This window comes from Notechis scutatus, chromosome 2 (assembly GCF_049901735.1).
Source record: "Notechis scutatus isolate UNSWTSFEM ecotype Mainland chromosome 2, rNotScu1.2, whole genome shotgun sequence".
Classification (NCBI taxonomy): Eukaryota; Metazoa; Chordata; class Lepidosauria; order Squamata; family Elapidae; genus Notechis; species Notechis scutatus.
Window position 1 is genome coordinate 56,394,407 of NC_142010.1, and position 254,763 is coordinate 56,649,169.

The 254,763-nt window shown below is 37.2% G+C and overlaps 2 protein-coding genes and 1 long non-coding RNA gene across 13 annotated transcripts; 1 reads left to right on the forward strand and 2 right to left on the reverse strand.

Annotated features, from left to right (window-relative positions):
- Positions 1-10,086: 10,086 nt before the first annotated feature.
- Positions 10,087-37,618, reverse strand: NINJ1 (ninjurin 1). The gene is made up of 4 exons (XM_026677248.2): positions 33,948-37,618; positions 21,600-21,828; positions 14,612-14,767; positions 10,087-13,101 (listed from the first exon to the last, which is right to left on the reverse strand). The coding sequence occupies exons 1-3, from the start codon at positions 34,395-34,397 to the stop codon at positions 14,616-14,618; spliced, it is 831 nt and encodes a 276-aa protein (XP_026533033.2). The 5' UTR covers positions 34,398-37,618; the 3' UTR covers positions 10,087-13,101; positions 14,612-14,615.
- A 37,997-nt stretch (positions 37,619-75,615) lies between these two features.
- On the reverse strand, positions 75,616-112,022 carry LOC148132024 (uncharacterized). The gene is made up of 3 exons (XR_015747515.1): positions 111,804-112,022; positions 77,424-77,561; positions 75,616-77,108 (listed from the first exon to the last, which is right to left on the reverse strand). It is a non-coding gene; the product is annotated as an uncharacterized LOC148132024 (long non-coding RNA).
- A 47-nt stretch (positions 112,023-112,069) lies between these two features.
- On the forward strand, positions 112,070-220,637 carry WNK2 (WNK lysine deficient protein kinase 2). 11 transcript variants are annotated; one of them, XM_087954798.1, is made up of 31 exons: positions 112,070-112,408; positions 113,641-114,540; positions 147,207-147,379; positions 148,278-148,498; positions 149,686-149,843; positions 155,699-155,787; positions 158,377-158,596; positions 161,464-161,749; positions 165,256-165,452; positions 166,714-166,866; positions 168,258-168,449; positions 174,531-175,082; positions 176,832-176,843; positions 177,823-178,119; positions 179,157-179,206; positions 182,921-183,086; positions 183,163-183,279; positions 183,980-184,147; positions 184,498-184,543; positions 185,489-185,605; positions 187,821-188,810; positions 190,262-190,315; positions 191,176-191,228; positions 191,388-192,007; positions 194,920-195,128; positions 195,805-196,020; positions 197,079-197,177; positions 201,797-201,841; positions 203,137-203,396; positions 209,808-209,919; positions 220,380-220,637. In XM_087954798.1, the coding sequence occupies exons 2-31, from the start codon at positions 113,668-113,670 to the stop codon at positions 220,406-220,408; spliced, it is 6,774 nt and encodes a 2,257-aa protein (XP_087810924.1). In that variant the 5' UTR covers positions 112,070-112,408; positions 113,641-113,667; the 3' UTR covers positions 220,409-220,637. The 11 variants fall into 11 exon arrangements, with proteins under 11 accessions (XP_087810924.1, XP_087810925.1, XP_087810919.1 ...); XM_087954799.1 differs by lacking the exon at positions 209,808-209,919; XM_087954793.1 differs by lacking the exon at positions 220,380-220,637 and having other exon boundaries at positions 209,808-213,514.
- Positions 220,638-254,763: the final 34,126 nt, after the last annotated feature.

The window sequence follows — 254,763 nt, forward strand, 5'->3', positions numbered from 1 at the left end:
AAAAAATGTCTTTCCCCCTCTCTTTTGCCAATATTTTAAAAAGTTATAGTCCAGTTCTCTAAAGAGAAAAAAAATCCCATGAGGGTGTTTCTGAGTTGTTTGCTTGCAGACATTTCATTACCCAAACTAGATAACGTAACAGAAAGTCTAGCATTATGGAATGTCTTCCAAGAAAACAAGCTTAGAGAACATTCATATCAACCCTGAGCTACAAGTATTCTCCTCTATTGGTTAAAAAAGAATCTAGAATATTCTGATGTTCAGTTATATACAGTGTGCATACAAATGACAATAAAGTTTACTTAATGTGTTATTTCTATTGATATCCTTTTCAGTGGATGTTGCTTAATCAGATCCTGATAGCATCTGCACCACAAAGATATTCCTAATATTACATTTGATGATGGAAGAGCCAGTTTGTATTCTAACCTGAACTAGCGTAATTAAACTCCTATTCTGGCTTCCAAATATTTGATTAAAATTCCCCACGTGAGAGACTAAAACTTTATCAAGATGCTCAAACATTTTCCATTACCCTTAGAGAAATTCTTAGTAGGAAATAACATTAGACCGAAGAGGTCCAGAATTTTTTCTTTGCGTGATTAGGGAACATATCTATTTTTTTAGATAACAAAAAGATTGGGAGCTCCCTCTTTTCCAGGAATAATTCACATGCCTATAGCCATCACTCCTACTGGCAATATTCCTAGAGCCCCCTACTTCACCTTATGATTTTTTTAAGATTATTTAAATTAAATAATAAACAGGAAGCTGGCATCTAGTTGGAAGCTGTTAAATTAAAAGTTAAAATTTAATAACTGGCATCTTTAAAGTGTATTATAAACATTTTTAAAAGTAAAACCTTGTGGTTTGTGCTGAAACCAAAACATGAAATTTTTTATTTAAAATGTGTTCATCTGCCCAGATAGGGCAAAAAGAGGTTTAAGCGATAAAAAGCATTCTGGACAGTAGAAGAAGAAAGCATTTTTGTATCAACTGTGCAATGCTTTGGATCTGATTTGAAAGAGCTGTTTCAGAAGGTGCAGGAATGTGAATACAGAAAATGGCAGTGATTTGTGAATGCAGCTGTGTCTGTGTGTTAATGAATCACAGGTAAGAACTGTTTTTATATTACTCCAATATTTTCCTTCCAATTCAATCTGGAGCATCACATAGCCCTAATGCACTGGCCATTTCTATTTGTTTATTGAATAAAGTTTATTTGAATGCACCATTTCAATGCTATGCATTTATTATCTCTGATTTGGCTTAGGCATAGAAGGCTCTTAGAAGTGACCCATCTGTTTGCAAAAAGAAAAATAATATCTTTCAGGTGGTTTGAAACCATGATGCTAGCAAACCAGACTTCCTTGTTATGTTGAAGAAAACAAAATGATATGTGGTAGTAGCTTTGCTAGATCAGGGATGTCAAACTTGTGGCCCGTGGGCCAGATGCGTCACGCGCTGGCTACGACCCACACTCAGTTTAGCAAAGGGGAAAAAGTCATGATACATCAAATAATCCAATAGTGGCCTTGCCTGAACACTGCTTGTAAATCAGAGTAAATAAGATAGCTGCGCAATGTATGTGGAAATTGCTATATGTTTAGCTTAAATATTCAAATAATTCAATGGTGGCCTTAAATATTTTTGGACCAATTCTGTTCTTTTTTGTTTCCATTCAGTCCACATAAATTCAATGTACTGTACATGGTATCTTGAAACCCATCTGTTCCTTTATTTTATTTTACCAGATTTCAGGTGACATTCTTGTGGCAACCTTACATTTTTTAAATCATTTTTTTCTCTCCAAAAAATTACCTTTTAATAGTGGTTTTAGGGATACAGACTTGAGGGAGAGAAGAAAAACTGCTGCCCACAGGTACTGACCTGATGACCCAATGTGGCTTTCAAAGACTTTGATGACAATATATTCATTTGCGTTTAAAAAAGAAATGCTGGGCACAGCTGCTATAGATTTAAAAAAATGTTAGTAAGGGATATGCTAAAGGAGATGGCAATTCTAACATGAGAACAGTTTTCCAATTGCTCTAATGAGGATGGTTTTGCAATAAAAGAATAGATATCTATTAGGGCTCTGTTGTGCTCTGGATTTGAATGGGAAAACTGATGTTAGCCTTTCAAAGTCCCATAGCAAGTGAATGACCTTGCAAACTGAAAAAAAAAAGAAAAAGAAATGTGATTCCAGTGTGCGTGAGCACACACATTGTATCGGTCTTTTGTGTCAGTTCTAAGGAAAAAACGTGATTCCACAGGAGCCAGCCAATCAATATCGTAATAGTCTTTGAAATTTGCAAAATAACTTTTTCCCCTTCAGAGTCTCCATCTCAGTGAATCAGATAAAATGTTAAAGTGTATAATGAGGGAGTTCACAGGAGAGATTCCTTTTTAAAATAGCTAATAGGAATATGTTACATTAAAGGCAGCCTTTTTGTCCAGATTCCCAGGATTTTATAACAAGGATTATTTAATATTAAGAAGTATCAGTCTTTGTGTGTCAATAAGCATTATATTTGGAAATATATATTTTTGTTATATTACTATTATATTTTATTTTACTTTTAATGTATAAACGGAAGGGGAAAAGACCAATGAAGTAAAATAAAAACAAAAGAAAAAAGAAATGTATCTGTTAAAATAAATGTATGTACAAGGTTCTTCTCAATAAATGTCCATTATGAATGCAGGTTCAAGGGAAAGTTTTTCTCAGGCTGTTTGTAACATGTGCATAAAATACTTGCATTCTTATTTATAATGAGTGTTTAATGTACCTGGCTGTATGTTATGAAAAAATTTGTGTATGTATAAAATTAAAATTTTAAAACCAAATTAAACATAATCTCATGACAGTTCTTTAACAGAAAAAAACATTAACTCATGTTTTTGTGTTTTATTGGAGAACTGAAGTAGATAATCTATTGGGAAGACAACTATACTAAAACTCCCATAAGGATCTGGAAATAAAAAGTTTTTTAAATGGAGAGGCAATACAAACGCAATTCTACAATCAACACTGTCCTTCAGATAATTTTTGACTACAGTATATCTCAAGAATAGTGGTTATAGAGCAGATCGGCACAACTAACAGTGGAAAAAGGGGGAACGTTGGTAAATTAAAAATAATAGCTGGCCACAAAGAATATCAATCAGCTATTTGGCAGGTAGCAGACTAATGAGGTGCTGGGGAGGCCTGAAGGCCATCACAGTATGTATTTTGGAATGGTGGTGGCGGCAAAAACACCAAGCACTGGAAATGAATTTGCTGAAGTGATGCCAACGGGCTGCGCAAGATTGCTTGGCAGTTCACGTATATTGTATGGGCCTGACACATGGTTGTTTAATTGCCAGCATCCCAATTATTGAGTTACACCAGTCCTTCATGCAATATGTTTCAATACTGTCCAAGAAATAAGAGCTTAGTCCACTCAGCAAATTTCAGAAGCATTTCAATATAGTTCTGATGAAAATATATATCATCTATCTATTGACTTTCATCTATCAGTCTGTCTATTTGTGTCTGTCTGTCTAGCTATTATCTATATATTATCTACCTACCTATCTACCACAGATACACAAAGTCCTCACACTGCCCTCTTCCTTTCTTTTAATTTGATACTGTCAAGTGAGCCCAACAGCAAGATGACAGTTGCTATCTGGGCTCTAATGCTTGCAAAGATAAATAAGAGACCATCCATTGCGGAAAGGAGCACTATTTTCATATTCGCTATAACTGCCTCCTTAGTAGGATTTCCTCCTGAAACTTTCTCCATTGGCAAGTACCTGATAGCCTCAACTGGCAAGATCAGGTCTGCTGGGAAGTTACTTTCTTTGAAAAGTATGGACCTTTAATAGAGGGCTTTGGAGGAATGTTGCATGAACATGCTGACTTTTTTGAGGATGTGAACATGTCAATGTGGTTTGCTATATGGTTTGTGGCTTATTCTCTTGAAAATATGTATAAAGCAAGATAATCCAGTGGGTTCTTTCGTAGAGGCAGCTACTGGTAATGCTTTTTAGACTTCATTTCACCCCCTTTTTTTTCCTGATAAGGACAATAACAGGAAGTATATGTTGACATCACTGTACACAATGACTTCACAAAAAATTTATGGCTAAGTGTGACTCTGTTAAGTGTTCTTGATCTGAACCTTAGGAACAGAAACTGCTCAACAACAGAGAGAGGTCCTTAAATGTATGTCACTGTATTTGGGAAGAACATCATGGGACACTTGAACCTTAGGTGATAAAAGTTCCTGCTGGGGAAGCCGAAGGTCTCTTGCAATTCAGTGATTAAAAAAGTAAGGTTTTGCACTTTAGCAAGAAAAACTAAATGCACAGGTATAGAATAGGTGGCATGTGGGTCAACAGCAGTAACTGTGAAAAGGCTCTAGGACAGGGGTCGCCAACCTTTTGAACCTTAGGGACCACCAAACTCATAATTTTAAATCCCAGGGACCACTAATTGTTTCTGTGGGCGTGACCTAATTTGTGGGTATCACTTGGTGGTCATGTAACTCACTGGGCATGGCTTGTATGTAAATATTATAAATATTTATATAAATATTGAATTTTTTATAAAAAAGAGCAACTTTTACCCAAAATCAGGCAAAGCAGGCAGGCAGATTGAGTTGCTCACAGAATCACAAATTCATTCAGAGATCTATCTATCTGCCATTGGCTACCTGAGTCTGCACTGACAAATAGAAATTTCAGTCCTAGGTTTGACTCTGCTTTAAAGCAGAGCCGAACATCTAAAGATTAGCTAGAAAGCAAGAAATCGGCTAGCTAAGTCTGTCACATAAAATTTGCTTGCAAGCAAACTCATAAAATTTGCTAGCAAGCAAACTCACAAAATTAACTCACAACACACCTTTTATGTAAATATTGATTTTTTTATAAAAAAAGAACAACTTTTACCCCAAATCAGGCAAAGCAGGCATGCAGATAGAGTTGCTCACAGAATCATTCAGTGATCTATCTATCTGCCATTGGCTAACTCAGTCTGTCACATAAAATTTGCTTGCCATGAGTCTGCACTGAATAATAGAACTTTCAGTCCTAAGGGAGGTTCGGCTGTACTTAAAAGCAGAGCCGAAGTTCTAAAGATTAGCTAGAAAGCAAGAAATCCAACAATTTTCTGCTTTCTAGTTAATCTAAATCTCCCGGCACAGCAGAACAGCTGATGGTCGGAAAAAGGAAAAATAGCAACTTAGCTGGCAAGTTTGCTGGGTAAGGAGTGAGTGGGCAGGGAGGGTTCCCGTGGGTCATGTGGGCGGCGCAGCCTTGTGTTCCTGCACAGCCTGGATTAATTACTCTGGGGGGTGTTCTGGGGGTGACATTTCTCTGCGGCCCACCAAAATTTTCTCGAGGCCCACCAATGGGCCACGGCCTACCTGTTGGCGACCACTGCTCTAGGAGACCTATGGGATAACCACTTCAATATGACCCAACAGTTTGCTGCAGCTACCAAAAAAGCCAATACAGTCCTAAGGTGCATCAACAAAGGGATAGTATCAAAGTAAAGTGTTAGTACTGTTTTATACTGTTAGTAGAACCACATTTGCAATACCTTACCCACTTTTGGTCATGATGATCCAAAAAAGATATTGAGACTCTAGAAAGAGTGCAGAGAGGAGCAACAATTAGGGGGCTGGAGTATGGTGAATGGCTGCAGGAATGAGTATGTCTAGTCTAGGGATTTCAAACTGACGGCCCACGGGCCAGATGCGTCACAAGCAGACCACACCCACCCCAGCTCTGCAAAGGGAGAAAACGTTGTGATACGTCACATGATAGCGTCACACCATGAGTTTGCCACCCGTGGTCTAGTCTAACAAATAGAAGGACTAGAGGTGACTTGATAGCAGTCTTCCAATATTTGAGTGACTGTCACAAAGAAAAGGGAGTCCAAAGGACAAGAAATAATGGATGGAAGCTTATTAAGGAGACATGCAATCTAGAACTAAGGACAAATTTCCTGACAGAATGATCAGTGGAATGGCTGGCTCTGTAAGTTGTTGGTGCTCCCTTCACTGGAGGTTTTTAAAAAAGGATTAATTAGTTGTTTGTCCAGAATGGTTTAGAGAAGACCTCTCACGTCCCTTCCAACTCTGTGGTTATTGTATTCTGATTCAATTCTCACTTAATGCCTTTTTTCTGGGAAATGTGGAGGCTGCCCTTTATGAATATTTCCCCCTTTTCCCCCTTGTAATATTGATAAATTTCTCCCGCTTCAAACAAAACAGTGACAGCAGGAACAAGCAGCTTAAACTGTTCCTCCAACATCACCCTCTGCTCTTCTGCAGCTGGATCAATGCAAATGTTGATATGGCAGCAAAGCTTAATAACTCAAACCAGGTCCTTTCTCAATGGTATCAGCCAGGTCCCACTTTTGGAAGGATCTCTGCCAAAATTAATTATTTGAATGTGTAATAAAGCAAACATGGCATGGCTTTGGCTCTGAACCCACCTGGCTTTGTTGAAATGTGTATTTCTACCAACAAACTTTCTTTTAAAGGCAGCATCATGACATTTTTCACACAGTACAGGAAACTCCCAACTAGCAAGCATGGCAGATACACTATATAGAAGCATCTTGCAGGGTTTTCAATCTCAAGAGCCATCTCTTAGCTCTGAATGATGGGGGTGGTTAATTACGCTTCCAAAGATTCAAAATAGAGCATTTCCTGATCCCACAACTCATGTGTGAATCACAGAGACCATAACAAATAGCATTTAATTGGTTTCCAACAGCACAGAGTATTTCCCCCCCCCCACATAAACCATGCAAGATGTTGCTTAAGATGTGAGCATGGAAATAGTAAAGTAGACATTTGTGAGTGAGTTGTTCAAGGGTATGATTTTAATTATTGCTCTTTCTTAAGCAAAACCACTTTTGTCCAAAAATCAGATTTCTCAGCCTAGTCATTTTTAGAGAGCATTTACCTCCAAGCTAATAGAATAATTTAAATGCCTTTACCCATACAAAGGGTTTTTTTCTTCCAGTAAATTATAGTAGGTCATGTGCTTCAGGGAATTAAAACCAGCTCATGAGAGACTAACACTATAAAACAGTACTTGAGACTGTGGGCTAATAAAGATAGAAGTTGTCAAGCAATAGTCTGTTCTCATTTTAATTCACCCACTTATAAAGAGCTGAGCAAGCATTATAATGAGCGGGGCGGAGGTCCCAAGGTGCCTAATAAAAGCTTAGAATATTTTATTATTCATGATTTGTTCTTTACTGAAACTTCTGTCAGCATGGAGTAAAACTTAAATGTGTATCAGGAAATACAATTGCCTAAATACATTTGGTCATCTGACATTGAGTTGTAAAGGCCGGATAATAGGTTTAAAGCAATGGCATGGAATTCAGTCTATCCTTTCATGTGCTGCTCCAGGAACAAAAATCCTGAATGGATTCTAAATCATTTTCAAACAAAAGTCAGAGCAATGGCTTTGTCCTGCGAAATCCTGAATGACTGGGGGGTGGGTGGGTGGGTGGATCCCTACTGGATTCCTTTATCCATATGAGCTTCCTTGACACATCAGGTCTCTGCAACACAAAGAGAACAACATCCTGCAGTATGGATCACTGTTCATGAAATCTAATGCAGTATGGATCACTGTTCATGAAATCTAATGCAGTATGGATCACTGTTCATGAAATCTAATCAAGTCTCTATTGTATGTAGCCTGTGGTTCCTAACTTGATCCCCCAAATTCCAACCAGGATATTTTTATCCCTTCTTACTTGGCTTTTGGCCACTCTTGTAAAAATCACTCCAATGGGAACAACAGAAAAAGTAAAAGGCCCTGCCCCCCCACCTTTGCAAAAATCCACTTTAAATGGGAGAACTCACATTCAGGATCTGCTCCTTGACACTGATTTTCCAAGGATTTCATGGTCTCTGCTGGTTTATTGCACTCACAACTTATGTTTTTTTTCCCCCCACCCCTTAAGTCTTGTTGCATCTAAAGTTCACTTGAAATATAACTTCCCCTATTCCAGGAAGGTCTGGGGGAGGGAGGGGGAGTTGAAAAGGGAGAACTGGCACCTACAACCATACATGGGGATTCAACCGCCATCTGCTTGTGACCATCATTCTGGCTTTCTTGACCCCTGCCATTCTTGCAGGCACCCTTGTCAAACTCCCTGGTTCTTGAAGCTTCAGTTAGTCCCAATCCTGAAAGGCACACACCAGTTATATTCTTATATTCTCTGGGGGTGAAGAGAGGTTGAATTTGTCCATAACTGAAAAGCCATGTGTGTTTCTTCCTAATGAGCAGAATGATGCATGTTTCTAAGAAGTCATAATTATTTTTTAACTGTGAAATCTGTTTGTGGGAAATGGAACAGAGGTTATATACCCTTTTGCAGAATGAGCTTGCTTTATTTTGAGTAAAGAGTGCTCCTTGATTCAAGTCTTTCCTGCTATTCAAACTGGGAGTGTTACTGGCATGAAATGGCCAAGGAAAAGGAAATGAAAGTTGCTGAATGGGAAACTTTGCTTCAAACTGGAAAAAACCTGAACATGTGAGATAGGCAGAGGGTAAGAGGAGGGCGTGAACACAATCCCAAGTTGAAAAAAACTGAGTTAATAAAATGCTTGGGAGGAAAAAAACAACAACCAAAGGATGTACAAGAAAATAAGAGGCTCACTGTGCCTAGAGGCTTAGAGACCCTTAAATTTCAATTTTATTGCAATCTTACCTGGGAGTGAAGTCTACCTAGGTGAATGGGGCTTCTGTATTAAATGCACAAAAGACTTCATGGTGGTTCCAGGCAAACTGATTTTGATGCTGCCTGTCTTAATGAGTAGAAGGTGCTATAGTGGGAAAACTCCAATTGCAAATGGAGGATGACTGTCAAAATTTGCTGATTGGAGTGGGGATAATATCTTGATTGGAAGCACCCACAAATGATCCAGTTAAAATCATGATTTCTAAGAGAGTTAGAAAATTAAAAGAGCTTCGGTGGCTCTTTGTTTCTCTTGAACTATGTTATGTTTCTACATTGGGTTGCTTCATGGCTTTTAAAAGTTGGCTTTATTGAATAAGTCAATTCATACAACAGAGGTAGTGTGCTGTATGTTGGTTGAAAACCAGAGAGAAATCTACCGTGTTTCTCATATAATAAGGCTGGGTCTTATTTTTTTTGAGCCCTGAAAAAATGGCTAGGCTGTTTTTTCAGGGGTGACTTAATTCCCCCCCTTGCATCTTTGGGTGGGCGGGCGGTGATGGCTTGGATGTTGACCTCGGCGTTGGTGGGGCACTTCATATCGGGGTCAACGCAGGCAGCACCATATCCAGGTGTGCAACAAAAGTACTTCCTAATGGCAAGCCCCCCCACCATTCCTCCCCATTTCGCATGTTTTAATATAGGCCTTAATTTGGGGGGAGGGGCTTAATTTCATTTCATGCCTATAAAACATGCTGGGACTTCCTATTGGGGGAGGCCGTATTGTTGGAGAAACAGGGTAGATACAAATTCACCCTCAGCCATGAAGCCATTGGGTAACTTTGGGCCAGACTCTTTCCCCCCAGAGCATGTAATCCAACCACTCATGGTTGCAACATGTTATAATCTTCCCCTAGTCTTGCTTCACAACAACCCTTAAAGGATTCTGGGGAATGGTGAAATCAAGAGTTACATGTAAAGTAAATCTAAAAGATATAGCATAGAAGCAGAAGTCCGTTGTATCTCCACATTGGCTGAGATTGACTATCCAAGTGATGATACAACTGGTTTAGATTGTCCAAGGCTCTGCAGAAATTTAAGAGAGGCATATAAAGTTTTTTCAATGACAGTAGATTACTGGCACTTATTTGTTTTGTTTAAGCCTGTTGCCTTTCCAGTAAGTGTGTGTTCCTGTGTTACAGAGAATTTCCTTGGGGAGGAAGCCAGTTAGAACCATTCAAATCCCTGTGCCTAGACGTTTACCACTAAAGCTAATATAGCTAAGATATACAACTGATGTTATCCTTACTGTGCACACCAGATTTTGTTTTAAAGGCTTCAAATGAATCATAATCAGTGGTGCCTAAATAAAAAATGCTGTGCACTTTTATCAAAATTGTTTATTGACCAGCAATGAAAAGAAAATTAATGAAAACAGTGTAATGCAATAACAATCTAAGTACAGGATTCTACTGTGAATAGGAAATCAGAATCATGACAAGTTGTGTCTCTAGTACAATTTTTATAAGATATTTATGATGTGCTGTAATCCAAACCATGCACAGGATGCCAGATTGAGACCAGCTAATTTACCGTCGATTTATCAGTTTCAATGACAGGGCTTGGATTGCATAGTCATGGATACCTTTCTTCATTTTTTTTGACACCCCTCACCCTCACAGCTGTTTCTAGTTTACTCTATTGCTGACATCAAGCAAGCAAATCAGTATGCCGTAAAAAATATTTTGCAAAAATCTGTGACCTAAATTTATATTCTATTTTAGAACACTCCTCACTTGTAGTGCCTAAACCAATTGTACTTTTTAGTTAACATTTTGATTTTATCACACATTAACTATGAAAAACAGCAGGACATTGATTACACTGCATTTTAATATAATTTATTAAAAAATATAATCTACAAAAAATACCTGCTCTTGCTGAAGCAAGCCGTACTTAATTCAGTGGGATTCATTTCCCGGTAACAATGTACAGAATTACAGTTGACTCTTATACAGAAGAAGCAACCCTAGTCATGCGATTTATAAAGGCAGTAGCTGTAAACTGACATTCTGTAACCTTTTGATCAATTTTCATATCCAAACAAAAGAAAATCTTTCTTATTAATAATAAAACCCAATTATTTTCACTGAAAATAAAACAGATATCCAAATAAATTTCTGTCTTTTTTGTTCTCTATTTTCTTGCTAGAAAAAGTATCTTATTCTTTAGAATCTTATGATTATAATCCTGTTAATAGAAAAATACAGCATCTGAAATGGTAAAGGAAATGGCTTCTATCCTCTGTCTAAAATAATGTGCGATATACTATATATTTAAAATGTATATATTTAATGAATCAAATTTTAAAAAAAATAAAACACATTAGTGACATTAGATCTGTAGGTAACTAAAAATAGAGTACAGTTTGTGCTCACAAATGATAAATTAGGAAAAATATTCACTATATTTTTAAAGAAAAAAATATAGTATATATAATATATAATATTCTGTAAAATTTTAATTTACTGACTCAGTTACATTAAAATACTTTTTAAAAATTATTATTTCTTATATAGTTTGACTTTAAAAAAAGCTAATGAGAGAATGATAATGAGAAAAAATGGATATAATCAAAATTTGGTTCTCATCTTGTGCATAGGATAAGCCTTTCTATTTCTACTTTAGTTTTAAAATTAGCAGTGCAGGCCAGAGAAGAATGCACAGTGACTTTTTAATTGTGTTAGAAAGATCCATGAAGAGGTATGCACTCTGAGGTGCATTCTAGAATGAGTCTTTGTCACTGAAGCAGGAAAAATGGGGGAAATCTTGGCATTTCTCTATTCAAGTGTTGACAAGCTATCTTTAATATAAAGAAGATAGACCTATCAAGATTTTGCAGCGAGAAGTAATCCTTACTAAAGCAGAAGATATTCACCATGGATGGACCATGTGTGTGAAATTTATTTATTCATTAAATTTAAATGCCACTCATTTAAACCTGCAGCAACATTTTAGGATTCTTTCAGAATGACTGCACCACAAAAGGAATAAGAGATATACTTTTTATATTCCTGTTCTTCACAAATGTCAGGATGAAATGACATTATTATCCCTGTACTTACTCTGTTTGCCAGTAACTTGGAAAGTTGGAAGATGTTTTAAGACACTCAAAATGGTGTATCTTATGGAAAAAGGAAAGAGTTGAGGATAAAATTGCTATTCTGTCACACATGACAACACATGTGTTTGATTGTTCCCTTAGTTTATGGTAAAGTAGATGCACTCAAGCACACACACACACACACACACACACACCTAGCAATTGTGTGAAATTACATTTTGGATGCAGCTCAGAGTTTTGCACTGTTTTAGTCAGGTAAGCAAATTGTTCTGATCAAATATTATATAAAGATAAAATCTCTTAAACAATTAATCAAAAGCTATAATAAACAGCAATTTCAGAATCAAAAAATAAACAAAACTATATTATAATGCCTTTATACAAAGCTGTGATATGTTCACACAGTAAGGTCGTACATCATGCTAGACTATGGTTGAATGAACCATAGTTTATTGAGTAACTGGCTGGGTTCGCAAAATATTCTCAGACATAAATCATGGTTTACAAGCCATAAGGCATGGCTTCACACATCACATTTGTTCTAAGCAGACTACAGCATCAATGAAATAATACAAAATTGTACAATATATATTTCTACTTGAAAAAAAAGGTTGGACACCCACCTCTTTGGAACACTTGGAATGACTATCAGTGGCCATTAAAGGGAAGTGGTCTTTGTAAAATAAATGTTTGTTTGTCCTAACATTACCATCACTTTCTGCATTGATTGAATTCATTTTCTTCTTATCCATAGCACCCTATCAGATATAATTATTCACATGAAAGTATATAAATAATGAACAATTTGGGTTTTTTGTCTACACAATTCATTGGGATTTGAAAGTCTTGTAGGCAAAATTATTGTTTAATGCTGAAATGTACATGGGTCTTTCCCTACCTATGCGAAGTCCATGAGTTCATATATAGATGCTCTTTCTTGGTTCAGCATTTCTGTGAAGGCACAGGGACTGCACTTCAATAGTCATAAGAAAGTCTCTGGGATATACACTGAATTTTTTTCCAAAGCAATACTATTAGGTTTATGTGAAAAGTTCAGTGCAAGCATCTTTGGTTGCGACTCCTTATGCTACAAATTAAATTCAGTTTTCCTCCAAATGGCAGCCCGTTATTTTTATAAGAATAAGAATTTATATAAAATGGCCTTTCTGGAAAATAATACAATTCAAAGAAAGACATGCTTGTTGAGTTTCTTCATCCAAGTGAAACTGGCACAAAGTACAGAAATTGTCTTCAGAATTTTAAAGAATGTTGGTCTCTGGGAGGAAAAAATGAAAAACCAGTTAAAAGGGTCGACGTTGCAGCTTGGTTATTTTTATTGAAAGTAACCCCTTTAATTCTTTTTCCCTATTTCATCACAGAATATTCAGACCAATTTCTGTAGAGAAGGTGATATAAAATAAATCTACAACAAGAGAAGAGGTAGTGCTGTCCCATAGTTGCCTTGTACATACTTAATTCTCAGAATCAGTTTGATAGAAATGCATGGCTTTAAGCAATTAAGTTTGGATCTTGTCCATAAGACAGTTTGGTGCTGATTATTTTTCATATTCCAACCCTTTTTCTATCTCATGAGCAATGCAGCACTTGGTGGCCTAAACTATTTCTTCCAAATGATTCTATAATCTGACTGTATTTTCAGTACGATGCTAGAAAGCTTTGGGTTCATAAAAGTCCTTCTCATCTTTTTATACATCAGTCTAATGGAAATAAAAAACTTTGCATTCATTTTCAACTAACTGAGATTTGTTGTTATCTGTACCATTGAACAAGCAATGGTTTAAGTTAGTTGTGGTTTAGGGAAATTAGCCAAGTTGATTCCAGTTTATTTGTTAATGTTATCAACCTACATACTTATCCATCAAAACTCATTTAAAATCAAGATTAAAAAGCAGAGACAGAATAATTGAGTTGGAAGGAACCCTGGAGATCTTCTGAAATAACATCAATGTTAAGTAACACCTCAGTGTCCTGGTGGAGTAGCTTCTATAATCACTCTGCCATAAGCAAGAAGGCCCTGATTCCTTTTTTATGTTCATATGGAACATAAAAAGTCTTTTCTGTGTATCTTAATAGTTGGCTAAATATAAACAGAAAGATGTATTTTATGAAATGCTGACTAACAGCTGTTGTTCCATGGTTTTACCATATGCAATTAAATTAACTGTAATTAATTAAAAATGGAAAAAAGAGTTTATGGAACATGAAAAGGAAAATATTCTGATCTTCATGAGGAGGAGTTTCAAAGGAGAGTAATGCAATCTCTACTGTGGCTTGGGCACAGATATGAAATAAAGAATAGTATTACTCCTGAACCCATCTATAACACCTTGTACTCTGTAATACATAGAAATGGTGTAGACTTATAAAAATGTTTCTCTACAATAGGGGTGTCAAACTCAATTTTATTGAGTGCCGCCTCAGGGCTGTGTTTGACCTCCAGGGGGGCGTGGCCAGGGGCATGGCCATCTCAACATCACTTGTCAAGGCTCCGTTTTCAGCCATGATGGCCTCCTTCATCTCTCTACCAGCAAAAACTGAGCTCAGGGAGGCAGCGCCTGGCCTGGCACTCCTGAGTTCCATGTTTTCTGGCAGAGGCCTTGCGGGCTGGTCCTTCATTGTTTCCAGGGTGGCCCCACAGGCCAGATCTAAGTACACCACAGGCCAGATCCGGCCCATGAGCCTTGAGTTTGACACCCCTGCTCTACAAGAAGAAACAGACTTTTTTTCCAGACTTTTATGATACTCTATTCTAAACTGGAGCTTACCTTTCTATCCCTTCTTTTCTGGGAGAGACGGCTTCTGAACTCCAAAAGCAGTGATAAATATATTGACAACGACTATAATAAACACCAGTCCAGTGGCAAGGTTATTGAGAATGTCTAATTTGGCGTGTTTTGCAGGATTATTAAGGTCATATTTAACTAGGAAGAAAGAACAGTGAAAGAGATTATATTCTCACTAATGAACAATTACTTTTGGAAATGAAGGTCAGCGAGAGGAAGTAACATTTCAAAATTGCATGCCAAAGAAATTTTGGTGTAATTAGAAAGATGTGCACCAATGAGTATGAGGATCCTTTTTAACCTAAAAGAGAAAAAGTGGATTTCCACAGTCATAGTTATACACTTGGTATATGTTATACTATGGTATACTATTGTCACATGGTAATCATTATATTTCAATCAACCTGCTGATTGATACAACAAACACTGAATTCAGTAGTCATAAGGAATGCCATTAAGTGAACTGCATTTATCTATCAGAACAATATCTTTATACAACTGAAAAACATATTTAATACATGTATTACAACAGTATTATATACTTATTCAGTCTATCATTATTTTCCTGTCCAGGAGTGGAAAACCCTTTGGCAGCTCTCTAATCCAACACTTTCTTTTCACTCCTTCCTACTCAGACTTATTCAAAGAAGGATAAAGAAAAGAGGGCAGGATGTCTGCATGCAATACACTTAAAGAACAAATCAATCACACCGTCAAGGCCAACATCTTGAATTCATTGGCCATATACTGCTGACAACTCTGAAATAAATTGATTTGTTTTAAAGGACCAAACCTCCCTCCACTTATTTTCTGGTGTCAGAAATGAACTTTTTTTGTGAATAGTCAAGGAAGCAATCTGCCAGGCTCTACTATCATCAACTCCTTTATTTTCCAAGGACTGTGCTGTCATGTAGCAAAACCAGAAAATGGTTCAACTTCTTAAGAAGGTGCCAACAGTTATGATGAGTCCCTCCCCCCCACATACCCTAAGCAACCTTCCCACTTCAGATGTGAATGCCAAATCCCAGGTCTATGCAAACTTTCAGAGCCACTTCATAAGACAATGCTTCCATTTCCCTCCTTCTGAAGAGTATTGTTATTCCCCCCACTTTGCTATGCTGTTATAATATGCCACCCTTTGTTGCTAATATTATTGCCATAATCATATGTTTAGAATTTATGCCTCTATTCAATGAATATTCCACATTTTAATTCGGTTACTTATTAAAATGTATTTGATTTTAAGAATAACATTTGTAGGCAATACAGACTGGAATCCCCATAACTACCGTATTTGCCGGCGTATAAGACGACTTTTTTTGCCCTGAAAAACATGCCTCCAAGTGGGGGGCGTCTTATACGCCGGGAGGACTCCGACTCCCACTGAGCTTGAGTTGCAGCCGGGAGGAGGCTGGGGGAGCGGTGTGTGTGTGTGTGTGTGTGTGTGTGTGTGTGTGTGTGTGTGCGGGTGTCACTCACCACGCGCTGCGCAACCTTTCCCCTCTTCCTTCCTTAGCGGTGTGGGGAGGAGAGGATTCAAGATCCTCACGTGGCATCTCATTCTAGATCCAGCTGGGAATTTCTTTTCTTTGTTCCATTAAGCAACAGACTTCCCAGCAATCCCTGAGGGTTAAAAGTGCATTTTATGTAATAACCATCACAAATAGCGACACTTTCGGGGAAAGGATGAATTCTGTTCATACCTTGCCCTGTGGATCCTAGTTATGACACTTTCTTCCTATATGAAACCACAGAAACTAAAAAGTGGAAGTGAGCTTTATGAAATTCAGAAGCATAAGCATAAGAGAATCACCACTCTTACACAATGCATTTTCCAGGAGCTAGCACTGCAGTTAGATTAACACATTCAGGTATTTTCTCAGGCTGAGTTCTCTGGAAAGGAACATCAACCAGTTGCAGTAAGAGGCTTTCAAATCAAGAGACTCATCCGGTTTTAGAGCTGATATGTAGCTATTTCACCATAGCAATGGAGAGGTGGACTTTTTTTTTTAAATGCAAGTTTCTGTATGAACAATGCCAAGTTCTAAAATTTCAGGGGGAATAAAAGCAATTCCTTACATTTTGTGTAGATTAAACTATTCATTTCCCCTTTCATTTCAAAAAGAAAGCTCTTGCAATTAATATAGGCTTTTCTGCAGATAAAATCTATAGCACAGGCACCTAGGGGGAATTTTTAAAATTCAAGTTAATGATAACATCCTAGCCCTTATTTTTACATCTGTCACAATGCACATAAAAGAAGGGCAGGTCTTTGATATCAGTGGCACAGCTGGCATCCTAAATGTTTCTGACAACCCCTAAACCCCCCCCTCCAAAAAAAAAAGGCTCCTGATTTATAGTGCATCCAGGAGGGAAGTTTCCACACATTCTCAGTTCAAATGGCAAATCTTTCATTTTTGCTGTTCTGTGCCTTTCTTTAAACATTAATCTGGGAAAGAAGTAACATTTTCAAGTGGGCTAAAGTTCATTTGATCTCATGAAGACAGCAAAGACAGTTCCTGTCTTCCTCCTGCTTTCTCTCAGCCTGTAAAACAGGTAAGCTGAGATATATATACTGTTCCCAGCCCTCACAACCTAAAAGGCAGAAGAAAATAGGGGCGGGGGAGACATATAACCTAACTGCACAAACATGGACTTGGAACCATGATCAAAGGAAGAAACTGTGGAAGGCAGGGGGAAAAAACATTCTAGTAGTTAAGCTGACAGCTTCCTTTCTCCCCTTTTTACCCTACAATTTACAAGACTATTGAGAAGCCAGTGCCTTCTAAACAAAGTAACTAAGAAAAAAAAGCAAAAGAAAAAGCTATCGCTGTATATTGGAGCTCTCTCCACATGATAATGCAGAACAATCAATGCAAGAAACATTATTCATATTTTCTTCCTATCGCTGTCCATTGTATCAATCTCCCATGCTCAACCTGGAACCTGGAACCACTGAGAGCCTTTTAGGGCACAATGTTTCATCCCTACACAATCCCATCTTTTCCGGATATTTATAGAGGGTTCAAAATTCATGTTTCACAGAATACATTAATGTAGATAAAGAATCTTTCTTGTAAGTATTAAAACACCCATGTACTCCCAAAATTCTCTTTTGATGTCTAAGAATGGATACGTGGCACAAAGAACATTCTAATGGAGAATGCATTCATATCTAGGTGGAGTTATTTGTGACAATGAGGGAATTCAATGCTGTCAACATCAAAGAAGACACCGGAACTAATAAGCTAGAAACCTCCAGAGGATAATATTTCCACATACAATTTTTGTAAATGATGCACCAAGCAAGTCACACCTTCTGTGACATTATTAGACCTCAAAAAAAGTGGATATGATGTTCAAAAGTATGAAGATAATTTTGTAACAGAGAATGAAATCTATAAGGCAGGCAAAGGACGGCTAGTCTTAATTATCTTCAGAATGGTAATCTTTTAAAATACTTTACATCTTACATAGAGCAAATGGTAATAGAAATTATCGGTAGGAAGGCAACTACAAATTCAAACTGAATTGGTGCATAAAGTTTTAGATAAAATGTGAGTATCGTTCAACCAACTGGAAACTAATCACAGTGCTATTTGATCTATGAAGTTATCTATAAAGTTTAAAACAGTTACATTTCATTCTGAAAGTGAAATATTTAAATAAAGAGTAGGTTGGCAAAAAAAAGAAGAAGTTGAAAGAATAATTCTTTCAAAGATACACTGAGGTTACTCCAAGCCAGAATAATACAAGCTCATTTATGCTGAAAAGGCAATGCCTAAAGGGTTGAAGAAAGGACAACTGAGATGAGGTACTAGATATACTGAGAATCAGAAACCATGCAAATCATGAGATTTCAATTATTCCTTCTAAAGACTCCTAAAACAACTGAAATATGATGTTCTTTCATCATACATATGCAACAAGCTAAGACTATTTTCTATAACAACTAGAAATATATCATATATATTTACTAGGCAACTGGCCAATATAACATCGACTTTTAAAGTGTTCCTGATCTTTTTTTTTTTATTCTAACAGCAGTTTCACCATCTAGCCTGGTGGCACAGTATTGCAGTATAAGTGCAGTACTGCAGGCTAACTCTGCCCACCGCCTGGAGTTTGATCCTGATGGGACTTCAAGGTCAAAAAAAGTCAGTGAAAGAGGAAATAGGTATTTATGAAAATATGTATGGGATAATGAAACTTATATTTCCTTCAATTTTCCTTCAATATAAGACATATGGTTTATACCAACCCTGAAAAATATGAGTTGGAGAGGACCTTTATGCTCTTCTTGTGGTCTCCCATTAGTATCTCGTGAGCTCATATGGGACAAGTTTACTGAATCTGAAAGGCCTTTAGACAGATTCAGCAAGATATTTTGCACAGATATTTATCACTATGAACTGTTAGCATATAAACGATATCTTTATTACTGTCTGCTTCCAACACTGGATGACTAAGTTCCATTTCCTAATACAATGCTATTTAATACATATCCGCAAAGAAAACTATGTATGCATATAGAAAATGACAGTGTACTTAAAATACTTGTTACAATCTTCTAGTAGAAGACAAGTATAATTCAGTTTCTACTTTCAGTTAAAAATGTTATTCTGAGGTTTCTAAGCTAAAAGTAACTTCTTGGACACAAAAGTAAATATCTATAATCTTCTATCAAATGTATAATTTCCCAGAGCAAATGAATGATAATCTGTGATCCCTGAAAAAACAGGTTATGTTTTAGCCTGCAATCCCATAGACCTGATGGTTATATTACAATCCCAGTCCCAGAGTGACCACCTAGGGCAGTGGTCCCCAACCTTTTTTGTACCAGGGACCGGTTTCAAGCAGAAACACTTTTTCAAGGACCGGGGGAGGAGGCTTGGTTTCTCCGCCTCGTTCCTCTCTCAGTCGCTCTCTCGCTGCTCCACCAGCCCAGGAAGAAACTGCTTCAAAGAAGCCGGGGGCTTTTCCTGTCACCGCAGCTCCTCTGAAGCGCCCGTTCACCCCACCTCTCGCTGCCCGCCGCTGCGGTTCAACCCAGTGCTCGTTCTGCCTGCCTGCCTTAGTTTCTGGTTGTTTGGGAGTAGCTTCGGCTGAGAATAATAACTATTCGCCTCTTTTACTCAGCCGAAGCTGTTCCGAATCAACCATTAACGAAGGCAGGCAGGCAGGCAGGCAGAACGGGCACTGAATTGAACCGCGCATGGGCGGGCGGGTGGGGGTGACCGGGCGCTGGAGGAGCTGCGGGACAGGAAAAGCCACCCCGGCTTCTTTGAAGCAGTTTCTTCCTGGGCTGGTGGAGCAGCGAGAGAGCGACTGAGAGAGGAACGAGGCGGGAGGAAACCGAAGCCGCTGAGCCAGAGAGCAGGACAGGCTTCGGTGCTTCCTCCTCCCCTTCTTTCATTTGTGTCCTTGATCCCCGATCCCAGCAGCATTCACCGAAGGCGAAGAAAGCCGCCATTTTTTTAAAAAAAATATTTCTTTGCGGCCCGGTACAGAGTGCTCCACGGCCCGGCACCGGTCCGCGGCCCGGTGGTTGAGGACCCTGACCTAGGGGATACGACCAAACTCAGAAAAATGTTTACCCTTGAATAGAGAGTTCTGTTTGGAGGTTCTCTTCCCACATGGCACAGAAAGCTCCAAGACCAATTATCTCTAATACTGGAGGGTAGAAAGAGCTGTGTTGAGGTATGGGTCAAGAGAAGCTGTGAATATTCCTTAGTAATAACTCTAAAACAGCATCTCACCTGTGTTGGACTGGCAAGGAATAATTCTCTTCCATTCAAGTCTTGGAGGTGCACTGGTTAGAATAAACCTCCACTACCCCCCAGTATTATTGCAGGCTAACTCTGCCCATGGTCAGAGGCTTGAAGTTGACTCAGCCTTCCATCCTTCTGAGGTTGGTAAAATGAGACTCTAAATTGTTAGGGGCAATATGCTGACATTGTAAACTGCTCAGAAAGTGCTGTAAAGTACTATGGAGCAGTATATAAGTCTAAGTGTTATTGCTGTTCAAACCAATAAAACTGATGTGAAAGAAAAACCTATATTCTTGATGTAGTCCCTCTATCTGTCATGAGCCTTTTAAGTTTCTGAAATGATGGTTACTGTTTCTGGCTCTCCCTCTTATAGCAGGAAGGACTAGTATCATTTTTAATTAATAATTACATCACATGTGAAAATGTACAAATATCTGTCATGCATACTAAACTCTGAAAATGGGGATAAGAAATTCTACAAGAAATCTGAGAAAATATTGGGAGATCTTTTCTCTCCCATGAGAAATGTTGTATTATTTTCCTGAAAATGAAAGATTATCAAATTCATTGTTCATGGTGCTAAAAAAAATCTTTGAGACAAGGCCTTTATGTATTACTATTGGATGATTACTCACACCAAATGATTTCATAGAATTACATCATTATGAAAACTATACTTCTTTATGTAAGAATCTACTCATTCCTCCTCCTATATACTAGAAACAAGCAGTACACTACAACTCTCAAATGTGTTATTCTTTTGAAAAGGATTACCATATCCTAGAGATTAGTGTGACCAAGATCCTACCAGCCTTTAGCAAATTGCTGAAGACCTGGATGAGCTTCATGGGGAGCCACAGGCTGAATGGCCCATGAGACAAGATCTTATAATATTGTAGCATGCTTGTTGGATTTGTACTTGGTAACCACTGCACTTACTAACTGTACTTACACTGAATTAACCTGACACTGTATGCCATACACTAAATAAATAACCTCAGCAGTTACAACCACATGGAAAGTAACACCTTAAAAAGATTAATAAAAATAGTTTTTTTAAAAAAATACCCTGAGGCTATCAAAGGGGAGTTGGCTATAAAACACTTTGAAAAATGTATTTCGCTATTAAAATGGTAACAGCACCATAAACAGTTATGCTGTGGCACAAAATAAGCAATGATTTAGGTTGCCATACATACCAAGGAATATTAGGAGCACACCAACTACAATCTGAAGTGCAAGTGAGATGCTGATGAGAACAATCAGAGGCATATAAAATCCGAAAGAGGGTCCTTGCTCCATCACAGCTTTCAGCTGGGATGCGTTGGCCATGAGCAAAGCAATATCCAACATGCTTTCGGCTGCACTCTTCTTATTGGCATAATGGTTCATGTTAATTTGTCTATTTGCCCGTAGCCATCTTCCGCCCTGAAAGACAAAACATTTCAAAGGCCTTTATCAGCAAGGATTCAGATAACATTATAAAGATGATAGGAGTGGGAAAATTAATAAGTGATGAAAAATGAAAGTCTTAAGGAGTTGGCCATTCACATTGTATTTGTTAAGTTCGAGAATTAGTTACATGTTCAATGTTTAAAGTAAATTGAACACAGAGCAGGGGGTGGGGGGAGGGGAGGGAGCACAACCCTTTACTTACCTAGGAACAAGTTGAAAAAAAACCAATGAGAAGTGTCAAAAGTGCCAATCAGGCGATTTATGGAGCATTAGTTGTTGTATAAGGACAATCGGTGGGCAGGTTGCACCCTGATTTGCATTATGTGTAAATTGATCCAACAGTATTGTAATATCTGAAATATACTGATTCAATATACCGGTTCATGGGCCAGTACCAGCCTGCAGCCTGTTGAGAACTGGCTACACAAGCAGTGGGTGAGCGTGTGAAAGTTCATTTGTGCATGTGCAGGAGCTAGATTACAGGCATACAGCCATCCCCTCCACCCTGGTCTCTGGAGCCAGAAAGGTTGAGGACCATTATTTTAATTAAAAATATATTAAAATGGAAGAAGAGAGAAGAAAAAACAAATAGCATTCACACCAGGAATGTAACTGAGTCTTAACATGACCTATGTTTGGGAAATGACAGGAAAGAGTTTAAGTGCCCATGCTTTTGCATGTTTTTCTTTTTTTTTCTATTTTATAAAAGTTTTAACTCTTTTGTTACTGGGGAGAAATATATTTCTTTTCTAAACACTTTTTAAAAAACTATAAAATCAGAATATATTTCTGATCATTCACTCGAACAACTTAGATCATGGCTTAGCCAGTAAACATCAAGCACTTAGCAATAGCATACTACTAAACACACAAAAAGCTGAGCCAAAAAGCACTTTCTATGGAGACAAAACAAGTTTCCAAGTTTCCTCACTTACATCAATTTCAGTAGAATTTCTACAAATTCACTTCACTAAATTAATCATTTTACTAAGATAAAAAAAAGTTTTACAAGATCATCAAATCAAATATTTAAATAGTAGCAGGTCCCATTTGAAAAGAAAAAAATACTGGATGTCCAGCTAATGTTTTCATGGTAGTGTTTTGAGAATGGTTAACTGCTGAAATGACCTCTCCCCCATTTGACACTTTCATATTTATTTTCCATGTAAGCTATAAATTGCCCTACATGTTTATGTAGTAAATCTGCTTGAGAGTTAAATGGTATAAAAAGTACTGAAATAATTGAAATGTCAGCAAGTGCAGCAGCAATATAAATGACTGGGGAAAAAACCCCATATTAACTCTGTTCTTTTCCCACACAGTCAAATAGAGGAAACAGGCATGTTGTAATATCCTTTTGTCAGGAGTTTCTGCTGTTTGCTATTTATAACTGATAAGACCTATGAAAATAAAGGATTAATCCAAGAGCAAAGCATACTGGCACCAAATAGCACTCAAACATGCAAGAGTAAGGTGTTACCAGCATGTGCAATTGTCCTACAGAACAAATGGTGGCAGATACAGATAGTCCTTGACTTACAGCCACAATTGAGCCCAGAAATATAGCCATAAGTCATTGGGGGTCATTAAGCGAGCCACCCACATGGTTGCTTTATTTAATGACCACAATCCTGGCTCTCCCTGATGTGGTCATTAAGGTAACTGGATTTTCTTTGTTTTCTTTGAAGACATTTTGCTTCTCATCCAAGACGCTTCTTGAGTTCATGAACTGAAGATGCTTCTTGGGTGAGAAGTGAAATGTCTTCAAGTAAAACAAAGAAAGTCTAGTTGCCTTTTGAAAAAGCAACTTTAGAAGAAAAAAGAAAAATACAGTAAAAAAAGAAATATATACAGCAATAAATTTCTCATGCATCACAATAAGTATAAACAATTTTAATAATTTAGCACCTTTTTAAAAAGTAAAACAAATTACATTTTCTTTCCATAACCTATCTCTTATATATAAACAAATTCATGAGGCCTCGTTATTTCAATCCTGATGACAATAAAAGTCCATTAATAGTTACCAGAAATAAGAACATATCTATTTTAACCTTGGTCAAATAAGCCAAGTTTATATTCCTTCTTTTTACTTTTAATGATCTTGATTTTTAGTCCCCACAAATGCCCTAGAATTTGATTTATTTTTATTTTTTTATTTGTCCTTTCTCACCAAATTTTTCAAAGCTCTAACAAGTCTCTAGTATAGGAAAATTATTCAGGACATTCTCTTGGTTTGTTATTTGTACTTTTAATTATTAAGACATCAGAAATAGGTTGCACTAGAGGACCTCCAAGCTCCCTTGCAATTGTATTATTCTGTATTGAATAAGACTTTGCAGAGAACTAGATTTGAAGAGAAAAATGTGATTTCAGTCACACCTTAAATGCAACATATATTTTTCCAGGATTTACTGGCAGTTGTGCATGACAATCTTGCTAGCACAGAAAATCTGTTTTAACAAGTTTCCAAAGAAGATGTGTGTGTCCCATATGCATTCTATATCACATTTAGCGTTTTGAATCCAAATCTTTGCAAAGCTCGGGTTTTTATACCCCTGATGAGGCAGCAAGAAAAAAATGTAGAGATCTTTTCAATAAGTTGAAGCTATATCACGACTGGATTCTCCCTTTTCCTCCAATTCATTTTTCTGCACTATAATTTGGCATTCTCTGTTAACGTTTCCAGTTGAATCCTAAAATGAGCAAGGGCTTGGACTCAAAGACCTCCCAGGTCCCTTCCAAATGTGTTATTCTATCAGTATCATTCTCTTAAATTCAGTTTCACTTTGGGGGTTCTAACAGCTTATTCACTAGCAACATTTTTGAAACAGTAGCTTTGTATAACCATTTTATTGCTCTTCAAAATATGCCTATTGTTATTTACATTTGCCATATTTTACTCCTAAAATTTCACAAGTGTCATTAAGATAAAGTCTGTTGTAAGACGACATGGTTCTAATTGATAACAGAAAACAGATAATCAGAGTTGGAAGGGACCTTGTAGGTCATCTAGTCCAACCCCCTGTCCAAGCATGAGACCCTACACCATTTCTGACAAATGGCAGTCCAATCTCTCCTTGAAAGTCTCAAGTGATGGTACTCCCACAACTTCTGAGGGCAAGCTGTTCCATTGGTTGATTGTTCTCACTGTCAGAAAGTTTCTCCTTATTTCCAGGTTAAATCTCTCCTTGTTCAGTTTCCATCCATTATTCCTTGTCTGGACTACAGGCACTTTAGAAAATAGCTTGACTCCTTCCTCTCTGTGGCAGCCCTCAGATATTGGAAGACTGCTATCATGTCTCCCCTGGTCCTTCTCTTTACTAGACTAGCCAAGCCCAGTTCCTGCAACCGTTCTTCATATCAGGCTTGTTTCCATCAAACATACTTTTAATGAAGTGAGAATTATAATCATGTTGAACTCAGAAAATTAGCATTTTAACATTCAAAATTTAATTCAATTATTGGAATTATGCACCAGAAATATGTATAAGTATTCACAAGACTGCTTTTGCAATCAAGATAACATTTACAGCTTACATATAAAATTGTTTCCCTAGTTAAGACACATATTTAGAATTGCACAGGATATTGCTTCAGGGGAGTATTCTTCCCCACAACTTCCACAACTTTGCAGCATTTCAGAAAAAAAAATCCTTCTAAATATTTTTTCAATATTTTTGTCAGAAAATCCATTAGGTGTAGAAAAGAGCAACAGTGAGAAAAGGGTTTGTTTATTTAATATTTTAGGTTAGGTGGAGCTTAAGTGTTAAACCACAGTGGGAGATTTCATCATTTAGCCTATTGCTAATGTAAATATTGACCTTTTAATATTAAAAGCATCCTTTCATGCTTTTTTCCCTAGACTACAGGTTTGTGGAACAACTCAAGTCTAGCCTATATGAATAGTAACTTTGTAGGTTAAGATGAAAATGACTGGGTGTCACTGAATAAGAACTATAAAATGAAATATTTGTCTTTTATGAGAGAAACTTTAACTCAAAGCAATGGCATTGAAAGAGGATTCATATATTCCACCAAACACTTTCTTTGGATTCATCCTACTATAGTACTATGTAACATTGCCTGGAAGACTCTAGTCTAGTAGGTTTGTCTGCCATATTGAGGATAACACTGAAAATAGGTTTTTAATGGATGAAATTGAAGCTTTAAATCCCTGCAAGACTCAACCTACCATCACCAACCTTCCTCCCAAAGAATCACCTTTTTTGGCTCCATTGATTCTGACTTAGCACAATCTGTGAAATGGCTTTTATGTTTATTTTCTATGGGGTCTTTGGCTTGTTTCAGAAGACAAAGCACCCATTGTCAGCAATCTTGTAGAATTTAGGCGTGTATATATTTTATTTCCTTCTTTGTTTCCTTCTTTGTTCTTATCTCAAAGGAATACATTAGGCAAATTAAATGAAAACACCTTTAAGTACACTAATGTAATTTAAATGAGAATTCTCAATTGTTTAATAACTACAATGAACTGCTTCTTGGGATTTAAGTCCATTTATATATACTTTTCATTTAGATATTTTAACATGCTATGATTTAACATGCAAAAAAGGGCTGTGTAGGAATTAAACTATCAACACCATACCTAAATACTATGCAGACATTTTCATTTACATAAAAAGCCATTAAAATGTTTAATCAAATTCTACTCTGCAAAAAATGCCTTTTAATGTTTTCCTTTCTGCAGAATGTGCTTTATAAGACATGAGGACATCCAAGCTCTTCAACTACAAAATGCCAATTCTGCAATTTTTCTGCACAATTCCTTCATCACAAAAAGGAAGCTGAAAGTAGCATTCACAAAATGGATTATTCATTCCATCACAGATGAAGCATCACTGTTGTATGATTTTTTCCCCCCGTGGCACAATTTTTATGCCTGGACTGTCATCTTAGCCTGAATTAGGACAGTTCCACAATTATATAATATATATTCCATGAAGAATTCACCTCACTGAGACTGTTTCCAGCTGTTAAACTTATTACAACAAAGGATAGGATTATTAGATAGGATTATCAGATGTCTGAACAGGCAAAGGGAAACACTGACAATTGGAAAGGAGAATAAATGGAGAACAAAAGGAGGACAAACTAACTATTTAATTTTTATGGTATCAAATTACAGTGAAAAACTGAAAAAAATGTACTTAACCCTACATGTATATGAAATTACATTTTTCAATATTAGAAAGGCTGGTTTTTCAATCATAAGAATCTACCAGACCTGGTAGGAAGCAAAAGTTCAGAGCTTGTTAACTTTCCTGAAGAAAACCTACTCCAACAGCTGGACAATATTTGATTTTAAGACTAAGCCTGCCAGACATGTCCTCCTTTTGCCAGAAGGCTGGTAATCCCCAGTTCCAAGTTTGGCATTTGCAACTTCATGAAATAAAATAGAAAGCTGCAAAATAGACCAATCCCATAGACATTGAGAATGCTTGTAGTATGAGAATTACAGACAAGTAGACAAATTTGGTCTTTAAATTCAGTGGGAGCCCTTGTTAGACAAGGTGTCCTTGGCTTATTTACATATATTGTTTAATTAATTGGCAATACAGCTGGACTCTCTTAAAAAACAAAAATATATACTTAGGTGCAAGCTATTTTCTTATTAAAGAATGCCGATACAGTTAATTTAATAAAGTAGTTAGTTAACTACTTTAACTAACATTAAACCAAATAAGCAAACCTTTTTCCTTTTTCTATCTTTGCCATTTGCCCATTTGTTCTAAAGAACTCTCAAGGTAAAGAAATGATGCAACATATAAGCAATTCAGTTTTAAAGAAAAACTACCTTATTGGAATGGTAATTCAAAAATGTTGTTTAAGATATTAGGAGAAATCAGTCCCAATAATTAAATTATCTTGGGAGATATCAGAAAAATTCTGTAGAATTCTGTAGTGGCTTGTCAATTATTACAATATGCCTGAACATGAAATAACAGCTGGGTAAGTGGAGAAAGTAAACAAGAATATGATTCATAGGATTAATGCTATGACACGTGCATTTTCTAATTTCACTTCTGGCTGGCATAATTCATGAGACTCAAAATCATCCAACTAAGAAGCAGACAGATTTAAAAAGCAGTACATAAACAAACTTTTACAGATGTCATAGTTCTGTCAAATGCTCAAACACACACATCTGGCATGTCCTATCTCTGAGAAATTATTTCCTATTTGGTACCAAATAGGGAATAAATTAACCTATGAGGATGTAAATAAGGTATTTGAAGAAATATAACCTATAACCTCTCAGCTTGAGTTTGATATTTCGTGAGTGACACAAGCTAAATAGAGTGAATGACCAAATATAAGAAAAAAGTCACATTTTTCTGAAATAGGAATTTGCTTCAGACACGAAGACCCTTTTATAGAATCCTCGTACTTATTATCCAATTCAAATATCTTTTTTTTCTTGCAAGGTAAAATCCTCTTGATTTCATATATTCCTGAATTATACGCTTGCTTTGGAACCATTTGAATTCTGACATTCTATAAGACAAACATGTATTTTCAATATGACTGATGTTTTAGTGAAGTCTTATCAAGTCAAACTTGACTCCTGATGACTTCGTGAACATGGTAGTCCTCAACTTATGACCACAATTGGAACCAGAATTTCTTTTTTTTATAAGTTTTTTATAAATATAGACAAAGTTTTATAAGTTTTTTATAACAGACAAAACAATACATAAAAATATAAAACCATCTTTCAATCTAGCATCTTGTAATAACTTTAATTTTATTCTTGCTTTTTTCCCGTCAGAAATATTTCAGCACTATTTTATTCAACTCATCAAAATACTCTTTCCCTAATCTAATTGGAATTGTCTGGAACAAATATAAAATTCTTGGTAAAATATTCATTTTAATTGTTGATATTCTCCCTATTAATGATAATTGTAAGTTTTCCCATTTTGCCAAGTCTGTCAGTCTGTTGCTTGAGTTTATTATAATTATTCTCCTTAAGTGTGCCACATCTTGCTGTCAAATGTATTCCCAGGTATTTAACCTTATTTGTGACCTGGATTTCCAAGACTTCCGCCAATTCTTCCCTCTGTTTTACTAGCATATTCTTCATCAGAATCTTTGTTTTATCTTTATTTATTTTTAAACCAGCTACCACTCCATATTCCTCTATCTTTTCTATCAACCTAGTTGCTGTTGCCAGTGGGTCTTCTAATATAAAAACCAGGTCATCTGCAAATGCTTGTAATTTGTATTCTTCCTTCTTAATTTTCATTCCTTTTATTTCTTTCACTTCTCTTATATCTCTAGTTAGCACTTCTAATGTTAACACAAACAACAGAGGTGACAGCGGGCAACCTTGTCTTGTACCTTTCTTTATAGCAATAGAATCTGTTAATTCCCCATTAATCATTATCTTTGCTGTTTGATCATGATATATAGCTTCTATGGCTTGAATAGATTTCTTACCAAAGCCCATCTGTTCCAATTGTAATAACATAAATTGCCAATTTACATTATCAAAGGCTTTCTGTGCATCTAAGAATATCAAGGCCATTTGTTTTTCAGGATGTGCCTAGTATTCCAATGTGTCCAGGATAGTTCTCATATTGTCTTTAATATGTCTCTTTGGTAGAAATCCATTTTGATCAGGGTAAATAAAATTATTTAAATATCATTTGAGTCTTTCTGCCATTATTGAAGCAAAAATTTTATAGTCTGAGTTCAATAGGCTTATGGAATCAGAATTTCTGTTGCAAGCAAGGCAGTTGTTATGTGAGTTATCCTGATTTTATTACTTTTTTTTGCTATAGTTGTTAAGCAAATCATTGCAGCTGTTAAATGAATCAGGTGGTCATTAAGTAAATCTGGCTTTCTCTGTTGACTTTGCTTGTTAAAAACCACATGGAAAGATGGCAAATGGTAGTCATATAACTGGAGGATGCTGCATCTGTTATAAATACAAGCCTGTTGCCAAGCTCCCCTGAATTTTGATCATATGAATATGAAGATACTGCAATGTGAGCACTGGTTGTTGTCTTTTTTGGTGTGCCATTTTAATTTCATATGGTTGCTCAGTGAATTGCTGTAAGTCAAGAAAAATATTCTTTAATGACTCTGTATTCACTTAATGGCCATAGTATTTGCTTAACAACTGTCCCCCAGTCATTAAATTGGGTCATCAGGGCTTAAAACAGCAATTCCAGGCTCTATTACTGGTTGTAAGTCGAGAACTATCTGTGCTTCCAGATTACATCAATTCAAAAAAGGAAATTACTTAATGTGTGACTTTGAGGCATGGATCTGAACTGAAATAAACAAATTTCTTGATGAACAAAGAAGATAGCATAGGAATCATAGAAATCAAAGCCTAAAACTTGTGTAAAGTTATCAAATCTCACAAGATTTCAGCATTCTCACTCCAAGATATCATGATATTTTGGCATTCTCAATGAACATCACATTAGATTTCAGGCAATTATACTAATATTATGTGATTTGGCCTTTTAAATTTTTTAATGTATGTGTGTTCTGCTTATTATTCTCTGGATGGTATAAAGCAGACAGAGTAACTCCACAAAACATCCATAACAAAGTCTTTTTTATTGGTTCATCAGGTATCCTCATAACTCACATTTGTGATGAAGTTCTTCGTAATGTCCAATCCTTTGCATATCTGTCTTGTAGTGTAGAAAGATAAAAAGGTCTCAACCCCATGATGATTGAAGCAGCTGCATGGTATGGTGGTATGGTGGTTTCAGGCAAGAATGAGGGAGCCTCCCCCAACCCAACAAGGGTCAATTTAGTGATCAATCAGGATTACAGATGTGGTCACGTGGCATGGACTACATTTCCCAGGATAGCTTTAACTACATTTACCATGATGCATTCCCTTAAAGGGACAGCTCACAATTCCTAAGTAATTATCCCAAATCCCATTAACTCTAAACTGCCTGGACAGCACAATGTGTGAAAATGGGGGGTTGTGGATAACATGGCAGATCCCTCTACACTGATCAAGAGAGAACCAGTTGAGAATTGGAGATTGTCATCAGTCAGTAATTTTCTTCCTAATTTAAAAGCAAAAAAGTCAAAAGAAATCTGGTAGCACTTTTTCCAACCAATGCATTTTATTAAAATTAATTAATGGGAACAGATACTACACTAGACTTGTCCCAACTTTTTACCACACTGTTTCCCTCACACATGGCTTTCCTCCTAAAGTACAATGTCTACGAAGCAATAAGAATTTAATAGCAAAGAATTTCTGATCTCCCCTTAATAAGGGATTCATGTTATTTCTGAAAAAAAGAAAAGTCTTTCTGAAAACACGGCTTTCTGAAGGCCATCCTTTTAATGTAGGGACAGTAATGATTTAGAATCCAGAAAAGGCCCTGCTACAATTTATTATCCCCAAAAACCATAACCATATAGAAGGGATTGTGAGAATTATCTCAAAATGTCTAGAGGGAACCTGTTGCCAGTTTCCTTGTAGAAACTGATTTGCATTCTGAACATTCCTAGAGACATTGCCATGTGTGTGTACATTAATTCACCAACCCATATACATTCTTGATGTTTCTGAAAGAATTACACTGCGGAGCACACATCTTCTTCCCAGAGACCTTTCCTACTGAAGTTTGGACGGAATTCCGTCCCGTCTCCAAACAGAAAAGCAAATGAGAGAAAAACCTATCTGGTTTTTGAGAGCTTGGTGGCAAGTTTAAAGGATTTCACTTCACTAGGTTTGTATCTTTGTCTCCCTAATTTCCTTTTGCTGTACTGATGTGATAAGTAGTGATAGAAAGTTGGTAACGATCCCAGAGACTGACTAGCTAAGGCAATATTTATAGACATGACATTTAATGCTCTTCTTTCCCCCACCCATTTCCAGTCCTGGCTTTGAAAACAGATGACAGGAAGGAGCCATGGTAAGCCCCAGCATAAAGGATACCCAGTTCATTTCAACCATGTGATTTCTATAAAACTGCTGAAGGAGTTCTAAAACAGTTTCACAGAAGGCAGATAAACTCTTTTTTTTCCCTTGGACCCTGTAATCCCTTAATTCGGGATGATTTTGTTAAAATCAAAAAACATAGAAGCACAGGTGACTGTAGCCCTTTCTTGCATAACACATTCATGTGTTACAAAAAAATCCTCTGCCTGAAGTCAGTCAAAGTATATATAAAATTATTTTCTTCCAAAATAAAGTAAATGAAGAACTAAGTTCTCCACATGTTAAGAAGCAATTGAGGTTAGACTACATTTATACATCTCAGAATGAAATTCTGTTGAAGTGTAATCATTTTTTCTCAAATTGCAGAATGGATTGATAGAGGCTTATCATTTATTTATTTACTTATTTGTCAAATATAGATAGCTACCTATTTCACACATGTGACTCATACAAACAAAACAATTAAAAGCAAAGCCTGAAAACCAATAAAAACAAAAATAAACAAAACCATGGGAGAGCCCATTTAAAGTCTTACATGCATTATAGCCATCTCACCGGCTCCCTATTTTCATGAGATCCCCAACCCCCTGACAGAACCAAGTTTTAAGAAATTCCTGGAAAATCACTTGAGGCCAATCAGAGTCCAGCTGGTACAGTCTAGAACCTACAGTCGCCAACCTTTTGGACCTCAGGGACTACCAAACTCATAATTTTAAATCCTGCAAACCACTAATATGAATTTTGACTGACAGTGAGGTTGGTGGGAAAGTCGGTCCCATATTCCAGAGCTGCAGTAGTCACAAGACTGGCCCTTTGGTTAACCCAGAGCTCTGCAGAAAATGTAGAAGCAGCAGAGACCCTGGGAAAATCCCCCCCCCCAAAAAAAAAGAATGCAGGAAAATTCCCCACCCCATTTTCCTACCGGTCGATCATTCTTTATTTGGGATTGCAGGATACCGTCTCCAGCTCTGTTCTCAGGGGGGACAGAAAGAGGGAGAGAGACAGACTTCTGGCTTCAAGCAAGGAAAACAGCAGAAGTCTTTCTTTCTCTCCCCCAAACTCTGCCAGAAATGAGTCTTTGTGAGACTTGTTGTGCCAGCATAGCCTCTTGGAGCAGGATGCCTTGCAGGATCCCAAAGACTCATTTCTGGCAGAGTTTGGGGGAGAGAAAGAAAGACTTTTGCTGTTTTCATTGCATGCAGCCAAAAGAAGAAAGAAGCAAAAAGAAGCAGCCCGGTGGCCAGGCCAAGCCCATGGGGCAAGTGGTGCAAGTTCCCCCCTCCGCCCTTTCCCCCCCTCCCTCACTACCTCCTGTTGTTCACAATGCAATGTAAGTCTTGTGTTCCTGCAGGCCATGTGGGCGGCGCAGCCTTGTGTTCCCAAGTAGCTTGGATTAATCGCTTTGGAGAGTGCTTTGGGGTGACATTTCTCTGCGGACCACCAAAATTTTCTTGCAGACCACCAGTGGTCCCGGACCCATTGGTTGGCGACCACTGGTCTAGAAGTCCATCTGTCCCTAGCCTAAGGCTGTGAATTTCTTATAGTCTATAATTTCTTATAGTTCTTCTTCTTCCCTGAATGCCATATGTCACCTGGCCACTTGTTTGTCTCTTCCTGTGAATTGGTGGAAAGTCTTCCCAGTTCTGCTGTCTTCCATCCCTTTTTTCTTTTCTTTCCACAACTCTGCCCACTGGCATCTAGGCACGGGAAAACAAGCAGCCTCTTGCCAAGTAGTCCCCCCCCCCGCCTCCCGCGCCGCGTTCAATCTCTCCCAATCGAGAAGCCGGAAAGCCGCCCTCGTTGTCTACAGATCCAACTTCGCCTTTGGAGACATTCCAAAGCGAGACGCAATTTACGGGAAATCTCCGCGCCGGGAAGAAGCGGGGCAAAACGGCCCCTCAGCCCTTCGGGAGTGCCCCACAAAAAACGTCCGCCAAGAGAAGACCTCTGCCCACTTGCCTGCCAGAGAAACCAGGCCTTTCGGATACAAAGGCCTCCGCGGCGCCGGCTGACGAATCCCATGTCCCCGGGGCACCTTCGCCCAGCTTCCCGCCCAAAAGCCGCTGCCCGGTCGCGGCTGAATCGGTTTTTGTTCTCTTGGCTTGCCCACCGAGACAGAGAGCGAGAGAGAGCCTCTTACCTCGTCTGGAGGCGTCGCGTCGCCGTTGCCGTTCCCCATTGCCGTGGTCAGCCCGTTCATCTCGTGGCTGTCCGGGGTCGAGCCCATGTTGCTGCGGTAGCTGCGGCGGCGCGGTGCTAAAAATGAGGCAGGCGAAGGCGCGCGGGGGAGCGGAGACACGAGTTGAGCCGGAGTTCTTAAGCCGGAGTTCTCACGGCCGCCCTCGACCTGCTCGGGAAAGAGAGCGAGAGCGAGAGGGAGAGGAAGGGAAGGGAAAGGAGCGGGGCGAGCGCTGGGTTTCCCCTCCTGACTCGCAGCACCAATCCAGAGGCAAAGGGAACCGCTCGGCGCGGCTGCGTTGCTGTGGTGACCAGAGGCAAGGGTTTTTGGCCAGCTGTTGGAGGAATTTGTCCGGACGAGTGACCTCTGGCGGGGAGGGACTCTCGTAGGGAAGTGGGAATTCGCCCACATCAAGAGTTAACAGTAACACTCCTTGCCTGTGACGCCTTGTATCCTATGGGAAATTCCGAAGATGGAGACTGCCTTTGCTGTTCTCCTAATCTGTATCTTTCAATAAGCTCTGGGCTTTTTCTCTCTTCTGCCTCCAAGGGACCAGAGGGACCATTGTGCATCACTTAGGGTTGGGGTTTTTTGTTTTTGCCCCCTGGGGCTGTGGGGCACTAAATGCAGTGCAATGTGGGAATTTATGGATTAACCTGTAGCCCTCTGGGTGGTGATTCAAGAAGAAATCGGGTGTACCAGCCCAGTTAATACATTCTGAATTAAAAGGAGTGGGGGGTGGGCGGGACAGGACGACATGATAGCAGCATTCCAGTGTTTGAGAGGCTGCCATAAAGAGAAGGGGGTCCATTTATTTTCCAGAGCACCAGAAGGCAGAACAAAAAACAATGGATTGAAACTAATCAAAGAGGGAAGCAACCTGGAATTGAGGAGAAATTTCTTAACAGCGAGGACAATTAGCTGGTGGAACAACTTGCCTCCAGAAGTTGTGGGTGCTTCATCACTGGAGGTTTTCAAGAAGAGACTGGACAGTCTCACTTGTCTAAAATGGTATAGGATCTCCTGCTTGAGCAGGGCGCTGGACTAGAAGACTTCCAAAGTCCCTTCCAGCTCTATTCTGATTCGGAATTCTGCTTCTTCTCATCTATTGGTATCTTTTTTGGGTGCCAAGGTAGAACTTTTATAGATAGTTTTTATTACAGTATTACTATAGCTCCCATAAAGGGTGGTGAGGAATTGGAAGAATTTCATTTGTCAAATTTCATTTGTCAAATTATTTCATTTGTCAAATTTTTACGCAGTCCATCCCACCTAAGTGACTCTGGGCATTGATTCATACTTTTTTCTGCCTTTTGTCCACTCAAAATTACACTTACTCTCTTTTTTTAAAAAAACAAGCGGTCTTTAGTCATGGATGATGGGAAAGAAAAAATCTAGAGGGGATGGTCTAGAAAAGCATTTTGTTTTGCTCCCTTCTTTCTGCTATTCGTGTGGAAACAAATTAGTCAAGAAAAACGAGAGAACAATGTCTGAGAACTGGTCCTCTCTTGGATCTTCCACAATGTTCCTGATTATGCTGATTGTATGGACAACCTTTGTAATGCCACCCCCAGCTGCCTCTTTCACTTTCATGAAGGTGTGATTTCTTCTCGCATAACATAATAATATACACCCCATCAGTGGTGGGATTCAAAAAAAATTACCACCAATTCTGTGGGCGTGGCTTGGTGGGCCTGGCAGGGGAAGGATACTGTAAAATCTCCAGTCAGAGATGGTATTTGCCAGTTCTCCAAACTACTCAAAATTTCCGCTACCTGTTCTCCAGAACCTGCTGAATACCACCTCTGATGCTCCATATTGCAATGTTAAATGTTATCAACCCCTTTTTTTCACAAGAGACTCTGCTAACCCTCAGAGTTAAAAAGGGTTCTTTTGAATTTTTACCTACACATTGCAAGCCTATTTTTACTTACTTGAATTTCAGAAAAAGTTATGGTATTTGATGGGGTGTAATTTTCCATACAATAAAGAAAACCATTTTTTTCCACTGTGGCCTCAAATATTATGTTTTATTGTAAGCACTTTTAGCACGGCAGTCTTAGCCTTCTGTTTAAATTTAAGAAGACATTTTTTTCTTCTTCTTAGTCAAGGCCATTTCAGTATGCAGAGTATGAAATACACCCTTTCAATACGTCAGTCCTTTTTGATTTGGCTGAATTACTTGGCAACTTGTATTTTCAGGTAGGCAAAGAAGCCTCTTTGCAAGGATAAAAGTCTCTCTCAAATTCAGGGATCAAGTTCGTATCAGCTCCACACCAAACTTGGATGTCTGAATTTGGAAGCAACACTGCAAGATGAATTCAGAGGGAATTATATAAATATAAAGGGAAAAGTTTAAAATGCTGCAAAAAGCCCACATTTGTTGTGGAAAAGTTTTGCCCTGTCTCCTTTTATCCAAATATTAATGCTGCAATGCATTCCAAAATACAAAGCAACTTCAAGCTAGAAGCACAGCAATCTTTTGCTTGCTTGAAAAAATAGAGGTTTCTGGGAGCAGCTTCAATCCATGAAAAAAGTACAGCTTACCCCTTCACTCTTGCTTTTCCTTTTCCTTTTTTTCTGAGTAATAGCTGTCACATATACAATACAACCACAACATTCCATGTTCTGACCCTTTCAATAAGCTAACTGTCTAAACAGAGGTCTAAATATTTATAAACACTAAATCAGTTGGAGTATAAAGAAGAAGGAAGTTAGAAATTAAATATTTATCTTTCCCAAGCAACGTATTTTCCTTTTTTGTTTTTTCTCTTTTAACATTTATAAATAACAAATAATACAGAAGAGTTTAATATTAAACATTAAGCTCAAAGTTAGAAATCTTTCTCATAAAATAATTCAATGCATTTTGTAACTTTATCAATGGCATACTTAGTATTAATTGTATAATGTAAGCAACTTTATGTTAATTACATTTTACAAAACATATTTAACATTGAAATAAGCTTTTTTTTTAATCTTTAAATGTTTAAACAATCTGTATCATTGCAGTGTTAACAATTTCTGGCTCATTTGTGAGAGCACAATTATTATAAAATTATATTTTCAGTCAGTAATTCTACTGCATGTTGTGATAGACACTTTCCATATTGTTTTGTGATCCATCTAGGCTAATGGTATTACTTGGTGATTATATTAGTCTTTTAAATAAATAAAATAAGTTTGGTATAATTGTACCTTATAAAGCAGTTGATAAATTGACTTTTTGCTGAATAAATTGAATTCAGCGTTTGCTTTTCTAAATAGTATGTTCTATATAAACCTATTTGTACAAAAGCAGAAGAGGAGGAGGAGGAGGAGGAGGAGGAGGAGGAGGAGGAGGAGGAGGAGAAGAAGAAGAAGAAGAAGAAGAAGAAGAAGAAGAAGAAGAAGAAGAAGAAGAAGAAGAAGAAGAAGAAGAAGAAGAAGAAGAAGAAGAAGAAGAAGAAGAAGATAATACTCTTCAACTGTCTTCTCTGTAAATAATCCTGAGCAAATACTGAAATTCAACAACTTTTTCAAAGATGCAATAAATAACTAGCTTAGCTAGGCTGACTATTGATTTTGTTTAAAAGATCTCTATGGATTGCTTTCTCTTGTTTCCCATCCATTTTGGCTCTCTCAATAAACCCTTTTGTTATATAGAGAGATTTATTACTACTAGTTCAACAAGGGAATTTCTCACTAAGACCATTGCTATGTGCAATGCTGCTCAGTTCCACAACTGCTGTTTCACCAATGGCACAAGGTTTCTTAATCTGCATTTTGGGTGAAAAAATCCAAAGCAACTTTGATATATATTTTTCTTTGACTGAAGAGAAATGTCCTGGCTAAAAGAGCTAAAAATGTTTCAGTTGGACAAACAAGAATGTGATAGAATATTCAGTATGACTGGTGTCATTCTGTCAAAAGTGTCTTGTACCAGGGAACCATAAAAATAGCCAGGTACAAAGATGTTAATTTCCCCCAAAATCCAGTTTGTAACACATGCACTTTGATTTCCTTAGTTAAATAGTGTTCTGAGTAAGTTATATAGAGAATGCTAATAGAATCCCATGGCAAAAAAAAAGGCAGTATGCTATCATAGGTCTATTGACCAGTTAATTAGCTATTGCCTTTTTGATATTAAAATTCAAGAACTTTATTGTTTTATAAATGCGTAATGTAGTCTGGGGAAATAATAATCCACGTAGCTTAAGATGCAGAAGAGGAAAGCCAGAAGGGGCAGTTAAGAACAGCTCAAATTCCATACATATATCTTTTTTTTCTATATGTATTTTTCATATCTTTGAGACAGATATTTGAGGTCTGTGCTGTATGAACCAAAACCGCACTACAGTATTTACTTGAAATCTTTGCCTGGCCTGCATGGCCAGGCCTTTGAGTCAATGTTGACTTGTGGCAACTGCCTGGGCTGGTCCCTTAAAAAAAAATGTTGGTTTATTTGTTTGTTTTGAGTAAGATTTTGGAAGTGGTTTGGCATTGCCTGCTTCCCAGGGCTGAGAAAGACTGACAGACCCAAGGTCACCCAGCTGGCTTGTGCCAAAGGTGGAACTAGAACTCTAGTGTCCTGATGTCTTAATCCAGGGGTCCCCAAACTTGGCAACTTTAGGACTTGTGGACTTCAACTCCCAGAATTCTCCAGCCAGCTATGCTGGGAATTCTGGGAGTTGACATCCACAAGTCTTAAAGTTGCCAAATTTGGGGACCTCTGCCTTAATCACTCACCATACTGTCTATTTACTTGAAAATGGCTAATTAATTTAAAGGAGGCTGTTTTTCTAAATAGCATCTATAGGATTGTACTATGACTTGTTTTTAACTGTATTAACTTGCAATAGGACAGTTGAACTAGTTTCTACAAAGATTTGGAGCCTGCATTGTTAAAGGTTTATGGGGTTGCTTATATCAATTGGCTTTTCTTCTGAAGATACTTTTCAGAGAAGTTAGTTGAGGACATTACACAATCCTCAGATGCAGAAACAAACATATAATGACTGTAGATATGGATTTAGAAAAATATTTATGTTTTTCTTCCTTTTGTAGTCAATCATCACTGAAGCAATACAAGGGCTGTCCTTTGTTGTTATATTGCATTGTTATATTGGCACAGCAATAACTGAATTACTCTAGAACGGAGATTTTCAAACTGGCTTGTGATGTCTAAGGATATCCAAAAGGTGATTTACCTCAACTTCTCACACTGATTGGTCAAAGGCTGCTAAATTATTTTAGCAAGGCCTTCAAGATTGCATTCTGTGATCCTACAAGCAATAAAGACTGTCTCAGAAATCCAAGTGGTTCTGAGTATGACAGACTTACTGAGCTTGACTTCTGCTAACTGCAAATCAGCTGGCCAAACCAAAGCCACCCAGAATAGAATAAGAATAAGAATAAGAATAAGAATAAGAATAGAATAGAATAGAACAGAACAGAACAGAACAGAATAGAATAGAATAGAATAGAATAGAATAGAATAGAATAGAATAGAACTCTTTATTGGCCAAGTGTGATTGGACACCTAAGGAATTTGTCTTTGGTGCATAAACTTTCAGTGTACATAAAAGATATAAGTGATAAATCATTATCATAGTCATTATAAAAATAGATTCATCATAAATCATAAGATACAACACTTAATGATAGTCATAGGATACTAAATAAGCAATCAAAATCAAACTAAACAATAAAAATTGTAAGATACAAGCAACAAGGTTACAGTCATAAGTAGAAAATGAGATAGGTAATAGGAAAGATGAGAAGAATAATAGTAATAATAGGAGATGGTTATGGCCTCAATGACCATCTCCCACCTTCAGGAATAGTCTGTTGGCCAGACAGTGCTTGTTGTCCCAGTCTCTGCTGAAATGGTAAATACATTCTTACATTGTTTAGTAAAAGAAAAAAGGTAAAGGTTTCCCCTGTCCAGTCAAGTTTCTCTGTCCAGTCAGAGGGCTCATCTATGTTTCCTAGCCAAGGGAGCCAGGCTTGACCACAAAAGCAAAGATGCTTCTGTGGTAATGTGGTTGGCATGATTATATGCCAAGGCTCATGGAACACTGCTAGCTTCCCACCAAAGTGGTGGTACCTGTTTATCCACTTGCAAGGTTTAATAGGACTTCCCAATATTTTCCAATGTTATTTTTATAGCAGTGCATGAGAAATACTGCTGTACAAGAAGCTATAACAGGCTTGTGGGAAAATGTCTTTGATTATTCGATGGAGTTATTATGCTGGGCCTCCATCTGCATTCATTCTGTACATTTACAAATCAGCTATTTTGTAAATCTTTTCCATGAATGATTGATTGATTTAATGAATGAGTGAATGAATCTTATTATATCCTCTGGCCAAATAACAGAACCACAGTAATTAAAATAAATAAAGTTAACCTCATACATACAGTCTTCTGCTGCATCAAGAATAATTGGGCTTTTTTCTTAATAGATTTTCAGATGCTATGAAGATCATGGAAAAATGAAAGAAGTGGGAAGACAAGTTTTGTTTTCTTCAAGTCCTCCAGGTCAGGGTGGTGTTTTAAGAAGAATAAATAGGTTTCTTGAAGTAAACTGCATAGATGGTTCTACTAAGAAATGATTGGGTTATTTGACCATGGATCCTACTACATGAAGAACTCCTAGGAAGAGATAGGATGAAATGTACCTCATGAATCTTGAAGATCTTCTAGTCCAACTCCTTGTTCAAACAGGAAACCTTATACCAGAAGTCTCCAACCTTGGCTACTTTAAGACTTGTGGACTTCAAGTCCCAGAATTCCCCAGCCAGCAAAGCTTCTGGGAATTGAAGTCCACAAGTCTTAAAGTTGCCAAGGTTGGAGACCCCTGCCTTATACCATTATATACCAGACAAATGGTTGTTCAATCTCTTCTTAAAAACCTCCAGTGTTGGAGCACCCATAACTTCTTGAGGCAAGCCATTCCACTGATTAGTTGTTCTGTCAGAGAAATTCCCCTTACAGCATTGGCTGGCAGGTCAAGAGACAGAAGTACCATATAGGACTTGGCCTAAGCTGCCTCTGCTTTATTCCATCCATTATGTTCGATTTGCCTGATTTTGTCTGCTTAAGCTGACAAGCCTACATTGGTGGAATGCAGTGGTGGGGTTCAAATTTTTTTACTACAGGTTCTGTGGGTGTGGCTTTGTGGGCGTGGCTTTGTGGGCATGGCAGGGGAAGGTTACTACAAAATCCTCAATCCTCCCCACCCCACTCACCTGCTTTCCAGCTCCGTTCTCCTGTGCAGGGCAACAAAAGAAGACCCAGCCAATCAGTTGAGACTCAGGAGGCAGAGAATAGATGGGGACGGGGCCAGTCAGAGGTGGTATATGCCGGTTCTCTGAACTACTCAAAATTTCTCCAGAACTGGTCAGAACCTGCTGAATACCACCTCTGGTGGAATGACTGCAGCAACTTCACTGATATTTTCCCTACTACTTACAGTTGTGCTCATAAGTTTACATACCTGGCAGAATGTATGCTTTCTTGGCCATTTTTCAGAGAATATGAATGATAACACAAAAATTTTTCTTTCACTAATGGTTAGTGGTTGGCTGAAGCCATTTATTATCAATCAACTGTGTTTACTCTTTTTAAATCATAATGACAACAGAAACTACCCAAATGACCGATCAAAAGTTTACATACCCTGGTGATTTTTGGCCTTGATTGCCCTGCAATTTAGTCTTATTAAAAATGGCATTTTGTTAGAGATTGCTGTCTAATTATGCCCTATCTTTTTCTCGTGTCCTATAGTTTTTCTTAATAATTTCCTGTCGGAAGGAAAAGCCTGTGGAAGGTGAAAATTTTTCCTGCTACTTCTGTCTGATCTGTAAAAACCCAGATGCCCACTGGAGGGCAGCAAAGCTTTAGTGATTGTGGAGATTTTTTTGCTGCTTAGATAAGACAGGGCTATAGTTTATTTGCATTTGATGATTACAGTATAGCAGTACTCCCAGGCTCGGCTGAGACTCCATCTCCCAGAATTCCTTAAAGAACATGGCTGCTAGCTGTGGAATTTTGGGAGTTGAAGTTCTAATCCATTTGAAATATTGATCTATTTTTTCTATGACAAGTAAATGTTATATAATCAAAGGAACTGAATAATTTCATGTTTTGTTTAGGTGCGGAATGCAAGGACAATAAACTTTAGAAAAAGCAACGCTAAACTGGCATTTTATAGTGCTTATTAGTGCTTTAGTTCGGATGACCTTTTCTAACACCTAGTGTGAACTAGGTGATTTGAGTTCTGAAATGTTATAAACAAATTGCTAGATTCAGAATTAATCTGGTGTTTTGTGGGATATGCTGCATAATTTATGAACTATGCACATTTCTCGTTTTTAATTCAATATGCAACATAGATTGCTTTTAAATAGTACTGTACTCTTTTCTAAAAGGGGTTTTCCCCCTTTTGTTGCTTTAATAAAGAACACAGCGCCCTCTAGTAGCCACAAAGTGCAATTAAAATAATAGGTGGAAGAGCTCATGAAATTAGATTTAATAAATAGGGCTATCATAAACTGATTAGGATTTCTGGATCAGTTGGTTGACGTTATCTGGATATTTGTACTACAGCTATAATAGCTCTTTAACTATTGAATATACCACAAGTCTTCCTTCCAGCCTTGGGTGAGTGCAAGGAGAAGCCAATGCTATAGAAGAGCTCCTTCCTGAGGTAGCCAAATCATCTTTCAGCCAATTTATTTGCACACACACACACCAAAAATATTGTTGTTTTGTTTCTCTAAGGCAGGGATCCCCAACCTTTTTGACGCCGCGCCCGGTACCGCATCAGCTGGGCGCCGCGCCCGGTCAGTGCGGCATCAACTGGGCGCCGCCATCTTTTTTGATGAAAAAGTGCTTCCGTGACCTCACCGGGGCACTTTTTCGTCAAAAAGATGGCGGCGCTAGCGCTCTCGTGAGCTTTTTCAGGTAGAAATGGCTTTCTACCCGGAAAAGCTCACCGAGGCATGAGCGCCGCCATCTTTTGATGAAAAAGCGCTTCCGGTGAGCTTTCTACCCGAAAAGCTCACCGGGCACTTTTTTACCAAAAAGATGGCGGCGCCCAGCAACCAGCGGCCCAGTAAGAGTTGTTCCGCGGACCGGTATCGGTCCGCGGACCGGCGGTTGGGGACCCTGCTCTAAGGCATTAAGAGATTTTCCACTGATTATGAGCGGTGTTTAGGCAACTGTTTATGCTGCAGAAAGCAAGTGTTTTCCTGTTTGCATATAATACTGTAAAAATTAAAATGCCCTTGAGTTGAGCTCAACTACAAGGCTCTTCATGGTCACATCCATGTAGCTTATTGGGCAAGACTATAGAAATTGGCCACTGCCGCCACCTTCTGATTTTTTTTCCAGTTTTCCTGCCTACCTGTACGTAACCACTCCTTTCCTTGCCATTCTGTGCTTTAACTCTTCCAATAAGCCATCTATTACAATACACTGTTAGAACAAGTCTTCTAAATTATCTCGGTACCTTGCCTCACCAATTCAACTGTCAGCATATCAGCAAGTCTTTCTCGAAATTGGTCAGTCAGAGCCAAATCAGATACTCTATGGTGACCTTGAGGGAACTTCTCAATCAGCTGTTGCTCTTCTAGTTAGATCATTGAAGGATGCTTTAAATCTTTGCTTGAAATTTTGGAAATCGTCCAGCACTTAGTCATTGCTTTCAGTGCAGCCCACTTGGCTGCCACTTCTTTCAGTAAACTCAGCGTAAAAGTCACCTTGGTGCAATATGTAAGAAATTCCACCAGTTGATCCTCCATAAACAATTCCCACCAAGTTGTAAAAGCCAGAAATTGCTTTTCTCCAGATTTTTTTTCTGGCAAAATCCCATGAGAAAGCAGAAATGCAAATTGAGCTGAAGGCTGCTTTACCACTGTTGTGTGAAGTTAAAGTTTTTCTAAACACTGTATTAGCACCATCCTGGCATTCTGCTGATTAGTTATTGGTAAATCCACTTGGTGGTGGTATTGTAATAATGCTGCAGCAAAGTATTCCTCAGACAATGCAGGGCTCTGAGACCCAGCTGTCATTTCTGATTCTCTCCCTCTCTTAATACAGAGTAGGAGGCTTTTAAGCTGGATGTCAGCTCCTTGAGGTAGGCCAGGTTAAAAAACAGACTTTACAATTTTGACTAGAACTATATTTTATTGATATAAAGATTTTGATACAGAATCTTGCAAGCCTGACTGTGGGTTCATTCTCCCCCCCCCCCAACATATATATATACCAGTGACTTTGTAATTCTTTCTAATGCTTTTTTTGTTTCCTGGGCTTAAAGTGTGTTTTTGTTTTTTAAATTCTTTCTGCATATTTCCTTCAATGTTGCAGTCTACATGATATAGCTTTGGATTCCCCACCCCCCACTCCCAATTTAAGCAGGCCCCATCTGCTTAACATCTAGGTCAAAGCCAGTACGATACTAGAACAGTGAAAGTGGCAGCCAATTTAGAAGTACTTCTGTTGGGTTCCCCTGCATGTTTCACTTTGGTTAATAACAGGTATAGGAAGGATTCAAACCAGGACTGTCTGCAGCACAAATCAACCTCCATCTCCTTTCTTTTTGTGCTAGCAAAAGATAAAAAAAGGTAGGTGTATCTCTTCTGCCACACATAATTCTTAAATTAGAGTGGGAGCTCCGATGATCCTTTGGCATTTCAGACAACCAGATGACAATAGCCCTGGCTCATCTTCACTCCTTGGCAGTTGGTGTCCAGGACCACAAGAACATCTTCTTCAACCATTCTGGCCAGACAGGATTCTAAAAATCCTTGTAATGTTCATTGTCCATAAGCATTCCCGTAGTAAGCATAACCATTTGGCTAGTTAATATTTAAAATAATTATTGATCTAAGATACTGTTTTTGGCTCTTAATCAATATTCCTAATATATCAGTGGTGTCTAATGAGTACCACTAACTTTTCAGAAGATCAGATTGTCACTGAAATGCCTTCCAGCACAGACATGTTAGTTGAGAATTTTGGGAGTTGCAAACTTAAAACATGTAGCAGATTTAAAATTGGAGAAGCGCGACTCAGGTCTCATCTTCTTTCCAAACTACATGAGGATTGGAAATAGGATCTTATGCAAGTAAAACAAGAAGGCAGTTTATATATAAGCAAAAGATAATAGCGACAACTTAAAACCTAGATGATAAAGAATTAATATTTTATATTGGAAAAATATAGGGGGAAAAAGGCTTGATGCCAAAATGAGTACAGTGTAGGCAATAGGCAAGCTTGCCTGTGGAGAATATCACAGCTGGGTTACTCTTTTACTTTCTTCTTTCTGACCAGATACTTCTTGCGAGTGGCTCTTGTTGATAGTCTTACTGGCAAAGGTAGAGTTGATTTGGAATTGGGTGGTGCCTAAATCAAATTAAATAAAAAATTAAATAAATTAATTAAAAGAAACCAACAGGTCTGGGGGCCAGCATTTTTATTAAGTGGTTCAGATGAAGAGGTGGATGCTTATCCAATTGTAGAATTTATAAAATTGGGAGGGAAACTCAATACCTTAAAAAACCAAAACAAAATACAAAATAAATGTATAGGTTAGAGAAGTGGATTGAAAATATCATCATGATAGAAATCAATGCAAAGTTTTTCACTTAGGAAACAGAAACCAAATGTGTGAGCACTGCTAGGGGACTCCTTAGTTTGGCAATAGTCTGTGGAAGAAATGCTAGGCACTCTCAGGGGTGTCAAACTTGAGGCTTGCAGACTGGATCTGGCCTGCGGGATACTTCGATCTGCCCTGTGGAGCCACCTGGAAACAGCAAAATGCCTCTGCTAGAAAAAAACCAAGCTACCACCCCCACCTCCCGGGTTCTGATTTTGCTGGCAAAGGGCTGCAGGAGACCATCGCAGCCGAAAATGGAGCTCAGGAGCCCGTTTTTGATGGCAGAACACTCAGGCCACCAAAGGCACCCCGACATGAGTGACGTCAAGCTGACCATGCCCACCCTGGCCACGCCCACTCCAGCCCTTCAAGGTCAAGCCCAACCCTGATGTGGCCCTCAATAAAATCGAGTGTGACAGCCCTGACCTAGGCCTTTTTTTGAGCTGAAAACAAGGGTAATCAGAATGGAAAAAGACATGAAGAGTGGCAAAGACGAACACACAAGGCACAATCCATATAGTTATGGTCTAGTGAAAATACACTAATATGGCTGGGACTCCAGGAGATATTTTTCTTCAGATGTAGCTTATTTCAATGCTTCCTGTAATTAAGAACTTCCAAGGTCATATAATCCCAAATGATTCAGAGTTACAATATGCTCCTTTCCTTTGCTTTAGGCAAACTTACTGCTGAATTGCACACCCAGAAATATTATTTTTGGGATGGTGCAGCTGCTACAGAATAGGATCTGTTTCCCAAACAGACCGGACACCCTGCTTTGAGGGAGGAAAAGAAGAAACAAGTAGCACCATTCAGCCAGAGCGAGTTCTGTCACAGAGTCTATTGTGCACTGACTTAAAATGGATTGTAGTAACAATAAGCACAAAGAACAGCTTTGATGGAGGTCTTATCTCATATACTCTGATATTACTGGCCTGATGAAGAGACCGCAGCTTCAATGAAAGGAGATATCAGCATTTTTATCTCCTGGGACAATGCAGTAGAGCCAAAACTGAATTTTATGAACATAATGGATGCTTGGAGGGAAAAGAGGAGAAGGAGTACTTGAGAAAGGAATATCTCTTCTTTGCATCATTTTTATATAACAGTCTAAAACAAACTTAAAAAATTGAAAAGAAGTAAAATGGTAAAATTGTTGTTTTTAAGAGTTTAAGTCAGATAATTAATTCAAACAATTGCCAGATATATAGCACAAATAATCAGTTGAAAAAGGAAACTGGGGATTAAGGAACAATTAAATTAAAAATTAAATTCCAAGGGGTTGGAACATGAAGCACTACAGTTGTTACGCAACATATACAAGGTCATCAGTTCATGACCCTAAGATACTCTTTTTCTTGCAAATATCCTTCCTGTTGCATTTGTCTTTGTTTTCAACTAGTATTGATAGTAAACAAATGAAAGCGTTGAACTTCCCTGACTCCATTTTGTTTAAAATATATATATATCCCACTTATCCACTCTCACTTCTGCAACGACTTACACAAAAATTAAAAAAAACCCAGATAAGATGCAAATATTTGCAATATGATGTAAATAGCAGTAGAAACAAAATGGACAAAAGTAAGAATATAAGCATTTATTTTAAAAAACCCAATGCTATGATAAAATCAAGCTTTGTACAGACTATATTTTTTCCCCCTTCTCTCATTCTCTGTGTCATTCTCTGTGTTCTCTCATTCTCCGCATTGTGTACCATGTTACGATGTCTGCAGAACATGAAGGGAATCGAACGTGGGGATCTGCTGGGAAAAGGAGAAAAAAGAGGAAGTAACACTCCCTGGCTGGTCCTGGAAACTCTGTTTCCAGCCTTGTTTGGAAAGGGACATTCAGGAGACTCTGGAGATGTGATGAAGCAGCTTGAAGTCGAACAGATGGTGCTTTGAGATGATGTTTTGGCTCTGCAAGTACCCGGCCTTACTTAATGCAATGGGAGGGGGTGGAAAGAGAAAGGCAGATATTTGTTTCTTCAACCCTTGATCTTGGTATACTTTTCCGAGGCTGCCTTTTTATAAACCAACAGAAATCCCTTCAAGGAAGGAAAAATGGAATACTGGGGTCCTTTGATTGATAATGCTCAAATAAGTTTCCATCTGAAAGAACCCAGAGAGTCAAGGAATGGAAAATGTATAACTGGCATTGGCTGAATATGCCTCCTGTTTGGCTATGTGGTAGCATAAATTGCAATTCTTTGCACACTGTATTTGCATGTTCCATTTTACTCCGTCTGTATATTTTAAAATAAAACAAGAATGAAAGGATAGCAGATGTGAGAAGGGGGATTTTCTAAATGTGTTAATATTAGTGTATACAGTACACTAAATTTATAAATGTAAATTAGCATATTAGCATGTAATGTTCAGATTCCAGCCTTTCCATTCTGTTTCTTGCCACCTTAAGTTTTTCATTTTTCCCTGGTCAGTTGAATATTTGGTGGACATTACTGGCATTTATTTCTCAGAGGCTCTTGGGGGATTTTCCTTTTCCTCTGAGTGTTTTGAAAATGATTCTTTGTACTTTTGCAACTCTCAAGTTCCCTGGGATCTCTATAACCCTCCTGTTGTGCTGCTATTCTGGCTTGCATAAGCAACAACAGTCTGAGAACTGATTTGGTCTTAGAAAGTATATGGTATTATTTTTATAGCATCAACAGGGGAGCTATCTGGAATGCTTGCTTATGTTTTAAAAGGAGGAGTAAGGTGTTATTCAACATATAAAACAATTGTTTTAAGATCTGTTACTTCTGTTGAGATACCAGTACAGATATTCTGTTCTTTTCTAGTTATTAACACTAAGAGTATAGATCTCAATGTCTGCAGTTCCGATTTCCAACATTATGCATGTGAAAAGCCATCATTCATAGAATGGGGATGTAAGGTTATATTGCTAATAGGTCCAAGGTCACATGAAAGTATTGCCCTGGCAATTTGACCCAGAGATCTGCCAGGAGACCAAATGAGTGTAAATCTTTTTATGTGTAAACGTGCCATAAATTCTGGAAACCTGTTTCTATGTACAATGCTCTTTCAACTAATGCATGAGCGAAGAAGGCTAATATTTCTATGAAATAAAAATATGTTTTTTTTTTTTTTTTTTTTTTTTTTTTTTTTTTTTTTTTTTTTTTTTTTTTTTTTTTTTTTTTTTTTTTTTTTTTTTTTTTGGGTGTTGTTTTTGGGTTGTTTTGTTTTTTTTGTTGGGTTTGGGGGGATGTGGGTTTGGAGAAAAGAAAAAAAGAGAGGGGAGGAGGGGGGGGGGGGGGGGGGGGGGGGGTTGTTTTTTTTTTTATTTTTTTTTTTTTTTTTGGGGGGGGGGGGGGGGTTGGGGGGAGGTTTTGTGTTTATTTTTTTGGGTTGGGGGGGGGAAAGGGGGGGGGGGTGGGTTTTTCAGATTTTGGCCACTTTATTTTTGAAAATTATTACTAGAAAACCCAGTCTATAGTAGAAATGAAAAGTCTGAAGCTTGCTTTCCACTCCCAACACTTTTTTTCTATTGAGTGCAATTTTCATTTTTCTAAAATTTCAAGCCTTTGCCTACTATTCCCTGTTGGCTTTCATTTTTGTAACAAGAGGCTCAGTTAGGCAGAGTAGGGTGGGCTGAAGCTGGATCATAGTGGGTCACAAGAGCAGTGGTGAGATTCAAACTTTTTTACTATTGGTTCTGTGGGCATGGCTTGGTGGGCGGGGCAGGGGAAGGATACTGTAAAATCTCCAGTCAGAGGTGGTTCTCCAAACTACTCAAAATTTCCGGTTCTCCAAAACTGGTCAGAAGCTGCTGAATACCATCTCTGCACAAGAGCCATTTGTTAAATTTTCTGGAATTTTGCAAGCAGATTGATAGCAGAGCTGAACCACTACACCTAGCATACTGATCAACTGTTCTGCAGTTGGTGGCATGGCACAGGGGTGGAAATGGAGTCAGCAGAGCCACGTTGTTGTTTTTTAAAATTTACCAGAACATGGCTGGTTAGTACTGTCTAGCAGATATTTATTTGTTTATTTATTTTGTCAAGCATGCATTTGATAATATATATAAGTGTTATGTCTCACCTATATTCACAAGTGAGCATACAGAGTTCCAGAGTTCAAAATATTCAAACAAGAACAAAACCAGACTAAAAAGGGTTAACAGTAGTTTTCCAGTCCTTGGCAGACTTCTCGGAATCTGTCTGATAATTCAGAATTGTCCATAAATCACAAAGGCTGCTCCACACGTATCCTTTCGACTCATCAAACACTGCTTCCAAGCAAAGTTTGAGAATCAGCACGCCTCCTTAAATCACCTGGATGGGCGTGTCAGTTTCTCTAATCAATGTCTGGCTTGACGCCTCCCTTCAGATTGACGTTTCAATCTTCTCCTAGTTCTAGCGTCAAGCCAAGATCTGTCAGTTTCCCCACTAGAAGCGTCTGACTCATTTTGTGGATCAGTTGCTGGCATGAGCGAAGTCGAAGGTTCTGGGGAGGATTGTCTCTCTGACAATCTCTCATCCTCCTGGCTCACATCTATGTCCTCTGATAATTCAGACTCCACATTCACTGCAGGTTCCAACCTTCCATCTTCAGAGTCATCAGAGTCAAAACTCCCAGCAGGATCGATCCTTTCAGTCACAACATATAAGTATAAACATGATTATTAATACATGAAATAGATACAAATATATACTGGCTCCCAGTAGCTATATGAATATATCTATGGTATACTGACTCTCAGTGTCTATATCAGGGGTCCCCAAACTTGTGGAATTCTGGAAGTCCACAAATCTTAAAGTTGCCAAGTTTGGAGATCTCTGATCTATATGAATCAATACTCACTATCTTCATGATATTAATACCTCACAGATCTTTTAGAGACATTCCAATAATAAACTGTTTGGTCCCATCCATCCACTTATATCCATTATCTTCCTTTTCTTCAACAGCCTTCAGTCTTGCCAATCTTTGTCCCTCGTCCTCTTGTTTCAATCCGCAAAGTCTCAACTATCATGGACTGTTGTGAACCACTTTCCCCTCCAATTTTTTTATTCATTGTAAAACTTTCTTGGAAGGAAGACTGGTGTTCTAGCGAAATCATTACTTATACTATGTTTCATACTCTGGCTAATTTTTACAGTCAAAAGCCTTCCTGAAATCAAACCTCTTTTGTTCTCTCCACTTTCTGTTCATGTTGGCTGTTTGACCTTGTGTCCTGCAATCTTCTGAAGCCTGCTTTTTCTTTGGGTGTTTTTTGCCCCATGGATAGCTTTCTCTCCTCCTCCTCCTCCTCCTCCTCCCCTCCTCCTCCTCCTCCTCCTCCTCCAATCATGAACCAAATTCTGCTTGTGCAAAAAGTTAGTGGTTTCAATCATATGCTCTATTTCTTGGATCTCTTTCCTTTAATACATGTATTAAAATACACCTCTCTTTGTAGGTCTGTATACACACATGCATGTTGATCCATACACAGTCTTGTTCTCTATTTGTTTTTGGCAAGTCAAGTTCCTCCCCTCCTACAGCTTCAAACAGATCAATGGACACTTCATCCGTGACTGATGCCTTTCTATTTACCAGCTGGTCAGAATGTCAGTCATATAATCCTTTCTAAGAGATTCAGTTTCTGATTACATTATCTACAATGTCTCACTACAAATGTTTCTATCATTCTATTTTTAAAGTTTTTGGTATAATCTTTTAACTTTCTTACAACTTTATTTGTCAGAATCAAACTGCTTCTGTGAATATTTTTTTTTTATTTTTATTTTAGCTATAACACTTTCTCTAATCTTCTTAAAATGATCATGAGACCCATAGAATGGGATTTATTATGGGGTACACCTGCATAAGATTATTTCATAAAGATTTTAAGACTTACTCTACATTATTTTTATATCTATTTGACAATAGTGCTCAAGAGAAAGATGAGAGGTGCATCTAATCTTTTATGCCAATATTATCCTGCTTGTTGATATAATCTAGCTTTCTATAACTAGTGTCTGCTTCTCATTGTTTTGGTGCTCCACTGTCCCCGTTAATTTAGTGTTCAATCTGCTAACAGGTCAATCTTCCTTGGTAGCTTCTTCTTGAATTGTTTATTCTTTGGGGAATGAATAATTCTGTGCTAATCTGTATACATACTGTATATATTAATAAAATATGCACCTGCCTTGATGTGTTTGCTTATACATGTGCATATGCTTCTTACAATTGTTTTAATGTTAATAATAAACAAGTTTTTTTTATAAAAAAGATACATTTTCAAAAGAATAACTCCATAATTCTTTGATTAAAAGTAGGCTACAGTATTCCTAAACAGAAGTTCTATATTTTCATATGCTACACAGCATATTACGTTTGTATTTTAACAATATATTATGTTTATATTTTAACAGTAACCATATTAATTTTAATTAATTTTAATTTTAATTAAGTAATCTTAATATTAATTAAGTTTCCATATTAATTTTGAAAAAAAAAATCTCATTACACCAAAAGGAGGTCAAAATTCTCAGTCAGAAAAGGTAAACATTACTGTTAACCTATCTAAGATTCAGACTGCTGAAGCCATTAGAAATAATGTAGATTAATTTTTATATACAGATAAAAGTATATCTGTTCTTTAGGTAGATGATACTTTATATAATTCTGAAGAAAGGAAAGGGAAGGAGGAAGGAAGTTCAAAGTCAGCATTGTGCAAATGTTGGACCTATAACCATTACAAATAAATATATACATAAACCAAATAACCGTTCCTTTTAAGGATATTTTATCCAGAACAGTCAGCAGTCCCTAAATCAGGTTATTACAGTCTCAACCTAAATGCATTATTTTGCCATATAAAAATTATATTGCAAGCTTAGAGTTGACTTAACCCATTTCTTAAAAAAGAAAAGAAAAAAACCCAATCTCTCCACCACCACCACTATCCCACAAATCCAACTTCAGTGGCATACATTGCTTCCATTCTGGCCACAGGTTTCCTTGAAAAACTATTAATAGTGACCATCCTTTCCCATAGATAGACCCTCCCTCTGTGTGTGTGTGTGTGTGTGTGTGTGTGTGTGTGTGTGTGTGTGTGTGTTTGTATCTTCAAGCCAATTTTGACTCCTGGTGACTGCTTGGACTAGTCTCTGCAGGGTTTTTTGGGGGGCAAAGTTTGCGGAAGTGGTTTGCCATTGCCCCCTTCAGCTGAAAGAGAGTGACTGGCCCCAAGACACCCAGCTTGCTTTGTGCCTAAGATTGGATTACAACTCATACTCTCCCAGTTTCTAGCCCGAGTGTCCTTGAACATCCAAAGACTTATTGCCTTCTGGGATACAATAAATATAATGTCTTCTGTTCAGTTATAAAGTGTATGAGGATCCAGATTGTTGGGGATAGTATGCTGACTCTGTAAACAGCTTAGAGAGGGCCGTAAAGCACTATGAAGTAGTATATAAGTGCTATTGCTATCTTAGAAAAAGATAGTTGAAGAACTCCGTATGGCAGCTCTACTCAATTCCTCAAATGGGAAATCTGAATTTTAGAGATTTTTTCCCCATTAAGCATGGTATCAACCTGACCAGACAAACTCTTGTCTTCTGCCCTATTCCCATAATGTTGCTTTTAGATCGTTCCATCCTATGCATGAGGCATCCTAAAGGTGTACTATTTTCCCTGTATTCAGATGCCATTTAAGGACAGTCTCAAAATGGACAAAAATCTGCCTGGCTTTGTATTTCTATTATCTTGGATGAAAATCAGATGGCTGCAGTGACTTGAAACAGAGCCATGAGAAGAATAAGGATCAGCAATAGGCACCACAATTTCACCTGAATTATTTTCTGATGATTCAGAAGATGGGTGGAGAACATTTCCACTCAACACATTTGGAGAGAGGTTGGCATCCATACTTAGCTTTTACCAACGTGCATTTTTGCTTGTTTTTAAAGAGAACGTTTTCTTTTTCCTAATCGACAAAGAATATTTAATTGCACAAATAATCTTGGGGGGAAATCCATTCAGAGTCAGTGACAGCTAGCTTTAATTCAATGCAGTTCAGGAAGGAAATGAAAACAATGTATGCTATTCTGTAGAAAATAATGTACAGATGCTAAATTGGATCTATAATACTGAGAATGAATTAAGAGAAATAAAAAGAGAGTTGAAATTATTAACTGATGAAACCTATAATTTTCACCAAAAACAGATAGCCTTTTATTTCTTGGAACCCACACAACCAAGCAGGAAATGATATGTGAGGATAATAGATTTAAACGGAATGTAGCAGCACCCACTACAGCATGCCATGATTTCCTATCTCTGAAGATGAGTCTAGTCTTTTTTTAAATTCCACCCCCATAAGAACATCTTAGTAAAAATGACTCTATATTTAAATAGTGGGATTTATGCTAGTTGTGGCTATGTTGTATTATCAGAGATTCTCCTTTTTTGGATTTTGGTCCACTATACATTGACTAGGCAGCTATGAAATACATGGTTGGAAAATATTTCTAGGTTAAGGCATTATATAGAATAGAATAACAAGAGTTGGAAGGGACCTTGGAGATCTTCTAGTCCAACCCCCTGACTAGGCAGGAAACCCTACACCACTTCAGACAAATGGTTATCCAACATCTTTTTAAAAACTTCCAGTGTTGGAGCATTCACAGCTTCTGAAGGCAAATTGTTCCACTGATTAATCGTTCCCACTGTCAGGAAATCTCTCCGTAGTTCTAAGTTGCTTCTCTCCTTGATTAGTTTCCACCTGTTGCTTCTTGTTCTGCCCTCAGGTGCTTTGGAGAATAGCTTGACTCCCTCTTCTTTATGGCAATCCCTGAGATATTGGAACATTGCTATCATGTCTCCCCTAGTCCTTTTCTTTTTCTTTTTCAACTTTATTGAATACAAAAAATTAAAATATACAAATATAGAAACTCAAAAGACAAAGATTCATACAGACAAATGTCACAATAATCTCTGTGCTAAAACTAATTAAACTTTCCTTTAATACATTTGACAGTGAGTTAAATATTTTCTAAATTATATTATGTGGCAGTTATTTCTTGCTTCCTATAGGTTATCTGTTATTTGTGTTTTATCAAGCATAATGTTCTGTTATTAATGTTTGTTGTTGGATTATACATATTTATTTTTACTGATGAATTCCTTCTATTGATTGTTTAAAGAATGAGGGAGACTAAGACTAACATTAACAATTCCTTTTTGTTATTGTACGTGTCATAATCTGTTTCATAAATTTGTTTTCCCCCTTTGATTTCCCTTTTCATTTTTTTTTTTACGTTCTAGCCAATCGTACCACTTATTCCAGATCGAGTAAAATTCCACCTCCTCTTTTCCTTTTAATTTTAATGTGAGTTGTTCTATTTCTGCACATTCACAAATTTTTTGAATAATAAATTGTATTGGTGGTATATTAGGCGATTTCCAGAATTGAGCCAGTGAAATATGTGCCACTGTTAGGATATGGATAATCAAATATTTTATTTTGGAGGGACAACCTTCCTTAATGATACCCAGAAGATACAATTTAGGTTCCCACTCCAATCCACCCTCGACAATTTCTTCTAACCAAGTTTTGATTCTAATCCAAAAAATTTTGACCACTGGGCATGTCCACCAGACATGGAAGTAGGTACCATGATTCCCTTTGCATTTCCAACAGGTTGGATCGGATGTTGGATATATTTTTGCTAATGTGGAGGGTGCTAGATGCCACCTATATATCATTTTATATAAGTTCTCTTTATAAGACATAGATTTAGTTATTGTAAGATTTCTCTGCCAGATTTCTTCCCAGTCTTCTAAGTCTATATTATGGCCAAAATGTCTTGCCCACGCTATCATTGGTCCTTTCGCAATTTCCTCAGCTAATTCATATTCCAATAAATAATCATATAATTTAGATATCATATTTTTATCTGGGCTCAAAGTATCTTATCAAGATTAGTGCTCTTTGATTCTATTCTGAATTCTTTTAAATCTTTCTCATATCTTATTGCTATTTGGAAATAGGACCAACGATCAATCATTATTTTTTGGTTTTCTAACTCTTGGGTTGATTTGAGCTTTCCTTCTTTGTCTAAAATTTGGTGATATTTGAGCTTTTTACTGATGTCCATTGTATTAGAGTGGAACATTGCCTCCATTGCTGACAACCATAATGGAACTTTAATATAATGGTTTTTCCTAATATCAGACCAGGTTTTTATCAAAGATTTGCGTAAAGTATGTTTCTGAAAGTATGAGTGACTTTTACTACTTGGGTTCCACAAGAAGGCGTGCCACCCTATTTGTCATATCCTACTAATGTTAGAATTCTTTTGTTTTCCAATTTAATCCAATCCTTTATCCACATTAACATTGCTGCTTTATAACAGGTCTCCCTGGCAGGGAGACCAAAGCCACCTCTGCTTTTATTGTAAATAAATTTTCTTAATTCTTGACTTCTTGCCTGCCCAAATGAATTTCATAGTAATTTTATCCAATTCTTTGAAAAATGATTTATCCAATAATATAGGGATCATTTGGAATAAATAAAGCAATTTGGGTAGAACTTTAATTTTAATTGTGGCAATTCTGCCTAATAAAGAAATCTGCATTTTGTTCCATATCTCCAAATGTCATCCTATTTGTTGTAATAGTTTAGCATAATTGTTTTCTTTCAAAGTTATTGTTTTGGGTCTTAACCATATACCTAAATATTTAATCTTATTGACAATTTGTAGTCCCATTATTTCTTCTAGTTCTTTTTGTTTATTATTTGTTATATTTTTAACTAACATTTTGGTTTTTTTCTTTATTGATTTTCAACCCTGCTAGTTTATTGAATTTATCAATTTCTTTTAATAAGGCTGGACCTGACTCTATTGGATCCTCTATAATAATGACCACATCATCAGCAAATGCCTGTAATTTATATTCTTGTCTTTTAATCTTAGTACCTTTAATTTCCTCATTCATTCTAATTCTGTCCAGTAATGTTTCTAATATTGTGATAAAAAGCTGAGGCGACAATGGGCATCCCTGCCTGACACCTCTTTTTATTTCAAAAGGATTGGTAAATTCTCCATTTATCAGTACCCTTGCTTTCTGAGTTAAATAAATCAAATCTAACATCTTTGCGAAGTTATCCCTGAATTTCATCAAGTTTATCTGGCGTTTCATAAATTCCCAGTTTAGGCTGTCAAATGCCTTTTGTGCATCCAGGAAGACAAGTACAACTTGGCTTCCTGGGTGTGTTTCATAGTATTCAATTTTCAATATATCAATTTTCATTCTTGTATTATTTCTTTTTTTTTTTTTTAATCAAGTTTTATTAATTTTTAAAACACACAAATTATCATTATTTATTACATGTTTAAACCTTTTTTCATTGTAAATTTAACAAGTCAGATAAATTATGATTCTGTTTTAAACCATTTCCATATAACATACCAAAACCTCTTATTCAATTTCTCTTTACTTCTCTTTACTCTTATTCAATATCATTATTATTATTTCATCTATTTCTTTCTGACTTAGTTACCATTATTCTCATTCTATATTTCTGTAAGTTTTTACTAATTCTCCCCCCAAAAACATATACACACAACACACAAAACATAAAAAAAATCTTTTTGGAAAGTAACTTGGACCCAGGTGTCTCTCTCTTCATGGACTTCAATTATATTCATGCTCATCTTACATATCATTACTTATTTTATTTACCATTCTAAATCTTCTATATTAACTTCTCCACATATTTCACCCTTCTTAATTCTATCTTAATTAATCATCTTAGTTTGAATCATTATATTTGTATCTTTTGTCCATTTTTTATCATCCCTTTATCTCATTCCTTATAAAAAGGAAGAAAATAAGTTTCTCCTGAAATCATTAATCAGAGTATGATGCCTTTCTATCCCCCTAAGTTAGTCAAATTAATCTTTAAAATAATATCCAATACCCAATCCGATTTTGCTTGGTACATTCTATCTAACTAATACATCCAAAATAATTAAGTACATAATTAGACAATAAATCCAAATATTAAAAAAGATACTATAATAAAAATTTTATAATAACATCAATACCATAATCTTATTAAACTCTTTAATTAAAACAGTATTCTAAACCTCCCCTATTATTAAATTTTAAAGCCAATCATTTTTAAACATTTTAATCTCTTATCAACTCTTAAACCATTACAATACTACCATCTCATCTTATGTACCTTGCAAAATCTTTTTTTTTTAAAAATTATACTTTATCCATTATCCATAAAAATTTCTTTTTCCATTTAATTTCAAAACATTGTAGCTTTTCTCCACCTTTTCCCTTTCTTTCTTCTCCCAACAAACCTTTCTACCCCCTTCTTCTAACCTCTGCCTTACCGGCTTCCCTTCTCTGTCGTATTCCTTTTCCCTTTTGTTTACTATCATCATATTGGTTTTGCACCTTATTTTTCCCTTTCTTAAATGTTTTTTTAAATCTTAAGTCCTTTAGTTTTTCTTTTCTCTCTTCCTTCTTTCTTGATCAAATTCTGAGATTCATTAAAGATGGCTCCTTCCTTTCTTTCTTGTTCCTCTGCTGTCTTCATCTGCTGTAATGTTTGTTGATAGTTAATAAGCGCCATTTCTAGAAAAAGGAAAGCTTCTTCCACACCATCTTTACCATTTTTTTTGCTTGTTCATATTCTTTTCTTAGTTCCTCAACAGAAAGAGCCATTATAAATCTTTTCTTTTCTTTTCTTTTCCCTTTCTTTCTTCTTACAACAACCAGAATATTCAAAAGAAAATTAAAAAAATAAAACAGTCCCAAAGTTATCAGTCAGTCCAAACCAAGGCAGAGTTCTCACTTTCTCCTTCTGGGGTAATATCAATCAAAGAGAAAGAAAGTCCAAATCTGTTTAAAATCTTATTGCAATATCTTCTAGTCTTCAAATCCTTAAGGCATCTGCTCCAACAAAGTCTTAGCATACAAATATTTTCTTTTAATCCTCTCTCTTCCCACTCATCACTTAAAACCAATTTTCACCTAAAAAAATAGGTTTCTTAATATCCAGTTATTTATTCCGTAGGAAAAGAGGGAAAGCTATCCTTTCAGCACCATCCAACAGCCGCTTTTTTCCTCTTCTGGCAGGTATTATTCAGAAAGTCATACTTTTCAGGAATTTTATTAAATATGTCTTAGAGTCCTAGGAGCCAAGAAAAACTTTCTCCTCTCAAGCACTTTCTCCACTTCCTCCTGCGCATTCTTACCCGGCTGCCAGCTTCTTTGTGGCGGCCATTACGGACCGCCGCTGCACCGTCCTGGGAAAAGGGGGTTCTGCCGGCCGGGAGGGGGTCTGCAATACCCCAACCCCTTCTCCGGATCCCCCTACCTTCAGCTGCCCCTGCAGGGCAGCTAGCTCCGCACTCCGTCTGGGTCGGAGCCCCAGAAGCGGCTAGCGCGGCAGGGATCGCAGCAGCTTCGCAAATCCCTGCCGCCGCGAAGCCGACAAACCGGAAGTCCATTCTTGTATTATTTCTAATCTGTCTCATGGGAAGGAATCCATTCTGGTCAGGGTGAATTCTTTCATTAAGAATTAGCTTCAGTCTTTCCGCCATCACACTCATAAAAATTTTGTAATCTGTGTTTAAAAGAGATATTGGTTTGTAATTTTTTTATCTGGGTGGCATCTGCACCCTCTTTAGGGATCAATAGAATATGGGCCTCCTTCCATGATTCTGGGACTCTTGCTTCTAATAATACCTCGTTGCAAATCTCTAGGAACAAATTTTCTAGTAGTTCTCCAATCTCTTTGTATAATTCGCTTGGCAACCCATCCGGGCCTGGAGTTTTATTACTTTTTTGTCTTTTTTTTAAATAAAGTTTTATTTGGGTTTTCACACATACAAAATACAAATAAAACATCTTTTTTAAAAATAGCATGGTCCCGGGTTGAACTTCTTTATACAGACACAAAAACTCAATTTCATGCTCCTTTTTGTGTTCTGTTCCATAACTTATACTATTCTACATTTTCTATATAATGTTTTCCCCTCTTTTAATTTTCTCAATTTTATTTTGATTTCTCATCTCAATTCAAATCATTATATTTATACTTTTGTCTGTTCTGTTTCAATTTCATATTATCTTTTCTCATTAAACAAATTTTTCCCTGTAGTTACCAATTGGAGTATGACACCTTTATATCTTTTAATTACATCCATTCAACTCTCATTTAAACTTCAGTATATACCTTAAGGTTATGACCTTCAATAAAATACATAATACAGAACTTCCAATCGAATTCTGCTTGGTACATTCTTATAATACACGCTATATTCTTTAAAAAAAAAGAAAGGATTATAAATATATGTAATTATAAACCCTCATTCTATTTCAATTCAGTTCTGTCATTAATAATCATTAAAATCTTAACATCTTTAACACTTCTTTTCAATTAAATATCATACTTCCTTAAAAATTAATTTTTCCCTTATTTCTCTTCAGATATGTTTTGTAAACCATTAAATATTCATTTTGTTACATTTATTCATTGACAAGCATTCCACTGAATTACAATAGCTATTTTATCAAACATTTTAATCATACATTGTTTCATATTTTCTAAAATTATTTCTATTTCTAATATAACAATACTATCTTATGTACCTTTGCAGAATCCCTTTTTCCATTAAATTTTCACCCATTATCTCTGAATAGGCCCTTTTTCTCTATATTTTGTTTCTGTCCTTTATAACTTCTTTTCCTTTCTTTCTTCCCTCTCATCTTCTCCCTCCCCTTTTTACCCCCTTGTCTCTCTAGTTCTAATTCTCTCTTCTGCATTTCCCTCTTCTGTTGCTTTCTGATTTTATGCTTATTTTTCACTCTATTTTTTGGAATTGTTTTTCCCAATCTTAAACTTTCCATTCTCTTTCTCCCCTTTCCTCCCACCCCCCCAGCTAAGATTACTTGTTCATTAAAGATGGTTTCTTCTTTGTCGCAATCTTCTTGTTCTGCAGGCATTTCTTGTTGTTTCTCATAGTTCCAAATCTCCATTTTCAAAAACTGAAATATGAAGCCAAAAGAACATCTCCCTTCTTGTGCATCTTCTTTGTATTTTTTAAGTTCCATTTTCAGTTCTTCTAAAAGTGGAGCCATTTTAAACAGTTTAAACAGTTTTAAACAGTTTTAAACAACCACCCAATTGATTTTAGTCATTCAAATACAATAACCAAAAATCCAGAAATCATCAAGTAATCCAAATAGTATTTCTTCTTAATGTCAAAGTGGATTTTTTTTCCAATTATTTGCTTAAGTCTCTTAGCTGTCAGTATAGGAAAAGGAGAAAAAGAAACCAAATCTTTTCCCTTTTCTCTCTCCTTCGCAGCTTAAAAATCTTCTTAGGGAACAATGTTATTGTTGTTGTTTTTAGTTTCAATTCCAGAGTACCTTATTTTTTGCTTTTGCTGTTTGACCCGGTCAACCAAAACTTTCTCTTCTTATCTTCCTCCTGCACATTCTTTTCCGGTCGAGTTCTTCTTTGTGGTGGCCATTTCTGACCACCGCTACAACCGCCTTCAGGAAAGGGAGTAATGGCCAGCTGGGGAGGAGAGATGCAGCTCTCCTCGACCCTGCAGGCAGTCTCCCACTTCTTCACCACCTCTATGGGGTAGCTTAGCCCTGAAACCAGCCGGCTCGGGGTGCTCCAGCGGCGAGCACGGATCGAAGCCTCGCAGAGACGAGGTTTCGGTCTGTCGCCGATGAAGCTGAAACCGGAAGCCCACTTTTTTGTCTTTTAATCACTTCTTTTAACTCATCTAAAATTATTTCCTTATTTAATATCTCCCTTTTATCTTCCGTTAATGGCTGTAATGTGCTTTCTTTCAAATATTCCTATAATTTATTTGCATCTATTTCTTCTTGGTTATATAAATTCTCGAAATAGTCTCTTGCAATTTTTTTTTTCTCCAATTCCATCTCTAATATCCCATTATTATCTTGCAATTGGAATATAATTCTGTTTTGGTTTTCTTTTTTCAGTTTATATGCTAACCATCTTCTGGGTTTGTTTGCGTATTCAAAGTAATTTTGTTTTGTGTATAGCATTGTCTTAATTAAATCTTCCTGGTCTGATATATTCAATTCATGTTTAAGTAATATCAAGTCATTTTTAATTTGTTCGTCCCCTGGGGCTTTCATTAATCTATCTTCTAAATTCTTTAGTCTTTTTATTAACAAATTTTCTTTCTTCCACTTTTCTTTATTTCTGTTGGATATATAGGCTATCAATATACCACTTAGATATGCCTTCATTGTGCCCAAAGAATTTGCAACGAGGTATCTTGTTTTTTATTAAATTTAAAAAATATCTCTAATTCTTCCTTAATTTTTTGAGTGTATCCTTTTTCTTTCAATTGTTGTGGGTTAAGTGTCTACCTAGCTTTCTTGTAAGTTTGAATTTTCCAAATTATTTGCAATGTGTTATGATCTGCCCAAGTGTTGGTTAATATTTCTATATTTTTTATATCCTTGAGTTTATATCCTTGAGTCATCCATGCCATATCTAACCTTGACCAGGATTTATGTGGATTGGAGTAGAAGGTAAACTGGGTCACTTCTGGATTCAATTTCCTCCATGCATCTACTAAATCTAGTTCCTCAGCCATATCGAAAAAACATTTAGGCAATGTATTTTGTTTTTTTATATATTTTTGATCACTGGCATAATCCTGTTTATTGTTAGAAATTGCATTAAAGTCACCAATTATGCAGATCATAGGATTGCCTAATTCTATTAATTTTGCATATAGAGTTTTATAAAACTCATTGTGAAAATTATAAGTCTGGCTTGGTTCTGGACAAAAAACTAGAAAAAAAATTAACAACAATTCTTAGCTTTGTGAAGCTCTTATAAACAATCAATACTGGGCAAAGATTTTAGAGCTTATAAGGCACAACTTATGGGCATGCATTTTATATTGCAATTTTTGGGTTTTTCAAAGCATGAATGAAAAGTGGAAACCATGTCACCTCAATTCTAGGAGTTTTTTTGAAAAAATATTGAACTGTTTGTAAGATCTTTTCTTCTTAAATTGTATCATATACGCACCTCTTATCCGTATCTATATTTGGATTACACTCAAATAAGTTTATCTCATTCTTTTTTTTTAATACCTTATAATACACTATCTATCTTTGGTCTAACCACTTGTACCAGGGATCTTACAAATCTCTTACAAAGATCTTACAAACTGTCGAAAAGGAAAAATGTTTTTAAATGTTCATCCTCCCTTCTTTCTTTTTTTTCTTTCTTTTTCCTTTCTTTTTGCGTTTCTTTCTTTTTCTCTTTCTTGCTTTTTTCTGGTTTTGTTATTTGTGTATATGTTGTAGATTTGTTGTTTTTTTAATTGTAAAATTAATAAAATTTGTTTTTTTAAAAAATATTGAATTTGCATCCTTTTTAATAACTTAGGTAACATATCGATATCATGCAGTGGCAATTTGTGCATTTTGAGGGTTTTTTTTTCAGCCACAAGCTTATCATTTTTAGACCTGTGCTTGCATTGGGAAAAACTCAAAGTACTGTTCCAGCTTTTGTTGCAACTTTTGCTGCAACATTCAATTAATTTCCCTGAAGGTAAAACAGAGTTTGAATTTTATGAGCAACAGGATGTTCAGCAAACAAAAGGCAGAAAATAAAACTCCTCCAATTCACTTTATATGGCATAAGTTTCTACCCTTGATAATTTAGCCTGTGGGCAACTAGAAAACAGGTCTTTTAATCCATAGTTTGAAGATTGCTTTAAACCACTTATCATTCAGCCTTTGGAACTACTGGATTAAATATTTTCACCTTTGGCAATTCACTTCTATTTCAACAAATCCATATAAGTAAGCAAATTTAGATTCCAGAGCTATGAACTATCAGATTCCTGTTAGTTACACTGATTTTAACCACGTTTGCTCATCTTTCTGTGTATTCTTGCAATACACTTTTTCATTCTATGGTAAATGCAAACATTTCTTATTTTGAAAAAATATTCTATTTTGGTATGACATATGCTGTTCATGTGTCATACAAAATAGCTCTTTTAAAGCAATTTAAGAAGAGGAAATAGAGGAAAAAAGGTGTATACCATCTCCCAGCCAACTATAAAGTTTAGTATTGGCAGAACAAAAAACACCTGAAGGCATTTTTGTTGGAGAAAAGTAAATAATATAAAGTCATACTTATGAAGTAGAAAGAAAGCAAGACTATATCTTTAAATCTTTTTATTTATCTTGTGTTTTATTTAACTCACTTATCACCTTGACTACAGGTTAAGGACTTGTGGTTACTAATAACACCACAATCCAGGCTGAAATATTAAATGCAGTCGAATGGACTCTTATACTCCAAACGTTCAGAAATGATGCTTTCATTCAGTAATTAACATCTTTCTATTTTTAGGAATGAAAACCTATCAAAGGCTCCAATTCTTAACAGAAGAGTAAAAGTACAGGTAGTCCTCAACTTACAACAGTTCATTTAGTGACCACTCAAAGTGACTTATGACCGTTTTTCAAACTTATGACGGCTGTAACATCCTTATGGTCAGGTGATTAAAATTGAGATGGGTTTCTGCCATACAGACAAATGAAAAAAAATACAAGAATAATTATGGATGTTTTAGAATTCTATGAAGTAGACTCAACTAAAACAATGGCACTGATGTTTTTAGACGCTCAGAAGGCGTTTGACAATTTAAATTGGAATTTTCTTATGAAACAATTGACAGGCATGAAATTCGGTGAATTTTTTTTAGGATTAATTTAAACAATATATAATACCCAAACCGTAAAAATATTAATAAATGGGGAAAATACAGATAATATAAGGATAAATAAAGGTGTAAGACAAGGATGTCCTTTGGCTCCCCTATTTTATATATTAGCACTATTGGTACAAATCCGACAAAACCAAGAGATCAGGGGATTAAAAGTTTAAAAAGAGGAGTACAAAATTCAAGCATTCTCTGACGATATGGCCTTTATAGTGGAAGATCCCCTGGAAATGACACCTATTTTGATGAAAGAAATAGAACAATATGGAAATGTGGCAGGGTTAAAAATTAATAAAGAAAAACCAAAAGTGATAACAAAAAACTGTACAAATTAATAAAGGGAAGAACTAACAAAAAAATTAGGGATACAGGTGGTAAATAAAGTAAAATATTTGGGGATATGGCTGACAGCTAGCTGCTCATCAATTAAAAAAGATAATTATGATAAATTAACAATCCAAATATTTAAAGATTTAGATAATTGGGCTAAACTACAAATATCTCTATTAGGCCGTATTGCAATAGTAAAACTGAATGTTCTGCCAAAATTGTTGTTCTTATTTCAGACGGTGCAATCAAGTTGGGAAAAAGTTTTTTTTGAAAAACTAAATAAACAAATATCCAAATTTATATGGAAAAGGGAAAAAACCCAGAATAAAATATAAATTATTACAAGATGATAGAAAGAAAGGAGGCTTTGGTCTTCCAGACTTCAAAATATATTACTATGCTGCGATAGCAACTTGGCTTAAAGACTGGGTCAATTTGATAAACAAAAGGATTTTAACACTAGAGGGTTTTGATCTCCAACTCGGATGGCACGCATTTATGTGGGATAGAAAGAGTAAACACCACTTTCAAAGGCATTATATAAGGAATGTGCTACTAAATATTTGGGAAAAGATAAAAAAGTACATTACTGCAAGGTCCCACTGTGGTTATCCACAATGGAGGCAGTTTCACATCCAAATGTTTTAGATTTTGATAATATTGTAAGATATAAAGATTTATTACATCAAAATGGAGAGTTAAAGGCTAGGAATCAAATACAAATTTTAGGAAAAGAGATACCATGGTGGCCCTATGAGCAGATACAATCGCATAACAACTAAGATGAAGAACAATTTGGCTTTAACATGATCTACCAAGAATTAGATAAAATTTGTCAAGGAGAGGAAAGGAAGATGTAAAATATATAAATAAAATATAAGTAAAATATATAAATATCTATTGGATTATAAACTAAAAGAAGAAACAGTTAAGGAGTATATGATAATTTGGGCAAAGAATGTGGGCCACAGTAATTTAATTAGACAAGTGGGAACATATTTAGAAAACAAACTACAAATTAACTATGTCAGCCTCGTATAAAGAGAACCTCTATAAAATGGTGTATCGTTGGTACTTGTCACCCGCGAGACTGGCTAAGATGTTCCCAAACCTCCCCCCCAAACTGCTGGAAATGTAACTGTGTCCAGGGAACATACTTCCATATGTGGTGGACCTGTCCATTTGCACAAAACTTTTGGAAAAATATCAAAAATTGGATTTTAAATATAACTAGGCAAGAAGTAAAACTTGAATCTGAAATTTTCTTGCTGGTTATGATAGATTCAAAAATGGAAAAAAAATACCAATATTTAATTTTACACATTATAACGGCAGCTAGAATAGGCTATGCATAAAATTGGAAACTGTCTACCATCCCTTCAGAGGAGATGGTCATCAAAAAAATTCACGAGTGCGCAGAGATGGATAGCCTAACTAAACTACTAAAAAATAACCAAGATAGTGATTACTATAAAACATGGAATTGCTGGTATGAATGGTTAAAGAAAAGGCAATATTTGACAAAGACATTTGACCAATACCAGTTAGGAAGACTGAATTAAAATTTGATTTTAATGACAACAGGTGGGAGGGTGGAAAACTTTCTCCTTAAAAGCTCCTAATGTAATACAAATAAATACTATATCCTAACCTTTCCTCCATCTCCCTTCCATTACCTTGATTGATAGCTTTAATGCAATTTCTCTGTAGTCTACTACTTCACAAGCAGATGAAACAGGCATCCAGAAGAAAGTTATTAGATAATTTTCCTTCCATGAAAAACTGAAGACTTGGGGAAATCTACTTTTTTCCCATCCAACTGGATTCATTTTCTAGTGCTAGCTAGCCCGGGCTCTAGGATTATCCTGAACAATGACAATAACAAATCTGAACCAATCATTTTATGTTTTCTTCAGGAAAAGATATCCCTTGTTTTTGTCCTGGGTAGAAGTTAAATGACTAAGATGGCCTTCTTTATCCCACTGCCACAGATGTGGGGAATTTAATGCCCAGAATTCCTGGCAAGCACATATTTTGGCCTTGTTGATTGGGAATCCCATTTGCAGTACATATGAAGAGCACCAGTCTGGGAAAGGCTGCTACTTCCCGGAAGTCTCTGATGCAACAGAGACCTAACTGGTAGGGTCTTTCCATGTTCAATATTTGTCTCTTTGGCTGCAGACGCTTCTGAACAGTTCCCATGACTGCTTCATATGTATGCATGGGATAGTAGAACCCCATAAATTTATTACTACATCTGATTATAAAACATCCAACTATCTGCTGTTGGAAGGGAAGGGAAAGAACATTTTCAATGATAATACCAAACATTGGCAAATTTAAGATGTGTAGAGTTCAACTCTCAGAATTCTCCAGAGCTTTGCATTTCCCTTGCTGGCAGGGAAATTCTGAGTTGAAGTCCACACATCTTTGCAAATGTTGAGAAACAGTGACCCCAATAATGAAATTCTGATGTAAGGGAAAGAGCAGAAATGTTGCCTTACTTCTCTCCCTCCCTCCCTCCCTCTCTGTTTCAGAGATTTTTTTGGAGCTCTCAGTTATAACATTAGATAAAGTAGGGAGCATTCTGGATAGCAGGTAGGCCAGATATCTTACTTTGTATATGTTTCCAATTAAACCTTTTAATGTTTTTTTTACTGTTTTAATGCTTTTTACTGTTCTTAATGTTTTAAAATGTTTTGAAGATCTTAGTATATATTTTGAATTGTGAGCCAGCCAGAGTTCTTTGCTGAGATGAGTGGCTATAGAAATCCAATAAATAAAATTTATTTCATAAGCAATGTCCCAGTGCTCCTTCAGCTTCTCCAGGTAGACCAGGAAATACTCCTGCTTACCCATGACCAGTCTACGCTAACAAAACTATGCCAAATGGATAATAAATTGAATCAGGCAGTAGCCTATGTATAATCCTTTAGACAATGAAGATGTTGTGTTAGCCTAGAATATTTAGAAATCAAGGGAAATTTGGTAACATCTCTTCCAAAAAGGCATAAATGTTCATATATACATATTTTATCTCCCACCAAAGCAATAACCTACCCAACCCAAATCACCTATGAGAAATGTAACCCAGAGGTGTTTGCAATATTGCCTCACCTGCATTGTCAAACATTTTTTCACACACCCTTAAAAAAGGAAATATTCTGATCGCAGAATAAAAGGATTCACATAAACCAGATGAATTGGTTCATTACCTACCACCCCCAAGGCCTTAACACAATTGGATGTTCTTTGAGGCAATCCTTACTTAGATGGTTTTAGCTTAAATAGGATTGATCTGTATTCATAAAGTAGATTCTTCTTTTATTCTGATGCTCTGAACCTGAGGAGCCCTACATATTTAGCCTGCTGGTTTCATAAGCCAAGAATGCCTTTGCACACATCATTCCCAGTTATGTCATTTTGCTGCTGACAAGTTATTGTTTTCCTGAATAAACAAGAAAGAATTAAAAGAGAAGGTTTGACCAGAGAGATATAAAGGAATTAAGTCAACAAAGAGTAGAGAGAGGAAGAGTTCCTTCTTTTCTATGCCCCCAGATCTCTATTCTATCATAAGCCAAAAGAGAGTTCATATGCCAATTGGACAAAAGGTAGAAAAGACCATGCAAAATCCATAATAATAAAACACAAACAAAGATGTATTGATTGATACATTTGCAGAAAATTCTCAGCAATTATCCACGTCTTTTCTTAAAGAGCTAAAAGTGACAAGTCCCCAAGTCCTCATGATATCCCAGTGACAAAGTAAGTAATATAGAGAAATCCAAAATCATTATTTTGAAGATCCTGGATCTTCCCAGTTTTAACCTGATACACTGGTTACAACATCACACTGTCTTTTATCAGCAGTTGTTAGAGATTTGGTATCCAGGGTTCCAAAGTATAAAGGAATTAAATATTTAAATAATAATTAAATAAAGGTCAAGTTTTAGCTTTTCTGAAATGTAACAACATAACAATAGTAGAATAAATTCTAAGATTACATATATCACCTATCACTCTGAACTTTTATAATTTTCAATTAAGAAGTCCAAGGATTTTGTTGCCCATTCTGTCTTAAGGAAGTTGGTCAATCTTATATGGACCCCAGCAATAATCACTGCCTTTATTGTTTGAGGACATCAGGCTAACTAAGGGAGTATAAACGGGCCCTCTAGCCATGCCTCCTTCTACAGCATCTGCTGTTTAAGGAATCCATTTTGTTTTGCCAATGGTACATCCAGCCTGGTTCAGAAATGTAATCCAGAATGATTTAAATTTATGATCCAATTGTCCTAAGGACACAGGTTTAAGTCTTGCAGCTTCATAAGATTGATTAGCTATAGAAAGTTGAAAGGTAGGCTCCTAACATTAGATCCTACCATCATCTTGTGCAAGGATTTAGAAGTCCTGACTTCAAAAGGCAGATGGTAGGCAGTGAAGTACTAAAGATTCCAAATTCAGAAAAAGAAAACAGACTAGCTTGAGATAAGCTGGTCAAAATATATTTTGTAACAGTCCACCCAACTTCTCTGTGTTGTTTTAAATGAATAACTAGAACAAAGAATTAGATACCTGACCCACTAGGACTGAAATTAGGAGTAGATTGAAGGCATCTACACTTTTCCCAGAACACTTTTACTTTGAACTCTTTAGGTTCAAAATCCAGAATATTTTCTATAGTTTTATATGGCCATAAAACCAGTGTCATAAATTAAGGAGGCACTTATTACTTGGAGGTGGTTGGATATTTATGCATTTATTTTAAATTGAAAATGTTTCAGCTAACTTTGAGATATGTGCTCAGTGTGCAACATTGGTACATATGGTTGTCTGCTACAACAGCTCATCTTGTTGCAGTAGATTGCATATTTGTATTATGGTGGTATAATAGTTGAAACATCTGAATAAACCTGGGAAATCCAGATCACCTTCAAACAGGAAACTTACAGAGTGATTTTGGGCTATTCACTACCAACCCTACTTACCACACAGGATTGTTAGGAGAAAAATTGGAGGAGAGTATGCTACTGAATATATGACATCTCGCACTACTAAAGATATAAATATGGATTAGGTATAAATCAAATTATAGTGACATGCCAAGACAGTCCAGTGTTTCCCACACTCAGGCCTGCTGTTTTTGTAATTATTATACACTGGTTTCTTTAAATGATCAGATCATTCTGGTTTATTGTAAATTGCTTTTGAAAGGATTTGTATTCTTAAGTTATGTAACAGGGTAGCTTATTTAACAGAAGAGTACATATTACTTGGATCACGTGAAGTGCACTTTATAATGCCTTGGTAAGACCACACTTGGAATACTGCATCCAGTTTTGGTCACACGATGTAAAAAGGAGTTGAGACTCTAGAACGAGTGCAGAGAAGAGTAACAAAGATGATTAGGGGACTGGAGGCTGAAACATATAAAGAATTGGATATGTCTAATTTAATGAAAAGAAGGACCGAGGTGACATGATATTAGTGTTCCAGTATCTAAGGGGTTGCCCCAAAGAAGAGGGTGTCAACCTATTCTCCACAGCACTTGAAGGCAGGACAATTAGCAATGTATGGAAACGAATCAAGAAGAGAAGCAGTCTAAGAACTAAGGAGAAATTTCCTGACAGAACAATTAATCAGTGGAACAACTTGCTTCCAGGCACTGTGGGAGCTCCTACACTGGAAGTTTTTAAGAAGAGATTAGACAACCATTTGTCTGAAATGGTATAGGATTTCCTGCCTGAGCAGGAGGTTGGATTAGAAGATCTCAAAGTCCCTTCCAACTCTGTTATTCTGTTACTTCCTGCATATATGCATTGTAAACTGAGAGCCAGTATGATCTTGTGATTAAGGCACCAGGCTGAACCATGAGACAATCCCACCTTAGGCATGAAAGCTGCTAGGACTTTGGACCAGTCACTCTCCCAGCCCACAATATCAGGCTCTGGAACAACCCAGTTTGTCAATTCCTATTGCAACCAATGGAATACTCAGTTGATTAAAAAAAAAAAAAAAAAAAAGTGGCCCATGCACTTGCAGGAAAGACACCAGGAAAAAAAAAAGTGCATTGTAAAGAAATTGAGCCTGAACGTCATGAACAATGAAGTTTGCCTCACAGTCAATTAATAACCCTACCTTTAGGTGGAGGTCATTAAACACATCTCCTTTTAAAAATGAGATCAAAGTACTTGTTAACTATTATTCAACTCACAGCACATTTTTTTTCACATTTCATAAGTGTGAGCTAGCTGCCCTTTTGCCTCTTTGTGATCATTTCATCTCTATAAAAACAACTGATAAAAAGAGTCCAGTGAGATTAAATGGTCGAGAGAAGCAAAGGTAGGAAACATGACAAGAAGAGCAATCATGAGCTGGAGGGAGGGACCTAACGGCATTCTACAAAGTGTTTTTCTTTTCTGAAAACCTTTGCAACTGTTCTTTCTCTGAAATACAGTACTGAAAATTAGGATTGGATCAAATTCGGAGGGCAAAAAACCTTAAGACAAAACAATGAATTTAATGGACAACCTGGCTGAAGAGGAGAGGGACTAGTCTTCTGACTAGAGATTTAAAGGGTTAAGAAATCGTTAATTATAGAGATTACTGTATGAAGTGGCACATTTTAATATGGGACAGCATGCCAAGAACGGTTAGAACATTTTTCTCAGAGCTTTGTCCTCCAAAGTTTCTCAAGTAGTGAGGACACCTCCTGAGTGTCCTCACTACAGTTGACTTTGTCATAGATAGATTTCTCTCCATCAATCAGTGCTTGCTTAGACTTGTTCGTTGCTGAATACAGAAATCAGCAACAAGCTAGAGTCCTCTCTATTTGTCCTTATTCTGACCAGCACCTCTTTCTGTAGCAAGGTAAAAGCAAGAATAGCTGCCCTCCGTAGGGGGAGTAGCAGAATTATCCCTGGGCCTAAAAGAAGATTTGAGGAGAAGGAGAGGCAAGGCACAATAACAACTGGACTTCTGCAAAGAGGGGGAAGAGCTGAAGAGTCAGAAGATGAAATGCAATGAGATGCACTCAGCCCAATGGAAACCTGAGTGCCACACAGCTGCAGTGGAAATATTACAATACTACCTTCACAGTGTTTCCCTTGAGCAGCAGCTGAGTCACAAATTAATTGGCTTAGCTACTGAAGTGCCTTAAAAGACAGATGGCATCATGGGGACAAAGCGTATAGATCCACCTCAGATTAATGTAACCTCCATATGTAGAAGGTCCTGATTCCTACAAATGGTAGCTCAGCTTATGGAATTGGTTCCAATTTACTCCATCAAAGGAAAATGATGTGCCTGAATTTGCTGGTCTGTGGCTGAATAAAGATTAATTCGATGTGCCTGAAGACTAAAAAAAAATATATCTATCTATCTATCTATCTATCTATCTATCTATCTATAAAAACTGAAACAGCTGTGATAGTCTGACTCACAGACGAACACAATACAGAAGCCTGATGATGGCAGATGAGATTCTGCCGAAACGTTGGTCTAGCATCATTTACTTTCATGGGCATGTTCTACAGTCTGCATCTACCAGTAGAGATTATAGGTAGCATTCTGTTTCTCAGTTCAGATTCCACATTTCCTGTACATAATTATAATATGGAAATAAATATTTTATAGTAGCACAATTGGTAATTGTGTTTGAAACTATACTGGAAATTCAACTGAGAATTATAATATAAAAAACTGGGAAGACCTCTTTTTTTAAAAAAAAAAAACCCAGCTAAAATAAAAATAAAATTGGAGGTTGGAAATTTCAGCTGCCTTATTGACACTTTGGGATGGGGGTAAGAAAAAAGAAATTTGGGGAAAACAGGAAAATTAGAAATGAGAGTTAGGTAACATCTGAATCTCCCATAATCATTCCATGAACGAAGCAGGACAATTGAATGATAAAGAGAAATCAATTCATATCTAGAAGTACCTGGAAATGATGATAGCCCAAAAGATAAAATACGTTTTTCATGTAAACAAGTGAATGTACTATCATCCAATGTAAGTGTTTCCCATCTAAGCACCATGTTTTGTACAGGAGAATTAATGACTTAAGCTTGAAAGAAAGAGTTGAAGATTAGAATACACAATTAAGAAAGAAGCTGTGATATTACAAGAAGGGCAAACAACTACTTTCAAATTAGAGAAAAAGAAGGGAACAAATAAGTATCATGAGGCAGAAGAAGAGAAAATAATTGGTAAAACAATTTACATTGTTTTTCCATGGTTCTGCAGAACTACTTGAGGAAAATAAGTAAGGCCCTTACTTATTTTTAACTACAAAGGTGAATGCCAAATGCTAATGTACCGGCATAATTGGTGCTGCCTCAGTAGCCACATTCTATTCTGCCTTGGTATGAAAGTTTGTGAGTGGTGTTCTTGCCAAATGCAAAGACAGGAATTGATGGAGGCTTTAGGCAATTTTCAAGTTGCCTGACAGGTTGTTTAATCGGATACCACTCCATGGCGGTCACTCCTCCTCACTCAGGCTAATTCTACCCACCTGTCTAGCAGTCTTCCACATGCGCAGCTTAAATTAGGAGAGAATCTCATCACGAAAGCATCCTCCTATTTCATCCTGTGTGCCTCCTCTGCCTCTCTCAGGCTATTTTTAGACTACTTTCTAAAATCTAGACTACTCAGTTTGTGATCATAAACAGCCCAAGGGACAATCGCAATCCTGGGAGAGGGGTCAGTTGCGAGGAGCATTTAAGCACTTATTGGTTTCACCCCAGATACCTGAGCTACATCTACAGCCTGTTGCTTGGACCACATAGTGGAATTGCCCCAATTCCACTATATTTCACAGTGATAAGTGCTACGTGGTTTGGCAATATTGGCCTGCAGCACTTTTAAGCAGCCCCTGAAGGATGTAAATTGGCACTGGTGCAGGCAAAATGGTTCCTTGCCCACCCCTCAGGTTTATAAAACCTGTAGAATCTTCAGCTACCAGAAATCTCTTGTCAACAAAACAGGCAAAAATTTTGATGCATTCATTTTAAACAACACTCCAGCTATCTTTCTCCAGCAATGGAATTGTGTGAAGCCGAGGAATGGCTGCTTCTCCAGACACTACTAGTCTCCTTTTTATAAACATAGGTCTAGTGCTCTTTCAGAGGAGTAGTAAAAACATAGATTTAAAAAAGAGAGAGTGATCCAGGGCTTGTATATAATCTTGTGTGCAAGGGTCTAGATCAGAGTTTCTCAGCCTTGAAAACTTTAAGATATAAGGACTTCAGTCCTGATTAGGGAATTCGGGAAATTGAAAAAGAAGTTGGGATTCTAGAAAAAGTACAGAGAAGAGCAACCAGGATGATTAGGGGACTGGAGACTAAAACATATGAAGAACGGTTACAGGAACTGGGCTTGGCTAGTCTAGTGAAGAGAAGGACCAGGGGACACATGATAGCAGTCTTCCAATATTTGAGGGGCTGCCACAGAGAGGAAGGGGTCAAGCTATTTTCTAAAGCGCCTGTAGGCCAGACAAGGAATAATGGGTGGAAACTGAACAAGGAGAGATTTAACCTGGAAATAAGGAGAAACTTTCTGACAGTGAGAACAATCAACCAATGGAACAGCTTGCCCTCGGAAGTTGTGGGAGCGTCATCACTTGAGACCTTCAAGAAGGAGAAGAAGTCCACACACTTTAAAGTTGCCAAGGTTGTCGTGCATCTGCTTCTGCAAAGACCAAGCACCAATGTCCCCCAGCATCCAAACCCAGATGAGGACTTTCCAGCAACTAAAAGGAGGGGACAGCAGCCTCAAGTTGTCAATGTAATCCAGGCAGTTTCCAGCCCCTGTTGCAACATTGTCAACAACATTGAGGAGGCATCGGATTGGAGTGACAAGATCTGTGTCTGAAGGAAAAGGAAAATGCTACTTTAAAATTGAATGTATATTGTATGTGTGTGCATGCACATTTTTGTTGCACACAGCATTTAACTTTCCATGGCAGCTTTGTATTTTTCATAAATGTAATGAATCTTGGCAATTTCTTTTTTGGCAAAAATTCTAATTTCAAATTAGAAATACCCTTTAGTGACTAGTTACTAATTAACCTCCTGAGCAAAACAAAAGCAGCTGCATGAAAATAAATAAAGGCAAACAAATGAGAACATTTCACATGGCTGCTTTAAAAATAAACTTCCCTTTAAATAACTCCCACTTGGAAAGAAATATGCGTCTATTTCTAGGCACTTTTCATTTGTTTTGTACATTCCCTCCACTCTGTAGTTTCAATTGGAGTGGGTAGGCTTCTCTGGTTTAATGATCAAAATACACTGACAGCTTATTTGGGGAAAGGATGGATAAAATTACAGGTTCCCACAGGGGGCTATTAATAAAACTTTAGTTCTGGTTCCTAGGACAGATAAAAATCGCTATTTGATATAAGGTAGTCCTCAACTTACGAGCACAATTGAGCTAAAAATTTCTGTTGTTAAATGAAACAGTTGTTAAATTTTAATTTTGCTCCATTTTAGAACTTTTCTTGCCAGAAAAGTTGTTGAGTGAATCACCGCAATGGTTAAGTTAGTAACAAGATTTTTAAGTATATCTGGCTTTCTCACTGACTTTGCTTGCCAGAAGTTTACAACAGGTGATCACATGATGTTGCACCGGTCATAAATATGAGTCAGTTGCCTAGTGTCTGCATTTTGATGAAATGACCATGGGGATTTGCTGCAATGGTCGTAAGTGTGAAAAATGGTCATAAATCACTTTTTTTCAGTGCTGCTGTAACTTTGAATGGTCACTAAATGAACTGTTGTAAGTTGAGAACTGTATGTCAGAAACTGGTAAAGATGTTCATGCTGATCTTTGCTCAAATGGAGTGACAATCAAGTGAAAAGGCAAGGCAACGTGAAAGGCCAAGAGAGAGGCGGGAGATAAAAAAGGCGGAAGTAGCTGCATGCATCGGGAATGGTCATCTGTACATCACAAAAGAAAAGCAAATGCATTGTCAGATGAGGATATCAGAGAATACAGGCAGCCATAAACTAGCAGTTGCTGATTGTAATAGAGAGATAGTCATTGAGGTAGAATTACAGCTTATCTCATAGTAATGGCCAGGTGATCTGTGTAATTGCTCAGACTGCCGTCCAGAGCTGATATGGAACTTCAAGGCTCTTTCCGCTTAGTATGTTGCTTTTCTTTTACCTTTCAAATGAACTTGGACTGGACTAGTGGTGGGATTCAAATGTTTTTACTACCGGTTCTGTGGGCGTGACTTGGTGGGCGTGGCAGGGGAAGGATACTATAAAATCTCCAGTCAGCAGGTTCTCTGAACTACTCAAAATTTCCGTTTCCTGTTCTCCAGAACTGGTCAGACCCTGCTGAATACCCACCTCTGGATTGGACAACCTTCAAGCAGAAGATAAACTATAGTTCTAGGTGCCTTTCTTGGCCTATGCCTTGAGCAGAGTTAATGGAGATTATATCATTGGCGATGGCCCATAAGTTATGTTATCTTCTCCAGCACATGGGAGCAGTTTTTATGTAGGGATATTTTAATGTCTTATCCATAATTGAAACACAAGAAGTGAATCCATTGTTCCCTGTTAATTATTAGACATACTGTTGCAAAATACCAGAAAATTGAACTTTATTTGAATCAGCAATATTTAACACTATAAAATATACCAAAACATCAAAATATACCTCTTTCTCTTTCTTTGTATAAACACACACATCCAAATTTGGTCTTTATTTTTTAGTAACAGATAGATCAGTGGTGGGATTCAAATATTTTCAGTACCGGTTATGTGGGCGTGGTTTGGTGGGCGTGGCTTGGTTGGTGGGCGTGGCTTGGTGGGCATGGCAGGGGAAGGATATTGTAAAATCTCCATTCCCCCCCCACTAACCTGCTTTCCAGCTCCGTTCTCTTGTGCAGGGCAACAAAAGAAGATCCAGCCAATCAGCTGGGACTCGGGGGGCAGAGAGGTGGTATTTGCCGGTTTTCCGAACTACTCAAAATTTCAGTTACCGGTTCTCCAGAACTGGTCAGAACCTGCTGAATACCACTAACAGTTTATCTTCAACTTTACAAATATCTAGGTAGAAATGCTGAATAATATTTGAAGTTTAACAGGGTAATTATGTTCCTTGAAAGTTACTTATACATTCTTTTATATTGCCAGACTTTTCTTTTTTGTTTTGTTTGCTTTTCCTTCTCTCCTCTGCCTTGTTCTGTTTACTATTCCCAATGACCTGTTGATGCTCCATTTGTTTCAATCCAATGTATACTCACAAACGGCTTTCTGGGAACCCATAGACATCTTGAAATCAATGCTAATAATTAAAAGATGCAATCATGCTATCAGTTCATGATGAATCATTTCCTGTAGCCTGTCACTATAATTTAAAAAAAAATCATGTTATTGCTAATTTTTTTAAAAACACAGAAATTGGCATTATATCTCAACACCATTCAGTTCCCTCAGATTAACATATTTTTTAATTAGAGCAGATTTTTTTTTAAAAAAAGTTGCATGCTTTGGAGGAGAAAAAAATCTGTTTATCTTAACAAGGCTTAACTCTGAGTAAACGTGCATAAAATTAGACTGTAAGACATTTTGATTGATTGATTGATTGATTATGTTAGCAAGTCATTTTCAACTTCTCGTGTTCACATAGATAGATTTTCTCTATGACACTCTTATTCCTTACCTGTTCTTTGACGTCTCTGTACAGGGTACTCATAACCACTGTGACTCTATGGTGGTTCATCCTCTTCTCTTTCCCTCTGCTTTCCCTCTGCTTTCCCCAACATTAGAGCTTTAGAAACAATTCATTCACATTGTGAGTCTGTGGAGAGGTAATGAAATGAAAAGGTATCAAAACTGAAAAGCAAAAGTTGCAAAATGGTTAAAGACTATATGGACCTTATTGGTCCAAACGGTCCACTTGAATTTCTTATCTGTTCCTTATGAGCCGAAAAGCTGGAATGTTATGCAATGACACATTTCTGTACTTTAAACCTCTAAATCTTGACATTCCTCTAGCCTTTTTGTCACGAGAAAGAGTATATAAAACAAAGAGGAGACAAGATCAAAACAGCTCTGCGTTTTAGAGTTGTTCTTAGAATGCTTCCTTGTCAGTTTGGTCAATAGGAATGAACAGAATTGGGCCAATTAAGTTTTGTATGCATAAAAACACCAATCAATAGCTTTGGAAAAGATTCAGTAGCGTCTGAATTTGAACTGTTGCTTGGATCCAGACTGAAATTAGGAAAATTAAGCCTTTATTATCCCATAATTTAGCATGCTGCCAACAAAAATAGCCATAACGCTCTGGTTTTCAGCAGAATATGCCGTTCACTGAAGAGATGAGAATGGACCATTCTACATTTGCAAATAATTAGTGTCTAAATATTCAAGCAATGTTTCTAAGTGTTCAAAATTTTGCTGCATGGGAGAGAGTAAGGTGACATTTGCAGTGATAGTAATCCTGTGCCAAGTAAATGGGTGTTTGTGCAGAGACAAGAGATTGGTAAGAAATCACTGTTCTTTCTACTAAATGCAAGGGAGTCACGTTGCTGCCTTTTCAAGTACTCAAATCTCAGAAAAGATTCTTCATCAAAATCAGAAAGATTTAGACCCACTTGCTCCGTTTTGAGAAAATGACTGCCTGTTGCAAATTACTGTGCTATTTTTCAGAATCTCTGGATCCATGGTGGCTGAGGAATTCTGGGAGTTAAAGTCCACCCCTTTAAAAGTGGCTGAAGTTGACAGGCACTTGTTTGGACCCAGAGACAAAATTCTGTGCTGAAAATTCTTTAACGTTTGACTGTGTCAGCAGTAACAGCACTTTCATCCTTCAGACAATGTCCAGGAAGAAAGAAAAAAACAATGGCACCATATCAAAAGTTAGAATTCTCAAACTTAGTTTTTTCCCATCAGCTTTGAGATGGATCTGTCCATTCTTTGGGGATATGGAATGTGTGTTTCACATGCCAGGAGTTGCCATCCTGCTTGTAATACTTCCAAGTGCCTTTTGCAGTAATTTCCATGCCATGTTTTAAATCTCAATGTTGTTACAATACAGGACTGAATTCATATTTCCCTACACTTCAATCAGGTCTTTGTTTTTGGTTTGCCGGTGAAATCCATGGGGGTAACAAATAAAAACAAAGATGGTGGTCATGTCTACACAAAGGAGCAGAATTTCATTGCACAGCCGCCACTGCCATCTTTCCTTTTTGTATTTCTTACATGGACACCACTGGATGCTATGACTTAGATTGATGTTTTAAAGATATGCATCAGAGGTGGTATTCAGCAGGTTCTGACCAGTTCTGGAGAACCGGCAGTGGAAATTTTCAGTAGTTCAGAGAACTGGCAAATGCCACCTCTGACTAGCTCCACCCCCATTTCTTCTCTGCCTCCTGAGTCCCAGCTGATTGGCTGGGTCTCCTTTGGTTGCCCTACACAGGAGAATGGAGCTGGAAAGTAGGTTAGTGGGGTGGAGAGGGAATGGGATTTTGCAGAGAGGAAGGGGTCAATCTATTTTCTAAAGCACCTTGTTAGGAATTGATAGTCACCTAACAGTTGGGTTGGAAATATATAAACCAGGATAGACATTTAATACTGTCTCTTTATGGGAATGCTGAAATTGTAATTGGGTGTGGTTCCTCAAACGGCCATAAGATGGAGCCAGAAACCTGGGTTGTTCTGTACTGTTGTTGCTGTGTGTTGCTTGTTGCTAGATGTTCTGATATTTTTGGTTCCTGCATTTTTCTTATTGACTGTTGCTGATCGTCGTTCTTCTTAGATTGCTGTGAGTCTATTTACTGAACTGTTTATGATACTGGACTTTGTTATTTGTATTATCTCTGGACTGAAAACTGACTGCTTTAACCGTGTATGACTTGGACTGTTTGTTGGACTTTGCTTAACCGTTTACTGGAAGTAAAACCCTACATTTTTACTATTCAGTGTATCTGTGTGCTGGTCATGTGTTATTCAACATTACTTTCACTACGTCTCCCTGTGTGCACTCATTCTCCTAACAGGGAATTACCTCTTGTCTGTAGGCCAGACAAGAAATAATGGATGGAAACTGAACAAGGAGAGATTTAACCTGGAAATAAGGAGAAACTTTCTGACAGTGAGAACAATCAAAAAAAGAAAAATATTAAAAGCGATTCCACGGTAAAAAACAACAAACAGAACGGAGGCAGAAGGAAGACAGGAAATGGGGGTTAGGCAGAAAACACGTTGGAATGTTCATTTAAGTTAGTACTAAAACAGTCCAGAGTAATCAGAAATTTGTTGGGGGGGGGGGGGGGGGATGGCAGGACAGTGTCGATAGCCAGGTTTACATATAAAAATCGTCCAAACACTCCCCGTGGTCTCAAAGTAGGGGGGATAGGGGGGGGGTTGCCAGCCAGAAGAGCCAGAGAGGCCTTACGGGGGGGGGGGGGGGGGTTGTTTGTTTAAAGAGAATTTTTAGGACAACCATGCCAAGGCAATGGAAACAGCTTGCCCTCAGAAGTTGTGGGAGCACCATCACTTGAGACCTTCAAGAAGAGATTGGACTGCCATTTGTCAGAAATGGTGTAGGGTCTCCTGCTTGGGTGGGGGGTTGGACTAGATGATCTACAAGGTCCCTTCCAATTCTGATTGTCTGTTATCTGTTATCAGTAACCTTCTGCTGGAGTGGAGTGGGAATTGAGATTTTACAGTATCCTTCCCCTGCCATGCCCACCAAGCCACACGCACCAAGCCATGCCCACAGGACCAGTAGGAAAAAAAAATTGAATCCCACCATTGGTATGCATAGTTTGCTTTGGTTATTACCAGGTGTGGGGTTGCTGCCAGTATAAGCACTGGTTCGGTGATCGTGCATGTCCAAAGGAGAATCCAAAGTCCTTACCTGCTACGTTACTTCAGGGGAATAACACGCTGAGAAGTGGCAATCCGCTCTTCTGAGCTGGGACAATAAAGGTCAGTACTGCACAGGGCAGGTGGGTGGGCCCACATGACCCAGTTTGGAGACAGCTGATCTTCAGAGCAAGGGGTTCACCCGAACCAGTCCGAACTGGCAGAATCCCACCCCTGGTTATAACTTATTCCTGTTTATAGACCTTAACTATCTACTAAACTTACTTTCTAAGCTAAGCTCCGAAGCAATATACAGAGGCACATTACAGCATAACTGAGAAAGAAAGGAAAAGGATTGACCAGCTAAGAGCAAAAAATGTCCATTAAGACCAAGACCAAGTCACAGGTGTTTCAGACAATGCATTTAAACTCTGTCACTACTGAGAAGCAAAGAAATAAAAGTAAACAAATAAAGATGGCTTGATTGATTTTAATTTATGCTACACAAATGCACCAAATTTTTATCTCATTAAAAACAAGTTTAGAAAACATGGTTAGTAAAGTCAGTGAACCCAGTTTGGTTCCAGCTTGTTCATTTTTTTTTTATTTTTTGAAGATGTACGTAGTAGCTGTCCAAATTACATAATAAATCAAATAATACCCCCAACTATATTTCCTAACCCCATCAACAAAAATTATGTTCATAAGCTAACATATCAAACAATATATAACCAAAACTCACTAATCATATATGCCACCCTGCTGAAGATGGAATCCTTGATTGTCCTGCCTCAACACCCAGAGAATAAACCTTTCCTGAAGGGTGACAGGTGGCTAATAGCCTTTTTAACATGCACTTCTTCATTGATCCCTCTCTTCTTTACGCCTTTTCCCTGGAATGAAATCTCTAGATGGATGTATTCTGTATTATCTGAACTCTTTTCTTTCAAACACAAATAAGACACTGAAGAAGGCTTTATTATACTCACAGTAGAAGAAAAAAAATGTGGTTTGTCATCCAGATGGTTTTGAATGCAGACAATGTTTTGTTTGTCTTCACAACTGGACACTGCGTGTGTGCACTGTTCGCTTTTAATAAAGAAAGATGTCAGCAAGCTGGAAAAGCAATACTGACACTGCATACTTTTAGGTAAACATGTTATCTAACCTATCAAAGCATTAAAAAAAAACCCAGCATGCCTTTGATAGAGACATTTCCAAGTTAAAAAAAAGCAACATTTCAATATACTGCATTTATTGGCTAGTAATATTGACTTTCTCAGTATGAGCCTTCTGCATCAGACACCAATTCATTTTGATGCAGTGACAATCAACCTGATGGAACAAAGAAAAATCCATCTTCGCATCATAAACAATGCTGCCTATATTTAGAGAAGTATATTTACCAATTTCTTTATGACAGATGCATTATTTTTAAGCACCTCTTTCTCCCTCTCCCTCTCCCTCTGTGTGTATGTATGAGTGTGTGTGTGGGTGTGTGTTACAACCAACCAGAGGAAATACATTATTTTATACTCTGCAATAAGATTTACTTTTGAAGATCCTTCACTTCTGTTGCCTCTCTCCTCCCTCCACCCCTCTTGGATCTCACTTTTTGCTAAACACCCAAATCTGTCCCAAATGTGAAGTGCAAACACATCCCAAATTGTAGATGTGTTTACCCTTCAAACAAAAATTTTAAATCCCAAGTTATATATGCAGTTGACTGAACAGACAATCCTTGGATCTGGCAGAGATTTGGGCTGATATTGAACGCAAGTCATGGCTCACTAGCTTGCAATCATGGCTAGTGCTAAGGCAGCCCTGAAAGGCCGATTTGTAGCTGACAAGCAAACAAGCTATGATTTAAAGATTTATTCTTTATTTTCTACTTCACTTCTAAATCTGTATGGTTTCACTGTGTGATTTTCTTATATTTGTTAATTATAAATTTTCAGTACTAAAATACTTCTGCCTAGGAACCCTGATTGAAATATAATAATTGCGTTTTTCAGTGTCTGCCAAAATAAATAATTGTAAAACCTCAGTAATTTCTGGTGTGAAGAAAGTTTACTGATTTCAGGGCCTGGTGGACTTAACTACCTTTCAGGGGCATAATAAAGGATTCAGGATTTGCATAATGAAGAAGACAAAAGCTGCTACTCAGGCGGCACAAACTGAAATAATTTATAGCCCTTAAGAACTATTTAAGATTAACATTTTTTCTAGATTAGAATTATAACATTTTATTTTTAAAAATCCCATCAGTTCCCTGGGACTTCCATTGACTTCCAGGGAACAAATGGAAGATCGAAGATGGCTCCGTTAAAAATTGGAGCCAATGAGTGAGATGGAGTGAAAAGCCATTGAGTAGACCAGCTCTTTGTAATTCCTCTCCAGACAAGGAGAGGACTTGAGATTGCCCACAAGTACACCAACGCAATCGTTTCCAGTGGGTTTAGAGCTCTGGGAGACTAGGGAATAGCCAACTTGCTCGAACCACGGTCAGTGCCTTTGAAAGGATGCTACATTTCCATACTTCCGTTTTAAATCACTTTTGGAAATATTTCTTGTTAAGAACTCTTCAGTTATTAGGAACCTTTGGATTGACAAGTTTTACAGCACTGGATGAATTTCTTGCCTTCAATCTTTAGTGAAAGATGTCTTAATTGCAAGTTTAAAAACTTTTTAAAAAATAAAAAAAAAACAAAGGGGTGATTAAATCTTTTGTCTAAGGATTCAGATAATTTTGAAATAATATTTTGGAATTAATTATAAAGAATCCCCCTCAATGAAAAAATGCTTTAGTTTTGATTAAAAAAACATACTAAGATAAGACTATCTTTTAAGTTCCCTCTATTAAAAAATAGGCACTATAGGGAACCAGTAGGAACTAAAAATTATAATTAAAGGAGAAGAACTTTCAATCACAGAATGAAGCAAAATATTTTAACATTGAACATATTGAAGGAAAATTTTGAACAATGTACCCAGAAGTTAATAGTAAGAGTATCTGCTTCTGTAGGCAGAATATGTCTAAAATATATTATAGAAATGAAACAAATTCTACCTGATAAAATTGAGACTGATTTGAAAGTGGATTTAAAAATGATATGCTATAAAAGTAACATAGACATAGATATTACACTGCACATAAAAACTGACTGATGTCTTAATAATTAAAAGGAATATATAAGTGATAAATCAAGAGATTGACCTGGATAATTTTCCTATATTGGACTTATAAAAGAGGCTTCTTAATATTTTGAAGAATTTTGTGAGAAGGGACAAAGAAAAAATGAAAATAAATCAAGTTTTATGATCTCATTTGATATCTACACTTTTTTTCAAGAATTAATCCATACCATCAATATTATTTATGTATTTTAAAAAATATCCTGGAAAATCAGCTGCATTTATCATTCAAATCTTTCCTTAATATGCAAAACTTTTGTGTGCAACTTCCCCTAAGGTATATTGTTTTATGAATGTGTATTTCAACCATTGTTTTTTTAAAAAATGAATTTCTTTGATGTACATAAAAAAAGATTAGTAATCCCAATATTTTCCTAAGCTATATGTATCTGCAAGTTTTTGAACTCTATCAGCTTTTGTGGACCATCTTTTATAAGTAATTCCCTTCCCTTTGTTTTGTACAGAAAATGATTGGCAGCTGTGATGACGCCATTCAGCTGCTCCAGAGCCCATTTGTGGAGTGTACAAAATAGCTCATGTTGATTTCTTTTATGTTCCACTACAGTCCACTGCAATCAACTGTCACAAGTGTTTGTAGGCACTTGCCAAGGTGAAAGCCTTTTCCATCACTATCTAATCTTTATAACTGGAAAGGCTACAGACTGGACCACTATCCAATGTACAAGACCCATCCTAGGATAAGTTACTGTGGATCTATTAAGAAAAACAATATTTTTCCAGATCCTCTTAAGATGAATCCTTTGTTATTGAAATGGAAGATTCATAATTAGCAACACACAGTTTCTCCATTGAAGGACTTTCTGAAGCTTTCCAAGTTCCTGTTAATCAAAGAATTCATTCAGTGTGCATTTAAGCTTCAAAGCTAGGTCACTGGCAATTGTATTCTTTCTGGAAAATATTGACTCTCTAGCATTCTCTAATAACTTTTAGTGATGGCCGCATCACAACAGCTTCTTGATAGATTTTGAGAATTTGGCAAGTATTTTTAAACTTAAACAGCCCTTCATATTGTTTAATTTATGGTATTGCTACTGGTGGGATGTATGCAGGGGTGGGTTTCTACCGGTTCTGTCCACCTCTGTAGAACTGGTAGCTCTGAAGAGCAGCAGACATAGAACCGGTTCTATGTCTGCTGATGTTTTTGCCCACCCGCCTGCCCGGGCTCTTACCTGACCTTTATTTCTTGCGTTTTCAACTTCAGCTGCCGTACAAGGCACAGCTGCAGTTAAAAAAGCAGGAAAAAGTACTTTTCCAAAGGCTGCTTCTTGGCATGCAGCGCTGCTCAGCTGTCCAGGCACCAGGCTGATGATGATTTACAGGCACGCACCCGCAGCATGCAGGGAAGCACATCGTAAATCACAAACCTCATAAATCACCGAACGGGTAGTTAACCCTGTCGGATCCCACCCCTGGATATATGGTTTATATGGAATGTTTTTCAAACTCTAAATTTAAACTTTAAGATGTGTGGACTTAATGCCCATAATTCCCAACCAATACTGCCATAGGGCATGAAAATGGCTTTCAGAATACATGTTAATACATGTTACTGTATGTGCTGAATTCTACTAGCTTAACATGAAACAGACTCTACTTAAAACTAGGAGTTGTTTTTGTACATTACTGCATAACTTTTTATGTTGAAGTGTTGAGATTCGGATACAGGCACTGAATTGTATCTAAAATTGCATAACTGCTGAATAAGCCCACAATATAAAAACACACTTTTTTTCTGTTCAGATAATGCTCTAACAGTGACACTGACAGCATTTGTTCTTGTGGATTAGGAACCTGAAAAAATAGACATGTTCTACCTTGACAATATTCTTGGAATGGACTAAGCTTGCATTATGTTTGCAGAATATGAGCCTGAATAGATTTTCTTTCTAAACCACCATTTCTCTTGATAGTTGGAAAAAAACCACACGCCTTTTCTTTTTTACTTGGGAGCAAGATACAGTGGTGTACAAGTATGAAACTTTCAGCACACAACTTTTGACATAATTCATGACTGCGATCCGGCCTGTCAGAGGATAACATACAGGTAGTCCTTGAGTTACGACCACAATTGAGCCCAAAATTTATGTTGCTAAGGGAAACATTTGTTAAGTGAGTTTGTTCCATTTTACCAGGGTTTTTTTGCATTTGTAAAGTGAATCATTGCATTTGTTAAATTAGTCACATTGGTTGTTAAGTGAATCTGGATTCCCCATTGACCTTATTGATCAGAAGGGTCACAAAAGGGGATCCCATGACCTTGGGACACAGCTATCTGAACTTTGATCATGTGAATAGTCATGTGAAAAATGGTCATAAGTCTCTTTTTTCAGTGCCGTTCTAACTTGAATGATCACTAAATGAACTGTTGCAAGTCAAGGACTACCTGTATTCACTACCTGTATTCACAGACTATGGATTGTTTTCTGAATATACAGTGATACATTTCCCTTTTGTTTTCAGCCCTGTGGTTTAATATGGACAGCTGTTTTTTACATAGATTTGGAAACCTTAACATGAGAAATATTTTCAAAATTGGAAAAGAGGTGGATTTCAGTCCCCATGAGGTTGGCTTTATATCAGGCTGCATCAGGAAAATATCCCCAACCAAATTCTTATCAACTGAATTGTATCATGCCTGAATCAATGCAGCAATGATTTAATATTAACAATCTAGAAAACAATTTTTTAAAAATCAATACAAGATAACTTTAAATCAGAATGTTATGTTCTCTTTCTATAATTCTTGTCAAATGTAAATATTATATTCATTTCAATTGGTTTTTTTTTCTTATCTTAATTGTCCACTGGTTATGATTATTGATTATGTGTCATCAAATCAGAGTCAATTCTTTATCTATGACCATATAGAATTTGTTATTGACAGCCCATCCAAATCTGGCCCTCCAATGCACCCATCACCACTGCAACTGAATTAATCCATCCTATTGTGGGTCATTCTCTTCTTTTTGCTTCCCCATTTCATAGCATTGCAGTCTTTTCTAGAGAGCTAATGTGTCCAAAGTATGATAAATTATGCCTGGTCATTTGTGTCTTGAGTGAGAACTTTAGGCTGATTTGTTCAATGATCCATTTGTTTATTTCCTTGGCTGTCCATATGTTACAGGAACTGGGTTTGTCTAGTCTAGTAAAGAGAAGGACCAGGGGGTACATGATAGCGGTCTTCCAATATCTGAGGGGCTGCCACAGAGAGGAAGGGGTCAAGCTATTTTCTAAAGCACCTGTAGGCCAGACAAGGAATAATGGATGGAAACTGAACAAGGAGACATTTAACCTGGAAATAAGGAGAAACTTTCTGACAGTGAGAACAATCAACCAATGGAACAGCTTGCCCTCAGAAATTGTGAGAGTGCCATCACTTGAGACTTTCAAGAAGAGATTGGCCTGTCATTTGTCAGAAATGGTGTAGGGTCTCCCACTTGGGTGGGGGGTTGGACTAGATGACCTACAAGGTACCTTCCAACTCTGGTTATCTGTTATCTGTTATTTTTCAAAAAAGTTCTTGAACAAATTTTGCTTAAAAGAACCCTCCTTTAGAGTTTCATTAATTCATTTACACATACAATGATGCTGATCTGCTTATCTCATCTAACCTTTATACTATTTTGAATTCTACATCATTACTCTTACTTCTTCTCCTATATCTTTCATGCCACATGACCAAGAAGTCCAGTGCAAGTTCTTAATGCTAGGATTATTCCCTTTTTTATTACTATATTATTTTCAATTGTCCCATCTTTTCAGTCCTAGGATACTCAAGATAATTAAATAGTACAGTATATCTGTGTTTGTGCTTTCAAACTCAGGTAAGAAATACAAAAGCAAAAACTAGTATTTATTACTAATCCAGTTCAAAAAGCCTTGTTGCATAGGAAAAAAATTGGAACTTTTCCCTAAAGAGTACATGTTGCACAGTTCAGGAGCAACACATGAAAAAGAGGTTTTGGAAATTGGCAAGATCTTGAACTTTGGATAGTTCATGCCAGAGCAAGCAATGCCTCCAGTGGTGAGGCATTAAAACTTGCAAGGATTAGAACCAACATTATGAATTGGATTGGCATCAATATGGACAGTATTTTCAGATCAGGCATAATGTGAATCTTGCAAGGTTTGGGTTGTTAGTATTTTTGCCTTAACTAGGTTTTGGTGCCATTCATTCATTAGAGAAATCTTTTAAGGGGTTGCAATCAGGGGCTTGGAAATAAGCTTGTAATCAGGGGTTATCACCAGAGCTACCAGGAAACAGAAAATCTGTGAACTCATCTTTGAGTCATGATTAAATATGAAGAGATAAAGCCTAATTCTTTCCTAAGCCTTGTTATTGGAAGAGCACCAAAACATCATTCTTGCAGAACTTTCATACTTGGTGAGAGATCTCTGACTGTTGAATCAATTCCAGGGTACAAAGAGTAACATAAAACTTAGCCCCAGAGCAAAGGCACTCTCACTTTTTGACCTAGCTTTTAGTTGTTGCAATTTGTGATGTTTTGGGGGGGGGGCATACAGTATTGAAACAGCTGCTAGAACTATTAAGAGCTATTAATGAAGCCAGTATTTTCCATGTAAAAAATAATACTGAGACAGGAGCAGTAAAATATATCTCACATTTTAATTGTGTTTTTTTTCCTTGTAGGCTTTCCTGTTATTCTCCACTTTAATTTAAATCTCCATCTTACTTGCTGGGTGAAAATTGCAAATGGAAATAAGCTCTACACAATATGCCTATTATTTTATTTTCCAAAATAGAAAATTGCATTTGAGATTTAAATTACCGGTATATCTTGCACGCATTTCATTTCTAAACCAATTACACCCAGCATATCACTACATTTGAAATATTCATCTAAACTCCCATATTCTACACCTGTGAAGGGGCTGGAAAATTCAGTCCATCCTGTATAAATGGTTTAAATAGAATATCTTAAGCTGATTGAAATGAGTTTTCTTTTAAAGGAAAAGAAACAGTTCTTGATTCCTTGCATATTTAATCTATGGAATTCATTACCAAAGAGGTGTTGATAGTCACTAATATGGATGACTTTAAAAGGGTGGTGGGTAAATTAATGGAGGACAGATCCCTTTGTGAATTATTCTTATTAGAGCTTGAAAATTATTTTCCAAAAGTACTTTGGAGTTTGCTTGACAACAACAGCGTAATTTTTTGCTATTCAGTAAAATAGCTCCAAATGTTCAAACTTCTGCATGATATTGAAAAATTATGGACCAGCTGTGTGACCTACTGCTAAAAAAGCAATTGCTTTTTGGGGTATATTAATAGTAGCATACTGTAGACTTCATATCACAGGAAGTAACTGTCTTTCTCTATTCTGTCTTGGTTGGTTGATTGACTGATTATGTGCCATCAACTTGGCAACAACCCTTGGAGGATCTGCTCCCAACTTGATCTTTCAGACCTTCCCATGCTGTACCCATCATTGCTGGTTGTCAATCCACCATGTTACTGGTTGTCCTCTTCTCTTTCCTTCCAACTTTTCAAACCCTGTAGATCTCTACAGTGCTCTATCTTTGCATAATGTGTCCAAAGTGGGTAATATGAGTCTGGTCATTTCTGCCAAGCAGGAAACCCTATATCATTTCAGAAAAATGGCTGTTCAATCTCTTCTTAAATACTCCCAGTGGTGGAGCACCCACAACTTCTGAAAGCAAGGCATTCCACTGATTAAATGTTCTGTCAGGAAATTTCTCATTTCCAGGTTGGTTCTCACCTTAATAGAATAACATAATAACAGAGTTGAAAGGGACCTTGGAGGTCTTCTAGTCCAACCCCCTGCTCAGGCAGGAAACCCTATACCATATCAGAAAATGGTTGTCCAATATCTTCTTAAAAACTTCCAGTATTGGAGCATTCACAACTTCTGGAAGCAAATAGTTCCACTGATTAATTGTTCTGTCTGGAAATGTCTCCTTAGTTCTGGATTGATTTTCTCCTTGATTAGTTTACATCCATTGCTTCTTATCCTGCCTTGCTTTGGATAATAGGTTAACTCCCTCTTTTTAGATATTGGAACACTGTTGTCATGTCATCCCTAGTTCTTCTATTCATTAAATTAGACACATCCAATTCCTGCAACTGGTCTTCATTTGTTTTAGCCTCCCGCCCCAATCATTTTGTTGCTGTTCTCTGCACACTTTCTAGAGTCTTAACACCTTTTTAATATTATGATGAGCAGTTACAGTATTCCAAGTGTGGTCTTATAAGGCTTTACAAAGTGGTATTAACACTTCATGTGATCTTGATTTTATACCTCTGTTAATGCAGCCTAGGACTGCATTGGCTTTTTTGGCAGCTGCAGCACACTGCTGGCTCATACTTGAATGAGATCCCTCTTACAGTTGCTATTATTGAGCCACCTATATTATACCTGTGGATTTGGTTCTTCTTGCCTAAATGTAGAACCTTATTTTTTCACCATTGAATTTCATCTTCTTTGATAGGGTCTAGTGTTCAAGTTTGTCAAGATCCTTCTGTATCTTGAGCCTATCTTCTGGAGTGTTGGGTATTCCTGCCAGCTAGGTGTCATCTGCAAATTTGATGAGTTCCCCATCTATTCTCTTATCTAAATCATTGATGAAGATATTGAAGGGTACTGGGCCTAAGACAGAGCCTTGGGGTATCCCACTGCATACTTCCCTCCATGTAGATACAGCTTCATTAAGGACTACACATTGAGTGCAGTTGGTCAGCCTATTACAAATCCATCTGCTGGTTCTTTCCTCCTTGATTAGTTTTCATCCGTTGCTTCTTTTCCTGTGAAAGACAGTTAAAGGAACTGGGTAGGTTTAATTTGGAGAAGAAAGAATTGAGAGGAAGATATGGGGTTAAAGGTTATCATACAAGGGGAGGGGAGGATTTGGTCTCTGCTCCTTGGAAGGCAGGACCAGAACCAATGGGTTGAAAACTATAGGGAATTTTATTCAGTTTAGCTATTAGGAAGAATTTCCTTATGGTAAGAACAGTCAATTTGTTTCATAGAATAGTATGTTTCTCTTCACAAGAGGACTTCAAATAGAGTCCAGATGCACATGTGTCAGAAAGACTGTAGTGGATCCTATACAGTGGTTTGGATACCATCACTTCTGAGATCTTTTCCAACACCTGAGATTCTTGATATGTGGATGGTCTGACTTTGTACAGAGCAGATTCCTGTATCTCTAAATTTAAAGCTAGCATGCTTCTAACAGATCTTTACTTTTCTGACAATTTTATAAATTAAAAGAAGATATAAAAATGCAAGGACATGACCACATCCTCAATAAAAGCTCATTTAAAGGATCTCTCCCTTCATGGTTTCAAATTGTAATTTCAATTGCAACTGGTTTTTTCCCCATAACTTATCAGAAAAATGAATTCTACTACTATTAAAATTAAGTTTTAAATGAGAATGTCCAACTTTAGCAACTTTACGACTTGTGGACTTCAACATACAGAATTCCCCATCAAGCCATGCTGGATGGGGGATTCTGGGAATTGAAGTCCACAGGTATTAAAGTTGCCAAGGTTGGGCATCCCTGGTCTAAATTATCAGTTTCAGTCAAATGAAATCAGTTATTTCCATGAAGCTTCTTCTAAGCTTTTCTCTAAGAGGCAACACACATAAACACCCACCCACATTATTTCATTACAGAGAAGATGCTTCCTGTTTCGCCAGCAGGTAAAATGGTTTGACAGAAATCCAGGAGTCGTGCTCAGCAGAGAAGCAGAGAAGAACACTTCACCACAACTAACAAGCTGAGTGAAAGATCCCTTCTTGTTAGAAATTATATGTTCTCAGAACCTATGAGTGGGCTTATACTTCTTGGTAGTTTTCCCTCCAGAAAATTACTCCTCCACAGTGACATCTTTCAAAATATGTTCTCTGCAGGGCTGAAATATTAACTTTGTTAGTTACAGAATGAACATGTACAAAGCTTTGTAATGACAGCTATCTCATTGTTTCCTATAAGCAGCATGTTTTGCTTCTGCATTTAACAATTTGCACTTCTTTGGGTTCACTCACTGGCTTTTAGGTAACACCTGCAATGACATCAGAAAGTTCCCAGGACATGATCTGTCTCTCAAGATCATCCCAGTTTGTCCATTGAACTTTTGATTAACATTCCTCTGAGCCTAATGAGCTTAGGAGCAGATGGAGCTATAGAGTATGGAGATCCTTACTGAATAATTCAAATGTGAACATTCATGACCTCATCATCAAACATGTGTCCCCTTTTAAAATCAACCTAAGCTTTATTCATCAAGTACAGTCAAGGTGAGGAAGTAAAGTGTTTGTGCATGGCAATTTTGCTATTATATTGAGGGGCCTGAAAATGTAAGAACTTTGTATTCACAAATGTATTCATATCTATATGTAGATTAGGACTTATACAGAAATGATTCATACCAAGTCAGCCGAATGGTGAGTTATTTCATTGGTATTTTATGCAACTAAGATCAAAATAACTTTGAATCTTATTTAAATATTTGCAAATATTACAATAGGCTTTAGTGATGCTCTGAAAGTTATAACTGTACAGTAGGTATCTCACAGATATTTTTTTTAGAGTGGGTGTCTCCAAATTGTTTTTTTTAATGGATTAACCAAATTATGTCTCTTGTGATTTAAGTGGGTCTATAAGCAGTGGGTAACTTCTATGCCAAGCAATAAAGCCAAAACAGTGACTGCATTGAGCTCCTTTGTTTAATGTGACAGTTCATTCATTTCTGTTATATAAGAAATTGCTATTAAGCTGCAGGTGGAGTGAGCCAATGAATTAGTTTAATATAAGTAAATCCTAAGGGTTACCCCCCACCCAAGCTAAAGGCTGCATTTGGCTTTTGAATAACGTACCAGAGGCTGCATGCCAAGAAGTGAGCAAGGCTAGGACAAAGAAATAGATGGGGTCATGGCAGTTATTCAAGTTTCATTAAAATGAAATGGAATTAATTAAATATAGATAATATGATTATCCTTGTGTATTTAATAATTTTCCCTTCTGTCCAAAGTGCCTGCATGAGAAAGTGGGTCAAAAACCCATCATGTTGATGGCAATAACCATGCAAATCCAAGTTCGGATGCTTTTCTCGTATTAAAAGCTACAGTTCAGCAAACAGAAGAGCCAGGAAGAAATCATTTGAGCTCTGGCAGATCCTCTCAATCAGATAGTTAGAAAAATCTTCTTTTCATTATCCGTATTAACCTTATAGTTGTACTCAGACATTTTAGCAAGAGATTCTTCCCCAAATGATGGAATACCTTCATCTGAGTAATGGCCCTCCCTTATGAAATAGCAGATCCTCTGAAATAACTCAGCCTCGCCCAGTTTACCTTTTCAAAGGGATGTTTGGTCCCAGTGCTACTGTGGGCTTTTTTTTTTTAATTTCATTTTTCATTTTGATTTTATGTTAATCGGAAGTTAGGGATTTTATTGAGAGAATTTGAGGATGAGGATAAAATGTTTCAAAACCATGAAACTGCGTCTTACTTACTTTGGCCATGACTTTTGGGAGAATTCATTAGAAAAAGCAATTGTGTTGGAAGAGTTAGTGGTAAAAGGAAGCCATGCTTTCAAAGAACATGGTGGATGAACACTATCAAAGTTGACACCAGGCAAAGCATAGAAAAATTCAAAGAAATGGTGCAAGATTGAAAGATGTGGAGCAGCCTGGCCCATAGAATCACCAAGAGTTGGACTTGACTGAATGGGTAACATCCTTGTCATGATATTTTTGTTTTTATTTTATCATTGTGAATTGATTTGTCTGAATGACAAGCTTTCAGGAATTTGGGTATTTAACATTGTCAAGGATGCTCAGTTTCCCAGTTGAAATTACAGTATGGTGGGGTCTGTCCATGTGTTGTGAGAATAAGGAGTTTTCATTGTGTCTTCAGACTGGCAAGTCGATGGTCATGGATTTGCTGGGCTGGGCTGGGATAGCCTTCTGCCTGCCTATCTTAGATTATAGCTGTCACAGTCCTTACACTGTATGTTATAGATTACTCTGTTTTTTTCTTCTTGGGCTACTGGGTCTTTTGGTTTATAAAGCAGCTATCAATCAGCTGGTTTCTCAATTAGCCATCAATGAAATCAATCACTCATCAAAAGACACACAGAGAAAACCACACACACACCCATACTGGCAGGTAAGCTACTTTATATAAACAGGAAGGAAACTCCACAATCAATATGATGTTACCTAGTTTCATAATTAAACACTTGCAAGTGACGAACCAGGGTCAGGGAGTATCAAGGAAGCCACAGTTCAACCTTAATATTATTTTCTATATAAACTATTTGGTCCTTGTTTATGACTGCCACTAGGCATTGCAAGTTTTCATAAACAGCCAACTCAACCAAAGGCTTGGTTTTGTTATCATAGTCAAAAAGAGGAATTGAACAAAAAGGCAGATGAATGCTTAAGCAGGATTAATTTTCATATGATTTGAATTCATTTATTTCTTTAATTTATGCCCAAATTCATTCCCTGGCCTTAGATGGGTTACAGAGGTCATTCTTAAATATGAATAGCTCTATTCAGCATGGACATACAAGTTTATACAATGAAAAAAGGGATGGGAAGAGAAGACAAATGAACCATGATGCTGCACTCTAAAAATAAATGAAAAGCTAATGCAACAACACAAGGAATGGCCCCTTTCAAAGGGCTTCAGTTCTGGCAATTGCCTGCTTACAGGTTGTTAAAGAAAGTGGGAGAGTGACAGTTTTTTTGAGGCTTCACATAAGAGACTGATGGTTCTTTGAAACTAACCCAGCAGCCAATTCTCTGGCAAATGGATTTTTCAGTTTGGTTCATGTAGGTAAATTATATGTCAGGATAATGATTTAATAGCTGACCAGCTGCTGTAATGACGGTAGCTAGTCAACAGGTTTATTTGTCTGCTACCACTTTAAGAGGCTGTAATATAAGTGAGACCCTATGAGGAGTCCCTCCTTCTCTCTCCATATGTGCTTCAGTGGTGTAGCTGATTGCTGTTTATTCAAGGCCTGTATCAAAGCACTTGTATGTATATATGCTTTTGTATGGATAACATCACTATATGTAAATACAAACCTGTGTGCTGTATTTGCTCCTGGGTTGTCTCACCTAGTCACACTGTGTGCACTCTGACAGTATATTTATTAGGCCATGCAACTCTTCAAAATGGTCCTTGGTCAGTTGTTCAAAAAAAGTGGTGCTTCAGCTGAAACTGTACTGCAAACTAGTGCTCACATGAGTGAACCCCCAATGAACAGTGTGAACCCCCAATGTAGAAACTGTGAGCTTTGCACATGCACAGGGAATGTCTTTGTGCAAATGCATATGTGTCAAAGTCATGTAAAAGAGGGAAAAGTGCACCCAATAGGAAAGTACCTCATCAAAGTAGATTGCTTGGACTCTCATTTAACTTTCATTTCATTTTTTTAAAGATTCTTTTGACAAGAATGAACAAAAAAAACCCCACTGTCCAACAATAAGAATTGTTTCTTTTAGTTTTGTTCTGTGTTCGTATGCTTGCACTTTCATTCATCTGAAATTGCAGGCAAAGCTTTTTATGCTTTATTGTTATCTCATAATGCCAGTCTTTAAGAAACTCCACTGATTTCTTCGGTTTGTTTTTTAGCCCTGACCCTGGGGGCTAGCAGGAAATGAGCCAACAAATTTCTGTCACTTTTGTTCCAGTGATGGGATTCAATTTTTTTTTACTACCGGTTCTGTGGATGTGGCTTGTTGAGTGTGGCAAGGGAAGGATACTGTAAAATCTCCAGTCAGAGATGGGATTTGCCGGTTCTCCGAACTACTCAAAATTTCCTCTACCGGTTCTCCAGAACTGGTCAGAACCTGCTGAATACCACCTCTGAATTTGTGCCCTTGAGCTTGCTTCTTTTTCCATAGGAATGTTCATGAATTCTCAATATTTTGAGATACATTGTCTTCCAGTCTTAAATCCTCTCTCAGTAGTTTTATTTATAACTACATTTTCACATCACTGCATACATGACATCAGACCACAAGAATGTCAGAAGAAACCTCAACCTTATCATCACTAGAATACATGGGCTTCCACTCCGAGAATTTCCCAGGTATCATGCTGGCTGGAGAATTTTGGGAACTGAAGTCCACATATCTCACAGTTGCCAAGTTTGAGAAACACTGAACTAGATGGATCTTGAGTCTGAGCCTTCTGTTGACTTCTTTTTTATACTTTCCAATCCAGCCGACAGTCATAATGGGTCTTCCTTCTAGATAGCAACGAAATTTGACCCTTTTTAGCTTTTTGTGATTACTGAAAAGTCTGGGGAGTGTGGCAGCTGTCCATCAACAAAATAAAAATCCTCTTGTCCTCACTGCACATGGAGAAATAGGGGAATTGACTGCTAGCCACTGAGCTGTGGTGGCACAGTGGTTAGAATGCAGTACTGCAGGCTAATTCTGCCAATTTCCAGAACTTTGATTCTCACGGACTCAGTGAGAAGGATGGAAGGCTCACTCAGCCTTCCATCCTTTGGACATCAGTAAAATGAGGACACAGATTGTTGAGGGGCAATATACTGGTTCTGTAAACCGCTAAGAGAGGGATGTAAAGCACTATGAAGTGGTATATAAGTCTAAGCGCCATTGCTATATAAATGTGCTAGCTAAACCCAAACAAACCAATAATCAGCTTGATTGCCCAAGGTTAAAAAATTATCTGAGGCACCATCAACAGTTATGCTCTATGTGGAAGGTGACTAAGTAGATACTGACAAAGATGGCCGCTTTGATCTACTCACCATCCTAAATCATTTTGTGCCATTCATCAAACTAGTTAATAGATACCGAAAAAAACAACACTATTGGACCACCTTAAATGTAAGTCCCAGTATTTGTAAGTCCCAGTAATGTAAGTTGCATATGCATTCAATAATGATACTCACTCCTGTTTACTTTGTGCAGCTTTCCCAATGTCTTTGTTTGTTTGTTTACTGGACTTGTGGCCATGCTTCTGATCTTATTGCCTTGCCTGCCTTGCAGAAGGCTAAACAAGCATCATTCTCTCGAGTGTATTGATCGTAAAATATATTGCCCCTCCATTTCATTCTCAAGATAAGGTAAAATATGTGCTCCTTTTGTTTCATATATCATTGTTCCTTAAATTCCCCCATGGGTTTTTTAAAAAAAACCTTTATCCCACTAAAAATAGCTTAAAAGTAATGAGTTTTGCCAAGTGGCTATTCTGTTCTAGGTCTGTTTTTTGTGTTTCTCATTTTATATAGTTTCTATCCCATTGTTTCTTGGATAATATGTGATACAACCTCAAAGTGACCTCACTATAGCAAGATCACTTAAAAGTACAATAAAAGTGCAGATAGCAAAATAGTAAAACACGGAAGCAGTTTGAAAATCTGAAGTACAAAAGCAAATAAATCCATGTAAAGCTTAACTGAAAATTGCTTGCTTAATAAATAATAGTTTCTATCCCATTGTTTCTTGGATAATATGTGATACAACCTCAAAGTGACCTCACTATAGCAAGATCACTTAAAAGTACAATAAAAGTGCAGATAGCAAAATAGTAAAACACGGAAGCAGTTTGAAAATCTGAAGTACAAAAGCAAATAAATCCATGTAAAGCTTAACTGAAAATTGCTTGCTTAATAAAACTTTCTTGGTGCTCATTTGAACCCAGACAATGTGAGACAGCCAATAGTACCTTTTTGGATTTCTAATCTACAAGCCTGTTCTTTCATTATATTTGTGGCAGATTCAGATAGTAAAAAATATTTACTAAATAACAATTACAAATTAGTGGAAAAAATTCAAAATACAGGGACTTGAAGATCAAAACTGAACATTTATGGAAAATGAAATCCATTGTTATACAAATCATGACTGCAGCCCTTAGAGCAATACCTAAAGGACACCCTCAATGATTGGAAAATTTAAATTTATTGGACCAATAGATTGTACAAAAAATACTTCTTGGAACTGCCTATATCCTTAGGTCCTTGGTTTGTTCTTTTTAGTTGTGAAGTCATGTCCGACCCATCGCGACCCCATGGACAATGTTCTTCTAGGCCTTCCTGTCCTCTACCATCTTCTGGAGTCCATTTCAGCTCACACCTACTGCTTCAGTGACTCCATCCAGCCACCTCATTTTCTGTCATCTCCTTTTCTATTGCCCTTAACCTTTCCCAGCATTGGGCTCTTCTCCGGTGAGTCCTTCCTTCTCATTAGGTGGCCAAAGTTTTGTTTTCTGATCTGGCCTTCTAAAGAGCAGCCAGGATTGATCTCCTCTAGGGTTATTAAGCTTCATCAGTCTTAGACTGTAAATCAAACTGCAGATTACTCATCATCATCAAATAAATGCAGACTCTACAAAGCAGCTGAAGAAACAATGGACCACCTAGATAGCTGTTGCAAGAAGCTAACAAACTGACTACAAACAACATGACAAAGTAGCAATAATGGTACACTGGAAGATCTGCAAGAAATACCATTTTCCTGCAATCAAGAACTGCTGGGACTACCTAATAGGCAAAGTAGTAGAAAATGAAAAAGCCAAAGTGCTCTGGTATTTTAGAATTCAAAGAAACAAGCACCTGATGCACAACATCCCAGACCTATCAACTGTTTATAAGAAATAATAAAAAATCTGGATATTGAATATTTCAGTACTTGGAGATAAGAGGAAAAAAATGGAGAAAATATAAAGACCTGAAAAAAGAAGTATAATGACTATGGCAAAAGAAAGCAAAGATAGTACCGACAGAAATCCAGAGTAGCACCTGAGCACCATCCCCATCATTGACAAATTCACCATCAGTCCATTGAGACAAGCAGTTTATTGGAACAGTTTACATCCTGAGACAACACCTCTCACACCATCAAAGAACAATATTTTCCCATCTCATCCTTGATAGGTGGATGAAAATGTCAAATTCAGTCTAAACACCTGGCTAACTGTGTGACCCAACGAAATAATAACACCCCTACCATAAGCAAGGGAAAGCAATGGATTTACTTTCTATTTACTGCAGCCCTTGATGTTGCATTACAGTGTGGTACGCTGGCTTGACAGCCACAGATAGAAAGATATTACAGAGGGTGGTGAGCACAGCACAAAACATTGTGGGCAGTTCCCTGATACCACTAGATGACATCGCTAGGACTCACTGCCTTAGAAGAGTGAGGAAAATTATCAGGGACGACTCACACCTGGTTAGTACTTCTTCACTCTCCTACCATCGGGTAGGAGATATAGAAGCATAGCCAGCCACACCAACAGACTGAAGAACAGTTTCTACCCATGGGCTGTCAGACTCTTGAAAAATAACTTCATGTCAACATAGTATGATAGACTTGTGAGGCCGGTGCATTGAGCAACAAGGTCACATGGTGCAATAAGATTGTGTGTTTGTTAGTAGGATTCACTGGGTTAGGGACTTCTGTCTTCACTGTGAGTTGTGCTGGGGGGGGCGGGGTGCATGGCTCACCCAATCTCATTGTACACATGTTGTACTCTGACAATAAAGATTGACTGATGTATCCCATACAGTTTTGGAGTCTTCTAAATCTCAGAATTAGCTGTTTAAGTACTGTAATAAGCTGCATCAGGAAAGGGACTTGTAAAAAGTGGATGTCTCCTCTTGATGGAATATAATCTTGTACTCCCAGAAAGCTAACTTGGATATATGAGGGAGATGAGTGATCCAGAAGCGTGAAATATGAATACATAGTATATAAAATTAGATTGATTCTATCTCAGCTCACCTTTTATTCTATTACTTTTCTACACTTTGAAACTATTCTCTATATCAGCATTTGATTTTTTTCTGTTTTTGCATTATGTGCCTTTTATATTATCAACACTATTCAAAATGTGGATGCACCAGTGAGTCCTACATTATTGATATTAAATATTCTTCCCTTCTCCCACCAAGGAATGAGCCAGTTTTTATGAATAAATTCCCTTTGAAAAATTGAAAACGGAAACTCTTGGAGTATGGAAAAAGGATCAACCCTCAGCATGTTGAGCTTATCAAAATGTTGGAGGAGAATGCACAAAGTACTCAGTCCGTTTTCCATGTGGTAAAAGCCTAAACATCCTAAAACTGTTGGGAGCTTCTCACTGAATATAGAAAACTTTAGGTTGCAAGATGTGCAAGTCAAACTGACCATGACTTAGTGTTTCTCTTGAGTGTTCTAAGTTATCTTTGTTACCTTGTCTAGATTGTAATTTTATTTCAATGGTATCTATTCTATCTAGCAGCTTTTCATTAAGACCTTAGGCATGGGTTTTTAAAGCATCTGTTTATTAGAATTTGGGAATTCAGGAAATGAATCTATGACTTTCTGCAGACAACGCACATGCCTTGTATCCCCCTCCCCGCCCCCGTGATATTAATACTATGATCAAACTTGTCTAAGCCTCCAGAAGGAAATCTCTGTTGCCATAGGAACTTTATACTGTATATATATAAAGCACTCAACATTTTATGTATCACAATCTGAAAAAGGGCTTATCTTTCTGGGTTTGTAACACTTTCTTCCTCTACAACAGGGGTGTCAAACTCAAGACCCAAAGGCCGGATCTGTCCCATGGGGTGCTTAGATCTGGCCTGCACAGATGTCCTGGAAACAGTGAAGGACCAGCCTGCAGTGCTTCTGCCAGCAAAAACGGAGCTCAGGAGGGTCGCGTTTTCGCTGGCAGAGGATTGCAGGAGGTTGTCCCAGCTGAAAACAGAGATTGGGAGCCCGTTTTTGCTGGCAGAGCACTTGGGCCACCACAGGTGCCCCTCACCTGAGTGATGTCAAGCTGGCCATGCCCACCCTGGCCACACCCACCCCAGCTCCCCCAGGTCAAACACATGTGGCCCTCAATGAAATAGAATTTGACATCCCTTCTCTACAATTATTTATACAAGTAATATATATATATATATATATATATATATATATATATATATATATATATATATATATATATATATATATATATATATATATATGTATGTATGCATCTATTCTTTGTTATCTCTGCCATCATCAGGCTTCTGTATAGTGTTAGTCTGTGAGTCTATCTGATGATGGCAGATGATCTGCTGAAACGTGTACTTTAAAAGAACAACTACAATGACGTATATCTATCTATCCATACATGTAAGTACCGTGAAAACTTAAGAAACAAATATTTATATATATATATATATATATATATATATATATATATATATATATATATATATATATATATACACACACACACACACACACACACACACACACACACACACACCGGCGTGCCTACCATCCCTGTCTTGCTGTCCCCATTTATCCATATTTATTTTCTTTGTTCATATTTATGTTCATACCTATACTTGTATTATTTATTTACTTATAAATAAATAAATAATTTTAAAGGATGTGTTATTCTTCATAGTAAATAAAATCTAAATGTAATTTTTGGGATGGGATTAATTTTGATTTTTAGTAACTTTAGCTGGATAGTTAAGAAGTGAATGAAAAAAAAAACAATGACTGGTTGCTAAAACACCTTGTGTCACAAGGAAATAAACATCCCAGCTTTTCTTAGGGTATGCACAGGATAAGGTTTGAAGCTCTGAGGAACCCCCATAAATAACCAAAGCTCAACAGCAGATATTTCATGGCATATATTTGCTTTGAAAATAGATTAGCACTCAGCAATAGTATTTAGACTTATATACCGCTTCACAGTGCTTTACAGCCCTCTCTTACAGAATCAGCATATTGCCCCCAACAATCTGGGTTCTCATTTTACTGACCTCAGAAGGAGGTAAGTCTTTCCCCCCTTTTTCTCATCCCTTTTTAAATACTCTTCTCTCTCTAATTTTCCCTTCTGTAGTTTTCTTTTCTGCTTCTCCTTGCTGTTATACTTCTTTTTCAGACTATTTTTCTTTTTGGCTGTTCCCTTTGATCTCAAACTTTTAACTCCTTTCCCCCTTTTCCCCCTTATTACCACACTTTGCATTATTTGATCATTGAAAATGGCTTCTTCTTTGTCCCACTCTTCTTCTTGCTCTTGAAGCTTTTCCTTTTCCTTTTCATAGTTCAGGATCTCCATTTCAAAAGATTCAAATACGAAGCCAAAGCATCTTCCTCCCCTTTCTGCATCTTCTTTCTGTTTTTTAAGGCTCATCTTCAATTCCTCCAGGAGTGATAGCATTTTAAACACTTTTGAACAACCACCCAATTGACTTTGAGTAAAAACAGAAAAAGAAAGAAAAAACCAATGCCAAAACCTTTTTTTAAAATCACCAAATGATCCCAGACTGTTCCTTCTTGTTTCTTTCCTTTACTTTTCCTTTCCGTGGGTTACTGTATCTTTTAATAAGATTTCAGTTACAATGTATCCTTGGGAGTCTTTTCAAAGTTTCACTGTTAATCCTCTTTATTTTTTCAGGTGGCACTCCATTTTTCCATTATTCCAAGTCCCACCCTTTTGCTTCCACTCTTCTCCTTTTTAGGGCTTTAAATTGACCAAGAAAAAAATCTTTATTCTCCTTTTGACACTTAGATTTCAGCTCAAGGTTGCCTATTAGTGTCAAAATAGATTAATATAATTTTCTTTCCATTAATATAAATTTCTTTCCATTTGTAATTGTCAATATAAAGGTAAAAAAAGAGTTTTTAACCTCCTTTTCTCTCTCCTTTGCCGCTTAAAGATCTTCTTTCAGAAGTATCCCTCTAGATACTTTTAGATTCAGGGTACCTTGCTTAGATGTTCTCTGTTGTTTAGACCAGTCTGTCCTGCTTTCCTCTTTGTCTTCCTCCTGCACAGTCTTATCCAGTCAGGTTCTTCTTTGAGGTGGCCATTTCTGACCACCACTGCAACCGCCTTCGGGGAAGGGAATTTAGACCAGCCAAGGAGAAGAGATGCGGCTCCCCTCTACTTGGCTAGCAATCTCCCCCGTCTTCACCACCTCTACGGGGTGGCTTCAGCCCCGAATCCAAAGGATCGGGGCAATCCAGCAGTGAGCACAGATAGAAACCGCGCACGATCGCGGATTTTGGTCTGTCGTTGAAGAGACCCAAACCGGAAGTCTGCAATACTGCATTCTAACCACTGCGCCACCACGACTCTTCATTCCAATTCGTATTTCTAATCACTTCATAAAACAAGAATGAAAAGGAAAACTTTGTAGATCAAAGTTTTTTCCATCTAATTTTCCCAAAACAATTATTTGGAGTTTGATGATATAAAAGTAGAGAGATGGCATAAGGGTATGATTTTACTTTTTCTTTTAAAAAAAGCAAATGCTTTTCCAGAGCATTTACTTAAACAATAAAGTTTCTTCTCTATGACACTGCCTAAAAGAAAGGCAATATTCAGTCACTTTACTGTATGTGACATCGTTCTCCTTGTATTCAAGTAAAACAGCTATTTATCAGGACACTTTTCCTACTTGAGTATCCAATCTGGGCCAGTCACCAAAACCAGAGGTTCCGTCTTCCAAGCTGTCAGACTCACGCTGGACCTCATCCTCAGAGAACTTCTCTCTCTCTCTCTCTCTCTCTCTCACCAGAATCTCTCACACATTCTGATGAGAGAGAAGTTCCCTGAGGATTGGCTCCAGTGTGAGTCTGACAGCTCAGAAGACTGAACCTCTCGTCCTGGTGACCAACCCAAACCATCCAACATTATCCTGGGACACCTATATTTTGACTTCATTCATTTCTGACTTCAGTTCAGTAAATAGAGTCTGATTCCAAGTGTGGCATGATGATAAACAGGATGGCATAATATGTTGCTCTTTTTGCTCTCTCCAAACTCTCATGATTTCAGCAGCCACCAAAATGGTGGTGACTGAGACAACTGAGGGCGGTCCAATTACAAACCTCCTTTGACCTGTCATCCAATGGCAGACTGAGCCATCCAGTGGTCCCTAGTTTTCCTGTTCCTCCTCATGTAGATGTTTTATGCAAACACACACACCAAAGGACGTTCATTCATTCCTCCTTTTTGGCAGACAACTATTTATTATAAACATAATGTTATGGATTATGAAATAAATGCAGGCTAAGTTAAATATATCTCACCTTGAATTATCCATTCTGCACTATTCTGTACAGTCATAGATACAAATCAACCTAATTTTGGAATCATTCTATGTACTTTTCTGGTACATGAATTTCATATCCTGTTACCTATCTATTAAATAATTAAATGTGTTGGCATGCTACACACTGACATTTAAACTTCACTGATTCCATCTAAATGCCAGGGTAATATTTTTCAAAGACTCCCCTCCCATTTTTTCCAATATATGCACCAGTCCAAGAACCATGTTAGTTAAATCAGAATTCTTTTATTAATCCTTGATAATGGCACTTTAAAATTTTAACAGTGAACTCATAAAACTCAAAGATGACTTCCAGACTAAATGCAGGCTGTATATAATGATTGAATATGATGAGGGCTGTTTTTGAAAAGTCAGGAATTATTTCTGCCAAAAGCTTTTCTCAAAAAGGTGCAGAGGTTTGTCAGTCCAGGGCTCTACTACAGGAGAGCAGGAGAAATAGAATTCTTACTTACTCCTATATTTAATAAAGCTTAGCAAAAGGGGGATTAATAAAGGGGTTAACAATATAAGCAGCAGGTTTTCCATTCAGCCTGCCATGAGAAGAAATTAATTCAAAGTCAGACAAAGGAGGATTTTGTATTATTTACTTCTATGCTTAGCACGGTGAGTGAAGTTAAAGGCAGAAGTAGCCTGCCTTTCTGTTAACTGGGCCTGAATGTGAGGGCAGCCTCGTGATACTGACATCCATATCTCATGTCCCTCCTCCCATCCCAACATAAAGTCACATCTTCAGGTACTAACTCAGATAATGAGGAGTTTGTGTCCTTCAGAAAAGCAATCACTGCAATGGAGAATGATCCAAAGTCACCCTTGCCAAACCATCCATTGAATAGCCAACATTTCTTTTTCAGAACTAGAATAAGCCAATTTCAGTCTTCATCTGTTGGTTTATTTGGTTGATCTTCTGAATGAGAATTGCATTGATCCCTAGGATGGGAGCATTTGTAGCATTGGGGAGGTATATTCACTCATGGGAGTATACCTTTGAGGGAGACATTGGAAAGTGGAAGTCCTGGAAAACTAATTTTCCTTCATTTGTCCATTTAAATTTATTGAATGGAATGAGCTGCAATTCTGCAGAAGAAAGTCAGAAAGGTGAAGCCAATACAGTGTCTTGAAGATACTGATGATCAGAAATGGGTATTAGATGAACTGGGACAAAACACACCATGCAATTTCAAATACTGCATCATGGCCATTAAGCAAAAGGATTCTTTGTCTGATTATTTCCACATGGACATCATAACATTTTATCTGACCTTCATAGGAAATCAAAATGAAAAAAATTAGACTTTAAATATGGGGGTTTGCTCCCTACAGGAGGCAAGCTTATTGTTGAACTACACCACATACAGATCATTTGAGATATGCCTGACCTATCTTAAGGCCCTCTGATCCCTCATGTAGCCTTGCACAATAAAAGGGCCTCTGGTGAAAGAATGAGACATCTAAAGTTTTATGATTCATCCTTCAGACTAAATTAATTTTAACAAGAATAGTATTGCCTTTCAATTATTTTTAGCCTCTTACATAAGAGGCTTCCTAGTTCTTGTGTAAAATAGAAATATGTCCATTGAGCTTTTGAATCCAAGGCTCAAAACAAGCACTGCCAAAGAAACACATTAAGAATAATAGTTTTAGGTGTGCAGTAAAGAAGAACTGCAGATTAGGCACAATTCAGATTTTAATTTGGTATCACAGCCAACTTTTTGAAGGAATCCAGTTGCAAAAGGCTGCTATTGAGAATTTAGTAATCTTTCAAGAAGATAATACAATTATCTGATATTAATACAATTGAGAAAGTCCAGAAATATTTTACAAGAAGAATCCTCCACTCCTCTACTCGTAGCAGAATACCTTATGCCACCAGACTTGAAAGTTTAGACCTAGACAACCTAGAACTACGCCGCCTTCGGTCCGATCTAAGTATAGTATATAAAATCATACATTGCAATGTCCTACCTGTCAATAAATACTTCAGCTTCAACCAAAACAATACAAGAGCACAAAATAGATACAAACTAAAGATAAACCGCACCAAACTTGATTGCAGGAAATACGACTTCAGCAACAGAATGGTCAATGTCTGGAATACTCTACCTGATTCTGTGGTTTCTTCCCCAAACCCCAAAAACTTTAACCTTAGACTGTCTACTATTGACCTCACCCCTTTCCTAAGAGGTCTGTAGGGGGCGTGCATAAGCATACCAAAACATGCCTACCGTTCCTGTCCTATTGTTCCTTTTTTTTTTTCCTTATACGTATCCATTTCATGCATTTATAACCATGTTTATACTTATGCCTGTTATCTAATAATTGTTTGACTAAATAAATAAATAAATACATAAATAAAATCAGGAAAGGCATGGTTTTGGAGTGCAATTAAGAAAAGAAAAGCAATGATTCCTACTTACCTGGAAGTCAGTGCCATTGAATTCAATTGAGCACATTATTGATTTTACCAAAGAAATTGATATCTCTTTTTTCCTCTATTATCAAACAAGCATTGGATTGAACCTGGGGACACATAGGAGAAACGGAAGAAGAGGAGACCAAGGGGGAAGTCTCGTTGTGAATACAATGTATTTTGAATCTTTGTGCTTTCAATAGTTTCATATGCATAATTAAAGGAAAGATTGAATAAAAACAGGATGGTGAGTGGAATTGAAAAACATAAAATGGGATTTGAAAAGGATTTATGTACAAATGTTGAGCATGAAATTGCAAAAATGCACAAACTTTTGTTAAGATTTGGAATGGAAGTTCAGGATTGTATAATAAAAAGGGCTACCAATTTTGACTATAATATATGGGAAAGAATGTGGGTAAATAGGATAAAATTTACATTGTTTGTAATTTTAAAGAATTTAAAAGAATGTTTTCATAAAATGAGATATTGTTGGTAGATGTCACCAAAGAAACTATCAAAAATGTATAAAGGTATCTCAAATCAACATTTGAAATATGAAAAACATAAATGGATATTTTATCATATGTAACATGCTTGTTGAAAAGCCAAGACATTTTGGATACAACTATATATATATAATTATTATATATACTTCATATGAATGAATTGTAAAGATTAATATTGCAGAAACCAGAACTTTTTATTAGAGTTTATGGTAATGAATTAAAAAGACTAATGGAAGTTTAATTTTGTATGTAAAAACTGAAACAAGTTCCTTGCTGAAGGAGGAGGCAGGTGGTTAAAAAGTGGGAAAAATAAGTAAAGTAAAAATGATGTGCACAAAGATGGAAGAGTATTGAAATACCCACAGTGGAGGAATGATTTGTAAAATTGTCAGAATTAGCAGAAACAGCAAAACTAATCTGCTTTGAAAATTTTGAAAGCAACAAGTTTTTTTTTAAAGTTAAACTTTTTTTAAAAAAAAAAAGACTGGTAAACTTTTATGGACTTTTTGCTAAAAGAAGAAAAAAGTTTGAAATGATTATGAAAAGATGTGATTGTGAAATGATGATTTATGGATTTGTTTGAAAAGGATGAGAATTTAATATGAGGTTGGTAGAATTTCTGGAAGAAATAACAGGAAGAGGGGGTGAATTTGTAAATATCCAGTGAAGAGAAAGTCAACCTTTTTCATAACTTTAGCTTTCTTCTTTCTCTTTTTTCTTAAGATTTGACATTTATTTTACCTAAAATTTGTAATAAATACAAATAAATGAGGACCAGTCTCCTTTAATAATCATATGCAGGGGAATAAATGTTTCTTCCAAGTGCCTTGCACTACAGGTAGTCCTCAACTTACAACAGCTCAAAATGTGACTTATGACCGTTTTTCACAGTTTTGACCTTTGCAGCATCCCCGAGATCATGTGTTCAAAATTCAAATGCTTGGCAACGGATTCACATTTATGATGGTTGCAGTGTCTTAAGGTCATGTGATCCCCTTTTGTAACCTTTTGACAAGCAAAGTCAATGGGGAAGCCAGATTCACTTAACTGGGTTACTATCAGCTGCAGTGATTCACTTAACAACTGTGGCAAGAAAAGTCATAAAATGGGGCAAAACTCACTTAACAAATGTCTCACTTAACAACAGAGATTTGGGGCTCAATTGTGGTCACAAGTCGAGGAGTACCTGTACTCTGCATATTACTCCTGTCTTTTAAGCAACTCTTCCATGCCAGCAATAATTGCCCTGCTCATGTTATAGCTGCAACCATTCACTTCACAGCTACATAAATCCTTAAACCTGTAATTCTGGAGTGATATGAGTCAGAGCCTGCTGGACTCAACAAGGAGGAAATGATAAAAGGAGCATGTTGTGAACCTAATCTGCCTCTGTGGTGTTTCAGAAGATCAGATGTATGTCTTCCTCACAAAGTCTCTCCTTCCACTAAATAGGGTAACTTTGTCTTTTGAAGTGAGAAGGAAGTTGGGAACCAAGGCCAGAAAGAGCAGCTTCAGAATCATCTGGCTGGTGGCTTCTGGGATCACCTGCAGGAGGGATCCAGGAATAATCAAGCCCAGAGGGAAATCAGGCTCAATTATCTTGAGAAGAATAAATTAAAAGCTTTAGCTAGCTATGATTATATTTGCTCAGTTTGCATTTTCTTTTTTTGTGTGGTGCCAAGTCTAATTTGTATCTCTGACATTTCTTTTTCTTTAAATTTGTGTTGTTTTTATATATGTTGTTTATCTTCAATAAAAATATTTTTTAAACAAAAACCCAAGTCCAAGTTGCTTCTCAAATTCAAGTGAGTTGGAAAGTACGAACTGGTATAACCTAAGTTGTTATGCATGTGTATGAAAATAGGAATCTGTAAGCTAAAGAATTTTACATTTTATATTTGAATGAATGGGAAAAACCATAGATGAGAAATTTAAACATTCTGCTAGAGAGAAATTCCCTGAAGATGGCTCTAGCACAAGTCTGAAAAGCTTGGAACACAAAACTTCTGGTCCTAGTGATCGACCCAGACTGGATACTAGAAATTTAAACATGTACAGAGGCTTGTAGAAAAAAGTGGTTATTATATGATCTGTTGCAAGGAGTAAACTGATTGAAAGAGACCAGTCTTGCTTAGTATTATGTTTCTGCTCACTTTGTTCTTTGGAAACAACACTTAGTTACGTCAGGAGAAATGTAAAAGTAAGTTAAATGCTGTGGGCATTTTTATTTTTTTATAAGTAACTTAAGGCAATGAACATACCCAATTCTCCTTCCTCTTCCTACTTTCCGCACAAGAACAACCCTGGTTGGTTGGATAACTCCACTGGTTCTGCGATTACGGCTGGATTAGAACTCACAGTTGCCTGATTTCTAGCCTTGTGCCTTCTGCAATAGACCAAATTGGTCTATTGCAGGAGTGTCCAAAGTTTTTTTTATTTTTATTTTTTATTTATTTATTTATTTTGTCAAGCAATTATAAGATAATGCCCATCCCCAGTTTAGCGAAGGGGGGAAAAGTCACGATAGGTCACATGATGATGATGTGACAATGCAAGATTGACGCTCCTCATCTATTGGATATATAAGAAGCCTGTGGGTTAGAACAAGGAGATAGAATCAGGTGATGGATGAAAATGGACTGAGTACGAAAGAAGAGTTCAGTATGAAAGAAGTAAAAAAGATGATTTATTCTGATAATAATGAGGGTTGAATGGAAAAGCAACATGAAGGAAGAGAGAACAAGCTGTAAGTAAAGGAAAGATTCTTCCTGCATGGAGTTACATTAGGGAAATAGAGGGATGTGACAAATGTAAAGGACAAAAGGGAATACATGACTCTATATAGGAATGTGGTAGAAACAAAGATAAGGATAGAAAACTAAGCAAAGGCTGAGTGAATGGTATTAGCATAATTTAAGCTCTCAGAATAACAGTAACCAAAGTTGGAAGTCCAACCATCTGCTCAGGCAGGAAACTCTGTACCATTTCAGCAGGGGTGGGATTCAAATTTTTTAACAACCAGTTCTGCGGGTATGGCTTAGGTGGTGGGCGTGGCTGGGTGGTCATGTGACTGGGTGGACGTGGCTTGATTGTCATGTTATTGGCTGGGTGTGGCCAACTCAATATCACTCACATCGAGGCACATATCTCCTCGCCTGGCCTCTCATGACTGTGGGGATACTGCAACAGTCGTAAGTGTGAAAAATGGCCATAAGTCACTTTTTTCAGTGCCATTGTAACTTTGAATGGACACTCCACACAAGCAAAGTACCAGCAAAGGAGGGGAAAAAAACTCCAGAGATGATCCTGAGACAGGAAGTCTAGTCCTGCCAAGAATGTAATAAGAGTTAACGGAGAGTTTCTGTAAGCAACACCAGAATGTTTCCTTCCTGCCTTCCTTACAGGATTAGGCCAGTAATGTCTTCTAACAACCGGTTCTCCAAACTGCTTAGAATGTTAACAACCGGTTCTAGCAAATAGGTGCGAACCTGTAGAATCCCACCCCTGCATTTCAGACAAATGTTGTCCAATCTTTTTTTTTTTTAAAACCTTCAGTGTTGGAGCACCCAGAACTTCTAGAGGAAAGTTGCTCCACTGATTAATTGTTCTCACTGCCATAAAATTTCTCATTACTTCTAGATTGGTTCTTTCCTTGATTAGTTTCTATCCACTTTCTTGTTCTGCCTTCAGGTGCTTTGGATAATAGATGGACCTCCTCTTCTTTGTGGCAGCTCGAGATATGGGAACACTGCCATCATATCACCCCTAGTCCTTCTTTTCACTAAACTAGACATACTCAATTTCTGCAGCTGTTGTTTCAGCCTCCAGTCCTCTAATCATCTTTGTTGCTCTTCTCTGCACTTATTCTAGAATCTCAACATCTTTTTTTATATTTGGTGACCAAATCTGGATGCAATATGACAAGTGTGGTCTTACCAAGGCATTATAAAGTGATATATGTCTCCTTTTAATTCTTTGCCTTAATGTTTCTTACTCCTTTTCTACACTCTGCAGAGGGTTCTTGAACTCATAAAGGAATTGTGTGATGGGTATAGACACAAGAAAGCCTCAAAACAAATTGTTTGAGAGTTCTCCCTTTGTCAAAACAGAAGTATAAAGCATAATGTTATATGTTATTATTACATGCAAGATGAGTTTGTGGGCTCAATTTTTTTTCCTATTTTGAACATCAACGTTAAAAAGGATTGTTACTATGGAAAGGAGTTCTTCCTTTATTATGAAAAACATTGCAGATATCTGGAAGAGTTTCCTTTTCCATCTCCATCCTCAGAAACCAAACTCTACAATACATGAGAGACCACATACTATTCCAGCAGGATCTGATCATTCCCAACACCTTGACTGTTTATTCATTTTTTTCATATCATGTGCAGGAAACGAAGTGGATGAAATGAATGAAAACAGTGAATGAATGAATGAGGAGGAGCCAGATGAACTGCAGGTGTTTTAAAACATTTATTTGGGGAGAAAGGTTCCGCCAAGAAAACGTATAAACAAGATTCTGCCTAGCAAATTCCCTGGAGAGTACCCAGCATTTGCTTGCATGGAAACCATACTCAGCAGCTACAGAGGCCTCCAGAAAGGGGGAAGAAAACAACCCCCTTCTTACTCTGTTCCTAGAGCCAATATGATAGCTCTGATGTGGCCAGTAGTTGTAATCCCCACCCACTAAGGCCATAATTGGAGCTGCAATCCAAGCATATTGAAGAACCAGGTTAGAGAAGGTTTGTTTCTTCCCCTACAGACACACCTCCTCGTGTCAACATCTTGGCAGGGCTGGTTCTAGCTCCTTCTGTGCATCTCCTAGCATCCTCAGCGCTCATATTCCTTTCCAGCTTTCAGCCACAGAAGGATGTGGGCTGCAGCTCCGATGGAGGACATGCGCAACATTTGGCTTCAGCTTGAAGCAAAGCACTCTCTCCCTCTCTCTCTCTCTCACACACACACTTACTTGACTTGCAGAAACGCGGAGGGAGGAAGGGAGGGGAGGTCGGGGATACACTCTTAGCAACTGAGAACCGACTTGCTCTTGGTTCCCCCGCGACGCAGGGCGGATCTAACAAGGGCCGCCTCCTCCGAGGCCTTCTCATTGGTTGCTCAGAGATTCCCGTGCCTCCCGGTCGGTCCGTTAAATGGGGCATCGTTAGAAAGGAAAGCCCGATTTCGGAAAGCGCCGAGGGGCGGAAGCGGTGGTTGGGAGCGCTTGCCGGCAAGCTGGCCTGCGGAACAGGTTCAACGGGCCACAGGGAGGCGCGCTATTTACGCGAGTGGATTGTTCCTTCCCCAGAACCTCGCCGACGGTGGCCCGCTCCTGCCTGGGACGCCAGGACAGCGGACGCCGCGCGGAGCTGCGCGGGGAAGAGGCGCCCCGCAGGATTTGAAAGGCCAGAGCTTAGACGCAGAGGCGCTGGGGAGGCGGGAGCCTGGCCTCGAAAGGTGGAGAAGGAAGATTCCATGATTGGCAAGGACGGCAGAGTTCAGCTGCTGCTGTTTTGCCAGCCTCCGGCCTCCAGACTCCACCGCCGGCTCTGAATATGGCTGGCTCGTCTCCTCCGCGTAAGTAACTGTCGGCGAGGTCGAGCTAGCTCCTCTCCTCCCGCCCTTTGGCCGGGCCGCAGGTGAGCCGCCTCCATTGTGCACCTGACCCCGCTGTGCTGGGTCGAACCGCCCGCAGGTGCCTTCCGGCCAACAACTCCCGTCAGCTGCTGTGGATCGCTCCGGGCGCGCCTCTCGGCCGACGCCCGCTCCTTTCTCTCAAGCTGCGGGGACGCGGCAGCGCAGCCTCTCGCCGCGGTTGCCGGCCTCCCCGCTTGCGTGGCTAGCGCTTATCTAAGGCAGAGATTTCGGAACGAGGAAAAAGCGCCCCTAGTCGGGCGGGGCAAAAAAGCCCACCACCACCACCCCTCAATTCTAAGAGGAGTTCTTAAGCCTTAATGCTGCACTTCGGGGCTTGTGTGAGCAAACGCCGAAGGTCCCTAATTCGGGCTTTATTAGCCATATCCGGCTTTCAATCACAATACGGCTTTCCGGCGAGGAACTGCAGTATGACTGAAGTGGGCAAAGGGGCGGGGAGGCGGCCGCCCAGGGTGGCTGAAAGCGGGCAGACGAGGACGGAGCGCGTGAGCGTCTGGGGGCTTTCAGGCGAGGGTGTGTTCTGAGGGAGGGAGCTCACCGGGGAGGGAAAACGGGCTGGGGGGGCGGGTTTCCCTATGAAAAGGGCCGTGGGGGGGGGAAAGACTCTATCCTTGAGGAATAGCCGGAGAGGGGCGGGGACGCGTTGGAAAGACCCTCCAGAAAGCTGGGTTTCTATGGGGTGCGCCTCAGCAGCCGGTGCCTGGCATTTTGGGGAGGGGGGCTCTGAACTACCCTTAGAAAGGCGTGGCGACCTGCCTTTCAGTCGGACAATTCATCCTGGGGTGGAACTGCAGTCGTTCGGTTTCCCTTGAAGGCGCTCTTTCCCCTCCTTCCCCCCCCCAGTTCCATAAGAGGCTTCCTCGCTCCCGGTCTTTCTAACACCCGCGGAGAACCAGGCGCCGAAGGGCTTGCATTTTAGCCCTCCGTTCCCCTCGGGGCCGGGCGGCTGGAGAGGAGAGGCGGTGAGGGCTTTAGGAGGCAGGCGGGGTCGGGCAAGGATTCCGAACCTCGGAGTGCTTTGGCGGGAGAGGATAGGAGGAACGGGCGGCAAAGCTCCCGGGGCAGGTGGCGGCCGCCGTCGCCGCCTTCTTGGCCAGGTGAGTTGGGCAGCAACGTCAGATCCAAGCGCCTTTGCTTTTTGTTTTGCCTCACAGCTGCTTCGGCTGAGTTTCCGCACGAGGATGCACCGTGATGACTGCCACAAAGCGGGGACAGTATCTCGGGCGGCGGGAGCGGCACCATCTTTTCCAGCAGCCGCCGAAAGCTCGGTTGTAATGGAAACTGGGGGCGATGCCAGCACAGCCCCTCCGCGGAGGGGAGGCGGCGACGGCGAGTTAGCAACTGCTGGTGTAGCAGAAGCCGCTGGTTTCCAAGCGGCCGCCGCTCGCCCACCGGCTCCTGCGGGGGGAGAGGATATGAATATGGATGATGAGCCAGGCAGCGCTAGTCGAAGAGGCGGCGGCGGCGGCGTGGATCCTGCTGCAGTGCCGAAAGGAGGCAGAACCATGGCCCCCGCCCCCTTTCCCCGTGTGCCTTACGCCAAAGATCCTAAAACAGCCCACCAGCGCTTTCTGCGGAGGAGTGTGGTGGATTCCGATCAGGAGGAGCCCCCCTTTGAGCACGCGGAGCCGGAGCAGCAGCAACAGCCCAAGAAGATCCTCATCCTCTCCAAAACCAGGCGGATAATCGCCGAGAGGGCGAAAGCGGGGCAGAGGCCCGTGGTGGTGGAAGAGACGCGGCCGGGAGAGGAGCCCGCCGGCCAGGTGAAGGGGGTGGCCGCCGAGAGGCTCTCGGCAGGTGACCAGGCGAAGGAGGGCGGCGGCAAGGAGGATGCCGGGAAAAAAGAAGTGTCCGAACCTTCCAAGGATCAGGGCAAGTCCAAGAAAGAGGAGGCCGAAGAAGAGGAGGAGGAGGCCGATATGAAAGCGGTGGCCACCTCCCCCGATGACCGGTTCCTAAAGTTTGATATTGAACTTGGCAGGGGATCTTTCAAAACGGTCTATAAGGGGCTGGACACAGAAACGTGGGTTGAGGTTGCTTGGTGCGAACTTCAGGTAAGCCGCGTCCAATGTCTTGTCTGGGCTGAAACGCAGTAGGTGCTGGGGGACAAAGTGCATATGTCATCGATGAAAGCTTTGCTGGAACAATCTCCACAGTTTATCCTCCCGGAGCTAACTATAGCTCAGTGTTTTCATTGGTTCCATCCTTCCTCTCCCCCCACTCCTGGTTATGCATATATACACACTCCCTCTAAGATTAACCCCTTACGTTCTGGGCTTTACTAAGGACAAACTACTTTCCAGGCTACCCTTGTTCTGTGTTTGAGGTCAGCAAATTTTAGGAAATCTGCCAAATCATGGGGCCTTTGAACAATCCTTGTTTTATGCTGCTATTCAGTCCTGTTCTGAACTTGAACTCTGCAAAATTTAGCAGGGCAACACAGAAAAGTAATTATTTCAGAAAAGTAACTGCATTTTTCATGCTCAGGTGTCTGCAGTGTATACTACTACAACCCTTGGATCTGTTTATTTGTAACCTTCAATTTGGGGGAAATGGGAAGTTTGAGGGTAAACAATCCCAGATAACTCAAATTTGTTAACTTGCAGAATGCCAAGATCCATGACTCTTGGTGGGTTGAAATTTTGGAAAGTTGTGGCTGCTTCCAACACTACAGTGCCTTCCATCTATACTTCCCAGAAAGGTTGCATGACTCGAGGAAAAATTAGGGCAGCATACCCTCTTTTCTGCCTCCTCTGCACCCAGTTTGTTGGTGCCAAGACTCAAGTGGCAGGAAGAATGTACCAATTCCTGCTTTTAATACAGTGCAAATAAAGATACAGTGCAATATTTGCTAGCCTCATGTCTGTAGCACAATAAAGGTAGCTGCTTTGGAATCAAGGTTGAAATTTGAAATCTCTTAATGGTGGTGGCAGTGAGGTAAGGCTGAGGGAGCATCTTTGGTGTTTGCTGCGGGCACCATCAGTCAATGGGCAAGTCCTCTTTTTCTTGTAGGGAGGGGCTACTTGGGGACATGTCAGGGTGGGAATTGGGGAGTAAGGTGCAGTTTTATTTCTGGTCCACAGTTCCCTTTATTCCCCTCACCCCAGAAAAATCACAAAGCAGTTCTGCAGATCAACTGAGAAAGAAGGAGTTATTTCTTATGTTCCCTGCCAGCTTTCCACAAGTAATATAAATTTGGAAGCCAGCAGGAAATCAGAAATCTGTTAATACTACGCTTTTGCCCACCCATGGCCATTCCATTTCTCCCTCTCTCCCAGCAAAGTGGCAGGCAGTTCTGCAGGTCAGCCAAGGAAGAAGAATGATTTGCAATGGTCCCTAACAACTTCCCACAAGCAAAGTCAATGGGGAAGCCAGTAGGAAATCAGAAGTTGTTCCTGCTCCCTCTGCTTGTTTGCTTCCCATGGTCATTCTGGTGCTCCATTTAGTTGAGGAAATATTTCTGAAAGGATGACCCCAACAGATCATGGATTATGATATTTTCAAACTGATAAATCCTATTCTTTATAAAGTAGCAGGCTGTTTTATTTTAATTGTAGAATGTGCTGCATATAGGATGACAAGCTTGTACATGCTTATTCAGAAGTTCTAGGGAGGTGAGTAAGTTTGCATACTTGAGTGAGAATAATGGAGTAATAATGGGAAAAACCAATCATTGGTTTGTTTAGACTTGAATTAATTCAACTTTAAAATAGCCCAAATGAAGAAAATTGAATGTTGATGTTTCTGGAACTGGTCGTGTATATAAAGGGACTGGTTTATCATTTCTGTTTTAGACACAATAGTGCCACTTTCTCTTGTTAAAAGCTTAGTTGGTAAAAGGAATGACTCGTCATTAAACTTCTACTGAAATGCTGGATGATGTTTTATTTACTGAAGTCACAAAGCTGTGGCCAATGCTTATGTTAAGTTATATGAAAACATGATTGGGTGATTACTTAAGCATTTTTCTTTTGTAACTCTGGTATGTTAATCTAGGCAATATTTTCTTTAGCACGATGAGAATTTACTATACTTTGGTGGCAATATGTGCGTATATATGATGAAGAAATCACTTGTCAGCTCTGTTTTGCTAACCCATCTACCTATAATTATGAACTGGTCCCAAGATTACCATGAAAACAGGCTGGATTAATCACATTTCCAAGAGACAGTAAAAACGTTCTTGGGGAATTGTCTCACAATTGCTGTTTCTTCCAACACAATGTGCATCCTTCCTGCCTGATAAATTCCTATCTAAGTAGTAATTGCAAATAAATTTCATGTCCTTATAATTATTATTCTTTTCCTGCCCCATTTACTTTTTGTAATTAGAACACTTGAAAAGACCAACTTCAAAACTATTTTGGCTGGCCATAAAGCTACGAAGTTCAGCCCTTGCCATGGGCTGATTAAGAGTGTCAATACAAACTTTTGTCTCTAAAGCATCTCCTTTGGAAATAAGATTAGGGCCATGCTGCAGATTATCCTTATAATTTTCTGGCCCTCTTTTAATAAAAAACATTGTTTAATAAGTATGAGGACTAACTTGGATAAATTGTGTTCCCTGTTGTACTTCATCATCTTCAACGTATCCACTCAAAAAGATTCAGATGCATTTTGTTTGAAGACAAGTGTTAGTGTTAGTGCTGGGTATCTCATAAACTGCCTTGTGAAGATGGAAGAAAAGGAAATATGTGGCTTTCCAATTTATTTGGGCTTGTTCTTACAGGATTTTGGTTTATATAATTTGTATAGTTTTTATTAATTATTAGCCGTCAAATTGTTTTTGACTTCTAGCAACCAAATAGATATCTGCATGGACAATCAATCTCTAATCTGTTCTTTCAGATCTCCCAGTCATACACTCATCCCTACTGTAACTGAGACTGCCCATCTTGCTGGTAGTTTTCCTCTTCTTTTTCCTTCCACCTTTCCCAGCATTAAAGACTTTTTCAGACAGAATTTTGCCTAATGTGACTGGATCTGTTCTTGTCTCAGGCAATATTTATCTTCTCAAAATACCTGAGATAAGGAGTTAAACACTACAAAGACTTCCATACAAAGTTTCTTTATTGGATTATATCAGGCATCCTCAAGGTATAACTCACAGTTACGTTGAGATTCATCTAATGTCCAATCTTTGCATTGTCCTCTTCATAATGTGAAATGATAGTTATCTTCATCCTATAATGATACAGCAAAGGAAGACTCCAGCACGATGCTGGGGTCCAGGTAGGAATGAACAAAACTCCCTCCAACTCAACCAGAGGTCAATTCAGTGACCAATTAGGAGTACAGGTGTGACCACATGACATGAACTACATCTCCCATGAGGCATTAACTACATTTCCCATGAGGCATTCCCTTAAGAGGACAGCTCTAATTCCCAAACTAACTATATACTGTTTAACCAGCACTGGATCTCTATGGTTAGAACCAGTGAAATATTGCATGTTTCTGTATATACACATAAATGAATGATATAGTTCAAAAACTTTAGTAATATTTCCATAGTCATAGGCTGAGTAACATTATTGCACTGAATAATTGAATGGGTTTGTCAATTTCTCTAGTAAGCTGAAAGAGGTTCCAGCCATGTAGAAATTATTGCAAAAGGAAGCATTCTTGTTTGAAAAAGAAGCAGCCAGTAGGTTTTTGGCAAGTGATACTTGACAGTATTGCTTGGCCTTGTTTATCAGTATTTGTGCTCAAAAACTGTGTCTACCCTTCCCTTAGCCCTGTGGCTACAGATAGGCAAACTTTGGAAGTACCTGGCAACAATGAAAGTCACTTGTATCCTTTAAAAGTTGGCTTTCCATTTTAACATGCCAGAGAATATTAAGGAGAGTCACAAGGCTTACCTTTCTACTGTCTTCATAAAATGTGAAACCCATTTTTCTCTCTGCTGTATGCAGACAACTCAAAAGGACTCTCCATGGTCTCATACATTAGAAGAGGCTTGCAAAACCTAAAGAAGAACCCCACTGATTAATTAAAAAATGATCACAGAGCCACAAAGAGATGCCTGGGATGATAGTCAGCTGTTCTGCAACTAGCAGAACAGTGGCTGTGCTGGAGGAGACTCAGCAGTGAGGCTAGGTGGTGTTGGGGGCATTCAGCAATATGCCTTTTGGGATGGCGGTGAATTGTCTTGATAAAACCCCGGAGGATCACACAAGTCTGCTCGGCAGACTGTTGTGCAGACCTGCATTAGAAGCAGGTGGCTGTCAGAAAGTGACTTATGACTAGATGCTGACCTCTTAGCAATTTCGTTGGTAAACTTTTGTGTGCCTTAGGAATACATGGAGCTAACAGTATGATACTTTCCTTTGTATATTATGCAGTATGTTCAATATATTTAATCTTTAGCTTTATTAGTAATTCTTCCAGTGATCAATCTGGCTTTACTTCTCCAAGAATTAAATGATAATGACTGTATGCTTATTACAATATAGTATCACTTTCTGAAAATAAGCTCCTGTGGTGTTTAGGAAGCTATACTGTATTACAGATGAAAACTTGATCAGAACAGTATATTTACCTTTAGGAAAAAGATATGCCCTTTCAAACTTTCCTGTTGCAGGAATGAAATCCTTTGGCGTCCTTAGGGTTCTGAATTTAGAAAGCAAAAATGTAGCACTGGATAATCACAGTGTTAATCTTCTTGTTAGTCCTTCAGCTCTGGAGTTAGCTTAATACCGTGGATGGAGAAAAATGTCCCCCACCCCACCCCAAATTAGCACTACTATAATTCAGGCTGCAACAAATCCAGATAATCACAAGATGATGGTGAAGAGAGCTTTCTGTATCCTTTTGTTTTTAACAACCAATCATCTGGATTTTTGTAGCCCAAATATGGTGACCTGAGGAAAAGACTTCAACTCATGTTTCCCTTGAATAGTAACATAGATCTATAACTCTTGTAAACACTGCAGGGATACCAGAGAAATCCAAATAGTTATACTTAATGGCATCGCAAGGGGCTGATGTTGAGTAGCAGCAGATATTTAGGACAGGAGGCGGGCAGTCATTTGGCTGGAACACTGATGTCCATATTTAGGGATAAATCAAGCAAAGCAGCTACATAAGGTGGTGCATCTGTTTCTGTCATAAGAAATTGGAACTGTGAGGGATAGTAAGGTCTCAGGTGGTGAGTGAAATCCTTTAATAAAGACGACCTTTCCTGAATACAATCAAATGATTAAATTGATAAAGAATATAGAGGGATCTTTTTTTTTGGAATATGAAATTAAGCTATTGTAATTTTTTTTTTGTTAAGATGAGAAAGACAAATGCATCCCCCAGTTTAGGAATCAAATATTCCCATTTTTTGAAAGCATAATGCTAAGCAGATGAAAATATTTTAGGTCTTTACCCTACTAATCTACTGTGGTTATTGATCTTCTGCTTTGCTTTATATGTCAGTTTTCCATTCATCAGCAAGGTTTCTTCATAATATGATATTTAAGTATCTCTCTGTGTGTGTGTGTGTGTGTGTGTGTGTGTGTATGTTTTCTTAAGTTTTCGCGGGTACTTACATGTATGGCATTCGGATTCTGCTGAAACGTTGCTACAACTTTAAAAGAACAACTACAATGACGTGGGAAAATACCCGAACAAAGCCGAATGCCATATATATATATGCTTAATTCTATCAAGCTACAGTGATACAAAGTTATATTTATAATAGTGTGGCTTTTACAACAGGGTACTGATCACTTTTGTTATGTTTGTAATCAAAAGGAAGGAATCATTGTTCACTTATAGGGCTTTCTGTACAGTAAATGAATGGTAAACAACAAATTTGAGCAATTCTATTTCACCAGTTTGGATGCTGTCTATTAACCTTTGCAGTCATTTCCATATAGATTTCATGGGATCCCATTATTTTGCACCAATTTTACATTTTACAAAAACTTTTGGAAAGTTTTTAAAGGCAATAGTGTTGTCCCCAATTCAGGTCTGAGCCTGGTGCCAAAGCCAATGATAGACGCCAGACACGAGGTGCAGGCTTTCTGATTGCTTTTTATTGGAGTACTCCAAGGAAAAGGGCTCCTGGTAAAAAGGCCAAGAGCCAAGAACAAAGGTTTGAGTAAGTTTTATACATTTTCACTAAAGCAAAAGGTGGGACAAAGTGAGATAATAAGGAATATCATCTAATAAACATTTTAGTAATAATTCTACAATTTGCTCTATTGGTCTCTAGCTGTCCCTATTCCCAAATCCTGGCTAATGAATGCCCTAGGAGTTATCTAATACATATTTTATTTGCTCAGGCCTAACTTTTAGCTGAGGTCTGCAAGTTGGCTAACGTGTTACTTTTATCAGCTTTCCAATTAGCCAGGATTGTTACAAGATTTACAAAGAATGCATATCTCCTGTGGATAAGCATTCTTTGTTCTTGCCAGACTCCACAGTTACAGGCTTCCTGATTTACTTCGAAGTGTGTGCCATGACCTGGCTTTATTTTGGCAGGTGGCCCATCAATAGCAAGAAGAGTATGCTAAGATTCTCAAGTCAAGATAATGACAATGGGACCAGGCTTTCTGATAATAGAAATACTAGTTTTGTACTGTTAAGAAAACAGCTGTGGGATTTGTCCCTTATGATTCAGCCAGATTGGGTATTATTTTGCAACACAAATAACGTTTCTTCCATCAGTATTCATTATAATTATTGATGCAACCGTGTTGTGTGTGTGTGTGTGTTCTCCCAAGCAACATATGAAAAGTTGTGAGAAGCTAATGAAAGTGCCTGGCTATAGATAAGGCTATGTATCAAGAAGCTGCACCAGAATTACAATTCTTTATCTGGAGATAAAAGTAGGTGCATCCAAGGGTCCTACAGCAGTTTCAGCAGCTTTATGGTTGCTTCGTTTTATTTATTTTATTTATACCATCTTTATTATTTTTATAAGTAACTCAAGGCGGCAAACATACTTAATACTCCTCCTTCCTCTCCCCACCCCCCACAATGACACAGCAACCTTGTGAGGTGGATTGGGCTAAGAGAGAGTGACTGGCTGAAAGTCACCCAACCGGCTTTCATGTCTAAGGCGGGACTCAGTTCCCTGCTTTCAAAGCTTGATGCCTTAACTGCTAGACCAAACTGGCTGGCTGTTTGCAAAAGATTTATAGAAGAGAGATTAAAACATAGTAAACATTTATTTTTATTTTACAAACCAGAGCTGTTCCTCAATAAACCAGTGCAGGCATCACATGCATGTTGCAGAACTGCTCTGAGTTCCAGACAATATGAGCTTTGAAATACAAAGCTATGTCTATAAATGCATTTTCTCATCAGAGTTGTATTGATTTTACTACAAAAAAATCCTAACTAAATTGACTTCAATAGAGTAAAAATGCAATTGGCAAAATTTAAGGGGAGAGATGAAGTTGAGAATTGTTGCTTAGATGATATATTTCTATATTTTAATGTATTGGCCCTTGCTTAAGGAAAGGATGCCATTTTGATTTTACTTCAGGAAGCAAAATGTCCTAGGTCAGCACAGCTGTGAGTTAATATGATAATGTATCAAGTGCTTGAATTATCGAAATAAAATGTTTCTGTCCTAGATGTGTTATTTGTGTACAATAAACTATCAGAAGATTATGTAGAAAACATTATGAAGAACATTAAGTCCAAAACCTGGTCATGTAAGCTAATTACATGGTCTCTCATGGACAGTCTTGATTGTTACAGAGGTTTAGTGAAGGAAATTAAAATCCAGTGTCTAGACAAACACGAGATAAAGAGATAGATTTTATTTGGCAGAAATACTTAAAGTAGGAAATGAGAAGAGCATCCCAGAAGTAAGGGAGTTTACGAGGCCGGGAGATAGGCAGAGGAAAATCAGTCATGAGTCTGGATAGGAGTATTCAGAAATAATCTCAGTAACAACTTTCATATATTATTTTTTGACATTTAGTTGATTAAAGAGGAGTATGTTAACATGAGCAGATGATAGCTTTCCCTTCTGCATAGGAAAAACAGCTGTCCTTATCCTATGTTGTACTTTATAAGTGTCTGTGCTACATAGAATGGAGTTAAGAGGCTGTTATCCCTGAGAAAGCCTGCGTAGAATTAGCTTAGTAAGCAATGTCATCCAGGAGTGTTGCTGGTATGTGTGTTAAGATTCCAGTATTTGTTTTTAAAAAAACCTGAAATTCCTGTATTGACTTTGATTAGCAGGATTTTAAAATCGTAAAACATAAATACTTTTTTATTTTTAATATATGCTTCTTTTGTGCAAATGACCTTTAGATGGCAATATCCATGATTTCATTTCATAAGATATCAATCTTCTGGGAGATTGATAGTCCTGTCAAAAAAAAAAAAAGATTGATATACCTCCCACCAAAATGTATGCCTGAATGGGCAGCAAAGAAACCTGAACCAGAGAACTCCCTGTACCATTGTGCCTTTAACTTTATTTCCCTTTTTTCTACTGATACCTATTTCTTTAAGTTTATTTTATTTCTTTATTAAATTTATATGTCGCCCATCTCACTAGCAAGCAGTTCTAGGCAGCTTAAGTTTTATCTCAAGTTTCCCCCAAAATTGTCTGCAGGTAAAATTTTATTCTGGGAGAAAAACTAAATATGTTTCTGGACTATGTGCTGACAGTGAGATGGAGGTGACATTAAATGGACATGCACTGCAAAAAGCATTAATGAAATGCCGTGGCAAGCAGAATGTGAAGATGAGTCCTGTGCTTGTGAAGTTTGGTATTTCCACCAGATTAATTGGCTGCTGTCCCAGGAGGTTAAGTTGGCAGTGTACTCCCATAGAATATCATTATTTAGTAAAAATATTGTTTAGGCAAGCAAGCATAAATGTGTAATTTTAATGAGATGCCCTTAAGTTATCTGACCTATCCAATCCATTAAACAAGTAGGCTATTTTTTAAAAAACTTCTTCTGGAATGTTATTTTCAATATTTAGATACCTTGAATGCTGCACAAGCACTGCAGAATTTTATCTGTTATGTAAATAAATAAAATAATCACTACTTTTTGTATAAATATAAAACAATAATCAGTTTTTAGCTTAAGTTGTCATTCTGTGAGTTCAGGCCTTCTATGACTTGCGTAGGCTCTGTTTTTATTCTTTGCAAATATCAGATTCAATAATTGGATTCTGTTTGTGCAAGCTTGTGTCCAAGTACTGTTTCCTATAATTGTGTTTACACTATTCTGCTGTCTCATCATTGTAAAACCTGTAGTATCCCAGTTCTAAAATAAATCCATGTTTACTGCTAACATTTTCTAGAGTAGACCTTCATGTTCAATAGAACATTTGGAAATATTTTGGGAGAATGCATGGTAGAGTATTGCCAAAGTATTTGAATTAGATGTATCTCTTTATTTATTATTTGCCACAAGTTAGAGTGGGATATTGAAGTTCAGTTGATTTATTGAGATGTCTTGTGAATGATGTCATAGGCACTTACAAAACAAATATGTGGATTTCTGAACTTAGTAAAATAGGTTACACGTGGGAGCTTGAAATGTCAGAAAGAGAATGTAGTCCATTGTGCTTTTTTATTTAGAATGTGAAAATACTCTACTTGGCTGTTGCTTACAGAGAATAGGGTTTATTGTGGATACTATGTTCATTAAACTTTACTAAATAGAATTCTTATGTAGATTAGTCTAGATTGTCTTCCATTAAGTTGTATAGTAAAAAAAACACAAAGTGTACTTCTTCCTTCTTTGCTGTTACCAGGAAAATGGTGAAGGATAAAGCTAGGTTACTTACATGTGATATGAGAAAAATACTTCCACAGTTCCATTCCACTCTTTTCTTTCCAACAAGTTAGCCAGGAATCATAGTTTTGTTTGCTGCATTGTCTACTTACTCTTTTTGTAGTTGATTCTTCAAATAACACAGGAAATTGAATGCAGCCCTCATCTGCCCATCTACAAGCTACTCATTATGTACTAGAAGCTAAAAGGTTAAATAGAGGTAATAATGCAAGGTTGAATATGGGTCGGTCACTGGGACCAGAGATGAACTCTTCCAAGCTTTCAGATTTGTGCTGGAGCCCATCTTCAGGGAACTTCTCTCTACTGGAATACATGCTTTCGGCTATTCTATGAGTCATGTTTATGTGTTGCCTTCCCATTGGCTGATGGTGTGTTACGGCTGGCAATTGGCTGTTGTTTCCTTCTGCTGCCAAACTCAGTTCCTAAGTACCACATAAACATGACTCACAGGACGTACTGAAGATGAACTCCAGCACAATCCAAAAGCTTGGAAAAATAAATTTCTGGTCCCAGTAACCAACCCAGATTTGATCTTGCATTATTATCCTAGGACACGTGTATTTGTCTTCATTTGTGAAATAATCTTCTGAAACAATCCACCAGTATGACCTAAAAGGTTGCAACACGATATAAGTGATGCCAATAGAAAGGATAAACAACAATACTGTAACAAACATGTCTGAATGTTGTTAATTCCTACAAGTCAGTTTCAATGAATTTCTGAATTCCCAAAACATCAGATGATATATAGTAACTTAGCAGTTTTAGATTGTTCTAAAAGAAAAAGAAAAATCTCTTACAAGTGAATTGGAAAATATTTAATAGTAGCTGACAATTTTCCAAGTTTGATATGGAATATTTTATCTATTTTCAAAATGAGCTGTATTTGAATCAAGACAATTTACTCAGCTCAGAAGGTGCCTAGTCACCCAAAATATGCCTTGTAACCTTGCCAGGTAACACCTCTCCTTTGCTACCCGCACTGGTTACCAGTTTATTTCTGCATTGCATTTCTGAGCAAAATTACAAACAAGATATTCTATATATTGCAGAATACGTCTGCTGAAACGCTACTAAGACAGTTGAATTAAGCTTGCAATCCTTCATGAAGGAAGAGAGTAAAGGCTCTGTTTCAGCCCTGTATAATGTAGCTCAGCAAAGCAATAGTTGAAAAAGTGATTAAGGTGGTAGCTTAGTTAGTGAAGAGAGAGCTGTAATTCTCTTACATGCTTCTACATGATGAAGTTTGACAAATGGTTTTGATGACAACAGGTTTGAGGACCTTGTTTATAAGCTTTGTCTCTATGTGAAGAAGCCTCTCTTGGTACATTTTTTAGTTAAGAATGTGTATCAAACTAGCCAAGCTTGAAACCATACCTAAGACCCCTACTTACTATATATTGATAGAACCTGCAAAGGGTTATAAAACTCCACTAGCAAAGATGGAAAAAGACCATTCAAGATCTTAAATGCTGAGAAAATGAATAAAGCCTATAGCAACGTTACCACTCCAAAAAGAATTCTCATGGTAGAAAGTTTTATGTGATCTATTGGTGCCAGAGAGTCAATCATGCCACTAAACTCTCTGTTAGGGATAACATTGTTTTACCCTAACTGTTTTGGGTAAAGATAATAAAATGATGAATCATGGTTTGTCAGATAAAGTGTATGTGACTTTAAGCTAAAGCAATGATCCCCAACCTTTTTACGCCGCGGCCCGGTACCGGCATCAGCTGGGCGCCAGCGACCCAGTACCCGGCATCAGCTGGGCGCCGCCATCTTTTGATGAAAAAGTGCTTCCGGTGACCTCACCGGAAGCTGCGTTTTCATCAAAAATAAGCGGCCTCGCGCTTCGATGAGCTTTTCCGGTAGAAATGGCTTTCTACCGGAATAGCTCACCGAGCGCTGGCGCCCGCCATCTTTTTGATGAAAACGTGCTTCCGGTGAGCTTTCTACCCGGAAAAGCTCACCAGAAGCGCTGGCGCCGCCATCTTTTTGATGAAAAGCGTGCTTCCGGTGAGCTTTCTACCCGGAAAAGCTCACCGGAAGCACTTTTCATCAAAAAGATGGCGGCGCCAACAAGCCAGCGGCCCGGTAGGAGTTGTTCCATGGCCCGGCACCGGTCCGCGGACCGGTGGTTGGGGACCCCTGAGCTAAAGGAATGTAATTAAGGGTGCAGCTGTAAAAGTACTATATAAGCAGCAAGGCACTCTCTGGCTCTTACTGGCTGGCTTATTGAAGACTGCGTTCTTGCTGGATCGGGAGGAGAAGAAGTGTTGGATTACTTTGAAGATATTTCTCAACGGAGAGAAGATAAGTTTTGGACAGATTTATTATATGTGTACTGACACTGGCTATTTGACATGGACTTTGCAATTAGAGTATCCTCGACAAGACTTGACTGAATTTGGTATATGACTAATGGACTGTTTATAATGACTATGCTATAATTCTTAAATGTAATAAACTATATTTTTGATAGCACAAGCGTATCTGTATTTTTACTGCGTGTTAACTAGAAAACTTATCTCACACATTTACCTGTCTTCCTATCTGACTTCGCTGCACATTCTGTTTAGTTTGTTTTCCTTAACACCCGTTGGGGAATCCAGGCTTAACACTGGTTATGGGCCCAGAGAGACTGCAAAGTCAGTTTAACTAGGATAAAAACAGGTTTATGTAAAAAGTGAGATTTTGTGTTGTTACACGTTACAGTAAACAGACAGCTGTGTTTTATCAATTATAGTTTTATTTCCATATAGTGAAACATGGCACAAGTCAGTCTACAAAGTTTGTCCCTTATATCCAAGCTGGATGGAACAAACTATGTTTCCGTGGTCTATGAAATGTAGTCTACTTCTCTAAGAGAAGGTCTGTGGAACATAATTGAAAATCCACCAAACGTAGAAGAATGGGATCCTGAAGATGAGGAAGATAGTAAAAAGATAGAAGAATTTAAACAGAAAAATGAACAAGCACTTTGTATCATAGGATTAACATTAACTGATCAACAGCTTGTTCATATACGTGGAGAGACAAACTGCTGTTGGGTGTTGGCAAAAACTAAGGAGGATTTATGTCCGAGATAATGTTGGTGCTCACATAAATCTAACACGGAAGCTTTTCCGGACGTATCTCCAAAAGAATGGTGATATGCTGAGTCATTTGAATACTATGAAAAGCATTTTTCAAGAACTTCAAGAGAAGGAGTTAATTTTCTCTGAGCTACACCAGGTCTACATAATTCTATCTTCATTAGACGAAAGTTTTGATGACTACGTAACTTCCCTTGAAATATTGCCTAAAGAAAGTTTAACTTTAACTGATATCACTGGCAGATTGATTGAAGAGGCCAGAAGAAGACTTGAAAGAGATCAGTTAAGGAGGGAGCAACCTCAAAAGGAAAATAATGAATCTCCTACTGCATTCGCAATTAAAAGTGTTTTAATTGTGGAGGGAGAGGACATTTTAAGATTTTGTAAGAAACCAAAGCGCCAGAATGCAAGCCAGAATGCTGTAAGCCAACAAAGAAGAAATAAGAATTATGAGTTAGCAATGTATAGTAATGGAGTTGTAAAAATAATTTATGGGTGGTTGACAGTGGTGCATCCCACTGTATTACAAATGATAACAAAAATTTGTAAAAATGTCCATGAGTTCACAACATATCTCATTGGCAAATGGATGGAAAATGAAGGCAAAAGGTCAAGGTATAGCTCATTGTTCTAGTATAAAGGAGAACATAAAAATGTTATATGTACCTCAACTTAAATTTAATTTGCTTTCAGTTAGAATGTTGGTTAGATTAGGATACATAGTTACCTTTAGGGGAGATACTTGTTTAATTGAAAAAGAAGGTAAGAAAATTACTGCAACGTTAAGAGGTGACTTATATGTGTTAAATGATAATGGTTTAGAGGTGGCTAACACAGTCTATGAAAATAAAAACCTCATAATGAATGTATTCACTTGTTACACCGAAGGCTAGGTCATTTAAATTTTTAAAATGATTAAGAGAACTGTTCAACTATCTAAAGGAATAAGTTTGAAACCTTGTAATAAGTATTTGCAATGTTCTGCTTGTAATCAAAACAAAAGCAAAGTTATACCGGCAAATAGATTTGATGGATTTACTACCAAAGAGCCTTTAGAGGTAGTATTTGCCGATATAATAGGTCCTAAAAAGCCAAGTGTAGGTGGTGCTAGATACATATTAAGCATAATGGACCACTATTCTAGGTATGGTTTCTGTTTTTTAATGAAGAGAAAAACTGAAACGTACACAAATTTCTTTAATTGGTTAAAATTTGCAGAGAGAAAAACTAAAAAGAAATTAGTAACTCTTATAACAGATAATGGTGCGGAATTTACAAATAATAAATTCCAGAATAGACTTAGAATGGCAGGTATTCAACATAAAAAGTCTGCACCATATAGGCCTCAACATAATGCATTTATAGAGAGACGAGGTCAAACACTGCAATCAATGGGAAGGACAATGTTATCTGATTCTGGATTACCTGACAATTTGTGGGGAGAAGCTATAATGTGTGGAATCACATATTAAACAATGTTGTTAATTCAACAACAGGTGAATTACCATTCACTCTGTGGCATGGTAGGAAACCTGATTTGAGTTACATTCACACATTTGGTGCACCAGCATGGGTGCATATCCCTACACAACTCAGGCACAAAGGACAACGTAGAGCTAAAAGATTAATTTTTGTTGGATATCAAGCAAACCATAGATCTTATAGATTCTGGGAACCAGGTACATCTAGAGTATACTGCAGTGCTAGTGCACAATTCCTAGAACATATAGGATGGAATAGATTAGAACAGGATTCAGATAATGATGTTATTATAGAACCCTATAAGAGGCAGAAAGAAAAAGACTAGTTATAAGAAAAGTCCAATTAAAGAAGAAGTCCATGAAGAGCAAATAAAACCAGATCAAGAGGAGATAATTGATCAAGAAGAGATAGATAGTCAAGAACAGGAAATAAAGGAAAGTCCACCTGTAAGTCCTGTTATACCTAGACGCACAACGCGTATAACTAAACCACCTGAAAGGTATCAGGCAAGTATTGTTTGCCAAATAAATAAAGTTCCTACTAGCATAGATGAACTTAAGATGTATCCTGTAAAGGATCAGGTGAATTGGCAAAAGGCAATGGAAAAAGAGTTAAATTCATTAAAGGAAATGAAGGTTTATGAAGAAACCAAATTACCTCCAGGAGAAAAATCCATTGGGTGCAAATGGATATTCAAAGTAAAGACAGGAAATAATGGGAAAGTAACTTATAAAGCTAGATTAGTAGCACAAGGATTTAACCAAAATGTATTTGACTATGATGAGGTATTTGCACCAAATCTTAAGGCTACAACTTTAAGAGCAGCGTTAGTATGGGCAGCTAAGAATAATTATATTGTTAACCATTTAGACGTAGAAACTGCATATCTGCATGCACCATTGCAACATACAATATATTTGAAAAAACGGTTGGTATAAAAGATAATAAAGTAAATAGCAATGATTGTTGGAAACTCAAGAAGAGTTTATATGGATTGAAACAATCTGGCTATGAATGGAACCAATATATTGTGAAAGAATTAAACTATAGGGTTTAAATCTGGTTTAGCAGATCCATGTATGTTTAAAAGAGAAAATAATGGAACGGTGTCATTATTGTTATTATTTACAGATGATATTGCTTTGATTACTAAGACCAATAATGAAGCTACTGAGATTATTTCATTATTAGCCAAAAGAATAAAATTAAAACATTTAGGTGAAATTAAAAGTATCTAGGATTGACAATTAACAAAACCACAAAAGGATTTAAGATATCTCATGAGGATAAAATTTGCCAATTAATTAAATTGTATAAAATGGAACTTTGTAAGCCTGCAAAGACTCCAATGAGTCAGGAAATTTGCAAAATGGATGCTCAAAGTCCCAAATTTGATAAGACCATATATCAATCTTTGATTGGTAGCTTATCATATATAAGCAATTGGTCTAGGCCAGATATAGCTTATAGTGTTAATCAGCTGGCACGATATAATAATGATCCATATCAATGTCATTGGCAAGCATTAAAGAGAATTTTAAGATATCTTAAAGGAACAATGCACCATGCATTGTATCTAGAGCCAAAAGGTGATTTGAATCTTAGTGCCTATGCAGATGCAAGTTTTGCAACTGACATAAACACTAGAAAATCAACATCTGGGATGGCTATATTACTTGGTAAGACACTAATAGGGTGGAGGTCAATCAGACAACAGCATATTAGCTTATCAACGATGGAAGCAGAATTTTCATGTCTGTCATTACTATGCACTGACTTATTCTGTACAAACAGTTATTATTAGACATGGGTATAACTGTTAAAGATTCTATTATTGTGTACGAGGACAACCAGGCAGCTATACAATTAGCTACTAATATTGCTGTAAAGACTAGATCAAAGCATACTGATTTAAGATACTTAAATGTTAGAGAATCTGTAAAAATGGTCTAATTAAACTCGAGTACTGCATGACGGAAGAAAATATTGCAGACCAGTTTACAAAAGCTCAAGGTGTTGTAAAATTTAAAGAGAGTTGTGACAATTATGATTTGAAAGTGTAAATGGATATATTATTGTAATATTTATTATTATTACCCAAAAGGGGAGAATGTTAGGGATAACATTGTTTTACCCTAACTGTTTTGGGTAAAGATAATAAAATGATGAATCATGGTTTGTCAGATAAAGTGTATGTGACTTTAAGCTAAAGGAATATAATTAAGGGTGCAGCTGTAAAGTACTATATAAGCAGCAAGGCGCACTCTGGCTCTTACTGGCTGGCTTATTGAAGACTGCGTTCTTGCTGGATCGGGAGGAGAAGAAGTGTTGGATTACTTTGAAGATATTTCTCAACGGAGAGAAGATAAGTTTTGGACAGATTTATTATATGTGTACTGACACTGGCTATTTGACACGGACTTTGCAATTAGAGTATCCTCGACAAGACTTGACTGAATTTGGTATATGACTAATGGACTGTTTATAATGACTATGCTATAATTCTTAAATGTAATAAACTATATTTTTGATAGCACAAGCGTATCTGTATTTTTACTGCGTGTTAACTAGAAAACTTATCTCACACATTTACCTGTCTTCCTATCTGACTTCGCTGCACATTCTGTTTAGTTTGTTTTCCTTAACACCCGTTGGGGAATCCAGACTTAACACTCTCCTCAGTATTTCTCACATACAGAAGTGAAGTTGCAATATTATAATACTAAAATCAGCAGAATCCCTTAAGCACAGGATTTTGAAAAAGAAGTACTTCAAGTCACCTGGTTCAGTTTCCTGCTTTAATTAATCTGTTCCTAATCTGCTAGATTATTTAACTATGTGAAGTTTTGTGCAGCCTGAATGACATTGTAATGATTGCTCAAATTTGTAGACTGCTACTCTGATTACCTTGACCTCGAATAAATTTATCCTGTGCTTGAAGTCAATTTAAACATCACTTGGCTATACAAGCATTAAAGAGGTCCCATAGCCCAGGGGTCCCCAACCGCCGGTCCAGCGGACCGGTACTGGGCCGCGGAACAAGCCTTACCGGGCCACTGGTTGCTGGGCGCCGCCATCTTTTTTGGTAAAAAGTGCTTCTGGTGAGCTTTTCCGGGTAGAAAGCTCACCGGAAGCACTTTTTCATCACCATTTCTACCCGAAAGCTCACCGGAGCGCTGGCGCCGCCATCTTTTTGACGAAAAAGTGCTTCTGGTGAGGTCACCGAACCACTTTTTCGTCAAAAAGATGGCGGCGGCCAGTTGACGCCGATGCCGGTCGGCGCCCAGCTGATGCGGAACCGGGCCGCGCATCGAAAAGGTTGGGATCACTGCCATAGCCCCAAAAATGTTTGGGATGGGAATGATTTCACATAAGCTTTTGCCTGCACTATTTGAAGGTCTATTTCAGTAGTAGAGCCTGTAGAATTATGTCTCATCTCCATCACTACTTACTTTGAAAGTTAGGTAGAAGCTCCTGTGAATGAGCCCAGACCCATTGTATCTTATCCATGGTTGAGACTGTTACTCCCTGTTAGTGCAGACCAGTATTAATTAGTAAATCTGATCATTTTTAGCCTGTGACTAATTCTTTTGATTTGTTTTGTTCATATCTGATAGAAAAGATTATGTTATGGTATGCAGAATCATTCCCAGCACTGAAGACTGCACGATGTGACTGGAAAACCATGCTCATGGTTGATTCAAAAGCATAGATAAGATAACTGGACTATTTGACTGGATGTTTCATTTACTCTGTTGAAAGGAAAGATATATATAACAATATCATATAATGTATTTAGGGTTATCTGTGTACTATTTATTTGCAGTGGGCCACTATGAAAGCCAGAAGGATCTTTCTGGATTTTCTGGGGAATAATGCCAGAACAACGAAAAGGACAGCATATTGGAAGTAGTGAGCCAAGAATTTGCATTTTAAAAAGTTTGGATAAGATAGGACAATAGGTACAAGTCAGAGGTGGTATTCAGCAGGTTCTGACCAGTTCTGGAGAACTGTTAGCAGAAATTTTGAGTATAATTCGGAGAACCAGCAAATAACCACCTCTGACTGGAGATTTTACAGTATCCTTCCCCTGCCATGCCCACCAAGCCACGCCCACAGAACCGGTAGTAAAAAAAATTGAATCCCACCACTGGTACAAATATATACACTTGAAAGAGATACAGATATGCTAATAAGACCAATAATTCTATATACTGGAAATATTGAATAAATCAGATGAACCTTTAGAAATCCAGATTCCCCATGAAGGAAATTCTATATTTGTAGCAGTGGCACTGGTTATAAGATGGACCTATTTGGTAAGCAGATGGTTGATACCTTGAAACATCTGGAAGTCCCATGATACCTTAAAACATCTGAAGATGAAATTAACTAATTGTGAAGTACATCCTAGAGTTTTAAGGTATAGCTGTAGGATACTTAATCAGCAGGATATTTGTAATGAAGAAGGGACAGGATAGGTTGAATGGGTGAAGCCTGTCTTCTTACTAGCAATCTTAAGAATCATTGCTGTGTGTGGCACACTACTTTGTCTAATACAGGGGTCTTCAAACTTGGCAAGTTTAAGACTTGTGGACTTCAACTCCCAGAATTCCTCCTCCAGTCGTATTAGCTCAGGAATTCTGGGAGTTGAAGTTCACAAGTCTTAAACTTGCCAAGTTTGAAGACCCTTGGTCTAATAATTTGAATCAAGGGATTCTGTTTTCATTTGTTCAAGTCTTGGTATGAAAGGAACAGAAGCAATGAGATTGGATCTTGTTACACCTACGTGGTGTTGAAGATGCTAAAAAAAGTGAGCGGGAACATGCTAAAAACTCTCCTGGCATCCAGGGGAAATGAGCCTTTAGATTAGAGGCTATGGTTTTATCTTTAGGAATGAAGAAAGAAAAATAAATGGAGGATGGCATTAAAAGTAAAGAATAGAATTAGCTGGGAGCTTCTACAATGATTGGAGGAAGAACTAACTGGAAGTTATTCTCTGCTACCGTATTGGGGCTCAAAAGAAAATTCTTGTTTAATTCTATCATTTGGAACAATGGGCATAATAAACCAGCTAAAGATCATTTCTAGTCCCAGTATGAAAAAAAGATCCATGTTGGTCCTATGATTTTTGTGTATTTAAAGTTTACATACTAATGTATGTTGCAAAGTCCTTTTTATGCAGCCATATTTTTATTGCATTTTTTCAAAAACATATATTTAATTTAGTGGAGCCAGCAACTGATGCGCTGATTAAAATTCTTTTAGTTTAGAACATTTTTGAAGCATTTATGGCCCTTTATGAAGTGTCAGATGTTGCAATGCTCAAGCTTTGCAATTTTATCATTGCCATGTTTAGTATACCTGTCATATATCTCCAGATATTATATGCTTTCCTTAATTTGAAAAATCTTTTTTTATTCCCCCCACCTTTTTTAAGTTTGGGACTATATGTCACATATAACACAACATTTAAAAGCTCTTTGTTGTGATTTATTACATCAGGATAACCCATTCTTTCCACAGATAAAATATCTAGTGTGTTTCTGAAACAGATGCACATTTAATATGTGAACACTCATATATAATTTAAACAGGGGAGCTATGCCACTTCTATTCCTGAACATTTTTTGGCTCTGAATGTTTGAAGCTGATGACAGTGAGTTGCTATAAAACTTGTTTTTCCAAATTTTCACTCACTAAAATCTGTATGTTTTAATTTTTGAAAAGCTTGGAAAAATGAAAGTTCAGTTCCCATGCTTTTCAGTGTACACCAAAAGAAGAGAATTTTACCTTCTAGCAAATTTGAAGTGTCCTAGTCCTAGCCCATTATTGCTCCCATCAGTAAACTGTTGCATTTGACTTTATATTTCTCAAGTACTTTAGAAAATACTTAAATCAAGTACACACTGTTCTGATATATGACATTACTGCTCTGGAGCTTATTTACTATCCAATTTAGTGCATATCTTAGTTTAATGCATATTCTCAAATCCATATTTATTAGTCATATTCCCAAAGATTTACTACACCCATTTATGTAGTACAGGAAATCCTTGTTTAGCAACTGCCTTGTTTAGTGACCATTTGCAGTTATGACTGCCCTGAAAAAGTAACATTGTGACTACTCATAACATTTATGACCTTTGTAGATCTGAAAAGCAAGGAAAGCTGAAGTAAGATTACAGCACATTCACAGTTTCACTTAGCAACCACTTCACAACATTCAAGTGGCCAGTCCCAGTTGTGGTCACTAAATGAGGACTAGCCATTTCTTCAATAAAATATTCTTATTCTTGTGAAATCTACTGGAATTTTTGAATTAGACATAAATACGCTGATACTGTTTAACTATGCTACAAGTTCTCATTAGAGTCTATGACAAATCTTGATAGTGTCAAAATGTTAGGAGGAGCATGATATCATTATCTAAATGTTACATTTGTATAATTACCTTATAGTTTCCAGCTGAAACATATAACTCATACATTTTCAAAATGATGTCACTCATGTCAACATTTCTTACTCCATCCCTGATGGATGGCTATGATCTCTCAATTTCCTGAATGTAATCATGGAGAGGATGTGAGCTAATATTATTTCAGCTCAAACCAGACCAAACTAGACAGCTGTAGTAATGAAAACTAATCTGGGATTCGAGATTCAGTATTGATGATGGTACATACAGTATGTAGTGATACACAAGTTAAAGGACCAGGTTTGTGGTCCTGGATTAGATACAGCTTTTGGCCTTTGTTCAGCTTTAATGGGTTCTTCTGCTTTATTTTTATAGAATTACCTGGTTATAGTGGTACATATTTTGGGTCACTTTAAGCTTATATAAACATAACCTCAATGAGTTATGGGTAGGGCTGTCCATTAAAAGTGTTTGGACACTGTTTTGTTAAAACTGTAAGTGCCCAGATCTCTGAATACTCTGTATTATACCAACTGTGCTGATTTCTAATATATTTGTATTCATGCAAACTGCTGGCATAAACCTCAATCATTTAAGATACCTACAAAGACACTTCTTTCATTAACCTGTCCTTAGATTACAGCCATCATTGGAGAGCTTGTTTTTGTTACCATCACCTAGGACAGGGGTGTCAAACTGGCAGCCTATGGGCCGGATGCATCATGCGCAGGCCATGCCCACCCCAGCTCCGTAATGGGAAAAACATCATGAAACTGCCCATGATGGCAATGTGACACTGTAATTTTGAGCCCCGTGACCTAGGATATTTGGATGACAACCTAATTACTTCATTTCATTTCCATAACATTTTTATGTTTGATGAAATGCTTCATTTTTTTAGTACTTGAGAATACAGCAGAATAACAGAGTTGAAAGGGATCTTTGAGGTCTTCTAGTCCAACCCCCTGCTCAAGCAGAAAACTCTATATCATTTCAGACAAATAGTTATCCAATCTCTTCTTAAAAACCTCCATTCTTGAAGCACCCACAACATCTGGCGCCAACTTGTTCCATTGATTGTTTTCACTATCAGGAAATTTCTCCTTAGTTCTAGGTTGGTTCTCTCTTTGATTAATTTCCATCCATTGCTTCTTGTTCTGCCTTCAGGTGCTTTGGAGAATAGCTTGACCCCCTTTTCATATCCAGTTCTTGCAACTGGTCTTGCAACTGTTTTATCTTCCAGTCCCCTAGTCATCTTTGTTGCTCTTCTCTCTGGAGTTTCAACATTTTTTTATATCATGGTGAGAAAAACTGGATGCAATATTCCAAATGTAGTCTTACTGAGGAATTATAAAGTGGTGAGAGGTTGTAGCTTAGAAGTGAAAAATGACCTAGAAAATTCATGCAATTCAAAGAAATAATTTGATATCTTGCACATGTACTACATATATAACCAGACTAATATAACTGGTCTAAATATTTTGGCTTATGTTCAAGCACAGTAAACAGTCTATTAAAACATATATGAATTATCTTTTATGGTGCACATGTTTCAAATTGCTCCCTTTACACATAGCAAGAGTTTAATTATTAGAGCCACATAGGACATTCCATGACCTTTAAAATATATATGTATTTTATAGTGTACTTCTGAGGCAGAAAATAAATCATATATTATGTAGCTCTTAAAACTAAACACTTTCATATCTTTAGTGAGCTCTTAATGTTTAGCATCTTTTGAAGGACATGCTTTTACCAAAATTAACTATTAATATTCATGGTAGATTTGATATTACTATTACAAATATTGAAAAGCCTTATGTTAATTATAAAATTTTGTTTGTTACTAGCACCATCCATTTCTTTCAGACTATTCACAATGACAGTACAGACTAAAATAGTTTAATGTATCTTTATATAAAATTATGTGAAATATTTAGAGCCAAGAAAACCCAACTTCCTTTTAACAACCAATATAGAACCTTCTAAATCAAAGCCCTGGCTTTGTATGTCAAGACTAATGGTTTCCATTAAATGAATATAAAACTTTTGAAGAAGCATGACAATTCATGAATTCACAATATGCAGGCAATGATTACAATGCTAAATCTTTTTAATGAAAGATTTAAACCTGTCATATTTAAAACAGTTTTTCCTAATCCCTATTGGTAACCTTGTGGAACAAGAGCAAAACATTGTTTCAGCAGTCATGTCACTGAAGATCAGAGTTGTTCTTCAGGGATTGTTCAAATTTAAGGCTTGTACAGCTGCTAGGTAGGAGATAGCTTTAGCTCTGAATGTGCTGTTAGTGTTATTTTAAAATGATTGAATCTGTTTATACGAAATGGTAATAAATAAAAGAAATGCCTAAAATGTATGCATAGTGTTAGACCATCACTACTTAGTAAATAAAGCAGTTATAAATACCCAGAATTGGGATAAGTACTTGCTGGGAAGAGGGCAGGATATCCAAGTAGGAGAATTCTTAAGAGTACATGTGAAATGAAACCATTGATCCTATAGCTGAGCAGTTGTGTTTACTTTTCTAAACTATTACCTCTAAACCCAAGTTCCCCATAGGCACGATTCTTGGTTTGCAGTGATACAGCTTTGTTTCATACATGAATATATAGTTTGTTTTAAAATTTTCTTGCCTGGGAATTTTGAAATTTGTCAAGACTTTTTTTTTATTATGGCTTGAGTCTTCCTAAAATGGCAATATCTGATCTCACTTGCTTTAAACAAATCACAATATCTGAAATCATCTGTTTTATTATTAAGCATTGTTTTATTGGAAGATATTTAATTATACGCATAATAGCTAGGTAATGAAATTTCAGCCAGAAACAACCAAGTTCAGAGAGCACCAGGGATCTCATAGCCGAGCTACAAATATTGTCTTCTATTGAGAGGGAATTCTTTCTGCCAAGAGGATGTGTTCATTTATTTCCAATGATTTTGTGTCAGTTTAAAAGCAGCTCCAAATCTTTGTGATTCCACAATATTGCTACGTGATTTACAGTATTTATTAACACTGCACTGGAAAGCTGAGCTTATTTATTTCCATCTCAATTAAGGTGTATTTGAAATCTTAGTAAAAGTAATCCTTCCTTTGAAATGTTGCAGTTTTCTTTATCTTGTGGATGATGTCTTGCCCCATTTATCAGAATTCTTATCTCACGCTGCAGCCAGATTGCTAGGTTTTAGGATATTCAGAGAGAAGGAGACTCCAGTTCTTTTTCATCTTTCATGGGAACCACTGGGACTGTTTGGAAGGAGTGCATTAGGGGTGCATTAGTCTAATAATGTACCTAGAATTATTGGGTTAGAAGGAATCTTGGAGGGCAGGAATTTTCTGACCATCACAAACAAATGGTCATCTGACCTTTGCTTGAAAACTTCCAGTGATGGAGCCCCCATAATTCCAGGAGACAGGCTGTTCCACGGCTTAATAGCTCTTTTGATTAAGAAATTTCTTCTTATTCTGAGTGTGGATCTCTGTCTTGTCTTACTCTGGAAGCTGTGGAATATAAACACACATGCTGTTCTCTGTGGCAACCCTTCATATGTTTGAAGACAGCTATTATCCCCTTAGTCCATTCTTCTTTAGGCTATACAAAGCCAATTCCTTTGACTGTTCTTTATAGTATTTACCTGCAAGCTCTCTTAATCTTTTCTCTGTTCTCTGCACTTTTCCTGGTTCTTCAATAACATTCTTATGTTATTGAACATTATTGTTCACTGCTGAATTTTGAACCAGCTGCAGCTTCCAAGTGGTCTTAAAGGGCAGCCTCATGTAGAGCCCATTGCAATCATCCAATTGTGAGGTGTCAGGGCAAGATTGAGTATTTAAAGATCCTCCTGATCATGAAACTGGCATACAGGATGAACCTATGCAAAGACTCCTCTGACCATAGCTGCTATCTGTTATTCGAGCAATCGCTGCAATCCAGAAGTTTTGTACCAGTCTTGTCTGGGGAAGTGCAGCCCCATCCAAGACAGAGATAGTATCATCACCAACCCAAGAGTCCAAAAAGCCACAGCTTGTTAGGATTGAGCAGAAGACTGTTCTTCCTCATCTGGGAGAGCCTCCAAATAACTGGGACAATACATTGACAATTTCACCTAGACTGATTGAATTAGAGATCCAAACCTGGGTAAATTTCTTGTTGATCTTTACTACATATATTCTGATCAAGTACTTTTGATTAATTATCCTTATGTAACATTAGGAAGTGTTGAAGTTATTCTAAAGTGGCTGGCTGGATTAGTTACAAAAAGCTTTCATTTATTTTTGTAGAAATTATATGGTGTCTCTTCCAATGCCAAGATTCCATGACCCAGTAAAAATAAAGCTCAAACTAAAAAAGAGCTAAAAACCGAGGCTGCCTTATAAGGAGAATGAAAAAACACAGCCGTTTATGTAACATTTGTGTTTATATCAAGGGACATCATAGAAGTTTTTCTCCCCGTTTTAGAACAGATGAGTGCAATGTGTGTAGCATTAAAGCTATGCAGTGAAGAGAGACTAAATGGTGTAAATAAAGGTTAATTTTTCTGGCATTTAGTAAATTACAGTTAGCAGAAGAAGTACTTTTTAAGCCCTGGAAAAGCTGGGTGTTACAGTGGATCCTAGACTGCCTTATTCCTTCACTTTATTTTTTTATTTTTTTGCCACATTTGTATGATACTTCATTGAATGAATCTTAAAGACTAAACAAAATAAACCCATCAATCCATACAGACAACAAGAATAGCATTTTTGATTATTTACTGATTCAATTGATGGACAGTCCTATCATTTTGCCTTACCAAGGACTTTCTAGAAAAGCACTGCTTTAACTACTTAAAAAAAATGATATAAAGAAGAGTCCAAACTAATCTAAGTGGAGGGAGTACAAACTTCAAAATCCAGGGGATTGTGACCATGAAGTCTTTGTTCTGTATTCTGTGGAGTCTGCTGTCCAGCCAGTGTATGGGAATTGGATAGTTAGTTAGCAATTGTGAGGTGTCCCCTTAAGGGAATGCATCATGGTAAATGTAGTTAAGGTATCCTGGGAAATGTAGTCCATGTCACGTGACCACATCTATAATCCTGATTGGTCACTAAATTGACCCTCGATGGGTTGGGGGAGGTTTCTTCACTCTTGCCTGAACTTACGGACTCGTGGTAGCTGCTCTACCTCTATCACTATGAGATGGGAGGAAAGGGATAAGGAGATAACCATCTTTTTACTGTTCTATATTCTGTACAGTGGTAGATTTTGTCTTCTGTACAGATGCAGATAGATAAACTCAACAAAGCATTCATACAAAGTCTTTATTATTGGTTCATCAGGTATCCTCATAACTCACATTTGTGACAAAGTTCTTCTTAATGTCCAATCCTTTGTATATCTGTCTTGTAGGTAAAAAGATGGTTATCTCCTTATCCCTTTCCTCCCATCTCATAGCGATAGAGGTAGAGAAGCTACCACGAGTCTGTAAATTCAGGCAAGAGTGAAGAAACCTCCCCCAACCCATCGAGGGTCAATTTAGTGACCAATCAGGATTACAGATGTGGTCACATGATATGGACTACATTTCCCAGGATACCTTAACTACATTTACCATGATGCCATTCCCTTAAGGGGACAGCTCACAATTGCTAACTAACTATCCAATTCCCATAGACTGGCTGGACAGCACAGTCTTGCTTGCAGACCTGGATTCTTTGACATCTTAGAGGGCAAATCCACGACATCTTTTCTTGGCAAGCTGTATTGGTGAACAGATTCTGCCTTGAGCAGGAAGTAATGAAGCTATTGAGGCTCAAAGACGTGAGGGACTTTGCAGGCAATAAGTAGCTCCTTGAATTGAATCCAAAAGCCAACACTGAAGTTATTCAGTTAGCAGTTGGGTAGCTGCATTTTATACCAGCTGGAGCTTCCAAATCACCTTAAAGGATAACTTCATGTAGAGTAAATCCACACACAAGCTAATAAAGATATATGTCAGGTTCTTGGCAATTCATTCAGTCAAAACTAATTCTTCAAAAATCTTTCTTAAACAGATTTCTGAGAGATAGATCACAAGAATTTCAACAAGTGAATTATTTGCAATTTAAAGCCCATTTACCACCACCACCACCACACACAAAATGAAGCCTGAATCTGTATGCCTCAGAAAGAATGATCAATTGTGATATCTAGAAAAAGGAACTAACTGGTTTTTGTGCTTATCCCAATTTTGCAAATAGTTGCTGATGAATGTTCAGGTATATAGTTGCTGTGGACAAATTGGAAGTTTGGGCTGGCATTTTAAAAACATGAAAAATGGATGTGTGACCTTGATGTGGCTATTATCTTCTGTCCATTAAATTAGCAAGTACATGCAACTGCTTCTGTGTGATTTATAAATGGATTTACCTCTCAGTCTGACTTCTATCAGCTGATTGGGAAGATCACTTAACAAATCCTTTAATCCTGTTCTGGGTGACATTCAGTGTATTTGAATGGATGATGTAATTGGGAAGGCCTACAGATAGTCCTCAACTTACAACCACAATAGGGACCAGAAAATTTGTTGTTAAATGATTTGATCGTTAAGTCATCTTTTTTGCTGCGGTCGTTAAGCAAAACATGAGATTGTCATTTGCAACTCCTCTTTGTCGAAGCTGGCTGGGAAGTTCCAAAGGGTGATCATGAAACGCCAGGATGCTGCAATACGTTCCTATTGTCAGGTGCCCAAGTCATGATCATGTGACTGTGGGGATGTTGCCAGTCATAAGTGCGATCATAAGTCACTTTTTTCAGTGCTGTTGTAATTTTGAATAGTTGCTAAATGAATGGCCATAAGTTGAGGACTACCTTTAGAGAAAAACTAAAGAACCCTATGACCCTTTGGGACATCCCTTGAGAGAAAGGTGGTGCAGTCTGATGTGGCCAGTATAAACATTAAATTTTATGCAGACCATGTTTTTTTTTTTACCCCAATGCTGGGTTGTGACCTGTGATCATCTAAGGAGAATATATTTCATAAGTAGCAAAATAATCGTAGTGGCAAAGGAACTTTAATAATAAGCCAATATTTACTTAAACTGATGCCCATAGGTGGGCAAAAAAGCAGTGGGAATGGGAGCAGCTTCCATCTTTCTGCCAGTTTTCCCATTCACTTTGCCTGTAAGAAGCTGACAGAGGGTCAGAAAACATGGTCCTGTAATCACGGGGACGCTGCAACAACCACAACTGTGCAAATAAAACCGTTCTGACTATCATGGAAATTTCAATTACATAGACCTAATGGATCCTGGATTTTGTACACATTCTTTTAAGTTAGTGGATTTGAGTTACCTTGATTCAAAAATTGTTATGGGATAATGCAGAATTTTGGGCTAACCTGAGGGAACAAACAGACACACAGATAAATTTTAGGAGTATATTAGATAACTCATGATCTGTTGGGTCATCCTCTCAGAGTTATTTCGTTACCTAAACAGAGAAACGGAATAACTTACAGACGAACAAAAAAGCAGTGGGAGCAGGAGCAAATTCCAATGCACTGCTGACTTTTGCATTGACTTTGCTCGTGGCAAGGAACACCAGAAATCATGATTACGTGACTGTGGCAGTAACCACAACTTTGTGAATACAACTAGTGTGAAGATTCTTGAAAATTAAATTACATGAGAATAATGGGTACTGAATTTTGAATTTAAACTCTTCAAGTCCGTGGATTGGACATACCTTGATTCAAGCATTTTGGGGGTAATTGAAGGCTACAAACAGATAAACAGATATGAAGGTCGTAGAAGTATCTAGATAACCCATGATCCATTGCTATTACTCACTCATGTGCATTCTCCCTGGCTCTCACCATACTACCCTCATGGTCTTTAGCACCCCTCCTGCAATCTGCACTGCATCACAGTGCAGCCTCCCCACCCATGTGGCACCTCTTGCACTCACCCATGCACCTTCCTGACTCACGGTGCCTCTCGTGTAACACTGTACACTTTTGCCACAATCCTTCACACCCTCATGCACCCACTCTCCATGCACCCTCCGCAATCATACTTTTATGTACCCCTCACGCTCTGTGCATCTTTCCTAACCCACGCAATCTGTCTTGTGCATCCCCTTGCACCCTCATGTACCCTCTCTGACATGCATGGTGCCTCCCACACATTCCTTCCCTCCCCCCCTCCCTCAGCCACTTTTAATGTATCGCTCATAGTAATAGGATTAAAAATCTGGAAATCAGCCATTTCAAAACCAAAATTCAACAACAAATTTGATAATAAAATCATGCCTGCCCATCCATGTAAGTCAATGAAAACCATAGAAGTCATCCACACAATGCCTAGTTAAATAACACAGATTTCATTATCTTGCAAAGTACCAGGGAAAACAATGCAAGGCAAAGCTCTTCTACTGGAGTGTTCCAAAGTAGATGGGCCACTACAGAGAAGGATTGGCTTCAGATCTACATTTCCCTGATTTGACCTAGGGAGAAGAACACAAAACTTTCTCCATACATGCATATGGGCTGGGCAGATTCCACTTGGACAAGAATTGATTGTCAGAAGGCGTGCAGCAGTTTTATATTGAAGCCACTCTGGGCAAATGACATAGGCTATTCTCCAAACTGAGTTCCACCAGATATTCTGGATTAAAACTCAAAGATAGTCAGCAATTTGTCATAGATAATGAGAATGCTTGTGTAAAATATTTTGAAGAACCCATGTTTGGAATGCTGTCCTGGTTCTTAATACTGCTGCCTTATTTTGTTCAGTGCCTTATTATTTATCTTGAAAGATTTCCATTGAAAAACAATGGCTGAAATAATTTACAGACATCTTAATTGCTCCAGTTTTATATGCTCAACGTTGTTAATTATAACTTTCCTAACCCCGAGTGGCAGCATTAAATTATTTGGGCTATATATATGAAATATAGCTACTTGATGTACCATAAGACCCATCTTTTCAAGCATTTGCTTCATGTGGGTGCATGATTTATAAACATCCGTTGAAGTAGCAAAGGTTATAGTTTGTGGTCATGCTGCCTTATTCTTTGTGGCTTGCTCTTTGTAGTGTTTCTCTCGAGTATTAACCACAACTAGGTGGAGCTGTTTTATGTTACATAGAAGTTAAACTCTTAAGCCTCTCAAGTATGTGATGTGTTTTGGCCAAATTTTTAGTGTCATATTCACCCTTGGAGTGTTTATGTACCCTTAATATGAACCTTAGCCAAGGGCACTGAGCCAAAATTGATATATACACGTATGCTTTTCATGCGAGTGAATGAAAAGAAGAAGAAAAACCTTACCTGAGAGTACTTTGAGATATTTTTATTTATATCATACATTTCTTAGGAACATTTCGAGTGTTCATCTTCCCAAGTCAATTCAAAGAATGTCCCCCAGGGCAGTGTACAACAAAAAACAACCTGGGAATTAAAATCCCACAATTGAAACCACAATATAGATAGGTCTCAACTTATAATTTATTTAGTGACTGTTTGAAGTTACAACCCATGTTGAAAAATGAGGCTTATGGCCAGTTTTCATACTTAATGACCTTTGCAGCATCCCCATGGTCATGTGATCAAAACATGTTGCACTTGGGAACTGGCATGTATTATGACAGTTGCACTGTTCTGGGGTCATGTCATCATCATTTGTAACCTTCCCAGTTGGCTTCTGACAAGCTGGATTCATTTAATGATCATATTATCCACTTAACAGTGATTTGCTTAACAATTGTGGTAAAAAGGTTGTAAAACGGGGCAACTCTCTGTTCCTTGCTTAGCAACAAAAATTTCAGGCTCAATCATGGCCCTAAATCAAGGGCTATTTGTAGGTGATTGTCACTAGTGAGAGAATCCAGCTACTTCAGCAACAGTGAGGCTTCCAATAGGGTTTCAATACATGGACAGGTTCCAAAGGGTGATCCTTTATTTTACTTGAAACTAAGTCACTTTGGATAGTGCAATGGGCAGCTTATAAATTAAATAAATAATAAATAAAAGTTGTGTGTAGGTTTTAAACGTGCATTTATCTTTTGGCATCACAGCCAAGCAAGCCCAAATAGGTTTACAACCCCAAATATTTAATTATAATGTACCCCAAAACATAGTCTAAATATATTAAAACCATAAAAGATTCTAATCATATAACACAAAACAATAATCTGACATTGAGATTACAGTGGAAGCGCACACTGGAATTTGACAGCAACATTAAAAAGGGCCAGAAAGCAAACAAATGAAAATACATTTGTCACGGTTTGTTTTTTTTAATGTCATAGAACAGACAAAGTGGATTATTTAGGGAAGGGCTTCCATTATAATGTAGTCACCAACTAAAAAGGTCCCAACCTTTGTCAGTTCAAAATAAGCCTCTCTTTAGAGAAGCACTTACAATGGGCTAAAATGCATTTTAGTTTTTGTGCTACTTCTTATGGAGGAAGAAATGTAGACAGCTGTAAAAAGAAAGTTAATAGAGACAGAGCATGCCTCAGTGGAGACATGCCAAGAAAAGTTTAGTTATCACATTTTGGAACTACTGCAATTTTTGAATCTTTCAGAGGCATCATATGTACAGAATATTACAAAATAAAAGTAGCAGGTAACTAGCACATTGATCAGGCTAGTTGAATTGGTCTCCTCCAGGAAATTATGTACTCAATAAACAAGTAGAGCTAGAAAAATGTACTTAACACTATGTGGACCTGTAAGTACTAAAGGGTTAGAGCTAAATGCTTATGGTCAACATAGGTCAAAGATAATCACCAAACTCTGCACTTGGTTCTTAAGGAAAGAATCTCCCCATCTGCATCAGGAATTATCTCTTCCAGTTGCTCAATTCTTCTGTAAACATCAGTTTCAGTTTCAGTCAGTTATGTCTAATCCAATCTGAGCCAAGCAGGAATCAATCAGAGCCTAGCACATCAGTAAACGAAGGGATCAGAAGTAAACCTTTATCCTCATAGCAGTGATGCCAAGCCTCACAACAGTTATTCCTCAATGTAAATCCCATATCCACTAGCACTGATTATGTTATCTAATTGGATGAAATATGTGAAAGCAAATAATCAAGGTCAGATAGCACCAAGGAATCCATTAAGTAGCTTTCCTAAAGGCTGGCAAAATTGGGGTTGTTATTACAGAAAATAGGGATAACCACAGAAAAGGCACGTTTCTGTGGTCCCATAAGATGACAAGATTTAAAAGAAAGAACTTGGAGATGCCCTCCCTGTTGGATCAAGTTGTGTGGACAGATGTTCTTGGGAGAAGAAAGCAGTCATTCAAGTAACTGGCCCCATGACATGTAAGGTTTTAAAGGTGACACATAGCATTTTGAAACTCACCCAGAAGCTTATTAGAAACCAATGCAGCTCACCAAGTAGTGCTGTTACATTGGCATAATGAGTTGTGCATAATGTGTTAACTACCCACGACTCTGCATCCTGGACCAAGTAAAACATCTGGGTGGTCTTCAAGAGCAGCCTCCATATAGAGTGCACTGCCACAGACCAACAGGGCTGATCTGTAGAAATCATGGTGAAAAAACTATGCAAAAAAAGAAAAAAAATGGTATCTATAATGAAATTCTTAATGATATCATTCTGTTTTGATTGTTGTTGTTTAAACTTTTGATTTTTATGAACCCAGAATTTTGTAATTGTATTTAATATTTACCTAAAATATTTGCCATACTGAGTTATGGCTATGGCTTAAATCTAAAGATCTTATTTTATCAAAGATAATTCCACTTGCAAGGGGAATACATTTTATCTTTCATTTGAATTCTCCTGCACCCCTCAAACCAACATTTTAATATCCTCCTTGGAACAAAAAAAAAATTATGGGCATCATTTTTATGACCCTCTTCATGTGACTGAAGTGCAGCAGCCCTTTTAATGCAGGGCATATTCCCAGGCTGTTTTCTGACAAGAAATATTTTCTGAACTGCAGGATCGAAAGCTGACAAAAATGGAACGGCAAAGATTTAAAGAAGAAGCGGAAATGTTGAAAGGTCTTCAGCACCCAAATATTGTTAGGTTTTATGATTTTTGGGAGTCGTGTTTAAAGGGAAAAAGGTGTATTGTGCTGGTAACAGAACTGATGACCTCCGGAACTCTGAAAACGTAAGTACTAATTACGTCATGACATGATAATTAGTTAAGTAGAACATCTGTAGAGACAAAAGTTCTTGGTTACATCCCTAACCCTCTTAAGAATGGAAATCTATGTTCCTTCTTTATAATAACATGCCTGACTATTTCACATTAAACCAATTTAATTTCAAAATTGAATTTCATTTCTGTTATTTTCTCTATTGTTTTCTTCTGTGACTACCCACAGTTCTGCTTGTATTTTCTCTTCCTTTCTTTGTTTTACTTGGGTCATTTTGAACCTCTTGGTTAATCTTTCCCAAAATAGATAACATTATTAAGCTATAATCAAATAATCTTCCACCAATGAGAAGGAAAACACTTCAAATTAACATGCTTGAATAATTAATCTGAAACATCATGCTTTATTATCTTACTGAATTTAATATTACCAATGGCAAAATAGCCTTTTTCAATATTTGTAAGAATCTTCTGTATGTTTTTTCCACTTTATGAAGAATTTCAAGTTTCAAATCTGAAGCACTATTGGTGATCAACTATATGCCAATATACCTATAGTTTCAGTGCACACGTAGAGTTTTGCATAAAGAAGTATCACCATAGAATTGTAATTCATAGCTTTTAAAGGCAGATTAGGATTTAAATGAATTTATTCATAATTTACCTTCCAAACTATCCTCCTCTTAAATTAGGAATTCATTTGAGTGTGCTTGGCTGAAGGCTGAATCAGATAAGTCTAATTGCAAGAGGTAGATTGCTTACAAAGTGCTCAAACTGACCTGGAAAGTGTCATGAATGTTTAAGGACCTTGTTGTACTGCAGAAATGCAGATATTGTCCACAAGAAGAATCTCAGTGCATCTGTTTTTCTCTAAAATAATTTTATTCCATCTCATATGTTTTTATTTTAGCTATTTGAAGAGATTTAAAGTGATGAAACCAAAAGTTCTTCGTAGCTGGTGTCGGCAAATCCTAAAAGGTCTTCTTTTTCTGCACACTCGAACACCACCAATTATTCATAGAGATTTAAAATGTGACAATATTTTTATAACTGGGCCAACTGGATCTGTGAAGATAGGAGATTTGGGTCTGGCAACTCTTAAGAGAACTTCATTTGCCAAAAGTGTCATAGGTAAGCATGACATGACATGACATGACATAACAGAATTGGAAGGGACCTTGGAGGTCTTCTAGTCCAACCCCCAGCTCAAACAGAAAACCCTATGTCATTTCAGACAAATGGCTGTCCCATCTCTTCTTGAAAACCTCCATATTTCATTTACATCACCATTCTTTATTGAAAATGGATGAATAGTATAGAGCCACAAAACAATCGGCCCATGTTTTGTTTTCACTGGCAATGCTAAATCCTTGCCTCATACATTCTTCCAAAATTAGTAAAATTTCAACAAGGTTATTTTTTCTTAATCTGCAATTTTATAATGTATTGACTATTATATACATATGAACATGAATTATAATTTATTTTTGTTTAGAAGTTTATGCTTACAGTGGATGTAATATATAAATAAATAAACTTACTTAACAAGCAGTAACATCTTATACCAAACTAAATCAAGATGGAATTATTTTATTTCCCCCCTCCCATGCTTTCCTCTTTCTCAATCATGTATCACATGATCAAGATCATGTTTTTCCCCCTCTAGGAGTGCACTGCTCTCTTCTCTTTCCCAAGGCAAAGAGTGCATTTATACCATCCTGAATTCTGACTTCCAATTTCCTTATGGAAATCTATAGCTCAGGGATTTGCCACAAAGCATAAACAGAAGTAGGGCATCTGTTTTCAAACTTGGATTCAAAGTTTAGTATCTCTCTTGAGATTTCAAACATAAGACTTTGGCATTCTTATGTTAGATCAAAAAAGATATTAAATCAACTTCATAGGATATTTGATGAACTTTTCAAATTCCAGATATTTTTTCAAAAAACATGATGATTCCTATGTCATTGCAAAAATTATGCAATAATTTGGACCTGAAAATATTTTGAAGTCTTAGTCTAGTTGTTTATTGGGCTTCAAGGTATTATTTGAATTAATATTGCCTGGGAGAAGGGGGCACAAGATTGTAGAAAATTGTCTTTCTGTGAATTGAACATTTCTGCATATAGAATGATGCCTTTAGGTTCCACCCAATATTCCATATAACTATCTGTATTACTAATTTCAGTTTAAAATACAGAAGTTTCTTTGAGTTTTATATTCATGCATAGAGTGTTCTCTTTTAAATGTACTTTTCTCTTGTTGATGCTCGATCTACAAATATGTTTTCTAAGATGGATTCCTTTTGTTCTGTTCAGGTACTCCGGAATTTATGGCCCCAGAAATGTATGAAGAACACTATGATGAATCAGTGGATGTATATGCTTTTGGAATGTGTATGTTGGAAATGGCTACCTCAGAATATCCATATTCAGAATGCCAGAATGCTGCTCAAATTTACAGGAAAGTAACCTCTGTAAGTAATATTTTTAATATAATCATTTTGCACTTTCATTTACACTGTTTTTCCTAATTTTAACATTGTAAGCTCTGATATACTATTGTATGACATATAACTTTAATAAAAGTATTGTTGAAATGATTCTTAAATTCTCAACGTTATTATTATGTTGAATACATTGTCTTATTTAGGTCTTATATTTTCTGGCGAGAAGAAATGATTTTAAGACTAGGGTTGAGGTAATTCTGCGTATTCTCTCCTTTCTCATCCCCATCCCAGCCATTCTCTTCAAAACGTTATTGGCATCAATGTTTTTCAGATTTGCTCAGTTTCACATTTTACTAATGTCATGTTTTGTTACTTGTTTCAGTGTTAATTTATAAAAATTCTACATGCAAATTGTTTCTACTTCCTTCTTTAATATTTATTTTTTTTAAATGTACAAACTGCATTATAACATTTTGAATAGTGAAGAGTGTGGCACTTTATCAAATGCAAACTGATTGTATAATATATTTTTGGGGAAAATATTTTCTATCCTCCAGGCATCAAATTTATTTCTTAAGAATGCTTCTCTGAATACCATATAGAACTCTGGCATTTCTAAAAAATAAGGTGACACCCAGGGATATACCCGATATGATATAAAGATAGAGCAATACCTTCTTAGTTTGTCACTAGAAGATAGTGTACATGTGTGATTTGTGTAAATTTTATATACAGTTTCTTGTACTTTTGGAAGTTTGCTTGCACTGTATACTTACAATGGTTAATGGATATATTTGTATGAATTTCTTTTTATAATATCTTTATTTTTATAAATAAGGTAGCAAACATAACTAATGGTCCTTCTCCTTCCTATTTTCCCCACAACAACAACCCTGTGGGGTGAGTTGGGCTGAGAGAGAAAGAGAAGGAGACTATGCTTAAGGCAGGACTACAACTCACAGTCTCCTGGTTTCTAGCCTGGTATCTTAATCACTAGACCAAACTGGCTCTAGGCATTGGTATGAATGCCTGTCAATTTGCTTTTGCCTATAACATCACTTACAGCTCTGTGCATTATTCTGGTTCTGCATAACATTGACCCATTTATCTTCTTTTGTTCAGCTACAGTTGCTACTAAATCTCCTTGGTATTGATCTGGCATGTGAACTAAGGGGGGTGGGTTTACTTTGTTCTTTTACCTTGGTGTGTTCTTGATATTAAACTGAATGAATTGTATTCAGGCTTCATTATTTTATGCTCAAATCAGTGATGCCTCATGAAATCAGGATTGATTCAGCCACTGATTTAAGTGAACTAATTTATTTGGGATCCACTCTATTATATTAAATATGAATATATAAAGAGTGGTGGAGAAAATTCATATAGCTTATTCAGCAAACATTCCTGCCAATATTATGTGCTTCTGTATATGTACACAGATCTTTTTACTACTAGCATGTTTTTTTTTGGGTGGGGGGAGGAAATATTGGAACGAAACTGTATTGTCGGGTTTAAGATCAAACATGAATTGTGGAACCTATCTATTTTTCAATTGATAGAAAGCTGAAACGTGTGAACACAGATTCACTAGTACAAGTTCTTACAGCTCAGTGTTTTGTTTTGATATGTGTCAAGATTATATTTGTCACAGGTTGCATATTTATTGTGTCATTTGTTTTTGAATGTTGACATAGCAAAATGCATGAAAAAGCTTCTTTCAGAGGCTGATTGGGACAGAAATTGGCCTCAGTGGAAGAAGTTAAGAACTTTTAAACTTTGTAATACACAATTACAGCTATTTATTGCTTTTTCATTTAAAAAAGGACATCAGGAGACCATCATAGATGTCTTTCCACAAACTTTTAATTGGATCCTTTACCTTACCTACACCTGAAATAGAATGATAATATTTGTTTGTCATGCCAATCTAATGTAAGGATTACTGAAGAAATGGATTACTAATCCATTCAGATGGAAATCCATTTAGCAGAGTTCACAGAGGGAGTCAAAAAATGTCAAGATTTGTCTAAAACATGCACAAGGCTTTGAGCTCATAGTTTTTGAGACCTTTCCCCTTTCCCCCAAGATACTGTTATTTATTTGCAGCAGCAGAATAGAATCCTCTTCCTCTAAAATCCAGGCACAACCTCAACATTGCTTTGCAAATTTGAGGGACCTTGTTGAGGAGATTATGGAAACAAGCTACAGAACAAGGAGATACAGAACATTGCTTTGTATGTCCCTTACAAAAATTGGCTGTTGTCCTTATATTGTAGGAAGAATGCACTACGAACATTCCAATTATTCTATTTCTCTTTCAACACAGTCTTTGTCTCTAGTTGGTACATTTTGTTAATATTTTTTGTTACGTTTGTGCCTGATTCTTATTTAATATCCTTCGTAAATAGCCTAGAATGGAACTCTTTCATTAAATGATTAAATGTTCAGGAAACAAATAAGCTTTCCAAGTGTAAAATAACTATCCTATGCCTGTCCTTTCATGCACTAAATTCTTAATCCTAAATTCACTGTTTTTGGGGAAAGTACTGTTATTTTATAAAGCATCATGTGATATGGCACATATTTCCCAAGCTTGATTATCAGAACTATTCATGTAGTTATGTGCTTTGCTTTCCTACAAGGTTAGTGGGGAAAGACACAAAGCCCCAGCTGACCAATCGTGTTACATAAGCACAGTTTGCATCAGCTATTTTGTAAGGAATTGTGTTAAATCCTTAATATGTACAAAGTTTAATTTACATCATTTATATGTATTACTATGCTTACTTTAAAAAGTTAATCAAGGACAGACTAAGAAGATTGGTATAAGAGAGTTCAGAATGATGAAGTTTTCTGGGAGAATTTAACCTGTAATTAAAATGAATGTATGTCTTATCTAATTTATTAATTAAATTATAAATTAGTCATAAATTAATCAATTCATATGCCTCCTAAAGCTCAATATGAGAGCCATATAAACTAGGACACAATGTATTCTAGTCATACCTTGGATACAAAGTCAGCTGAGTGACCTTGGGCCAGTCACTTTTCTCAGCCCTAGAAAAGCGACAATGACAAAATACTTCTGAAAAACCTTGCCAAGAAAACTACAAGGGCTTGTCCAGGCAGTTTCTGAGAATCAAACACAATTGAACAGACTTAAACAAAAGAGCTTGATATAGGTGTCTTATTGAGGGATTAAGAAATTATAACCATACTTTTCTTTCCTATTATAGCAACAGATAGGACTCAAAACATCCTCCAGAACTGTGGCCTTAATTGTCATTTTTACTGACCTCCCATGATGTCTAATTGGCCAGTTTATGACATTTGCTCAACTGTACTGCCAAAAATACATCAGTGGAAGAAACCAAATGCTAATCTCTACCATCTAACTTCTCTAGATCGCTTTATTGGTTTATCTAAAACAAGTACATCTTCCCACAGTTATTTGTGTAGCATGGATTACCTTTTGCTGCTTAACACTTCATTAAATGAATAACTTGTACAATACTTTTTCATTGGTTCTCAGGTTAAAATGGTACCATAGTTCTTAGATTTTTTTTTTTATCAAAGTACATTTTAACCTTCTGAAAGTATAATGAATTGTTCCTCTTTGGTAAAATAAGATATGTATAACCTAAAATGGTACAAGGCAGAGACAATCTTTTTGGCAACTATTTCAGTCTTTAGATCCATGTTTTTTTCCGCAATTTGTTTTCATGCCTCAATCACTCATAGCTAAGGGCATTTTGTGGAATGTATAGATGAGAAAATCTTAAGAGTAATGGCACCAACTCAAATAATGCCTCAAATATACCTTGAATAGCGGTTACTTCCATGCCTGCTTTGGATAGATGGCCTTGGACTTGCTGCCTGAAAGTGAATGAGAGCTCTTTCAAATCTAAATGCCAATCTCTTCAAGAGCATTGTTTTATTTTTATTTACAGCATTTATGGGGCAGTGTTATCTACAACAGAGGCCTCCAACCTTTGCAACTTTAAGCCTGGTGGACTTCAGTTGCCATGGGGAATCCTGGGAGTTGGTCCACCAGGCTTAAAGTTGCCAAGGTTGGAGACCCCTGATCTACAGGATGGAGTGTTTAAAATACATGTTAGTAATGCTTTTTGATAGTTAAAATAAGACCCAACCTTAAAAGTACTATTAATTACAAGCAGGAGTGGAATTCAAATTTCTTAACAACCGGTTCTTTGGGCATGGCATAATTTGTGGGTGTGGCTTTGTGGGCATGTGACTGGGTGGATGTGGCTTGCTGACTGGGGTTGGCTTGGTGCTCACGTGACTGGCTGGGTGTGGCTTGTATATAAATATTGTATTTATGTAAATATTGAATTTTTTAATTAAAAAAGAGCAACTTTTACCCAAAATCAGGCAAAGCACATTGAGTTGCTTGCAGAATCACAGATTCACTCGCAGATCTACCTTTCTGCTATCTGCTTTCTGAGTCTGCACTGAAAAATAGAAGCTTCCGTCCTAAGGAAGGTTCAGCTCTACTCTCAGGCCACTTCTCCCCCAACCCACTGAATACCACCCCTGACTAGGCTTCAGGGAAGCCTCCTGGGTGAAGGCAAAGCAGTACAACAGTGATTTAGATTAGCTAGAAAGCAAGAAATCTGACAGGGGAGGGGAGGGGCCAGCCAGTGGCGCAATTTGTTGGTTCTCCAAACTTCACAGAATCATAACAGCTGGTTCTATAGAACTGATCCGAACTGATAGAATCCCACCCCTGATTACAAGACATGAAAACCAATTTGTAGATTAAAGAATAAAGTTTAAGAGTCTTAAGGTATCCAAATAATCCTTTTAGGTCCTCATCCCTCAACCTTAGAGATGGACCCATTAACCAATTAGTATTGGATTGGCAGATACTAAGAAATACCTGGTCTGTAGACTAGATTAGGTTAATTAGGAAAATGTTCCAGAAGGTAAGTATTTGCATATTACGGTCATGAAAATTATATGAAAATATCCATAGATTCACCTGGAGTTGAGCTCCAGTGAAAGAATCAAAATGGGTGTCTTAAGTCTATGCCAGACATAAGGTATTCACTTCCTTTCTTAAAATATCCCAACAACATAAAAAGGGGTGAAAAATAATTATACTTATTAAAACTATTCAAGGGAAATTTTTAGAAATAGAATAAAGTTTTCTATTTCAATTTCTTTACCTCACTAGAAAAAGATTCTTTTTCCATTTTCAATATGCGTAAAAATATTGCCTTAAATATCTTATTTCTTCTTGGGATTTTAAATTTGCTATTGAGAATCCTTAAAGCTCATATCTTGTAACTGTCAGCAGGTGAAAATGTTTTTCTAAGACATTCACAAACTTCAATTAGAGTGAAAACTTGGTTATCTTACAGTGTTGCTGTTTTCTTTTTTGTAGAATAGAAATCTGTAAGGATTACCTTTAAATTTGGGGCAAAACCATAAGAGACACTATTTTACACTATCTATTCCTTATTTTAAAGCGGACTGTATACTAGAACAGTATCAAAATATTATAAAAATCTATTAGCTAATTAGAAAAGCTGCTCTGAAACCTCAAAAGTTGAGGGATAATTAAAATAAACAGTTAACTGATAAATTAATTTGTTTAAACAAAACTTGGGGAAAAAACCTTGATGTTGATCTTTCTGGAACAGAATCCCAGAAGCCTAGGATAGTTCAATTTTCCCCTCCCAAGATCTTTAATATTAAAATTCATAATAAAAGTTAATGCTGACTTTAGCTTTGTTATATCATATATAATGGTCTATTGTATATTAGATTACATAAGAGTCCTAATTTAAACTCAAAGCTGTGTAGATCTAGAATTAAGATGCCAGATAAATTTAATTATGTTTTTTTTCCTCATGCAGGGTGTCAAACCAGCAAGTTTTGATAAAGTTACTGATCCTGAAATTAAGGAGATAATTGGAGAGTGTATTTGCAAAAATAAAGAAGAGAGGTTTGTTTCAAATAATAAATTTATGTTGTTTGTGAAACAGGTCATAAACCTGAGCTCATTTCAAAGTAATTCCTTGGGGTGGAGGCAGAAAACTGACAAGAGCTGGCTAGTACCATTTTAAACTGATAGCTCTACTACCGGTATAATCTAGTCATGTAGATCTCTTAGGATAGTTACTAGCTAAATAGAAACTAATATGGTTACTATGGGCACATGGATCAGTACCTATTTGGAATCTGGTTAGTGTGACTATATTCCTGTGAATTTTGAGGACTTCTCAGCAAATTTTAACACTTTCAGTCAGAATGTCCTTCTGGACTATATCTATAAACAGAGCAGTATGAGACTTACTTCAGGTACACATTTCATATTTGTATTCTTATTTATAAACTTTATACAGTGCCCATCTCACCTGCAATCTGGGTGATTTACAAATAAAAGCCATATAGCCATATAAAAAGAGAGAAAGTTAGAAGCAAAGTTTTAAAAAACAAAATTAAAATAAAGATTAATGGTAAAAAAAAAAAAAGGCAAGGGGGTATCCTCATGCCACCAACCATCCCTATGGTTGCATACCACTCTTGAACCGCCATGCCAGCTGGCAGAGCTGGGTCTTGACACCCTTCCAGAAGACCAGAAGGATGGCACTCTATCTCACTTCTGGGAGCAACAGTAATAAAGAAGACTCGCATCCTTGACCCTGCCAGTCAAAATTCTTTAATTAATGGGGTCTGCAACAAACCCTCTCTGTCTCACTAGGTGGGACAGGTCGATCTTATTGGGACAGGATGGTTCCTCAGATAACCAGGCCCACACTATGAAGGACTTTAAAAGACTTTAAAAATCAATACCTTGAATTTGACCAGGAAATAAAGTGGCATCCAATGCAGCTCACATAGTAGAGGTGTTACATGTGCAACCCTTGGGGTGCCCAGAACTGCCCATGCTACTGCATCAATTACAGCTTCTAGATACTCTTCAAGGGAAGCACATTGTACAGCATATTACATAAATCCATAGAGAAGGTGGCTAAGCCATGAGTGATCAAAAGAAAGGTTTCTCAATCCAGGTAAGTTCCAGAAAATGGTACATGGCGATTTATATTTGACAAGTAGCTATTGTATGCAGTATCTCACAAGATTCTTCTTTTAATCCTTCTACAATTTTAAACCTTACATTTATATATTTAATTAAACTTAATAAAAAAAGAAAAAAGCATGAAAAAGAAAACACACACACAAATATACAGTATATGTGGGGGCTGGGGTGGGTGAGTGGGTGGGTTTCTTTCATGTATACAAAGTTTTACATAACCGATTCAATAAAAGATGCTTAACCACAGAAGCAGATCATTCAGACAGTTGAAATTGATACCATTGTTATGTTGGTGATATCCAGCTTTATTCTTTTCCATCAAATTTCAGAGACATTGTGGGAATCCTAAATCAATATTTAGGATTTGTAAAAGATTAGATGAAGACTAACAAGTGGAAGCTGAGAGTGTATTGAATAAGGGATTGCCTAGTCAAATAAAAATATTGCATAACTGTCAGATTTGTACGGAGTGTAACATTTTAATAGTCAGCCTGACAGCTTTAAAGTTCCTGATTTGACTTTCACCTAAATGTTAGGTAGTAGCTGCAGCTAGGAGTACACCACCCCGCTGCACATGCTCCTAAAGAAAGCAGAGTTGCATGGTTTAGTTATTTTTCATTTGGATTCTAGAAATATTTATATGGGATTTATCTTTTTAAAAAATAGCACGAACTAACTACATCTAACTGGTTTTTTGCTTGTTTTAATCTATTAGTTTTCTGGGTTAGTTTTCTGTGCAGTCTGGCTTTTTAATACATTTATCACCCATTCCTACTATCAGGTCTAGTTGTGGTGGTTGCATTCAGGCTTCCTTAATGAATTTTATATGCAATGCTGCATCTGAATTATGCAGATTCTTAGCTCATCATGAATGAACATTATGCTAATGTAAACAGATCCTATACCAACATTGGTTACTAGATGGTTAACATGCAAGGAATGCTATGCTAAAAGAGAGTTTCAGAATAGTTTATCTATGCCCATTGATGGGAGAAAAAACGGTGAGGGGGAAAGTATCTAAAAAGTATAAATAGGGTCTGATATGTTTCAGACAAATACTTTTTTCAAGAACATTGTACAAAACAAACACACAAATTTGAAAAGGTATAGTTAAGTGTTTTAACTCTCTGTTAGCCACAAATGGCAAATGGGCAGCCATTGAAATTGAAATAAAAAAACTAATAAAAATAAACAAATGGTGTGATGTTTATTATACCACACATTTAGCAGTTGCTATAGAAACACTTGCTATTTTGCTACTATGATTTAAAAATCTTTGTGTTAAATATTATAGATAATGAAAGCAAATTTTGAGTTGCTCTTTCATTAAAACTTAAAAAGACATAGAGTGCCAAGAAAGTTCTAATACATATATTCTAATATATATGTGTGTATTATCAACAGTAATACTAAAATAATACACAGCTAATTGGTCCTTAAAGAATAGAGGAGAAAAATGGACTTAATATCTGTTGTGTGCTTTTTTCCCCCCAGATATGAAATTAAAGATTTATTAAGCCATGCCTTCTTTGCTGAGGATACTGGGGTGAGAGTGGAACTTGCAGAAGAAGACGATGGTAGAAAATCCTCTATTGCCTTAAGACTCTGGGTAGAAGATGCTAAGAAATTGAAAGGGAAGTCCAAAGATAATGGAGCCATTGAGTTTACTTTTGAACTGGAGAAAGAAACTCCAGATGATGTTGCACAAGAAATGGTAAAATAAACTTCCCTTAACACTCTTCACCCTCCCGCCTCTCTCTGTCCCTTCCTCCCTCTCCCTCCCTCCCTCCCTCTCTCTCTCCGTGCGTTGTATCTATGTAATATAAATCTCAAATACCATCCTAGGCAAACTTTAAAAAGTAAATTTGATTCCAAAGATACAGCACAAACTATCCTCAAAAGCCATAAATGGATCCACAGAAATGAAGTACAGTAATTTATCATCAAAACACATTATTTCAAAAACTGATATAAATTTTGATTAGCACTCATTAAGTTGCATAACTTGAAGTTTTGCAAATTATGTTTCTAATATATGTAAGAATGTGGAGTAGAATTTGAACCATTTTCTTTCTTTGTGCAGTAAGATAAGTTATATATCATATACACTGCTCAAAAAAATAAAGGGAACACAAAAATAAGACATCCTAGATCTGAATGAATGAAATATTCTTATTAAATACTTTGTTCATTACACAGTTGAATGTGCTGACAACAAAATCACACAAAAATTATCAATGGAAATCAAATTTAGCAACCCATGGAGGTCTGGATTTAGAGTTACACTCAAAATTAAAGTGGAAAAAAACACTACAGGCTGATCCAACTTTGATGTAATGTCCTTAAAACAAGTCAAAATGAGGCTCAGTAGAGTGTGTGGCCTCCACGTGCCTGTATGACCTCCCTGGGCATGCTCCTGATGAGCTGGCAGATGGTCTCCTGAAGGATCTCCTCCCATACCTGGACTAAAGCATCCCCCAACTCCTGGACGGTCTGTGGTAGAACATGGCATTGGTGGATGGAGCGAGACATGATGTCCCAGATGTGCTCAATTGGATTCAGGTCTGGGGAACGGGCGGGCCAGTCCATAGCATCAATGCCTTCGTCTTGCAGGAACTGCTGACACACTCCAGCCACATGAGGTCTAGCATTGTCTTGTAGTAGGAGGAACCCAGGACCAACCACACCAGCATATGGTCTCACAAGGGGTCTGAGGATCTCATCTCGGTACCTAATGGCAGTCAGGCTACCTCTAGTGAGCACTTGGAGGGCTGTGCGGCCCCCTAAAGAAATGCCACCCCACACCATTACTGACCCACTGCCAAACCGGTCATGGTGGAGGATGTTGCAGGCAGCAGAACGTTCTCCACAGTGTCTCCAGACCCTGTCACATCTGTCACACATGCTCAGTGTGAACCTGCTTTCATCTGTGAAGAGCACAGGGCACCAGTGGCGAATTTGCCAATCTTGGTGTTCTCTGGCAAATGCCAAACATCCTGCACGGTGTTGGGCTGTAAGCACAACCCCCACCTGTGGACATCGGGCCCTCATACCACCCTCATGGAGTCTGTTTCTGACTGTTTGAGCAGCCACGTGCACATTTGTGGCCCGCTGGAGGTCATTTTGCAGGGCTCTGGCAGTGCTCCTCCTGTCCCTCCTTGCACAAAGGCGGAGGTAGCGGTCCTGATGCTGGGTTGTTGCCCTCCTATGGCCTCCTCCCCGTCTCCTGATGTACTGGCCTGTCTCCTGGTAGCGCTTCCATGCTCTGGACACTACGCTGACAGACACAGCAAAACGTCTTGCTACAGCTCGCATTGATGTGCCATCCTGGATGAGCTGCACTACCTGAGCCACTTGTGTGGACTGTAGACTCCGTCTCATGCTACCACTAGAGTGAAAGCCCTGCCAGCATTCAAAAGTGACCAAACCATCAGCCAGAAAGCATAGGAACTGAGAAGTGGTCTGTGGTCACCACCTGCAGAACCACTCCTTTACTGGGGATGTCTTGCTAACTGCCTCTGCTTTGTACCTGTTGTCTATTCCATTTGCACAACAGCATGTGAAATTGATTGTCAATCAGTGTTGCTACCTAAGTGGACAGTTTGATGTCACAGAAGTGTGATTGCCTTGGAGTTACATTGTTTTGTTTAAGTGTTCCCTTTATTATTTTGAGCAGTGTATCTGCGGCCTGGTTGCAATCCCCTCACAGCCGCAGCCCACACATTGGGGACCTCTGCTTTACAGAACTTTCTGGGCGGTTTACAGTGTCCGCATATCTGGGTACTTATTTTACCAACCTTGGAAGGATGGAAGGCTGAGTCAACCTTGAGCTGGTCAGGATCATACTCCAGGCTATGGGCAGAATTAGCTTGCAGTACAGTATTGCATTGCAATCACTGTGCCAGGGTATTTGGACATAGCTGCCTATCATTTTGAAAAACTAAATTTACATGCTTGAAATATATTATAGAAGCTTCTTTCTGAAAAATTGCTTTTCTTTGCATTGCAAATGAGAAATTTCATATTTGGTTTATTCATGAAGCAGACGAGATTACTGTGTATGATTTTGATGCCAGCTATGACTGGTTTTAATTATTTCTAAAAATGCCCCCCTCCCTTTCACCATCTGTTACATTTGGATTAAAAAAAATCCCCACTTATTTTGTATAAAGTTCTAGGAATATATAAAATATTTAAAATATATAAAAATATTTAAAATTTCTCCAATAGTGATACAGACAATAACTATTCATAGCCAATGATGACTAATAAAAATATTTATGACAATTGATTATAGTTTTGCAATTCCTTCTCTGCTTTATAAAAAATATTTCAGATACAACTTGAATTATTTTTGAAAATAATTTTATCAACAAAAACCTTGGATCTCTAGATACTATATTTAAGTCTAAACAATATTTCTGCAAACTAATCAGCCACACATATACAAAACCTCCGACTGGTGATTTAGAATCTGTAGCACACTACTCAGTTACTAAAAGTGGTAATGGAGTGGGCATGTGGGGCACCATGATGTGAAAATACAGTCAAAATATGGATTTGAAAATCTTTTTATTTCAGGTTGATGCCGGATTCTTTCATGAAAGTGATGTCAAAACAATTGCAAAATCAATACGTGACAGAGTAGCCTTAATACAGTGGAGAAGAGAGAGGATTCCCATGTTGCATTCAGAAGATCATTGGGACCCGGAAAGCTTAGAAAAAACAAAGGCCACACAAGCACAACCACTTCAGATTACACACCCTTCTCGTGCTGGTCATCAGATTCCATCAGAACCAGATGAGCCTGAAGTGGACCAGCAACTTTCTCAACAAAATCTGCCCACAAGCATTACTTCACTTGCATGTAAGTCCAGTATGTGCTCTTCGTTGGTATATAAGGATATAGTACAAATACATTGGATGTATTTGTACATGGATGTCACTGGCCCTGCTTGTGCACTGCAGTAAGCCAAAACTCTTCAGGATTCTGGTTTAGCAGGAACAGGTATGTTAATATAGACTCTTTAATAGCTCCTGCTTCATCTGGCTGATAGGAATAATTATCAAACATGGAGTATTCCATACCTAATTTGCTTAATAAGTCATCTGAATTTAGCATCTCTGTTTTTGTTGGCCTAACCAATTGGAACTTAATATGCACAAACTTCTTCCTACTATGCCAAAATTCTGAAGAATTCTAACTCTGATGAACTGATACAGCCAGGACTTTGGTTGCATGGACTTCGATAGGAACAAATAAATATATGCTGAATATATACAAGAACAATAAATATTTACTATATTTACTATATACAATAAACAATTTCTGTCTTGCTATGATTAGAATTGTGCCTAATTCAATTGGTTGTCATTCAACAATTTTAAAGCAGGGAAAAAAGACATTGGGAGGAAGTGAATTCCCCTGGGATTTGAGGGGAGACATTACCTTGCCAGTTCACAAGTAAAGGCTCTTCTCCCTCCTTCTTTATGGTAGCCATGTGGTGATCATACCATTGTAAGAAATGGGAAGACAGAGGACATACCCTCATGTGGTGGTGGTTAAAAAAGACCATCGACCATTCTTTGACACATTAATATAGCCAACTCTTTAAACTGTATTGAATTTTTCTTCTAAAATAAGCTAATTATGCTCACTAATCATGCCAACTAGTGTTGGTAGGACTGCTCACTGTGTATGAAAGTGTGCCAACATGTATTTTGACTGAGGAAATGCTGTTTCAAGTCAAGATAATAATTACAAATTTTCTTATGCTATATTAGTAGAAATATTTAAAGACTCTGAGACCGCTGATTGAAGACTTACATATATTTTACTTACATTAGATAAAAATTAAAGTCTCTGTTTTATAGCGAAAAAACTATAACCATATTAATAAATATTGTTTTATAGTTTTATAAAGAATAAAAATAATAACTATATTATTTTAAAAATAATATTTTTTCTGAGTTTCTAGTCTCAATTGTTTCTTTCAGCACTGTAAAGTTTTGATATCATATGTTGTTTCAATGCTTGCACAATGTTTTAAAGTCTAAAAGCCCTATAAATAATTTCCTTGATGCTGCTGGTGATATTCAAATACAGAAGAAATGTACATAAATAATTTAGCATCTGTGTACAACAGATGATAACAGAATCCAAGTTTGGCTTCCAACTGCTGCTTTAGCTTTGTAGAGATGTCTTCATTTTTGTGGTTAGATAATTCTTATAATTAGATTATATTTTCCTATTCTATAAACATCTCTACATTATTAAGTATTTAACGCCCCAATAAACTTAGATAAGTAAAATTGAAAGGAGTTATTGTTTTCTAAATTTGGAAAGATGATAAAGTAGACATGGGTGAATTTTCATCAGTGAAAGATTGATTGAAAAATCCAGAAATGAATTTTCCAAACACAAATGACATGAACTTTCCCAAAATGTAGCCTATGCGCAACACATTTTTAATATTCTTAAGTAATAGCAGCAGGAAGCAGTGCTTTACACTTTACATCATTTGTTATTTTATAGAAACAGGTATAATAATGTCCAAATTATTTTATTTGGTAGAATATGGGGGATACACTTACTATTTAACCTTACTAGAAGTATACAAAATAAAAACAAGTTCATTTATATACTTTAGCAAACTTAGACATTGTCTAGTGGCATTTTTTAATGTGGGCCACTTTCAGTGGTCCTGTGGTGCTTCATTATTCTCTCCTGGAAGGAAAGCATAAATATCCAGAATGTCAAATAAGTCATGCTGACTACCACCCCTGCTCAATGGGGGGTGTATCCTGCTGGAGGTGGTTGATGTTTTAAGAGAAGTCCCACCTCCCCTCAGGCATGCTGTTCCCTTTTTCCCCATCCTTTTCATTGTAATTTTTACAGTTATTAGAAATATGTTTATGGTTTTATTGGCTTTTAATGTAAGTCAAATCTTACTCTCTAGGCGAGATGGGTGGCAAACAAATCTAAAAAATAAATAAAATAAATGAAAAATTCAAATTACTACTGTAATATAAACAGCTTGGCAATATCAGTCTGAATGGCGCTTTGAAACTCACTAACAAATATTTGGTAGAAATAGACTACAGCCACAAATTGACTTACAGCCACAATTTATGTTGCTAAGTGAGAAATTTGTTAGGTAAGTTTTGTCCCATTCTACTACTTTTCTTGCCACATTTGTTAAGTGAATCACTTTTAAGTTAGTAACATAATTGTTAAGTGAACCTGGCTTACCCAGATTGACTATGCTTGACAGAAGGTTGCAAAAGGTGATCACTTGACCCCAGGACACTGCAACCACAATAACAATTGTCAAGCTTCTGAATTTTAATTATGCGACCTTGGGGATGCTGCAACAGCCATAAGTGTGAAAAATGGTCAAAAGTCACTATTTTCCGTGCCGTTGTAACTTCAAACGGTCACTAAACGAACTGTTGTAAATCTATAACTACCTGTACAGCATTGTTTTGTGTGTGCATATCTTTGAATCAGTGTTATCTCCTGGCAAATGTCTGGACTAATCTCTGCAGTTTTCTTGGCAATGCAGTCTCTGCAGATTTTTGGAAATAGCTTTTGCCTAGGGCTAAGAGAGAGTGGTCCAAAATTACCCAGCTGACTGTATGCCTAAGGTGGGACTAGAACTCACAGCTTTCTGCCTTAACCACTGCACCAAACAGTCTCTCAATGTTACATTTACCAGTGAAAATTTAGACTGCAGATCGTGATAAATTCTTATGAAAATTTCAACATTTGTAGAAAGAAATACAGACTGCCAATTGTTCAAAATTTCTCCAGTCCACCATGTCTGCATTTTATATTTCCCCAAAGGCTTGTCTCCCAAGATACAGTTAGATACAGTTGGGAACAACTCATTTATATTTATGGATTTGGTTTAGATTCTTTTGTTTCAACCTTTGAAATTTAACGCTTAAACAGAAAAAAACAACAACCATCCTGTGGTTTTAAATCTGTTCAGAAAGTGAAGTGAATCCCCTGCCAGTCTACGCCAAGGGTTGCTAAGTGGTTTCAATTACACAAATTCCCATTTCCTTCCTGCAGCCATTTTGAAGCGTTATGTAAATCTCTTTATCAATTTCTAATTTTGACGATGGGAAAATAAGCCCCCCCCCCCCCCCAGTGCATCATGCACCAGATCTGATTCATTATTGATTCAGATTGACTGACTTCTGGAGTATTCTGGACCTTACACAACAAGCTATTTCTAAAGTTCCAAATTAAGATCTCGAGTATGATAGGGTGGCCTTTGTACTCTCCAGTGCGAGTAATGCTTTTAAGTGCTTTCAGTTTATGAATCCGTTCACGTTTTTAAAAAATCAATATTAACAATATTTCAGCCGATAGCACATTTGACAGTGGTCAAGGATCAACTGTGTACTCAGACTCCCAGAGTAGCCAGCAAAGTGTGATCTACTCTTCGGTTCCTGATGCAATAACTCCAGCTGTTCAGCGTGTTTATAGCCCACCTCTCAGTGAGAGCCAGACTTTGCCACATGGTCTTCAGCAGATAGGGCCCTACCAGCAACCTTCAGTAGTAAGTATGGTCTTCTTCAATTTTCACATATGAATTTTGAAAAAGGATTAAATAACTGCATAACCTCGGAAGTCTGTATAGCTAATCATTTTCCTTGATCATGTTCATACAGGTTATATGTATGGAGTCACAAAGATATATATGTTGGTTTACTTATTATTTTATGTAATATGAAGCCAAAGGGGTGGAAAATCTATTTTAGAAACATTGTACATACAGATTCTGAAAGTTATTTCACTCTTGCTGTTTATATAGTCAATGACATATTTCTTCATATATTTTTTAATAGCATTTGGGGTCAGGTATTCTTTCGGCTGTGTTAAAAGACTTCTGCTTAGTACTTTTATAGTTCCTTCTCAGGATAGAATATTTTTCAAAGATGAAAAGTGGCTTGTGTTCTTGGAACTCCACAGTGTAAACCAGGTTATTTGGGAAGACCTTCATATTTTTCTCCTTGTCTGTTATAGTGACATTAACAGCAAACTAAATAGAATATCCTGGCAGGAAGAACCACAGGCAGTTGAATATAACCCTTCTGATTTTTCCAACAACAAAGATTGCACATGTCTCATATGTGCTTCTGCAGAAACTGCATTATGGCTTTGCTAAATCAGTAATTGTTACCTCTGATGCAAAGCAGTACCTATAGTTGTTTCCATCATACTGACTCTACAATGTCAGGAAGCAAACCCAAAAATCAGTTCAAGAAAGAAAAAAATGCAAAGGAAGTGGATCATAGTTACCAGGATTACAGAAATCTTCACATTTTTGCCTGTTAAACCTAGTTGTCAAGAATGTAGGAAACAAGTTCTTTTTTGTTTTAAATATTAATCTCTAGAAACTGTTGAGTTGCTCCATTTTGAAGGAAAAGTAACATCCGGTGACACTCCAAAATGCATTCTTATTAAGAGCAGATACATTGTTCCCATAAATCCTATGAGTTTAATCTGCATATTCAAAAAATAACAGTAGCTATAAGATCTCTGTTTTCTTCTTCCATAATGCGATAGCCGTTCAATTGTATTTTGCCCCTGTGGGCATGCATGTGTTTATCCTGTTATTCCTACAGTGCCCCGGATATTTTTATTTTAATGAACATTGTCATAGCAATATATCTACTCAGTTATTCTGAATTATTAACATTAATTACTTGACTAAATAATTTGAACAACTATATGCTGACAGAATGATAAGGTATTTTGTGGAGAGTTTTTATAGGCAATATGTTTCTAAAGTAATGTCTTCCTACCTATCTTCCCAGCCTGGACTTCCAGTGGTTCAGGGTCCAACTGCTGTTGTGCCTCCGCGGCCACAACTTTATCCAGAACCAGCAATTCCATTTCCTATTGTCCATCCCACCTCAGTTGCCCCTGTGCAGATGAGACAACCTCAGCCTGTATTAATCAGCCAGCAGGTGAGAAATGATATGTTCTGCCTTTATCTTTCCCCTCCCCCTCCCCCCTTCAAAATATGCTCCTGGCAACTATTTAGAGAGGTTCTTGTTTTGGCAAGATTTTCAAAAGTCGTTTCCCATTGCTTCCTTCCTAGGGCCAAGAGAGAGTGATTGGCCCATGGTCAACCAGTGACTTCATGCCTTAGGCAGGATTAGAATTCACAGTCTTCAGGTTTCTAGCCTGTTGCCCTCACTGGCTCTCCTTTTGCCTTTTAGGTAACTGTTAAGCTAAAAACCACTATGTAACTTGCCTTATAGGCCTGATTGTCCATTTTATACTGTAATGGAAAGGTTTCTTAGCAAATTTTAAGTGCAGCAATGGATTAATGAGTAAATTAAAAAGTAGGACAGCAGCAGCATCTATGGTGGAATATCAAATCAAGAAGGCAGTTGTGATATAATTCTGCTAAATCCTGCTCCTTTTGTATTGTAAATGACAGTGCACACATGTACAAAGGGCAGGGCTTTGATTATGCTGCCACAACCATCACCTGGACTTTTAAAATCTCCCCTGTGGGTTGTAGGGCAACAGAGTAAGAAAGCTTTAATTTCTTTCTTCACCCTATAACAAACTCAAGATTAATTCCTGACCTCTTTTAAGTTTGTTTCTCGGAGTAGAAGAGATTGACCTCATTATTTGGACTTCTAAAAATGTTATTTCTATTATATATTCTCTTCGCCTGTCAACGGACAGTTTTATCATTTTCTGCCACTCCTTCTTATTATTTTATTTAAATAAAATTTATTGGGCTTATTTCACCAGTAGGTGAAAATGATCATGAGAAAGGGAGAAGTATCTAGCCATGGGCATAACATTATTTCCAAACAATGTTTAATTTCAGTTTGGGCATACATTTGAATAAGTAAATGTATCCAAATCAGCTTTGGAACAATTTATTTATTTCATTTATTTGACTTGTATGCAGCTTACAAACATACTAAAAGGTTAAAATAAGACAATAACAATAATAATAATAATCATCATCATCATCAATTGGAATATCGGGTTGCAATTTGATTTAAGAGTTTGGCTTTTTTGTGAAATTGGTAATCATGGTTTGCCAATTCAGAAATGGGAGCCATGATTATTAAGACATAGCCATCCAAAAGGCATTAAAAAACTGGAATTGATATCCTTTCAGAATATAGCAGAAAAATGGAATTGCATACATATATGGTATTCCTTTTTCTTAACCTCTCTCATCATGGCTTCAGAATGTTCGTTTTGTAGATTAACCGTATTTTTAAAAAGTAAGTTTGTTGCTTGTTTGTTGTTTGCATATGAGTGCTTCTCCAATCCATGCTGATAGTACTTCAAAAACGTATATGATCTTTTTTTTAAAATTCATCAGCAATCCATCTCAAGCCCAGCTCCTTTACAGCAAGTTTTCAGCAACCAGCCCGTGTGTCCAGTACAGCAACCTGCACCTCATCTTTTGTCCCAGTTTCAAGCGCCCAGTTCTCATATGGCAGCTACCAGTGCACCACTGGCACCTCTGCAGGTCCCCTCTGTGCAATCACTTCCACCGGTTCCACCTGCTCAAGTAAGTGCTTTGTAGCACTCAATAAGGTTTCCTTATTTTGGCATGGAGACTTCATATTGCTAGAAACATGGAAATGTTTTCAAGTATCAGTTGGCTTTTGTAATCTAAATGAGTTTTTTAGTCATCTAAATGATTACTAAATTGCTGTCCTCCGTGCGTTTTAATGCCAGGTAAGTGTACAAGTGGAACACCAGCTGAAACTGAGAAAAGTTATCCACATCCTCACAAGCCCAGACCATGATATCTGACCTGGTCATGGTATCTGCCTCATCCATTTTACTCAGTGGAAGATGTGCAACTTAGTATCATATTATCCGAATTGACATGCTATTTCTCTCAGTGGATTTAGGTGGATGTTGAACAGGATAGGGGATAGGACTATAAGAGTCCACAATGAAGCATCAGAAAGCCAGACCTTTCCCTATCTATCACCCCAATTCCGACGTTCATAGCCTGCCCAGATGAAACTTGTCCAATATCGAGGGCTATTAAAAGATCTAGGAAAACAATGACAGTTGCATTTGCTCCATCCAAATCCTAGCTCAGGTCATCCCCGACAGCAACCAGTGTGTTTTTTTGATTCATGCTGAGCCTGAATCTGGACTGACATTACTTGAGATAATTTGTGTTCTCTGTAACTGCAGCCCCCATCACTTTTTCCACAACCTTCCCAAAGAAGGAGAGATTGGAAAAAGAATTTTCCATTGGATCTGATCCAGGCCTTTTGAGGAATGGATGGATCAGAATCTCTTTAAGTAGAATTTTCTTCTTCAGTGGCACACATCTAGTCTGTCCTCTCATTCACAATTAAATCATATATAAGAGTTAAGTTTATTGTCGGCTGACATTTAAAACAATCAACATGAGCCCACAATGCTCAGCCATTCAGTTGTCTGGCTCATGTGTCATGATTTTGGCACGGAAGTACAAATTTCCAATCCTATTTTTCCTGGGATGTCTCTTCCCCTGTCTCAAATCTTCTTTTATACTTTCCCCTACTGATTTTCTCCCTCATTTCTGTCCCCCTTAGCCAGAGTTTCTCAACCTTGGCAACTTTAAGATAGTAGTTAGGAAATTCTGAAAGATTAACTCTACGTATCTTAAAAATGCCAAGCTTGAAAAACACAGTCCTCAGCTACTTAGCTCATACTCCCAAACACTCCAATCATGCAAAATAACCATCTCTTCACCAAGGACAATCAAGTACAATATCTGGGAGCTGCACTCAAAGCAATCATGCATTCTCAAGCTTTACATTCCCCAAACCCTCTTCAACCCAGTTCTCTTCCCTTCCACCCTTATTTGGCTCTTTCTTAGCTGGCTCAGAAGGTGATAAATACACTGCCCCCTTTTCTCATTCTGGAAAGGGATTCCCCCCGCCCCACATCTTTGACTCCCATTTAGAAAGCCATGGTCTTGTCTTTTCTCTTTGGTGGTTCTGTTTGTTTTTCCAATATCTCCTCCACTGTTTGGTGTAAGGAAACGGAACTGCACTTAAGGAAACAGAACTCCACTGGCCCATTTCAGTTGACACAGTTTCCAAAAGAACCTTGCCATCTGGTGTATTTTTGGGCTTCTTCACACTTGTATCTTATTTCTTCGGTCTTCTGTTTTTAATGTATGTTCCTCTACTATTTATTCCAGTTCTAATTTTACTTCCTCTGTTTTTCAGGAAAAAACAATAGATGGCAGATGAGGCTGTAACAGTTTAATTGTAGACTTGTAGTGCAATCTGTATCAGATAAACAATAAGAGATAAAGCAGAATGTGTGATTCTTCTTCTGCAATTCCTATTTGTTAAGTCCTTTCATATAATAGGAAAAACCCAGATTGACTACCACCAAGATAACAAAATAACAGAGTTGGAAGGGACCTTGGAGGTCTTCTAGTCCAACCCCCTGCTCAGGCAGGAAACCCTAAACCATTTCAGACAAATGTTGTCCAATCTCTTCTTAAAACTTCCAGTGTTGGAGCGTTCACAACTTGTGGAGGCAAGTTGTTCCACTGATTAATTGCTCTGTCAGGAAATTTCTCCTTAGTTTAATTCTAGGTTGCTTATCTCTGTAATATTAGTTTCCACCCATTGCTTTTTGTCCTGCTTTCAGGTGCTTTGGAGACTAGGTTGATTTACTCTTCTTTGTGGCAATCCCTTAAATATTGGAACACTGCTATCATGTCACCCCGAGTCCTTCTTTTCATTAAACTAGACATAGTCGATTCCAGCAACCATTCTTTATATGTTTTAGCCTCCAGTCCCCTAATCACCTTTGTTCTTCTTTCTAGAGCAGTGGACCCCAACCTTTTAGGCAGTAGGGACCGGTTCTGTGGTTTCATGTGCTGCCTGCATCCCGTGGATGTGGCTTCCCTTGTTTGCACAGCCCGATTTCTGACATGCCGCGGATCACTGCCAGTCCACGGACCAGGGACCTTGTTCTAGACTTTCAACTTCTTTTTTACATTGTGGCGACCAAAGCTGGATGCACGATTCCAAGTGTGGTCTTACTAAGGCATCATAGAGATGATATCATATAAATATTTTTGATTCAATTATTCCTGCCCCCCAGTTCTTGTCATAAGTAGCTAAATAGCTTCAAAAGTGAGTCCTGATTAAGGTTTTCAGAATACAATAAAATCAAAATTAAACCAGAGATTGCTTTTTTCATTTCCCATCCCCTTTTTTTCCTCTAGACTTTACCCTTAGTGCAAATGATTCCTCTCTTTCTTTCCAGCTGTAGCTTTGTAGCTTTATGGGGAAAATTATTTGTTTGTACTTTGACCTTCCTGTAATTGTGCAACCACATTTGCCCAAATGAACCCTCCCAGAAACCTCAAAGAATATGTGATGCTCTCTGTGTTTTTACACCTTACTTGTAGCTAGTAGGCAACTACAGATATAAAGTGTTGGAGTATATGGACAGGTACAAGCTCCAACTATGATTGCATTGAATGAATTAGGGTTTTCACAAGCAGGATGTTTGTTGTAAAATCTGATCACATTCAACAAGGGCATGGATATTATCAAAGCATCACTTACCTTATAAATGACTAGCTATATGTTTACCCATCTGAGATGTAAACGATATGAGAGAATTGCAGCTTCCAAAAATCCCAAGCTTCTTGGAAATTTGAAGTTGCCATTCACATACATCTAGGAAGGACCATGTTTGAAAAAGCTGATCTATGATATGATGTAGTTCCAAGAACTCAGTTAAGTAAATCTAGTACAAATGCATTTTAATTATTCCTGTAACTGTATTACATAATAATCTATTTTTAAACTTCACTATCTCAATAATAGAAGTTTAGGATTATTTTTAATGTTAAAGAAAAATGAGCCTGCAAATTATTTTGTATAGTTATAATAAGTGAAACTAATATCTCAAATCAAAGCTATAAGATATCAGTGAAGGTATATTAAATAATGGTTTTGTCAAAGTTGTATAATGTTGAACATTGTTATGCTTACTTATTTGTATTGTGAATAGCATCATTTATATACACTTACAGCTGCTATCCTACTTTAAATAATTGGAATTTCTTAAATGCTTGTTTTTACTGATAATGTATTCCAATTTATCATTTTTAATATGCTCCTCCCAGCCTGAATTTCATTTGTTATGCTTGCTAAGCTCATATATTCTCTGTATTGTTCTTATAGACATAATAAGTTGTTCTTACCCACTCTTGACCCTAGGCATACTTACTTCCTGCAGCATCATATCCAGTGGTGGAATTCAAAAATCCCAGCAACCAATTTGCTGCCCAGTTGCTGGGTGGGCATGGCCGCTTTTCACCTTCCCAAGGGTCCAGAGGCTTCCCTCAAGCCTGTGGGAGGGCGAAAATGGCCTCCCCGGGCTCTGGAGACCCTCTAGAACAGGAGTGGGCAAACTACGGCCCGCAGGCCACATCTGGCCCGTTGGTCTGTCCAATGCGGCCCGCCCCTGAAAAAAATCGCTGCCATTGGTCTGTCCAATCCGGCCCGCCCCTGAAAAATATCGCTGGGCGTGGCGTGTTGCCCTGTGCCGCGTGGCCCCCAAAGCTGCAAAACAGTGCGGAGCGATCTAGGGGTAGGAAAGAAAAGAAATTTGCAAAGGCCTCGGCTGGGAGTTCAAATCACCTTCGAGTGCAACCTCTCCGAAGGTGAGTTCCCGCCGATCCCCTTTTTTTCCGGAGCTTCCAGGCTTAAACTTTGCAAAGGCAAAGCTTGCAGGCTGGAGCGTCTTCCCGCCGAGGAGCGGGAAGGGTTCCAACCGGCGGGCGGGCGGGCTGCTTGGAGCCACCTAAAACTAGGCCGCTGCTGGTGGAGCCTTGCCCTGCCTTGGTGCCCTGTTTCCCAGCTCGGCGGTCCTGCTTGGGCGGCACCTTAAAAGCCTGCTCCCAGCACCCGAGCAACTTCCCAGCAACTTTCCGCTCGTTTTAACTCGCGGGCACTCGCGCCTGGCCCTGAGCCGCGCAGCGGGGAAGCCCGGTGGGCGGGCGGGCGGGCAGGCGGGCTGCTTGGAGGAAGCGACCGGCGGCGCTCCCGGCTTCCCCTCCGCCGTGCGGCTCGGGCGAGGTGCGAGCGCCCGCGAGTTAAAACGAAGCCGAAAGTTGCTGGGAAGTTGCTCGGATTTCCGGGCTTCCAGGCTTAAACTTTGCTCGGGCGGCACTTTAAAAGCCTGCTCCCAGCACCCGAGCAACTTCCCAGCAACTTTCGGCTTCCTTTTAACTCGTGGGCGCCGCACCTGGCCCCGAGCCGCGTGGTGGAAGGGAAGCCCGGTGGGCGGGCGGGCAGGCTGCTTGGAGGAGGCTCCGGGCTTCCCTCTGCCAGGCGCGAGTGCCCGCGAGTTAAAACGAAGCCGAAAGTTGCTGGGAAGTTGCTTGGGTTTCCGGGTTTCAGGCTTAAACTTTGCAAAGGCAAAGTTTGCAGGCTGGAGCGTCTTCCCGCTGAGGAAGGGGGCCTCCGAGGGGAGGGGAAGGAGGAGAAGAGGGGGAAGGGTGGGGGGGGCGATTCCCAAAAAATCTTGTGCTGACCCGGCCCGTCTGTCAAATTTTAAAAGTCAATGCGGCCCCCGAGCCAAAAAGTTTGCCCACCCCTGCTCTAGAAGCTGGAAACAGGCCCATTTCATAACTTCCTGTATAGTAGGACAGTTTTTCACGTTCCCAAGGGTCCGGAGGCTTTCTTCAGGCCTCTGGCAGGGTGAAAACAGCCTCCCCCGGGTTCTGAAGGCCTTCCGGAAGCCGGAAACAGCCCCGTTTCCAGATTTCCGGAAGGCCCATTTCCCCCCCTCCCAGAGCCTCCACGCGGACCCTGCACTTACCTGCATCAAAAATGGGCTGTGTAGAGACTCCTGGGTGGGGTGGGCAGGGCCATCCAGTCAGTTCAAATTCCAATTCGGCGAACCAGATGCAACTTTTACTGGATCGGTAGAATCCCACCTCTGATCATATTCTCTGCAATGGAGAATTTTTTGCATTAATTCTAATGCACAAATTAATCTGCATTCTGAATATTGCTGAATTTTAACATTTATAGTCCAGCAACACATCATTCAAAATCATCACATGAGTTCAATTTAGGAGGAAGATACTAGGTTGCATGCAATATATGTATAATTAATTAATAGAAACTTTGAAACTATAGCAGTTTTAGTGCAGATGAAGTGTTTATGCTTATGCATGGGTAGCTTATTAGTTGAGAGAGCAACATAATACTCTACTGAAGTGAAATCAAATACTATTAGTGCATGCCAGATATTTGCCTAAAATGTTTCTAGACATGCAATGAGTGATTATTGATAGGTTGCTGCATGCTTTATTTATTTCCTTTGTATTAATTTTGGATTGGTCCGTTAACATGCAGTTGCTTTGAAAGCCTATCCTGCACTTGTTCTGGGACAATTTACATTCATGAAAAAATGAATGGGAACCATTTTTCATTGTATTGATGGAATTTACAATTTAGGCACCACCCAACTCTAAATACTCTGGTTTGCTTTAAAAGGAGGAATCATTTTATTAATATAAAACAAATGAATTGATTTAATGTCATCTGGGAATTCTCTCGCAATTTATATTGTATAATATTATATTTTTTTCCAGATTCCTCAGTTCCCCATCATTCCTGCAGTCACCCCTCTGGTAGGACTTGACACTCATCCTTCAAACCTGTCTGATATACCTGCTGCAAATATGACCCCCGTCCCTGCTCCTTCTCAATATTTTCCTTCAGCTGTGATAATACCAAGCCTTCCTGTGAACTCAGCTCTGCCACTGTCATCCAATTCCCCTGCCCTCCCCATGCAAGCAGTCAACCTTCCTCATACTACTGTGGCTTCCTTGGTCTTACCCTGCCAAACAATTGTGCCAAATATGCCAGATGCTACAGTACCATTAATTTCTATGCCTCTACCGGGAGTGTCAGCTTTACCAACACATCATGCGGCAGCCCAGCTCTCCCAACAACAAATGTACCAGGCTACCCTCCAGCAGATAATACAAAACGAAGCTATGTCTTCTCCCCTCCACACTCAGAATATGCAAGCAGTTTCACAACAGCAGCAACAGATGCTGTCTTCACTTCCACAGTCACTCCAGCCAAGCATAATTCATCCTTCAGAACAGGCTATGTCTGCTTCTGGGGCTGGTAATCAGGTAATCTATTTGACATTGGATTTCCATGGGTTTAGATCATAGTAGTAGTTCTCCAAGCTCTCCAAGTTCTCTTGTAGATAGTTCAAATTTTAAAAGAAATTTGGGAGATTAATGTCCATCAAGATAAGATAATCCAGTGAATTGATTAGAACAGTGAAACACTAAATATGAAGGACAGCTTGAAAAGGAAATGTCAAAGAATGCTTAAGGGGCCTAAAGTGAAAACTTCTGTCCCAGGAGGTGACATTATTTCTTCTCAGAAATGAAGAACACTTTTAATTTCCAGATACAGTTAGTGTTTTCCAATATGTCACTGCAGTCAGAGTATAAAATGATAATAAATTCTTAATGAAAGTAAATCTCTTATAAGTAAATTAGTAGAATAGCGTAATTTAAGTGCATGCCGGTTTCTTTAAAAGTAGGCATTTATTTTACAAAGAAGAATTTTAGAACAATTTAAAAACATTTAATGGTAAGAAATACCTTCTTATCGCAATTAAAATTTAAACAATGGCTGAAGATACATATATATCTATATACCGCAGGTATATAGATTGTGTGTGTAAGTGTGTACATTTTTTTCAAGTTCAGGAGAATAGAAGCTTCTAATTTTAAATATAAAAGATTATTAGGTAATGTAATGCAACATGAGACAAGCATGGATGGAGAAGAAAATAGTTTATAAAAAGATTGAAGATTTATTTTAAACAGGAATGTTATAAGAAATCATAGCATTTTATCATTTATCATCTACCACCTTAAGAGCACAACATTCCATCTCAAACTATTGTTCTGTACGTCCAACTTTACTGTACTACATCTAATGTTTTCAGCCACATAATTTGGTACATAAAAATTGTTTGGGAAGAATTTGTATTCACCTGGTCATAGTCTAACCTCTAATGAATCAATAATATTTATTCTGATTCACTTCAATGTTAATTGTACCATCCAATGTGTTTCTTTAAATATTTGAGATATCTTTCACTGATGTCATATATCAGTTTTGATTCAGACTGTGTTTTGTTATCAAATGGGATCTGGAGGCATTATTGAAAATCTATACATATACTTTATACCTTGCTCCAAAAGATGAAAAATAAGGACATTCAAGCTGTCTCCATTTCACTTATGTCATTGGTTCCTATTACTGTAAATGTTCATTTCACACCCAACAAAAATCATGGAAATTTGCTGATATCATGTAAAATGATTCAAGTCGTTAAATGTTTGTCATATTTTCTCTATATGGTATAACAACTGATAAATTGAGATAGATAGGCAGGCAGGCAGGCAGGCAGACAGACAGATATAAAAGAGAGAGAGAGAGAGAGGAAGAAAGAAAGAAAGAAAGAAAGAAAGAAAGAAAGAAAGAAAGAAAGAAAGAAAGAAAGAAAGAAAGAAAGAAAGAAAGAAAAAAAGAAAGAAAGAAAGAAAGAAAGAAAGAAAGAAAGAAAGAAAGAAAGAAAGAAAGAAAGAAAGAAAGAAAGACATTTATATTGCAGGATCTAATCTGGCTCAGTCACTGGGACCAGCGGTTTAGTCTTCCGAGCCCATCCTCGGGGAACTTCTTTCTAGCAAAATGTGTCATTTATATATAAAATTTATATCCCACTGCAACTAGAACTGGCTAACATATAATATATGAAAAATAATAATTTATATAGTACTAAAAAATCTTTTTCTTCTATGATTTCTTTTGCTGCTGTTGCCTTCGCTATTTGTTTCTATATCCCATCTATTCTTCAGTTTCCTCTTCAGGTAAAGCTTGATTTAATAACTATAGATTGAGCAAGAATAAAAATCCCCATAATGATAGAGATAAATGAAAGAAATCTCATTTATCATTTTTATAAAAATGTAACCTTATAGATGCTTTGGTATATATAATCTTTATGGCAATTATTGACATATGCTAAACATATGCAAAAAACTAATTAAGCCTGAAAGATTAGTTTAATTTGAAGTTTAATTATACAGGTAATACCATGACATAATCACGGTCATAATTATGAAATGGATGGCATTGGATTGCTCTGTTTGGTCTCAAGTAAACATTTGAAGTGCCCTCAAATAGCTATCACTTTGTATAAAAGCCCAAATCCAAGGGGCAGACTTCTTAAAGAGTTCACAGCATTCTGGGAAAATATGAATGATATTATTACTTCTTGGATATGACAAAATCAGTTGCATAAAAAGCCTACAATCCACATTTACTCAGTTTGATTTAAATATTGCCTCAATTTACTGAAATAACAGCTTGAAATGAAGCTATACTTAACTTGGACACTCTTGGACAGGCAATCTTCTTGGATAATACTTTTATATGAATTATTTATATTCTCTAACTAGTAGTTACTTCAATTCAATTTACCCTAATGGATATTTAGGTATATATTTAAATATACATTAATGTATTTGGTTCATAGTTGCTACTTCATATTGTAGCTGTAAATGTCTATAAACTTGATGTGCCAATTCAGTTTTGTACGTGTTCATTATAAGATATTAACTTGCACCAATGAGGTAAAAAAAATCAGATCCTAATAATCAATAGTTGTTGTGGTGACCAAATTCCAGTTGCTTGCATTTCACACTTCCATGAAACCTTCCTTCCATCCATCCATCCATCCATCCATTTCATTGCAGTATAACAAGGACCTATTTTTAATAATGTTGATTTAGCTAGTGAGTCTTTAACAGAATTTAGATTAAGTACACATTTGATTTTTTGGAACAGATTATTGGACATCCTCAGTATGCTGTGGATATTGGAACCCATATACCTGCATTGCCAGTGCAGGCGTCTGCCATTATATCACCACCATTGCAATTGCAGCCTGAAGCAATGCTACCCCGTATTGCTTCAGATGGACTTTCACAAAGCAATCTTGGCACAACTAATTCAGCAATGTTGGCAGATCATGGACTGCCCCTTCAATGCTCTGCTTACCCACAATCTCAGTCAGACAGTCACCAGCTTCCTGGCCAGCAGGTTCCAACCACAGGTCCAGTTTCAGAACCTCCTCAAGAGGTGGTATGTATTCTCAAGTGCTACTAACTATAACAAAAATCATTAAGTTAAAAGAGCTGTATTTCAATTTCATGGGTACATCCTCCAAAACTCACTTTATTTTCTGTTTATTTCACTATCTCCAAATTTGAGTACTTTGAAATCACTTAATTTTTTTATTCCTGTATTTGTTGTCTTTCCACATCTTTTCTTGCCCTTAACTTTTGTTTACTTAAAAGAGTTCAGTTTTCCCAGATAGCAATAATACATGCACTGCAGTATATGGACACTCATGAGAACCAGTTTTGTCTAGTGCAGGGCTATCAAACTCGCGGCCCACAGGCCAGATGTGTGTCACGCTGGCCATGCCCATGCCCGGTTTAGCGGAGGGGAATAAAGTCCTGATACGTCATGGGACACTGCCATGACAATGCGAGTTTGACATCCCTGGTCTAGTGGGTAAGGCACCAAGCTAGAAATCAGGAGACTGAGTTTTACTCCTGACTTAGGCATGAAAGGTGGCTGGGTGACTTTGGGCCAGTCACTCAGGCTTGACCAACAAGCTGGTTGGACAATTCCTGTTGGAACCAATGAATCAACACTCAATTGATCAAAAGAAAAGTGGTCCCCGCACTTGCAGGAAAATGCTAGGAAGAAAAAGAAAGTATATGGACATTTATACCTATGAAGAGGGCTGAAATTTTGTTAGATTTTAGCTAAAACCTGATTCTCCTGATATTGCCAGCTAACATTTTGTACCGGGGCAGTACATGATAATTCTTATTGCCTCAGGGTCAATGTATCTAGTCTCTAACAGCCTCAGGGTCAATGTATCTAGTCTCTAACAGCCTCAGGGTCAATGTATCTAGTAATTTGCTCAGAGAAATTCTGCTCCAAAAGATAATTTGGACTGTTGGCATAAACCTGCCCAATACTTAATTCTAAACTGTTCAAATGCTCAAAATGGCTCTGTTGATAAAGTGAAAATGACTATACACTGATATCAATCTTCAAAATGTAACAAATTTAGATTAAATAATTATTTCTTCTTTATAATGTAGGAGCAAGCAGTACTGGAGAAGCAGCAGTCACTGTCACAGAGCTGTGAAAGGTACTTTTTCTATTTGTCTATAACCTGGCATAAAGTTCTCAAACCACTTGCAAAATTACATCAATATCTAGTAAAAGAGTAAACAATCTTGAGTAATTTCTAAAATGCATACTCATTTTGTGATGGCAATTATATCTCTTTTTGTCTAAGCTCGTGATGGTGATGATGAAGTGCTATCAAGTTGGTGTTAACTTTAGAGCCACATGGATATGGGTTTCCCCCCCCCCCCAGAATCTGTTTACCCAGGTCCCCAAGTAATAACACATAACAGATAATCAGAGTTGGAAGGGACCTTATAGGTCATTTAGTCCAACCCCCCATCCAAGCGGGAGACCCTACACCATTTCTGACAAATGGCAGTCCAATCTGTTCGTGAAAGTCTCAAGTGATGACGCTCTCACAACTTCCAAGGACAAGCTGTTCCATTGGTTGATTGTTCTCACTGTCAGAAAGTTTCTCCTTATTTCCAGGTTAAATCTCTCCTTCTCCAGTTTCCATCCATTATTCCTTGTCTGGCCTACATACGCTTTAGAAAATAGCTTGACCCCTTCCTCTTTCTGGCAGCCCCTCAAATATTGGAAGACTGCTATCATGGCTCCCCTCTTCACTAGACTAGCCATGCCCAGTTCCTATAACCATTCTTCATATGATTTAGTCTCTAGACCCCTAATCATCCTGGTTGTTCTTCTTTGTACTTTTTCTAGAGTCTCAACATCTTTTTTATAATGTAGTGAACAAAACTGGGTATGGTCTTACTAAGGTTTTATAGAGTGGTATTGGTACCTCCCTTGATCTTGATTGTATCCTCTTTTAATGCAACTTAGGATTGCATTTATTTATTTATTTATTTTTTATTTGATTTGCCAATTGTTTACAAGATAATAAGTATAAATGTATACATAGTTGTGAATACACGAAATGGGTACATATAAGAAAAATAAAAGAATAAGAGAAACTGCTGCACACTGCCCTACAGGCTCTTATTTAGCTGGTTGTCCACTAAGACTCCAAGATCCCTCAATCAATTGGTCGGTTTACTTGAGTTTGTATCTTTGTGCTCTGTGTTGTTATGGTTGAAGTAAGTATTCATTGACAGGTAGGACATTGCAATGTATGATTTTATATACCATGCTAAGTCAGACAACGCGTAATTCAGGTTTCTGTTCTAGAATTTCAAGTCTGGTGGCATAAGGTATTCTAGAGAGAGTGAGAACTCTTCTTGTGAAATATTTCGGACTTTCTCAATTGTGCTAATATCAGATACGTAGTGTGGTTCCAGACTGATGAACTGTATTTAATTTAGCTGGTTTAGTTTAAATTGCTATTCCTCTCAAGTTAGCTATTGAGCCTGGTTTCACCCAGTCTATATGTGTACTTTTGGTTTTTCTTGCCTAAGTGTAGGACTTTACTTTTCTCTAAATTGAATTTCATTTTGTTAGATACAGCCCAGTGTTCAAGTCTATCAAGATCCATCTGGATCTTGAACCTATCTTGTTTGATCTGGCTCATTGGAAGTGCTGGGTGGCTGCAACCTGCCTGCCTGCTCATCCCACTGTCTGTCTTTGGTTGTTGATGGCCACTTTAGAAAATAGCTTGACCCCTTCCTCTCTGTGGCAGCCCCTCAATATTGGAATACTGTTATCATGTCGCCCCTGGTCCTTCTCTTCACTAGACTAGACATGCCCAGTTTCTGTAACCGTTCTTCATATGTTTTAGTCTCCAGTCCCCTAATCATCCTGGTTGCTCTTCTCTGTACTTTTTCTAGAGTTTCAACATCTTTTTTATAGTATGTTGACCAAAACTGGATGCAGTACTCTAAGTGTGTTCTTACTAAGGTTTTATAGAGTGGTATTAGTACCTCATTTGATCTTGATTGTATCTCTCTGTTAATGCAATTTAGGATTGCATTGGCTTTTTTGACTGCTGCTGCACTCTGCTGGATCATATTTAGCTGGTTGTCCACCAAGACTCCAAGATCCCTCTCACAGTTACTGCTGTTAAGTCTGGTTTCACCCAGTCTATATATGTACTTTTGGTTTTTCTTGCCTAAGTGTAGGACTTTACATTTCTCTACATTGAATTTCATTTTGTTAGATATGGCCCAGGGTTCTAGTCTGTCAAGATCTATCTGGATCTTGAGTTTATCTTCTTGGCTGTTAGCTATTCCTGCCAGCTTAGTATCATCTGCAAATTTGGTAAGTTCCCCTTCTATTCCCTCATCTAAGTCATTAATGAAAATATTGAAAAGTACTGGGCCTAAGACAGAACCTTGGAGCACTGCTTACTTCCTTCCATGTAGACTTAGACCCATTAAGGACTATTCATTGAGTACAGTTCGTCAGCCAGTTATGAATCCATCTAGTGGTGATGCTATCTATTCCACTTTTTTCTAGCTTACTAAGAAGTAGGTTGTGGCCTTGCTGAAATCTAAATATATTATGTCCACAGTATTTTGCTGGTCTACTAATTTAGTTATTATGTTGAATTCTTCAGGTCTTTCAATATAGTTTAATATATCCATCACTGTTATTGCAATCAAGTCAATAAATTTTACTGATGGTCTTCTTTTTTGTTTAGGTCAATCTTTTCAATAATTATAGGTCTAAATGAACCTTCGTTGTTGTTCTTGGCCTTACTTCATCAACAGTTAATAGTTTGAGAACAAACATCATAATAGATGTTATTGTCCCTTCTGCTTTCAAGAATCACCTCTCTTTTTCCTCTTCTCCTGATGGATACATAAAATTAAACTGATGGATATGCAGTATCTGACTATAAGACTGAATACTGTCATTTCTCCTTCAAATTAAACATAGTATGTACTGCTGCATAATTATCATCCTTCGTGGCTGCACATCCCTTTTTGCATGGGAAATAAGAAATAGTAAGGAAGCTGTTTTTCAGACAGCCTGAAAGCCTTCTACAAAATCTCAACACCATTTCTAAAAAAATGTTTTGAGACACAGAGATCTATAGCAGAAAGGAAGAATCTATAAACATGTGTTTCCCCATTCAATTAGTTGAATTTCTCAGCTAAATCAAAAATCTCTTGTGGAAGGAAAAGGCTTTCTCTCCATGAAGGATTCTAGAGACAGCTGCATGGACGAAACTTGGTGGGAACTTTAGGAGAAACATTTCAGTTTAAAGAAGAACTTCCCATTGATGAAACAAGTAGTTTAAACAGAGACTGGGGCCAACTCTTTAAGAACATTGAAACTATATTTTGCATAGTACTTCCTTCAAAGAACAAAGGCCACCACTCCTCCACTTATTTCTTTAGAACACTTTTATGGAAGGTACCAGAGATATTTCATATAATGATTTCAAAGGAAATTATTATTTCCTTTTCTACAGATCTAGAATGCTGGAGAAACTGAATCAGTTTTTTTAAAATTGTTAACATTAGTGGTTTCAATAGAAGTTTGATTAAATTTGTGCCCGTTACATTTTACTTTAGTTTAAGTTACTTTACTTAAGTTACTTTATAAAAGCCATTATTCCCAGATTCTTGCATGTATGTAGTAAAATTGTATAAATTATATAATTATTTAAAAACCTCTCTTTTATCTAGCATCATTATGATGTTGGATAAGGTCAATCTTTGCTGATAAATGTCTGATAAATTAGTGTTCTTTGTGGGCTTTTAAAGTAGGTCTGTATGCTAATAATGTTTTGTCTTTTTTTAATTCCTGCTTTGTCATCTTACCACAAAAGTTATAGGAGTCCTGATGTTGCTTCTGGAAAAGAGATGAGTGACAGTTTTGAAGGAACAAGTGGAGGTGGGAAACAAGAAGGAAAACCTTCAAAGAAACACAAAAAATCAGCACGTGCTCGTTCACGCCAGGAAAAATCCAATAGGCCCAAGCTTACCATTTTAAATGTAAGACTACTTCCTTTCCCTAGTTTTAACCTATCAATTTTATGGTATTAAATACAATGATTGGCTCTTTTTACAGGTGTGCAATACAGGGGATAAGATGGTGGAATGCCAACTAGAAACACACAATCACAAAATGGTCACTTTTAAATTTGATTTAGATGGTGATGCTCCAGAGGAAATTGCTACATATATGGTAGGATCTTTTCTTGGTTTAAGAATATTAAAATAATATTGACATTTCAGTTTCATAAATTGCATGATAGTACTATTTGTATAGTTACAAAAATATTTCCAGTGTTTTGGAAATTAACTGTTTTTAAGTAAAATTAATTTCTGACTAGCGTTCCTGTTAGTCTATGCAAAGGGGAATTAGCAGGGGTGGAATCCTACCAGCATAACAACCAGTTCGGTGAGTGCGTGCTTTGCACACTATTTACAAATTACCAGCTCCGGCAAGCATTCACCTTCTCCTGCTGACGAGCGGCACTCAGGTGTGCCATGCAAAGCAGCTTAGGAGGAAAAACCAGGGAATAAAGTAGAGCCTAGAACCCGGGCGGGTAGGTGGGGCCAAACAGAAGACCTGAAGATCATCACAGCAAACCCGGGTCAGTGTCAGCTGCTCTCTGGAAGCTGACACCGGTTCTATAGAACTGGGCCAAACTGGTAGAATCCCATCCCTGGGAATTAGTTTAGAATAGTTGTTACTTTAACAAACCATAAGTGAACCACTGCTTTTAATATTTGTTATTTGGAACACTTGCTGTGCAATTATAGCCTTCTGATTTATTGGTAACAATCTGTTGTCTCAATTAATTGGCTCTAGTAAAATCAAAGCAATTTAATCGCCTTCATGATTCAAGTTTAAAAAAAATATTTTTTGTCTATTCATATAGGTTGAAAATGAATTTATACTACCAACTGAGAAAGAGGTATTTATTGAGCAACTGAAAGAAATTATTGACAAGGCAGAAGATATGCTTAGTGAAGATACTGAAGGGGAGCGAAGTTCTGATCAAGGCGTCAGCCCTCAGCAAGATACCTACAAGCTTGAAATCAATGAGGTATTTAAAAAAAAACAATAAAATAAATATAATATTTAATGTTTCAACTGCTAAATGTTTCAAACAATAAACTTTTCAAACAATAAATGTTTAACATAACTTACTTATGTCCTCCAGAAGTTATGGATTACAACTCCCACCATCCACAGCGAAATAAACCATGCCTGTTTGGGATGGATTGGAATGATGGGACTTGTGGTCCAACACATTACTCCCATTAGCTAGCATGCAAAGAAGTATTTAATTATTTTTATGCTAGAATTTTGGGTTTTTTGGTGATGAATTTGAGCAGATTCCAAATGGCAATACTTTGACATCCTTTAGTAACATTCTTCTTTCATTTTAAATAGGAGAATCGCCAATCCCATGCAAGAACACCCGTCTACCAACAGAATGGTAAAAGTGTTTGTTTGAATATGCATCTGTATGAAGGCAGCATATCTCAACCTTAACAGCTTGTAAGATGTGTGAGCTTCAACTCCGCAAATTCTCCCAGACAGGAAGTAAATTTCACACATCTTAGAAATTGTTGAGGTTGAGAAACACTGCTGTAAGTTAATACTTAATTATACTAATGACATATTTTAAGATTGTGTCAAAGTCAGCCAGCCAATAGTCACTGCACTGAACACACTAATTTGCTGTGACACTGCATTTCTTCAGAGATGCTTTTTCATTGTTCTAGGCCAATTGCTGTGAGAAGAGCCTTGGCAGAAAATAAAATGTGAAACTTAACAAAGCCTATGAATAGCTTTACATATTGGACTTCAAGTGTTAATCTCCCAGAATGAACTTTGGTCATTAATCTTCATTTGTTTTATTAACAGACATTATTTTTAAATGAGGTATCTGTCAACTCTGAAGCAAACCTGGCTGAAGCCATCTGCCTCATGGTTGCCATCGGCCATGAGAAAGGAAAGGGAGAGGGGAAGTAGATAGACGACTAACTGTCACAACAAAAAGTTTTCCGGTGGGAACCAAGGTCATCTTAACAGATGGCTGTTGAAGGAGGAGACCAAGCAACCTGCCAACTATATTCATTGGACAATGTGACTGGTGACATCTGGGAGGGGGAACTTTTGCTCTTTTAATTAGGTGAAAACCGTGGGAACTTTTTGAGTTGCTTTTCATTAGCTGTGCTGTATGATGTATCCAATAAATATGTTCTTTGAGGAATCTACCTGCCTCGGAGTTCTGATTTCAATGGGTGCGTTACTTGGAACACTGACAGTATCACATTATATTACATTATGCAATGTAATTCAATACAGTATGCAGTAAGGGATCTTTGGCTAATTGTTGGTACAAATGTTTCATCATTTTAATGTTTCCTGTCTTTAGTTCTGCATACTGGGAAACGTTGGTTTATCATTTGTCCCGTTGTGGAAAATCAAGCTGACGAAGTACCAGAATTCTCATCTCATGCACCTCAAAGTGCAAAGCAGTCTGAAGCCCCAGGTATCTGTGAGGTTTTGATATTTTTAAAAAATAATTTTCAAACTACTTTTAAGGAAACAAGGAAAAATATGTACAAACCCATTCATTAATTTATGCAAGTATATATACGTGCTTCATTTTTCTTCTCAAGTGGATGCTTACACAATTCTGGGTTCAACTGCCATTGTAAATAAAGAACTATCTGTATGGCTAATAGTGATTAGTATGCAATGTACAAAAAAGTTATATATTATAATCAAAGTTGAAACTAATCAAAAATTAAAAGTCTCACGAAAAAGATGTTATAGAAGACTAAGGATAAAATGTAATTCTTGGGACATTTGCAGATGAAGGACCTCTGCTAATTGCCTTGGAAAGAGAGACATCTTCAGAAGGTTTCTTCTTCAGAAAACTCTGCACAAATCATAATGGGAGAGACAGTTCTTCAGATAATAAAATTTTGAATTTTTAGAATTTTAGAGATTAACACAATTGCACAAATTATCCTCTGTGTACAAGTTTGAACTAATGAGACCCCAAGTTTACAATCTATCTGCCATCTTCCATACCTTTACAGTGTTTCAAGGGCATCTTCACATGAAATATACTGCAGGGGTGAAAACAGGATGTAACTGAAGTGTGAATCTGGTTCAGAAAGGATTGTAGCTGGTGCGCCAGCTGCAATTACACCACCACACTTTTGGCTACAGCTACTATGTGTGAGTCATATTGTCAAAATGAAGGTGTATGCATTCAGGATGAATGCAGTTCCACATAAAAATAGTTATTAAACTATGGGTTGGGCAAAAGTGGGTGCACAAAAAATTTAAGTTGCTCCCATTCTACCTAAAGAAATCAACACCTGTCTGGTCCATGCAACTCTACAGCAAGTTCTAGCAGAGCACCTTTAAAAAATATTGTATTGCCACTTAAAGTTCCATTAAAATATTTTTGCATTGATCAGTCCACCACCAAAATTGAAGAACAGGTTGGGAAATAAGATCAGCATGCTAAGATCAAATGCTGAATGGATGAAAGAAAAGCTGAGGGACAAAATGACAAAGGAATACCTGAATAATTCCAATAGTAATAGGTGTCTTGTGTGCAATTCTAAAACATCTGGAGCATCACTTGAACACCATCATCACTGACAAACCATCATCAATCAATTGCAAAAGGCAACTTTGTTTGGAACAGCTTACATCCTGCAACAATGCAGCAACAATGAACATTATTAAACAACAACATCTACCTCCCTCTGATCCTTGGGAAGGATTTGATAAATGGACAAAAATGTCAAATCCAGTCTAAATATCTGGCTTATTGTGTGATCAACCATAATAATATTGGGCAGCAAGATGGACTACAAACAAACAAACAAATTAATTAATTGAAGATAGCTAGTTACAAACACAGAAGTACTGAGAACAAAATTAATTCTGAAAATGCACATATTTATCTCCCAAACCTTCTAGTTTAGAAAATACTTTTAAAAAATACAAGAACACACAACCACACTCCATTAGTTATCAAAGTGATAGTGTCATCCTATAGCATGTAGATTCTAGAAAAGTCAATTATATGTTCATGATAGAATGAGAGTAAAAACGGCAAAAATATCCATGTTTATTATGAAATTAATTTTTATCTTGTTGGACCCCTTGAAGGGTATCAAATATTCGCAACAGTCTGGGTACTGCATTTTGAGAACTGCTGTTTTAGAAGAAAATATTTCTTTCAATTATTTAATAGCTATGAAGATTGAAATAGTTGGCAGAATCACTTCATTGTGAAAATAAGTGTCATAACCTTTCTGCAAATAGTACACATTTATGGACATTACCCTGAATCAGTTTTGTTTTAGATGTGTAGATGTAATTGAAGTTCTTGTCACATAAATGACTTTTAAAGTTTTATGTAGTACACTGAATGCCTTGATATTAATTTTGATTTTCCAGTTGGTTAAAATGGGACAGTTATTATAGTAAATAGCCATTATAGTGCAGTAGAGTTGTATTAGAAAAAATCACTAGGATGAGCTGTCACACTCAGTGCAATTAAGCATGTATAATTGTTCGATCTAAAATAATTTAGCTGAGAAAATATTTCATCTTTCTTAATTTCTTTGGAAAAATGCCTAATGCTCAATGCTTGTTGAAGTCTTTGTATAAGTATTTAGATTTTACGAAGTCATTTTCCGAATTAAGAAACATCCTTTTGCTTTTGTTGTTTATAGGTCTGGAGCTGTTGGATGATCAGCAACAGAGCTCTGCAGTGACAGAAAAACAAACAAGCTTAGCTTATCAACATATTTCTAATCAACTTGGCTCCAATGAGTGTCCCAGAGGAACTCCTCCTTCTTCTTTAACACAAGTTTCTGTACAATCTTCATTAACTTCCCTTTCACAGGTCCATCCAATGTTAGCTTCAACCACACTAGAAAAAATTGCTGAAAGTACAAGTCAGTTAGAATGCCCTTTGCCACAACCAGTCTTAGCCAGTCAGTGTGACACCCCTGCCCATACTACAGCTACATCTGAAGAACATTTTGAGGATAAGGTCCCTCTAAAAACCTCACAGCACACAGTACAAAAGAAAGATGAGAAAACTTGCTTTCCCAATATAGAACACGAACACAGCACAGCTGGACTGCCAAAACCATTTCAGTCTACTCCTGTGCAGACAACAGAAAATTCTTTCCCTGTCATCGCTGATGCTCCTGTTTCGAAACTTCAGTCTTCAACCCAAACCCCCAGTTTGTCAGATAATACTCAGCTTGGCCAGATACCACATTCTTTTGTAGACCAGATACCTCCCATGCCTGCAGTCTCTGAACTTCCAGTTTCAGCAACATCTCAACTTTCAAGTCCTCCTCACCTCTCAACAACTGTATCTCAATTGCATATGCCAACCCAGTCCCAGCCAGTGGTATCCACTGGCTCGGCTATGACTGCACCTCAGCCACCTTGTATGGTAGAATCAGATGGTGAAGGGCCACCAAGAGTTGATTTCACTGACAACACAATAAAAAGTTTGGATGAGAAACTTCGCAACCTGCTGTATCAAGAGTATATTCCAACATCATCTGCTTCAGCAGCAACACCAGACCAAGTGGATGGTGAATTTAATCTGGCATCTTTGCCTGCACTTGTGTTAGATTTGAAAATTCCTGGAGTTGGCTTGGATGCTCATGTGGCTGAAGATCAACCCTCTCCAATTCTGGCAAGTCAAACCATTTAAAAGTCATGTGGATGCCTATTAAAACTGCTGTAGTTCTAATAGATATTTTCAACATTGGTCCTGTTGCTGACTTCTAAGGGCCAAACTGTCATTGTTACCTGTCAGATGCCCCTTACTTAAAATTCATCACATTCATAATAATATCTTTATTTACATTGACACTTCTTTGAACTCAGGGTTATTCAATCAATTTTAATATCTTAAACTAAAATATATTAAGAACCCCATGCAAAATAAGTAAATAAGGGTGAATCGGGACTCATAGTCTTATTTATTTTATTGACCTGAGTAAAAAATATCTATCATGGCAGAATTTCCTTTTTCACTTTAAAGTTGGTCTTTTCTCACTTTGGTTTTATTAGATCTGATGTGGATGGAGGCCAGTCATTTTATGTCACATTTAGTAGCCAAATACATGATTTTTAACACTGGATTCCAAAATACACTTGATAAAAATGTCCCTGAGTGAAAAAGCATAAACTTTGCTAGAGTTTATACCAGTTGAAACAAACTTTCCTTCTCTCCTATTTCAAAAACCTAACCCAAGCTTTATTCTATTAAGTTTATTCTATTATTATGCTAACTTCTCAAAACATCTCAGTTCTTCTGATAAAATACTTCCTACTAGTATTTGTTAGGTGTTCCAATTCATTGGTGTTCTGTAGAGTTGTGAAGAAAAAATTTCTTCTTTCAGAAAAGGACTTCAATATTACCTTCCAGTTCCAGTCAAAAGAATGAGACTTCCAACATGGAAAAGTTCTTTAGATATGAGTATATTGCTGAACATTTTTAATAATTTAATCGCTCAGCTATTGTAATCCATACTTATGATCATTTTCAACATGACATAGAAAATTCAAACAAGAAGGGAAAGAAACTTATTTGAATATTTGGCAATTTTTAATCAAAGTTGGAACAGCGTGGACCTGGTAAAAAGTAATACAAATACCCCTTGACTTATGTCCACAATTGAGCCCAAAATTTCTGTTGCTGAGTGAGACATTTGTTAAGCAAGTTGCCCCATTTTATGACCTTTCTTGCAACAGTTGTTAGGTGAATCACTATAATTGTTAAGTTAGTAACACAGTTGTTAAGTGAATCTGGTTTTTCCCTTGACTTTGCTTGTCAGAAAGTCACAAAAGGTGATCACATGACCCAGGACATTGCATCCATCATAAATACGGGTCAATTGCAAAGCATCTGAATTTTGATGACCTGATCATGGGGGAATGCTGCAACTGTGCTAAGTGTTAAAGTAATAAATCATAAGTCACTTTTTCAATGCTGTTGTAACTTTGAACAGCCACTAAATGAACTGTTGTAGCGAGGATTTGCTTTAAGATGAAATATAAAAATAATTTTAGAGTTTATATATTTCTACACAGATTATAACTTTGAAAGATTAATTTAAATTGTTATGCTTTTGCTTATAGGTAGAACAATCTGATGTTACTGGCACCGGGATCCAGCATTCAGAAATAAACAAAGCAGGTAGTAGAGAATAACTTTAATGTCCATTTTTCTTTCTAAATATCCATATGAACAAGTAACATGTAGGTTATTAGATATAATGATTAAGAAAACTAGGAATTAGTGAATGCGTGTACCACATAGCAATGCAAAATGTAGTAATTTCAAAATAAAATTTAATGTATAATTCTCATGGAAATTTATGTATGGAAATTTATGACAATTTTAATATATGAAATAGGTTAAATATGAATGCTATATAAGTAATGCTTTTACTTATGGTGGGGAAGCCAAACCATATAACTTACATGCTTAAACAACATGATGTATCTTTTACATATTTGTATACATGTATTATTGAAGTAATTTTATCCAGGAAAATCCAATGGGCAAATTAGGAAACTGTGATTTTGTTCCCTATTGTATATGTGGAAAGCAGGGGGACATTTTTTTCTGAACTGATTTTAAGTAGAAAAAATTGAAATGTCACTTTTTTTTAATGAAGATCATGTATCATTTTTCTGTAATGCATATTTGAACATTATTTTACTGAATGATTGTAAGAAATATCCTATTTTCTTTAAGCCTTCTTAATAGATTATATTAGACATTGCATAGAATGCTCAGCTAATTGAATTATAATCTTTATGTCATATCAAACGATGATATCAAGCATTGGATCTACCATAACACCATGATTTATGTTTAATTCATATATATCTGACCTGTAGTCTTGAATACAACACTGAAACTAGAATTGTGGCTTTTGAGGATTTTATTAAATAAGAATTTTGCATATTTAACTTTTGCCTTGCTCTAAAATTTACCAATCCAGATATATGCATGTTTTCTTTTTTGTTTGTTTCCAATATTTTAAACAGGTCAAGATGCAAATGTCAGTTCACCTACTATCCTAACATCAGGATACACTCAGGTACTGTGATCTTATATTGGTTTTTTTTACCCCCTACATCTTATCTCATTCCTCAGACAATTGCAGCTAATGAAGGCCACTATTAATTTCTATAAAAATAATGTTTAAAAGCAGGTCAGACATTAACCAACTAAGCTTTTCTTTCATTTGTTATTTCAGGTTGTTTCTTCTTCACTTACAGCAGACCAGAAGGAAATTGCTAAGAGGAATGAAAAGGAAAATGTCAATGTATTACCTGAAAAGGGAAACAAATCTCAAAAAAATGGCTCTATAGACTCCAATGTCAAAGAAGCGGAAACACCAGCAAAAACTATAGGCAGATTTTCTGTGATCAGCACTCAGGATGAATTAACTTTATCATCTGTGCATTCCTTGAGGTATTCTGCACCTCCAGATGTTTATCTGGACAATCAGCCTTCTAGCCCTGATATAAAGTCATCTCTGCGTCGTGTGCAGACAGCTTCCTCTTTTGATATCCTTTATGGAAAGGATTCCAGTGATTCTGGAGACGAATCTCTTCCAGGAAAACAAGTTGCATCTCCATTGTCTTCTCAGAGCAGTAGACTGGGAAACGATAACATTAAAAAGACTTCATGTATTCTGCAAAAGTCAGTAAAGTCAAGTTCACAGGGCCTTAATTCTCCAAATGGTCATGGATCAAAAATCCCAACTATCAACGTAACTTCTTTCCATTCTCAGTCATCATACGTGAGTAGTGACAATGACTCTGAGTTTGAAGATGCAGACATGAAAAAAGAATTGCAGAACCTGAGAGAAAAGTATGTTTCCGTTTTATCCAAACAAGGTTTTTTTGTGCATATGTGTTTGAGCAGCTTATCCAAATTCACTTTGACATCTTTTGTCATTTGTTCTTTTCTTTTGAAAGCATTTATTTCAAGTTCTTTCATTCATGTGATGTACAATATTCTTTCCCTGTTTTTGTTCTCATTTTGTTGATAAAAGCAACATTCTGCACTAAAGAAAAATTGGATTTTGTATATTACAAGACAAAAGTGGCTTTATTCCCCAACAGCATTTTAATTCCCTTCAGAACTGCAAAATAAATGTATTCACATTGAGCAAGGACATAATATACTTAGGAATCTTTTTTTCAATCATTTACCCCTTGGAAAAATCAAATAAAATATAGTGTCATTTGAGCCAAAAATACTTTCAGCAATATAATTTGTTTTGCTAATTGAAGTGGCAATAGATACAGTAAAGTTATTTAGGACAAAGGTATGCTTTGTCTATAGAAGACACGTGGACTCTTGAGACAACCCAGTCTTAAGAGTAATGTTTTGTTCCTTCTATTGTCTTGTTCTTCTGTGATTGGAAATTAATATTGCCTCCACTGAGGCTTATTTGAGAATTTGTTGATTAAAGTATTGATTAAAGTCTCAGTGAAAGAGTCTTTGGACTAGATAATTCCCAGGCTCTTTATCTTTAGTTATTTATATTAAATGTATACATTGCCCATCTCACTGCCCCGCCTGGAAGAAAAGTATGGTCTTAGATTAAATTAGAGCGACATGTAGACAAAACAGGGACCTTGGTTTACAGAGAGAGAGATGAATAAAGCTCCATGTTATTCGAATTCCAACTTCTATATTGAACTTTTATTTCATCCAGTTACTTTTCCAACGTCCTCTCCATCTCACATCATCTGTTCTGTTGCATTAACCTGTGCATCACCAATGGCATTTTGAAGAAATAATACCCTTGTTAATTAAACTTATGGATTAGCTTGAAGAAATGAATTCTTTCTTATTGTGAACAGTTTGTCCATAAACAATTTATGGATATATGTTACATAAGTATCACTATGTGATTGCATAAGACTCCAGGCTTTACATGGAAAATATCTGCATACTGTTTTTCTGCTGTTTGTACATATTGTTGTTATGCATTTTATTAATTTCTTTTTTTTGTTACTATATTAATCTCCTGTTTTGTTTTTTGACTGTATATCATTTAGTTGGTGTGATCTCTTAGCAACAGCATAGATAGAGCTTCGGGATGACCTGTCTTCAAGCTGGCTCCTAAAAATCTTATAAAACTTTTACTGCCACAATTGAATCCATCCACCATGCTGTTGGTTGTTCTCTTTCATCCCTTCTTTCCCAGCATTACGGGCTTCTCAAGACAGCTGAGTCTTTCCATAATATGCATTGAGTGTGACTCTGTATTGATTTGTCCTATGATCTGTTTCTTTGTTTTTTGACTCCCATTCTTGGGTCTTTTTCAACACCAAAATTGAATATTATTCTATCTGTCTTACTTCTCCAAAATCCTTTTGTTGTTGTTGTTTGTTTCCATAGAGTGACATAAAGAAAAATATTGCCTGTATCATTCTGAATGTTGTCGGTACAGGCATATCATATCCAAAGTATCTTTTGCAAGGCCTTCATTGATACCCTGTCAACTGCCGATCTATGGCATATTTCTTTATTGCTGATTTCTTTACTGTTAATTGCTGATAGTTGATCCTAAAAGGTAAATGCTATTGTTAGTGTCAATTTTTAGATTAGTTGCTTAACCTATTGTCATTAGTCTTGACTTGACTCTATTTAATTTTAGTCCTATTTCTTTCACTTTTGTTAGTAGAATTTCAGTTCATTTGTATTTTTGGACATCCAAGTATAGCACGTTTTGATTGATTTGGCTGAATATTAATCTTTATTAATTTTGATAAATTATAAATTAATTATATATTAATAAATGATTATTATTCATTGTTTGTCTTTAATGGCAAAGTCTCTTCTGAGTTGAACTGGACTTCTGATGGCACATATGATCATATTGTTTTCTTAACAGAAATACAGAAGTGATTTCCCGTTGCTTTTTTTTTGGGGGGAGATAGTAGTGTACAAGCCTGGGACTTCACAGTCTAGCTCACAGCCTTCACATTATCTTTGGATTTTTCATTCAAGTACGACCCAGGTGTTTAGCTTCTGAACCCAATCAAAGTACTGCCTCTTGATAAGACAACATCCCCTAATACTAATGCTTGAAACAAATTTATCAGTATTCTCAGGGCCAAATTCAAAGGTCTCTAGTCTTCTGGTTCTTGTTACAGTTTTTCATGTAACTATTTTTTTTCTGAGTTTCTTTATTCCTTACTCATTGACCATATTGCATTTGAATGAAGTGGGCATTTCCTGTAACTATTGCATTTTGTGCTGTTCCATTGCTACCTTTAAAAAAAATATATGTATAGTAAGATAGATTATTCTTCTGGTTCCTCTACCAAAAACCTCTGTATATTGTTCGAATTATTCTTCATCTTGTGTGGTGTAACCTTTTCTTGAATCTTTTTGCTGTTTCATGCTGGTCCTTTCACTATATTTAGCACTTGGCTGTCAAAACAATTTGCTGTTCTCATTGTTTTGATCATGCAACTTCTTAAAATATATATGCTGGCTTCCTCACTCTTCCTGAATGATTCATAAGCTTGCACAAATGTGCCTTCTTTTTCATCATAGAGATGGTTTTCATATTAGGACTATAAGCCATGGTGAAAGCCACCAATCTTCATTTTGAAATTTATCTCCTGCAATGTAATTTTTTTTTTAAAAAAGTATTTGATAATGATGTAACAAAAATGCATATTCTAAGATATGTTCTTAGAAATAGAGATATCTTAATTTAAGAGTTACTTTCTTTCAGTGTTTTCATGTTTATTCTTCAGACACATGAGGGAGATTACTGAGTTGCAGTCACAACAGAAAAAAGAAATAGAAGCTTTGTACGTTCGTCTGGGAAAACCACTACCACCCAATGTCGGATTCCTTCATTCTGCTCCACCAAGTGGCCGCCGAAGAAGAACAAGCAAGCACAAATTAAAAACTGGGAAATTGCTAAACCCCGTTGTCCAGCAGCTCAAAACATCAAGTGCAAGTATGTTTAAAAGTGATAGTTTCCTTTTAACATACATGCAGTGAATATTTGAAATTGTCGATTATTTTCTTGGGATTTTATTCTTGTTCTTTGCAGTTGTATTGTTCAATCAAAGGAAAGGGGGTAAAGATCTATAGGATGGCTTTATTTGTCCTTTGCTTTCATGGGGAAGGGAATTAAATTAGGTTGAACCATTAAACACAACTTAGCAAAACCATATTAAACATTTGATGTAAGTTCCTTTCATTTTTATTTTCTATGATTATGTCTCATTTATTTACAATGTCCAAAACATTTTTAGGGTGATTCTTGAGTTTGGTGCATTACTTTGCAGTATAAAAGCTTTTCCTTTCATTCTTTAAAAAAAATCAGAATAAATAAAATTAGGTGCAACATGGGTTCGATTGAGTCACCAATATTAGTATCCGTGAACTTTGAATTGGAGACATTGATGCTACACTATGGATAAAAATGGCAAAACTATAGCCATTATTGATTTTTATATATATATAAATGAAAATTTATAGGAACGGTTGATTCTCTGCAGCTGATTTTCTTAATGTGTGGATTTGGGTCAATGAAAAAAACTTCAGAATATTTTAAATTTTCTTCAGATTATGGTTTCAGATTCTTTTATTGCTTTCAGCTTAATGACTTTTGCATACATCCTGTTTAGGCAATATATCAGAGCATAAAGACCCTTTGGCTAAGGGAAGCACTAGAGCTCAAGCAGACTCTGCTGAAGCAACAGGACTGACTGTGTCCACATCAGCCATACTTGACAGCTCAGTTCAGACTCAGCAACCTTGCTCTGTCAAGGCTTCATTATCCTCTGACATTTGCTCTGGAGTAGCTTCTGAAGGAGGCGATGTCCGTGGAAATTCTGGCCAAGGTGATTTTATATCTTCAGAGTCCTCTTTTACTCTATGCTTAAAACAGTCGTTTTTCCACAGGGGAACAAAACATGTGTTAAAGTGAGAAAAGGAAGTTTAAGGCTTTCTTTTTACTTGATATACTGATTAGATTTTCAAACCACCTTTCCTCCAGGGCCTCATGGTGGTATATATAGCACTCTGGGCTCCATTTTTTCCTCACAACATCAACCTGTGAGGTAGGTTTAGCTAGAGAGAATGTCCAGCCCAACCTCACCAAGAAACATCTGCTCAGCATACTGATTCAAAGCCTGTAGAAATGATGCTAATTGTGATACAATTAGAAAAGTTGTTGATGTAAATCTAACAGCAATTTCACTGACCGTGCAAAGGGTAGGTGTCTCACTTCCTGGTGTTCATTTTGAAAATGAGCCATGAGAGGAAAATCAGTAGAGTACAAATACAAAATGCAGTTAATGTTAAGGAAGAACCAGTAGAGTATAGAGCACTTTAAAAAAAAATCAGTAAAATTGTCCACTGTAGATTGAAATTATTTGCAACAGGGAAGCTGACTCCTTTTTTATTTTGCTTCCTATTCTTTGGTTCTCTTAAGTCCCCATCATTTCCTGCAGATACAGAACTTTTCGGATTAAACTGCATTGGCCTGCAAAAATGTAATTCAGAAATAATTACTCTTTAAGCGCCTGGCATAAATTTTAGCTTCATTAGAAAGTCTACTACATTCAGTAGTAGCACTGTTACCTCTCATGGCATAGCTTCATCATGGTATGGTAGCAGTAGAGTCCTTACACCGCTGCAAAGTGTTGGGATGATTATAAATGGTCACCTCTGGTTTTGCATGTTCTGCCCAACTAATCCTATAAAATATCTATTTTCTTCTGCTGTCGTTTTCACACCCTTTTGCTTATAGCCAATGAACTTACTCCTCTGGGGCAAGGTTAAAATGGAGGTGTGGATGATTAACTAACAAAGCTGATATGACTGATGGTGACATCTAATCACAGCTATTTGTACTTTATAAGTGTCTTTGTTTTCTTCCCTTTATATTCATTTGCAGGCTGGACGGTTTTCCACCAAACGTCTGAGAGAGTGACCTATAAATCTAGTAGCAAACCTCGTACCAGATTCCTCAGTGGACCTGTGTCTTTGTCCATCTGTTTGTATTTGTTCTTTTGTATTTTATCACAGCCCATCTTTCTTTTGTCATCTTTTTCAAAACTCATTTTCATCAATTTATCTAATATGCTTGGCAGGAAGCCCCTTCTTGTAGACAATCACTTCCCCCCCCTCCCTTTTTTTTTAAAGTAATCATCTTAATTTAATTTATTTTGTTTCATATGGAAAGCTTTTGAACACTGCTTTTGGCTCATGCCTGGGTATCAAAAGCATGTGTGGAAGATCTCATCAATTTATTCTATAGTCTTATGGTAAATTCTTATCTTGGACGTATCTTTATGTGATTTTGCGTTGGAGTAATTTTTAATTTGCAATGTGACAGTTATAAATGTCTGCTGTCCTGATTCCGGTGATACCAAATCGAAACCCAGGCTTCTGTAGACGAATGGTCTCTTTCACACATGCTTGGACTATGAAGACATGCATGTAGCAAGCTGATACAATTCTAGAAGGTCACTGAAGGGTAGAACGTCTGCACAAGGGCTGTATTCAAACAATATACAGTACTGTTTATATCCACTTTGTTGTTGTTATTGTTGTTATTATTATGTTATTTCTCCTGTCCCTTGCATGTAGAAATGCTGAGAAATGCTCCTGCTAGCTCTTTAACACCATCTTTTCTAGGCAGCATTTCCCCTCACATTGTGTACTTTTGGATTACTTTAAATGAATTTTCTTAAATGTGATTGTTAGGTTATCACAAAGCACAATATGGCTTTTATTAGACATTCACCTAGCTGGAGCACTTTACTCAGTTAATTTTTATTATGACCTTATGTGACCTCAGAGATGAAGTCAACAAGCAGTTCATCAAAGCACAGAATAAATTAAAATTCCTAATGCCACTCTCAGAATAGTCTATTGATATCATGTCCAGATGCAACTAAAACTAGACTGTTCTTGATTGTATGATTATACGAATTGGCTATTCAACCAGTTGTCACAAATATTTATTTTTAAGTTTGCTTTTGTAAAACAAATGCTTATTATAAGGCAAATTACTTTGGGATATTTTGGTACAATAAGGCTATATTGTACTAATGAAAAAAATCTAGGCCATGGTTACAAATAAGATAAAATAGTGCCAATATATAGAGGTATTTATATTTAGTTAACATTCAGCAAATTCAGTATTCATTTTCATCAAACTTTTATCATTGGAACTATACATCTCTATCATTATTACAAGGGTACAAATCAAAGGCACAAAGCTACTTAAAATCCATCCTTCTTGCTCTCCATTTTCAATAAAATAATGTCAACATTTTTAGGCTTAATGAAAGGGCTTTTAAGTATTCATAAACATCTTTGTATATGAAAATCATAATATTAAATTTCAGTTATAATTTCAAGATAAAGAAATATAATATTTTTTAATTATTTGGCATATAAAACTTATTTGATGGTTCTGTGTGGTACATGCATGACATATATGCAGAAGATCCAAGTTCAGTGTCTGGCAATTGCAAGGAGAACTGGTGAAGTTCTTCCCTAGAACCTGGGACAATTAGTGCTACAAGAGTGGCGCAGTGGTTAGAACGCAGTACAGCAGCTACTTCTGCTGACTATCGGCTGCCTGCAATTTGGTAGTTCAAATCCCACAGGCTCAAGGTTGACTCAGCCTTCCATCCTTCCGAGGTGGGTAAAATGAGGACCCAGATTGTTGGGGGCAATATGCTGACTCTATAAACCACTTAGAGAGGGCCGTGAAGCACTGTGAAGTGGTATATAAATCTAAGTGCTATTGTACTTGCTATTGATACTTGCGGGCATTTATTCACCATCTATCATACTGGCTAACAGGAGCCAATGATCTGACTCAATATAAGACTCTTTCCAGTATAAGTATGTTCAGAATGATACATTCAGTTGTTTTTGACAGCTAAGCTCTACAGAGCAATTGTTAATGTTATGGTACCAATGTTATTAATTGCATTGGGTTTGTAGAGCAATATGGTCAAAGATAGGCGAGGAACTGTTCTACAGGTAGTCCTCGACTTACAACAATTCATTTAATGACCGTTTGAAATTATAACGGCAGTGAAAAAATTGATTTATGACCATTTTTCACACTTATGACCGGTGCAGCATCCCCATGGTCACATGATCAAAATTCAGATGCTTGGCACCCAACTCACATTTATGACGATTGCAGTGTCCTGAAGTCATGTGACTAACTTTTGTGACCTTCTGATGAGCAAAGTCAATGGGAAAGCCAGATTCACTTAACAACCAACTAACGTAACAACTATGGCAAGAAAGATTGTGAAATGGGACAAAATTCACTTAACATAAGTTTTGGGCTCAATTGTGGTCATAAGTTGAGGACTATGTGTATTCTGTTCCTCTTGTAAGTATAGGAATCTTCCAGTTGTTATTAAGAATCTCACAGATTACAGGATAATACTAAAAGGTGAACTTTTATCCCTTAGCTGTGAAATTATTAATTGCTTTATGTGTTACAAAATGATGAGTCATTGAGTTTTATTGGGATGGGATTCCAATTGACTTCTGGTGAACCAGCAAAGTCATGACAATGTTCTCCTTACAGTTTATGGGCACATATAGAAGGAATATAATTCTGTAGGTTACTTTAGAAAGTTAAAACCAAAGTTGCACATAAGAAATTTAAGAAATCTTTTAAAATGTGGAAAAATATTTCTAGAAAAAATACTTAATTTATAGTAGTTTGAGTAGAAGCTGTTCTCTTTTTTTTTAAAAAAAATAGTATTTAAATCTGTACATAAAACCTAATTATATGACCATCTTGGCTCTATGTTCTCTTAAAACTAAATTGTTGTATAGTACTTACTGTAAAGACAGTGCAAAGTACAAAGGTGTAACAGGTCATGTTGGTGGTTATTTATTTTCAATAAGATGGTTAAGGATTTACTGTCTAGTATATAAACAAAAACACAATTGCATATTGTTATAGCAAGGAAATTATCAGAAGAATCCACTGAAAAATTAAAACATAGGAAAATATGTTAAATTTAGGCATGGTCTCATTACTGACTTTGACCCTCTCTCCAAAAAGGTCTAAAATAAAATAAAAAAAATTGGTGATAAAGGAAGGAAGGAAGGAAGGAAGGATATCAACTGATTTTCTTTTGGGACATTTATTATGGAGATATCACATTTACATTATAGAATGCTGTTCATTACAACCTTTTGATTCCCACATGAAGTATAATAACTAATGTAAACATTTATTTGGAGCTAGGTCCAATTCATGTGTCATATCAGCAGACATCAATTAATCTATAGTCAGATTTTATTGTTCTGGCACTAAAATAAGTACCTTGTTGATGTGCACAAACATTATGGAATCTGCTATTCCTATGTGATTGATTCAATCTACCAATAGGTAGATTGAATGTAGACAGTGTAGCAAGAGCCAGCAGCATCTACAGTAAAGGGCGATGATGCCAAAATGACAAAACAGCTGAGAAGATATACTATAAATGCAGCTGATATGCACTTGCATCCTGACATTTTAGTATCTAGGATGCAGCATTTGTGTGATAATATCATGGTGAAGGTCTCTCCCTTGGCTAAAATTAGAATAAAATATTCAGCATAAGAGTTAGTGAGGTAAAATGTGGTTTTTCTTTCTGTTTGAAAGATTGTCACGTGTAGCACTCAATACCATTGGGATAGATAAGTATAGACATGTACACATACATATACATGCATTGCTATCAAAGTTTGGAATGATTTGGGTTGTGTTTGCATGCAAAGATGGGTAATCTTTCTACCATATCAGAAACCACTTGATTAATCATGGTGGACAGCAGTACCAACATGCACCTAATAATGAATAATACCCCCATGACATCTTCGCAATATTATAAAGGCAAAGTAGGTAAGTTAGATAAATAAAACAGAAAAAGAAAATTTTAAACCAGCTAGAGCTAGACTAATTAATAACCTTCCTGCTGACTTTCTGTCAGAATAAATATATCTCCTTATTTTGTCTTTGTATCCTGTTGTTAACACTGCATTGGATTCAACTGAATATTCTTAACCAAGCAGTAGGATTTTTCTACCCAGCTCATCAAATAAATAATAAAGAATGATAGGAAATACTATCTCCTATACAATAGAGCTGTAAGCGTCCAACTGCAGTTTGATGATAAGATCAAGATGAAGCAATTCGTTGTCTTTCATTTCAATATATACTTTCAATTTGATGTGCCTTAGTTCTGCAGATCTGGCTCTAAGTTCTTGCTGCCAATCTATTCTTATTTTTATCATTAACTGAGAGAAATCAGAGGTATTTCATTTACTGGGCATACAGAATAGGAACTGACTTAGAAGCAACATTGATTAGAAATATTACTCTATGTAATGAAAATTTTAGGAGCCAATTTAAAAATCTGCAATGTTTTATTTTTCGTATCAGTAAATTTCTATAGGCTTTGAGCAGCCCCATTATTTCTTCTTTTACACCTGAACTGCTGACTTTCTGTCTGTTCCTTCTTGCATAATGGTTATTTTTTATTGTTTAAAAATGCAGAAGACTGTCCATCAGAGTCTTTTATTTTTCCCTTTTTAGTCTTACCTAACTCTATATATCTTGTATCATTTACCTTGTAGGGTCCACCCTGAAACGACTATGTCTAGGCAAAGATCACAGTAGTAGTAACTATCCCTCTCTCTTTTATTTTTGGCTTTTTGGTATTTATTTTTGAGCATGGGCTGCTTTGTTTAAATATAATCTAGTGGTTTATTTAACAGCAGACTGCATTGATGATGGCATTTAAATTATGCTGCTTATGAATTAAACATAGCTTTGCATGTCTGTGCTGTTTTGGGGTGCATGCCTGTTGCAAGATCATCATGATTTCAGTATGTACATGTGTATTTTAATGAAATAAAGCTGAGTCATATGCTTGCTAATTAACTCGGCTTCCTTATAATGTTCTTCTGTGGCTGGCTGACTAATACAGTTTAATAGTTCCTCTCCTCTATTGAAATGCTTGAAGTACTGAACAGTGGCTGAAGTATCATTTGGGGGGAGCACTTTCACTGTTCTATTTTTCAACAAGCATAAGAATTCACATTAGTTCAATGCACGAGAAGTTTTAAAGAAAGGCATAAGATTTTATGTAAGTGAAAAAATGCTAATAGTGTTGCTCATTCTGTACATTCATAATGTAGAAATAGTCATCTAGTATGTTAGCTCATTGTATGTAATACCGTTTCAATACAACTTTGAACTTTTCTGCTTCAAATTTTGGTCATTTTGAAATTAGGATACACGTTTTTGAGATAATTGGGAAAATATTATTTTGGACTCATTGGTCAATTGTCAGTTGCTGACAATAACTGCTTTATTTCGCTTTGCTACTTAATTGGTTTTAATGCCTCTACCGCAACTTATTTTGAGTAAAGATTTCAACAACAGTTGCCCCAGTTTCAGGATGTATGTATAAATATTTTTATAATTAGATTGAATAGATTTAGTGGCCATGTTTGTAGTCTTTCAAATTATGACCACTTGTGTCATTCATTACTATCATCTTGAAAGTGATTTTTTTAAAAAGAAGGAAAAGATCAGTAAAATCTCAAAGTACATTTCAGTTCAGAGCAGAGTAAGGAGGTACTTGAGAATTCTGCAGAAATATAAAAATTTAATTGGCTGCAAAGATTTTTTTTTAGCCAATTATGACTAAAAAAAATAAACAGGCTTCTGTGAGGAAAGAAGATATAATTTATCCTAACTAAACTAATACTCTGAATAACAAAACTAAAATCCCTCTGAATACATATTTAAACATGTGTTTACACTACTGGAGGGCCATTTTTGAAGCAAAAAAATGTTCTTCAGAAGAAGAAGCTGATTGATTAAACATATTTGTAATACATATACTCAAAAGAAAATACATGTTTTATATGTACGTATAATTGATTCTTACCTTTCCGTGATGTCTTAGGATCTTCAGCAAACAGCCTTGTAGCATATCCAGATCCTCTACCACAAACAACAATACAGGTTCAGGTACAAGCCAACAACAGTAACAACAAGAAAGGAACCTTCACAGATGATCTCCACAAATTGGTGGATCAATGGACAAACAAAACCATGGGAACTGTACAAGCAAAGCCATCCTTAAATCAACTTAAACAGAATCAAAAACGGCAAGACATGGAGTCCAAGGCTAATCCCATGCAGACACAGAATGAGACCTGTGGAGTAAGTGGCACTCCTTGAAGAGCATTACGTTTTACTTTGGGTCTGAAAGCCATTGCAAAACTGATGTTTGGAGCAGGACATAAGCTTTTTTTTTTTTTTTAAAGCATATTCCATATAAAATCCATTTCAATTCATTGACTACTAAAAATAACTTAAGAATTTTTTTTTTATCAACTTGGACTTGAGCTTGACAACATACGTATGGTTCAGTATGTAACTTTTTGCAAATTGAAAATTGTGGAAATTTATAAACAGCAATATGTTCACTGGCAATCAAATATTGCTTGTCTTAAATAATTTCAAATAACATCAATGAAGTTTATTTTATATATTTTCCCCAAAAATATCATTAATTCCATAGTTGGTATATTGGCAGCTGCTAGTGGGTTTTGCAAGTGACTCCGCCAATAGTCCAACTTTAGAACAGAGTAGTGGCAACTGTCAATATGATCCTACATAAATTTATTCAAATTAAGTCCCCTTTAGTTCAGTGGCTTGAATTTTTACTTTGAAGAATGAATACCAATCAAGTCTGACTAAGTACAGTAGGGACTTCTTAATAAAATGCTTCAGATTTCATTGTAAATAATCACTTTGAGTTGAATAAATGCATTAAATTTCATATAAAGAAATATATTTAAATATACCAGAGTGGCTTAAAGAAAAAGATGGGTATAATGTATTCACTTCACCATACTTCCATTATTCATTTTCAGTGCTATAGCTTATCATCTTCAACCTTATGAATTTCTGAATTCATGTAAAATATACATATATGCAAAACTAAAGCCATAATATTTTGGCTTGAACCAATTATCATCTCCCTTCCCTTCTTTCCCACCTACAGAATTCAAACACAGTTATTGCAAGCAAGGCTGCTCCAATACTTTTTGAAGCTTGGTGGTATTTGAAATCGAATATAAATTAGATCCATCCTCTTTAGTATTTAAGAATGGGGCAAGCCCACTGGCAGCACTGTAAACATCTGGATTGACCAAGTCATAAATAATGTGCCAGGGCCATTGAATCAGGGAAGTGTACTTATTTATTTATTTATTTGTATTTATGCAAAAATTTGTATATTTTCTGTTCCGTAGAGGAGAAGCATAATTAATATATTTGAAAAGGAGGAGAAACGTTTAATTAGTGTTGTTTATCAAGTATCAACTGGTTTGCTACCTTCCTAGAATTTATTCTTTAATCTTGGACGCCCTTGGCAGATTATTGTTGCTTTTTTTTTTTACTACCACAGAATCTAAAAAGCAGTAAATAACTTTTCTGTTAAGTTAGAATAACAGAAAACAAAAGACATTGGAAGGACAGGTGTATTCATGTTTATCCATGAGCAGATAGATGTCTTTCATTAAAACAATTAAATTCATAGAAAACAAGTACACTTAAACTTTTCTTTAAATCATAATTTTTAATTAAAAGTTTCATTTACATAGTGTGACTTCACAGGCTTCGGATATTTCATATTAAAATATATAGATTGTACTGTTGATTGAAAGTAGAAAAAGGATGGAATCAAATGCAGCGGTCTGCCTTAGCAACAAGAAAAGTTGCCAGAAACATTGCTCTTTTTGAATACTACACAGCTTCCATTTCGGAAAACAAAAAGTATATGTGTTGACATTATTGTTTTGTTACAGCTCTGAAGCGCCAATACATACACATCTGGGAGATCAGTCAATACAAAAACACTATAATAACCCAAAGGTTCTAAAAATTATGAAACCCACTCATAGAGAGTTTTCTATATGTTTGTTTTTATTCCCTTGTCAGTCAACTAGTTAAATGGAAGAAGAAGTAGGCTTGCAGTTCCCAAGCCTGGGCCCAACTGAGAGTAACCCTTCAGCAACCATAGTTACAATTGAACCGGCCCTCCCATTTACTCCCTGATACAGTCAGGATTTTGATAAAGTGGTGCCAAGCATTTCCAAAGAATGTCTGTGCATTCTAGTGAGATCTAAGAAAAAGAAAAAGCTGAAAAGTACTGTACCAGAGAAAGACAGAATTTTTATTACCGGGTTTTGTACATTCTTACAATATATATATGTACACATAATTGCTGTGCAAGCAAATCTATTCACAAAAGTTGACTGCATGCTGTTTCAATGCAAATGTACTATTCTTTTCCTTACCATTCACTATAAATACTACATATGTTATTTTTATTCAGCAAATGGCTCTGTTCCTTTTAGCATCATCCTTTTCTCTAAGAAAAAAAAAACTTTGTATATTTTATTTGAAAAAGCCGGTGACTCTTGGATCAGTTTCATAAAATCTTACAAGAATTCTCTTGTCCTGTTTTATTTGATATCTAAAACGGTATAAGCAGTACAGCCCACACTTCCTCCCCATTCCCCGACCTTGTGCCTAAACAGAATGTACTTTTCTTTGCTTCATTTGCACCAGGAACTTCTACATTAAAGGACATAATTTCTCAACCTGGCTGAAAAGCATGAACATCAGCCAACAGGGATGTGTCCTTTTGTTTTTGACATCAGTCATGCACAAAAGGGGCTACTATAGCTCACTGTTCTTGGCATCTAATGGAATATGTGTAGAATGTAACTCATATTATCTCATGAGTTCATCATATGGGGACATTTCACTAATATTACTTACCCTAATAAGTAATACCTGTTGAAACAAAAAGTAAGAATATAGCATTTTGAGCTTCTGGAGGCAATTTCCTTGATTGATGGATTAATGTAAACAAAATATATATGATGAGTGTGTGGGCACACACACAAGCATGAGTGTAGCTAGTCGGGTAAGATATGGACTTCCACGTGACTGAAAGATGGGGGGAAAATAAATGCAAAGTAAATATAGGCTTGTAGCAATTCAGTGGTTTGGATTTACAGGTATCTGTAGTCCACACTTATGAAGCATGAGACCAGCAACTCCATTGCTAAATGATGAGGTTGTAAAGTGAAGAGTCACATGACCACACAGATTTACAACATCAATTCGGGCAACAGTCATTAAGTGAATCGCAAGTCATTAAAAGCAATGTCACATGACCATGACTTGTGACCTCGGGTTGGGTTCCTTGTTGATTTTGCTTGTTGGAAGCCAGCTGTGAAGATTGCAAATGGCAATCATGACCACGAGATATTGCAATTGTCATACAGGTGTGCTGGTTGCCAAGTACCTGAATTACAATGGGATGCTGCAATGCCCACAACTTTGAAAACTTATCATAAGTGGGGACTACCTGTGTTATCTTAGGGGTAGCATAATATTTGAGTAGCATTTAATATATTTTGAATGGGAGCATAGTGTTGAGAATAAACAAAATGAAGCAAGCAAATCAAGATTCTGAAGTTTTCTTTTATGAATGATAAAAGGCCACATTCTTCAAACATATCTGGTTGTCTCAGATACAGATTAATATCCCATTCACAAAATGATATTTGCATCAATCATGAGCATTGGAGCACTGTGATGTAGTCATGTGCACATTAACCATATGAAAAAATAACTCATGGATGAAATTCATAGATCAGGGATAGGTACATTATATAGATACTACAGATACGTATATGAATACAGAAGTCCATATTCAACACCTTTGCAGATCTCAGGCCCTGCCCACTGACAGTGGCTACTGATTGTAAGCTAGAAATAATGTTTGTGGCCAATTGATTTCTACAAAATTTGCACACAGTTAGTAGCATAATTCTAGTTGCATTAAGTCAGACATAAGTAGTTTGAAAAATAAAGTTCATACATATGGAGATTCCAGCACTGTGAAGTGGTATATAAGTCTAAGCGCTATTGCTATTTATACATGTGGTCCTTGTTTAATAACTTGTTCAGTGACCATACTGTGTCAATCACAGTATCTCATGTGATTGCCGTTTGCAAACCTGTTTGACAGTTTCCTACAAGCAAAGTAGAAAGTTGGCAGAAGATTGCAAATGGCAACCACACGACATTGAACTTAATGGCATTGTGCATTGTGCGATTTTCCTAATAATGGCAACTGTAAGAACTGCCAGAATTTTTATCACTAAGCAACTCATCACATGAAAACCTTTATAACTGTGTTGCTTAATGTTGGGAATTCCAGTCCCTATTACTGTTGTTAAGAGAGGACTACCTGTATAGAAATAAGCTCTTTTGAATTTTTTTTTAACAGATTGAGGCTAATTAACTAAGACTAGACTCTACTAGAGTTTTAAGCTAATGTAAATGGTTAAAGTTTATATATCTAATGAGCATCAAGGTTGGGAAAAGATTCGTAGGAACAATTGTGATGGCACAAAAGGCAGGGCCATCTGCCTCAATGAAGTATCATGAGCCAAATCCATTCTGCAAAACAACTTTATCTGTCATTAAAAGCTTTTCTAAATACCTTACAAGGCCACAAATAGCAAATGTAGTGAAGTAGCAGTTATTTTCAAAAGTTCTGACTGTGTTCATTTCTGTGGCACCCCTGTTTTTATATTTTACTGCAGACATAGAGATAGGGTTTCTATATACATTGATATTCTGCAATATTGAATATTCAATAATGAATATTTCTCAGATAAGAACTGTTGGTATTTCCCTTTGTTAAAGAATTGAGAGAGAAAAATAGCACATTATTCTGCAAATTTAATTTACTTCTTCAACTTAATGTTAGTCAGAAACGTATTTCCTTTTCTAAAACCTCTATCTGGATCATGGAGTATTCTCAAAAAAGCAAAAGTTGGTCATGGAGCTATACATTATTTATCTTTTTTCTACTTGCAAGACTTGATATCTTGGGATGGGACAGCTATATTAGAACTGTTTTTTCTTTCTTAGCTAACCCCTTCTTTTCTTGAGAAAATTATCTTTATTCCCAGAATAAAAACATGCAGTATTTTAGAAGAAAGACACCAATAAACAATGTTTTAGATTAATATTTCACAACAGTAATTTTGCACAGGAATTGGCTTGTTGGTCTGATCTAGGAATGAACTAAATTAAATGGCTGCTAGCCTGAGAATAATTCTCAATAGGATCTATAGGTCCTGCTGTCCTACAAGTCGATCCTACTTGACTTACAACAATTTGTTTAGTGACCATTCAAAGTTACAACAGCACTGAAAAAAAGTGATTTGTGATTGGCTTTCACATTCACAACCATTGCAGCATCCCCATAGTCACGTGATCAAAATTTGGCACTTGGCAACTGACATGTATTTATGACAGTTGCATTGTCCCAGGAGTGATGTGATCATGATTTATAACCTTCCCAAATGGCTTCCGGTAAGCAAAGACAACGGGGACAGCCAGATTCATTTAAAAACTGCGCAATTCACTTAATTCCAGTGATTCACTTAGCAACTGTGGCCAAAAAAAGCTCCCCAAATACTGCCTTGCTTAGCAATGGAAATTTTGGGCTCAATTGTGGTCTTAAGTTGAGGACTATCTGTACTTCTAGAAAATCTGCCAAGCATGAAGACACCTTTACTCCCCCATTCCCTAAGATATTTTGCCTTTCATCTGTGTATTTGTGTGCTTTTTCTGCTTTAAGAATGGTCAGTCCCTAGGTGTAATTATCAGTCTGATTTCATATTTATAGAACCTGGGATTTTCCTCAAAGGAAGCTTGTTCAGGAGTAGGTGTTAACTTAATGGAATCACTGTCAAAAGTTGTAAATCACTTATGTAATTAAAACCCGCTATGCAGATCCAGAGGGACCAAGCAATCCTTTGGTCTATATTTAACCTCATAGTTCTCAAAATGTCAGCTGCTCTCAGTGATCCAAAATCTCTTTCATCTGGTTTAACTGTGCCTGGATATGAAACTGACTGAAGAATCCTGCGTCTATATTGAAATGTCTATTGAAGGGGTGGAAACACACCTAGGGGGAGAGACTTTACAATGATTGCAGAGTTATTTAACAGAAGCAGGGAAAGGGTTAACTACTTACTACAATTGGTTGCTTTGGAAACATGCTTTCCATTTTATAACATGTTATAGATGGCTATTTTTCCAAATTTAGCCATTGGCTCTTTAAAATGTGCATAGCCAAAAGGTTTTCCAGCTAATATCAGCTACTGCTGGAGAAATAGCCATAGTTGATGTTGCTTTAAGGAAGCAGTGATTTGTCACATTGATTTGTTATCAGTTCCTGCAGGGAGAACTAATGATTATTTGTGGGGGGGGGGTCTTGCCGTGCTTAAAAATGTTTTGTATTCTACTAGAGCTCCCTTGGTGTTTATATTGGTAACATGAGAAGGATTAGAGCCCCACCGTGCGAAGGAGTTGTGTGTTCATTCCTGCATTGGCCATTTTGACCAAAGGAGGGAGCATGTCCAGCATGTCCCCTCCAAACAGGGTGAAAGAGATGGGTTGACAATGATAATTTCTATGAAAAGAGGAAACAAGAATTACAGCTACATTTTCTTATGTTTGATTTTATAGGTTAATGCAGCAAGAACAGGAATGGGGAAAAAGTGTGTTGTTCCAGTGACTTGTCCACTGTCAGCTGCATTAACTTCTGGAGTTCCACCATCCCAGCCAGTGCCTATGCCAGGTACTCTCCTAACTGGCCCAGTCAAACCTTATGTGATGTCTCTTGGTCAGTATGGAGGAGTTCTCCCTACGACCTTCTTTGGAGTGCCCTGGTCGGGCCCAACTACCCAGCTGGGGATGAGAGGAGGCCAGAGCATTGCACAGTTTCCAGCTCTTTGCCCTAGTAGCTTCCAGTTGTTTCCAGTGCCCCTGCAGAGGCCCTAATTTGGAATGACCTCAGTAGCTGACTTCCAAATGGCAACCATCCAATGCTTAGCTCCTAGGCAATCTGTTTCTCCCTGCTGGTCCCATTCAGGCTCACTAGTTCATCAGCCATGCCCCCCTCAGGCTGGCCTAGTGGAATGCTTTCCCACCAATCTGTGTGCTCTTCGGCAATTCTTCCTTCTCCTTCGTTGCTGAAGACGGTTGAGTTTCCTCTCTGGTGTTTGAAACAGCTACGTTCAACACTAACGTACTTGAATGGATGGGTAGGAGAATAGTACTGATCTTACAGGAGTATAGTGCCTTGAATTCAAGCTTCTCAGTCCAAACTGGGAAAGTTAAAATAATCACAACAATAACTGAAAGGTGTACTTTATTTACAAACTTCTTGGGAAAGCTTAACTTTTTTTATTTGCAGAAATACAAAGGTATAAACTTAATGGTGGCAGTTTACATCTGAAATTCTTGACCATTTTCTCCTTTTAAATGCTTTTAATTTAACCCACAGTTAAGTGGTGTGTTTGGTAGTTTAAATCTTTAACCCCCTCTCTGACTGGGGCTCCAGCCCTTTGAGTAAAGCGTAATGAAATGGATCACTTTGTTGTTACTGAAGAAGTCTGAATGTAAGTTGTATCTCTGTGTTTGAGGGGGAAAAGTGTTATGTGGTCTTTCTGAAAAAGCAGCTGCAAGTGGCAACCTCTCTTTTTCTTTCAAACAGCAAATTTGGCAGGCAGATGTCCTTCCCCCTCTGATATTCAGCTGTAACATTTTTTGCCATCTTCTGAACAATCTAATTCAATTACATTACAAAACCCTGCATGTTTCATGTGTGAAATATACTTAACCATAATTCTTGACATTAGGACAACAGCCCAAAGTTATTGTAAGATCTTTGTAAGTACGGAAGTCTCCTTGCATGTGATCTGCCTGTCCACCAAATGCTTAAGAGTATTCTCCGTGAAATGGAATTGGCTTTTGACTTGCGCTTCCTTCCTTCCTTCTTACATTCGCTTTATGTTACCGTATGTAGAAGTTGCATCTTCACCTGTCAGTCTAAAGGCACATGAGAGCCACTCACTATTTATTTGCAGGTTGGCAAGTCTTTGTTGCTTTGGTGGAAAAGAATCCCATCTACAAATATAATGGCACACTTAACAGAATCACAGTAATCACAGTTGAAGGCACACTGCTTGCACTTTACCACTCTCAATATGGCAGCAGTATTTTTAAACTGCCTGCTGAAGGGGTGGAGCTGTTTGGTGCTGCTCATCTGTTCTTTGTATGAGTCTACTGTACTTTGAGCACTCGAGAACTGTCTGTAATATTTTGTTGGTACCATTGAATACAATGCTGTCAATTCTGTTAGAATTGAATTTTGTAGAACTTGACGCAGTCTTCTGCCTGGGGAGAATACATGTACAGTAAGAGATTTCTGTTCTCTGTAACATGTATTTTTACATTGTTTGAGACTTTATTTTAGATTCATGTATGTATGCTTTATGAGCATAAACACCAAAAATGTCTTCTCACTGTCTTCCCCCTTTTGCTTGCACTGAAACGTCCCATTTGCCACGACTGCCTATTGTACAGCCTGTTTCAGCCCCTTGTATATGATGGTCAGTGGTATAACCTCTCACTACCAAGAGAATGTATATATTCAAGAAAAGGAAAAAAATAAACATTTTTGTGCTTGAAAAAAAAATGTGTTGCTAAAAGTTTCAGCTGTTAAGGAGCAATTCCTTACAGTTCAAGGTCATCTCCCCCCATCATCAGAGACAGGTATATTTTGAAAGCAATTCATGCAATCAAATGATAGGTAGGATATCTAGAATTAGAATTGAAATATTTCATGCATATGCTTACAATGATACCTCGGGCATCAAAATGAGCAACATTTCAGAAGATGGAATCAGCAAGTAAGTTCTACCTACAGACAATATTTTTTCATCAATCACATTTGATGGAAAAGGGCTTGATCATGATTGACTAGTTTTGTTACCAATATTAACTTCTATAATGTCCATAACTATGGGGTATTCCAAGTTTAGACAGAAAATAGCTATGGAAAGATGTTTATTATTTAGCAAAAATCAATACAATAACATCAAAAAATATGATCCTTTCAACTTTGATTATATATGTTGAACAAGAGAAAAAAGATGTAATAGGGAATGAACCAGATGGAAGAGTTGTGCTATTTCAGCATATCAAAAAGATTACTAGCATGACACATTTTCCATAGTTTTAATGCAGTCAATATAATATTTTAAATCAGTTGCATAGATCTTGAACAGAGGCAGATGCCAACATTAAACTTGAAGTCTTCTGGGTACCAAGTAGGTGGTTCTCTATTACTGAGTTATAGGCCTCATCCTAAAAGTTGTGACCTTTCAGAAGTAAATTTTGGAGCAAAGCTTAATTGAGCGGTAGTGTATTCATGTGTCTGTTTATTTCCATTTTGGAGAACTACCCATCATTGTATAAGGCTTACATTAGTGAAATTTTAAAATACATGAGATTTTACTTCATAAAGTAAAATTTGGCTACATGCAAATTTCAACCCATTTCTCTATTAGCCGAAGCACAGCTTTCAAAGGGAAGATAGATCAGGAATATCTTGACACATTTTGAAAAGCAATGGACTATTGCAGTGTTCCTTCAGCAACTTTAAGGTAAGTGGACTTAGCATCCAGGATTCCTCAGCCAGCCATGTTGGCCAAGGAATTCTGGAAGTTGAAGTCCACAGGTATTAAAGCTGAGTGGACTGGCTATGGAAAGGTTCCAAAGGGAGAGTGCTCCCATGACAGGCCAGAGGGCTACTGCCCAAGAATGCTTCCCTGAATTCCCCTGCTATAAATCTGGATGTGATCTCTTTAAGAGGTTGTCCTTTGCAGATATCACATTTTGCCATGTCACACTGAAAGTCTAAAAATATAAATGAATTGAATTAGTTCTTTCTGCAGTTGCACTTCCAGAAGCAAACAACTCTTTTCAAATACAGAAATGTAACTAGCTTGCAGTGCATACTGCTGTAATTTTACTTGGGGTCAGAAAAAAACCTTAACTTTCTACTTGAGCAGGAATGGTTAAACAACTTCAATGGCAACAAGACAATAAAATTATATATTCAACATTACAATTTGATAGTAAGGAAATGCCCTTACTTGAGCATGTGTGAACTACAGAGCTGCGAGACCTGATTGTAATACTGCATCAAAAAAAATTAATTAGTATTAAGAAGCATCCAGTCCATATTCAAAGTGCTTTCATGGCTTTGAAAGAGATGCTAAAATTCTATCTGAGAAAGGCCTTGCAAATGTAGCCCACATTCTACTCTGCAGATAAGGAGCTGGCTTATCGGAAGCATTGGTCATAATCACTTGATGTATGTTGAGGCCTTGTTTTTCTCCAGTTCAGCCTTAGCCTTTTACATAGACTTAGCATGTGGGTATAGTCAGCAACTTATTCTTAAAATCAGGGCCAGGAGTAGAAAGGAGGCATTTCTCATATTACCTGGAAAAAAAAAGTCAGTGGCGCACAAATGAACTGAAAGCAATTAATCATTTTGCTAAAAAAAAAAGGATTCTGAATTAGTTGTAACCTTTAAAGCATCATGAAGGGCACTGAGACCCAAGGCAGTAATAAGCAGCATTAAAAACATGGGATTCTTGCTTTGATATGTGGATTTGTGGAAAATCATGTTGACAATCTCATTAACCTTAAGCATCACAAAAGTAACATGTGTTGGTCCACCAAGCAGCATATTTTACTCTGCCTACAGTCTTTTTGCATATTGAAATAGAAAAGAAACTAGCAGAAAACTTGCAATGTAGGCTGCTGTTTGGCACATTGAAAATTGAACCAGTCTATTCAGTTTTGTATCTCTGAATGAATGACAGTGAAATGCTGCATAAAGGACTAATAGATACAATTTAGCTAATTCTCATATTGACACAGAAGTATTTGCAAGTACATTATCTCTTCACATTACCACAAAATATGATAATGTCTGAAAATTAATACCATAAGTATATGTAACTGAAAATTCCTAGATGGGTCCTTATCTTTATTCATAACATGCTCTCGCTTTCTTTTTTATTATACACCCAAATTTCTACTACAGGTAGAATTTAGCAGAATTTCTGCTACATTTCATTAACTCTTTTGAAAATAGTTTCATTGATGTAGACGCAACAAAATCATAGTATCCAGAAGGAAGGATGGGCTTGAACAGGCATCTTATTGCCTGAAATCAAGAGTCTTTCTAACCCGACATAGAGGTAGTCCTTGCCTTACAACCATTCACTTAGTGCCCGGAGTTACAATGACATTGAGAAAACTGACGTATGACCATTTTTCACTCTTATAACTATTGCAGCACCCCAATGGTCATGTGATCAAAATTCAGTCACTTGAGAACTGGCCTGTATTTATGAAGGTTGCAGTGTCCCAGGATCATATGACCACTATTTGTAACCTTCTGACAAGCAAAGTCAATTGGGAACCAGATTCACTTAGCAACTGTGTTACTAACTTAACAACTACAGTGATTGAGTTAACAATTGTGGTAAGAAAGGTCATGAAAATTGGGCAAAATTCACATCAGCTGTCTTGCTTAGCAACAGAAATTTTGAACTCAATTGTGGTTGTAAATCAGACTACCTGCACATTATTGAAAAACAAGAAATAAGACAAGAGTGTCCCCATTCTGTTCCCAGCATTTGGTATTCAGATATATTACCTCAAACTGTGAAGTTTCTACACATTTCTAATGAAAAAACCTTGAACAATAAGCTAGCTTCCTCTTAATTGTAAAATTTCACGATCATTTGGGGTTGAGAATAGAATTAATTTCTAAATTATCCAGCTTAACTTCTACATTCTAGAAATACTGCCTTCAATATATTAATTTAGTTTGTCTACCCTTTATTTTTATTGGGGATTCTTTTTATAATCTAAAGTAAACCATTCTTTCAAGATTAAACCATTCTTTCTCATTCAAGACTGTGTGCAAATTAATTTTATATATATAAGTAAGAAAGTAAAACTAATTTTATTGCAGAGGTTGAAACAATTTACATTATTTTTTTCACCCAAGTCTAATAGATTCCCAAAATATATGGTGAATAAATTAACTTCAAAAGTAACTTAATCTCTGAGAAAAACTATTTAAAAAATGCACACTCACACATCCACACAAACAAACAAAAATGTTTTTACTGCTTTCACTTGGTTCCTGATTAGTTAGTATATATTGCTGTTTTGTTTTTTGTTTTAAAGATCCTTTTTTCCATGAATTCTGAAAGTAGCTGGGATTCTGAAAGTTCGGAAAAGTTTGATTGTGTCATGCACAGAACACATCAAGCATTAGAGGAGTTTGTAGCCTGAATATTTATCTACAACTGAAAATTATTATCAAAAAGTTGGATATGTTAATTTTTCATTGAAAAAAAGCTTTATATAAAGATTAATGTTCTGTCTCTTTTGACTATGGTTAAAACTGGGTGACGGTACAGCATCAATAAACAGTCCTGCGTAAATGGCAACTTGTTCCACTGCAGTATTTTTAATAGGAAAAAAAAATATGTCTATTTGCACATTGTGGGAAAGTGCACAAAGTAATGCTTTTCCTGGTTTCCATGTAATGTCTGAAATGTTTGTACCACTTTATATACACCACTGAGTTGTATCTTTTCTTCTTGTCCAAGAAAAGGAATGAAAACTTATTACAGCTGCAATTTTAAAAATTAGGACATGAACAGGCAACAATGAAAGGGCAGTTAAATATTGTAGGGATCAATTTAAATTCTACATTTAAAACATACGGTTTAATATGGGGCAGAGTTTGTTCTTTCTGAGTACAGTAGGTGGTGATTTTGTTTGCAAACCACTAAGGGATTGGTTGTTTTCTTGTAGATGTTCATTATTAAACTAGGCAGCATCATTAGTGCTAATCTAGTATGTCTACCAGAAGATGCTAAGAAAGAAGTCGGCCTTAAGTACTTATTACACTTAACCTTCAGTATGTTGGATGTGTAATGTTTGTGGTGAAAATATTGTCCTACCTTTCAAGGCCTGTCCACAATATCACCATAAAGATTTTCTAGAAAGCCTAGGCTTGGTTTTAGGAGTAAATCTAATTCAGGATTTTCCTGGCCTCCCGTCCTCTTCAGGTTTCTCCACCCATGAACAAATTCCCTAGAATGGCTGGGAATAGGACATGGGAGTTGAAACACAAGAAGAAAATTGGAGAATTTGGATGAACCTACCTTAGACCACCGGCAATAATCTCCCCCAAAATAAGATCCATATCCACCCTTTATGGGGCTTTGGAAATGGCATGGCTATCAACAAATTCGATATCTCTGCTGATCTGATTTCCAGTCTACATCACTATGTCTTCGACTGCCGGCTGCCAGCAGTTTGGCAGTTTGAGTCTCACTGGCTCAAGGTTGACTCATCCTTCCATCCTTCCAAGGTTGGTAAAATGAGGACACAGATTGTTGGGGGCAATATGCTGATGCTATAAACTGCTTAGAGAGGGCTGGAAAGCACTGTGAAGCAGTATATACAGTCTAAGTGCTATTGCTAGTCAAGTGTTTAGTCAAGTGTTTACAATTCTCTTTTGGTTTAGATACTGGACCACACAATTCTTTCTCGGGGGTTTACTCAGGTGTCAGGCTAGTGGGGCTTATTCCCCTGGAAGTGAGCATAGAAGTCTGACAGTAATATGTGCCTGTAATTCACTCAGCATGACTGTGCAATGGGAAAACAAGATTGCTTGCTTATGTGCTAATCCATGATTTGTCTGCAAGTGCATAATGTCAGTCTATTTTGACAAAAACATGGAATGGATGGGTCACTCATGCCATTCTGGACAATTTGATAACCATACAACCTTGAAAAAAACAGGTACTTAGAACTGATTGGCATTTACACTTTAAAAGTAGTATTTCTATACTAGCTTTCCTGAGAAAATGTGTATTTCAGGATATTAATATCAATTAACTCTTTAAATCAATGCATACTTATTGAAATGAAAGAATATTGTCTATTTAAAACCTTTGAAAGTACTGTATTTCTTCACTGGAGAAGCACACTGTTATTAAGTGGGGAAGGAATTGCACCTTTAGTATTGTGCAGAATATTCTATTAAATTTAGGAGTATTAGAACTAGATTATAAGTATCCTGGCAATTATTAGTCAAAGCACAACTTGATTTTTTTGTATTTCTTTGTGGAAATCCAGGGTTTTTTCTACATCTACTAGCCTAAAATTGGAAATGTTCAGGAGCTGACCTTAACTTTACCTTTTTAAAAGTCACGGGATTTTCTTGATATTGCCTGACAGTTTATTTAAAAAGTCATTTTGTGAACATACATAATCACCATGTCATTTACTTGTAAGTCCCTTGTTTTGCAGCATAACTAAAATACAAAAGAAGAGCAACAAATACTAAGTGAAAGACATAAAAAGCCTACTATAAAAAAGAAACATAGCAAAAACTTTATACCATACAGTTACCTAAATTCATATTTTGTTTTAGATTTTTTTCTTGTACACACACAAAGAGCTTGTTCACTATTCACTTGGATGCATACATTTTCAAATACTCCTCAGTGCATTCTGAGCCAGCAATGTGGTACAATCAGCATACAGCAGTGTGTGTGTGTGTGTGTGTGTGTTTAAGTTTTTAACCAACACACCATTAATAATACCACAAGCATTCCTTACATAGTATGCACAAATACATTAACAACTGAGGCAGCATCATACATTTCTTCTCAGTGCTGAAACCATTCTCTCCACATTCCATTTAATCTCATACATAATTTACCTCCATCATGCACCAACTCTTAACATAGTCAGTAACAACTTTCCACTCCATATTCATTAAAAAAATACCCTTCTCCATAATTCATTTTATAATGTACTTTCTTTAAAACAAATTCACAGTAAAGTTTCTTATATTTGTACACTTCTCAATGTCCTGCTGAAGTACAAACATTTCTTTTCCACAACACCAGGCTATTTTCAAATCCCCATAATTTTGTTAATGATTGCATCTTCTAATTATTTTATCAGAATTCTGCAAAGACTTTCCCAGGCATACTTGACTATTGTACCCCACTGGAGCCTTAATTTAGGAGAAGAGCAACATCATTCTTCCTATTATCAGAGACAGAGGCAATCTTCCCACATGTTAAATACACTGCACAACCACTAACAAATACATATTTTAACTTTGTTCCCATTAGACCATCTACATCTGTAGCTTTATTATTTTTGAATTCTCATAGTATTAATGACTTCCTTTTCATCATTTATCTTCAACACTTAAATTGTATAGCGTTCGTATGAATTCTTCTCTTTATCATCCCAAATCATCTCACTTTTATTTTTAAATTCAATTCATTCTCCTTACTTAGCTCTTCCACTTTCTGAAATAAAGGTTTATTTTCATCAAATTGACTCTGTAAAACTATTTTTTTCTCCCCATATACACTATTATGCAGAAAACTTTCTCTTATATGCAATTTTTCTTATCCACAACCTCTACTTCATCATTCTACCAAACATACTTTTTGATTTTTTTATATTTCTTATTGGTATAACATCAGACTTCTGTGGCACTCTAACATAAATCTTTTCACACTGTTCAGAGCAGTTTCCACTTCTTTCTCTACATCTACTTTCTACCTTCTATACAGTATTTGTATTTCTTCCTGCAATTTTCACCCCAATCTCTTTCACTTTCTTCTTTTTCTTCCATGTCCATTTTTCTTTAAGATCCACTTTTGATAGTCTCAAGGAGAGGTCTGTCATCTCTCATCTGCCTCTCATCTACCATGTGTATCTGTGAAGAGATTTATGCTTAATCCATACGGATTATGGATTAATCTATAATCGAAACAAATGTTTTTCTAAGCAGACACTCAATGAACAGCCTTGGATCTTCAAACGACCCCACACAGTTTGTCTTTTCATTTACTCCTTACTGTTACCTAGCAGAATTTTTTTTTTCACATTCATTCAGACTGTTGTGCAGTGTTTTCACAAAACCTTAATTCTTCCATGATCACCATCCACTGGAGCCTAATGTGCAATATATATTGCCCAGCAATATTTCTTACATTCCTATATACCCAAAACAACCTAGATAACACCATTTCATACTTTCTAACATATATTTTATCATTCCAAAATGATAAATTTTATCATGGAAAAAATGTAGGTTTCCCCCTCTACGGTTTCTCAGAAGCCTCTGCTACCTGCTCTTTCCAAGGACTAGAAATCCTACAAAATGGAGGCTGCTTGGAATAAGCAGAAGGCCTGTCAGGAGGTGCTGTGGAGCTGAAGAATACTGAAAAATGCTACACTTTTTCCGCATGCCCAACCATGAAATGTTGATTTAAATAACTGGAGGACTTTTTAAACAAACCAATACAAAACAAGATGTCTCTTCAAGCGGCAATGTTTTTGTATATACAGTATGTTACTTAGACTGTTCTGCCTAATAGTAAGAAAGATGGTAACCTATGAACTGAACTGACCATATTGTGGTTGTTCTCCAGATAAAGAACTGCCCTGTGTAAAAGAGAACACACTTGGGCAACAAAGCTCAGGAACTGAGGTTCTTCTTTTTATATTATTTATATCATGCCACTGCAACTCTGCACTGTCCATACCTGTTTTCCTAAAAAAAAAAAAGTACAGACCTGTCCAATCTAGGACTGGCCTATTTGAAAAGAAAGAAATTGTTCCATCTATTGCTTCACAGAGTTTCATATAAGGTCATGTTTAAGTCATTCAGACATTTTGCTTCATCCCGAGAACTCTGTGACTGAATCTGGGATTGGTGCAATTAATATTTGATTTCATTTTATTGCCTTGTTTTCATTTTAAAAATGAAATCAAACTGTGATTTGCTTGCTACAACTTGCTGCGTTCAGCCATTTTTCTCTCCCAATTTCTTTGGGATTTCGTGAACTCCATCCATATTCATATCCGGAGAAAATAAAATTAAAAGTGCATAACGATGCTTATACTTAATGATCTCATGCTTTGCAGGTCTTTGCTTTGCTTAAATCAGCCAAAGACTTTTTTGGGTGAAAAAGAATGACATTTATGGAATTTTCAGCATGGCACAAATGGATGTGCTTCTCATAGCTTGGATGAAGCTTAGTTTTCTTCCTTTTTCTGTATGAATGTATATAATCATTGTTAGTAATCTTTTTTTTGTTTCTGTTTATCTTTTAGATTCTGAGGAAGAGAATACTATTAACTGATACATGGCTAAATTCACCAATAGGAGGAAAAATCCACAAAATTTTATTTCACTGAAAGAAAAAGGGGGAAAAAAATCCCTGGAATTGATGTTGTGTGCAAAAATCCTGTATACCATGCCCACCTATTCATTTCGATTCAATTTTGTAGCCTCTTTCTAATGTTTTTAAATTTAAATGTGGAAATTCAAACATTATGCAAAAAATAAACTATACTTATTTTGAGAAGAAAGCTTTACTTTCCAAATAATTCACTGTTTCTTTTGATTAACATTAATTCACATGAACAACTACATAATTATTCCACACTGTCAGATTAACCACACTGTAATCTGCTTCAGTCAGAAAATGTTTCAGTTCCATTATAGAAACAAATAATGTTCCTTTTGTGAAAGTGCTAACAGCATTCAGTTAATGAGAAGAGCAATGCTGTCTTATTGAGGATGTGAGAGGATTTGGCTATCAGGACAATTAACCATTACCAACAGTTTTTTAAAAAAAGCAAAGATTGGCATTCACTATTGCTGCTTGGAATTGTGGGAGCAGTAATAAAGACAGTCCAATTCTGTGACATCAGAGAAAATCGTCCCTGACGTGCCACATTTTCCACCATCACCACGATTGTAATGCTATTCTAACAAATATGATAGTAGAGACTGTTATTGGAGTTTTAGAAAAACTGGCAACTAAGTGTCATCCCACTGGCAGACTATTTGCTGGGTCAACAAAGTGGTTTCCATGGCATACCACAGTTAATTCCAAGAAAAATAAAGAATTTGCCTAAAGGTCTGGTTCCTAATAAATCTTAGGATTATGCACCCTTCAAAATTGATTTGGAAGCATTGTTTTGGATTTTGAGTACTGATTGAGCAGTCTGCCAGTGAGATGCTTTCTTCAGGCTTTGTATAAACCTGAAATAAGATGCCTCTACTTTGAGAAGTAAATTTGTTAAAGTTAATGGGCATCTTAAAGCAGCTGCATTAGAATCCCCTTGACCTCCCAGGTTTCTGAAAAAAAAGTTTTAAAAAAGAAAGCAAAAGAACAAAACCATTGGTCTGTATTTAAAAAAAACATGCAGTCATCTAAATATACAGCCCGACTAAATACATGAGATACCCATTGGTGAAGTTGTTTAAATGCAGGGAGCCAGAAACCACAACATCATGGCTTCTAGCTGGTGACTTTGAACCTCAGTCCCTCAGCTCAGAGTAGGCAGAGATTTTAGCCTATCTCTGTCCAATCCTCAACAATCTCTCTTCTCTCTAATCAGTCTCTCTTAGCAAATGTTTTGATTACAATAAGAACAACAAAAGGATTTCCATTACATTCAAGATTGGAAGACTCTTTTTGCTACAAAAGATGTAAATGATTATAGAAGTTGATGATGATGGCGTTACCCATCTCAATCACTACTGGATATCACAATATATAAATATACATTCAGGTATCTAATTTGAAGAGATATATGAGGGAAATGTTGTAAGGCACAGACATGTCTAGTTGTGACGAAGTGCCAAATAAAGGATGTTATTTCAAACTTCTCTCTGGCATACACCGGTAAAAATAAAATGACACTGCAGCATTCCTACCAGATTCACACAGAAGTACAAACGTTTTTAAAAGCTATTAAAGTCCAACACAATCAAGATAATATATGGATTTCATTAACATAGAAAGTTAAGAGATACCAGCAATAATATAATATTGTAAAAAAAAATGTCAATATAATGAAATTATACTGTTGTACATTGAAATTCTCATCTCAGTATTCCTGGAAAATAGTGTTCCTTAATGGAATTCAGTTTGATACAAATCATGGCTCCTTCCAATATAAAAAGAATTCATTTCATATTAAGAACATCTACTTTGTTTTCATTCACTTTTAGGCCGAACAGACAAATCTTTAGGTAGTTAAATTATTGTTTGCTACTTCAAAGGTTTATTTTCTAAGTTGTTCCAAACTTTGATTTGTTAATGTTTTTGCTTTTGTTTCATAACAGCACCAGATCAGTTTTCTTAGGTTCTTTGTCATGGTGATTCAGTCATGCTTTCTTGTTGTCATGGCTGCAGTATTCTATTGGAAGCCACAGACTCTGCAAGCAACTTTGCTTTCTTATTCATTGAGTGCATAAACTCAGATTAAAAGAAGAAGCAGTCTATTTTCAGTTCCCTGTTGTTCTAATACCAAATTTTAGATTCACACTTTCTAAGCATTCAAGAGAAAGAAAGAAAGAAAATCAAATAAAAAACACTGCCACGATATTTCATTGACCTAACTGATCCTAACGTATGCTAAATTCACCAAGCTTTTAATTGCCTATCAGAAGATATTCCTGGAATGGCAAGCACTGGTTTTCAAAAAAAAATGCTCTCTTCTGGAGAGCTGAAAGGGAGACTTGCTTTTGAAACAAGCTGCATTCCTTATCGTTGTTCTGCTGGTGGCTGGCACCCAATCAAAATGTTTGGTTTCTGAGTTCATGGAAAAAGTGATGCCCATATAACATCCAGAGAACCTATCACAGACATGCCATTTGGTTAGCCTGATAAGCTGGGAGAAGGAAAGAGTCTTGCTCTCTCATAAATGACAAGTGTGAACCTCAATGTGAATCCATTTTAGACCCACTGGACTACATTTTTAAGATACCCATTGTGATAATGTATATCACAGGGAAATGGAAATGCTATGACCTTTCAAATATGAATAATAGCGGGATGACTGACTTCACAAGGAGTGCCAACTAAGGATTTCCTGATCTCTGAGGCATTATTTTCAACAGGAGGACATTCAATTGCATCTGTTGATTATCAGAGCAATTTCAACAGTATAGTGAATGCCCCTTTCTCTATGAGCATCCTGTGGGGTATGGGTAGTGCAGAGGTTAAGCTCTTCTGGAGAAATTGGGCAGTGCAGAAGTTAAGCTTCTCCAACTAGGACTTAACAATAAATTACTGACCATAGCTTTATCCATAGCTCAACTTTTTAGCTTGTCTGGGCAAAAGATTATCAGGCATTACTTGCCTAGGATAGAATCTTTACTGCGGATGAGAATTAAACCAGTGCAAAAATGTGTGGGACTTATATATGTCTCCAAGAGTTTAAATTTAAGTCTCTTTCCCACCATTCTGAGTTAATGAATACTTAGCACAGGGCTTTGTGAACTTGAAGCCAAGCCATTGTTATAAGTTTATACAATGGCCATCACTTGTCTGGCAGCTGCTTGTTCCCATCTTCTCTGCTCTAATCTTATAGCAGGAGATGAAAAAAAATCTTGATCTGGAAGATACTTTAGTTATGGAATTTAAAAAGAGATATTTTTAAAGAAACCAAGCGTTATATATTGATCTAAGTTTTCTATAGAAAATTACAATTATTTCAACTTTAGCTACAACCTTGTGCAGCCTTCTTCAATCTGGTACCCTCCAGATTACAATTTAAAGAATTCTGTCTTCAAATTATGTATCTTTTGGCCATGGTGCCTGGGAATTCTGAGATTTTTATTCCAAACACATCTGGAAAGTGCCAGGTTTTTGGAAACCAGCCCTAAGTTAATTTCTATTCGACAAGGGATTCTAAACCAGAGCTGCTTGTGCCATTAAACACTGGGCTACTGCCAGAAGGTCCATTGGTTCACCAATCTTCAGTGTTGTAGTGGAACAAATCAAAAGATCATCCATCTCATTTCAGAAATTGTTCAAATTATTCTGCTATAACTAAGAACCTTGGCCTACTGAAAAGTAGAATTTTTATTACTTTGAGATGCATCGTTGGTTTCTGCAGTTTCATGAATTCTGCCTCTTCAGTCTTCTTGTGGATATTTATTTTGCCTGGAAAGCTACCTTCAGCCTTCTCTATATTAAGCATAATTATGTGCATATTGCTTTGCATCCAAGGGAATCTTTGGGGGATTGCATAGTTATTAGGAACAAAATAAAGGGCAGTCTTCATGAAAGAGTGAAAATACTTTCTTCAATATTTTAAAATGGGGACCATATTTTTCAGGGATTGTGAGCAAAATATGGGTTATATTGCAGAAGACAGAGATGGGCCTTCAGTTCTCTATTTTTAAATCAGGGAAGCCACCCACTGAGTCAGGACTGACTTCCAACAGTGTTTCCCTAAGGGACACCATTGCTTCCAGGCTGTGAGCAAGAAATATATTTCCTATCTCTTTAATTTTCTCTCTAATAAGCTAAGGTTGGCAGAGTCCTCTGCAGCTGTAATTCTATTGTCAAAACATAAATGCCTTGCTAGAAAGAGCAATAGAAACATGATCCATTTTTTTTTCCAGTTTTCCTATTCCCTGGATATAACAGGATCCCTACCAAGCCGGAATGGAAATTTAAGGCTTTCATCCCCAATCTGACATGAAAGGTTTTGCTTGTTCTGAGAGTGGTGATCTGAATGCATGATCAGACTATGTGTGAATGGCCACTAATCAATTCTGACGTCACAAGTTTCAGAAACAGGGCCCTCTGTAAACGATACTGATACTGCAGCCCTCTTTTAAAAACTTCCAAATAAGTGTTGCTACTTAGGTGGCTTGGTAGAATCCACAGATGATTTTGTAAATGAGAATCTTTTTGAGATTCCCCCGGAGGCTCTCAAATAAAGGGATCTGGCCACCAATCTTTTTTTTCCTCCCAAGGTATGCATGCTAAATGGCTTCTTGTCAGTTAATGAGTTGCATTTCCCACGCTTTGGTTACTCAAAGATCACAGCAATCTCCTTCCCGTCAGGCCTGCTCTAATTAGAATTCTTCTTAACAGGACCATGTGCTGCTTTTCCCTAACAAGTGATTTATCTCACTTTTATCATTGCCATTAATCTGTGTTTTCCTTCATCTCCAATATAGTGACATCTAATAACGTGGAGCTGGAGTGGAAAAAGGCATGGTGCAATTATTATTGGTTGGTTTATGCCCTGTGGAACTGTGTCTTTCCTATGTCAGCTTCACGCTGAAAGTGTAAGTCTAAACATATTGATTCAGAGGTAAACTCTGAGTTGTTGAGACATGAGTCCTTAATACAGCATTGTTGACGTGGAGATATATGATTATCAAGGCTGTTAAAAATCTGGTTGTCCCACAGAGACCCTTTCTGATTATTGGATTAAAGCCCCCATTTTTCCTAGCTGGGAAAGGCTCGCTTGGCTTGGGATGTGATAAACAGGAATCAAACACAACTAGAGGCATTGACTATGAAGGCTATTTGAAAGTGAAAATGCTTGGCTAGAAACCAGGACATTGAGAATTTTAGTTCCATCTTAGGAAGAAAGCCAGCTGGGTAACCTTGGTCCAAGTACTCTCTCTCAGCCCTAGGAAAGAAACAAGGGCAAACCACTTCTGACATCTTGCCAAGAAAATCGCATGGATTCTTTCAGACAGTCCTCAAGAGTCAGACTGACTTGAAGCACCCCTCAACCACAAAAAGGACTCAGGTGGAAGATTCCCATAGGCTAAAGACAGAAGTTGCGAGAAACATCATATAGCAAACAATTTTCACTATGCTGTGAAGAAACCTGCAGAAATGCAACTGCTAGACATTGAGATAGACTGATGAGCATCTTCACCTTCATGTTGCCTTTTCTTACAAGCCTACCTCTTATCAACGAAGAAAACCATGAAAAAAACCAAGAAGGGCTCCCTTTCACAGGCACACACAATGTTTTGGTTTTACACTCAAGAACACAATAGCAGATGCTTTAGCAAGATGCTGTTTTTGTCTGTGTTCAGTCCTTAGGTACAGTCCCCATATTCATGACATAGAAATGCCTTTGTGTGGTACTTATGTGGCTTCTGCCACACCTGTGCCCTTATGTGTGATTGTGAGGAGGTGCCAACTATTATGTTTCATCCTTCTGTTACATCTGTTTTACTGTTCTAAGCAAGATCATGCTACTGTAATAGCATCTGTATATTAGCAGGAATTAGTACCATGGCATTTGGCAGCTATCAAATATAATTTTTATCTAAAAATAGCATGTTTTGCATGACCTATAACTTGCCAACAGTTTGTCTAATAAAATTTCGACAGTAATTTTATCAAGTGCTAATTCAGTTTTGTGGCGAAGAAACAGATGAATTACTCAGGCTCCATGGCTTCCAGTTTAGAATGCCTTTGTGCATAATACTGTTATTTCAACTAACACTGCCAGCTAGCAGCAGTCTGAACATAAAACACATAGGTCTGTTTCATAGCATTAAGCCAGGAAGTAAACTGAACAACCCCTACTGGTCAAGTGTATAATGCAACAAAATAGGCAGGTTTGTTCATTAAAAAGAAAAAAAATCCTTAAGTCAAGGTTATCTCTGATTGATTTCATGGATACATCTGTGTAATTATTTGGTTGCTTTCCTCCTCAAGTATGTTTTCTACCTCATTCTGCTTCAAGTTAGTTTTTTATTTCCTAATCTTGTCTGAAACTCTGGGATTTTCCAGTGGCCTCTTTTTTTATTAAAGTTTATTATAAGATGAAAATACAAAACAAAACAACATTTAGAAAGCTAAGAAAAGGAAAAATAGGAGTGCAAAAGAGAAACGAAAAAAAGTGACTTCTTTTTTTTGGTGCAATTGAATACAAAAAACAAAAGCAAAAAAGACAAACAAAACAAAAACAAAAAAGAATTATAACCTCAATCTTTTGCTTTGCATTTTTCAACATTTCAAGACATTTCTTAAAATAAAAAAAACCAATCACATCACTGAAACCTAAAATCAAAGTTTAATTTTTGTGAGTTTTGAGCAAAAGGTTCAGGAGCGATTTCCAAGTAGAAACAAAACTAAATAAATTCTTCTGTTTAACCGAAACAATCAGTTTTGCCATCTCTTCCAATTACACCACCTTTACCTTCCATTCTCCCATTGTGGGAATGAATGTATCTTTCCATCTTTATGCATGTAAGATTCTCACCGTTGCCAGTATATATAGTGACAAATGTTCCAAATTTTCTTTCAACCTTTTTTTCCTTCAAATCTTCCAGTGGCCTCCTAATTTAAGTATTAAATCAGATTCTGCTTAGTTTTTCTAGATCAGCCAAGCTTGAAGATGCTACCTTCTAGCTTGACAATCACATTAGGCTAAGTCATAAAGAAGTTGGCTGCATTAATGAGGGCAAGAGTTGATGTTTTTTATTATCTAACTTTAGAAAGCTGTACAGGAGACTTCCAGTTTGAAGGGCTTCGGTGACAGATAGGAATCCGCGATCGTGCACGGTTTCTGCCTGGGCTCGCCGCTGGAGCGCCCTGAGCCGGCTGGTTTTGGGGCTAAGCCACCCTGTAGAGGTGGTGAAGAGGGGGGAGACCGCCAGCAGGGTTGAGGAGAACCGCATCTCTCCTCCTCAGCTGGCCATTACTCCCTTTCCCGAAGGCGGTAGGAGTGGTGGTCAGAAATGGCCACCTCAAAGAAGAACTCAACCGGAAAAGAACGTGCAGGAGGAAGATAAGAAGTGAAAGTTTTGGTTGACTGGGCTAAGTTGAAAAAGCAACAACTAAGGTACCCTAGAATTTAAATTTTACAAGAAATAACATCGCTCCCAAAGAAGAGTCAGAAGCAGCGAAAGAAAGTGAAAAGGGAAAGGTTTGGCTTTTGTTTTCTTCTCTCTCCTTCCTTATATTGACAACTAAGAGACTAAGAAATTGGAAAAATCCGCTTTGGCATCAATAGGCAATTAAACTGAAAATACAACTAAATGCCAAAGGGACAATAAAGATTTCTGGACATTAAAAACTTTTTCTTCTATAAGCAGGAAGGGAGAGAAAAAGAATAAGGGCAGGATCTGGAAGAGGGAGGAGACTGCCTGGACTTTAAAAGAATCTAAAGTAAAATTTCAATAAGACTTCTAAAAGATACATTTTAACTGTAACTTTGCAACTAAATAGTAACCCAGGAAGAGAAAGTGGAAAAAAAAGAAAGAGCAAAGAGAAACAGCTTGCGTGTATTTGGATTACTTGGTGACTTTTGGATTTTTGGTTATTATATTTGAATGACTAAAATCAATCGGGTGGTTGTTTAAAAATTTCTACAATGGCGTCACTTTTGGATGAATTGAAAATGGAACTTAAAAAGTACAAAGAAGATGCACAAGAAGGGAGGGGTTCTTTTGGCTTCGTTTTTCAATTCTTAGAAATGGAGATTTGGAACTATGAGAAACAACAAGAAACGTCTGCAAAACAAGAAGACTGGGACAAAGAAGAAGCCATCTTTAATGAACAAGTAACTCTATGTGGGGAAGAAAAAGGAAAGGGAGGAAAGAGGATGGAGAATTTAAGACTTAAAAAAACAACCAAAGAAAAGAAAAATAATTTGAAAAATAAGAATAATACTGGGAAGCAACAGAAAAAGGGGAATACAGAAGAGGGAAATAGAGGTAGATAGACAAAGGGGTAAAAGGGGGAGAGAGAAGAAGAGAGGGAAGAAGGAAAGGAAAAGAAGTTACAAAGGTCCGGAGCAAGATATAAAGAAACAGGACCTATTTAGAGATAATGGGTGAAAATCTAACTGAAAAAGGGACTCTGTAAAGGTACATAAGATTGTATTGTTATATTTGTAATAGAAATAACTTTAGAAAATTGGAAACAACATATGACTAGAATGAGGGATAAAATAGTTGGTGTAATTTAGTGAAATGTTTGTGAATAAAGTAAATGAAATAAAATAAATGAGAAAATTGAATTAGGAAGGAACAGGAACATTTTAATTAGTCAATGTTTTATAAAAGATAAGTGAAGAGGGGGGGGGGGAATTAACTATGGAAAGTGTATAATTGTTCCCATAGAAGTATGATATTTAACTGAAAAGTAACGTGAAAAATGTTAAGACTTTAATGAATATTAATATTAATGATAGAATTGAATTGGAATGGAATGTTGTCCTAATTATATATATTTATAATTTTTTCTTTCTTTTTTTTTCAAGAATACTGTGTGTAGTTTAAGAATGTACCAAGCAGAATCCGAATAGAAGTTATGTATTATATTAAGTGTTATAGCTTTAGGGGAAAGATATAAAGGCGTCATACTCCAATCAGTAACTACAGGAGAAATTTTGCTTAATGAGAAAAGACAATAGACAATTGAAACAGCACAGACAAAAAATATAAATATAATGATTTGAATTGAGATGAAATAAATAAAATAAAATTGAGAAAATTAAAAGAGGGGAGAAGCCATGTAGAAAATGTAAAATAGTAATAAGATATGGAATAGAATATAAAAATGAGCATGAACTTGAATTTGTGTCTGTACGAAGAAATGTAACCCGGGATTATGCTGCTTTTTAAAAAGATGTTTTATTTGTATTTCTCTTTTTGTGAAAACTCAAATAAAATTTACAAAAAAAAAAAAAAAAAAAGAAAGCTGTACAAACAATTATGACACAATTGCTGAGGATTCATTGTCTTATCATGGAAGCCAATGCTAAAGAAGTATATATAACATGGGTTTAAAATTGGTTTATCTTTCATGGAAATGCCTACCATGATGTTCTTTGCTACATATAAACTTCAATCCTGAAACCATCTAGTAGAGGTCTAGCAACAAGTTCAGCAACAGCCAAACATTTTCTCTCTGCAAATTAGAATAAAAGGAAAATTTGGCATATAAGGGCAGAGTGTATGCGTGTGTGTATGTGTGTGTATTTTATTCCTAAGGTCTTATACATACAAGCTACAGCCCTAGCCTCTGATCAATCATCTTGGTTATGAAATCTCTCCTTATTTCTATATAAATGTAGGCATTGTCCACTACAAATGTGCCAACAGAACTGAAAGTAGGCCTAAGCAGGATTGTGCATACTAAAAATCCTAGCCTCTTTCAGCAATGAGCAGTGCTGATAGTGATAGTATTGTTGTTTTTAGTTCCTACATACACTGAGTAAGGACTTGCCCTGTTCATGTCCTTCACACACACCCCTATATGAAAGCCCATACAGAGCAATAATAACAATGAGAGACTGTCTCCTATTAACACAACTCATTTGTCCTCATGCATCATGTAGGAACACAAAGTGATGATTAAAAAGCAAGTCCATAAAAAAACAGTTTCCTTCTTTGGGGTGTTAATCTCCTTCTCCTGATTGTCTAATAAGATAGACAAACCAGATTTTCCTCTTGCAGAAAATAGTCCCCATTCTACAAACTGTGGACATCAAACCAATTTCCCAACTAATGTTGCAGCAGCTTTCCTTGGAGCTGATATTTGCTCCAGGTGAGGTATGAGTTGCTGGACAATTGTAAGCACTTAATCTGATCTACGAGAGGCCTTATATATATAACGGGTCAAAGAAAAACTGTCAACTAAATCGGTTTCATTTTGACAGACTATATTTAACAAACAAGATTGTGTAGCAAATGATAAGTTTATAATTCACTAAGCTTTCTTCATTCAACTTACAACATGTGAAAGTTTACCTTCTTTCAGAGGATATCCTTGAATGATGAAAGTAGAGCTTCTTGGCTAGAAATATAGGGGTGGCAGAGAGAATATATGCATTAATAAAAAATATTTGGTATGTATTTCTCATGGATATTCAGAAGGGTTGCATTCTAGCTAAAAAATTAAGTTCTGGCCTCTGGTCCTAGAGCTTGATTGGAAGCCAAGACTATGCCCAGGAGTTCCTCACCAAGAGCATTGTAGTACTCCTTAAGATTTACAATAATTATTCAAATTGTTGCAGCAGCTGCAACCTTGTCAACTCATGCAACCTTTTGGATCTATTATGGGTTTTATTACTTTTCATCTGACTATTGCCCTATGTTCCGTTTGTCTTTACAAAGAGTTAGGATTGTCACTTAGCCACTGCTGCAGCCAAGTTTCTCATAGGAGTGGGATATAGGACTCACATAATCTTTTAATACCATTTTACCAGCATCCTATTTTTTTCTAGGAACAGTTCAAGGTACTGAGTTATATTTGGTCTCTAATGCCCCAAGTTGCTTTCTAAAAAGAAATGGGAAAGAAAGAGAAAGAAGAGGAAGGGAGGGAGGAAGAGAAAGAGAAAGAAAGAAGGACAGAAAGAAAGAAAGAAAGAAAGAAAGAAAGAAAGAAAGAAAGAAAGAAAGAAAGAAAGAAAGAAAGAAAGAAAGAAAGAAAGAAAGAAAGAAAGAAAGAAAGAAAGAAAGAAAGGCTAGAATGCTTTGAACACATTCTTCTGGGTCTCCCAAAGGTGCTTTTCTAAAAGGACTTACTTGGTTTTTTCTTTGAAAATGTTTTGCTTCCCATCCAATAACTTTTTTAGTTCTGCTCTTCTTTAGAACTGAAGAAGCTTTCTGATGAGAAGCGAAACATTTTCAAGGGAAAAAAACAAGAAAGTCCAGTTGCATTTTGGAAAAGCATTTTGTGATAACCATGACCTGGTTGATTGAGAATCTCCATAGACCTTCTGGATCTCCTTTGTAGAACAAAATCCACATTTAAGGAATTTTTTTCTTTGTAGGAATGCCTTCTACTTAAGCAATTAAACTGAATTAACTTCTCGAGGCTTGATGTAGTAGCAATATCCAAGATTTAACTCCTAAAATTCTTCATCCCAATTCTCTTCCCATGAAGGAGAAGTACCTCTCCACGCAACTACATAATGATTAACTACATAATAATGATTCTGACAAGATGGCGACGCCCAACTAGGAAGGTGAAGACCTCGCTCCTGAAGCATTACCTCCCTATAAAGCCATCACCTGCACCAGAAACCACTTTTAAAGATGCTGTTACATCAGTAACCGTGAGTAAACCTGAGCCCAAAAAACAAGCCCAAAAACGCTAGATTCTGAAGCCGGTGGAGCCCAAATATTCCTGCTAACTGATCCGGAGCCCTCCTCTCCTTCCCCGGAGAAACAAAGCCCTCTCCTTCACTCGGAGCCTGCCTACAGAGAGCAAATAACCTACCTTCATTTGAATCCCTCACACAGCTGATAGAAGTTGTCTTCCACGCCAGACAATGCATTTCTTTTAATATCCCCCACGCAGTTTTCACATCTGTTAGCTGGCAGAAAAAAGAAATAAACAAGGAGGGAGGAAAAAGCCCTGAGGCTCGTACCTGAAGAGGGCCCCTCCATCCGAACTAAGAAGAGACTTGGCGTGGCTAGATCAAAGCTGTGGCTGAAGTAAAAGGAAAGGAGCGATCTTGCAACAGCGTGCTTAATCCTGGTGGAAAATCACTCCAATTTCTGCAGTGGAATTTTCCTTGGAAAGTGGAACTCTAAGGAGGAAAATAGCTGCGATTAACGATCCGGAGTTACTACCAGATTTAGTTGGAAGTAAAGGACAGATCGGATAAGTTAACCCAAGCCATGTGACTGTATTTTTTTTTCTACTACTCAACTTGAAGAGCTTTAAGAAAGTTTTACACTATTTCAAAAACCCTTTGAGCATCGTGTTACAACTACAGAGTAATAGCAATCTACTATTACAAAGAGCAACAAATTCCTCTCAGTCAACAACAGCATTAACCCTTTCCTTGCAGACTCTTAATACTATCTCATCACTTTAATCAAACACTGATTAACTCATTACCTCAAAACTTACAACTTTTCTACCTCATCACCTATATCAACGGTTAGATAATCAATTCCTATAAAATATTTTATTAATGGTTCAATTGATTTATTGTCCTAATTGATTAGTGTGACTAGAGTGTTTAGTTCAAATAGTGTGATTACTGACTAGTTGAAAAGATCAAGATTCATGTAATTTAATTGAATAGTAAAATCAATGATTTAGTGAATTTAAATGAACAGTGTGATTAATGATTAGTGTAATTAATTGATTAGTGTTTAGAGTAATTAATTGATTAGGCTGATTGATTAATTAATTGATTAATTAATTGAAAATAAATTAATTGATTAGTGATTAGAGTAATTAATTGATTAGGTGATTGTTGCTCAGGAATATTATCTGACTAGAGAGATTACTGCAATTGATTGTTTGATGTGATATTGGCTATATAGATTACCCAAAATTGTTCCTTTAATTAATTCAATCAACGTACTATCTTAACAAACCTACCATGCCAAAAAGAAAATCCAATGTCAAACCACAACCTAAAGAGAAGATAATCCCCACCAATGAACCACAAGACTCCTGCACATGCCTTAAATGCTACAAAAATCTAAAGGATAATGAAAACTCCATCAAATGTTCTCTGTGTAAAAAATACGCTCATCATGACTGCTTGGGATTACCTGAGCAAATGATTCAATACCTAGAATCATCCAATGAGTTTCCATATCTCTGCAAATCATGCAGACCCAAACTGGATCTGTCTGAAAGAGTTGATACCATCTAAACCATTGAAACATCCCTTAACACCATAGTAGCATCCCTGGACGCCGTAAAAGAAAGAATATCCAACCTTGAAAAAAAAGATACAACGCAAAAACCTGAACATCCAATAGCTACAAACCACATCTCTACCCAACAACCACAACCCAATCCAAAACCCAATCCACAAATAAACACAACCCAGACAAATATTGATATCCCAATCCTCATCAGAGAAGCCGTTGAGCGTGAACGGAAATGTCCAAACGCCATCTTATTTGGTCTAGAGGACATCAATGACAATGATGACATCACAACTGTCCGAAACATCATCAGTGATTATCAAGCATCAACCAACTCCGCTGATGAAATACTTGACATTTCCCGCATTGGCCGAGAGCTCAAAAACAGAGACGGCTCTGTGGCCCCACGCTTGTGCAGGGTCATCTGCAAAAATGAATCAAGCAAACGTAAATTCATTTACACTATAAATTCACTCGCCAAAACCAACACCAACCATAAGAACCTCCGTTGTCGCCCTGACTTAACCATACAGCAACGTGCCCGCTCCCATGTACTCCGCACTGAACTCAAAAAACGACTAGACAATGGAGAGAAGGACCTGTACATTGACTACCATGCTGACTGTATCAAAAGTAAGCCACACAACCCGCAACTCAGCTTTAACCCTCAACCACAACCCTACCTCAACCGATCCACCATCACCCAAGACTAGGCATGCACGCCCCTAACTACCTCAATTCCAACTACTACTGGCCTTAAATGCAAACTACTCAATGCAAGAAGCCTCGTGAATAAAATACCTGAATTTTTCCTCCTACTAAATATGGCTAAATTCGACATTATATTTGTCTGTGAAACATGGCTCAATGCATCTCTCCCTGACTCCATTACCACAGTAAGAGACTATCATGTTTACCGATCAGATCGTGAAATTCATAGAGGAGGTGGTGTTGCTATCTTCTATAAAAAGTCCTTACATCTAAAAAATATCCAAGTTACCCAGGAGCTTGCTCTTCCTGAGACCATCATCTGTGAACTATCCTTAAATATCACAATTCGATTCTTACTATGTTACAGAGCACCTGATTATGACATCGAACATGTAAACAAGCTAAATACATTACTAACATGGGCTGCATCCTGCCCATACCCTTTTTATCTTTCTTGGTGATTTCAATCTACCTCATATTGACTGGACCCTAAATGAATGTACAACTGAAATCATACACACAACCTTCTACAATGCTATTATAAATCTGGGACTGGAACAACTAGTAACCAACAAAACTAGATTAAACAACTGCCTCGATCTCATCTTCTGCAATAGTTTGAATTTAATTTACGGAATACAAACTAAAGAACCCTTTTCCAGCAGTGACCACAATATGATTGACTTTTGTCTCAACATACGCCCACACAAAAATCACCACAATGATGTAATCCCCAATTGTAACTTCAAAAAAGGCAACTATGATCTTATAGACAACGATCTCTCATCCCTTGATTGGCAATCTCTATTCACTGGATGCAATACTGTTGAAGACCATTACAACATATTTTTACTTGAAGTCAAAAGAGTCATCAAACTATATGTACCAACAACAACTCCCAAAACAAAACAAAAAAGCAGATTACCCATAACAATAAGGAAACTTCAATCCAAAAAGAGATCACTCTGGCGGAAAAACAAATCTGGTCACGTTGCCAATTTCAAAAGGCGATACAAAAATTTATGCCACCAGATAAAGACCGAATGCACCAATTATCACATTAAACAAGAGGAAAACCTTCTAAGCACCAATTCCACCCGTGCTTTTTACAATTTTGTAAACAACAAACTAAAAGACTCAAGGTCCATCCCACCCTTGATAGTACCTGATGGTAAAGACTGCAACGACGACACCATTAAAGCCAACCTCTTTAACACATTCTTCGGCTCAGTATTTGTAAACAGCAACGGATCATGCCCAGTATTTCCTAGCCGTACCACAGATAACAACAATGATCTAATACATATCGATTTTACAGAAGACAATGTTGAAAAAGCACTACGCAATCTAAAACCATCTCTATCTATTGGACCGGATGGAATATGTGCCTACTTCTTTAAAAAGCTATCCACTGCCATAGCCAAACCTCTAAGCATAATCTTTGAAAAATCTTTCAGGACCAGCTCCTTGCCTAACCTATGGTCACAAGCCACAGTCATCCCCATCTTCAAAAAGGGAGACCCAAGCCTAGTTGAAAATTACAGGCCAATCTCCTTATGCTGCGTCACCTGTAAAGTCATGGAATCAATTATTAACCAATCCATCATCCTTCACTTAGAGACAAATAACCTACTCTCCAATAAACAATTTGGTTTCAGAAAAAAACTATCCTGTAATCTGCAACTCTTACACTGCAAAAAACATATGGACGACACAACTCGACCAGGGCAAAGCAATAGACACAATCTACATAGACTTCTGTAAAGCCTTTGATTCAGTGGTACATGACAAACTACTCCTAAAAATAAAATCCTATGGTATCTCTGGACAACTGAATAACTGGATAGAAGCATTCCTGGCAAACAGACAACAAATGGTCAAAATTGGGAGCGTCCTATCAAATTCTGTACCTGTCAATAGTGGTGTCCCCAAGGCAGTGTTCTAGGACCAACTCTCTTCATACTCTACATAAATGACCTCTGTGATCATATTAAGAGCAATTGCGTTCTTTTCGCTGATGATGTAAAGCTGTTCAATACAACAGACAATACTGCTACCCTACAAAAAGATCTTGACTATGTATCAGAATGGTCAAACAAATGGCAACTTCAAATCTCAACAAATAAATGCTCTGTCTTACATATTGGCAAAAAAAATCAGAAAATAAAATACAAGCTGAATAGTCAAGATCTTGTTGATGACCCAAGCTCTGTAAAGGACCTTGGAATACTCACCTCTAATGATCTAAGTGCTAGAGCCCACTGCAACTACATAGCCAAAAAGGCATTAAGAGTTGTTAACCTAATCCTACGTAGCTTTTTCTCTGGTAATATCACACTACTAACCAGAGCATACAAAACATTTGCTAGACCAATACTTGAATACAGTTCATCAGTCTGGAACCCACATTACGTATCTGATATTAGCACAATTGAGAAAGTCCAGAAATATTTCACAAGAAGAGTTCTCCACTCTCTACTCGTTGTAGAATACCTTATGCCACCAGACTTGAAATTCTAGAACTAGAAAACCTTGAATTACGCCGTCTTCGGTCTGATTTAAGCATGCTATATAAAATCATACATTGCAATGCCCTACCTGTCAATGAATACTTCAGCTTCAACCATAACAACACAAGAGCACACAATAGATACAAACTCAAAGTTAACCGCACCAAACTTGATTGCAGGAAATACGACTTCAGCAATAGAGTGGTCAATGTCTGGAATACTCTACCCGACTCTGTAGTTTCTTCCCCAAACCCCAAAAACTTTAACCTTAGACTGTCTACTATTGACCTCACCCCTTTCCTAAGAGGTCTGTAGGGGGCGTGCATAAGCGCACCAACGTGCCTACCGTCCCTGTCCTATTGTTTCTCTTATTCTTCTTTTATTTTTCTTATATGTACCCATTTCATGTATTCACAACTATGTATACACTTATACTTATTATCTTGTAAACAATTGGCAAATCAAATAAATAAATAAAAATAATAATAATAATATGGGACTGGAAGTGAAGGGTGCCTGGTTATTTAGAGTGCAAGCAGATTGCAGAAGCTAGGTTGGTAAACTGGAGGAGTCACCTGAAAGTGGTATGTTTTCACTTTGCCTTTGTTGTCCTTCCATTAATTTAAGCTGATTAGCAAAAAATCAATATGTGAACTCATAACCCATATTATGGTTACTGGGGCCCTTTTTCAAATGTAGACACTGAATTTGAAGTTGTTTTGACACAAAACCTTCCAGGATTGGCCCTAAGGTCATTCAGACATAAGAAATTACCAAGACAAAGACAAAATTACCAAGTTTGTAAAACACTGTGTAAGGCTTTATCACTCGTTACTTTGGAGTATCAGAATAGAGATGACCAGTTTCCTGCTGTCAGTCATTTTCTGCTAACTGAAGAATGGTTGGACAGCCTCCATCACTGCAATATTTGATGGTGTACCTCTCAAGTCATGTTCACATTCACAAATGCCTGCTCTTTTTTGGGGAAAAACTAGTTGAAAAAAACATGCACTTTACCAGTTAGGGAGTAAGCAAAAATGATGGAAACATTTCTTAATATTACTAAGCCTTGCTACACTATTTTTAAAGTCAAACAGTAATTTTGGCTTGAATATTGGATCAAGAGGTTGGCTGATTCCAAAATGAATAAAATTACCTAATCTTTGGAGAGAATATTGCTTTCACTGTCAACAGATTTTTTTAACAACTAACAAAATCAAATAAAATAATTAAACTTATTTTAAAATACTTTTAATGGGGATTGATTATGAGTTTCTGCTATATTGAATATAGGCAATATTTAAGGATGTGATACCTGTTGCCAAGTTCAAAGTCAGATCTACTTTGAAGAAGCCAGCAGCATGTGAGAAATGTCAGCGCATATTTCTTCTTTCATGCAGCATTACGTAGAAGTCATTTCTTCAGTAAAAAGCAAAAGTGTTAAGTTGTCAATATTTGATGCTTAATATTGAAAAAAAAATACTGCAAATTTGTTAAATTATTTCTCAGCATACAATTTCTGACTTTCAAAAGAGACAAAACAACAGCACTACAGGTGAAACTTGAAAAATTAGAATATCGTGCAAAAGTTCATTTATTTCAGTAATGCAACTTAAAAGGTGAACCTAATATATGAGATAGACTCATTACATGCAAAGCAAGATAGTTCCGTGATGTGTCACAATTGAGATGATTATGGCTTACAGCTCAGGAAAACCCCAAATCCACAATCTCAGAAAATTAGAATATTGTGAAAAGGTTTAATATTCTAGGCTCAAAGTGTCCCACTCTAATCAGATAATTAAGCCATAACACCTGCAAAGGTTCCTGAGCCTTTAAATGGTCTCTCAATCTGGTTCAGTAGGAATCACAATCATGGGAAAGATTGCTGGCCTGACAGTTGTGCAGAAAACCACCATTGACACCCTCCATAAGGAGGGAAAGCCTCAAAAGGTATTTAGTATTTTAGTATTTATTTGATTTGTCAATCGCTTACAAGATACAGGTATAAGAATAAATATAGTTTTGAATACATGAGATAGATACTTATAAGAAAAATAAAAAACAATAGGACAGGGACAGTAGACACAATTGTTGTGCTTATGCACACGTCTTCTTAGGAGGTGGGTGAGGTCAATAGTAGACAGTCTAAGGTTAAAGTTTTGGGGGTTTGGGGAAGAAACCATAGAGTCAGATAGAGTAATCCGAACATTGACCACTCTGTTGCTGAAGTCGTATTTTCTGCAGTCAAGTTTGGTGCTGTTAACCTTGAGTTTGTATCTATTGTGTGCTCTTGTATTGTTATGACCGAAGCTGAAGTATTCATTTGCAGGTAGGACATTGCAATATATGATTTTATATACTATATTTAGATCGGACCGGAGGCGGCATAGTTCTAGGTTTTCTAGGTCTAGAGTTTCAAGTCTGGTGGCATAAGGTATTCTGCAATGAGTAGAGGAGCAGAGAATTCTTCTTGTGAAATATTTCTGTGTTAATATCAGATACATGATATGGGTTCCAGACTGATGAGCTGTACTCAAGTATAGGTCTAGCAAATGTTTTGTATGCTCTAGTTCAGGGGTGTCCAACCTTTCACCTTCCCTGGGCCACATTAGAAGATGAAAATTTGGTTTGGGCCGCACATAATTAAATTAAATAATAAATTAAATTAAATAATTAAATGAAATGAAATGAAATGAAATGAAATGAAATGAAATGAAATTAAATTAAATTAAATAATTAAATTAATTAAATTAAATTAAATAATAAAATAAAATAAAATTATTATTTATTATTAATTATTAATTATTTATTAAAAATTATTTTATTTTTTATTTTATAATTTTCCGGCCAAATTTTGCGGGGGAGGGGGAAAGAAAGCTCGCCCACCTCACGCCTACGTTTCCTCCTGCAAATGCAGCAGCGGCGGCAGCGGTGGCGGGGGCAGAAGCAGCAGCGGCGGTGGCGGCGGCGGGGGCAGAAGCAGCAGCGGTGGCGGCGGCGGCGGCAACAGCAGGAGTTGGCGGGGCGGGACTTTTGGCTTGCAGCTGCCCGCCTTTTCTGTTGCTCGCCTCGCCCCGCCTCGCGCCTGCCTCTCCTCCTCCTCCTCGCTGGATCTTTCATGAAGGTTGGGGTGGGTGTTGGGCCGCATTACGAGGCGACCTGGGCCGCATGCGGCCCATGGGCCGCGGGTTGGACAAGCCTGCTCTAGTTAGTAGTGTGATATTACCAGAGAAGAAGCTATGTAGGATTAGATTAACAACTCTTAATGCCTTTTTGGCTATGTAGTTAAATATGTAGGTAATTGCAAAAGAAGTTGGATGTTCCCAAAGTGCTGTATCAAAGCACATTAATAGAAAGTTATGTGGAAGGGAAAAGTGTGGAAGAAAAAGGTGCACAAGCAGCAGGGATGACCGCAGCCTGGAGAGGATTGTCAGGAAAAGGCCATTCAAAAGTGTTGGGGACTTTAACAAGGAGTGGACTGAGGCTGGAGTCAGTGCATCAAGAGCCACTACACACAGACGGATCCCGGACATGGGCTTCAAATGTTGTACTCCTCTTGTCCAGCCACTCCTGAACAACAAACAACGTCAGAAGTGTCTTACCTGGGCTAAAGAAAAACAGAACTGATCTGTTGCTTCTGATGAGAGCAACTTTTGCATCTCATTTGGAAACCAAGGACCTAGAGTCTGGAGGAAGAATGGAGAGGCACACACTGCAAGATGCTTGAAGTCCAGTGTGAAGTTTCCACAGTCTGTGTTGATTTGGGGAGCCATGTCATCTGCTGGTGTTGGTCCACTGTGTTACATTAAGTCCAGGGTCAACGCAGCCATCTACTAGAAGATTTTGGAGCACTTCATGCTGCCTTCCGCAGACGAGCTTTATGGGGATGCTGACTTCATTTTCCAGCAGGACTTGGCACCTGCCCACACTGCCAAAAGCACCAAAACCTGGTTCAATGACCGTGGGATTACTGTGCTTGATTGGCCAGCAAACTCGCCTGACCTGAACCTCATAGAAAATCTATGGGGCATTGCCAAGAGAAAGATGAGAGACATGAGACCGAACAATGCAAAAGAGCTGAAGGCCGCTATTGAAGCATCCTGGTCTTCCATAACACCTCAGCAGTGCCACAGGCTGATAGCTTCCATGCCATGCCGCATTGAGGTAGTAATTGCTGTAAAAGGGGCCCAAACCAAGTACTGAGTACATATGCATGCTTCTACTTTTCAGAGGTCTGATATTGTTCTATGTACTATCCTTGTTTTATTGATTGCATGTACTATTCTAATTTTCTGAGATTGTGGATTTGGGGTTTTTATGAGCTGTAAGCCATAATCATCTCAATTATGACACATCAAGCCTTGAACTATCTTGCTTTACATGTAATGAGTCTACCTCATATATTAAGTTCACCTTTTAAGTTGCATTACTGAAATAAATGAACTTTTGCACGATATTCTAATTTTTTGAATTTCATCTGTATTACTATTAAATTTTATAACAGGATCTTTTTCTCCATTTAATGCATCTCAAGTTAGAATATTTGTAGTTTTTTTCCACAAGTTTCTTCCTGTAGTTTATTAGTGAATAAAGTTTATTAGTGAATAAATCTGTACAACTCTAAAAGGTTTAATGTTATTGCAGTATATATTTCATATAAATGTGCTTCTTTCCGGTATTTATAAGACTCCACAAATATTGGTTTATTTTGTCTTGTTTTTCCTAATGGACTTGATCTTTACCATCCAAGAGAAAAAGGAAACACAAACATCATAATATAATATTCTAAGGTACTTTTTGCAAACTCTCACTCAAAAACGATCATTCATGCAAACTAAAATACTGTTTTTATCAAATTTAAATTACTCTTGGCTGGCAGTTGACATACTGAATCTATTAGCAGTTCTAATTTCTGTCTCCTTCTATTGACTATAATTTTCAAGATCATAATAACAAGGCTTCTATTGCACGGTATATAAAAGGTCTATGTTCAAACTTCAGTCATGACCTCGTATGGAAACAGCTAGAAAAATAAACATACCTGAGATATAATGGTGATAAGAAAAGGAGAGAAAAGGGTCCTTAATCTCCAACTCTCTGTTGCTCCAAGCTGACCTTTTAATCTCATCCACTTCTTCAATTGATTTTGGTTGTTTAAAAGACTTATCACTTCCTCCTTCAAAGCACCCTACTCTACTCACCCTCATCCATTCATTATTTATAGGCTAATACCTGGATTTTATTAACAAACCAGTGGATATCATTTAGCCCATTTTAGTTTAGTTTAGTTTATTGTCATTGCCTCTTGCACAATGAAATTAAATGCCATCTTCAGTGTACATTATAACTATAAAAAATAAAACATAAACACACATACTTCACATTCCATACAATTGAATTGAAAACCTGATATTGCATTAATCTTGCACTATACAATAGAATTCAATATAGCTACTGCCCTGAGGTAGAAGCTGTTTTTTAGCCTATGTGTGTTCTATCACTGTATTCTGCAACAGTTGTTGTTTTCAAAACACATAAACTACATAAAGTGTGTTTGAGGTGGCAGTTAACATCTATAAAGCAGTTGGTGGGATTCAAATTTTTTTACTACCGGTTCTCTGGGCGTGACTAGGTGGCGTAGCTAGGGGGTATGGCCATGTGACTAGGTGGGCATGGCTTTTCTTTTTTTGTAGCAACCCCTCCTACATTTTTGGGGCCTTCTGGGCCTCAGGGAAGCCTCCTGGGGGAGCATTTTTTCTCCCAGAAGGCTTCCCTCAGGCTCAGGAAGGCAGAAAACTGAGCCTGGGGGGGCATGCCCCCCCATGCTTCGATTTGGGGCCTTCTGGGCCTCAGGGAAGCCTCCTGGAGGTATGTTTTTGCTCCCAGAAGGCTTCCCTAGGGCTCAGGAAGGAAAAAAATGGAGCATGTGGGGGGGCACAGTTCCTCCCTGCTTCATTTTGGGGCCTCCCTGGGGCCAAAGAAGGCAAAAAATGGAGGGGGGTTGTCTTCCTGGGCCTCAGGGAAGCCTCCTGGGTGAAGCAGTAAGTAAGTGAGGGAAATCCCGCAGGGGAGGGATTCAAATTTCTTAACAACTGGTTCTGTGGGTGTGGCCTAATTTGTGGGTATGGCTTAGTGGTCATGTGACTGGCTGGGCGTGGCTTGCTGGCTGGGCATGGCTTGGTGGTCATGTGAGTGGCTGGGCATGGCTTGTATGTAAATATTATAAATATTGATGTAAATATTGATTTTTTTATTTTTTTTAAAAAAGAGCAACTTTTACCCAAAATCAGGCAAAGCAGACAGGCAAATTGAGTTGCTCACAGAATCAGATTCATTCAGAGATCTATCTTTCTGCCATCGGCTACCTGAGTCTGTCATATAAAATTTGCTTGCAAGCAAACTCACAAAATTAACTCACGACACATTATGTATGTAAATATTGAATTCTTTATTTAAAAAGAGCAACTTTTACCCAAAATCAGGCAGAGCAGGCAGGCAGATTGAGTTGCTCACAGAATCACATATTCACTTAAATATCTGTGTTTCTGCCAGCTGCTACCTGAGTCTGCACTAAATAATAGAAGCTTTAGGTTCAGCTCTACTTTTAGATTAGCTAGAAAGCAAGAAATCCAATGATTTCCTGCTTTCTAGCTAATCTAAAGCTGGCACAGCAGAACAGCTGATGGTCAGGAAAATAAAAATAAAAATATCAATTTAGCAGGCAAGTTTGATGGCGTGCATGCCAGGTAAGTGAGTGGGTGGTGTGGGGCAATTTGCCAATTTTCTGGCAGGTAGAATCCCACCCCTGGTGAGAGTGCATTTTGCGCGTGCGTGTAGACCATTTCCTAAAACCTCAGCTGTGCTCCCTGGACAGCTGACAAGTGCTACGTGCAGGTGGGCAGTGTTTGAAAATCCTCTTCTTTCCTGCTGTGCCACGCAAAGCAGCTGAGGTTGAAAAAGCAGGAAATAAAGGACAGCCAAGAGCCCAGGCGGGTGGCTGGGCCAAACAGATTTAGTGTCTGCTGCTCTTCACAGCTATCCGGTTCTATAGAACTGGGCCAAACCGGTAGCATCCTACTCCTGAAATCCCAGCATAGCTGATTGTAGGAACAGCTGATTGTCAGGAGAGGGGAAAAAGAAATACCTTAAAGAGTGACTGAATGGGCTAACATCAGGCAGGTGGGGTGACCGAGCATTGGGTGGGCAGGGCAAGCGAGCGAGCAGCAACCAGGTTGGGGGCGTAGCCAGCCAGAAGTTACTACCAGTTCGGCGACCCACGCCAGATTGTTGCTTCTGGTTCGCCTGAACCAGTGCGAACCAGCTGAATACCACCACTGCTATAAAGCCCTTTAAGGCAGTGGGCCAGGTTATTTAAGAGACTACCTGTCTCCAATTTTCTCTGCTTGTCCTTTGAAATCCAACAGAATGGACATGCTTCAGGTTCCTTTCACAAAAGGAGAATGCCTTATCTGGGGCACTGCCTGCCTTACATTAATCCTCAAGGATGTCACTAACTATTCTGCCCTTCTGCAGAGCTCTATTGGCATCTTCTAGGATATTATCTGATGGTACTATTCCACTGAGTCTTGGTAATTTATTTCAAGGGTTGACTGTAACTAATTTATGCATGGTCTTATACCTCATATCCACTGCTGTGCTCAGTAGTTGGTCACACATCCAGTTGTTCTTCTGGGTCTTCTGAAGTCTAGGATGTAATGTGTAGTTGGTCTATCTCAAGTTATAAAAGCAGCTTCCTCTTTCTTGAAGTGTTTGTTAGGTAACTAGATGCAGGTGGATGCAGGTCTTCTGCCTGTCTATAATTCCATTATATGTTTCATGTATCCCCACTCATCAGGTCAACTGTTGTAGTAGCATTCCACCAGTTCCAGATTCTCTTGTCTCATCAATGTATGGTTTGCTTCAGCAGCTCACTTATCATCAGATTGTCCTGATTTCCCTAACATCTGCTGTGGACCTTGTTAATCCAGACAATGTCTAAAGTGACATGACTTTTAGTTTGTGCCATTCTGATATCTGAGGTATGCAAGTGAAGTATTAAGGTGTCTTTGCCCAAAGATCCCTACTGGGTAAGATAATTACCAGCTGGGTATCCTGGCATCCCATATCAAAGGGCAGTGCTCTGACATTATGCTATCCAGATGCTATTTTAGTGTGTGTGTGTGTGTGTGTATTTATGTATTATATGTGTGTGTATGTGTGTGTGTACACACACAAACACACACACACACACACACACACAAACACATTGTAAACACACATAAAGTTTTATTTTATTTCTTATTTTCATGCATGTAGTTCTTAACTTACAACTTTAAGTGACTGTTCAAAGTTACAATAGCACTGGAAAAAGTGACATGCCATTTTTTGCACTTATTACCATTGCAGCATCCCCATGGTCATATGATGCTTGGAAACTGACTCATATTTATGACGGTTGCAGTGTCTTAGGGTCATGTGATCCACTTTTGATAAGCAAAATCAACGAGGAAGCCAGATTCATTAACAAATGTGTTACTAACTTAACAGCTGCAGTGATTAGTTAACAACTATGACAAGAAATGGTTGTAAAAAGGGGCAAGATTCAATTAACAAATGTTTTGCCTAGCAACAGAAATTTTGGGCTCATTTGTGGTTGTAAATTGAGGACTACTTGTATTTGTTCGAAGTATCAATGATCTACTGTCAATCTTGCAAATAATGGGGAAGGAACGGAGGGAGGGAGGGAGAGGAGAAGGAAGGAAGGAAGTCTAACTTTGACATCGTTCATTATAAATACATGAAGTATAGAAGCCATGCTGTATATGAATGTTAAAGGATTTGGGTAAGGAAGTTTCCAAATGCACAGGTTCCTATGTCATCTTGCCTCTAGTTCCTTGACTCTCTCACAGACTGCCTATGACGGTTCAGCCACTGCAGACCCTCTATCTCCACACAGAATTCTTAAATTGAGCAGAAGAGGGTTTTGCAGCTTATCATCATCACAACAGTCCTACTGTTTACAATCATCCTGCATGAACTAAGGGTAAAGACAGAGTCAGTTTTCTGCTCCTATATCAGCCCATTCTATTCATTCTGATAAGGATAATCTAAAGTATTGTGTGTATGTGTGCAAAATAATTGCTATATGGAAATTTATTTTGTCAGGTTTGGGGTTATTCCATGTGATTTGTACAATATTTATGGAAAACTCACAACAATACTTTTGAGATTGTGCTAATTTACATCTGTGTTAGTGTTTAGTGTTCAACCAACAAGTAAAATATGAATTTATACAAAGAATGTCACGTTCCATCACCTTCTCTAAAATCTTCCCCTTCCTCCATTCTTTCACAAATCATATCTCTCTAGACAAGAAAATTATTAAGACACAGAGCAGTAATAGCTTTGATAATAGCTTGTATCTGGGAAGGCTGCCTACCTTTTCACCCCCATTAGATTAACCAATGTACCCCTACATTTTCTAATCTCTGCTCATGTTAAAATTTTATGTTTGATGATGACAAATGCATTGGTTTAATTATCTTCTCTCCAGAATAGCTTAATGTTTAGCCTTGACGAATCATTAGTCTTTTAGAAAAGCTAGATTTCAAAAGTGAGAAAAATAATTTCTATCAGCTTGAATAAAGTCTTACATTATTGAATGTCTAAACAGCAGGTAAAATCATTTCAACATTTGAATAAAAGCAATCCATTCTAATTCTACATGCAAACTAAAGAGCTCTTTAATAGTAAACTCTCATTTTTAACAGTTTTTTTTAAACCTAAAGGTGCTTTTTCAAGAGGCAACTGGACTATCTTTGTTTTTCTTTGAAGATGTTTTGCTTCTCATCCATGAACTGAAAAAACTTCTTAGCTGAGAAGCGAAACATCTTCAAGGAAAAACAAAGCCCAATTGTTTCTTGAAAAATCACCTTTGACTCACCTTTGGTCATTTGTGGAACATCTTTATGGTTTTGCCTTCAAATATGCATCTGAAATCCATCGTTTAATACACATTGGTGGCAACAGCACTCATATTTATTTAAGAGAGCCAATGGAACGAGCCTAATCCAAGGAACTGAAAGTAGTTAAAAAAGCATCTGGAGAGTAGTAAAAACAGCTGAACAGCAGAGAATTCTATTTATTTGAGGAGGAGAGGTTTATTCATATTATTGGAAACATTTTAGAAAGCTAATCAGAAGTATTTTTCTTTGACAGAGAAAAGTTTCCAGCATTATTAGCCAAAATCTGCAAACGGGCTGAATTCACTTGCATGTTTCAACCTGTGACTTATTTATATTTAGAAGAGAAAGGCTTGCTTACTGTGGAAGTGCAAAAGAAATACACTTTAAGTACTTTGGACTTATTCTGTTGGATTTCATGCTAGTAATTGTGAATTAGCCATACGGCTCAGTCTTACATAAATATGTTAGAAGTATACTTTTCTGCCATTGTAACTTTGAACAGTCACTAAATGAACTGTTGTAAGTCAAGGGCTATCTGTGTGTTGGACCTTTCATAATTAAACTCTGACTGGGAATTATGGGAATTGAAATTCAATAAACACATTGACACGCTCACAAATCTCTCTCCTTCTCTCATTTACCTCTACATATATATGATTTAAGAAAGATAATTTAAGAGATGGTTCTAAATTTTCTCTGAACTTACCTCTATAATGTGTTAACATTTACTTTTTGTTATAACAAAAAAAACCTTAATATATAAATTATGTTATATTATTAATTATATTATTAATATTATTGTGTTATATTATTAATGTATAATATATAATAAATTATAAATGGAAAAGCAGTTTGATACAATAGTTAAGATGCTGACCTAGAAACCAGGAGACTGTGAATTCTAGACCCACCTTACACATGAAAGCCTGCTGAGTGGTTTGAGACCAGTCACCCTCTTTCACCTCAGAACAGAGGTGGTATTCAGCAGGTTCTGACCAGTTCTGGAGAACCGGTAGCGGAAATTTTGAGAAATTTTGAGTAGTTCAAAGAACCAGCAAATACCACCTTTGACTAGAGATTTTACAGTATCCTTCCTCTGCCACGCCCACCAAGCCACGCCCACAGAACCAGTAGTAAAAAAAATTGAATCCCTCCACTGCCTCAGAAGGTTGTTGTGGGGAAAATAGGAGGAGGAAAGATTAGATATATTCACTGCTTTGAGTTACTTATAAAATAATAAACATGGGATAAAAATGTAATAAATACATAAATAACCTCTCAGAAAGCAAACTAAAAAAGAAAGAAAATGCAAATATATGTTACTCCTCTAAATACAATAAATACTAAATAAAACATACTTTCATTTAAACAAATAATTATTATGGTTGTTTGCACAGACAGTCAGATGCTTAGACTGGATTTGCAAGATCGAATCTGAGTCAGTCCTCCGAGATTTCAGACTCAACATAACATAACACAAACACAAGCAATAAGAACATAATGACACCAAAGTCTCAGATTTTAAAAGAGCTGATTTTAATAAACTCAGAGAGAACTTGGGAAAGATTCCATGGATGAAAATACTAAAGGGGAAAACAACTCAAGAATCTTGGAAAACTCTGAAAAGTATGATCACAGAAGCCCAGACCAGCACAATACTACTGAGAAAGAAAAACAAGAAATCCAAGAAGAAACCAGCATGGCTGCACAAAGATCTCTCTGGCAAATTGAAAGGAAAAAAAAAGGACAAGTACAAAAATTGGAAAGAGGGACATACAACTAAGGCAAAGTATTAGCAAATAGCCAGAATCTGCAAAGACGAAGTCAGGAAAGCAAAAGCTCAGAACGAACAAAGACTTGCAACAAAAGTCAAATATAATTTTAAAAGTTTCTTCCAACATATAAGTAACAAGAAAAAAATCAAGGAAGCAGTCGGTCCACTAAGGGGAAAAGATGGCAAGGAAGTAACAGGCAACAGAGAGAAAGCAGAGCTGCTTAACTCATTCTTTGCATCAGTCTTTACGCAAAAACAAACTATAGCTCAACCCACCCAAAACATAACTGTAATAGACAGACTAGAAATAAAAGTTAAAATAAGCAAAAAAAAGAAAAAATAGTAACACCTGTCTGATCTTGATGAACACAAATCACCGGAGTCTGATGGATTACATCTCAGAGTTTTAAAGGAGCTGGCAGAGGTCATCTCAGAACCACTGCACCATATCTTTCAAAAATCCTGGAGCACCGAGGAACTACCAGAGGACTGGAAAAGAGCTGATGTGGTTCCCATCTTCAAAAAAGGAAAAAAAAAAACAGACCCAGGAAACTACAGACCAATCAGCCTAACATCAATACCCAGGAATATATTGGAAAGGATAATTAAAAAAAAACCAGATCTGCCAACATCTAGAAACAAGTAAAGTAATAAGTAGCAGTCAGCATAGGTTTGTTAAAAACAGATCATGTCAAACCAATCTTATTTCATTCTTCAACGTAGTGACTAAATTTGTAGACCAGAAAAATTCTGTGGACATAATATACTTAGATTTCAGCAAGGCATTTGACAAGTAGACCACAACCTACTTTTTGGTAAGCTAGAAAAAATTGGGATAGATAGCACCACCACCAGATGGATTTGCAACTGGCTGACAAAACATACTCAACGAGTAGTCCTTAATGGGTCTAAGTCTACATGGAAGGAAAGAAGCAGTGGGGTGCCACAAGGTTCTGTCTTAGGCCCAGTACTCTTCAATATCTTCATTAACGATGTAGATGAGGGAATAGAAGGGGAACTTACCAAATTTGCAGACAATACTAAGCTGGCATGAATAGCTAACAAACAAGAAGATAGGTTCAAGATCCAGATGGATCTTGATAGACTTGAACACTGGGCCATATCTAACAAAATGAAATTCAATCAAGAGAAGAGTAAAGTCCTACACTTAGGCAAGAAAAACCAAAAGTACATATATAGACTGGGTGAAACCAGACTTAACAGCAGTAACTGTGAGAAGGATCTTTGAGTCTTGGTGGACAACCAGCTAAATATGATCCAGCAGAGTGCAGCAGCAGTCAAAAAAACCAATGCAATCCTAAATTGCATTAACAGAGAGATACAATCAAGATCAAGTGAGGTACTAATACCACTCTATAAAACCTTAGTAAGACCACACTTAAAGTACTGCATCCAGTTTTGGTCACCATACTATAAAAAATATGTTGAAACTCTAGAAAAAGTACAGAGAAGAGCAACCAGGATGATTAGGGGACTGGAGACTAAAACATATGAAGAACAGTTACAGAAACTGGGCATGTCTAGTCTAGTGAAGAGAAGGACCAGGGGTGACATGATAACAGTATTCCAATATTGAGGGGCTGCCACAGAGAGGAAGGGGTCAAGCTATTTTCTAAAGTGGCCATCAACAACCAAAGACAGACAGTGGGATGGAGCATGCAGGCGGGTTGCAGCCACCCAGCACTTCCAATGAGCCAGATCACATGCCTCCTCTCCCATGCCTCTGCCTCCGCCTGCTGCTTAGAGGGGTAGCTTCTATGGGCCGGCCGAGGCACTGTGGAATGATCCTTAGCTACTTCCAATGTGGCCTCGCGACCCAGTTCTAACCACCTCATGGGCCGCATCCTGCCAATGGGCCTTGAGTTTGACACTCCCACTATAAAAGTTCCACAATATTTCTATTTCCAGGCCTTTGTATTTCATCTTTTCTATTTCTTTCTTTTCTATTCTGCCGTCTCCAGGCATTGCCATGTCCACTATCCAGACTTCTTTGTCTTTCTTAAGTCTGGGGTGTTATGTGGCCAATATATGTCAGTTTGAATTCTAAAGGCTTAGAGCATTTCAGCTTCTTTGTTTTGTACTACTTTGTCTATTTTATGGTCCCACTCGTTCTTTATTACCATTATTATACAGTAAACGTAGCATCAGACCTTCACTGGTTTTAATTATGTGGAAGCCAAAACAATCAACTGCAGAATTATTGACAAAGGAAACTAGACATATATTTATTCATGAGAATATTTAAACTCTCTTCACATCTAGGTCTACAATTCCAAACTCATTCACTTGGAAATATGTCCTATTCCCTGCACTTTTATTTTAATAAACTCTTGGATATTTATTTTATTACCAAGGTGTTTAGATTCAGGCCCCATGGCATGCAGCAGCACCTCTGGAAGTATTAGTATGGCATCATAGGAATGCTGCAGTAATAAAAATACTTTAATAATTGAATTTTAGAATATATCAGACTTAGAGAGCTATGCCTTTTTTCTTCTGGAATTTAAGATATTTTAAGTATTGTCAGATGTAATGAATGAATAAAATATGCAACAGTGTACAATACAATTCATTTACACATTAAATAGAACATTTAAACTAAATTTCTGAACATCCCTTTTTTGTGGTCATGTCATATGCAGAAAGTTGGCATTGTTTACATTGGGGAAGGGGAAATCCTAATTCTATAATTCTACAAAGTATGGTCTTGGGCTAGGATTCTAGGAGAATTCAATTGTTTTATTATATCCTGTGTGAAAAAGTACTATGACTCCTGAATTTCCCAGTAAATAGTCTCACTAGATGATCCTAAATTCTAAAATTATATGGAACACCTCCACTCCTATACAACTGGTGATTGCTTCATGTTCATGTACCACCTGTTTTACTGCTAATATTAATATTGAAACTTTTATTCTGGTTGCTTGTTATGCTTTCAGTTATCTCTTTCTGTATTATTTTAGCTCAGTTTAGCTCAATGATATTTACAGTAATGGGAAGTAATGCCCAATGGGGCTTGTCATCAAACCAATGCACAGGACTACAAAAAGACATAATTTTAAAGGTAAAAAATATTTCAAACCAATCAATTAGATTTGCCATGATCATGAAATGGTCACAACTTTAAAGCAATGGATTGGAATGTATTTTTATTGTTGTATTTTTGAAAGCCCTATTTGTTAAAAAGTCAGCAAGTCTTGTTTATTATAACTTAACTTTTATTGTACTTCTGTTTAAGAGACAATTGATGTTAAATTTTGGTGATACCTGAGCACAAACAACAACAACCAAATGTTGGAAGCTTTTTTTGTGGCAGATGGCATAACATTAGGTGCTCAAATGAACTGCCAATGTTGCAGCTCGGTGTATCTACAGGGGAGGGGAAACCACAATGCCGTCATTTGTATACAAAACCTGAAAAAATATTATCTTTTTCAAATAGAGAATAATATTTATCAGGTTGGAAAAGTTCCCACTTCTTTTCCCCTTTCAAAGCATATGAATGTTTGCATTCCTAGGGTTGTGTCATGCAAGATTCATTGGTTTCTGCGAGAGACTGGATTCCCTTCTCTCTCCTATGCTGCCCCTGCATGGTTCTTCAATCTGCTCTGGATGAATGAACAGTCCTTTGGAACAGATTTGGATTTGCTGGGTTGCATACACAGAAAAAATAAACACGCGGAGAGAATCCTGCTATGTGAGCTAAAATCCATTTGTGTTCCATTTAACGTGTAAACTAGATATAATTCTACAACATCCTTAGATTCTAGAACATAATTTTTATGACAGAACCATCATGTGACTCCTCAGACACATCTCCATCTGATCTGGCAAGAATAGTTACTGAGTCAAATTTATAGTCTCCTTGGGTGTATCAAAAATTACTTAGCCTTACTTATAGGCTAAGTAAGAGTCAAAAAGTATTGTGTCCTAAGATTGAATGCGATCTTGAGAGAGCCTCTCCAATTCTTTTTTTTTTGCTAGTTTTCCTCCCTTAAAACTAGAGTTAAAAGACTTGTGAAATGGAAGTTGTCGTGACAGCCGTAAATTATTATATATGTGTTTTTAGATAATAGCTCTGGAAAGAAATAGAGAATTTTAAAGAAAATTTAAGTGCAAAGATATCATTCTTGGGGATATGTAAATATAGCATGCTTTTACTTTTATTAATCTACCTTGAAAATAGACACTGATAAAAAAGGGTTTGAAGGTATTTTATGATTTTGGAACACTTCTAAACAAAGATAAATCTTACCAGGTACTTTCTGTCAAAAGAAGGAGCATTAAAATTAGGTAAATGGATTGGAAAAATAATATAAAGATATTTTGTGCAAAAGAGTTTTCACAGTCCAAAAGAAAAGTCTTACCTGCTTCTTTCAAATAAATCTGATAAGGAGTTGCTTTTAGAACTCAATGTACAAATGTAATAGTGATAATGATTGTGTACATTCTATTTATGTGTAACTTAATACCGTAACCTGTTTTAACCTATAACAGGTTTGCTTTTTTTTTTTAGTTAGGAGAAAAAAGAACAGTACTACCTAAAAGAATAAAATAATTAAAAATAAATCCATTGAAAAACTCTCAAATGTGTCCTTGAAAGTTTAATTGTCATTTCAAAATGAAACTTGTCCATCTAAATGTGGCAAGTGAAAAACTTTTAAGAGATTTTTGAGACAATCACCCAATCTCTCACAATCTTGTTAATGGGCAGAGGTTGGAAATGTCTATCTATAATCTAGGCATAGTGTTGGTTACGATTTTAATTACTTTATTGCAATTGACCACTAGTATGGCATCAGTTATGTGTCGAGGGTTGTCGTTCTTTGGCATCTGTGCTGTGATAGAAAAACAGTTGATTCCAAATGCTCATGTGTGACACTATTGGTACGGGTTCTCCTCAATCTTTCTGGCTAATGAGATCATTTGAGATTTCAGGAATTCATGGCAGTCATTCTTACAAAATGGCTGCTGAGAGTCTTACTCATCCACAAAGTGGCTATCATGGTGTTAATAAATCAGAAAACACCCTTTCAGCAGAATGGTATCGACCCCTTTTCTTTAGAACTAACAAAACTACTGTTTGTTTTTAAGCAGTCCCACAAACTTCAAAAAATGAGACTGGAGAACAGCTAAAATTGTTTTTTGCTTTCTAAGGAAGCTTTTGGATACTTTTCAAAAATGTAAAACATCTATTTTGGTAAGGAAGCTGGCAGGCATTAAGGAAAGTACCTCAGGCATCCTGGCATCCCAAGCGAAGGGAGACCTAGTCATCTTCTTTAAACAGTGGTTATTCAGCAGCAGCAGTGTGATGAAAAATACAGTGCAAGGGCAGGTACAGTTCAATGACATTACATATGTGATCTTTAGGGACATGCACAGCATTCAAAGGAGGAGCTCTGAACATAGCACTGCAAACATAACACCAAAATGTCAAGGATTTTGCCAAGTTTGGAGATCCCTGATCTAACAGTTTATCTAGTGAGTTTCTATACATTTTTCGCATGTATCACCCAACCCATCTATGTTTCTAATACTAATCACCTACATACAAAAGCTCTCTGCTCTTGGAGCAGTATCTTCCATAAATGATTATATGGGTTTACCACTCAAGGATTGGTTCTCTCATATCATCAAAATGTCACCTTCCTTTCCTAAGTTTTCCTCTTCCTTGGAAGCAAGGAAATTCTTAGGTTAAGAAAAATGTATCATGTTCTATCATATTCTCTGGCTGTCTAGACATGTCCAGTACCTTTATTTCATAGGAATGTACTTGTTATGTGATAATAAGGAGCTATTATATTGTGCACAATAATTGATACCAGAAGGCCTAAGACTTATTAGTAATGATATGTTGACAATTTTACTTTTCTCCTACCTATATGCTTGATCTTAATTCTGGTCTATGATCATAATACTTGTTTGTTGTTGCCAATTTAAAAGATTTAAAGTCCATATTTTATGTTTTTTAAAAGTACGGAGCCCTGGCTTTCTTATACAATTTATAAACTCACCTGGATTCTTCGTTTCTTGAGACAGGTTATAATAGTGCTGTTTCCCTGGTTTCTATTTGCCATTCTATTTGTTAAGCATCTTG

What these genes read in the sequence shown, in the direction of transcription:
- NINJ1 (XM_026677248.2), bottom strand. Translation starts at nt 34,397, where the DNA reads ATGTGGGCGAATTCCCACTTCCCTACGAGAGTCCCTCCCCGCCAGAGG. An exon ending in ACGCGACGCCTCCAGACGAG is followed by an intron (nt 21,829 to 33,947) that starts GTAAGAGGCTCT and finishes TTTGTCTTTCAG; the next exon opens with GGCGGAAGATGGCTACGGGC. An exon ending in TGTGCTCCTAATATTCCTTG is followed by an intron (nt 14,768 to 21,599) that starts GTATGTATGGCA and finishes CTTTCTTCCTAG; the next exon opens with TTAAATATGACCTTAATAAT.
- WNK2 (XM_087954793.1), top strand. Translation starts at nt 113,668, where the DNA reads ATGCACCGTGATGACTGCCACAAAGCGGGGACAGTATCTCGGGCGGCG. An exon ending in ACAAGCTTGAAATCAATGAG is followed by an intron (nt 184,148 to 184,497) that starts GTATTTAAAAAA and finishes CATTTTAAATAG; the next exon opens with GAGAATCGCCAATCCCATGC. An exon ending in AAAGCAGTCTGAAGCCCCAG is followed by an intron (nt 185,606 to 187,820) that starts GTATCTGTGAGG and finishes TGTTGTTTATAG; the next exon opens with GTCTGGAGCTGTTGGATGAT.